This window comes from Ischnura elegans, chromosome 1 (assembly GCF_921293095.1).
Source record: "Ischnura elegans chromosome 1, ioIscEleg1.1, whole genome shotgun sequence".
Classification (NCBI taxonomy): Eukaryota; Metazoa; Arthropoda; class Insecta; order Odonata; family Coenagrionidae; genus Ischnura; species Ischnura elegans.
The window spans coordinates 657,479-945,836 of record NC_060246.1 but is presented as its reverse complement, the minus strand read 5'-3'; the positions used below and the strand labels follow the sequence as shown (position 1 = coordinate 945,836).

Genomic DNA, 288,358 nt, shown 5'->3' with positions numbered 1-288,358 from the left:
AATATTGATACCATCGTCTCGTATACATTCGGATCGGGAGACGCCTCATGACACTAATTTAGTGCTGTGAACATTCTGAGGTGTATTTATCGCCTCCACCTGGTCCACGCATCTAAATTGGTTTTGCACTTTGAGCAAAGATGTCATTTTAATTTATGAAAAATTTCTCAGCATTCCCATTTCTCGGGTGTGGTATTGGGTTTATTCTCCCAACGTTTCAATGCCTGAGTCTGCCATCATCTTCAGGGGTTTACTCTTTATTGTACTTTTTACGGTACTTATTTATTCATACATATCCCTGGTTACCGTTATTGTTGTGTGCGGATGTACCGATTAATTATGGCATTCCAAGCACTGCTCAGTTGGAAGCTTTTACCTTTGTTTAAGCTCTTCTCCTCAAGGCTAATAGCAAATGCCTCCTTTACAATTCTATCCCAATAGTTATTAGTGCGGCACTAAACCTTGGTATTTTTTAAGTCCATCCAATGACCGAGGTCCAAGCAATGCTGCCGAACGTGAACAGATCTTGGCCATCCTTTTCGGCTGCCTGGCGCACAGTCGTTGAGTCTTCGAACAGCAATTTCGTGAAAAATCATTCACGGGCTCCGTCTTTGGGCCATCACGCACGCATTGGCGGAGCAGGCTTGAGCGGTGCTCTCGTGAGTCGAAGTCACCGCCGCTGCGACGGCGGTGGCGTCTGGTCTTTTCTTCCAGTCCCCGCGCGCGGGCGTCGAAATCGATCCCACGGAATCACGTGAAAGTCAGCAATATGCCGAATTTCACCGTGGGATGAGTGTTGTGTCTTATCGTAGAAATCCTGCGCGCGGGACTGGAAGACATCTTCCAGCAGCGGCAACTTCGAGATAGGCCAAAGGGCGTTATTGTGTGTCATGACACCTAGGCGTAGCACAGTAGAACAAAGAGAAAACACTATGCCAACAGATTATGTGGTTTTTTATTCCGCAAGAACCCACCCATAACTCCACCATCTACTTACTTCGGAAGATTTTCAGAGAAAATTGAAGACGGGCGTTTTTATGGAAATTTGTTCACGTTTGAGCCTCTGTATCTCAGAAACGGGTGGAATCTATGTCAAATGAAGTACATATCCATAAAGTTCAACCTATTTTGAGTATAATTGCAGAGTTTCAAGTTTATATCTCAAAGAAAGCCATTTTGTAATTTTGTCCGGCTTTTTCCGATTTCCGCCCACTGTGCGTAGTGCTGTTCGAAGACTCTTGAGATCGGCACCAGAGACAATTTTTTTCTCACACCCATAACGAATTTTTGAGGAGGCTCGGGCCCCCTCAGGCCCCATGGAGTCGACGCGACTGGTCGCGTGGCCGTTGTTGTGAGTGGTTCATAGCTGAGGGGGGAGAGGGAGGATTGTGGGAGATGATCGGAGACCCTGTCAAGTACAGGCAAAGGCCTGGGCGCACGTGGCGTTGTGCTGTTGTTGTTGTTGTCTGCTGCGGGTGAACGGCCGGTAGGCCGCCCGCAGCCGGCTGGGAAGGGAAGGGGGAGCTTCGGTGGCTTGTGTTCTCCCCCCCTCCTCCTCTGCTACCGGCTCCGCCGCTGCCTGAGTGGGGGCGGGGAGCTCCGGTTCCCCCCCCCCCCCCCCGAGTCCCCCACCTCCTCTGCCGCTGGTTGTCCATAATGCCCTCACCTCTCGCTGCAATGCGTGGGGAAAGAGACAGGAATTTATAGTGGGCATAGAATACCAGCCTTTGTTGGAAGGGTGGAGGGAGAAGATTCTCTCCGGATACTTACTCTGCCATTGCGTCCGCCTTTGATTGATGCGAATAGATCGGGCCGATTTCCGTTCGAAGTGGTGCTTCTTCCGCCGATGCATTGCGCAAAGCTTTCGCCATGCGCCAAAGTGAGCCGTCGCACAGTGGGCGGAAATCGGAAAAAGCCGGACAAAATTACAAAATGGCTTTTTTTTTAGTTATAAACTTGAAACTCTGCAATTATACTCAAAAATGATCGAAATTTATGGATGTGTACTTCATTTGACATAGATCCTACTCGTTACTGAGATACAGAGGCTCAAACATGAAAAAATTTCCATAAAAACGCCCGTCTTCAATTTTCTCTGAAAATCTTCCTAAGTAAGTAGATGGTGTAGTTATGAGTGGGTTCATGCAGAATAAAAAATCTCATAATCTGTTGGTATAGTGTTTTTTCTTTAATTTTCCGTAATCTTTAAGAATATCATCGATAAATTGTTACCGTGCAGTTACAAAATGGCGGACACTGTTTTTTCACAAAGTTTTACATTTAGGTAGAGTTTCAAATGGGTTTTTGGCAAAGTCAGTCGGAGTAACTTATATGAGAGCATTCTTTGAAGATTTCTTGAGGTGCTTATGCAGTTATTTTTTAAATAAGTTTGCGTCGCCGGAAATTACATCGATTTTTCAATGGCGCGGCGGGGTTCGTTTCCGCGCGTCCGGAGTTGGATTAGCCGCGACGCGGTAAGGTTATTGAAGCTTTATGGGTTTTATCGCTCAGAATTCACCGTTTTCATATTTTGCTTCAAGACACCGATTCTCAAATGGTCTATGGTGAACGTTGGAGGTTTTTCAGCCGAGGCAAGTGCACGTTTCATTGAAATGCATTTCGTTTTCTTTGGATACGATCGAAGACCATGCTTCTATTAAAAGCGATCAAATCTCGAAAAAGTGAGTTGTTTTCCTGGGACTCATACAAAAAAACGTACCAGAAAGACCCCAGATGAGACTCTTATAACTTCTTTACTCTCCGACCCCTGACCCCCAGGATTCTACTACGAAAACGGTCGTTTTATGACACTGCGGAGCGGAGCCTTTGACCGTCTTAACGGGGTATTTCCACGGGAACTTCTAGCTTTTTAAAATGTGTATCATACCCTCAGTTATACTTTGACTTATAAATTACTCGTGTCTGTTACACATTTACCACGCGTTCTTCCACGTGTACTCATAAGGACATTGGCGAACCATGTGTTCTACAAATTAATTGTTTATTTTTCAATTGTACTTAGGCTCCTTCCGCCGTTCATATGAAAATTCCTCCTCACATTATTACACGACTTGATATCTATGAAATAATATTTAAATTGGGGAAAAATCACTCACTCAGAAATAAAATATTCTACATTATTTATCGCGGGGGCTGAACTTAAGACAAGACCCTGATGCTCTGAAATTTCTCAATGACTTCCTCACTATACTTCCTTCCTTAAAATACTCATCTTATGGCCATACCTTAAGAAAAGGGCAGATAGTTCTCGAAACAATGAACGATTTTTGTGTCGATAAAAAAATTGAATCGTTGTATCCGTAAAATTTCCAGAATTTGCTATGCATCACTTTGCCGATGCTTCAACGACAGCCGGTTGGTATTGTACTTTTGTAAAAATCTATTCCTCTCAAATTGATCGATCAAATAAAATTTCCCCTTCAGATTTATGCTACAAAATTCATATTTTATTTGCCAGTCACTCCCTGGCGGCCAAAAAAACATTTCGCACCTCATACGTGAGATCACTTAGAAGAAAAATTCAAACTTTAAAACTACTACTACTACTGCTGAGCTTGCTCTCCTGGCATCTGTGAGTTTGGGAGAGAAGGGAGATACTGCAGCAGCTCAGCTAATTGCAGAAATAACAACTACGACCCCTACTCGGGCTAAGAGAGTTCTTTCAAAGTGGAGGACGAGTGAAAAGGTCCACACTGAAGTAACAGTGGAAGAGGCACTGTCATTGATGATTTGACCAGGAGTCAATATCGGTCTTTCCATGCGACAGCTCTGACCCATGAACACGAATTAATTAACATTTAAAAAAATTAGGAAAAAAAGGTAAGCAATATAATTATTACCTTTCCGTTGATCATTTTCAGTAGTAAACAGAACGTGATCGTGTAAATTCCAGAGTTGAAATCATTGAGGTCAACCACAATTGCCTTTCAATATAAGAGCTGATCTTTGAATCCCGTGATGATTGCCTGAAGTCTTTGATGGCGTCGCGCACACGATGTCTCGCGTCGTTCATCCGGGCCTTATCTGCGTTGCCTCTGGAGCGATGGAATGTGTGACGAAGATAGTTTTTGGTCCCGATAAGGCATCGAATGTGGAAAGGAAGAGCGAGATGATTCCATCTTCGAGCGGATCGGAGTCGGCACCGATTTCTCGATCGCCTCCGTGACGATTTCCGTCAGCGTAGCCACTTGCCGGTCGATGTCCTTCGGTGTGATGAGAGGGGTGAGTGGCAGGCGGTGCTCGATACCCGTCGTCACCTCGGCACGATATATCTCCCAATCGGCATTTCGGCAATCTTTGATGATCCGTTGAGGCAGCGCGGCTGGGCGCCGGTTTAGATGGAATAGAACCGGTACGTGGTCGCTGTCCAGCGCGTGTATAAATTTCGCAGACATCGCCGACGGGAGATTATACAATGCGATATGGAGCACATCGCCTTCCCCTTGCGTGTTGTAACGAGACGGCGTCCGCGGCCCGCTGACGGTAATCCCTCGCTGCGTGATGTTCTTCAAAAGGCGGTGTCCTTTCTGATTCTCGACCCTGGAGTGCCAAGCGTGGTGTTTGGCGTTGTAATCGCCTGCTGCGACCGTCGGCTCGTCAGATGTAAACAATGCATTTATGTCCTCCGCGCGCAAGGTATTACGCGGCGGACAGTAAACGCTGATGAGTCGCAGCGGGCCGTCTTCCATCTCCAGGGCGATGGCAGTGGTCTCGATCGATCATGGCAAAGTATCTAAACATAATCTCTGTGCATTGATGTGGTCCGCGACGATGATTGCCATTCCGCCGCCGTTGGCGCCGGCATTGCGATCATCGCGGAACTCCTTAAATTTTGGAATAGTCCAGTGGCTTGTCGGCTTCAGCTGTGTCTCTTGAATGAGGGCCACATCTCATTTTTGCCGAGCCAAAAATGCGATGAGCTCTGCAGTTTTCCGAGCCACGGCGCCGCCCGCGTTCCACGAGACGACTTTGTGTTGCTTTCGTTGTCATTTGCTGGCCATTGTTGATGTACTGAATGATAGCAGGTAATTGCGCCACGGTGGACGCCAGGAGTACGCTACCTCCACAGCAAAGGAAAAGATGTTATTCACTATTTAAGATTTTTTAAAGTATTTTTTCAGGCTTATTGGACCCTTTCGAATGCTAATGCCATCCGTGAAATTATGATTGTTATTACCAAAAGTGGTTGAATGTTCAGCTTTTAGCAGATGCAGTGAGGCCTCACTTAGAGTATGCTGCTAGCGTACGGGACCCTTATGAAGTAGGAATAATAGCTTAAATTAGTCGACTACAGCGCAGGGCGGCCAGGTTTGTGATGAGTTGTTATGACAAAAAGTGCAGCGTTCCCAGTATGTTACCCGAGCTAGGATGGGAATCTTTACAGGAGCGTAGATCGAAGTGTAGGCTTAACTTACTTAGGAAATTCGAAGAAGATGTTTTCTAAAACGACGTGAATCATATCATTCGTTTACCATCGTACTATAGTGAACGTAAAATAAAAGAAATAGACTGCAAAACAGAGAGATTTAAAATGTCATTCTTCCCTCGTAACTATTAAGGATATCTCCTTTGATCAAAGGTTGTCTCAATTGATAGGATTAATGGCGTCGCTCGCTAGGGTCACTCATAGCGTGTTTTTCTTCATAGTTTTTACCTTGCATGTATTTTCTCTAGGAAATACTAACTATTAGCAAGTTTTTTTAATGAATAAGCACTCATATTTTGCTAGTATGCGTAATATTTCTATGACCGTGCGGTGTGCATGTGGCGGTCCTGTTGCATGCTGCATGTTGGTGATTTGTCACCCCCTGCCAAACACCCTAGAGGTGGCTCTAAGGGTATTATGTAGATGGCGATTACATGCTTTTATTTTTCCATGCGCTTGTGGTGATCTTGGTGATTTGTCACCCCCTGCTAGGCACCCTTGGCTCGCATGGAGCTATGTAGATATAGAAGAATAAATGAAGTAGTGAGGGACAGCGAAAGCTCACACCCTGCCAAACACCTTTGCGAAACTTAGTCACAAGAATTCGGGATGCACTCCTACACGTGGACAAGCTTAAAGTTGGAGTGGGGGGAGAAAAAGGAGCTTTTCGCGTTCCCCCCTCCACAGACAAAATTTCGGCGTTGCCAATTCAGCGGAGGCAATGGGCGTAAATTTTATGCCTTTTCGTAAAATCCTTATTTCTCATCGTAGAACCTCGATCAAAAGACGCATTTAATCTCCCAACGACAATGAGTATGATGGGTGTATTTCTTTACCTCCAAGTATTGACATTAGTAAAGTAAAAAATGTACTACGACAGGTCATATCGGCAGCGGTTACCTCATACTGTGACGCCCGTCTTCTGAGCACCCGGATTATCTCAGAGACCCCGAGAAAGGGTTCGAAAAAGGTTCGCCCTTCCGTCCAGTATACCTGACCATTTCTTGGCCCCAGAAAACTACCACTAACCAATATGTGTTTCAATTTTACAGTCTTTTGTTTCTGACGAAATTGATATCACAAAACACTTTTATCCTCTTATAAGAAGTGGCGGCTTGTGAGTCAAATGCTTGGGGGTGGGGCAAACTACATCGAGGGGCCAAAGTTTTGAATATTTTGTGTATCTTAGTTAGTTTTTAAGGTAGTCTAGGTCTTAAATTTGTGATGCCATTTGTTCCGTTTTTTTTCAACAAAAATACCTAGTTATCCAAATAAAACTTGACGAGCGTGATGCGCCCGCTCCCAGCGGGCTTTCCCCGCTCTTTTCAATGCAGGTCCACAGAGGGATAGGCGCGTTTCTAATTTTAAAATGTGGAAAAAAAGACAGGGTCTTATGTATAAATTTAATTGGAATTCTCATGTACTAATTGAGGTCAGAGGACCTCTTTAAACACAACATTGGAAGTAATTACACTATCTTTTGTTAAACGCACATAATGACTCATACATACGTATCAACAGGAGACTTGAATGTGGAATCAGCCGCATTTTGATAAAAGTTATTTAAGGAATGCGAGATATTGTTGCAAATGAACAAATGTATCAGTTTGTGCGCCGTTAACGTCAGGAATAATTACCGGTTTTTTTTATTATTTAAAAATCAATTTTAGGAAACAATAGCAATATTTAGGAAGCAAGATATGCCATCGCATGTTTTCTCATTAATTCTGTGCATTTTGGTACTTCATTTGTCAAGTTTGGTTGCGTATAATTTGAGAAATCTATACAGTAGAAATAATATAGAAGATTAAAATATATTCTGTTAGATACACTAAGGCTTAAATATACTATTGGCATCTATCAATTTACTTAATACATAAAGGTTTTTAGACACTTCTTCATTTAGTTTTCGAATTCTTAAACCGCACGCACTTTGCCTAACACGGCATACTCAACAATAAGCATTAATATTTTTCAATTTATGTTTTTTGACTTAATCATTTAAATGTTTTAAATCCGAGACACCACCAACCCCCCATGCACGGTCTGTAACTCTTATTACAAAAAAGGATAGAAAAAAAGAATGATTGACCATGCACCCACACAACCAATAAGCACATAGTTGTACAAATTATTTGAAAATTTCCGATCGAAACTTTCGTGCTTCGGAGGCCTTTTGCTGTTGAATTTCATTTAGGTAGTACAGACCTAGGGGGGCCTAAATTCTTGAGCTCAATCCTATATTGCAGTTCCTTAATTCCATTACTAACAATAAAATCCACATCGCTGGAAAGAGACGAGACCATTATGACTCACTAATACACAAAGCAATCACTAACACTATAGCATTAACAATCATTAACTCGATTAACTCAACTAAAACTGGGCCTATTCACATACCAATCACTCATTATATAAAACAGTTTACATATAATAAGTCAACTGGTCACCAAAACAAGGTATTCTGCAAAAACTGTTCTGTAATGTAAAGTCTGCAACAATCTGCAACGATCTCTGCTCCCGCATTAGCAGTAAAATACGTTTATTTGCTGACGACGCTGTCCTCTATCGCGAAATTAGTGATCACTCTGACTATGAAATTCTATCATCTGACTTAAACAACGTTCATTTGTGGACCCAAGAGTGGGGACTCAAACTTAATCCAAGCAAATGCATGGCGGTACATTTCTTGCGGAATTCGTCCAGATCTAACCATGTTTATGCAGTGGATGGCATTAATGTAAAGGCAACAGACGAAGTGAAGTACCTGGGAGTTACGATAACCTCGAACCTCACGTGGGGAACACATATAAAGAATATTTGCGGCATAGCCCTGAAGAAATTAGGATTCGTCAAGAGTATTGTGGGAAGATTTTCGGATGAGAAAGTAAAAGAAAGGTGCTATTTCGCTCTCGTCCGATCGCACTTTGAATATGCAATGAGCATATGGGATCCGGTGCAGAAAGACTTAATCCGCGAGCTGAATAAAATACAAAGGAAGGCATCGCATTTCGTCAAAAACTGCTACGGGCGTACAGACAGTGTTACCCAGATGTTAAGCGAATTAGGCTGGGAGTCTTTGGAGACTCGGAGGCTGCGCGCTAGGCTTAGATTATTTGAACAATTGAGAATGGATATCTTTAAAAGCGACACAGAGAACATAATATTAGAGCCACACTATATTTCCAGGTCCGATAGAAGTGATAAATTAAGAGAGATATTTTGCCGAACGGATAGATATGCGAATTCGTTTTTCCCCCGAACCATAAAGGACTTTAATAAACGGTAGTCCCAACTTCCTTTGAGCGCTTAAGTTTTTTTTAGCTGTAAACGGCTGGTGTCCTTACACCCCCTGCCACACGCCTTTTAGGCGGCTTGCGGGGTATTATGTAGATGTAGAACAAGATTATACGGCCGGCGCGGCGATGCCGACCCACTAGAGAAATGTCTATGGTCGTTCTGCGCATGCTCGGACGGCGTCCCAAGACTTCCACAAGGCACAAGCTTAGACGCGTCATACCAACAGCAGCCGCCACCACTACCACTCTCCATATGACAGCACGTTAATATGGATTGGGACGTTCTGGCCAGCGCCCCATGTGGGGAACCTCACGTGGGGAACACATATAAAGAATATTTGCGGCATAGCCCTGAAGAAATTAGGATTCCTCAAGAGTATTGTGGGAACATTTTCGGATGAGAAAGCAAAAGAAAGGTGTTATTTTGCTCTCGTCCGATCGCACCTTGAATATGCAGCGAGAATATGGGATCCGGTGCAGAAAGACTTTATCTGCAAACTGAATAAAATTCAAAGGAAGGCTGCGCGTTTCGTCAAAAACTGCTATGGACGTACAGACAGTTTTACCCATATGTTAAGCGAATTAGGCTTGGAGCCGCTGGAAACGCGGAGGCTGCGCGCTAGGCTTAGATTTTTTGAACAATTGAGAATGGATATCTTGAAGATCGACACAGAGAACATAATATTAGAGCCACACAATATTTCCAGGTCCGATAGAAGCGATAAATTAAGAGAGATGTTTTGCCGAATGGATAGATATGGGAATTTGTTTTTCCCCCGAACCATAAAGGACTTTGATTAACGCTAGTCCCAACTTCGTTAGAGCACTTCATTTTTTAAAGCTGTAAAAGGCTGGTGTCCTAACACCCCCTGCCACATGCCTTTTGGCGGCTTTCAGGGTATTATGTATACCTAGGTACATAGGTGGATCTAAAGGGGGGGGGGGACGGGGGGACGTGCCTCCCCCCGGACCCTTTAAAAATATGCGGGATTTTTAATAGGGGTCCCATTATCATTGGGATCGTTTTGTATTACGAGGTATCCTTGTGCCTCAAATCCCCCCAAGAACAAAATCCTGGACACACTCTTCGTTCCGTAGAGCAATATCTCCTATTTTACGCGCGAGTCGGTCGTTGTAATCTCCCGCGTGGGGGCGCAATCTGACGGCGGAAGGTGGCATGACGTCGCCAGTGAGGGACTGTTCCTGTCGCTCACTGCACTGCGAATCAGGGAAGGGGGAGGAGGCGGGGTAGGGGTGGTGGCCACTCCCCGTTCCCCTCCCAACCCTCCCCTATCGCCACTGAACCTCAGAGTAAATTGAGCTGCTTCGCGTGGCCCACGTCCTTTTGCCCGGCGTTCTTCAATGCGAGTCCCACTGACAATATAGGTCTTCAGTCGGGAGCTCCTACTAACTGCAGTGCACTGGCCGACTTTTGTTCGCTTTCTTTCTCAGACGTGATTTCTCTCATTTATAGAAACTATATTCAGTCGAAGTACATTGAGGATGCCGCAGCGTTCGTGTAGCTGACTTGCATAGTTCATTCAACGCTGTTAATTAAGAGTAATCTAAATTGAATTCCGGATTTAAGCACTCTTTATCTTTCGCTTTTTCACGAGACGTGCCTTCGTTACGGTGTGCCCCAAAAGGTGTCGTAGTAGGGTAAGTATTTCAAAATTATGTTGATGATTAATGAGTTGCATGCCATTTTTTAATTTAATTTTCTAGATTCGCAGTAATTTTTTAAATACTTTGGCAATTATTTCTTCTATTTTTCATTTTCTGTGCTAACGTTATCTTTTTTTACATTTTCAAATCCCAGCAAAGTAATAATTATATGATCAGTGCGATGAGATTACTGGGAGCAGCTTGATTGCGTGAATTAGCTAGTGGGACCTTTCCGTTGGATGGTAGAAGTTCCTGGAAAGAGTATTCCGCTGACATCGTAGCTACTCCACGATTTCAAGTGGCTGATAGCGGTTACCGCGAGATTTGACTGAACCAGAGTTTGGCCGAGGCATTCATCGTAGCTGCGAAATTGCCTAGGCCGATAAAAAGAAGTCTCTGCACAACTTCGAAAATAAAGATTTCGGTGAGTTTTTCCCCTAATTTTTTAAGGATGCCCTTTCATAACGTAATCGGCAAAGCAGTGGGGTAGCCAGAAATTTTGTTCGGGTGGAGGAGGGGGGGGTCCTAAAATTAGAAGGGGGCAATTTTTGAAAAATGGGGTATTCAGTAGAGAGATATAAACTACTCTTAACACTTTTTATTTTCAAAATACTTCAGCTAAAGAATTTTTTTGTAAATTCACGATCAATAATTTTTTTGTTTGATGCAAAGTATTATTTCGTTGTATTACATTTCGAGCAGTGGCCATGGGGTGTGAGGGGGCCCGAGCCCCCTCTAAAATGTGGGTGTGAGGAAAAAATGTGTCAGGCTTGTCGATTTTCCCCGGAGTGTACATATATCGAGATTAAAGTTATCATGGTGCTAATGTTGATCATATTACTCTCCTAAAATGATTAAAAAACTTAAAACTCAATACTTATAAAATTTCCCGGGGCATAATCCCTGGTTTTGGCCCCCCCAAATATTTTTTCCAAGTCTGCACCCCTTATTTCGAGGAGGAGGGGTGCCGACCTCCCCCTGGCTACGATACTGCAGCATAAGTGTCATAGTTTTTTATACTAAATTACTTGATCACATTTTCCGTATTTCAGGGTAATAACTCCGGCGGTAGATTCTAAGCAACTAAAAAAGTTATCAGTCGACCCATGATTTTCCGAATCAGTGTCATTCCCACCGTCCCTTTTACCATCTCGTAATCAGTCACTTACGCGTAGATACAACCACGATTCAATGAAAGCAAATCGTGACGTTACGACCGCTGTTAGCGGACGTGCATTCTGTTTGGCCGAAAGACTGTGTGGTAGCTATGGTTTCAATGACCGCACCTTGAATATGCAGCGATATCATATGGGATCCAGTGCAGAAAGACTTAATCCGAAAACTGAATAAAATACAAAGGAAGGCTGTGCGTTTCGTCAAAAACTGCTACGGGCGTGCAGACAGCGTTACCCAGATTAAGTTGAGCGAATTAGGCTGGGAGCCGCTGGAGACTCGGAGGCTGCGCGCTAGGCTTAGATTATTTTAACAATTGAGAATGGACATCTTTAAGAGCGACACGGAGAACATAATATTAGAGCCGCACCATAATTCCAATAATAATAATAAGAAAGGAGGTATTTCCCACTCGTCCAGCTAAACCTAGAATATGAAGTTATATCAAATTATTATTTTTTTTCCTTCTCTTGACCTTATTTAATATATAATATGGTATTTCCTGGAGTATAGGTCATTCATACAAAAGTTAGCAGCCAACGTTTCGATTAATTTCCTTAAATCATCTTCAGGGCTATGTTAGAAAAAATGTGAAACAATATCAAATACAGAGAATAAGACGAAACACAATATTTATACATAAAAAGGGACAATTGGGTTTTTTAAATAAAATATAATTTAAATAAATACGTATATATAAACATATATATATGAACAGATGGAATATACAAAAAATTTTGACATATAAAAAAATATTAAACTTATTTATACTATATTTGTATATACTTATATTACTTTTGTATAAATGACCTATACTCCAGGAAATACCATGTTATATCAAATGTGATCCGGTGCAAAAAAAAACTTAATCCGTGAACTGAATAAAATACAAAGGAAGGCTGCGCGTTTCGTCAAAAACTGCAACGGGCGTACAGACAGCGTTACGCAGATGTTAAGCGAATTAGGCTGGGAGCAGCTGGAGACTCGGAGACTTAAATCGCTTGAACAATTGAGAATGGATACAGGTAATTATGCACTTTCCGGACACGCGTCTTTTTGCTATTTTTTCGTCGGATCTGCTCATAACAGTGTCCTGATTACGAAAATGATATTTTTTGTGGCGGAAAAGCCGGCAAATTACCTAAAATGCGAAAAAAAATCGGGTGAAAAAAATTCCATGAAGAGTGGTCATTTGGGTACTCAAAATGTTTTTTTATATTATGGCGAATACAGTCATGCAAATAGTTTTTAAATTAAATGTAAAATAAGCTCATTAACACGTATTACAAACTGGAACTACTTTTTGGTACTGCACCGCGCGCAGCGATTCCTCGCGTACACCGCGAAATGCGAATATGCCTAGGTGGGTTTGGGTTGAGTCAGGGCAAGGTTTTCACGTAAAAATCACTGTATTTTGGACTTACGTGTAGATTCTTGACATTTCCACCCGCCCACATAATTTCACTAATGCCGCAATAAACCCGTCTGTCGGAGTCAGACTTCACGTAAATAAGAATGAATACTAGTAGGCCAACGACACCTTAGACTTTCCGTAAGTTCTTGTTTTTTTTCCTTCGAAATTATTTCAAGCCAAGTGTTCAAGCTCAAATTTCAATTGACCCATTGGTTTCGAAGTTAGCAGGGATTTACGTTGTTTAATACAAATCCGTCAATTTTTGTGGTATTAACAATTTGTTTTTTATAAACTGTTAATAATAAATCTGGATTTCATATATCAAAATTCAAAGTTATTGGAACGAAAAATTCGAGACTACCAAGCGCTCAAAGCTGGGCAAATTTATTTTAGGCGCAAAAAGCGCGTATTTTTGAAGTTAAAACTTCTCTAGCGTCGTTAAGCACTTTTGCGGGATGCGGAAAAAGCATAGAATTCGCGTGAGAGTGACCGACCCGGCACCGCGATCGCTACAGCGGGATTTACATTTCCGTCTTAAAATTCTTCCATTAGTATCACATCCTCGGTAGTGTAGTGGTCAGTCTCAACGCCTGTCACGCGGGAGACCGGGGTTCGATTCCCCGCCGGGGAGTAATATTTTTCTCGATCTCATACAATTTAAAAAATTTTACAATGGATATTTCAACTACGCAGGCTGACTAGGTGTAGTAAATAAACTTTGTTAATATATAGACTGTTAAAGTCTTTTTGTTTAAAAAATATTAAAATTGAAAATAAAAATCTATGAAGTATATTGTATAAGTTCATTAAATATAAAGGGCTCGTGCATGAACGTGCAGAAGGGAGTACACGCTATAAAAATACAGGTAAGTACAATTTAAGGCAGTTTCTTTTATGTGCATAGTGAAAAATTATAGGGTTAAAGCATATTAAATAAAAGAAAAGAAAAGCATATTATATTTTGATGCATAAATGATGTTACTTTCTATTCATACACATCGTATTTTTCATATATATATATATATTTAATAATAAACAGTTGCCCCGTTTCACCCCCGTGGCCCCGTTTTTTTCATACTCCCAATAATGACGGCAACATGGCACACTTACTTGGGAGTAAATTCGGGGATAAATTGGGTTTACATTCCCTGGGCTAGCTTTGTGTGCGTGGATTCGTTTCCCCAAAGTTCAGAGAATAACAAAAAATTACTGCGGTTGTGTCACGGCGTGTAATTTAATAGTATCATCTGGAAAATGACCATATTGACGCATCGAATTTAAGTGATGCAGGGTGGTTTACTTCATAATGCTGTTGAGTGCGCGGTAGCCGAAGTGACCAAGGAATGAAAAGGTGCACGTTAGTGATGGGTCGATCGTGAACGATTCGATCAAAAAGATTGAATCACTAGGTGAATCAAATGACTCATGATTCATTTCTTTAAACAAGCCGATCAGCAATCACTCCAACTTCCGGTTTCATATAAATCATCCCAGTTCCGCACAGCTACAGTTCATAAATCATTTTGTGTTGTTGTCTCAAATATGTGGAACGATTTGCCGAAACTGGTAAAAGACAGTGAACCACAGGAAATATTTAAGAAAAGGATTGTCACCCACTTACTTTCTGGGGACCCATGAATACTGATCATGTATTTCATTTATACGCTCATTGATGTGATAAATATCTATTTTTGTGTGAGAAGCAGCAATGTAGTTCTTTTTTCATTTGTTTAGCAAAATTTCCTTTTTTAAAGTTTTTTTTTTGTTTATCGGTACGTTTAATGTTCGTTTCTCTGTTAGAAAAAGAAATTAAGTTAATTTCCAGTTCATTGTTAAATGATAACATTGTATGTGTCTATTGGTAGCAATGCATATGACCACTTCGTTTATTTGTTTTCGGATTGGTTTATTACCATATTAATTTTCCCGCGCACCACGTTAATAATTTCTATGTTCCAAAGGAGTTCACCCCTAGAACAATAAATGCGTTAATTATTATTATTGTATGCCAATCTGTATTGTGTGCGGTTGATGTCGAGGAAAATGTTTTCGTTGGGTGCTATTTAATTGTTCCGTGAATCACACGCGTATAGTGGACAGTTAAGGCCCTTTTGTGCAGCTCTGCATTACCAAATTTCTTCACTTCATTTAGCGCCTTGTTGGTGTAGGCTACCACAGCCCCTGGATATACAGTGTGTCCCAAAAAGAATGACCCGATTTTAATTAAGATTATTCATAAAGAAGAAGGGCTTAACATCAACACATTGTGTACTTAATTACTCACAAAAGAAAAATGTTTATAAAAACCAATCATAAATGTTCAATGTGTCCTTCATTGGCTGCGCGGACGAAATCTATCCGATAGCTGAATTCCTTCCATACTGAGTGTAAGGTGTCTTCTGTCACTGAAGCTACAGCTGCTGATATTCATGTTTTTTGTTCATCAATGTCACGAGGTAATGGAGGAACGTAAACACGCTGTTTAAAATTTCCCAAAAGGAAAAAAATCGCATGGTGTTAGGTCAGGGGACCTAGGAGGCCAAGAGTGTAAAGCCTGTTCTCGCGGTCCTGTACGTCATCTTCAGCGAGACTGGCTGCATCTTATTGGTAGACCTAATTGTTAGACCAATGGTCTGACAATTAAACTAAAGGGTTGCACGCTCCAGATCAGCGCTCATAGTGACATTCAGCAGATTTTTCGAAAACTCTAAACAATGCCGATCACATCTGGCGCTGTTTCGCTTGCCTAGTGACATTTGTTTCAATAGTATTACAAGTTAAATTCGGGTCATTCTTTTTGGGACACACTGTATTTTATAACCATTCATGAATATATTTATCTCCGTTAAAGCTTTGATTACTATAGTCTGGAACAATGGCGTACCCAGGATCATAACTACAGTCCGGCCGCCGAGAGTTGTCCGATGACAGCTAGAAGGGGTAGGGGGCAATGTTGCCAGGTCAGAAAGGGAAACGCCCACCTCACATGTAAACAAAAGGGTTCCGTGAAGAAAGGAGCCGGAAGGGACGACGGGCGAGAACGGTCAACGAAAGAGTCGCGGTCAGCATTACCTTTTTATCCTTTTCTTTCCTACTACTCTGCCCTCACTGAGAAAAATAGCGATCGCGCAAATATCACGAATTTCCCTCCAACGAACTGGTAATTGAAGTAATTATAGAAAAATGCTGCTAATTTAAATGGCGGGGTGTACATGATAACTCTAGGAAAAAAAACAATCATAGAAAAGACTCCAGTGAACCAAATGCAGTTTCTGATTTGACATTAAATAAAGCAAGTAATTTTCCTTCTATTCGTTTTATCCTATGCTTTTAAAACGCAACATAATTGAGAGTAATCCCTTCCTTCGAGAAACAAAAACTTTCTTAGGAATTTTTCTTTGGTTTACTTACTGCGGCGCCAGCAACAGACACATCACACTTGAAGCCCTTCTCAAACCTGATGACGGCTGCTGCAACGCCGGCGAAACTGTCGTCACGAAGATTAATCGACGCGAAGGACAACCCAGAAACGTAGCTGCGCCTACTACTCATCACTCTAAAGGATATACGCCTTCGAGTTCTGTTGTAGTTGTTGGACCTTAGGCCGGCAATCCGATCGTGTCGGATCCCTCTGAACCGTTCGGGAGTCCATTACACGGCCGAGTCGGCTAGTCGTGTAGCAAGTAGCATATTTGAGCACTGTAGGTCTTTTTTAGAGTAGAGAGTAGGGCAGAGTGTAGATATATTAGTGGGTTGAAAAATAAAGGGGTAAGTTCAAAACTTTTCACAGACAAAGATTCTTCCAGAAATGAGAATAGAGAAGTAGAGAGAAAAATCAGCGTTTCAGGTATTACATTTAAGCACGAGAAGCGTCAGTCGAGCAACACGTTCAAAGGCAGTCAAGGCTCAAGTCATTTTGATAGTGTGTCAATAAGACATGCATTTCCATTTATCAGCGGTATAGAGCCTGTGAATAGTCTATTCGACAAAAGCAAGTCAGAGTTATTCCCGAATCGCAATAATACTAGTTCCGAAGTTTTAATCGTGGCTGTGGTTAATTGCCGTAGTTTAAGAAATAAGATTCCCGAATTCCACCATTTAATTCATCGTACGAAGTGTAACGTCATTTTTGGAACAGAAAGTTGGCTAACAGATGATGATTCAGACAATGAGATCTTCCCAAAATCGTTCACTGTTTATCGGAAAGATAGAATTAATCGAGTTGGGGGCGGAGTTTTTATAGCTGTAAAGAATTCAATCGTCAGCCAAGCGATAACCGTAACTGAGACCAGCGTTGAATCTGTGTGGTGTTTAATGAAATGTCCAAAATTCAAAACTATTTTATTATGTTCGTATTACAGACCACCTAACTCAGATATAACGTCAATGTTGGATTTTCAAAATCAAATAAACAGCGTAGCATCCAAGTATCCTGAAAGAAACTTGATTGTGGGTGGAGATTTCAACGTACCTTCTATAGATTGGGAGACTTATAGCTTCATTCCTGGTGGGAGGGATAAAGTGATCTGCGAGGCTTTATTACACACTTTCACATCTAATTCATTGTTTCAAATAGCATCCGCACCGAACAGAGGAGAAAATATTCTTGATTTATTAGCGACAAATATACCACATCAGGTAATAAACGTTGGCACTGTCGAAGGAATAAGTGACCATAGGGTAGTAACTGCAAAGTTTTCTCTAAATACCGCTGTAAACTTTAAAAAAGAGCGTAAAGTTTTCATTTTTAAAAGAGCTAATTTTTATGGGTTTAAGAGTCATATGAAAAATGCTTTCCCCGAGTTTCAAGAATCAGTATTAAAGTTAAATGTAGAGAATACTTGGAAAGCTTTTCTTTCGCTCGTAACTTCGGGAATAAATAGCTACATCCCTAGTAAAATAGTAAAAGAAGGCAGCGAACCGAGATGGTACGACGCGGAAGTGAGAAAATCATATTGAGGCGACAGAGAGCGTGTCATGCTAAAATGAAAAAAGTCAGCACGGATTTATCCGCTAATGAACGCGAGCTAATAATTAAAAAATATAGGATGACTAAAGCCGCCACGAAGGAAGCGTTCAGGAATGCGTTCACGAATTTTAAAAGAAAAACACTAGTAGAGCAGTTACAGGATAACCCAAAAGCATTTTGGTCATATGTTAGGGAAGTTCAAGGTAAACGATCTACCGTATGTTCGCTGAGAAACGACAATGGAGATGTGTTGACAAGCAGTTACGATAAAGCCAATTTATTAAATTCCTACTTTAAGAGCGTGTTCACGGAGCCTTCCGAAAACTCACCCGAGACCGATGACAATCCCTGTATTCATAAGATGCCAGCTATTGACATTAGTACGCTCGGAATAGAAAATATATTGAAATCGCTTAGTCCAAATAAATCACCTGGTCCAGACGAAATCCCTTCTCGCGTATATAAAGAACTAGCCTCAGAACTTGCCCCCTACTTGCAGTTAATATTCAGTAAATCCATCAAGCAACACGAAGTACCTAATGACTGGAAAATCGCTAATGTAACGCCTATATTTAAAAGTGGAGACAAGGAACAGCCATCTAATTACAGGCCGATATCTTTAACGTCCATCTCTTGCAAAGTCCTTGAACACATCGTAGTCAGCTCGGTAATGAAACACCTAGACGCGCAAAACTTATTAATGGGAAATCAACATGGATTCAGGAAAAGCAGATCGTGCGAAACTCAGTTAGCGCTTTTCGCCCACGATATTTTAGTCTCCGGGGAAGACAACATTCCAGTAGACGCGATTTTTCTTGATTTCAAAAAGGCATTTGATAAAGTACCCCACGGAAAGTTAATATTAAAACTGAAATCTTATGGTCTAGACGAAGATGTCATTTCCTGGATTAGAGAATTTTTGAGCGACCGCGTCCAAAGAGTAGTATTAGACGGTGCAGTCTCCAATGAGGTTAGAGTGACTTCTGGCGTTCCTCAGGGTAGTGTCATTGGCCCACTCCTATTCCTTCTTTATATAAACGACATTGGCGAAGTAGTGCAGAGTAAGTTACGATTATTTGCAGACGACGCTGTAGTTTACAGAGAAATTCGTTCCAGCAAAGATATAGATGAACTAACGAATGACCTTGCTGCTATCCAAGCTTGGTGCGATGCTTGGCAGTTAGAATTAAATTTGGAAAAATGCGTCGTAATGAATTTCTGGAAGAAGAATAACTCCCTACCGCGTACTCCCTACGAATTTTAAAAGAAAAACACTAGTAGAGCAGTTACAGGATAACCCAAAAGCATTTTGGTCATATGTTAGGGAAGTTCAAGGTAAACGATCTACCGTATGTTCCCTGAGAAACGACAATGGAGATGTGTTGACAAGCAGTTACGATAAAGCCAATTTATTAAATTCCTACTTTAAGAGCGTGTTCACGGAGCCTTCCGAAAACTCACCCGAGACCGATGACAATCCCTGTATTCATAAGATGCCAGCTATTGACATTAGTACGCTCGGAATAGAAAATATATTGAAATCGCTTAGTCCAAATAAATCACCTGGTCCAGACGAAATCCCTTCTCGCGTATATAAAGAACTAGCCTCAGAACTTGCCCCCTACTTGCAGTTAATATTCAGTAAATCCATCAAGCAACACGAAGTACCTAATGACTGGAAAATCGCTAATGTAACGCCTATATTTAAAAGTGGAGACAAGGAACAGCCATCTAATTACAGGCCGATATCTTTAACGTCCATCTCTTGCAAAGTCCTTGAACACATCGTAGTCAGCTCGGTAATGAAACACCTAGACGCGCAAAACTTATTAATGGGAAATCAACATGGATTCAGGAAAAGCAGATCGTGCGAAACTCAGTTAGCGCTTTTCGCCCACGATATTTTAGTCTCCGGGGAAGACAACATTCCAGTAGACGCGATTTTTCTTGATTTCAAAAAGGCATTTGATAAAGTACCCCACGGAAAGTTAATATTAAAACTGAAATCTTATGGTCTAGACGAAGATGTCATTTCCTGGATTAGAGAATTTTTGAGCGACCGCGTCCAAAGAGTAGTATTAGACGGTGCAGTCTCCAATGAGGTTAGAGTGACTTCTGGCGTTCCTCAGGGTAGTGTCATTGGCCCACTCCTATTCCTTCTTTATATAAACGACATTGGCGAAGTAGTGCAGAGTAAGTTACGATTATTTGCAGACGACGCTGTAGTTTACAGAGAAATTCGTTCCAGCAAAGATATAGATGAACTAACGAATGACCTTGCTGCTATCCAAGCTTGGTGCGATGCTTGGCAGTTAGAATTAAATTTGGAAAAATGCGTCGTAATGAATTTCTGGAAGAAGAATAACTCCCTACAGCGTAACTATGTCATTCGGGGGGCGCAGTTAAAGGCAGTTGAATCTGTTAAATATCTAGGGGTTAGACTCAATAATGATCTATCGTGGAATAAACATATTCGAGAAATAACCGGTCAAGCTAATCGTAAAATGGGTTTTGTCAAAAGAATATTAGGAAAGTGCGACGACAAAGTGAGAGAAATTAGCTACTTTTCCCTCGTTAGACCACATTTGGAATACGCTGCCAGTGTTTGGGACCCTCATGAAAAAGGCTTAATAACAGAGTTAGAACGCGTGCAAAGAAGAGCTGCCAGGTATGTGAAAGGTCGTTACGATAGTCTTGTTAGTGTAACTGACCTCTTAGATAAACTCGGATGGGAATCTCTGTCGGACCGTAGATTGAAAAATAGACTAAACCTTTTAGATAAATTCAAGAGCAGTGTCTTTTCTGACGAAGTTAACCATATCTTGCGGACGCCAACGTACTACGGAAGATCAGATCATATAAATAAAATAAGAGAGATAGATTGCAGAACAGACAGATTCCGAATGTCATTTTTTCCACGATCAATAAGAGATTATAACGGCAGCAATAGAACGCGTAAATAGATTGCATGACTTGTAGTGTAGCCTACTAACCTATGTAAAACTTACTGCATGTTTCTGAATTTCTATTCTATATTCTATTTCTAACAGCATATAGTAGTATAGTTTGTTATTATACGGGACGTTTCTTGGACGGTGTGGTGTGCATGTGGGAGTCCAAATGCATGCTGCATGCTGGTGATTGATCACCCCCTGCCAAACACCCTAGAGGTGGCTCGCAGGGTAATTTGTAGATGTAGATGTAGATGTAGATGTAACTTTGTCATTCGGGGCGCGCAGTTAAAGGCAGTTGAATCTGTGAAATATCTAGGGGTTAGACTCAATAATGATCTATCGTGGAATAAACATATTCGAGAAATAACCGGTCAAGCTAATCGTAAAATGGGTTTTGTTAAAAGAATATTAGGAAAGTGCGACGACAAAGTGAGAGAAATTAGCTACTTTTCCCTCGTTCGACCACATTTGGAATACGCTGCCAGTGTTTGGGACCCTCATGAAAAAGGCTTAATAACAGAGTTAGAACGCGTGCAAAGAAGAGCTGCCAGGTATGTGAAAGGTCGTTACGATAGTCTTGTTAGTGTAACTGACCTCTTACATAAACTCGGATGGGAATCTCTGTCGGACCGTAGATTGAAAAATAGACTAAACCTTTTAGATAAATTCAAGAGCAGTGTCTTTTCTGACGAAGTTAACCATATCTTGCGGACGCCAACGTACTACGGAAGATCAGATCATATAAATAAAATAAGAGAGATAGATTGCAGAACAGACAGATTCCGAATGTCATTTTTTCCACGATCAATAAGAGATTATAACGGCAGCAGTAGAACGCGTAAATAGATTGCATGACTTGTAGTGTAGCCTACTAACCTCTGTAATACTTACTGCATGTTTCTGAATTTCTATTCTATATTCTATTTCTAACAGCATATAGTAGTATAGTTTGTTATTATACGGGACGTTTCTTGGACGGTGTGGTGTGCATGTGGGAGTCCAAATGCATGCTGCATGCTGGTGATTGATCACCCCCTGCCAAACACCCTAGAGGTGGCTCGCAGGGTAATTTGTAGATGTAGATGTAGATGGTCTGGACTCACGCACATATCTGGAGTGGAAAGTCATTCCTAAAGTGTTTATGTGGATGAAAAAAAAATATATGCATAGAGAAATTTAGTATTGAAATGGAAAATCTATACCTTTTCGTGGGGGAAGATATATCTAAGTCCTCTGAAGAGCGGGATTCATCAGACGTGTTCTCGGAGCTGCTGTCACTGCCCCCGTTAAGACTGATGATTAGTTGCTCCACGTTGGTTTCCACAACACATTCGGTCGTGATCGCCTCTTCAATCACTCGAGAAATATTGAGGACCACTTTTTTCCACTTCGATTCATTCACCTCAGAAATAGCCTCTTGAGTCAATGTCATCACATCTTGAATTTTAAAAGTTTTATTCCGTTCCGCAACGTAACTTTTCACCTGAGCCCAAATTAACTCTATGGCGTTGTAATGACAATGATAGGGGGGATTCTCAGCACTTTGTGTCCGCTTTCTTTCGCTATTTCGTCAATTTCATATACAGGGAAACGAGGCTGGTAATACTTGGATAATTGTAATAGTTCCATTTTATTCAGTCCTTCAACTACCTGGTTAGCACTTTGCTTTTGCAGCCACTCTATGATGTCCTTCTTTAGCCACTTCCCTGTGGGTGATTTATTTATCCTTATGCTGTGGTAAGGGGCGTTGTCCATCACAATGCAACTTCCCGGTTTTATGTTCGGCAACAGCTGGTTGACGAACCAATTTCTGAAGGTCTCGTTTGTCATCTCACTATGATAATCCCCAGAGTTTCTTTCCGGGTGTTCTTAAAACAGAAGGTTCTATGTTTTCACTATTACGGTCACCATGTTTTTCTTTCAGGATCCTCGAAACTGATTTGGAACTGATTCCGCATGCTTCAGCTGTTCTATCCATCACTCTTGCTAATGGAATTAGGGGACTGCCATGGAATTTTTCCTTTTCAAAGTATTCATAAATGCTCGCGATTAATTCCCGTGTTTGGGAATTCAGTGTCACACCATGACCACGTTTCTTCCCGCTCATGATGACAGCAGATGAAATCAATCAGAAATAATACGTTAAACAAACAAACTCGAAGCCTTCTTTAACCAATTTAATGAAATACTTCCGTTGAAAGCGTTGAGAAGTTTTCGTGAAAAGCGTTGGGAAAAGCACAAGTAACTATTCAGAACACCACCACACACAGCAACACCACCACAGCAACACCTACAGCACAGTGAACTAAGAACGCACGCAAGAGCAAAGAGACTATCTATGGAAAGTTTTGTTTTGGTGATTCAGGCTTGTTTCGGTGATTCATTAGCATGTGACAACGTTGCATGACTAGGCGAGGGTGTGAGGTGCGTTTGGGGGACAGCGATTGGCTGCAAACCGTTTTGGCGAAGGGTTCCCCACCCCTTCTTCTGAGCTGTCATAGGACAACTCTCGGCGGCCGGACTGTATAGGGGTAAAGGGGGGGCAATCCATGGGATTTATGACATTATTTCCTTGAAAAAAATATTTTTATTTTAGTTATATATCTTACACTAATATATATCATTTTTCGTGGGTTTAAAGAAAATTTGTTGAATACTTTAGTTTCAATTCAGTGCTGATTTTGCTTAAAGAATTTAGCGATTTTTGCTCATAGGGGGGCACCTGCCCCTCGCTGGGTATGTCCATATGGTCTGGAAACAATCTTGTGCAAACAAGACTCGACAATAAGGTAATACTTGTTGCTGGGGCTGTCTGGTGTTAGTTTGACCAGCCTCATATCGGGCCTCTACCGAATAATGCAATACTGTCACGCCACAATACTCCCGCCACGTACCTCTTTGCTCCGTCTTACCTTGATTGGTCTGACTTACAATTCTCCACTTGGTGCATTGGAAATCTCTTTCCGCTTTGTTCCTTCCTGTCTCCTCAGAACATGGCCTACGAAGATCATTCTTTCTGTAATCACTGCTGTATGATAACTGCGTCTTCTAATAATTCTATATTTTTTCATATATGCCACATTCTTTCATAAAGTGTGCTGCAGGGTTTCTTAGCGTGGACCCAAGCTTCACTTCCATATAGTGGGACGGGTTTTGTATTTCTTTCATTTCTTTGCTTTATTTTGTAACATGGTGATAGTGCGATCATAACATGTGTGATACTTACGATGGGCTCCAAAGCCTGCATTGGAATTGACTAATATTTTATCTCAAAATTTCCTATATTTAACCTATTTGCTGTTACTTCTAACTCTCTGCACATTCAATGCAATAGTTTTCAATATCTTCAACACTCCTGTTTTTAGCACTTTATTCAAAGTTAAGTGTTGGCTTTTCCTTCATTTGCCTCTATTATTACTGCCTTGCATTCTCACAAACTTTTCAGCTGGTGGACGGTATCCAATTTTACTGCTGAAATCACTCTGTCAAATGCTATAAAATGTTGAAGTCGGCTGGCTATTTTATGCCTTTTTGGATACTCCTTGCCATATTCAAGAGTTCTTCCATTGCAATATTTAAAATATAAGGTGAAATAATATCTCCCTTCTCTTGCTCAAGTGTTTAAGAGGGAACTTTCCTATGTTTATTCATCTACCCTACCTTTTGCTTTTAAATCGTTAATGTGCACTTGAATCAAACTTCCTAATCTCACGAGAAATGTTTTTTTCCCATTCTCTTAAACAAGCTAATAACAGAATTAGGTTAATGGTGTACAGCTTGCTGAATTTTTCAATCTGAAAACTAATATAGCACGTCAGTGTTAAAGTGACGAAATATACATCGGTGCAGGGACCATGTGTGAGCTTGCAGTACTGAGGTCTGTGTGTAATGGCAGGTGCTGCTCAAGGAAGGGGAGACTGTGTGTCATCATAGTGAAATAATCAATCCCCTCAAGGCGTAAAAGGAAGGCCTTGGTATATTTCTGAAAATCAATAGTCCTGAGATAGGTTTGGTGCAGTTTTTCTATCCCTTTCTTTAATCAGCAGGCCTTTTCACACTGCTGCATTTCTTCCCTTGCACCCTAAATAGCTTTTCCTTCGTGACTCTTTTGCCGTTCTCTCAATAAATGTGTCCCTCTGAGGTTATCTTCATCAGGCCATCAGTAATGTGGCAATCTTATTGGTCTGTTCTTTTCTTCAGGGTTTTTAGAAGACTTCTTCTTTTCTCGCACTCATTCTAGCACTTCCTCATTACTTATTCGGTTGAACCATTTGATCTTGTTTCTTGGAGAGGAGCACATTTTCACCGCTTACACTCTTCCCTCCCCTGTAGCTCTTCTCCTGCTTACTGCTTTGCTGGAATATCATCTATTCTTACACCCCTATTTTTTTGCAAATCTTTATTGGCAGAGCCATATTCAGTTGTTTAAACAACTTGCCAACAACATATTTGTAAATAAAATCAACAGATTTAGGCGTTACTTGGTGGAACGATGAGATATTCATGGTGAAATAAAAACACAGTACTATTCCACAACCTTATATTTTTGCAGTCTACTAGTTTCAACGTTTACACCGTCATTATCAAAGTGTTGATAATGACGGTGTAAACGTTGAAACTAGTAGACTGCAAAAATATAAGGTTGTGGAATAGTACTGTGTTTTTATTTCACCATGAACATATTTGTAGTATTTTTCCGAACGTTTTGAAACGTATTTGAATGGAATCGGATGACATTTAAACTTTCTAAATTGACTTTTGGAGGATAAATTGCCGATCTATTCCTTGGCATTTATTCATCCATGATTGTTTTCCTTATTCTCTTGCGGCAAGCCTTTCCTTGGTTTTTTTTCGCATTCTTCCACTTTCTAATGTATTCGATGAAGAACTGAGAAGGTTTTACAATGCATGCAAACGTATCACTTCAATGGTCCTTGGCTTTTTCCTAATAAATTTTCTTATGGTCCGGCTGTCACGTTGGGGTCCGGGGTTCGATGCTATGTCACAGCAGTATATTTTGTAGTTTTCATTTTGATCATACGGCGATAAGTTTTTCAACAATGTTAATTGCAGCAAGCAAAGGCTACAGAAATTTTTTTAAAAGATATAGATGGATAGAAATTTTTATAAGGATATAACGATAGATGTCTATTAGATAACTATTTATCTATCTGTAGATATCTAATAGATCTTTATTTTCTGCGTGGGTTATCTACTTTTATTTGCTTAGAAGATATATACATGTTACAGCTGTTGTTCCTAAATGTTTGTTTCATAAAAAAGCAAGCGGAAAGGTCATATGTTATGCCTGATATTTATTATTCACTGCTGCAAACCTAAAAATGATCATCAGAAACTACTACTTTGCTTAATATTCTAGGATAAAAAAATACTAAACTGCGTATATGATTGAGCACTAGCGTGACAGAAAGAGAAGGAAATGATTTTAAACACAGTGAATAAAAGCCTACCAAAAAGGATAACTATGTTGTATGATGACATTAATTGAAATATACAAAAATAAGGTTTGTGCTAAAGTAAATTTCAAACTTATAAATGTCTTTCTATTTCTTTCAGGTACGTATACCACCTCAAAACAAGACAACACATTCATAGAGGGCTTTAAGAAAGGAAGGAACAAAAAAGCCGTCGCCTATGGGAGGTGAAACGTGGCTGCCTGGTTCACTAGTTAATTTTAGGAAGTACTTTTCCGTAGCTTTTCACTAACACCTACACTGCCCTCCCCTACGTTCCTGTCTTGTCTTCAGTGCTGTTCCTGATGTTGCGACAGCCTGCCTGCCATAACTGAAGATTTGTGAAGTGTTGTGTGCATGGTCAATGTTTTATTCCCCTTGTGTGTGTGTGTGTGTGTATGGTGTGTGATAGTGTTTGGGGGCTACTCTTGTGACGTGATAAATCGTGTGCTTCGTGGGATCGCCGATGGAAAGCAGAGGCTCTTCCGCCGGTGGACCTTAATGCAGTTTTGTGGTAGGGATGGATTCTTCTCCTCTTCCTGCATGATCTAGGTGCTGGCGAACTGGCAAATCGCTTAGGCCAGTCCTGCAATCATCGCAGGGCCCTTAAGTTGGAATCAAGAGGGAAAGTGGGAATGTTTAGGGTGGTGAATGGTGTTCTGGTGTGGTTATGCACTGAATCCCATGTGTTAGGCATTCAGTTCAAGGTTAGGTCATATTTGGGAGTTGGTGCATGCCTCTCCATTACGCCGCTGTTAATTTGTCCCATTCCACTTGATTCTGGCTTTAGTGGGCGATAGAGAAATCACACTTGGAGGACAATGTGTTTTATGGAGGGAAGTTACTGATATGTGACATTACTTGGGCACCTTCCTGAGTTTACCCAAATCCATCGTCAAACCTAAACATTGAAGTCCCCATGTTCAATAGGCTGGTAGGTTGAATGAGCTTGGATCTTACGTCAAGATCCCGATGACCCTTACCAATATATCCTTAGAGGATTGCTTTTCTTCAGTGTCCAGTGGGAATTGGGGAGTCCTTAAACACACACTTAAAAAATTAGGTAGGGCTTTCGGACTCCTCTTTTCGTGCTGGCTCTGTATTTAAGATTCCTAATTAAAATTGTCTCTTAAGGGAAGTAGGCACTTAAGTGTACCCTCTTCGTTCATTGATATCTCTGAATACGACGGTTTCATTAGATGTTTTGCTTCTTCTGTAATTTGGCTTATAATAACTTCAATTTAGTTCTTGAAAGCCCATTAGGTCGTAGTAAAATTTTTGATAATTTACACAGTGACGTATCATTTCTTGCTGCTAATACTATTACTTTTCAGGCCCTTACGTCCCTTAATAATTTTTACCTCTTTCCAAATTCTTTTTTAAATTTTCGCATTACGATTCAATTTTAAAGAAATGAAAGTCTTATTTCAAATTTCCTCTTCTTCCAAAGGAGACAAAAGCATTTTTTTCTTCTTTTTTGGTCATATTTGGAGTTTATTGCGCGATTTTCATGAATATAAGTAATTTTTTCTTGAAAAAATGATGTTAATATTGAGTTATTACATTTTTGTCATTATTCTCACGTAAAATTCTTGCTAAATATAAAATCTCATTTTGTTCTTTAAAATGAGACAATTCTAAATAAATCCAAGTTTGTTCGATTTATGTCGCACAATTTGAGTACAGGTTGCTGATACAGTTTCTTTTCTCTTGCTTTCATCCTTTGGAGTGATCTGGACCCATAACCTTGTGTGGTTTCGTGGACTAATCGCGGTAAAGTTGCATCATCACTCCACATCCCAGAAGTTGTCATCCCTGGAAAATGTGTGCCTTACTTCAGTTGATTTAAAAGTGTGGACTTTCGTAAGTAATCGTTCACTTGACTAGAGTTTTGTTCATATAGATATTCTATTTCCATGTCAATAAGTCTTGATAAGAATAATCAGGTCCATTTTGATTGAATTATGCTAATTCTGATTATGATTGCAGGTTACTGTACACATTTTATTCTCACATAACTTTCATGATGTCTTTTTGGAGTCCCTTATTTCATTTGAAATATTCTTATGCCGCCGTTAGCGACTCTGACGAAATATTAGTTCACACAAGGCCATAATTTTCTCCGCCGTATTAATATCGTTTTCCCATGCACGCCATTCATTTCACAGAAATACTTTGCCATTGAATATTGGAGATTGAAAATTACAATGGCGAATTGAAGTCGTTACGAGTCAACCGGAAAAAGGTGGCATTAGCAAACTTACATGTACTCCAGCATCACAACTGTACGACCACCGTCGCACATGGGAATTCTCCCGTATGAAATCGCAGTATAGGGTAGTTTCCTATCATTATTTTATTGCCTCAATCGAAAGAATATTACTCCTGGAGTACGTATTTCACACTTTTAGATTTTTAAATGACGATATCTATTTTTCGCGATTAAATGAAAAGTGAAAATTTTCTAGCGCGCGAAAACGCGACGGCTAGGTATGAGTGCTGGGAAAACCCCGTGTGACTTCGTTCTGGTTCCCGCTGCCGCAAGTGAGGTGACCTTGGGGCGAGGCTTTGAGCGTTGATACGACGGAGGATGCTAGCAGGTATCAGAGTACCCTGCTAGCTGGTAGTGCTTGGCTTAAATATGGATTATTATTCCCCTATCAAACGAAGGAAACTGTCCGACCATAGGCAGTTATAATAGGTGATTATTAAGACATGTTCCCCTGAGCTCTGTGCCTCATGCATGCTTTGGTAATCTCAGACGATGTATAACTCCTATCTTCTCGTATAGAAACTAGGTCCCTGTGACGTCATGCGGAGTGGAATCGCATGGGCGCCAATCTGGCCTTTTTCAAATGCAGTTAAAGTTGAACTTTGCCATTCATCTAAAACGGTACTTCTAAAATCAAATAATTTGTATATTATGAATAAACTAATGGTGGATAATTAATCGCAATCAATGCCTTTCGTTTTCTTTGTTGAAGGAAACTACCCTATTCCATGGCAACACATGATTTCGACAGCAACAGGGTGTGCGCCCGTAAAGAAGAGTTTACAATTTGAAAGGAAGACGGTTGCCATGCACTAAGGGGGGAAAAAAGTATCCCCACAAAGTTTGTGCCGCCACTATCGCTCCGCGGCTTCTTGGGTTTCCTTTCCAGAAGGTTGCTATTCTTTGGTGAATGAGGGAAATTCAAACAAGGCAAACCATTTCTTATATTCGTCGTCCAAATACGCGACCTACTACTGAGTCTTCCGCAACCCAGAGCGTGACTCGCGATGGACTCCTTAGAATTGGGGCGAATTCGACGGCATCGTGTGCGCACATGGGGAACGCTCCTCTGAAATTTCCTTCGCATATCTCAACGAAGCGACAAAAATCACTGTGGGCAAGCGTTCTCTGAAGGTAAACAAGACAGTCCAGGAGTATATTCGATGGGCCACGTATTTGAATGCAGGTAGTGCGTGAACCATCCTTATGACTTTTATTATGTATACGGTGAAATTACTTTTAAGGCTCAAAGGTGGAAAATTACTCCCTTTCTCAGACAGGGTTATAAGCTTTATTTTGGCTGCCTGTTGGGTGACCAAGATAAAGGATGGACTCCCCATGTATTGTGTGGCACCAGTGTAGAGCTACTTACTGGTTGGATTAAGGGAAAACGTCGTAAGGAATTTGCCGTCCCCATGATTTGGCGGATCATATTTCAATTTCAAAAATGAAAGGAATTACAACGAAGTCAAAATACGCAGTAAAATACCCAGACAACTATGAATCAGCGATACTACCGTTCCCTCACTCCGAAAATTTACAAGCGCCGAAAGCAATGGAGTATTTTTATCTTAGCAAAGATTCAGAAAGTAATCAAGAGCGTGATAATGAAGGATTCGGAGACTCGAAGGACCCAAATTATGGACCGAGTAAATCTGCTGGACCTCATTTTATAACGCAAGAGGATTCAAATGATCTGCTGCACGATTTAAATTTTATCCAAAAAGGAGGGTAACATCTTAGGATCGCGATTAAAAGGTTGCAAATTTTTGGGTTCAAATTCAAAACTTTCGATGTCCCGCTCTCGCCATGACGAATTTGATTTGGTTTCTTCTTCAAAAAAGTTTTGCTTTTTGCAGTTATCTTACCTCTGTTATGGATACTCTTAATTTTGAATTAAACACAGATGATTAGCGTAGATTCGAAGATTTTCGCGGCGTTGGTAAGGTGATCTTTCCATTCTATTCGGGTTTTTCATCGCGTTTATTGTTATATACAGACAACAGTTTCGCTGGCGTTACAGTCAGCATCTTCAGGTCGAAGGTAAATTTTTTTGGAAAATTTTTTCGCCTTATATAGGCATAAAATTTTCCACCTTATATAGGTGGCGGCGGCTGCTGATCCGCTGCTGCTCTCTAATTGGCCGGTTGTCCATCTCTCATTGTTGATGGTCGGAGAATCCTCTTCCATGCAGTATGCAAGCTGTGGTCTTGATCTCTGTTGAAATTTGCGGGCGTTTTCGCTATCTCAATAGCTTCTCTGATCAAGCGAGGGAAGTATTTATTCTCTTTAGCTATTATCCTGGCGTCTTCAAAGAGGATGTTATGCCCAGGTTCACTCCAAGCATGCTCAGATATGGCTGAGAGTTGGTGCTGCTTGTTTTTCGTAGCCCTCCGATGTTCCTGCAATCGGACTTTCATTGATCTGATGGTCTCGCTAATGTAATATTTACCACATGAACAAGGCACTCGATAAATTCCCTCGTAGCATTTGTTAGTCGTTTGTTTTACTAGTATCGTCTGCTCGGATATTAGGTCGCCTGAATTAGGGATTGTTATAGACCCTTGTACTTTAATTAGCTTGTTAGAGAGGTCAGTAACATAAATGACAAAAAGAATATGACAATGGGATACACCACAAGAAACCTAATTAATATTAGATCTTCATTGGATACCATGATCGGACACCACAACAGACCTATGCTTGTCCTGAAGATTTTACCCACGGGTTTGCAAATCCTCTAACACCAAGGTGATAAACTTAAACGAAGAGCAGATCATGATACATATAAAAGAAGATAACACTGATTAAATACCTTATTAGAGAAATTTCAATGAAACCATAAATAAGCCTTATTAACTTAACTCACCTAAAAGCCTGCGTTTAAACGATACACGTACAAGTTAATGCCTGTTTGCGTGAATGATTTTTGTGGACCGAAACGGAACATGTACGAATGTTTGAACCAAGCTAATATAGGTTCAATTTTCCGTTCATGCATTTGCACAAGTTGAGTGGTTACACGTGTAACCACATAACGTGCAACAACGCAACAGTACGGTACGTATTTCGTGCTCATTCTCGCGCTCATACATTTAGACTCGTACGGGTTTATGTAGGTGTAAAAAGGCCTTAAGTGGAGTGTCCTTTTTACAATTTATCATGCACTCATGGCATTGTATGATAGTCTCAAAAACAGTCCTAGACATGGAATCATCTCGTCAACAACAAGCCTTAAGCATCAATGCAATGCGTGTCAACCTGACCTTAAGAAAATTACACAAGTAAAATACAACCGAACATCAATAATTGATTAAACTTAAGTTGAAGATTAGAGGAAGATATCATCATTGAACAGAGAATACAACCTTCATGGAGAAAGGTTGGCCGCCACAAAGCAACAAACGGAATACTTTCACCGGGAAGTTCACGTACCCTAACCTAAGAAGTCATATTCTATCTCAATTTCACACAATGCCAAGTTGAAATAACTAATAATTGATCTAAATAACAAATAAATCAAAATAACTTACATAATTAACAGAAGTAACATATTAACAAAAGTAACAGACGGAATGCTTCGACCGGAAAGTTCACTTACCACATGCCTTATTAATTTCGAATAGTCATTTTCTATCTCCACCACTAGCTATCTCAAGCTTAAACTACTAATAATTAAAAATCTATATATATAAAAGAAAGCCGAAAATCGTGTTAGTTAGAACTATTATAACTCGACAACGGCTGCACCGATTTCAATGAGATTTGGTTCTCTGGATTCGTCTCAGGCGGGGTTAACATATAGGCCATTAAAAAAGGATAATTTCACAAAAAAATTCATCTCTTTCCTATGGACATGCTTTTAGGAGTTATAGTAACACAACAATTGATAAGTCGGTCAAAACTATTATTATAATAGTATTCTACCGATTAAGGTAGGTTTCCATGGAGTACTAAAGAGGTGATCTGGGAGCCTCCCTTTCCTTCCAGCACTGCCTTCTTTAATTCACTGTAAAGCCTACTCTCTTTCAATCTATCTAAAAGTCCTATTCTTTTCCTTCCCCTCCCTCGTTTCCCCAGAATTCTACCCTCCAACACCATTTTCAACATCCCCTCACCGCTAAGCACTAACTCCATCCAAACCTTCTGTCTCCTGCGTATCTCATCTAAAAGCTGCCTCTCCTCGCCAACCATATCCAGCACTTCGTCGTTCCTTTTCCTCTCCGTCCATTTCACCCTCTCCATTCTTCTCCATACCCACATCTCGAATGCTTCCAATCTTCTCTCGTCTTCTTTCCTCAGAGTCCATGTTTCCGCACCGTAGAGAGCTACACTCCAAATCAAACTCTTCACTAACCTTTTCTTTAAACTCTTACACAACGATCCTCTCAGAAGCTCCTTCCTGCTCATGAACGCCTCCTTCGCTAATGCTATTCTCTTCCTGATGTCCTTACTACTGTATCCGTTTTCCTCTAACGTACTGCCTAAATAGTTGAATTGCTCAACCTGCTCGAGTTTTTCACCACCCACCTTTATCTTGAGTCTCACATTCCTCGCTCGTGATGCTTTACAAAACCGCATTACCTTAGTTTTCTTGTGATTAATCCTCATCCCAAACTCCTCGCAACGTTCGTATAACGCATCCACTAGGACCTGAAGCCCCCTTGCTGACTGACTGATCAACGCCTGGTCATCCGCGAATCTCACTGATTTGAACATCATTCCTCCCACTTTTATCCCAGCTTCTAACTCATCCCACGCTTCCCTTACCATCTCTTCAGCATACACGTTAAAGAGCAGTGGCGATAGAGGACATCCTTGCCTCACACCTCGGCCAATGCTTGCCCACCCAGATTCTCCGTCCGCTATCCTCACTTGCGCAGTCTGGGCCATATACAGATTACAAATCAGTCAACATAATGAAATACACTTTTGTATGTTCCACAAGAGTTTTTAATCCCGACCTAGGTTTCGGCAGTACACACTGTCATTATCAAGGTACTCTAAAGACAGTGTGTACTGCCGAAACCTAGGTCGGGATTAAAAACTCTTGTGGAACATACAAAAGTGTATTTCATTATGTTTCCTGCGAACAAGTTCCACCAAATATCGCCATCCAACCTTAAGCTGATACAAATCAGTCGTCTATCCCTCCAGTCTACACCTATTCTCTTGAGAATATCCATTAACTTTACCCAGTTCACCCTATCAAACGCTTTTTCAAAATCCACGAAACACACATATACGTCCTGCTCATATTCTAGGTTCCTTTCCACGAGGGCCCTCATTATTGCTATTGCATTACGAGTTGACTTCCCTTTTCTGAAACCAAACTGATCTTCGCCCAAATACTCGTTTGCCCTCGCCTCCATTCGTCTGTTCAATATCCTCAGCACTACTTTAGCCGCATGGGATATTAGGCTGATAGTCCTATAATCTCCGCATTCCACAGCTTTCTTCTTTTTCGGAAGCGGAATTAAAACCGTCTTCACGAAATCCTCCGGCCAACATCCCTCCTCATAGATCTTGCGCACTAAATCGAAAAACCTTTCCTTACCTTCCTTCCCTAGATTCTTCAGAAGCTCACACGGGATGTTGTCCACGCCTACTGCTTTCCTAGCCTTCATATCACGGAGTGCTCTCTCTATTTCTGAATCTAATATCTCCGGCCCAAGATTATCCTCCTCCACTGCACTTTCTTCCTCTAGAGTCAATCTCTCTGGTCTGTTCGTTCCGTCATACAGGTCCTCCACGTATCCCTTCCACCTACCCTGTACCTCTTCTCGCTCGGTTAGCATCCTCCCATCTTTAGCCTTAATTTTAGACATGGCTTGTCCTCTTTTGCCGCCCGATAGCGACTTAACTTTGGCGTACAACGCGCCTACTTCTCCTTCCTTCTGGAATTTTTCCATTTCCTCGCACTGTCTTTTCCACCAAGCCTCCCTTGCCCTCTTAGTTTCACGTCGTAATCGATTATTCAATTTCCTATACATTCTTTTGCCCTGTTCTGAGTCCACGTTCTTCCACTTCCTCCTCTCCTCCATTTCATTTACCATTGCCTCCGTTATCCACGGCTTCCTTATCCTTCTACTGTCAACGTAACCAATTGACTTCTCCGCCGCTTTGACTATTCCCGTTTTTATATTATCCCACCTTTCCTCTACCGTCTTGGTACTTTCAATCTCCCGTATACTAATGTCCACTAGCTCCTGATATTCTCTCCTCATACTCCCCTTCAGGGCTTCTACGTTCCATTTCTTCGCCTTCCTAACTTTCATAAGTCTTTTGAATCTTACGTTGCATTTCATGAGCACTAGATTGTGGTCCGAATCCGCATCCGCTGCAGGGAAGCTGCGCGAGTTTTTCACACTGTTCCTAAACCTCTGTCTTACCATAATGTCGTCCATTTGATATCTCCCCGCATCCTCTGGACTTTTCCACGTGTACCTTCGCCCTTTATGATGATTGAACCACGTGTTTGTGATGAATAATTTGTTTCTCCTACAAAATTCTGCTGCTTTCTATCCCCTGTCGTTCCGTATTCCTAGACCAAAATCTCCTATTTCGTTTCCATCCCTGCCTTCCCCGACTGAGGCGTTCCAGTCCCCCATCACTACCAGATTTTTCTTACCCGGTGTGTCTCTAATTATTTCCTCGAGCTGTTCATACACCTCGTCTACTTCTTCCTCCCTATGATTGCTAGTGGGCATGTAAACCTGGACCACCACAAGGTTGGTGGGCCGCGCCTCAATTTCTACCACCAGAATCCTATCGCTTACCTGGTCAATACCTACCACACGCTTACCCATCTTCCCGTTTAATACTAAAGCTACCCCTCGCTGGCTTTCTTCCCCCCCACTATATGGGGGGGAAGGTCTACCCACTACATGGTCAATTTAACGTTAATTTAACTATACCCATCACTCCAATAGTCCCCCCCATCTCTCCACCTCACCTCGCATAATCCTAAGACGTCTATTCTCCCTTGATCCATTTCCCTTTTGATATTTTCTAATTTCCCCGCCCTCATCATAGTCCTCACATTCCACGTCCCTACATTTAAAGCCGACTTCTTCTTCTCCATCTTCTTGGTCTTCTTTTCTTCCTTCTTCATTGCTGCTGTTGATGATGATGATGATAAGTCTCTGCAAGGATTTCGCATGTTGACGACCCCGAGGACCTTGCCGACCTCGCTGCCGTGCCCGACATCCGCCCTTTGCGGACGGGTCCCGGGCGATGAGATTCCGAGGCTCATTTGGTTGTACTCCATGTGTTCAGGGAAGAGATAGTTGGTAGGGTTTCCCACTTCCATTCCAACAGTGTTTTTCACGTGACACCATCACGTGGACTACCTTTCGTCTGGCTCCTACCCTTCGACCTATCTGGTATGGGTGGCCCTACCGGGAATAATTTAGAATTAATCCCGCCAGTACAGCTCTAGGGGTCATAGGAGCGCGCAAGCCTTTCCACCGCGCCAAGGTTGTAGCCCAAGGGAAAGGGGTCAAAACTATAAATTAAATAATTTGTTTTGTTTTTACCACTTTAATAACTGAATTTAGTAACAATATAACATTTTAATTACTAAATATATTCAAAATATTAATTAAATTGAAATTACATTTTTGAAATTTAATTCGAGCTGATTGTAAGCCCAGCCGTGGCCCAGCTCGAGTTGACACTTCACTACCGTGTTTGTAAACAAATCTCCAAGCAATTGTTGACAAACGGTGATCACCAAAAGAATCAAAGATGGTTGATTTAGCGAGCAAGAACGAAGATGTGGATGACTAAAACGAGGTAAATTCAAATAGTTCGTACTCTGCATGAATTCGAATCTTTTAAATGTGTAACAAACGAGCACGAAATCACCAACTACCTATCTGAATACTTTAAGTCCTTGGACGTACCTGGCTTACCTAGGCACGATTTACAGAAAAATGTAGTTTCTGTGTTCATGATCTTTCGAAGCTTTAACCAACCATAACTATCCAACGGGACATGTTTGGTGATTAAAATAATTGGTAATGAATGTGATTCACGCAACTTTACTCAAAGGAAAATACAAAGGTGAGGAAGTCCTTATTCCGTAGATTCCATGATCTCAACTCATATGCCCTTTTGAGCTTAAACGTATTAAATTTCCAATTCGCGTTGCATTCGTGATAACGATTAAAAAATCGCATGGTCAGTCTTTCATTTTTTGTGTTGTTTGTGCTCATGTGCTAATGAAAACCCATGATTTTCTCATGGTCAATTTAACGTGCTATGTTCACGAGTCGATAAACCATCCGCTGTATTTATTCCTTCTGTTCAATGGCGTAGCTATCAAAGGGGGTTTTGCGCGCAGCTAATACCACGGGTCTGTAGGGTATAGAAAAATCGCTAAGGTAAGCGGGAAGTGTGGGGGCACTTCCCCCAAGACATTTTTTAAGATAAATCGTTCAAAATAGTGGGTTTTGTGGCTGTGTGAATAGTTAAATATGTTTTGTTTGTTAGTCATCCGTCCCCCTAATATTAATAACAAAATCTTTCATAAAAAATTTTCTAAGCTCTTGGGGGGGTTTTATCCCCCAAAACCTCCCCTCGCTGCGTCACTGCTTTGCTTCGCTATATTTATTTAGCTTCATCCGCTTCATCTTGCGCCTGATAACAAAACAAAAACTGTTGTTTCTCAGGAGGTACTTGACGCAAGACATTAAACCCGAGTGTGTAGGGCTCACCGTGTTGCGTTTACGCATGCAGCACGTCTACGCAGTGCATTTTTTCCAAACAGAGATACTAAAACTGGCGCGCCTTAAGTCATTTAATACGAATGCTGCTTCATAGGGGCTTTTCTTGCACGATTTTGGGCATCAGTCAAGCGTCGGTCTGGGGTCGTGTCAACCTGCCCCCTGAATGGGCCAAGTGTATGCAACAGACTTGGACCTAAAAACATTTTTTTACAGCTAATAACGCAAATAGCCAACAACTGAATGCGAATAATTTTTATTTCATGAACTGCGTGATTAAACCACAATGCCCAAAATTTCTTAAGCTAAAACGTAAGAAAATTTGTTGAAAAAAATCCGCGTAAACGTGCTCCGATTCACCCTATGTAGATTCAATAAAGAAAATGTCTTTCTGACAAGCAATTTTGGTACTCATTTACGTAGTTTTATTGAATTAGTATCCTTATTTTATTATGATAAATTAAACAAGATTAAAAACGATACAGCCGCTCTTGATTTATGAATGGTGTAAGTAAACTGTAAGTTCATTGATTGTTAGGCGGTACGAAGTCCGCCGGGTCAGCTAGTATTATATATATAACTAATTACCACAACAACAAAGTTTATAAGATATCTTGGACGTGCCGCTCAATTTCTTCCTCGATCTGGCCCGTGGCGAACATTGGCTCTGAATTGTAAAAATCATTGATTTACTGCCATTTGCCTTATCGTTATATCCCCCGAATAGTTCTTTAACCATTTGTTTTTAGCATTTACCATCCTGGCTCTCTTAGCGACTTCTTCCATCAAATCCAAATGGTCATATTATTTCTGGCCAGGTCCAAAATTGTTATGGACAATATTTTCTTTTGCCTTCCTTCCCGTTCAAATTCGCGCTGAAAACCGGTTCGCTCCAGCTATTTCGCAGGAGCGTTTGTAGCGAGAGAGAAGCGAATATAGTGACGTCATCCTCGACGTACGAGAATGCTACGGAAGCTTTTGTAGCTTCTACTGGGGCCTTATTCAGGAACAAATCGGAAATGTCGCCTCGACAATGATAAGCCGTCGAGGCGACAATGTCGAGGATCAGGAAATCGCGTTCCGTGCTATTCACGAAGCGAAAATCGAGGACTCGATGAATTTAAAAGGTGGGCTAAATTCACGCTTGTGACGTCATGGATTATCGAGGGATTGATATTCGATGCTCTTCTTTTTCCCAAGACTTCTCGCTCGAACTTCAATTGGATTCCGAAAAGAGAAGTAAGTCTGAATGTTTTTCCGCTGATATTCAATGATTAGGGAAACCAATTGAAACACATTTTCATAGATTTTGGATGAATGGTTGATTGTTTCAAACATAATAATTGGGGTAGTTATTATAAACTAGTGTTGACGTACATTTTTTCTTATATAAGAAAATGATGCGTGTTATTCAACTTTCTCACCCCAATGCTTGATAATCTTTGCGAACTTTACCGTAACTTTGTATATTGTAAGCATCAACGATTTTCCTCAAATGCAAAGTAATAGAATAAGTTCTTCAACAAGGTTTTAGGTAAATATGTGGACCTAATTACCAATATATTATACAGAATAAGACGTAGCGATATCATATAATAGTTACAAACTAGTTCATTAGAACTAAAATTAGCTAAACATGAATTAAATGCACATTAATTGATGCGCACTTTTACATTTTACTCGGTGAGAGTCGAGTGACAATAGTATGAGTCTCCTAAAGGCACATCTAGAATAAGCAGAGGGAGATGCCTCATATGGGAGCACCCAGTGGCAGTTCCAATTAACTCCTTTAAAATATTTGTGGTTTCAACTGAATCCCACCTACTTCTATTCCAAATCCCTGTAAATTTTGAATTTATCCAAAGCCATATACGTATTAGCAGTTGCAAATACAATTACCAAGCACATTGAAATATAACCATTGGCTTCAACCTTAAAAACGTTCCCAGCAGAAGAGAATCATTCCCCTGCAGCCCTTCCTTACCCAAATCCTCCAAGTGCCATATAAGGGCCAGAGAAAGGAAGCAGCTATCTACACATTGTAGGAAATATTAATTACAGATATAATAGGTAAATAGGGGACAAAAATATCTCTAATTACTTGGCTGCTATTGCAATAGAATTATTGTCATGTTGCCTTACAACTCATGAACAATCATTAGTTAATATTATTATGTATTTTTGTATCAAGGCATAATCCAAGAACAATCTATGATTGAGATATTAGATAATACATGACGTTATAACATTTTTTAAGGCACTGGGGGTAATAATTACATGAAAAACTTCAGATTATTATAGAACATGGCTATTATTTTTGCAGATGGTTTTCCAATTATAATGGGTATGACATCAAAAGAAAGGGCATAGCAGAGCAAGGCAAAGGTTACAGCTGTAACTAGTTTGGCAGACACTATGAAAGAAATATCAGTACATATTATGATGACCTGCCACATGGTATAGGATGCCAGTGAAAAGTGTGCGATTTTAATTCAATATTAAATGTAATGCATCCAACTTCATGAAAAATGAAATGAAATTCCTCCAGCAAATTTTGTTCTCATTAAAATCAATATTTTAAAGCATTCCTAGGTAAAAGATTATGCTGGGAGCAGGGTTGAATGCAGAATATCAATAAAATCATCAACAGGGAAGAGAGATTCTGAGGACAGTGAAATATTTAACTGAGGCCTTGGTGTGGGAGGTTGTATATGATACCCCTAGCCCACCATACTTCCACCCCTAGTGGGCAGGTGGGAAGGGACCATCTTTCTTCGCTTGTGCTGGGACAAGTACTTCTCTACAAACACAGATAGTCAAGCCCAGATAAAGTAGTAATTAGGCATAAAATATGATTCTTCATCACAAATTGCTCCTAGCTTTGGCGAGTAAAGAAGTATGTTGTTCTTCTGAGGGACCCTCAGAGTTTTCAACTTTAATTGATGAGATTAACTGAGTGAACTATAAATAATTAATTTACCTGCATGTGGAAATAAGATAAATGAGTGTAGAAGATTGTTTAAATAATATCATTATAAATTCATATCATAACATTGAAATTTACATTCATCTTTTAATCATAAAAGGTTAAATTATTGATTTTTTGTCACATACGTAGCCAGAGGAGGGCAAAAATGAATTCATTTGTATGTATATCATTTGCTTCAATAAAATATTCTATATGCAAATGTTGTGTTGTTGACAATACCAATCCCAATTTCTGCAAAAAGATAGTCTCTTAATGATCTAATAATAATGATAACACCTTACCCTGCTATGACTATTCTATTAGTTTTATGACTACATTAGGTAAATATGTGGACCTAACCTGTAAATCGCATGCATTTCTCAAAAGCCTTTTTTTTTAAACCTTTGGTAAGTTTTCATTATCACATAATGGTATATTTTAATGGCTATAGAGACATCAGGCTCATGATTTCACGAAATAAATTTTATTGTAATTTTCTTATATGCGTCTATTTTCCAAAAGAAAATGATGTAATTGCAATGCATGAACAGTCAATTAATATCCCTTGTAAATATTATTAAGTATGGTCTAACTATCAATCCGTAATATTATTCCTTTTCACCCGTTTGTGCCTCATGAATTAACTCTCTTTCTTGGATAATAGGGGGGTTTGGAGCAGGGAGGGGTTTATCATGTCCCTGTATATGCTGAGGGAGAGGTACCCCTCCTCTCACACACATGTTATGTAGTATGCAGCATGCTGTTATTATTCTATCAGCCTTAGAGTAGAGCTATAGTGCAAAAGATGGTGTTTTAAAAGACATCTAAAGCAATTTTGAATTGCTCCAATTCACCTCTCAACAGTGGATCGAGCTTTGTGTTTGTGATGCAAAATTAACTTTAACCTTTACAAAAGGCTGTACTGAAAGCAGAAATGTAATAGTTGTCTGTCCAGAGTGCTGTTAGAACTATATCATTCTATTATTTTTATGTAAGAATTGGTTGAAATAATAATTTATTATCAAGACTTACTCAATTACATGTTCTGACCTAACACCGCTCTCCAATACCCTTCTCATTTCATCGTGAGCTTCACTATGGCCCCAGACATACGAATCATGAGAGCTTCAAGAGAATCTTGAGACACAGTTTAGTATCATAAGGTCACTATCACATATTTATAGAAAGGTGAACACTAATTTTATTCAAGTTGGTGAAAAAATTATCTATATAATGAATTAATCCAGTACATAATGATCTGGGCATACAAAGATCAACTAAATGTTTTCAATCGTGTTATTTATTGAATGGGCATACCCTTCCCTTCTATTTATATATATGTGTTGGTAGAAGGAGCCCTTATAGAAACATGAGTTCCATCAACAAAGCCAACTACTCCAGGGAACCTAGATTCTCTGTAATTCCTGTAAAATAATTGTGGTACACAAAATTTATCATGGTGTTATATCTTTTTTCAAATCTAGATGAAGGAACTAACATAATTTTCAAAGTATGAATTGTTACAGGCAAATTTTGTGAGACTACATTAATCTACTCCACATAAATTACAAAAACATGCTTTAACAGTATTTTCTATCTCCTTAAACTTTGAAAACATGTATCTCATATGACTTTACACTGGCACAACGATCCTGGTAAATTTGCTCATTAAATAATTTTTACAAGATCAACAAAGTATTTGAACTAACTCTTGACACACCTCCCTTCTTTTCTCTGCTCTCCCTAGCTAGGAAAGGTAACCAATTGGCAACCATATTAAAGGAGTTAATAGCTTCAGTCAACGCATCCATAAAGCATCTTATTGAACTTTGGCTCAAACCTAAATTACTGTCACTGCCAGCTGACTTTTGATATGACCCTTGGCCATGAAAGTGGAGAGTGCAAAGTACCTACTTCATAAAGAAAATTGATTTGCTTAAATTAAAAAATGTAGTTGCTTCAGAAATTAAAAAGACGCTTAAAATTTCTTTGATAGTATATACATCCCCATCAAAGCTTCATCAGGCATTTCAAAAGGTACATATCCCCCTCTATTCCTTAAATTTCTTCCCTTCCGTAGCCAAATTAGGGCGATATCATCACCCATTATTTGCTACAGAAGTTCATGAAGGGTGGTTATAAATGCTTAATCAACTTTAAATACATCATCATTACTTTCAGCCTTCTCATAAGTTTGCAATAGATAGGAGCATGAAAAAATTAGCAATATGCATGTCATGCTAGAACACTAATCATTTAGAATAAAAACTTATTATTCATAATTGAGTATCAATTTATCAGCTAAGCATTAAAAAATAAATAAAACCATCACTTATATTACATGATGTCACCCGAACAATATTCTTACTTGCCTATTTATGTATCCTGCAGCCTATCCCGCTTCAATATCTTTGTTTTTCCCCGTACTAAATCTAAGTTCTGATTCTAATGATAATTCAGATCATATATCATTCAAAACTGAGCTCATATTTACATGTTATATGCACCGAGTGCATTGATTACATTCTTATCAAATAAAATATTAATTAAAAACCTGTGCAAACATTCATACTGTACAATTATTTCTGTTTCATCATTCAAAAGAGTGGTACTTCCTCTCAAATCTTGCAAATCTTAATCCTTAGTGAAAACCTCTGAGTATGCAAGGGTATTCTTATCAATTACACTCCAGAGAAATTTATATAAAGCCTTAGCAATGCCTACGAGTGACGCAAATATATCTCACAATGATCGTCACTTAATAGCTTAGGAAAGTATCAGTGAAACATAATTAACACTATAGGATTTATGATATGGTACACGGTCATAAAAAAATGCAACATCAGGAAATTGATACACAATGAAAACAATAATTTATAGTCCACACGGTATCACAAGATAGTACCAATGAAGCCAATGAATTGAAAGGCTATGCACAATATCATGAACGAATATTATGAACACAATATGTAAAATTGTAATATCATACTACCCATATATACGTATAACGTACTCGGTACTCTATAAATGATGAAGTTCGAAGAGAATAACCACGCACTGTTAAATACAAACACATTCATTTACATCGAAAAGTTGCTCCGATGTTGGCGAGCAAGCTTATTGGTAAAAAAAAATAAGCCTCAATTGAGTAGCTCGCTAGTAATAAGCAATTGAGTGGAGAGAATTGTACTACAGAGATTTTCCTCTTTTCCAGCATAGCTACATCGACCACCGACAGCAGAAAACAGAGCTAACATACAACAGAATGAAGAACACGACCCCTAATAATAATCACAAATTCAACACGAGCGAACACAACCCAAAATCAGTTCTCGGGAATTCATGAGTATTGCCTATCTCCAAAAATTTAGGGGCTGTGAAATCCGCTATAAAAATATAGTTCTATTGTGACTCGTGGTGGCGAATATTTAATCACGATTCTTCATAGAAAATAACTGAAAGGCTAGTTCACAGGTGATAGCTCACAAAACAACCGTGTGAAACTTCGGTTTTTGGAATAATCATATTATAAAATTATACAACTATACGTATCATTATACCTATTTTGCCTTCTTAAATATATGAAATAAGACCGTGATCACCGTCGTACGTACGTCAAATATTGAACTATGAACTTCTAAAGATGCCAGCTGCAGTTGCACTCCTTGTAAATCGAGGATCAACAAGACTCGGAATAATTGTCGAGGCCTACGTCGCCTCGATTTTTTTTCCGTCTGGCGCGGCCTCGAAACGGCGACAATAAGCTTCGTGAATTGCAACTTACGGAAACGTCGAGGCTTGAACGTCGCCGCCTCGACATTTTCGAGGATTCGACAATATCGAGGCCTTCGTGAATAAGGCCCCAGGGGCCTTATTCACGAATTCCAGGGGCCTCGATGTGGTTATGAACACTGAATCTCATGTGTTAGGCAATCAGTTCAAGGTTAGGTCATATTTGGGAGTTGGTGCATGCCTCTCCATTACGCCGCTGTCAATTTGTCCCATTCCACTTGATTCTGGCTTTAGTGGGCGATAGAGAAATCACACTTAGAGGAGCATATGTTTTATGGAGGGGGGTTACTGATATGTGACATTACTTGGGCACCTTCCTGAGGTTACCCAAATCTAACGTCAAACCTAAACATTGAAGTCCCCATGTTCAATAGGGTGGTAGGTTGAATGAGCTTGGATCTTTTGTCGAGATCCTGATGACGCCTACCAATATATCCTTAAAGGATTCCTTTTCTTCAGTGTCCAGTGGGAATTGGGGAGTCCTTAAACACACACTTAAAAAATTAGGTAGGGCTTTCGGACTCCTCTTATCGTGCTGGCTCTCCATTTAAGATTCCTAATTAAAATTGTCTCTTAAGGGAAGTAGGCACTTAAGTGTACCCTCTACGTTCATTGATATCTCTGAATACGACGGTTTCATTAGATGTTTTGCTTCTTCTGTAATTTGGCTTATAATAACTTCAATTTAGTTCTTGAAAGCCCATTAGGTCGTAGTAAAATTTTTGATAATTTACACAGTGACGTATCATTTCTTGCTGCTAATACTATTACTTTTCAGGCCCTTACGTCCCTTAATAATTTTTACCTCTTTCCAAATTCTTTTTTAAATTTTCGCATTACGATTCAATTTTAAAGAAATGAAAGTCTTATTTCAAATTTCCTCTTCTTCCAAAGGAGACAAAAGCATTTTTTTCTTCTTTTTTGGTCATATTTGGAGTTTATTGCGCGATTTTCATGAATATAAGTAATTTTTTCTTGAAAAAATGATGTTAATATTGAGTTATTACATTTTTGTCATTATTCTCACGTAAAATTCTTGCTAAATATAAAATCTCATTTTGTTCTTTAAAATGAGACAATTCTAAATAAATCCAAGTTTGTTCGATTTATGTCGCACAATTTGAGTACAGGTTGCTGATACAGTTTCTTTTCTCTTACTTTCATCCTTTGGAGTGATCTGGACCCATAACCTTGTGTGGTTTCGTGGACTAATCGCGGTAAAGTTGCATCATCACTCCACATCCCAGAAGTTGTCATCCCTGGAAAATGTGTGCCTTACTTCAGTTGATTTAAAAGTGTGGACTTTCGTAAGTAATCGTTCACTTGACTAGAGTTTTGTTCATATAGATATTCTATTTCCATGTCAATAAGTCTTGATAAGAATAATCAGGTCCATTTTGATTGAATTATGCTAATTCTGATTATGATTGCAGGTTACTGTACACATTTTATTCTCACATAACTTTCATGATGTCTTTTTGGAGTCCCTTATTTCATTTGAAATATTCTTATGCCGCCGTTAGCGACTCTGACGAAATATTAGTTCACACAAGGCCATAATTTTCTCCGCCGTATTAATATCGTTTTCCCATGCACGCCATTCATTTCACAGAAATACTTTGCCATTGAATATTGGAGATTGAAAATTACAACGGCGCATTGAAGTCGTTACGAGTCAACCGGAAAAAGGTGGCATTAGCTAACTTAAATCTACTCCAGCATCATAACTGTACGACCACCGTCGCACATGTGAATTCTCCCGTATGAAATCGCAGTACAGGCATCCCCCGAGTTACGTATGTCTCGACTTACGTAAATCCGTACTTACGTAAGCGATAACCGTATTTCAAATGATTACGTTAATTTTCGAATGCGAGCGCGAAGAAGTAGATATTCGCTCGTACAACCTATGGTAGAAAAAATATCGAATAGTTATAGTTTTTTCGTGCTAAAAATAACAAAGTGACCCATTTTTGTCATTCCTCGAAGGAAATTTCATTAAGGGGATAGGATACTTCGGGAGAACTCCGCTGCAACGGTCGCTGGCATTTAGTTCCGAAAGCGACCGCTGCGTTTGAATTGGAGGGGAAGTTGACTGGGTGGAAGGGGGACTCGAGAGCGAAGAAAAATTCATGGTTGGGGAGAGGGACTGAACTCCCCTTCTGCGGTGTCAGATTTCGGTCCGCTGGCTGTTGGGATCTCGGATAACCTATGCAGACCCCACGGAGTTGTTTGTGCTGCAAAAAAACTCTTGAGGCCCAAAAAACTCTTTTTTTGTTTTTTTGTGTTACTTTTGTTGATCAGCCCATCGGTCGGTCTCTTTTTCTCTGGATAGTTCCCGCATTGAATTCCGCTCGCTTTCTTCACGGTGACCCATTTCTATTCATCCTGTACCTCAATGAATGCATCGTAAATAAGATTGCAGTTTATAATTTATAATATAAAAATAAAATAGACCGTATGACTTGACTTATTCCACGCCGGTAACCAATATTGCACAATATAATTAATCGAAACGAGAACGCGAGAAATCGTGTATCACTTTCGTTAATTGCAGTTTCATTTTTCTCTCTACCGTTTGTTGTTGCAATCCTTCATAAAATCCACGTTTATATTACTTCAATACTCCGTTTTATTGCGCACTTCAATTATAATTTTTTCCTATGATGGCAACGACAGCATAATTTTTAGTACAGCTGGGAGGAATCCTAAATTACCTCTATTTCGAAAGCTTCAACTCCAAGTATGAAAGGTGAAAGTATGTCTGAAAATTCGAAAACTTTTACAGGTGGTCTATTTCATATGATACATATACGTGTTTATGATTACATTTATAAAAATTCATACACAGTTATTAAATCTCAACTCCCCTGGGATCATGCAAAATTAATTTTTTCTTAACTTTGAAGTCTGTAGCGCTGTAATCGGCACTGAAGCTGAGGAGTCATGATATCTTCATTTTTTTATCTTACTCGTTTGAAAATGCCCGGAGAAAATTAATGTCGCGCCGCAGCACGAAAAATTTCGACTCGGTTCACAATTGGTGAAGGGTATTCAGAGGTGGAATTAGTAACTTCATGTATTGCGATCTCATTACCCTGTAAGAATCCCATCTCTAAAGGCCGTTTTACACGGTACACGGAATTGCGCAATCTGACGTACGTGCGAAGGCGCAATCAAAATTGCGTCGTGTAAAGCGGTGAATTGCTAGAACACATGCGAGAATGCGTGGATGCGAGACGGCTAAATAGCCACTGTTTTAATTTCGTTCATGCATTCGCGCAATTCCGCGCCATTTTAGAAATTAATGCAGCTCTAACCTGCGCAATTCCGTACCTCGTGTAAAACGGCCTTAAGGCTGAAGCCGGAAACTTTTGATGCGCGCGTGACTCGATAAACAATGCGGTTCGCGCGGCTGAAAGCTATTAATTATTTCGATGTATGTATAGCATATTGTAAGCACTAATGGAAGTCGCACTTAAATTTGTTACAATATTAATTAATATATAAAATTGGTCGAGAAAAGAAAAATGCGTCTTACTCAGCCATGCCATAATATATATGCGATAATCTAGGAAAAACCAGTGGCCGGGGCAGAAGGCTGCTGTTGGCCGCACCGCGATATACAGGGATAAAATATTACCATATTTAGTCTCCAGGAGGCCGGTGTGCAAAGAGAAATGAAGGGTAAAAAGTTGAGGGAAAGTATTGATTAAAAAGCATCAAATCCGGTACAATTATTTATTGTAACCAGGTGTATTCTGGCATATTTTAGGAAACATAAAGTTCAGGTAAAACTTTTAATTTATCCACCATTGCTGTGGCCCAAAACTGCTTTCCCTTTGAATTCTGTCAATTATAATCCCATGAGGAGACCACACAATAAAATCGCAATATTGTTTATCCCATATTTCCAGCTGTCCCTGTACTTGATAAAAATATCTGTTTCTCCTGCGTAACTTATATTTTCCTTCTTTCACTTCCATGAAGGTAGCTCTTTTATTTTTAACTCCTTCCTCAGAAGTAATATACCTACAATTATAGGGGCACTTGATTTCAACCAAGCCTTCACCATCAGATATTACCCCATCAGGACTAGCAGCCAAATAAGGTAATTTGTCATCAACAAAGAGACCTGCGGGTAAAACTTTATATTTGATTGAAGACTCATATTCCCTGATGGCAGATTTTTCGTTAGCATTTCCCCAATCTGTAGCCTTGTTTCCTCTGAAGGAAGGAAACAAAATATCGTCTGCCACTTTCTCCCTAGATGTTGTGGGCCTTAAATTGCAAATACGGCCAAAGAAAGAGGCCGTCAACCTTTTCCACATTTCCGCCTGCCACGTCGCATTGAGCATTTGCTCTCGTGTTTCCCTCACCAACTTTTCCCTTGAGGTTTTATCCATTTTTAGTGATGATAGGAAATTATTCATGGAATCTTGGCTGGCCAATGCGATGTCACTTTGTACATCAGGAACAAGCCCATAATGTTTGTCTGGTCCCTCAATTCGCAGACGTTTCTTTTTTGAAGTTTCAGAGAATTCCAGTCGTCGCTCTCTTATGTACTCCCTATTCCTTTTGGAGGAAACAGAATTTTTTTGGGCATTCTCTTGGGCTCTTGCTCGTCAGTTCTTTATGAATTATGCCATGTACATCATCTTTCACATTGAAGGCTACCGATGCAATGGCACACCTAGTTTCATAGGCCCCCCTTAAACATAAATTTAACCTTTTCCCTCCTACGTACTTAGCTACATAAGAGTTGTAGGACTCCGCAAGATTGTTTGTCACGTTATATATCAAACTAGCGGAGTGACGAGATAATAGACTGTTGGCATAGGTGATATCCTCCCATATGCCGCAACTAATGAAATGAGGGACCAAGTTTTCCTCTCCTACTTTGGGCCCTTTGCAATAATATTTGTCACATTTATTATGGTCACCAAAAACACGATTCGATCCTAGCTCTATGTCCTTCTGTAGGAGTTTGACCCTTTCCGACCCGGCCATTTTCGCTCTGAAGGAGATTGCCCCACTCACAGCTACCCTCAATCTTTGCAAGTTATTGTTTATTGTTCTCCTGTACCCAACGGGCACTGCCCCTTTTGAATTACTTGGCCGTCGTGCAATATCTTGCAGTCTACTGCTGTAATTTCTAAGTAGGTGGTTGACGCATTCTACTTTTTGCACTGGTAACTGCTGCCCATATGGCATTTCCCTAGACAGCCTTTGCATTATGCTACTATCACCATCACCTGTAATAAAGAGGATTTCATTACTTGAGAGCGATGTTGTTTGATCGTGAATGATTTCATGATAAAAATATATTAAATATTCAAGTTTTAATATTAACTTCCAACTAAAGTATTGAAAGAAAATGAATGCATATAGCTTCTAATGAACAAATATTTTATGCACATTAGCTACGTAAGACTTGTATGACTCTACAGGATTGTTGGTGACATTATATATTAAAGTTAGGGGCGTACAAAATAGGAGACGGTGAACTACATTAAAATGCGTTTTTCAATTCTGTGAGTTTGCGTATTCAAAATTATGTTCCAAGTAATTCAACCTAACCGAATCAACAAATCCACCAAAGTCTTATTGCTATTACCTATCCGTTTTTTCCAAATGATCCTCAACTCTGAGAAGGCAATCGTCTACGTCTGATTGCTCAGCTCGTCGATATTCATCCTGTTCCTTAGGGTCCATTTCTCCACCATGCCAATTGCTGCATCCAGGCTGAGGTGATGATGGCCTAAGGGGAAAAAACGAATTTTGAGAAAACGAATTTGCTGACGGTGATGTAATTTACACGTTAATTATAATTAGCAATTAGCGCTCCATTGAATATTTCTGAACTATTATCAACTAAATCGTAGGTATAAGATTCAATGTAATTATTTTGCAGCAATATTTACCTTTCCACTACACCTGTTCCGGAACCCAATGGCGATGATTCTTCGGAATGAACGCTTCCGGTTTCAACTGCTACAAAATAAATGTGTAATAAGGCTTCAGGCAAAGGAGGGAATTTTTATTCTCGTTATTTTTCTTGAAGCTTAAATAATTGGTACACTATTAATACAAGAGAGTCATTTTTTAAACGCAAAATGAATTGAATTTCATTGTGAAATTACCTTCTTCCTTAGGTTTTGGAGGGTGATATTACCTCTTCATAGGCTGATAACACTTACGATATCTCCACTTCAGGTAAGGAGTTGGTTTTTCCATAATCTGCTCTCCACAATCAATCTCGACACTGACCCGTCGAAAAACACAGGTGTATCTTGCTCTCGTAGCACGCTTGAACTCTCCAGCCTCCCGAAACAAAATATTTTTTTTCTCCGAATATGACGCCCGACGTAGTGGAGCAGTGTGAGGGGAAGGAAGGCAAGGGATTGGTAGTGGGGGGGGAGAGGGGAAGGAGAGAGACCGCCAAAGAGAGGGGAAGTGGAGGTGGGGGGATCCTTCTCTGGAAGACGACAGCGCCAGGTCCCCGCCAGCGCTGTGATAGACGTTGAGCCGTAGAAAGGCCAAAACACCCATCACGCTCAAGAACATAACGCGAATCTGGTTGCATGCACGCTCTACCGGTATATATATTTGAAATTATGAAAGACGCAGCCTTGACTCAAATGTTTGATCATCTCTGAGTCTCAATTTGGAGCGGAGTAATTCTCACGAGAAAAAGGCGATGTTTTTGGGAAGTTTACAATTTTTTTCTCCTAATAGGTTTTTACGTGTGCAACTGTGAAGACATACAAACCAAGGCTACATATATCCCATGTTTTTTAGTGAAAACAGTTCCTCGTTACATGCAAAAATGCCCCCCTAGAGACCTAAATGGTAGCTTGCTGCAACGGCACTTTTCTGGCGTGGTATCCAGTCCCCTTAATTTCTGTAGAAAAATCGCTTATAAATTCCAAGTCAGCAATCAACGTGAAAATTTGCAGTTCTAGCGATGGATGTGGTGGCGTATGTGGTTGCGCTCATTCCTGTACGATACAACTTGTTATACAGCAATCTCTGAAGCGCCAACGCAAAGGTTCGACTTACGTAAATTTCGACTTACGCATAGTCTGCCGGAACGCATCTCTTACGTAACTCGGGGGATGCCTGTATAGGGTAGTTTCCTATCATTATTTTATTGCCTAAATCGAAAGAATATTACTCCTGGAGTACGTATTTCACACTTTTAGATTTTTAAATGACGATATCTATTTTTCGCGATTAAATGAAAAGTGAAAATTTTCTAGCGCGCGAAAACGCGACGGCTAGGTATGAATGCTGGGAAAACCCCGTGTGACTTCGTTCCGGTTCCCGCTGCCGCACGTGAGGTGACCTTGGGGCGAGGCTTTGAGCGCTGATACGACGGAGGATGCTAGTAGGTATCAGAGTACCCTGCTAGCTGGTAGTGCTTGGCTTAAATATGGATTATTATTCCCCTATCAAACGAAGGAAACTTTCCGACCATTGGCAGTTATAATAGGTGATTATTAAGACACGTTTCCCTGAAGTCTGTGACTCATGCATGCATTGGTAATCTCAGACGATGTATAACTCCTATCTACTCGTACAGGAACTAGATCCCTGTGACGTCACGTGGAGTAGCATCGCATGGGCGCCAATCTGGCCTTTTTCAAATGCAGTTAAAGTCGAACATTGCCTTGCATTGCATTCATCTAAAACGGTACTTCTAAAATCAAATAATTTGTATATTATGAATAAACTAATGGTGGATAATTAATCGCAATCAATGCCTTTCGTTTTCTTTGTTGAAGGAAACTACCCTATTCCATGGCAACACATGATTTGGACAGCAACAGGGTGTGCGCCCGTAAGCAAGCGCTAAAATGATTCCAACTTGAAAGGAAGACGGTTGCCATGTACTAAGGGGGGAAAAAAGTATCCCCACATAGTTTGTGCCGCCACTATCGCTCCGCGGCTTCTTGGGTTTCCTTTCCAGTAGGCTGCTATTCTTTGGTGAATGAGGGAAATTCAAACAAGGCAAACCATTTCCTATATTCGTCGTCCAAATACGCGACCTACCACTGAGTCTCCCGCAACCCAGAGCGTGACTCGCGATGGACTCCTTATAGAATTGGGGCGAATTCGACGGCATCATGTGCGCACATTGGGAACGCTCCTCTGAAATTTCCTTCGCCTATCTCAACGAAACGATAAAAATCACCACGGGCCATAGGAATCGTTCTCTTAAGGTAAACAAGACAGTCAAGGTGTATATTCGATGGGCCACGTATATGAATGCAGATAGTGCGTGAACCATTCCGATGACTTTTATTATGTATACGGTGAAATTACTTTTAAGGCTCAAAGGTGGAAAATTACTCCCTTTCTCAGACAGGGTTATAAGCTTTATTTTGGCTGCCTGTTGGGTGGCCAAGATAAAGGATGGGCTCCCTATGTGTTGTGTGGCACCAGTGTAGGGCTTCTTACTGGTTGGACTAAGGGAAAACGTCGTAAGGAATTTGCCGTCCCCATGATTTGGCAGATCATATTTCAATTTCAAAAATGAAAGGAATTACAACGAAGTCAAAATACGCAGTAAAATTCCCAGACAACTATGAATCAGCGATACTACCGTTCCCTCACTCCGAAAATTTACAAGCGCCGAAAGCAATGGAGTATGTTAATCTTATCCACATTAATTTACACTCATCAGTGCGGATTAATAAAATGGCTTTTGGGTATTTTTCGAACTTAAATTTTGCTCTAAATTAATGAAAATATTTAAACATTATCTTGTCCCATAGTTTACCCCGGAAATTAAAGAAGTTGTAGATGGAAAAAGAATGGAATCCAGAGGTGGTCACAAAAAATGAATCGCAGCATTCTTTGATTTTATTCTACGCCGTTGCTTGCTTTTCAAAAAAAAGTTGAGTCACACGAGGAATGTTCCGCGGCCTTTGATTTGGAAACTATGGAGATAACAAGAGGACATGTGTGGATCAGCAATTTCCATTTAGTTGGTTGTCAGGATAAACCAAGGATCCATTTAAAGGTTGTCAGGCCATCGTATAAATATAGGATCCTGATGTGCACCACAGGGGAAATGGGATGTTTGAGGGAAAGTCAAACCTAAAGTTGCCCAAAGAATGTGCAGTTCTATGTTGCTCTTTCCCCAGTTAAAACCAAATAGAAATTGGATTGGGTAGATATTTTCACCACGGGTTCCAGTGATAGTGAGAGTGCAGGTGATCACGGTCATCGTCGAAGGTCATCCCTCTAGGATTTCCAATGCGGAATTGTTAAGTGACAACTGATCGCAATGACGATGAGCTCGCCTTTAAAGTAGGTTTCAGATAAATCGTGAGAAAAGCTCCCAAAATGTATTAAAGACTCTGTTTGGAAAACATGCAGATTCTAATGCTAATTTAGGAAGTATTTATTTAAAAGTAACTTATTAACACCTGAAGACGTTGTGTTTATTATATTGATCGAAGGGCGATTGACCGATTCTTTCTGCAGAATAGGAAGTGGCTTCGGGGTTTTTAGTCACAAGATAGTAGATTGTGTTGGAAGTTCGTCTATATTATCGCTACTAAATTGAAACATTAATAGTCTGGCTTCCTCAGAGCTTCCTGTCGCCCTCCAGGCAAGGTATTTTTAAGTTGAAAGTATCATCGACAATTTCGAGGTGGAAATAAATTCACCATAAGACTCTAACGGACTGCGAAAAGAATACACATTTCACATGAGTATACGCTTTCGCCAATATTATACGCAAGTCTCACTTTGTTATGAACTATAAAACATTACAGATGCACATCAGCTACCTTTCCATTTCACGGCATCGACTTTCCGAGCCGACGAAGTCTACAGTTTCACTAAAATACCTATTTCCATTTTTTTAAGTGGAGTCATGGTGTCCAAATACAAACGGAAAACCGAGCAGCAGTCCTGGGACCCTCAGACGATGCAATGAGCTATCAACGCCGTGAAAGATGGTATGCCAATGCAAACAGCTGCAAAAAACTTCAATGTGCCAAGAAACACGTTGAAACGCCGGGTTTTAAATAAAAACCAGCATGCTAAGGAAATAAACAAAGTTCTTGGCCACTACCGTCCTGTTTTTAATGAAGAACAAGAACAGCAGCTTGTACAACATCTTTTAGAAATGGAAGTACGTTTTTTTGGAATTACTGTACATGATTTGCGTAGTCTTGCATACAAACTTGCAGAGCAAAATAATATCCCACATAATTTTAACCATGAAGCAAAATTAGCTGGGAAAGATTGGGTTAGGGGCTTCAGACACCGCCACCCTGAAATGGTGTTGAGAGTGCCAGAGGCTACTTCGGCAGCAAGAGCCCAAGCATTTAACAAAGTAAATGTAACAAAGTTCTTTGATATTTTAGAGGATGTCCAAAAAAAAACATTTATATCCTCCTCACAGAGTGTACAATGTCGACGAAACAGGTCTTATGACTGTCCGGACTAAATCGTCAAAGGTTTTTGCACTTAAAGGCAGACGACAAGTTGGCTCACTCACATCTGCTGAAAGAGGTGTTCTTTCGACATTTGTAGTTTGTATGTCAGCAGGGGGGACTTTTATACCTCCTATGGTCATATTTCCAAGGCAGCGGATGAAAGTTGAGCTCCAAGATGGTTCTCCACCAGGGACAGTATTTGCCTGCCATCCATCAGGGTGGATGCAAACGGACATTTTTACTCAATGGTTTGAGCACTTTTTACACTTTGCAAAGCCTTCAGAAGACGACCCTGTTTTATTGGTACTTGATGGACATGCAACTCACACAAGGAACCTTGACTTAATCGAAAAGGCTAGGAAAACCCATACAACTGTGGTTTGCATCCCCCCTCATTGCAGTCACAAGCTCCAGCCGTTAGACGTAGCGTTTATTGGGCCATTCAACACCTTTTATATTCAAGCAATTGAGAGATTCTTGCGAAATAACCCAGGTAGACAAGTAACTCAATACCAAGTGTCTCGTCTTCTCGGGGAGTCATTTTTAAGTGCTGCTATTCCTACTGTTGCGGTTAAGGGATTTAGAAGGTGTGGCATAGTGCCCATCAACAGAGATGTATTCACTGATGTAGATTTTGTTGCTTCTACCACAACGGAAATTCCCAATCCATCTCAGTTACACCCAACAGCTGACATTAATCAAGTTTTACTGGACCCTCATAAAGAAGGGCCTGCTGATGCCGATCCCAAGGCAAGTGCAACATCAGGGCCTGTTGATCCCGATCCCAATGCAAGTGCAACATCAGGGCATGTTGATCCCGATCTCAATGCAAGTTCAACTTCAGGGCCCACATTAGGTTCCGGAGACCCCACAACATTATTTGTTCTCGTCTCTTCAAGCCCAAATACCTCAACTAATGGATACCCATTAAAACGCAATGCCTCATCTGCATTAAGCTCCATGCCTAGTACCTCATCTGCTGTAAGTCCAACCGCCATACCCAGTACATCATTTGCTGTAAGCCCTCGAGAGATTATCCCGATTCCAAAAACAAACATCATCAGACGACAAAATAAGAGGAAAAAGGGTTCGGCTGCAGTTTTAACCTCAAGCCCTTACAAGACTGAACTTGAAGCAGCGAAAGCAGAAAAGGAATACAAAGAAAGACTGAAGAACATTAAACTAGAGAAAAAAGAAGAAAAAAAGAAGTTGGCAAACAAAAAAAAGAAGCCTGTCAAAGAGAAAAGGAAACCAAAAGTGGCAAATCGTGCTTTGTTTTTGAACGAATCAGATATTGATGAAAGTGACGTGGATTGTTTGTACTGCCAGGACTTGTACTCAAAATCGAAACAAAATGAAGGGTGGATAAGGTGTTCGGGTTGCCACAAATGGGCACATGAAGCGTGTGCCGGGTGTGAAGAGGAGGACAATGAATTCATTTGTGACCTGTGTAAGTAGACTGCAAACATAAGACAAAAAATTCGTAAAAAGTTGTAAAGTCATTGTTAATTTTCTTATTTTCTACTTTACACGTAGTAAGACAATGTAATAATAACTAAATTTGTAACAATAGGAAATACACTTTGCTATTTAAAATGCATTTGTTGTATTATTTTTGACATCGGGCAAAGTGGCGACCCTGTGGCCATTTTGCCCTACCCCATCGGGCAAAGTGGCCATTTGGTTGGGTGTGACAAAAAAATTATTTTTATAAAAAGTAACTAAGATACAGGTAAGTATTATTTTTTTAAATGATTATAACTATATATGCTATCTTATATATAATTTTCATTTCTATTGAACAATTATAACTACTTTAAAAAAATAGTTTTCCTTAGGGTGGCCACTATGCCCACCCTTCCCCTACATTGTAGTTGCATACAAGTGAATGCCGTTCTAGGTCACCTAAATTGGATTTGGGTACATTAGCAATAAATATATTTTAAATATAAAACTAAATACTTGCTGTAGGGCACCTAAACTGGGTTTGAGAACATGTAAAACAAATATATTTTATATTAAAAACTAAATACTTGGTGTCGGGCAAAGTGGCCACGGTGGAGGGTAAAGTGGTCACGGTAGTGGCCATTTTGCCCTTTCTGACGCCATTACAAAAAATGCGACTTTGCACGAACACCTGTAACACCCAGCTCTTACTCCTACACATGAATTGATAGCCTAAATCACACTCTTTTCAAAGGTTATTGTCAGCATTACGTACTAGGGTCGTAGTTACAGTTATAACAAGTAAAGCAGACCACTTACCTTACATCAACAACTTGAAAGATAATAAATTTGATGATAAAATCCGAACTCGCAAACTGACCACCTTCACAGCGCTACGGTACACTAATGGAGGTCTCGCGCAGTAGTTGCGGCGTTGGGCATTGCGTTACAGCACTAGGTGGCAGAGAAATCGGCCGTGGCCACTATGCCCGCCATAGAGCTGCTTAGAGTACTCAGGGAAAAATTTCTGCTGTGTAAGTCATTTGGAACTGTCATCTATCTGCTTTGTACCACTGATTTGTATGTGCTTTTGAACTACTGTGGAATTGAAACACGGTACACAGCAGTTCATGACGTCATAGCATCCTACCATGTCATCAACTCATTTGTAACATATTTTGAACTGCCTTGGATTTCCATTGGAAACTGCTATGGGACTCATTTGGATTTAAATTTGGAACTCGTTTGTACCACTCGTTCATCCGTTTTGAAACGGATTTGTACCAGTTGGACACCCATTTGGAACTCATTTGTACACCATGCCACCTGCTTTGTAGCAGTTCAAGATGGCGTACTCAATTTTCTAGAAGTTTATTTTAGTCTGCTTCGGATATTTAGGCAAGATGAATATTACGAATTGAAGTGCGGCAGTGCCGCCATTTCGCAATCGCTCCATTGCTTTGCAAAGCATTAGTCATTAACGAAAGACCTTCAAGCTCGACAAGCTTAACACAAGATTCATGTTTTCACATAGCGGAGTGAGGGGTAAGTCACTTCGGTGGTCAAGAAAGTCCTTATCGAGAGCTTAATTCCGATCTTACGTGGTTGATGTGGATCATTCAGTGTCCATTTTTGAGTGAAATGCCTTCGTTTCTGGATATTTTTTCTTGAAAACCGTCATGTTAAATATTTGAAAATGCAATGGGAAATGCGAAAAAAGGCCTTTCCGGGTAATCGAACTTGTCAACCTCGACATTGAAATATATTTTCGAAGGAGGGATTCATGGCGAAAAAATTCAGCCCTAAAATACGGATCCAAATATGGACATAAACCATTTCCTAGGGATCGCGAAGACAATACATCGGTATGTTTCATCATAGAGTAAGTATATTATATACTTACTCTATGGTTTTATGTATATTAATCTATGCAATATACTACTTTTCCGGTAATATCAAAGAACGAAAGCAATTAAAGAAAAGGTCGCAAAAATGCCGTAAAATTCGCAATATTTATAATTGCGAAGTATACTTTGAAAGTATAGACATTGAATTTTGACGATAATAATATACCTACTTGGAAACGCAAACAAACGCGAGCGCTATGAATTTGTTATTGAATACCTTTATTATACGCAGCCAAAATTCTCGGTACGTAGTGAAGATAATCTTGTCGCATTTCAAATCGGACCCAAAAATACGATTTAAGCCACAAGGAAAATAGAATAATTTTTAAACTAATTCGAGTGATTATTTGGGAGTTCCGTTTCTATTAATTGACTTCCCAGATGGCACAGAATCCTCCGTATCTAATTCGTATGCAGATAGTATCCATTGACGAAAAGCGACGAAGCGGTAGTCAATGGATAGTACCTGCATACGAATTAGATACGGAGGATTCTGTGCCATCTGGGTTGCGATTATTTCTTATACCACTTATGCATTTTTATTGCATATATTAAAGAATTTTCGTTTTCTGGACCAAACGTATCAGACTGAACCTGGCCATGGTATGTTGGCGCGTAGAAGACAGTTCCAAAACAAATGATGACGTATATAAATCGCATGGATTTGTTCACAACGAATTACAAACGTATGGAAAGCCGTTATACATGAATCTTGTCAGTACACAACAGTTACAATACGAATGATGACGCCCGGAAATCCTGTCATCTCGTTCAAAGGGAGTTCCAAATGAATTTTCTCCGTACACAGCAGTTACAATACGAATGATGACGTCTGGAAATCCTGCCGAATCGTTCAAAAGTAGTTCCAAATGAGTAGAAAGCAGTTCCAAACGAACACACTCTGTACAAAGGAGTTCCAAAGGGGATCACAAATGAGTTACAAACGTCTTCATATTTCTAATTTTTGGTACAAATGAGTGGAAATGAGTTTCACAGCAGTTCCAATGCAGATTTTGGTGTTCCAAAGCAGTTTCAAAAGGGTTCCAAAGCAGTTGCAAAGCAAAAATTTTTCCCTGAGTAGCTATGGTAAGATGATGTGTGATCAAGTGAAATTAGAAATACAGAGCATAAGTAAGGTTTAGGCAGATAAGTAATTTTTCCATTGACTGCATTTATGTCAGAGAAAATTCTTCTATTAATTCCCAGAGCAGCTAATATTAGAGGGATCAGCATGTTTAAGATAATGAGGTCAGCTAATGAATACTATTGAGCAAGAAACATAATTTAGATGTATCCATACATAGGATATACAGCTACATACATGTGTATATGTACATGTACAGCTGTAATACACGTGTATATGTACATATACAGCTGTAATACACGTGTATATGTACATATACAGCTGTAATACACATGTATATTTGCTGTACATGTACATATACAGCTGTAATACATGTGTATTACAGCTGTATGGCAGGACTTTTGAGCTACTTTTACACGTGTAATACAGCTGTATTACAGGTGTATACATCTGCTATACACCATGTATAATGCATGTAATACAGCTGTATTACAGGTGTATTACATGTTTTGTGTTATCTGGGATGTCTGCCTGAGATTTATTGTTAATTTGGTTACTTTGCATTAATTGTATAAATAATCAGTTTCAATAGCATTGTTTAATCATTCTGGGAATCTGAAAATGTAACATTTGATGGGTGTGTACATTATATAAGTTGGAAAATGGGAATTATTTTCTTTTTTAATACCTCCTTCAACGATTCCATTAAACACAGCTGTTACCCACTGTGCATGTTCGCCTGATTTGGGGAAGGAAAATAATATCTGAATTGTCAGCACTTGAAATTCATTAGACCCATTCTCAATTTCTTAAGACAGTATTGTTTTCATGGCAGTTTACTCGGAATTGTAAGCGAAATCTCTTTCGAGCTTGTCTCATAGATGATATTTTACTTTCCTAATGCTCAAAATTTTCCTTTGATGAGGAAGCCCTTTTGATTAAATGGCCATGAGGTTATTAACAGTAGTTTCAGAAATGATTTACACTGTGTAACACTTAGATATTGAAGTTACATATCCGAAAAAAAATGTCCGGCGATAAGAATCGAAGCTTGACTTCGCTGTGTTTAAAATTTTCTCATCAATACTTTTTGTAGAGAAGTCATAAGTAATGGTAGGCATGATTCCCGGTTGTTTTAAGTCTTGCTAAACCATATTATTTTCCTTGAATCACGATTTATGTATATTTTTGACGGATTATTAGCCAAATAAAATCTTGTAGTGCACGCAATAGCAATTAAACGTGATTATTATCGTAGCATTCAGTGTCCTCCCATTCCTCTCTCGTCCATTTATCCTTTTTTATTTACTTTCATAACTGAATTTGGTTTAAAAAGTTCTACTGTGATCATCTCAAGTTATAACTTAGTGGTTTCACATGAATTCATCAGTTATTTTTCACCTTACAGCTGAAAATTAGTTGCTAATGTCGCAAATGACTTGTCGTGCGTCATATTTTTAATTTGCTACACCGTGGTTGAATCGTTTATTTCTGTGGTGTATTGGTATTTCGACAGTCTATTGTCTTTTGAGTGATGTGGCATCCCCTGGTGGGAGTGATGGGGAAGCGTAGTGTGGCCACATGGGCCGGTTGTATGTGATAGTGTGCTGTAGAATAAATAGTTAAATCCCGAGACATCTGAGTGTTTATTTTAATGCTCCCACCGTGGGTGGAAACGTAACAAGTGGCGACGAGCGATGAGTCATTAAACACCCAGTGCGTGTGTTGCGGAGTAATTACTGTGTATCGGATAAGATGGCGAACCCTCTGGTAAAAACTGCCCTAATCGGGCGCATGGACCCTTTTAGCCCGGACGAGGAAGATTTTGTATCATACGCTGAACGTTTTGAGCAGTATTTTCTGCTAAACGGGATAACGCAAGAGGAAGTGAAGGTCCCGATGTTTATTACGTTTTGTGGGGCATCAACATATACGCTGTTGAAAAACATGTTGTTCCCAAAAAAGCCTACGGAACAGACATTTGCGGAATTGGTTGGTGTTCTTACGACGCATTATGCCCCAAAACGACTGACTATTGCGGAACGGTACAACTTTCATACCCGTTCACAACAGACGGGTGAAAACGTGAAAGAGTTTATCATTGCCCTAAAGAAACTTGCAGAGTTTTGTGAGTTCGGAGATTTTTTGAACGATGCTTTGAGGGATAGGTTTGTTTGTGGTATAGAATCAGCGGTGATCAGACAGAGACTACTTCTGGAAAGTAAATTAACGTTTGAGCAGGCGTGCATCATCGCCACCGATTTGGAGTTGGCACAGAAGAATTCGATTATTGACGGGGTTACCAAGTTCTCGAATCTGGAAGTTGGGGCAGTTTATAGGAGAGCCCCAAACGCTAAGCAGAACTTCCACCGCCAACCAGATGCTGGTTCGAGCCGCAGGAGAGAGGACATTCCAGCACAACCGGGACAACGTCAAGAGAACGGACGACGGACCAATTGGCATCAGAGGAATGCTGTGTGTCAACGGTGCGGAAGATTCCACAGAGAGGATTCCTGCCCCGCCCGGGATTGGGAGTGCTTTAGGTGCCATGGAAGGGGGCACGCTTCCAGAATGTGTCGAAGCAGGGAAGTGCGTGAGGTGTACTCAGACGATTGGGAGATCGGTCCGTCAGATGACATTTCCCACTCGCAAAATACCCATCCCGTCAAACCAAGGTTAGAGTCGCAATGCATTTACTTGCCTGCTGTTAAATCGGTATCTGGTACTTCACCACTTTTTGTAAATATGTATGTGAATGGAGTTTTATTAGCTTTTGAGGTAGATAGTGGTGCTAGTGTGTCTTTAGTATCTGAGGAGACATATCACCGGTATCTCAACGGTGCAAAACTCCAAAAGTGTACCCTATCCTTGAAATCAGTCACTGGTGACCAAATTAAGGTCAAAGGAAAAATTGAAGTTGGGGTATCTTGGTCCAGTGGAAATGCTAGTAAGAGCCACACATTAGAATTAGTTGTTGTGTCTTCCACTGCGCGAGTAAGGCCTCTCATGGGTCGTCCCTGGTTGGATATTTTGTCCCCAGAATGGAGAAAGAGGCTACTTTCTTGTTGTGTTTCAAATGAGGGGTACCTTGATGTAGATGATAACAATATTTTCAAGTTTGAGTCAAACACAACGTTGGAAGACAATTGTTATAAATCGCTGTTGAAGGACAGCAAATTGCTATCCAGTTATGCCTGCAAATATCCAAATGTTTTCAGCAGGAAAAATTCAAACATGATCAAGCAGTTTAAGGCAAATCTTGTGATTAGGGAGAATGCTATCCCAATTTTTCATAGGCCATACTCAGTACCTTTTGCCTTAAAAGGAGAAGTTCGTAAGCAATTGGAAGAAATGGTAACCAGTGGGGTTCTAAGACCTGTGAGACACTCTGAATGGGCATCCCCAATAGTGTGTGTTCCAAAAGCAGACGGAGGTGTTAGGATTTGTGTGGACTTTAAGGTGACCTTAAATAGGGTTTTGGTCACAGATTTCTATCCCTTGCCCAAATTAGATGATGTGTTTGGATCATTGGCCGGGGGGACTGTATATTGTACGCTAGACCTCCAAAATGCATATTTGCAGTTAGGTGTTGGACTAGAATCTCAGAAGTACCTTACCGTCAATACTGATGATGGACTTTATCAATTTACCCGCCTACCTTTTGGCATCTCTAGTGCTCCAGGTATTTTTCAGTCTGTAATGCAGGAAATTGTCAAGGGTTTGCCCATGGTTACATGTTATTTGGATGACTTATTAATTTCAGGGAAAGATTTAAAAGATTGCCAAGAAAGGGTGGAAATGGTGCTGAACAGGCTAAATGAATATAATGTGAGGGTTAATATGAATAAATGTAAATGGTTTTGTGAGTCTGTGGATTATTTAGGTCATACAATAAGTGCGAAAGGTGTTTGTCCAATATCACACAAAATGAAGGCCATACTGGAGGCTAAGGTTCCCCAAGATGTATCACAAGTGAGATCCTTTGTGGGAATGTTAAATTTTTATCATCGCTTCCTGCCTAACCTTTCAAGCCTACTAAAACCTCTGTATGATCTTGTAAAAAAAGATGCAACTTGGGAGTGGACTTTTGAATGTAACCAAGCCTTTGGTAAATGTAAAGAGCTCTTATTGGGCCATCCATTGTTGGTGCATTACAACCCTAAGTATCCCATAGTGGTATCAGCTGATGCATCACCATATGGTGTTGGTGCCGTGCTGAGTCATCTGATTGATGGTGTTGAGAAACCAGTGATTTTTGCATCCAGTACATTATCCAGTGCTCAACAAAATTACTCCCAGTTAGACAGAGAGGCATTGGCATTGATTTTTGCTGTGAAGCGGTTCCATAAATATTTGTATGGGCAACACTTCACCCTAGTGAGTGACCACCAACCCCTACGGCACATTTTTGCACCAGACAAAGGGGTGCCTACTGTTGCTGCGGCTAGGTTGCAGAGATGGTCCATTGTACTATCAGCATATATGTATAAAATTGAATACCGTAAGTCAACCCTGTTATGTCCTGCAGATGCATTATCGCGATTGCCAGTACCTGAGGAGAATGTAGTGGAAAATGTATTTAGTGTTTTGAGTGTTTTGCCGGCAAAGTTTCCCTTGACTTATGTGGAGGTGGCCAAGGAAACTGAAAAGGATGTGGTATTGTCTAAGGTAATGGATTATACAAAGCACGGATGGCCAAATTTTGTCAGAGAGCCAGCAATTGTCCCATTTTTCAGGCAAAGGTATGGTATCTCCCTGGAAAATGGATGTTTGTTAATGGGGTCAAAGGTGATCATACCTCTCAAATTGCAGAACGACATGCTGAATTTATTGCATGGGTCACACCCAGGAATTGTGAGAATGAAGTCCCTTGCTCGTTCATTATGCTGGTGGCCAAATGTTAACAGGGATATTGAGGAGAAGGTGAAAAATTGTGAAGCATGCCAAATTGTAAATTTTCAACCAGACTGTTCGCAAAAGGCATCATGGCCCAGGGTTGATAATTGGGGCAGATTGCATGTTGATTTTTTTGTTATGCAAAAGAAATATTTCCTGGTTATTGTTGATAGTGAGAGTAAGTGGATTGAAGTGTACCCTATGGCAAATGGAACTGATGCTAGGAAAGTATGTGAAAACCTGAGTACATTATTTAGCACTTTTGGTTATCCATCACAGATAGTCTCTGATAATGGCCCCCCATTCAACTCAAAGCTGTTTGTTGATTTCTGCTCCCATAGAGGCATTGAGGTATTAAAGTCCCCAGCGTACCATCCCCAATCAAATGGTATTGCAGAGAGAGCTGTTCAAACCATTAAAAGGTTACTTGCCAAGGAGTTGAATACAACACCAGGTGCCCTTAGTGACAAAAACATTCACTCAGTCCTTGGCAAAATTTTACTTGCCTATCGTACTACACCTTTGGCAACAGGTGAGATAAGCCCTTCGGAAAAGATGTTCAAGTATAAACCTCGCACCCTCTTGTCATTAATTAAACCACCCCCTAATAGTCTCACCTTTCCAAGCTCTAGATACCCAGAATACAAGGTGGGGGAAGTTGTTTTGGTAAAAATTAGACCAGGCATGGTGCCTGTAAAAGGTGTAATTGGGAAGAGGGTCAGTGTGGTTACTTACAGAGTGTGCATTGGAAGCCAATGTCGGTATGTGCACATGAACCAATTGAAACGCTTGCCACCTACAAAAATTATCCCTAAGCCAAAAGTTTTCCCTTTCCACTTGTTAGCAGATCCTGATGACTCGGCTGTGGATGCAGCACCTCTATGGTCAATGGTGCAGACTCCCTTGACCATTTCCCCTCGGTCCAGCCCATCCTATCCTGCCTCTGTCCCAACTGCTGAAATGGTGATACCCACTGCTAACCAATCCTCTAGGAATACAGGTCCAGAACTTCGCCGCTCCAACAGACCATCCAAGGCACCTCAGCGGCTTGACTTGTGATGCAAGAGGGATTTGGATTCTAGTAGGGGAGGAGATGTGGTGTATTGGTATTTCGACAGTCTATTGTCTTTTGAGTGATGTGGCATCCCCTGGTGGGAGTGATGGGGAAGCGTAGTGTGGCCACATGGGCCGGTTGTATGTGATAGTGTGCTGTAGAATAAATAGTTAAATCCCGAGACATCTGAGTGTTTATTTTAATGCTCCCACCGTGGGTGGAAACGTAACAATTTCATCCAAAAGATGCATTTTTTCCGGTTTTACATTCAACAGATAACCTTCCCTCATCGGTGGGAACGGCTTTTTCCGGCTGTCAATAGGTAAAATATGGAGTTTCCTTTGACGAATTCCCCATAAGGAACCATGTATTTCTGCTCCACCCGCGGTAAAGGAATATGGCGGACCGGCTAAAGTGCCACGCCCCCCTGGCTTCACTTTCCTACCGTAGGAGGGGTAGCTAACGCCCTCTCCAGATGCTCTATGATGCCCGCAGTGGCCACTTTGCCCACCCTTCCCCTACCCTGTTATCATGATGGAATCAGTAACAGGAAGCTTGCTAGGATCAGCCTAAGAATAACCATTTGCCTTCATCTTTACGCAATCTATCGCTTTCAATGGAGGAGAAATAGATCAAATAATAGCCCTGAAGTCACAATGAACCACTCCGATACGTCTGCACTTCAATAAATGAATCATAACCACGCCGTCGCATTTATTCGAGTATGCAACTGACATGCTAGCGCAGACGAACAACGGTGCAGGATGTGTTTCCATCTGTTTAGCGCAGATGACGTCACAGGTGCGATTGGAACATGCTCTGAGCTAAACAGTTTCAAACAGATCAGCGCAGATACGTGATTGGAAAGCACCCCTATACTATGGCCGTGCCGCCGTGCCTCGTACTGAACTATGACGTCACTTTTCTACCAGCCAATCATCGGGCGTTTTCGCTTCTCACTTGCATTTGAAAATTCTCGTGATCTTTGATGCATTAAATATCGCAAACCACGTCATAAAATAATAAAAAAAACGTTCACCGAGGTATGAAAACATATATTTTTTAATAATTTGGGGCTATTGATTATATCTGAAATAAATGCAAGTTCCTTATACTTCGTTTCGGAAGGATAAAAGCCGTTTCACGTTAAAATTTCATTTTGAAGGTATCAATTCGACTAGTTATAATATTAAATATGGCACCTAAAGTATCTGATGGAAAGTTTTGAATGAAAAATGCTCAAGTTCTCAAATTTAGCATCATCAAAATAAATAGCATTTTTGTAAGGGGGAAATATATTTTCTGCCTACGGGGTTTTTAGAATGTATGGAATAATAAACCTTCATCTTTCATCGTTTCTCTGAAGTTCTAAACTTAAAATTCGTATGACTATAGAATCAGTCTTCCATGGAGAGGTCAATGCATTGACCTCTCCGAAATGACCCATGAAATCGCAGCTGCACAAATGTATTTTGCCTCGTTAGATGTTGCCATAGAGCATCTGATGCTCTATGGATGTTGCCCTTAATATGTAATAGGGTAGGCAAATATATAGACATTGATAAAAATGTCCACCTCTTTAAGTTTTTCACAAAAGATAAAATTTGATTAAATCTGTAGTTTAAACTGTTATCGTTAATAAATTTAGATTTCATATATATTAAACACTTTTTAATTTAATATAATATAGTATTATGCTTGTTTTTATACTTTCTTGTAAAAATTAATATATTTCATGTTGGTGTCTTTGCGCAAATGACCTCTCGTGTGGGCTGCTACGTCTGCTAAGGGCATGATTCACGCGACTTCCCGACATTCAGTGCGTGGCACGTGTGATCGAGGTTACTGTTCCTTGGTGAATTTTTTTGTACAAGTCGTGAAATAATGATTAATTGCTGAGTTAAATTGGCAAAAGGAATTTTTATCATCAACTGTGATGGGTGCTTCTCATAGCGTTGACATTCCTGGAGGAGGAACCGAAGGATAGCATGTACTAAGAGTGAGTTGCTTAGTAGCGGCGTTTCTTCAATTTCTTCTGATATGTGTTAATTAGGAGGCAATTTTTACTCCTGGACGCGGAATATTACGGCCGGTTTTGAGTAATTGTGGTTTTCAACAGTATTTTGATTTAAGTATCCGCTTTATCATTATCAAAATTGTGTATTAGCATATTATGTAGTGACATAATAGTCTCACTGAAATAGAACTTATATTTTTGTACTCGATTTTCCGTCAATATTCGTGCGATAGCGACTTTAGCCTTACTTACTTGTGTAACTAACCTTTTTAGCTGTATTAAATTTTAGGCTATGCATTATTTGCTTCCTCTATCTTTATAAACAGTTATGAATGACCTTAACAAAAAACTCCACATCATAGGATGCCAACAAGCTCATTATATGATATGCCAATTTGATTATTTTAGCTGCCAAGTGAGCATATTTAGACCAGTTTAGTGATTGATGACGTTTCTGCCTTCAGCTCAATCGGTGTGTTAACCTATTTAATTTTCAACGGTAATGGCAACAAATTGTTTTTATTTGCAATGAAAGCAAGCATAGCTTTTTATGTTGTCTCAGGTAGGGTGCAATTGAGGTGCATACTGCTATTTATAATTTTATTTTGGGTGTTCTATTTATATTAATGTTTACATTGTAGTCGTAAGATATTTTTGTCGTGTATTGCTTTATTAATTGGCTACTCTACGTTAAGGTACGTTTTGTCAATTTGTGAATAGGTGACGTGAAATTGGGTCCATTATCTTGACCCACGTAAGGTCATCCCACGCCCTAGGAAATAGCGACAGTGAATATGTAAAGAAGGAATGGTTTGTATTATTGTTATTTAAGCGAATTTGTTATTGAAACGAGGTGGAATAGTTAAAGTAATGTTAATGATTTAATTTAACAATATGAAAATAATGTATTTTTGATATAATGGGTGAAAATAAGACTTTATCATATTAGTGTAGACAAAGCTTTATTGGGTTATTCATGAATACATAAAAGCGACAATGCTTTGAAAACAAGCGTACAAGTAGAGGTAAGCAATCAATATATATGTAACGTACCATTGCAACCCGTTTACAGCAAATGTATGTTAACAATAACACTGTAATTACTAGGGCGCTATTCCAAAAACAGACCCCTTGGGAAACGAGAAATCAGGTAAACTTTGACATTGGATGTTACATAGCATAAAGACAAGGCACGAATGAAATTATTCCTTAATGGAATGGGAAATATTATAATCTGTGAAGGGGATCATTAAAAACATCGTAGTATAACGATAAAGAAACAGAAGACATTATATAAACTGGAGCGCTATCGGAATGACGCCTCGTCGAAAAAAGTGATTGCAGGCCATATGTCACTGGGTCATTCATTTGAACACCTATACGAATAATCTAAAACAAAGAACTTCATAAGAAAGAAGAAATAACAAAATTTATTAAACATAGGATCCCCATAACCATTCAGCTCACATAGAAAAACCAAATTTTTTTTAAAAATAGGGCGCTATTACATTTCGACACCGAAGAAATCCTCAGTAGGGGTTAACATTTACACTGACACATTCAAAAAGGTAAAAAGCGAATTTTATTCAAAACGCAAACCTAATTGTGATATGCAATGACGAAATAAAGACACAGCCGGAGCAGTTTCTAAAATTGGAATTAACGAAGTAGGAAAATAAATAATAATAATTGACCTACCAACAAATCGAAGTAAAGTTTCAATGGGTAATTTTTTTTAAATTGCAGGGAATTTTTTTGTCCGAACTCCTCTAAAATACGATAAAAAAACATCGAAGATTACAAAGCGTCCATAGACCAAATCGTTTAATAATAAATACAGTAACCTGGAGTCAACAAATACTAGGGCGCCCACCAGGGGCGGATCCAGGATTTTTTCCTGGGAGGGGCACAAGGATACCTCGCAATACAAAACGAATGCAATGATAATGGGACCGTATTAAAAATCTTGCATATTTTTGAGGGTCTGGGGGGGCACGTGCCCCCGTGCCCCCCCCCCTGGATCCGCCTATGGCGCCCACACGAAATCACGCCCATGAAAAAGGATTGAACAGGCTTGGAAGTCATTTTTTTCTAACGACTGTGACGTTCCTAGAGCTGAGATAAAGCATACATAACAGAAAAGACATACGAGACCAAATGGAAAAAATGAAAAATAATCATATAACATCACTTAGCCTCTTTAAAAACTAAACTTGGGCTTGCACAACCCACAGTCTCCGCACCATATCAAATTCAGGAACAGTAAAAATTTTTATGTCTGATTAATTTGCAGCTGCGATGAAAGGAAAAAGTATAGACACTTTAATAAAATCAAAATAATAGGACTTGAGGGTTTGAAATAACTTTCACACATAAAAGACGGAGAAATAAAATAATTTGCCTGAAAAATATTCGAGAAATGGGTTTAAATTCGTCATTTTAAAAAACCGTTAAAGCGAATTTCAGATGTAAAGTCACCAATATTACGTGTGAACACATCTAAGATTATGGGAATCCCATAACCCAAATCGTTGTAATAGAAATGGAGAAACCACGAGTAGAAAAATAATAGGGAAGCCACAACAAATCATCCATATGGAAGGGAAGTGACAGGAATGAGAAAATATTTTTTTCCGACGACTGTGCCCGGCGTAAAGCCGTGAGAACACCCTAATAATAGTCAAACATTTTCAACCAAGAGATGAAAATGAACTCTCCATTCAAATTTCGTCTTTGAAATCAAGGCCTGGGATAGCCCAAAATACAGCCTGCGACAAAAATAATACATGAAAAAGTAATAAGTTTTTAAATTCTTTATTCTATCTAATTTGTAGCAATTTAAAGAAGTTTACAGAGTCGCAAAAGAAATAAAAACACGGCGATAACACCGTTTTAAAAATTAACTGCAAAATGTAAAAAATAGAGGAAAATAATAGACCCAAAAAAATGGAAGTAAACATTTAAAACTCTAATTTTCAAAACTCTCCTTCAGAATTACGGATCGAAACTCATCTACATTTCGAGGCAACAAATCAAAGATTACGCTACACCCATAGCCCATACAGATTTACATTACATAGAGATACCACGAGACGACAAATACTTGCTCGCCCACACCGAATCAAGCGCATGGAAAATAGGTGATGCGAATGGGAATATATTTTTTCCGAAGACTGTGCCCGACCTACAGCTGTGATGATACCCCAATCGTAGGAAAATATGTTCAAACAAGGGATTGAAATAAAAAACGACAGCGTAAGTACTTCTCCCCTATGAAATCTAGGTCTTGGATGGCCCAACCCACAGCACTCGACGCCATCAACAATTTCTGGAAAAGTGAAACATTTTTAAAATTTTTATTACCGGTAAAAGTGAAAAGAAATTTACCACAATCCCAAAGGAAACGAAAGCATGACGAAGCCTCCGTTTACAAATGCATTTGAAATATTTACGACACTAGAGGAAAATACTTGACCCACAAAAAACTGGAAGGAAAAATGTAAAAGTGACATTTTAAAAAGACTCCATCAGAATTTCGGATCGAAACTCGTCTACATTACGAGGTAACACATCAAAGATTACGTAACACACATAGCCCATACAGATTTACGTTACATAGAGATACCACGAGTCGACAAATACAAAGTCGCCCACCCCGAATCACCCGCATGGAAGGTAAGTGGTATGAATGGCAAAATATTTTTTCCCGAAGATCGCGCCCGGCCTAAAGCTGTGATGTCAGCCTAATCGTAGAAAAACATAGTCAACCAAGGGATAGAAATGAAAAACGACTACGAAATTACTTTTCCCCTTTGAAATCTAGGTCTTGGATGGACCAACCCACAGCCCTGGACGCCATCAAAAAAATCTGGAAAAGTGAAACATTTTTAAAATTTTTATTATCGGTAAAAATGAAAAGAAATTTACTACAATCCAAAAGGAAACGAAAGCATGACGAAACCTCCGTTTACAAATGCATTTGAAAAATTTACGACACTAGAGGAAAATACTTGACCCACAAAAAACTGGAAGTAAAAATGTAAATGTGACATTTTAAAAAGACTCCATCAGAATTTCGGATCAAAACTCATCTACACTACGAGGTAACACATCAAAGATTACGTAACACACATAGCCCATACAGATTTACGTTACATATAGATACCACGAGTCGACAAATACGAGGTCGCCCACCCCGAATCACCCGCACGGAAGGTAAGAGGTAATGGTAAAATATTTTTTTCCGAAGATGGAGCCCGGCCTAAAGCTGTGATGTCAGCCTAATCGTAGAAAAACATGGCCAACGAAGGGAGTAAAATAAAACTCAACTACGTAATTACTTTTCCCCTTTGAAATCTAGGCCTGGATGACCCAACCCACAGCCCTGGACACCATCAACAAAATCTGGAAAAGTTAAACATTGTAAAAATTTTTATTTTCGGTAAAAATGAAAAGAAATTTACCGCAATCCCAGAGGAAACGAAAGCACGACGATACCACCGTTTCACAATTCAACTGAAAAATTTACGACACTAGAGGAAAATAATAGACCCAAAAAAATCGAAGTAAACATTTAAATCTCTCAATCTCTCATTTTCAAAACTCTTCTTCAGAATTTCGGATCGAAACTCATCTACTTTATGAGGTAACACATCAAATATTATGTAACACCCATAGCCCATACAGATTTTCATTACAAAGAGATACCACGAGTCCACAAATACTTGCTCGCCCACCCCAAATCAAGCGCATGGAAAAATAGGTGATGCGATTGGGAATATATTTTTTCCCGAAGACTGTGCCCGGCCTTCCGCTGTGATAACACCCCAATCGTAGAAAAAAATGTTCAAACAAGGGATTAAAATGAAAAACGACTACGTAATTACTTTTCCCCTTTGAAATCTAGGCCCGGGGTAGCTCACACCACAGCCTGCGGCACCAACTAAAAATCTAAAAAAAATTTTAATTCTTTATTTTCGGTGAAAATAAAAAGAAGTTTACCATAATTATTATTATTAAATGTATAGAAGAAGTAAAAACACGACGATATCACCGTTTTAACATTTAACCGAAACATTTACGGCACTGCAGGAAAATATAGAACTAAGCCAAAAAAAATCGAAGTTAATTTTAAATGTGACATTTTCTAAGTTTTCCATGAGAAATTCAGATCAAAACTTATATACATTACGAGGTAAGACACCAAAGATTACGTAACACCCGTAGCCCATACCAATTTACATTGCACAGGGATACCACGAGTCGACAAATACTAGGTCGCCCATCCCGAATCATGCCCGTGGAAGATATGTGATATTAACGGAAAAATATTTTTTCCCGAAGACTGTGCCAGGTCTTCTCCTTAGATAAGAGCTTAATCACAGAAGAACATATTTCACCAAGGGACGAAAATTTAAAAACCTCATCCATTAACTTTTCCTCTTCGAAATCAAGGCATGGGATGACACAACACACAGCCTGCGATGCCAACAAGAAAATCTGAGAAAGTAAAAAAATTTTAAATTCTTCATTTCGGGTAAAAATTAAAAGAAATTTATCACAATCATAGCAGAAATAAATCACGACCATATAACCGTTTAAAAATTTAAAGGAATCATAAAACGGCACTACAGAAAAATAATTGACCCACCAAAAAATCTAAGTTAATTTTACATTTGACATTGTCTAAATACTCCATAAGAAACTCAGTAAGAAACTTATATATATTACGAGGTAATACATAAAAGATTACGTAACGACTATAGCCCATACCAATTTACATTGCATAGGGATACCACGAGTCGACAAATACTAGGTCGCCCACCCCGAATCACCCGCGTGGAAGCGAAAAGACATGAATTGGAAAATTATTTTTTTCCGACAACTGTGACTACAGCTGTGATACCACATGGATCACATAAAAACGTGTTGAACGACGCGGTAAAAATCAGAAACACTCATATAACAATTTTAATCTTTAAGAAATAGGCTTGGGCTGGCATAACCCACAGTCTCCGCCACCAATTCAAAACAGGGAAAGGTAAAAATTTTATATCTTCCTTATTTTCTGAAGATTTTTAAGGTAACTTTCCACACAACTAGATGGCAGAACGACACGTCACCGATGTTAGAAATTGGATTTAACCAATGGAGGATACTGAAGGAAAATATTTTACTGACAAAAAAAATCGAAGTAATGTTTTTAACGCGTTATTTAAAAAAATTGGAATCGAATTTCAAAGCGTATTACAAGATAAAACATCAAAGATTGCGGGAGAACGCCATCCCAAACTTTTACTATGTATAAAGTAACTGCGAATCAATAAATATTACTAGGGCGCCTGCACGAAATCGTCCCGGCGCGGCGGATGAGAAATGGCACGTACTGGATTATATTCTTCCTGTCGACTCTTTTTGTGCCGATTGCTGATATTATTCCAGGATGTTTTAAATAGTAAAAGTATGTTATACCATAACGTAATAGTATATCAGAATCATTTCAATACTTTTCCGCTTTGATAAATAGCCACTGATTCGCAGTGGCGGATCCAGGATAGGGACAAGGGAATGGGGCTAAGTGGGGTCAAAAATACCAGCAGTATATTGGGGGTCGGAAATAATTACCATGCTATCTAACGTAAATTGGATTCCCAAGGAGGTTAACGTTTGCTATTGCCCCAGTAGCTCCCCATAGATCCGCCACTGGTGGTTGGCCCACCTTAAAATTAATTTTATCGTTATTTTCGGAGAATAAGAAAAGAAATTTTCCACACACTTATATTTAAAATGACACATGGTAAGAAATGTTTGCAATTTTATCTACTCTTTGTTTGAAAAATAAGAAAAGACACACGAAATAATCGAAATATAACTTTCACTGGGTCATTTACAAATAATATAAAAGCAAATTTCGAATAATCCTTTTGTCAAGATATAAAATCAAAATTGATGTAACAGGCCATCCCGAGACCCATAAATAATATTCAGAGCACATGCAAGTCGCGAAGTACTACAACCCATTTCATTGATTTTTCTTCATGAAATTATGCTTGAATCTATCTTGAAATATCTTGATATCTATGCCCACCTCATTTGCCCAGCTAGAAAATCACGATTAGGAAAAGTAAAAATTTTATAATTTTGTTATTTTCTGGAAAGTAATAAATGAAATTATTCATGATCTTAGATGCAACAATGACGCAACGCGTGAAAAATTTCATTTGGAATTTAAGACAATTATGACAATATTTAAGACAAATGTATGGAAAATATTTAACCTTCAAAATTTTAAATGATATTTTCACCGGGTAATCACGCAACAATTGAAGAAAATTTTTTAATGAAATTCAGATGGATTGATATAAAAAGAAATAATAAAATGAAAGAAAGAGAACTTCCTTAAAACCGTAATCGATGTATATTCAGGGTACTCCCGGGTCACCAAATAGTAGTGCGCCAACCGGTAATCGGCCTTATGGAAAGAGAAATCATACGCATCGGAACTTATTTTGTCCCAACGAATTTGACGCGCCTAAAATTGTTCTTAAATCTACATCAGCGTATAATCATCTTATCTCTAGCGTTAAAAAAACGCAAGACCCATTTCATTGCTTCTCCGCTTAAAAAACCGTTGGGCCACTCCATCCCAATTTCATAACAGGTACTTCAGACTCAGGAAAATTAATTATAATTTAATCATGTCGTTATTTCTGGGAAATAAAATATGCAATTTTTCATAAACTTAGATAGAAGCGAGGCACAGTAAAAAAATTTTAAAACGGGATTTCAACAAAATACGACGCTAAAACAAAATAATTAGTCTGGAAAAAAATGAAAATATATCTTTCACTATGTCATTCATAAAAAATAAAGATAATTTCCATTGTAAATGCACCTCAATCTAAATATTACACATGAATAGAATGATCAACAACTTTGCTATTTTCACATAGTAATTTATTGAGGCCGACCATGGTTTCGTTACACAGTAACATTATCAAGGTGAAAAATGCAAGTAAATTGACAGTATACATAGCAGAAGGTTGGGTAGGGAAATCTTGTATTATAGGAAAATCTTGTAATGTATTTCCACACCCAACCCTCTGCTATACATACTATCAATTTACCTGCATGTTTCACCTTGTTATGTTACTCTGTTACGAAACCATGGTCGGTGTCAATAAACTGCTACGTGGAAATAGCAAAGTTGTAGATCCTTCTATTCCTGCGATTATGTATTTCCACCAAGTTACGCCCGCTACTATTAATAATATTACACATCATTATTTGTGAAGCAGAACATCCCCAAACCAATAAACAATATGCAGAATCTTCCGGAAATCGGCCCAGTGGAAGACTGGCATCGAAAAATGTTTTTACGGCGACTTTAACGCGCTAAAAACTGTTATTGCTCTTAGATCATCGTAAAAACATGTAATCGCGTACGTTAAAAATTCACAAGACTCATTGCAATACTTTTAAACTAGCCTTGGGCCTGCCCACCCCAATTTTCGGGCCAGATAGATATGGGAATTCGTTTTTCCCCGAACCATATAGGACTTTAATAAACGCTAGTCCGAACTTCGTTTGAGCACTTCATTTTTTTTAGCTGTAAACGGCTGGTGTCCTAACACCCTCTGCCACACGCCTTTTAGGCGGCTGCGGGGTATTATGTAGATGTAGATGAATTTCAAATCAAGGATTTCACACTCAGTACAATTGAAAATTTGATGACTCCGTGTTATCGGAAAATATTTACGAAAATTTTATGAACGTATATACAACTGAGCTGCGGTGAAACAAACATTTGACGAAAAGGCACGAAACGATCCGATTCATTTTGGACCAGGCCGGCATGAAGCTTTTCACTTTTGAAAGTTAAGGATCCCATACACTTTATTTTCCGCGTCGCATAGTCTCATGCCGTGTGGCACGAAATTATCCGAAAAAGTGGTTAAAGAGCCTGACCGTGCGTGCGCACCGCGCGGGGGTTAGGAAAGGGACCGCCGAGGACACCAAAGACCAGCTTATTGGATGTCCCTCGAGCCCATGCCCTTCATAGAACTGAATGACCCTTTTCTATCCCCTCCGCGCGGTCTTCCACTGCTATTTGTGGTCTTTTTTCCGAAAATATATTCGTAGCTTATATCTGAAGTTAGTCATGAATTCTTCGTTTTTCGCTTATCACTTGGAAATTTCAATCGGAGTTCTAGCGTTAACATCAGTGGAGTTCATTTCAGTTCCAAATCAGCCAATATGGAATAAAAATATGTAGTCTAAATCCGTCAATATGATCGTAAGAACTTCGCATAAAACTTCTTAACGCTCAGAAAAACACAAGGAATTCATTTTATATATTATTAATCCATGGGAACAACAAATATTTGATTATATAGGTATAACACGGCTAAATTTCACGGCCCAGACCTAAATTACAAAGGGAAAAAGTAATTGCGTGATCGCTTTTTATTTTAATCCCTTGGTTGACCATGTTTTTCTATGATTAAGGTGTTATCACAGCTGTAGCCCGGGCTCGATCTTCGGAAAAAAATATTTTACCATTCATACCACTTACCTTCCATGCGGGTGATTCGGGGTGGGCGACCTTGTATTTGTCGACTCGTGGTATCTCTATGTAAAATAAATCTGTATGGGCTTTGTGTGTTACGTAATCTTTGATGTGTCACCTCGTAATGTAGATGAGTTTCGAACCGAAATTCTGATGGAGTCTTTTTAAAATGTCAGATTTAAATATTTACTTCCTTTTTTTTGTGGGTCAAGTATTTTCCTCTAGTGTCGTAAATTTTTCAGTTGAATTTTAAAACGTTGGTATCGTCGTGATTTCGTTTCATCTATGACTGTGGTAAATTTCTTTTCATATTTACCGAAAATAAAAATTTTAAAAATGCTTACCTTTTCCAGATTTTTTTGATGGTGTCGTAGGCAGTGGGTTAGGCAATCCAATACCTAGATTTCAAAGGAGAAAAGTACTTACTGTGTCGTTTTTCATTTTCATTCCTTGGTTGAACATGTTTTTCTACGATTAGGGTGACATCACAGCTTTAGGCCGGGCTCGATAGTCGGAAAAAAATATTTTACCATTCATACCACTTACCTTCCATGCGGGTGATTCGGGGTGGGCGACCTTGTATTTGTCGACTCGTGGTATCTCTATGTAACGTAAATCTTTATGGGCTATGTGTGTTACATAATCTTTGATGTGTTACCTCCTAATGTAGATGAGTTTCGATCCGAAATTCTGAAGGAGGCTTTTTAAAATGTCACATTTACATTTTTACTTCCAGTTTTTTGTGGGTCCAGTGTTGTCCTCTAGTGACGTAAATTTTTCAGTTGAATTTTAAAACGTTGGTATCGTCGTGATTTCGTTTCATCTATGACTGTGGTAAATTTCTTTTCATAATTACCGAAAATAAAAATTTAAAAAATGCTTACCTTTTCCAGATTTTTTTGGTGGTGTCGTAGGCAGTGGGTTAGGCAATCCAATACCTAGATTTCAGAGGAGAAAAGTACTTACTGTGTCGTTTTTCATTTTCATTCCTTGGTTGAACATGTTTTTCTACGATTAGGCTGACATCACAGCTTTAGGCCGGGTTCCATCTTCGGGAAAAAATATTTTACCATTCATACCAATTACCTTCCATGCGGGTGATTCGGGGTGGGCGACCTTGTATTTGTCGACTCGTGGTACCTCTATGTAACGTAAATCTTTATGGGCTATGTGTGTTACGTAATCTTTCATGTGTTACCTCCTAATGTAGATGAGTTTCCATCCGAAATTCTGAAGGAGTCTTTTTAAAATGTCACATTTACATTTTTACTTTCAGTTTTTTGTGGGTCCAGTATTTTCCTCTAGTGTCGTAAATTTTTCAGTTGAATTTTAAAACGGTGGTATCGTCGTGCTTTCGTTTCATCTATGAATGTGGTAAATTTCTTTTCATATTTACCGAAAATAAAAATTTTAAAAATGTTTAACTTTTCCAGATTTTTTTTTGGTGTCCGGATAGCGCCTTAGTTTTTGAACATGCGTAGTATAGCGCCTTAGTTTTTGAACATGCGTAGTTTATGCTGTATATATTGTCGGAGTTGGGAATGATATGTTACCATATGTTTGATTCTTTGTGTTTCATTTACAATTCCCTGTTTTAGATATGTCGCATAGGTGAAATAATAAATGTCCAGGTTACATATACACTGCAATCTCTTATTGCGACTTGCCCACCTCTAGATAGCGCCTAAGTATTTCATGTTATGAGGTTTATTAACGGATAAATTAAGGTCCCTTTTAATGTCTTTTTCAGTGATACTGATGTTTATCGTTAATTCTAAGGTGGATTCAGTCGGTTTTTCGCTGTAATTTTTCGTAAAAGTCAGTGTCAAAAGTTGCCTTTACTAGCGCTCTCCACGGGACGCATCAGGATAGCGCCCTAGTATTTAACGTACCTTTTTTTTACATATTTATCCTTTATGCTGGTTGAAATCTTATGTTACATCAATTTTGTTTACTTCTCTATACTTTTAAGGTAATTTTTTTGCTATATTTTGTTTTATGACTTATTAAATGACCGAGTGGAACATTGCCTGTACTTATATTTTAGAGTGTTTTTCCTGCCAATATGTGATAAGAAAGAATAACTTTCTTGCTGAAAATATTAAAATTAACCGATTTTAAGGAGTAATTATAAGTTTAATTAAAAAAGCCGTCTTTATACCAGAAATATAAAGCATTATGTGTTAGCATAATTTTGTCGCTATTTCCCGGGGCGTGGGTTGACCTTTCATGGGTCAAAATAATGCGCGTCGTGAAATTTAATGCTTGTAGTGAACCGGTCTTCAATGCCGTAGAATTACTGATAGTGGAGTAAAAAGTTGCAGCCAGCCCGATTGTATCGTTCAAAAGTAGGCATAAGCATAAAACATTTTCTGTATAATGTACAATTAATTTTTATTATTGGTAATATACCCTACGGCGTTTTGTTGCATTCAAAGAAAAAAATTGAAGAACGAGACGAGGTCATTGGTGCAAAATTTGGCTAATCGGAAGGCCGAGGGGTTTAAAGTTTGCAACTGACAACGTTGATAAACAGATAACTGCAATACTGACGAGCCTCGTATACTTTGATGATTTTCAGCAATTTCAAATTTTTAAGAAAAAACTGTATCGATTCAACATTTTGTTTTGGTTTTTAATAATCTCGATTGAAGTTACATGCACTGGAATAAATGAATTATGTCGAAGAATGTAACTTGCTGTACTTTTCTCTTAAGCCCCCATGTAAAGAGTGCTTTGTCGTTTATTTAAAGTTAGGAACATAGAAAGTAAGAGTGGATCCTGTACACTTTCCACCATTATATTCACTCTTTAGTGTGACACAAATGCTTAGTAAATAAAATAATTCTTTTTTCCATAAAACATTGCAGAAATGAAATACATGAAAAGTTTTTTTGTATTTTACATAACTCCTGACATAATATTGGTTTCTTACTATAATTTGGCATGCTTATTTTGTAAAATATAATAGCTGCATTGGTGTGCTTTGTCTTACATGAAGTGATCTTGGCAGTTGTGTTTATGAGATTCGTTCAAAACTTTAATCGCATTTTCTTCAACAAATTCATTGACACTCACATTTGCAAGGAAACTAAATTTAGGATTCCCTCAGTTGATTTGACTCGTGTCTTTCTTTTGTTTAAGGTCCAGGATGGATCTCCGGGGCAACAGGCTGGCCTTGAATCATTCTTTGACTTCATTGTTTCCATCGGGAACAAAAGATTGGTATGTGTAGATAAGTAACCCATTGTCTACAATGAGACTTAAGCTTTAAATGTCGCTTTACACGGTGAATGATCATGCAAATGAAATCATGCACCTTGTATAACGGAAAAATTTGCGAATAAACCGTCACGCGCATGCACATTCAATGAAAATTAGAATATGTGCTACTTTTGCTAGCATGATACCGTGTATGATGGCCTGAAAATTCACTGTGTACAGCATCCATAAGGGAACCTAAATGCAACTATCAGGGTTCCCTCCCAACAGTGAAGACCTTAATACCGTGAATAAGCCATGAATTTCAACTACCGTGAAAAAGAACTCGAAAGAGCCGTGAATTTCGTCATCAAACCTTAGAAACCTCTCAAACTTGATTGTAGAACTACGATAGACAGACAAAAAGGAAGAATAAAAGCGCCGTACATTCGAAGAGCTTCTATTAATTGGTCCGTGTGCCAATACAGCACATTGACCTTAAGCCTGCGATTGGAAGACGTTAACCCTGGCAAAAAATCAGGCACTTCTTCTTCACTTCCCTGCTCTCTCCATTTTCCCACTCACACCCTTTTAGCCGGACCTGAATTTTGCTAACGATAGGTGACGTCATGAGAGATAGCACTTTTATTGTTGTGTTTGTATTCACGGCATCTGTTGCTTTTGTTATATTTTTAATTAACGTGCAGCCAATGATTGTTAGGTGATCAATATTTCTGCCTTAAATGCTTTATCTACAAACCGTGAATTTGAGGACATTTAAACCGTGAATTTTATAATGTAGTTAGAGTGGGAAGCCTGACTATACAATGGAAGTAAACCATAAGACATAGAATGTATCCAGGCCAATAAAAGCTACTCAGGATTCTATCAATGTTATCTCTCTCCATACAGCTCACGTTTCGTAACCCAAATTGCATTCCGTCATCTAGGCTGATGATGAGTGGATCAAGTGAGCCAGCTTTTTCTATTGTTCCTTGGTTGTCACATGATTGGCTTGGTGTCAGCCAACCAGATTCGGCAACGGTATAGTTATATCGAATCACCAATTTTCATCGGATCTTCACCAAAATTATTAATACATAACTTATTTCACATTCTAAACAATCCTAGGGGTGGGCGAAAGCACTTCAAGTACATATAAAAATTTACTATTTCATTACTCATCTTGGCGTCCAATGGGTAACATATATGCAATAGCAGCCGTCTTAGTCAAGAAAAGATGATCGAAAACAAACTGTTGCTACGGTGAGCAAATTAGTTTGTATTGGAATCAGTTTTTTGTATTTTTTTGTTCGATCGAAAACAATGCCAGATTTTGGCATGGTCCGTTGGGTTTGGGTATAGACAGGGCATGAAGTGTCTTACAAAGGATGCAAATTTTCCTTTCTATATTTTGTAAAATCCGAGCGAATGACTGGCCTATTCCTAGTGTACGGTCGTAAGACTGGAGGGGTGGGTTGGGTAGTGCACGGTAGAAGCCGTGCCGAAGGCAAATCATACTCGAAGGATATTTTTTTATCATTGGTTCCCTACGTGTAGAAAATCACAAAATGACATTTGAAAAAATTCACAAGCCATACTTTTTTTTGGCAGCCATTTTTAAAAGAGTGGCTGGGCAAATTTAGATGAAAAACGTGTTTTGCATAATGTTTAATTTCGAGGCTAATTTAAAAGATATCAGAATAATTCCAAAGACCAGTGTGTTCATCATGAAAAGAACTTTTGGAAACCATTTTTTGAAAATTTATCATAAAATACAGTCGGTCAAAATCTTTCCACAAAAAAAAACTGGAAAAATTTGTCAATACTAACATTTTAATGCCATAAATGTTTATGAAGGAAACGAGACTTGTAAATGAAATGTTGTTTCTGAGTTGAGTACTTAAAAAACTACATGCAGTATAAGTTTTAGCACTGAGTATGCCCTCATTTTTTATTCTTATTTGTGTGTCGACTGACTCCGACAGATGGGCTTATGACGGCATTAGCGAAATTATGTGGGCGGGTCAGATTATGCCAGAGTGGGTCGGGGAATGGTTTTCGTATTAAAAACATTAATTGGTCCCTTGAAGTGATATCAAATTCCTCCTGTCACCTGAATTGATACGAAATAAATTGTTCACCTTGGCCACAGTTTAGTTTTCGATCGTCTTTTCTCGTCTATGATGGCTCCTGAGACGTATAAGTTACCCATCCGACGCCAAGATAAGTAATGAACTAGTAAATTTTTATTTGTACTCAAAGTGCTTTTTCTCACCCCTAGGATTGTTTAAAAGGTGAAGTAAGTGATGTATACGTAATAATTTTGGTGAAGATCCGACGAAAATTGACGATTCGATAAAACTATGCTCTCACCCCAGATTCTCCTCGGGGATGGTTTCCACGCATTGCTCAGTGAGGGTTCCCACCCAACTGTGAGAACCTTAAACCCGTGAATGAGCCGTGAATTTCGTCTACCGTGAAAAAACCTGGAAAAAGCCGTGAAATTTGTCATGAAGCCTTGAAAACCTCTCAAACTTGATTGTAGAACTATGATTGACGGATAATAAGAAAAATCGATTTATGGATCATATTTCAAGGTCTGTAACTCGCAGGCACTGTCCACGCATTTATCTGCACACGTATATTCGAAGTGCGAATATTGGTCTGTGTGCCATGACGACACACAGGCCTTAAGGCTGTGATTGAAAGACCTTTAGCCAATGTGATCATTAACCCTGGTGAGAAACAGACACCTCTCCACTTCCCCACCACCCTCCATTTCCTCACTCGCGATCTTTAGCCAGACCTGAATTATGCTAACGATAGGCGACGTCATACGAGCACTTTCATTGCTGCATTTGCATTCCCAGCATTTATCGCGATTGCTATGTTGTTAGTTAACGTGTGGCCTGTGATTTTTATGTGATCAATGTTTCTTCCTAAAATGGTTTATCTACCGACATGAATTTGACGACATTTAAGGCCGTTTTACATGGGGCATGGAATTGCGCAGGTTAGAGCTGCGTTAATTTCTAAAATAGCGTGGAATTGCGCGAATGCATGAACAAAATTAGAACGGGCTATTTTGCCGTCTTGCATCCACGCATTCTCGCATGTGTTCTAGCAATTCACCGCTTTACACGACGTAATTTTGATTGCGCCTTTGCACGCACGTCAGATTGTGCAATTCCGTGTACCGTTTTCCGTGGCTTTTAGACCATGAAAAGGTGGAAAAAACAGCGAATTTTATAATTTAGTTAGAGTGGGTATTCTGTTATTAATCATGTTAGGGCCATTCCACTTCAAATCACCCAATATAAATAAAATTTGTTGTTCGACATTTTTAATTGTCCTGATTTTTTTTCTCATTGGTTCCCTACAAGTAGAAAATCACAAAAAAAAACGTGAAAAAAATTCACAAGCCATACTTTTTTTGGCAGCCATTTTGAAAGAGCGGTTTGGCAAATTTTGATGAAAAACGTGTTTTGCATAAAGATTATTTTGAAGCTATTTGAAAAGATATCAGAATAATTCAAAAACCATTGTATTCGTCATCAAAAGAGCTTTTGACAACCATTTTTGTCATTTATCATAAGGGTCATTCCATGTCAACTCAACCAATTTTTGGGGGTTCCCACGCTCACCATCTCAGATTTTGATAATTTTTTCCCTGTTGTTAGTTTCAACCTTAGTTAAGAAAAATGCAAAATATTAAAGACCCATTGCAAGTATTTTCCAAGATATGAGTGCTTGAAGTCAATGAGGCGCACACAAAAATTCTGCGCACCGGTCAAATTATTCAAAACTACCATATTTGTGCCCCTGTAAAACCTAAACCAAACGAGTGAAGCTAGTAAAAATTTTAGAGGCTATAAACATGCTGCTATAGTTTTCAAAACTGTTATCAAAACGATTTTCACTTGACAACTTTTTTTTCTATAAATGTTCAAAAATTGCACTTTTGACAAATTTCGACGTGACTCCACTCCACGTGACGTCACAGGGACCTAGTTTCTCTACGAGTGCATAGGACTTTTACATCGTCTGAGGTTACCAATGCATGCATGAGGCACAGAGCTCAGGGAAACATGTCTTAATAATCACCCATTAAAACTGCCTAAGGTCGGAGAGTTTCCTCCGTCTGATAGGATATTAATAATACGTATTTAAGCCAAGCACTATCAGCTAGCGTGGTACTCACCTACCTGCTTGCATCTTGCGTAGTATCAGCGTTCAGAGCCTCGCCCCAAGGTCACCTCAGTTGCGGCAGTGGGAACCAGAATGACGTCACACAGACTTTTTCCCGGCATTCATACTTACCCGTCGTGTTTTCGCGCGGTTGAAAATTTTCACTTTTCATTTGATCACGAAAAATAGATATCGTCATTTAAAAATCTAAGAGTGTGAAATACGTACTCCAGGAGTAATAATCTTTCGATTTGGCAATAAAAAAAATGGGAAACCACCCTATTATCTGTTAAGCTAATTCATTTAAACAAAGTATGATCGTAATTCTTCGTTAAAACTTTCGCGGGTGCTCGTCATGTTGAATTAAAACTTTTGGGCTATGTCGCCGCGTCAGATTTTGGGTGGCCCCAACGTTTCCCGACCAATGCTGGTCGCTTTCTTAAGGGAATCTGAAGAGGTGGGATTTAAAATTGATATATATAGGTATACGTGTCAGGTGGTGGGGGGAGGGGAGTGAGAGGTTGGAGGAGTAGGTTGTCGATTATTTTTGCCAATTACGGGTTGCCAAGTACAGCTGATTTTAAGGCTTGTGTCTCTGTTGAAGTTGTTTTTCTCCTCTTTAGATATTTCTATTACTTCTCTTACAAGTCTCTGTTTAAAGCCTTTCACTCTCGCAACAATTTTTGCTTCCTTAAGGTCGATTGTGTGGCCCAGCTCTGCGTGTTCGGCTGCCGCGGACTTCGTTGACTGCCCCAGTCGAATTGCTCTCTCGTGCTCCTCTAGACGTGTTTTAACCAATCTGCCTGTTTTGCCGATGTAGTTCTTCCCACAGGTCTGGCAAGGAATTAGGTATACCCCTTCAACTTGTAGTGGAGTTCTATCCTTGACGGTTTTCAATAGATGTTTTATCTGTACGTGAGGCGAGAATATTGTCCTTATCTGGAATTTGCGTAGGATATTTCCTATTGTCAGTCGTCCCCTTAATGTATGGCAGGAAGGCTTTCTTCTGGTTGCTGAGGTCATTTACAGAGGAGTTCGCTGCTTCTGTGGTGTTGATTTTGATCTCGTTGTTCTTTCTGATAACTTTATTAAATGTTCGAGAGATAACTCTGCCGTCGAATCCATTTACCCGTAGAATGGCCTCTAGCTTCTTCCTCTCTTCGGCAAAATTGTTCTGGTCGCTTATTTTGTAGGAGCGGTGAATTAACGTGTTGACTACTCCATTTATTTGTGCTGGATGATGGTGAGATAATGCGTGCAGGTACCGATTTGTTGCTGTAGGTTTTCGATACACTGCATGCCCCAATGTTCCGTCCTTCTTTTCCACGAGGACATCTAAGAATGGAAGTTTTCCGCCTTCCTCCACCTCCATTGTAAACTTTATGTTGCTGTTGATCCCATTCAAATAAGTAAAAAATTCCTGAAGCTTTTCTTTGCCGTGCGTCCAAATGATAAAAGTGTCGTCGATATATCTGACCAAAATCTTCGGCTTGTAGGGGGCGTTCTGAATGGCTGTATCTTCTATATGCTCTATGAATATATTTGCAATTGCTGGGGAGAGAGGAGAACCCATCGCTGCTCCAGACGTCTGTTGATAAAAATTATTCCTCCACTGGAAGAAAGTGCTCTTGAGGCAAATCTCTGTCATCTTGACGATGTTTTCTCCGAACCTGTCTTTTATGATATTTACCGCCTCGTCACAAGGAATATTTGTGAAGAGCGATGTTACGTCAAAGCTGACTAGGATGTCTTCTTCTTTGACCTTGATGCCACTAATGATCAGAAGAAAATGTTGTGAGTTTTTCACGAAAGATTTAGCGTCTTCTACTGCGGGCTGTAAGATCGGTGCCAGGTATTTCGCTAGTTTATATGCTGGTGAGTCAATGGCGCAGACTATGGGTCTAAGGGGCACTCCTTCCTTATGAATTTCTGGCAGGCCGTAGATACACGGAGTTTTTGGATCCTGTGGGTTGAATATTCTTCTATCGGCGGGATCTGGTATTTACGTCTTGATTATTTCTTTCACTATCCCATTGTATCGGGCGGTTGGGTGTCTGTCGATCTTTTGATAAGGTCCTTCCGCGAGTAAATCTTCCATCTTCTTGTCGTAGTCTTCTTTCTCTAGGACGACCGTCGCGTTGCCTTTGTCAGCTGATAAAATCACGATGCTCTCATTTTCTTTCAATTTTCTAAGGGCTTCTCTCTCCGCCATGGTGGTATTATGCTTCTGGGTTTTGCTTTTTATTCTGAGGATTCGGCAGGCGTCCTGTCGAACTATTTCAGCCGCGCTGGGGGGCAAGTGGCCAATGGCACTCTCTACTCCACTGATGATTTCTTCTACTGGAATTTTCTTTGGCGTCAGCGCGTAATTGAATCCTTTTTGAAGGATCGACTGGGCGGCAGGGTCCAGGGGAAGTTTTGAGAGGTTGACGATGACCTTTACCTCGCATTGTGGATTGTAGCGTTTCTGCGAAATTTCCAATCTTGTAAATTTCCTCTTCTGCTTCTCCATCATAGTCTCTGCTACCGCGATCATGTGTGATGCCATCATCCTGTCGAGCCTCTCGAAATCTTCCTTCTTCATGGCATTGGCGAGAATGATGTGAATGTTGAAAAGTTCCTTGCCGACGTTGTCCAGTTCACGGCGGGTCTCTTGAATCGTTGCTCGTAGTAATTGTTTACTGGCGTTGTGAAGAATCCGGGGTGTGCGTTGAGAGCGAAGATGATGACGTAGTCTCAGGAAATTTGGCAGAATCTGCTGGTCTCGGCAACGTAGTAGAAATGATAGTTGGCACAGAAGCGATGACTTCTTGGCTCGGAGTTTGTCGAATTTCTTCGATCGATGTTGCAATTCCTCCCCATAGAGGCGTCGTAATTCTTTGTTAAAACTTTCGCGGGTGCTCGTCATGTTGAATTAAAACTTTTGGGCTATGTCGCCGCGTCAGATTTTGGGTGGCCCCAACGTTTCCGGACCGATGCTGGTCGCTTTCTCAAGGGAATCTGAAGAGGTGGGATTTAAAATTGATATATATAGGTATACGTGTCAGGTGGTGGGGGGAGGGGAGTGAGAGGTTGGAGGAGTAGGTTGTCGATTATTTTTGCCGATTACGGGTTGCCATGTACGGCTGATTTTAAGGCCTGTGTCTCTGTTGAAGTTGTTTTTCTCCTCTTTAGATATTTCTATTGCTTCTCTTATGAGTCTCTGTTTAAAGCCTTTCACTCTCTCTACAATTTTTGCTTCAGGATGAAGAGTTTTGAAAAAATAATAATTCTCGCATAGGAGCCTCTTCTGCATTTGGTGCAGTAATCCAGGCCTCCTCGTAAAGACGCACAACAAACAGGCACGCGTCTCGAGATTTCTCCTCTAATGGCGGTAAAGAAAACTCCTTGCGGAATCGCATTGGTACAATGGGCACACGAATCACCGGGGAATTTTCTCTCTAGTGGCACTGATTGGGACAAATCCCAGGAAAATGTCAATGCACACAGTTGGATGGTCACTGGGAAATATCACTGTAAAAGTTCCTTTATGGGGTTGGAAAGAATTCGTTAGAAAGGGGGATTCATTTCCGGGAATTCATTATCCTATGCCCAAATCCTCAACGCCTGGACCCATGCTATTTACCCAGACCATTTACTACTGTACCCTGTTCTCTCGCCAAACCTTCTTTCTCCTCCTGTAATCCTACCCTCATTGTCCCCTCTGTTCCTCACCTTATTCTTTCTCTGATGGTCGAAAATCCATCAAAAGGGGGAAATCCCACAAACCCAAGGCCTCTCCTCCCCGACCCACCTTCCATTGACTCTCAACTAACCCCACCTTTTCCTGGTGCAAAGAAATAAAACCTCATAAGTTGTAACCCAGAGCTTGAACAATGGTAAAGAAATACATGCGAGGAGAAACACCTTCACATACCATTCAGGGGGTTAGCTCTCAGGAATGATTATCTGAATTTAGACAGACGCACTTAAATGTAAGATTTAGATATTGAGAATAAACAACTGCTACTAAGCCCGTTTTGGTAATAAACAGTGATAAAAATAACATTAAAGATTATATTTTAAGTGTATCCAATGAGTTTTATGCTCTTACAACGAGTGAGAATGATCAACAAAATTGAGAGTATGCAACCCGCGTGCCACCCAAAGTGTCTGACTGTAGTGGCGCATGCTCACTCTCGGTGCGATATCTCGGGAACCAAACGGCAGAAATGGAAGAAATTTGAGATGGTACTCTGCAAATGTCTAATGAGTCGATGTGGAAGACAAAAAGGTGATAGAATAATCCGAGAGTGGCATCATCTTCACTTACGTTCGGAAAACATCCAAAAATACCATAATTTCAAAACTTTAAGTGCGATATGGCATGTTATCCCCGTATCTGATTGCAAAAATAATTTTCATGACTTATTTTCTCACCAAGAGGAACAAAATTGGGGGTTATCCAAAAGAAATTCGAAAACTTCAAAAATGAGGATCACCCTACTGTGCACGTGGCGTTAAAATCATATGTTGACCCCCAAATACTTTGCTAAGTAATAATAATAATATAATAATAATAATAATATATAATTTATTCCATTTACAATCAAATATTACATTTTAGAACATACTTAAATAATTTTGGAATATATAGGTACCCCTTTGAGTAGTTTTGGGGCTACCATCTTAAACTTTATACATAGGTCTGGTGCTAGCACACATGAGAAGTAAAATTTCTTTGTATTCAGTTATTTGTTCTATTGCCGATTGCATTCATTATTACAAAACGTATTTCAAGTATTTGGACAAGGATAACTATTTTTCTTATATAAACTAGAGATGTGCGAATAGTATCCGTGAATACTCGAATACTAAAAAGTATTCGATATTCGAGATCTCGAATACTTATGTCAAAGGTACCGTCTCGAATACCTTGAATACTTTGAATTTCGCGTCATTCACTGTCGCTCACACGTCGTTGGAAGTTGACTCGGAAAAATGAGGAGAACTCTAGTCGTTTAGTGCATCCAGCACCGTTTTAGGCAAGCTGACGAACTACATCAAATTCGCGGGTGAGAACGGTGAAAAGAGTTCGACGAGGGGAACCGAAATTGATCGGGTGAAAAAAATCCGAAAATCCTAGGTGTCCCCCATCAGGAGAACCTCAGTTCCGTGGGATAGCAACATTGGCACATTTCCCACGATCCGCTATCCCCCTCCATTCAGCGTTCGCCCCACCCCCTCCGTGGATTTCCTCTTCCCCGAAATCAAACAAAAGGTCCCGGCTCGTGCAGGGATCGTATTATGAAGACCTCAGCTTCGAAAAAAAATATCAAGTCACCGGAAAATAATTGAATCACTTTTCACCTTTCCTTCTTTCTCCCCACTGACCATTTTCCTGCATCCATCTTTTGATAAAATGAGACGAGGTGTTTGCCATGTGTCCTTTGTGTCTAGTAACGACAGGCACTTATTTTGAATCTTCCCCAGGAGATGAATCTACCATAGGGAGGAACTCAGTGTCGTGGGATAGTGACATTGGCGCATTTCCCACGATCTGCTATCCCCCTCCATTCAGCATTCGCCTAACCCACTCTGACGATTTCCTCTTCTCCGAAATCAAACAAAAGATCCCAGCTCGCGCAGGGATCGTATTACGAAGACCTTAGCTTCGAAAAATATATCAAGTTACACGAGAACAATAAAAACGTGTCTCACGCCCCCCCCCCCTCTACTCGCCCACTGGCCTTTTCTGCTTACCTGCTTCGAAGTTCCCCATTTCTGGAGGTCAACCGCTGCATGAGTCATCTACTAGCCCAAACGTTTTCTAACAATGACTTTCGGCAATTGATATTACACTTTTATTGGATTGAAATATTAGTAATGTGCGCGTAATTTAAAAAATAAGACCAAACACGACATATTTCTGACTTAATTTAAGCATTTTATGCAGGAAAATAAATACCGGATAGATGAAGAAATACGACGGAGGCTTAGCGCTTTGGCGTAATGCTCAAATAGGGTGGTATCCTATTATTTTTGTATTGCCTAAATCGAAATATTAATACTCCTGGAGTACCTATTTCATGCTTTTAGTTTTATAAATCGATATCTATTTTTCGCGATTCAATTAAAAGTGAAAATTTTCAAGCACGCGAAAACGCGACAGGTAAGTATGACTGCCGGTAAAAACTCCGCGTGACGTTGTTCTGGTTCCCGCTGCCGCAAGTGAGGTGACCTTGGGGCGAGGCTCTGAGCGCTATTACGACGCAGAATGCTAACAGGTAGCCGAGTACCATGCTAGCTGGTAGCGCTTGGCTTAAATAAGGATTATTAATACCTTATCAAACGAAGAAAACTTTCCGACCTTAGCCAGTTTTAATAAGTGATTATTAGGACATGTTTCCCTGAGCTCTGTGCCTCATGCATGCATTGGTAACCTCAGACGATGTAAAACTCCTATCCTCTGGTGTAGAAACTAGGTCCCTGTGATGTCACGTGGAGTGGCATCGCATGGGCGCCAATCTGGCCTTTTTCAAATGAGGATAAAATTGACCATTGCCTTTGGTCTAAACCGGTATTTCTAGAACCAAATAATTTGTATATTATGAATACACCAATGGTGGGTAACGAATCACAATCATTGCGCTTCGTTTTCTTTAGTGAAGGAAACTACCCTATTGTTTACATAAAATTAAAATATTCCATTAATCAGCAATTGTCCTGATTGAATCCTTTGAAGGCAATCACAATTACTCGCCAAAATCTTGGGTTTCCTGCTGCATAGGCGACCTAGTCAAACATTTTCACATTCATCGTTTAGTATTCGAGGTATTCGAAATTCGAGGTATTCGAATATTCGAGCAATGATTAGATATTCGAATTCGATAGTCGAATTCGATATTCGAATTCGAGAAATCTACTATTCGACCCATCCCTAATATAAACGCATAATTACATACATAGAATATACAACATACCTTTTATTGTAAACTTTTTAACCCACCTTTCTTAGTAGAAACTCTACTTCCTCACACTTCATAAGCCATTTTTTTACGGTGGATGCAAATCCCTATCTTTTTTCCGAGTTTGCTACATAACTCGGCAACAGGCTAAACAATTTAGGCCCTAAGTAATTGTATGACTGCCGATCCATTTCAGTCGTCGGCCTAGGTATATGGAAGTTTCTCCAAGCTCTAATGTCATAGTTTTGTGGTCGGGCCTTTTCACCACTATGGTTATAGAATATTCTAAGGACTTTATAAATGAATAAATGCCTTAGTGGGAGGACATCTAATTTTTTGAATAGAGGAAATGAGTGGCTTTTCCTATACGATCGTGTTATAACCCTGATAACCCTTTTTTGCGCCACTATCAATGGTTTAATGTTGATAAAATATGCTCCACCCCAGCAGGCTATTCCGTATTGCAATCTTGAATTAACGAGAGCATAATATACCATTTTTAACACTGATTCAGGGCATATGTATCTGAGGAAGTAGAATTTTCTTACAATAGAAATCATTTCTGATTTTAATTTATTTATGTGAGACTTCCATTTACAATTTTGGCCAAAATATATACCTAAATATTTTATGTGACTAACCTGTTCAATCAAAATACATTTATCACAGGAAGTAACATTATCTTTTATACAATTTGCACATTGATAGTATAGTTTACTTTTGCTTGAGGTAGATTTACTCATGCTGAACATTATACATTTCGTTTTTTCACTTAACAACATATAGTTAGCCGAAAACCACATATTGAGTGTTAATAGATCACTTTGTATGTGTTCATATAGATCATCAACACTATTAACAGAGTAACTTAGTGCAGTGTCATCTGCGAATGACGTTAATTGACCTTTAAACCTGCCAGCACATAAATTGTTTACATATATTAAAAACAGTATGGGTCCCAACACAGAACCCTGTGGCACACCACAGGTGAGTCGAATCTTTTCACTGTAGCAATTCTTGAGACGCACACATTGATCTCGATCACAAAGATAACTTTGAAACCAATCATATGCGGTTCCACGTATACCCACTTCCCATAATCGATTCATTAGCATGTTATGATTAATGCTGTCGAAGGCTTTGGTAATGTCTACAAATAAGCCAGCAACTCTACAGTTCTTATTCAGTCCGTCGTTCAGCTCTGAACAGAATTTTAATAATGCATCCTCTGTACTCTTACCACTCATAAATCCAAATTGGTTTTTATTGAAAAAACTATGCTGATTTAGAAATTTAAGAAGTCTGACTTTAACAACTTTTTCTATTATTTTAGCAAATACAGGTAATAGGGATATTGGTCTGTAATTATTTACGTTCATTTTATCACCTTTTATAAAAATTGGTATCACTATTGCAGTTTTTAATTGTTTAGGAAATATTCCAGTATACATACTTAGATTAGCAATATGGGCAAGGACCTCCGAAATATTTGCATTTACTTCTTTTATAACTTGTGTAGAAATATTATCAACACCTTTAGATTTTTTAGACTTTAATTCCTTAATAATGCTGCTTATTTCTTTCGCATCAGTGGGAACAAAAACCAGTGAGTCAATTGAATTGGAGATTGGGAATATTTCTTTGTATTTATTCGTATTACTTTCAAAATAATTGTTCTGGGTCAATGCTTCATTACTTTACTATAATGTGAACTAAATTTGTTTACAATGTCCTGGCACTTAGTGACAATGATACCATTACTAGTTCTAATTTTTACACAATTATTATTTCCTTGCTTTCCTCCCGTGAGTGAATCTAAAATGCGCCATTGAGCAGCGGTATTATTGACATTACTATCAAATAGGTCCCTGTAATACTTTTCTTTGCACTTTTTAATATCATATTTTAATCTTTCCGTGTACGATACGTAGTACCTATTTAGCTTTTCATTTTCAGGGTGTTTCCTCATTTTTTTATACAGAAAATTTCGCCTAGAAATTCTCCCGCACAAAGCGTAAGTCATCCATGGCCTCTTCATTCCTCCCGATCTGTTACTGTCTGACACGTATTCAGCTTTTTCAATGCAGCATTTAAATTTATTTATAAATGTTTCATAGGCTTCATTGACATTTTGTTGTGAATAAACATCATTCCAGTCGCATCTTAGCAAACTATTATTTAGATGGTTAAAGTTTATCCGGCAATGGCTTCGATAAACTCGTTCGTATATATTAATGGGTACATTAATATTTAAAGAACATGATACAGCATGATGGTCTGTTAAACCCCAATCGTCCGCTCTTCCCTCATACTTATAGTTATCTCTACTTGTGCAAAAAATGTGATTATTAAATACACCAAAGGATGAAGTTCGCCATGAAAAAATATTTGACTTAGCCGGGATTCGAACCCGGATCTCCCGATTGCCGGTCAGGCGTGCTACCAGTTACACCACCAAGCCATCTTCTCAGAGCGAACTTCGGGATGGGTTTTACCGAACAAGATGTTGACGTCACAAGTCCACACTGTGGCACATGTGGCGAGGGTCGTGCTTACTAAAATGTGATCTATACATGTACCACCCGTTTTGCTAATTCTAGTTGGTACTCGAATAAGCTGGTCCAGTCCATGACTAACCATAAGGGTTCGATATCCAAAGGAAATATCGTTGGGTTGTAATATACATAAATTAATATCACCAATTACAATTAAATTCCTCTCACGAGAGATGGTTAATACATTCTCCAATTCACTCAAAAAATGTTCAACAGGGTTAAAATTAAGTCTATATACACCAATAATGCTTACACCAATACACCAATAATCCAAGAAGAATCATTTATCCCTACTGATATTTTAACCATATCAGCAGTTTTTAATTCACCCAGATCAATAGAAAAAAACTCATAAGTATCTGCTACATATGCAATAACTCCTCCAGCCCTGTAGTTATTATTACACACATCAAAACTCCGATAGCCAGTTATTTGATACATAGATACTTCAGTGTCATTGACCCAAATTTCTGTCAAAACTATTACAGCGGGTTTCATATCGAGATTAATTAGTTGAAATACAAATTTATCAAAATTAGCTCTTAGACTTCTTATATTTTGGTGCAAGACAAGGAACCTGCCACCATTAAATCCACTATCATTAACAGTACTCTGCATTTTGTTAGTAAAGATAGGTTGAAGACGTACATAACTCACTCACAGAATGCTTACAGTTTCTCCAGGTCATCAGAGGATTTCAGAGTGATTACTTCATCATTCTCCTTCTTCCTCATGAGTATTGTCCCATGCCTTAGCCATAAATATTTGTATCCCTTTTCTTTCTTCGCAAGACACGCAGCAGCGAAGAGTCTCCTCCGACCTGGACTCAGGCTCTCGTTTATGTACACCGGAGTATCGGTCGTTAAGCCCAGGTGCCGTGTGGAGAAGGTCCTTTTCACTCGCCTCTTTTGAAGAATTTCTTCTTTTGTATACCTACGGACGAATTTGACTATGATACCTCTCGTTCCGCCTTCGTGTCCCTTCTTTCCCAATCGGTGGCATGTGTTCACCATATCGTCGGTTATTTTAACACCAAGGGTGTCCCCGACACTTTTCACGATTTCTAAGGTATTTTCATTTGGTTGCTGGGGAATGCCATGTATTTCAAGGTCATTAACGCGAGAATATTGCTCTTGGTCGTCTAACCTCTTTTCTAATTCACTCACTCGAGATTTTAAGCCAACATTTTCTTGCCTAAGCAAGTCTATTGTCGCTAAATATTCAGTAATCTGCGTTGAGTTTTCTTGGAGCACTTTAATATTTTCATCTAATCTATTGTGCACAAACTCAATAGCCCTGTTCAAGTCCAATTTCATGCGTTTCCTGTCCTCTTTAGCTTCTTCTAGAAGGTTTATAATATGAGAGATACTAGCAGTGTCCGTATCCGCCAGTGGAACTACTGACATGCTCTTACGTTTTTCCGCAGCACAGGTAGGACAACGCCAACTTTGCTTTTCAGCGCTAATATACTCGATATCCTCTTTGGACAAGTGAACACAAGTAGCGTGACACTGGGTTTGACATTCACTGCAGGTAATCCTTAGCTGGCGCTTAAGAACACTCACATTACATACACTGCAATTAGCCATTTTAAACTGTGGTTTCCACTTAATATTAGTAACTCGAGGTTCTAAATTGAGTAGGAAGTTATCCTCGTAATTGAATGCACTTATACTCTGGACGCAACTGAACACATCACTGAGGCACCTACCTGTCTCGAGCGAAGCACCAGCCCACGTCTGTCTCGTGTGGAAGCTCTACCATGACTGTAATCAGTAAGTAATCAGTTTTGATATTGTCACCGCTAAAGTTGAGGAGTAAAAAATGTCCGTTTCTTTAGCAGCTTTACATTTTTTCTTTTTTTTTCTTCAATTTTCAAATACCCTGTTATATCATGTAGTAGATTTAAGGCCATAAGTAAACAAAGGACTTCTTAAATAATGTCAGGTTTGGTTTTAGAGTCATTGCTCAACACCTGCTTCTTAATTAGTATTCATTACTAGCAATACTTATAGGAATGTTGCCGTTCTACACTAGAAGGACCAGGATCGTATGGCTGCTTAGAACGAATATTAACCATCATTTTGATGGGTAGTTATTATGATAAATATTTCTTCGTTGGTGCTAGAATTTATAGAATACCTCATCAAATATAACCTCTATCTTAATTTATCCATGCAACTGAGTAATTTTGTACAAATCATTTAACAATAAATGATTCTAAATGAACAGCAGTCACGTTGCTCCTGCTTCTCCTGCCCTAGCCTACCACACGCCTCTCGGTATGACTGACATGCTCCTTACTTCCATTCAAAATCTAGTAAGTAGTGTTAAATGTGTGTGCTAACTAAAACATCAAAATGGCTTGGCGTCATTTAGTGTACAAAGAGTCATCGTTTCACGTCGACTACCGTTCCTGAAAAACGTGACGATAAATGAAATGTTAATGGGAGTATAATATCCCATAAAAAAAACAATGTAAAAAGTGAATATCGGCTCCTAGACCTCACAATTCCTATGCGAAAAAATTTTAGCGTATCATATGTGGGGCATTTTTAACGATGGGAATGCCAAACCATGGCATAAATACGAGTTCATGTCTTCATCGACAACAGTAACAGCAGTGACGTAAATCCTCCTCCATTTTTGTATCTTCCCGCATTTGCTTTTTGGCTTAGCTCTGGTGTGCAGTCCAATGAATACTACTTCCACTACCAGACGCTACAGATGGTGCTCCGGAGCACCGGTCCATAGGCCCTACGTTCACTACGAGAATTTCTTTTCAGACCGGTCAGGAGCGAAATCAAATTGGTGTAAATGAACGAGGGCGGGCAAACTGGAAATCGAAAAGATGGTTTTAATTGCGAAGTGAGGTGGGCGGACATCGCCTGGGCATCTTCATGGCTGAAACATCGTCGTAGTAACTTCAGGAACCAAAATTATTGTGAACATTGTTCTTTTGGACATTTTCGTGGAAATTTCTCTGATGCTAAAATTTGCTAAAACAGTAATTGCAATTAACAAAAGTTTTACACTTTGTTTAGACTGACTGTATTACCGCCCACGAAACGAACAACCTGCAATGCCTGCTATTTCGCCTTTTTTTCTCATGCGAAATTTAAAAGACTTGACGTTATCGCGAAGCGAAGGTGCGATAAACGAATGATGATCTCAAAATTTTCGTGACGTTATCGCGAAATGACATTAAACGGGGTGACGTACAACAAGGACTCACTCTATTTAAATAAATAAGAGATTGTAGCACTTTTCCACAAAAATGTTTTACCCTGTACAACATGTTTCAGCTCACAGAGCCATCATCTAGTACAATACCAGCTGATGTCTTGCACCACCACTTCCACCAGTAGAAGCCTGAATCTGTTGGACCTGTCATTTAGAGTAGTAATTTCTGGACTAAAAGACATTATTATAAAAAAAAAAATAGAAACGCATTTTGACAGGTGTTGGTCTTCCAAGGTAGACAAGTGGTATAACTCCATTTCTCCGTGAAAACATTAAATTATATTTTAACAGAGTATGTACTATTAAAAATAAGCATAAGTCAGATAAAATGAAGACTACAGAAAAAAAAATTCTAGGCAATATGATAAAGTGAGTAGAGGTTAACAAGTAAAAAGGTATATGGTACTTTTTCATTTTTCACACAGTTTATTTAAGACGATTATAGGTGTCATTGCTGAGGCGACATCTTCGGGCTTTGCTCTCCGGCTGTGGCGCCATGCGCATGACCTGGACTGCTAGTCGCATAATATGCTTGGCAGTCCATACCACCTTGTCCGGTACAGTCCACAAATTTCCACAGAGGAGAATGACGCCTCGGTGGCTTAACTGGCTAAAGCACTCGGCCGGAAATCGAGGGATCTGGGTTCGAATCCCGGACAAGGCGGATGATTTTTTTCCTCTATGGATTTTCCGCACGATAACAAAAACGTTTGGCGGAGGAAGACGACAGTACACTGGGCAGTCGACGTGTGCATTGAAATGAAGGAAGGATACTCCTGCGGACGAGGAGGAGGAGAGAGCCCGGCAACGTACATTACCTTTTTAATTGTTTACAATGGATTTTCACAAATTTAAGCCTGAAACCATCAAGTTTTAATAGGGGTTGCCCACCAAAATGATTTTTCTGGACCTTCAAGTGTTTAACCCTTAGTCTGCTCCCATTGTCTATTGACGATTTAAACTAAGTTTGTACTCTCTGAGTTTGTAGGTGCTCAGAAGTTCGTCCTTTGACAAGTAGATGTCATGCGGACATCTTTTACTCCTCTTTCTATTTTTATTGCCCGCCAGGAACCCTTAGTAGCCTATTTCAGATTATTTGCGCAGTTAAAGGGTTAATAAAATAACTGGTGTGGTGACTGTTGTTGCAGGACCAGGACAATGAGATGCTGAAGGAGGCCTTGCGTGATGCAGTGGGGACAGAGGCGAAGATGTGCGTCTACAGCAGCAAGACGCAGAGTGTGCGTGAGGTCATCATGCGGCCTGGAGAGGGGTGGGGGGGACAGGGGCTGTTGGGCATCTCGATACGCTTCTGCTCTTTCGAGGGAGCCAACGAGAACGTTTGGCACGTGCTGGTGAGAATCAAACAACCAATTTCAGTTGATGCTTAATGATGCTTAATTTTATTAATCTTTAACACTTTGGGTGCTGGGTGAATATCACCAGGTCTTTACCCCAGTGCTGGCTATTTTTTTGCAATTTTCAAAGCGATGTTACAAAAAGAATTTTTAAGATATGCATGAGTGAATAGCATTAGTTTTAAGACCATACTTTTATCTTTTGAATTCATATTGAAATATTTTGTATATCATAATGCATAAAGAAACTGCAGAAGCTAAAAGAAAGCCTATATTTGTATTGTCAAAAAGTTGAAAAATCATTGTTTTTCATAAATTTATTTATAAAGTAATCACAACACACTAATTGGAAATAGTAATTACCAATATTTGAAATTATAATAGTAGTGAACATTTAAAATGATAATAATCAATGTTTGAACAATAATAAAAATCAAATAATAGCTATATTGCAAAGTTCTTCCTTGTGTGGAAAAGCTGGAAGCATGGCTCTATGCAGAGACCAATCTTACATGTACTACACTGATAGGAGGTACTATCGTTTTCAAAAGTATGTAGACACCCACGAGCCCCACTTAACTGATGTGGTAGGGTCGGTAAAAACTTGGAAGGTTGGCACATGAGGTAGCCTGCATCTCTCGACAGTTCGCCAGCAATAGCCGACGAGGACGGACGCAGGGGCGATTGGGATAGCGGGACGGGAGTCAAACTGTCAAACCACAGGCGCAATAGCCCAAGCAGATGGAATACACCGAGGAAACTCACGTCCACGCACGCGTTTTGGCCGTCTGGAGAGTTTTCATTTGGGCTCCGTGGTGAGGTTGTTTCCTCTCTTTAGATTCATACTTGGAGTCACCGTGTACACTTAATGTTTATGTGGCTCCGTAGCTGAGTAGGATTACTTCACGCAAATTTGATGCACTGAAGTTATGGGGGGGATTCGAACCTGAGCCAATTGTATTTTTTTTATTTTGTGAAAGGTCAATTGATAACATCAACATAATAGTTTACTCAATAAAAAAATTACCACCAAATTTTTTAAGCGACTAATTTTTTTTAAAATAATGACTCAATCTGCCTTAACACATTTATTTCTAAGCAAGTTTATTCAAAGAGTGGAAATAAGCAGGGGAAGTGGCAGAGGTTGTAATTTGTCCTTGCTACTGTCGAATTTCCATTGATAAAAATCTGTACTCATATTGTGGACAATACTCAATAAATAGCCAGATACACTCGTGTGAAATTGGAATGATAGCCGTAGATCATGATGTTTGAAACTCTATCGATAACACTGATCAACCAAAAAATAATTTTTCCTATTCTAGCCACATGTTTGGCTAATCCTCTGGTATTTTTCGGGCTGATTCCGAAACTGGGCCCAGATGTTTTCTATCGCGTTGAGTTTTTTTTAGGGCAATCGGATTCAAAGGAGTTTAAGTAAATAAATAAAATAATGTGAAAAATGGGTACTCACTCGTAATTTTCTCGCATATTTAGCTTCTGACGAATCCCTTTTCAGTGTCCACCGCTAATCTGATAATATGTTTCTGAACTTTTCATGGTGCTGTTCGTGCATCAGTGAAATATTCTGGTGGAAACACATATCGTGTTGAGCACTAACGGCGTCAAGGTATGTAGGAAAAAAGTCCAGGTGTGAGCCAATGAAGTGATTTGTTTTGAATACGTAGAGCAGCCCATTTTTAACGCAATTTAATTACATTAACCACCAGATAGTGGTGATATTTAGCCATTCTCTTTCCTAGAAAACCTTCAAATGCATTTTTGAATGACTTCCATGAATTTTTTTTGTTGAACTCTTGTTGTCAAAATTCCGAATTCTTCAGCACTTCTTCAAAAAAAAATCTGTGGCCCAATAAAAAATCCTTCTATTATCTTTTTTTTCACTGATTTTTAGGACATTTGTTTCAAATATGTAAAACCTGCACCACTTTTACACATATCTTTTACTAAATTTTTAAAAATCCCTAATTTAATACTTAGAGGTAGCAAAATAATATTTTTAGGATCGTAAAAAGATGAAAAGGACATTTTTGAATCCAGTGACGAGTGCTTACGTTATAGCCAATCTTTTTTCAAGCAATGATTTTTTCTGTCTCTGCTATCCCAATCGCGGAAGAAGCAATAATATTTTGGTGCAGTGAAACTGTATGCCTAGTAAAATACAGCTACTTCTAATTTTCCACAAATTTTGGGTACTGAAAAATTTACTGCCTATTCTGGTAAGATTCTTTTATGTCGGTTCCATGAGCTAATGCTTTGGAGGGAAGTTCAATTCCATTATGTTAAAAAACAGCCTTTAAATGACGTTAAAGGAATCAATGAACTGAATGATCATCTGTGTTATATTCAAAACTAAGAGTACCCATAACAGAGAGAACATCATTGCAAAACTTAAATTTTGTTATCATGAGAAAAAATTATTTGAATTCGTCATTGAGAGGTGGATGCATAGAAATTTTTGTATTTGGATCCAGCAAATTCCAACCCATCAATTGTGATCTTAAGATTTCTCTCTGCTTTTTAGACAAATTTAAGTTGCGCAATAGATCACTTAAATACTCTTTTGTCATAAAATGAGGTGTATCAGAAATGTTTGGTCCGAAAATTGGGTCTTTCGAGTTTTCGAATCCATAATTCTCAGATACTTTCTGAATATTCGCTAAGATCAACATTTTGTGTGGTTCCACCACTGGTAAATTTTTCAAGTGTGGGGTTGATTCTAGGTTGTTTGGATCTTTTACAGTGCGTTTTGACTGCGGTGTTATTCCTTTAATTTCTGTTTCACAAAAATAGATTTCAGAAATATGATCCTTAGCTTCCCGTCGAATCATGAGGACGGAAAAATTCATATGACATTTTCCATCAGTCCAACCAGTCTTTCACACCTGCTACATATCACAGAAGACTCCGATCCTGTATCCTGGTCACCCAACGGACAGTCATAATAAAGTCTAAAACACTGTCTCAAAAAGGTAATATTCCTCCTTTTAGCCTTCGAAGTAATTTCACCGCACATGTAGTAAAAGTAATCGTGGTAGTTCACGCACTGTTTAGGCCCATTCCCCCTTTTAAAAATGTCTGCCAAAAAAGTATGGCTTGTAAATTTTTTCAAATGGTGTTTTGTGATTGTCTACTTGTAGGGAACCAATGAAAAAAATTCAGGATAATTAAAAATGCTGAACAACATGGCCTCGGTGATTTGAAACGGACTGACCCCATGATGAAAGCTAAGACACTTCATAACGATTACAATGTAATAAGCTGACATTTCCTGCGAGCAGCAAATTTCTAAAACCGTCTGCAGATGAAAAACACACGTCTTTACGCGCCGACAGTCACATACTTATTTGGAGTGGAAGCTGATTATGCATTGCATCAAAAAAAACGATAGGTTACTGCAAGTTTAATTATATATTTTGTTGGGACAGGAAGGCATGCTCTCGTAGGACAACATGTTATGACAGGAAATTATTATTTTTACCTGTTCATGCTATTATGATATATAAATGAAATAAATTACTACTTTTGTAAAAGAAAAAACATACATTCAGCTGTCCCAATGAAACTAGACGTGATGGAAATAATCCCTGCCCAGATTCCAAATCAGCCAAAAAATACGTCTGAGATCATCCAACGACGCGTCCTGGAGACGTCGCGACGTCTCCAGGACAAAATCTTTGTTCACCAGTGTGGGAAGTTATGTAATTAAAAGCAACAATGCTTTTCTTCCAATAGGAGTGCGAAATACAAATATATCCAAGGATTAAGTTGAAGTAAATTGATACATGAAATCTTTCTCCCTTAAAAAAGGACGAAAGGGTAATTGTGTGACCTCGGCTAGGGCCCATGATAGGGGGTCCTCCACCGGAAGATTTTGGGAAATCGCACGCCTACAAATGGATTTTGACGCTATTCTGGCTCTTAAAATTTAGATTCAAGTTAATAAAAAGTATCAATTTTGTAAATAAAAATACTAAGAAAAATGAAAATTACATAGCTTAAAAATTTAGATAGGTGTGATGGTTCTATTATCTATTTAGAATATTTGTACCTAAAAACCGCACTGAAATATAAAAATCCTCCAGAATAACTTTCGAATAACCCTTTCAAAAAGCATAAGGTTCTCTTTTATCTTCTAAAACCTTTATTTCATTATTTTTTTACAAACTTTGCATGCCGATTAAGCTGTAAATAAAGCTGTAGATAAAAATAATCTAAGCTTAGAATTTTATAATTGTTAAAAATAATTTGATATTAATCGACCTTTCACAAAATAAAAAAGTCATTTGGTTCGGATTCGAATACCTCCCGATAACTTCAGTGTATCATATGCACGTGAAGTAATCCTACTCAGCTACGGAATCACATAAACATTCCGTGTTCACGGTGAGTCCAAATATGAATCTGAAGAGAGGAAATCCTCGCCATGGAGCTCGCAAGAAAACACTTCGAAGGCCCAACATGAGCGTGGACGTGAGTTTCCTCAGCGAATTCTATCCGCTAGGGCATTTCAGCCTGTAGTTTGACTCCTTTCTCGCTAGCCCGGTCGCCCCCACGTCAGTCCTCGTTGGCTATTGCTGGCGTACCGGTGAGAGATGCAGGCTAACTTATGTGCCAACCTTCTAAGTTTTTATCGACCCTACCACATAAGTTAAGTGGGGCTCGTGGGTGTCTACATACTTTTGAAAACGATAGTACATTTTCTGGCAGCTTTCCCAGTCGTTTTTCGCCCTTTCTCGGAGCACACCCTACACCTCTTTCGAGCCTTCTTTTGTCAAGATGGTGCGGGAATTTTTTCAATGAAATGCTTTTCAGATATTCTAGTTATCTTGGCTCTGGCGTTTTCAATGGGCGATTCGTCTTCCAATGTAACTAACTCCGAACAAATTTTTTGCGTAAAATAGGTGACTGCAACGGATTTTTGGCTAAACTGATTGTACATGATTGTGGCATTTGTCACTGCCATAACTATTAGGTGGAATGCCAGCTTACGCCACCACTTCACTGATCGATGATCCAGGGCACCGTAACTCATTAGTTGATCAATTAGATCTACACCAAATTTTTTCTTGTTATAGTGTATTACTATCGCAGGTTTAGTTTTCTCCCTTCCTCTGCGATCTTTGAAAGTGATCATGTCACTTGTATGTCGAGTGGAGAGCAGAAACACATCACGTTTGTCTTTCCAACGCTGGACTAATATATTTTCATGTCGCGCGAAAACATGCTATCCATGAGATAGGCGAGCATTTTTTATCGCCAATGGAATCCCCACCCTATTTTTCATGATAGTACCTACTAATCCCGTTTGAAGGCTTTCCAATTCACGGGCCAGGGCTTGTGTAAAATCGGTCTGTATATAATGTGTGACCCTTTTTAGCAAGCGTTGCCAAAAGTCTCTTGACTATAGCCAATCCAGAGTTTTCCTGGCCATGAAACACATCCACATTCCAAACAAAACCACTGCTTGCTTCTGGGAGCATGTACACTTTGTAGCAAAACCTACCACGAAAGGGACAAATTCCTTCATCTACAGTTATATCCTCCGCAGGTTGGTAGGATTTTTGAAATTTATTTTGAAAATCCTCGAGCAATGGACGCACTTTGAATAGGGGGTCGTGACGGTCTACGCGTTTTTCAATGAATAATTGGTTGTCCGCAAGATGGAAATTTCCTAAGATTGCAAGTAATCTATCTCTAGAAAAAACACCAGGACAGAAGCCACACGCCAAGACGGGATCAGTACTCCAATGATCATGGATACGAGGACGTTTGCTAAAGCTGATGTGCATTATAACGGCAAGAAACTTTTTTACGTCACCTTGAGTCACTGTTTTCCAGGATTGCAATCTGCTTTTTGCGGATAGTAAGTTCCATCTCCTCAGTTTTGCAATTCTTTGCCTTGCACATAAGTTCGTATGTTCCTTGATACAATTTATCAAATCAATGTCGAAAAATGTTCAAAAAATCATCATCTCACTTGAACTATTTAGCCCAGTACATATTTGATTTCACACCATAGTCACCAGTGAAGATTACATACTTCAAAGATGGAAAGATTATCGTTAGAATAGAGGCTCGAAAAGTAGCTAAGTTCCATATCCTAAATAAAAACCTTGGGAAGTGCGTCAATATCACTCCAAATATCTCCCGGGCCCGCTCCTCTGTTAGTTGACCGTCTTCCTCTAGGTGCACCCCTACGATTGCACATTGTTTTTTGAGCTTCTCCTCGCTTACTTAGCTGTTGCACCATTTCTGGTTCATTCAAACCTTCAGACTCTGAAATAAATATCATATGAACAATGAAAAACAGTAATTGTACGAATAAATGTTGCGCAAAAGATATATAAAAGAAGTCAAAAAAAGGTCACGCGGGTTGCGTTACTGTACGCAAGAAATGGAAATTACCTGTTGAACTATCTTTGCTGGGCATGTAATCATCATCGCAATCTGAGTCATCAAAATCACTTTCACTATCATCGCTGTCGAAACAATTCAACGCATTGGCAATGTCTTCGTCGGGGAGATTTCGCTCCATGATCACTGGCGAAAGAACACACGAATGACAAACGAGGTAGGGATTTCCAAACCTTCAGACAAATTTTGTCTTGAAGGAGAAAAAATATGACGAAATATATAACTTTGTGGCATTAACTTCACCTGTAAGAGCAAATGCATGAATCCGAGTAATACCAGCTGCGTAACTTTGAGGCGGGAGCCGCCACAATGTAAACAAAATGCCCGTCGTAATATTACGCCTCCCGCAAATTCTGCAACACCTCGCGCCGCATAATATTAAGCGGTTAGCACTCAAAGTGTTAAAAGTCTTAGCAGACATAAGTTGTACACCAGTGAGCTTTTATGATCACAATTGCTCAAATTTAGCACTATCTTTGTATTTTCCTTCGATTGTATCTCCTAACGTTAAAAACGATAATGATTATTTTAAGAAAATAAGACTTGGTTTAATTCGTAATCCTGAAGTATGTATGCGATGTATTTAGTGCACGAACACTTTAATACTCTCTCATGTATTCATGAGATTTGGCTGAGCAGACTTCTTTATGAATTTGCAAGTCTCATTCTCCTGTAAGTAGAATTAATTACCAGTGAATGTTCGTGCTGAAAATACATTATCAGCCTTTAAGAGAGCCATTTATAATTATTTACTGTTACCATTCCTGAATGAAATATGAAATCTAATTCCTTTATTCAACTTTAAACTAAATTATGGACTCAATTTAAAGTTGAATGATACTTCTTGCTTTTTTATTACTATTTTTTAATATAATGTACTTTAAAGTCTTTAAAAATCTTCGCAAGTCTAAAAGGGTATTAGTCGGTCGATCTTGAATAAAAAGTACCTTTGAGGATAGGGTATTTGTTGGAAAAGGTATCGTCATTTGCACTTGAATGAGATGAAGTCAATCTGGGAGGGTGCCTACTCCAAATTGCAAGACAATGAAAAATACAGTGTTGTTTCTAATTGTTGAGTCTAGATGATACCGTTTGTGTTTCCTTTGACTGCCACCAGGAGGTGAACCCATCGTCGCCAGCCGAGGAGGCCGGACTTCGAGCTTTCGAGGATTACATTATCGGAGCTGACTCGGTTCTTCACAAGAGTGGTAAACATTTTGTGGGGTGATTGGGGGCCCCAGTCGAGATAAAAGTTAATAAAAAGTAGTGATTTCTCAAGAATAAATGTTGTGAGAATGCATAGCTTGTAAAATTTTCTAATTTATCCTGGTTCTAGTATCCATTTTTTGAATTTTTTCCTTGAAACTCCACTGAAACATAAAAAGCCTCTAAAATAACCAAGGACATGAGTCGGTTCCTAAATTTTTTTTGTTCTCGGTACTGGTCCGATTCTCTCCCATTGGTTCTCGATACTCGGCTCCAAGGATGAACTATTATTATCTGAATTAATGGCAAATTTTGATGAACAACAACAAGAAGTCAATGATAATAATTTCACTAAAGAATTAAATCAGCAGGAAAGCTCTGTAGAAAAAATCTTAAGATTGTCTCCATAATTTTATTTTCCTAGTAAAAAAAAGTTTAAATAACACGTTGTTAAAGAATGCATGATCGACCAATGTGTCACATTACATCAGGTAGCCACTGGTTCTTTCTCCAGGTCTTGACTTTAAAAATTCAACATTTTTACCCTATTTATTCTGTTTTGGTAGAAATATTGCCTGCAGTACCAAACAGGCATTCACCGAAAACAGTAGTTGTCGAATGTTGGTGGTGATTTTCGGGAATTGCTGCGTAGGTAACATTTTCATGCTCAAATAACGTTTCACTCCTCCCACTGGGAGCGTTATCAAGAGAATGGGAAGGAAACTGTTGTCATCCTGAGCTTATACATGTTTTGTTACCTATTGTTGACCCGATTTTGAATTTTAGGTGATAGCCGTTGGTCATTATATTGGGCCAGGAACCCTCTCCATATGCTAATGACGCAGGCCTTTTCAAAACGCTAACCCACCGAGCCAAAACCGTGTGTGATGCGGAGCATATCAGTGGTGAAATGCAACACCTTATGTGGGCACTGAAATGGTTGCAGTGTCTCTTTCATAAAAAGAGCGATGAAAGAAAGACACCCCCCTCAAGATGATGACACAAGGGGAAGAATTAACATACGCTAAACTTCCATACATCTCCGGGGTCACCGATAGAATCGCTAGGATCCTTCAAAAAGGCTACATGAAGACTGGCTTCTGCACGGTGAAGAAAATTCATAGTATCCTACCTTCACCGAAGGGTAGCCATCCTCCCCTTTAATCTATGGGAGTGTATGAGGTTCCCTGCTGCTGCGGCAGAAGCTACGTGGGACAGAGGCAGCGTTCAATCTCCCAAAGGCTTAAAGAGCACGAAAGAGCATTAAAACTACATCAGTGGGATGCATCAGCTGTCGCTGAACATTATGCCTCCAGCCCTGGGCATAGAATAATGTTTAACGTTACACGGGCATTGGCGAAGACGGAATAATATCATCAGCGTCTTATACGTGAATCCGTCGAGATAGCGAAGAAGGCCAAACAACTTCAATAGGGAGGATGGATGTATAACCTCAGCCGCTTATGGAGAGGGTTCCTGGCCCAATCTAATGACTGACGGCTATCGCCTAAAATTCAAAATCGGGTCAACAACAGGTTAACGAAACCTATAATATAAGCTCGGGACGAGAACGGTTTCCCTCCCATTCCCTTGATAACGCTCCCAGTAGGAGGAGTGAAACGTTGAGTGTGAAAATGTTACATACGTAGCAATTCCCGAAAACCACCATCAACATTGATAAAAGAATCCGTGAAAAACTTCATACGAAAAGTAGTGGTTGAATTTGATTGGCCACGCGAAATATGCTTGGAGCACAGCTTACATACTTCATAGCATCAGGATCTATAGTGAAACTCCCCCAACATCTGATGACATCATCCGTTAATTTGTTGTAACTAGTGAGTCAGTTCAAAATATGTTCTGTATTCTGCGATGTAGCTTAAATTGTTACTTTAATTGACAACTCACTTGCATGCTTCACTGTCACAGTTCCTATAACCTCAGCAATAAACTGCTCAATATGCCGCTACAGCGACACCATGGATAAACTGAGCGGACGATGAGCTAACGCAACGTTGCAATGCAGTGCATTCTGCAGGATAACCACACTTTTCGATGCCTTGCATGGGTTTATCAACTTACGAACAATTTCTCGGAACATATCTTGCTCATATGTCGAAGATTTACTGTATATGTACGTGATTCAATCATAAGAGCACTTTGACGTGAAACGATTTTCCACTGGCTGCTGTTCATTGCAGTCCACACGGCATTGCAGAGAGTTGCATTTTCTGAACACCGCCTAAATATCACGTGAACGGCAGCTGGCTAGAAGTCATTTTGTCTGAAAGGGGCCTCAATGTAGCATTGTCTGTATTTGATGCGGTAGAAATTTCAGCGAAGAACCGACAGTACCAGGAGCCGTGTAGCGGAAGCGACACACCTCTAAAAATAACCATTATGAGTAGTCCTTTCAGAAAAGCATCAGGGTCTCTTCTATCTTCTCAACCTTTTATTTAATTTATTTTTATATGATATTGATACCCTCAGTATGTTTTAAATAAAACAAGAAATGAGTGCGTAGAATGTTATGATTGCAAAATATATTTGGTTCAAGCAATCTGAGTACAGTGAAACATCTCTTAAACGAAACTCAAGGGACCGAAATTTTGCCGTTTTGTTGATCGGGAGTTCGTTCCCCGGGTGTGATATGCATGTTGCATCATCCTAGGGGCACGGAAATTGAAGGGAGTCTGTTTGCGTTATCTTCATTCTTCCTTCGCACACTTCTAAACAGTGCTGATTTCTTCAACTGCAATGCAAATTGCGGGCCAGAGACCACAATTAGGAAGCCTAAGTGCGTATTATCCAATCACTTCGCGTGCTTTTTAATCGGTTTTCAAAAATCGGTTTCATAATAGGGGAGTTCGTTCATTGGGGTTTTTCACTACCCTGTTTACATAGGCAATTGGCCGGACCAATAGCAGTTGTTCGTTGAACGGAGTTCTTCGTTTAGCGAGAGTTCGTTAATGTGAGGTTTTACTGTATTTTTTACTACATCTTACGTATAGGCTTCACGAGAGACAAGCGCATTGTGGGGGCCTACTAAGCTCAGGGCCCAAGGCGATTGCCGATCGGCTGACCTGGCCAGACCGCCCCTGGCCATAATCACCAGGGGCAGTTTGGGCTGGCCAGAGCCACTCAAGCCCCTCTGTTTTATGTCGAGAGGTATTTTGTTTTGCAATCGGTCAACAGCCCTTATTTTGACCTCTCTGAGCACAAAAATTGTAGATGCCTGTTCAAAAAGCGTGCTGGAAGTGAGATGATATTCATGATGGCGGCTAAGTTAAGAAATGCCGTTTTCTCTTAAAGGTCGTTTTAAATGGGGCACTTCATTTTGCAGGTTAGCACTGAAAATGTTTGTTGAAATTGCAAGAATGCATGCTCGGGATTAGAGTAGAGGTTAATTTGATGTCTCGCATCCACGCATCCTCACATTTATTCTAGCAATACTCCGCTATACACGACGAAATATTGATTACGCCTCCGTATGTACGTAAGATTGAACAATAGGGAACTTGCATATATTTCAGATATAATCAATAGCCCCAAAATTATATAAAAATATATGTTTGCATATCTCGGTGAAAGTTTTTTTATTATTTTATGACGTGGTTAGCGATATTTAATGCATCAAAGCTCACGAGAATTTTCAAATGCACGTGAGAATCGAAAACGCCCGATGATTGGCTGGTAGAAAAGTGACGTCATAGTTCAGTATGAGGAGGCACGGCGGCACGGCCATAGTAGAGGTTGCATACTTGAATACAAGCGACGGCGTGGTTATGATTCATTTATTGAAGTGCAGACGTATCGGAGTTGTTCATTGTGACTTCAGGGATATTATTTGATCTATTTTTTCTTCATTGAAAGCGATAGATTGCGGAAAGATGAAGGAATATGGCTATTCTTAGGCTGATCCTAGGAAGCTTCCTGTTACTGATTCTATCATGATACCAGGGTATTTTAGTGAAACTGTAGACTTCGGCGCCGAAAGACAATGCCGAGAAATGGAAAGGTAGCTGATGTGCATCTGAAATGTTTTATAGTTCATAAGAAAGTGAGACTTGCATGTAATATTGGCGAAAGCGTATACTCATGTGAAATGTGTATTCTTTTCGCAGTCCGTTAGAGTCTTGTGGTGAATTTATTTCCACCTTGAAGCTTTCGATGATACTTTCAAATTAAAAATACCTTGCCTGGAGGGCGACAGGAAGCTCTGAGGAAGCCAGACTATTAATGTTTCAATTTAGTAGCGATAATATAGACGAACTTCCAACACAATCTACCATCTTGTGACTAAAAACCCTGAAGCCACTTCCTATTCTGCAGAAAGAATCGGTTAATCGCCCTTCGATCAATATAATAAACACAATGTCTTCGGGTGTTAATAAGTTACTTTTAAATAAATACTTCCTAAATTAGCATTAGAATGTGCATGTTTTCCAAACAGAGTCTTTAATACATTTTGGGAGCTTCTCTCACGATATATCTGAAACCTACTCTAAAGGTGAGCTCATCGTCATTGCGATTGGTTGTCACTTAAAAATTCCGTATCAGAAATCGTAGAGAATGACCTTTGACGATGACTGTGATCACCTGCACTCACGCTATCACTGGAACCCGTGGTGGAAATATCAAACCAATACAATTTCTAATTGGTTTTAACTGGGGAAAGAGCAACATAGAACTGCAAATTCTTCGGGCAACTTTAGGTTTGACTTTCCCTCAAACACCCCATTTCCCCTGTGGTGCACATCAGGATCCTATCTTTATACGATGGCCTGACAACTTTTAAATGGATCCTTGGTTTATCCTGACAACCAACTAAATGGAAATTGCTGATCCACACGTCTTCCTCTATCTCCACAGTTTCCAAATCAGGGGCCGTGGAGTATTCCTCTTGTGACTCAACTTTTTCTGAAAAGCAAGCAACGGCATAGAATAAAATCAAAGAATGCTGCGATTCATTTTATGTGACCACCTCTGGATTCCATTCGTTTTCCATCTACAACTTCCTTTATCTTTTGAGGTAAACTATGGGACAAGATAATGTTTAAATATTTTCATTAATTTATAACAAAATATAAGTTCTAAAAATACCCAAAAGCCATTTTATTAATCCGCACTGATGAGTGTAAATGAAGATGAATGCTGTAGACGTAGTTGTTTTCCGTTGGTTGAGTTGCAAAGTTCATAAAGTTAAAAAAACGGCTAATTTTTCGGTGCGTGGAGTCATTTATTGCACTGGCCGCGTCTACATTTTTGAATTTTTTTGTAATAAAATCAGAATTTAGGATAAAATTTCCTTTAGAATGACGTATAGTTCATTATTATAGCATGCTGTGAAGCCAGGATATAAATTTGCAAAGTACAGCGGCACATCATTTTGACGCCGACAGTAGAAGAAAACGCTGTCTTCTTGGCTGGCACTCAATGCATGAGGATCAACGTTGCTCTTTATTTTCATATTCCATCCCTTGATTTTAAGCATCATAGAATTTTCTATGTCCTTCCGTAACTGAAATTGAACAAGTGCCATAAATAATTTGAGTCCATCTTAACCATCGAGAAATACCTATCTCGATTTTTGTTGAGAAGTTGATTTTTTATTCTACGGCAGCCGAATTATCGAAAAATCTCAGTTTCAAGTTATTCAGTCAATGAAATATGGAAATATTACATATTTATATTTAAGTTATCTTCGCTTACATAGCACACGGGGTTATCATTCCGATTATTATACTCTTATTTTTCCGTAACGCTCATCCCGACAGACGGCATGCATCGAGGCTTTTCTTCTAATTTGCTCGGTGGAAATGCTGACAAAAATTTTTTCTGGGGTGTTATTGCACAGAGAAACAATGCACCACTTGTAATTTTTCCGTATTTCACCCATGTTCTCCTTTAAATGCAACATGGCTCTTCCAAACCTGCAGTTACTGGGCTTGGATCTTGGACTCCTATTGAACTATGACGTCACGGCCTAAGATTAGTGGGGGCAGTATTTTTTAGCCCGCAAAACTCGGGAGACTTTTGGGAGTCATTTTCTAGTGTATAAACTGAATTTTAAGCGGAAAAAATTATATTGCGGTACTAAGTGTTTACTGTAATATATCAGCATACTGTTTATAAAAAGTATGCAATTTCCCTATTACGTGCTCCTTGTAAAACGGCATTTGGAATTGGAATAAATCGCTGTATTAAACATGTGTTGTAACAGATTGACTAAGTATTAAGAGCATAAAATGGCCTTACTTCTCAAGATACTTAGGAAAGTGGTTGCGTCTGTTTCAGAAAGTGTTACATGTGTTTGTCTTTGTTGCAGAGGATTTGTTCTCGCTGATTGAGGCTCACGAGGGGCGTGCGTTGAAGCTGTATGTGTACAACACGCAGGAGGACGCTTGCCGTGAGGTGACAATCACGCCCAACTCGGGATGGGGCGGAGAGGGGAGGTAAGTGAACATTCAGCACTCTCGCTAACAACCTTATCACAAAGGTCTTGCTTTTACGAAGCAAATCGTTTGTCCCGGTGTAGGAGCCGATCCAATCTATAGTTAAAGGAACGTCATTAAGAAATTTAAGTTGTTACTTAATCTATAATCCCTGCCCTGGGCCTTATTCATGAAGGCCTTGATTGTGTCGAATCCTCGACAATGTCGAGGTGGCGACGTTCAAGCCTCCACGTTTCCGTAAGTTGCAATTCCACGAAGCATATTGTCGCTGTTTCGAGGCCGCCCTAAACGGAATAAATATTGAAGCGAGGTAGGCCTCGACAATTATTTCGAGTCATGTTTATCCTCAATTTACAAGGATTGCAGCTGCAGCTGACATATTTAGAACCTTATAGTTCAATAGCTGACGTCCGCACAATGGTGATCACGGTCTTATTTCATGTATTTAAGGCGGCAAAATAGGTATAATGATACACATATAATTTTATAATACGATAATTCCAAAAACCGAAGTTTCATGACGTTGTTTCATGAGCTATCACCTGTGAACTAGCCTTAAAGTTATTTTCTGTGAAGAAGCGTTATTAAATATTCGCCATCACGAATCTCAGTCACATTAGAACAATATTTATACATTGGATTTTACAGCCCTCAAATTTGTGAAGTTAGGCAAAACTCATAAACTCCCACTGACTGATTTAGGGTTGTGTCTACGTTCGTGTTGATTTCGTGATTATCATGGGTTGTGTTCTTCTTTCCGATGCATGTTATATGGCTGTGTTTTCTGCTGTAGGTGATCAATGTAGAAATGTTGGAAAGGAGGAAAATCTCAGTAGTATAAGGGAGAAAATGATAACTGAATTGGGGCTTGTTTTTTTTACCTAGACTATAGCTCGCCAGCATGGAAACAACTTACAGCTGTAGAGATAAATGAGTGTGCTTGTTTTGAACTGTAGTACGTGGTGGTTCTCTTTGAACTTGATAATTTATGGAATACCTAGTGCTCTAAATGCATTGTACTTATGTGTGGATAGCATGAGATAATTTCACATTGGTTACGTTGTCATACACTTTGCAGTTAAAAGAATATGAGAACAATGACATTATTACACAAGAATAGCCATTAGAAAAAATTACCCTGGACCGGGAATCGAACCACTATGTTATCCATGTTCTTTAACCTAACTATTGGTTCTCAATCACCTAACACCTAGTGCCGTGAACCTCGGTATAATTGCCATGGGAATTAAGGAACCTGGATAGCGTAGCGGTCTGTGCAGTGGCGCGGAAAGCCAAAGGTCTGTGGTTCGATTCCCGGTCCAGGGGAATTTTTTCTCATGGCTATTCTTTTGTAATAATGTCATTAATCTTGTATTCTTTTGACTGTAAAGTGTATGACAACGTAACCGATGTGAAACCCAGCAAGGCCTCATCCATATTCTTCACTGGGAAAACTGAAGACGTTGCATTAAAACTCCAGACATTTGCTGTTGTTTTTTTGTTGTATTGAGTGGTGGAATGAATCTAATTCTGTTTTCTCTCCCTTGTAGTGTTGGCTGCGGTATTGGCTACGGATACCTTCACCGCATCCTGATCCGCAACAACCACGATGCCAGAGGTAAACCGCGTGTCGTCAAGGCAGCTGTCACGCCTCCAACTTCATCCCCCAAAGAACAACCGGCGCAGATGCCAGCTGCAGCGACGCCCACGCAAGCTGTCTCCCCACCATTGGCTCCAGCTGCATCTGATTCCATCCCAAAGGTATGATCAACAACGCCGTGTTGGTTTTACGAGTCATGGCCCCTTTGCGGACAAAATTAGCCATGAATGTAAATGAGCACATTACGAAAAACTAGATTCACAGATTTGGAGCACTTTTGGAGAAGTATTTATTACTGCGTACTCAAGCAGCGAGGGGGGGTTTAGGGGGATAAAAACCCCCCAGAGCTCAGGGAAATTTTGAAGTTTAATCCATTTTACTTAATTGGATAAGATATTCTATATTATTATTACAGTATTCTGCCGATTAAGGTAGGTTTCCATGGAGAAAGAAGTGATCTGGGAGTAAGTAACTCACAGTAAGGCCTACTCCCTTTCAATCCATCTAAAAATCCTATTCTTTTCCTTCCCCTCCCTCTTTTCCCTAACACTCTACCCTCTAACACCATTTTCAACATCCCCTCCTCACTAAGTACCCCTCCCATCCATACCTTCTGTCTCCTCCGTACCTCATCTAAAAGATGCCTCTCCTCGCCAACCATATACAGCACTTTGTCGTTCCTTTTCTTCTCCATTCTTCTCCGTACCCTCATCTCGAATGCCTCCAATCTTCTCTCGTCGTCTTTCCTTAATGTCCACGTTTCCGCACAGTAGAGCGTTACACTCAAGATCAAACTCTTCACTAACCTTTTCTTTAAACTCTTACCTAATGATGCTCTCAGAAGCTCCTTTCTGTTCATGAACGCCTCTTTTGCTAATGCAATTCTCTTCCTAATGTCCTACTACTGTGTCCGTTTTCCTCTAATGTACTCCCTTAATAGTTGAAATGCTCAACCAGCTCAAGTTTTTCACCACCCACTTTTATCATAAGTCTCACATTCCTCGCTCGTGATGCTGTACAAAACTGCATAACCTTAGTTTTCTTGTGATTAATCCTCATCCCATATTCTCGCAACGGTTGTATAACGCATCCACTAGGGCCTGAAGCCCCCTCACTGACTGGCTAATCAACGCCTGATCATCTGCGAATCTCACTGATTTGAACATCATTCCTCCTACTTTTATTCCTGCTTCTAATTCATCCCATGCTTCCCTCACCATCTCTTCAGCGTACATATTAAAGAGCAGCGGCAAAAGAGGACAGCCTTGCCTCACTCCTCGTCCCATTCTTGCTCACCCAGATTCTCCGTCCGCTATCCTCACTTGCGCAGTCTGGGCCATATATAGATTACGAATCAGTTGCCTATCCCTCCAATCTACACCTATTTTCTTGAGAATATCCAATAACTTTACCCAGTTCACTCTATCAAAAGCTTTTTCAAAATCCACAAACAGGCATACACGTCCTGCTCATATTCTAGGTTCCTCTCGACGAGGGACCTCATTGCATCACGAGTTGACTTCCCTTATCTGAAACCAAACTGATCTTCGCCCAATTACTTGTTTGCCCTCGCCTCCATTCGTCTGTTCAATATCCTAAGCACCACTTTTGCCGCATGCGATATTAGGCTGATAGTCCTGTAATCTCCACATTCCACAGCTTTCTTCTTTTTCGGTAGTGGAATTCAAACCGTCTTCACGAAATCCTCCGGCCAACATCCCTCCTCATAGATCCTGCGTACTAGTTCGAAAAACCTTTTCTTACCTTCCTTCCTTAGATTCGTCAGAAGCTCACACGGGATATTGTCCACGCTTCTTGCTTTCCTGGCCTTTATATCACAAAGTGCTTTCTCTAATTCTGAATCTAATATCCCCGGCCCAAGATTATCCTCCTCCACTTCACTTTCATCCTTTAAAGTCAATCTCTCCGGTCTGTTCCTTCCTTTATAGAGTTCCTCCATGTATTCCTTCCATCTGCTCTGTACCTCTTCTCGCTCGGTTAGTATCCTTCCATCTTTAGCCTTAATTTTAGGCATGGTTGGCCCTCTTTTTCCTCCCGATAGCGACTTAACTTTGCCATATAACGCGCCTACCTCTCCATCCTTCTGTAACTTTTCCATTTCCTCACACTGTCTTTTCCACCAAGGCTCCCTTGCCCTCTTAGTTTCATGTCGTAATCGATTACAGTGGAACCCCGATTTATCGTTCCCGCATTCATCGTTTTCCCGCATTTATCGTTCGCCGCTCCTGGTCCCAAATTAAGTTCCATAAAGACAATGTAATTTTTTCCCGCATCTATCGTTCCCCAAAGTATCATTTTCCTGCATTGATCGTTTGAAGATCGTGGTCCCGTCGAATAATTTTCCCTCATTCATCATTTGATAAAAATGAGACAAAGTGTTTACAACGTGTTATTTATGGCTAATAAAAACAGACACATAGTTTGAATCTTCCCAAGGAGATTGGAATGCGATAGGGAGAAGCAGAGTGCCGTGGGATAGTTACATTAGCGCATTTCCCAAGATCCGGTGTTCGCCTCCATTCAGCACTCGCCTCCCCCCGGTTGAAGCTTTCTTCTTCTCCGAAATAAAAAAAGGTCCCAGCTCGAGCTGGGATCGTATTACGAAGACCTTAGCTTCGAAAGAAAATACAGTAAACTCTCGATTATACGAAGCAGGATTTTACAAAGTTTTCGATTATAATAAGTGATGGTGCGGTCCCGGCGAAAAGCCTATGGTAAATACATGGTGCTATTCGATTATACGAAATGTTTAGAATTTACGAACTTCGGATCGGTCCCCAAGAGCGAAAGGCATTCGTTTGTACAAACTAAGGTGAAATATTTGTCAACAAAACTAGTTACGCCGGCGTAAGTAGCTAAAAAAATCAGCGCTACCAACTGTGGTTCATCAAAAGTGTGAAATCGTAAATCATAGTGCAACTTTGGAGGGAAAGGGTTTGCCTAAAACCTCACGGTGGGAATTTAGGGGAAGTAGGACTTAATTAAAATATCGCGACTGACATAATGCCCCTATTTACTTGCCTATTCGTAAACATCGCATCGACAATACTTCGTAGTTTAACATGTCAGGAAGGTCGCGCGGGGTATTTTGTGCACTCCCAATTAACCCTTTGCACTGCTGTGAACGTACCTGGTGCGTTTGCAAGGCAGGCTGCTGTGAACGTACTTCGAAGACTACTTGACTACTTTTCGCCGAAGCACTTCGAAGGGTCCCTAATCCGGGACCCTTTCCTCGACGAGCTCACCCTCGCTGGCCCCTCTCTTCGACCCTCCGAGCATGGGGCCTATCTCCCCAAAAGTGACCGCTCTGACTGCATTTTGAAAATCTATCAATCAATGCCATCATCAAAAATAATTGTTTGCATCGCACTCCTGCCAATAAGGCATTCAAGTATGTCTCTGAACCGTGTTTCTGCGATGAGAAATAACGATTTTGTTAACTTTGCTAAAATGGCCAAGTTAATAAAATTGTCATTTTTCATCACAGAAACACGGTTCATAGACGTACTTTATTTCCTCCACTACAATCGCAAATTGCTGGAAATCGGCCGAATTCCCTTTGATAGCTTATCATGAGGATGTTCTCGAGGTTGGTAATTGATACAACGAGCCTACTAGAAATTCTACCGCTATAATATCACGGCTATGGTTGATTCGTTACGTTATACCTTCAGGAAGCTGCAGCGGATAAAATTGCGGAGGATATTAGAGGCTTAAAAGATGATTTTGAAAAATTCTTGGAAAAAGCAGGAAGAGCACTGCGTGCACCATCAAACGATTATATTGCCCTTTACAATGATCTCCAGGCTTGCGACAATGGGATGCCGGTACATGCATCGGATGAAGCAGCGGCCGGGACTAGTCATAATAGCAGTGACGACAAAGATGAAAGTGAAGTAATTTCACCAAATAAAAAAGAAGTACACGCTGCCCTCCAAACATTAAGATATTTTGATCTGGCTAACGAGTTAGGTCCCCAATTTCATTCCCATTTATGCAAGTGAGAAACCATGGTGGAAGCGGCGATGGAGAAGGGCAAAAAGAAAAAAAATAACAGATTTTTTAGTAGTATCTTTTCGTGTATATAATAGCCTTCCTGAGTAAACAACTTAAATATCTTAAGTATTGGGCTCCATTAACCACCAACTTATTTTTCAGGCTACTCGTAATGTAGATGCACTTCTAACTCTAACCATGAGCTTTTTTCTCGCGCGTCTCCCAGTTTTCCCATGCCGAGAGATCTTTCTTTCCAAGTCTTTGTTTACTTCCGGCGGCAGCGGCCTTCTGCTGATCTTGCTGACACCCATCTTACGCATCCCAAACCCCTCCTTCCCCAGCATTTCCCATTCACTCCCCCCCTAAGGACGGAGCTTGAGTGTGTCGTAGAAAAATAAGCCCCTCAAACGTAAACTGAGGCAGAGCTGAAGGCCCTTTCCCCACCCATCTTTCTCCTGCCCCCTTCACCGCACCATATTCTGACCACTTCTTTCCTCAGGCAATCCTATCCCACTCTTATTCACCCCACCCACGTTCCCCGATTGTGGAGAAGGGCATGGTTCATCTTTACCTGCAACGGGGGTAAGTTATTAACCGGAGAGAGGCTGAAGAAGTATCTTCCACTATCGGTGAAATGGTGCCGCGCTTACAATTGTCTCTCTTCTTATCTGCTGACGTTTCGATTGAAATTATTTTCTTTGCTCTTTCCTCTCTACATTTATTTACGATTATGGCACGAGTATTTTTTAGTGCTAAAGCTAAGAAAATCTTTTCTTTACGTCAATGATTCTTTGCATAACTTTCAATACGGCGGAGAAAGGGACACGAAAACTAAATGAGATGAATGTACAGGTTTTTGCGTGTCATTTTTGGGAATTCACGCAAGTGAACCAATACTTCACACACGTTGAGAAATGATGAAACATATCTTGTAGAAAAACAATCAATGCGGATAATAACATTTCTCTCTTTATTTCTCCGATAATGGAAAATGTTTCTCCTGTCGTTTTCCGGTTGTAACCTTGCTCCTGTGGGCATAAAAGGAGAGAGAAATACTATATGAAGATAGCACTTCACACCCGGTATGAAGAATATGGTCCGAATGAAGAATGAAGTCTTTCGTAGCAACATTTGCTAAGATGATTGAGCACAGTATACTGTGCGGATATATCCGGACGAAGAACTCGAACAGAATTTACTTCAAATATTCGCCAGAAGATAATCATATCCTACGTAATTTATAATCGTATCTGAATCTCAACAAAAATAACCAATGGAAAAGATAGCACATTCAACTGAATATACAGAGTAACTCGAAATATTAACTTACGAAGGTTATTTTGGAAACGGGTGGAGGCCCTCGTTTTTCTTTTTTTTTCTCGTCACTAAGCGATAGAGGGCGACATAAATGGCGGTTAGGACGGCTGCCGCTAAAATTCCGTGGGTGCTGGAAACAAATATATATATCTTACGCTTACTTAATATTTGTTATTCGCTCCTAACCACAAATTTATAACATTAAATTCTTATAATAAACTTTGCAATTCAATATTTGATTACGTTTTCTAAACTGGTCGGGAATTTCTTAAGCGATCGTTGATGTTGAAGTATGAACGAGAAATGGGAATTTTATGGTGGTATAATTATTTAACGATCTTTCACAGCATATATCGATAACAAAATGACTTTACTAGGAATAATATCGAGAATAACTGCCGAAAACATTTAAATAAGACCACTAAAGACAAAAAAGGGCGGAAGAAACAAAAGCGAACATTTTTTCGTGACTTATGAAAAAGGTTTGAAATTACGAAACTCGATTTTACGAAGCGCCAATTTTCCGGTCCCACTGACTTCGTAAAATCAAGAGTTTACTGTATCAAGTTACTCGAGAACAAAAGAAACCTTTTTCACGCCTCCCCCTTTCTCGACTGCTGACTTTTTTTTAGCTGACTCGCTTCAAAGATCCCCACCTCTGGAGGTCAACTGCTGCATGAATCACCGATTAGCCCGAAAGGTGTGTAAAAATGAATTTCAGCAATTGGTATTATACTTTTATTAAATTGAGATATTAGTGATGTGCACGTAATTCAAGAAAGATTCATACCAAACACGACTTATTTCTAACGTTATTTAACCATTTTAAGCAAGGAAATAGTTGGAATAATATGATGGTGATTTCCGGCAAATATCGATATCCTTGCAGCTGATAGTGAGCTTCATGGCAGTTGATGCGGATTTTTTTCGAAAACAGGGTTACAGGATCTGGTTACAATTTACGAGTTATGCTACAAGTCTCACTTGTCTGAGGTGCTAAGGAAGCGAAATATTCTCAGGATATTTTGTTTCTCGCTACTAGCAATCTGAATTCATCTGCTCATTTAGAGCTACGCTACTTATTGTTAGAAATGAGTGGGTAAGTTGCCTTCTCTATCGGATAAAAAATTTCATTGCGCAGTCATATGGTCATGCTTCACCCTCTGCAGTAAGCTCTGCCGATGCCGCACGCGATAGTATCAGTGCCGAACTTCACCTCGTACGAGTGGTTCCGTACTTTCCGGGGTGGATTGACTTAAAACTAGCAAGTGTTTTCCGTGTGGGTTCAATGGAGTCAGGTTTCAGTTTCATTAGTTTTATTCTTATTTGTCTTCGGACCATGGCCCTTCCGAAGACATAAGTGAGAACTTTAAAAGATGTACTGAAAATAATTGATGATGAAGAAAAGAATCCGGGCTAGATATGTGTGAATATTACAGTACGCCTCAGTATGTCCGCTAGTACATGACGGCAGGGGTGGGGGTAGAGCAAGATCCCTGGTGAAAACAAGAGGTGGGATGAAGCCGAGGATCAGGTGGGCGTGCCGCAAACGATTAACGCCACATTGCCTCAATCATATTAAAAATTTAATTGCTTCAAAGGAAGATTTCAAATAATAAACTATTAATGGCCTTCTTGATCCATCTCATAACCAATCACTGCGATGGCAAAATCAGTTGTTTGAGGCACGCATGCAAATTTCTCTCATAAATACGTGTACTGGAAATGGCATTTGATGGATAAGAATTTTTACATCAGACAGAAATGCATAATAGCAGTGAAAATTCCGAGTGGAGTGCAAACATTTTTTAGCAAGGCGGCTCGTTCCTTTAGGATATTTGAAAGAGAGATAAGTCGAATCAACAAAATGACCTAAGTGTTTCGATAAAGTAATAATATTCCTGTAATCAGCTAAAATCTCGTTTGAATCCATTAATGAATATCATAATTCGCAAAAATCCAGCGGATCCTGGGACATAGGCAACCCGGAATAACAATCCTGCATCGATCGTTTTCCCGCATTCATCTTTTTTTCATCCATCCCCCTGAAAAACGACAGATCGAGGTTCCACTGTATTTAGTTCCCTATGCATTCTTTTGGCCTGTTCTGTGTCCGCGTTCTTCCACTTCCTCCTCTCCTCCATTTCCCTTATCATGTTCTCCGTTATCCACGGCTTCTTTATCCTTCTACTGTCAACGTAACCAATTGACTTCTCAGCCGCTTTGATTATTCCCGTTTTAATATTATCCCTTCTTTCCTCAACAGTCTTCGTACTTTCAATCTCCCATATACTAATGTCCACTAGTTCCTGTTATTCTCTCCTCATACTCCCCTTCAGCGCTTCTAAATTCCATTTCTTTGCCTTCCTAACTTTCTTAAGTCTTTTGAATCTTACGTTGTGCTTCATGAGCACTAGGTTGTGGTCTGAATCCGCATCAGCTGCTGGGAAGCTGCGCGAGTTTTTCACACTGTTCCTAAACCTCTGTCTTACCATAATGTAGTCTATTTGATATCTCCCCACATCCCCTGGACTTTTCCATGTGTTTCTTCGCCCTTTATGATGATTGAACCACGTGTTTGTGATGAATAATTTGTTTCTCCTGCTAAATTCTGCTATTTCATTTCCATCTCTCCCTTCCCCGACTGAAGCGTTCCAGTCCCCCATCACTACCAGATTTTTCTTACCCGGTGTGTCTCTAATTATTTCCTCGAGCTGTTCATACACCTCGTCTACTTCTTCCTCCCTATGATTGCTAGTGGGCATGTAAACCTGGACCACCACAAGGTTGGTGGGCCGTGCCTCAATTTCTACCACCAGAATCCTTTCGCTTACCTGGTCTATACCTACCGCACGCTTACCCATCTTCCCGTTTAATACTAAAGATACCCCTTGCTCCCATCCACTATATATAGCCTATACCCATCACTCCAATAGTCCCCCCCATCCCTCCACCTCACCTCGCATAATCCTAAGATATCTATCCTCCCTTTATCCATTTCTCTTTTGATATTTTCTAACTTCCCCGCCCTCATCATTGTCCTCACATTCCACGTCCCTGCATTTATAGCCGACTTCTTCTTCTCCATCTTCTTCTTGGTCGTCTTTTCTTCTCTCTTCATTGCTGCTGATGATGATAAGTCTCTGCAAGGATTTCGCATGTTGACGAAGCCGACCTCGCTGCCGTGCCGGACACCTGCCCTTTGCGGATGGGTCCCGGACGATGAGATTCCGTGACTCATTTGGTTGTACTCCATGTTTTCAGGGAAGAGATAGTTGATGGGGATTGCCACTTCCATTCCAACAGTGTTTTTCACGTCACAGCATCACGTGGACTACCTTTCATCTGGCTCCTACCATTCGACCTATCTGGCATGGGTGGCCCTACTGGGAATAATTTAGAATTAATCCTGCCAGTGCACTTCTAGGGGTCATAGGAACGTGCAAGCCTTTCCACCGCGACTAGGTTGTAGCCCAAGGGAAAGGATATTACTATGTATAAACAAGATATTCTATATTACTAATAGAATAGTATAAGGATCAATAAAATATAATATCCCTCAGAAAGCTGTAAAACTCACCATTTTGAACCATACATCTTTGAAATTCTGCAATTTATTAACCTCGCACCTACCGCTTATCCTGGTGGTTCTACAACCCCCACTCACCCCGGTATTAGTTGCACCTAAACCCCCATCAGCCTTAATTCCTATCTGCACCCCTGCGATGAATGTTCAGAAAGTAAGTTCCGTAAAGACATGATAAAAGAGAAAGTGCAAATACTTCAAAGAAATTTATTGCACACATCTCCACCATCTCTTACACTAGTTTTGGACGTAGATGCCGTCCAAATAAATTAAATAAATTGTCAGCCTTCCTGACCCCCCCCTGAGCACCACAAAATGAACAAAATTCCGCAATTTGTTTATCTCGCACCTACCGCTTATCCTGGTGGGTATTCTATAACCCCCACACACCCCGGTATTAGTTGCACGTAAATCCCCCCCTCCCCTGGCCTTAATTCCTTGCTGTGCCCCTGTACTCAAGGTCATATGTAGAGGTCCGTGGAAGTGGTTTTATTTTTTGCTAAAATTCATTTTAAAACCATGTGATTTCGGTGTTATAGAAAATGTTGGCGGTTTTATTAAAATGCCACAATTTTCCCACATTATAGGCATTTTGTTATTTTACGATACACATTTCATGAGTACTTATTCAAATATGTAGTCTTGGTGAATACGATCGGCAAACGGCAAATCCCTCTACCTCTTATATGTATACTTCGTGAGCCATTCCAGAATTTTTGTATTGTCAAGTTTCTCTACACTAAATAAAGCCTTTAAAAATGCTTCTGTAGTAGCAACAACAAGCTCCTCCTTTGCTTTCTTTGACTGAGTGACTGTGTGTTCAAATGATAGCTGTTGTTTTGCAGGTGTCCCCTTTTTTTTGCTCGCTTTTGTATATCGCTACTGATGTGCTTTAACAAAGTGTCACATCTTGCAAATTATAATCTTTTATCGCAAACTTTGCACAGTAATACTCTGTCTTTCACATTAAATCCTAATGAGCTGAATTCGCTTGCTCTGTTAGGAACAGTATCACTTGCGTTTGGCATTTTAAAATTCCCATCCTTCGTTCAATATTTAAAGCTGGAACTACGATAAAAAAACAGTAACCTCAAAACACAACCACTCACAAAGGTGTTTTCAAACTGAGTGCTGGGTAGCTACAGTATAACCATAGAACTGTACAACTTACAAATGGCCGAAATGTTTCATGACGTGGGTTCCCTTTCGATACCCCTCACTCAGGTGTTGAGGGAAGGTAGGACAGCTGCTAGATACAACAAAATCGCTTAGTTTTGATTACAGCTGTTGCCAATCAGTCGGGAAAGGCAGTGAAAGAATCACACGTAATAAAACATAATCGGATTCAAAGAAACTTGAAAAGTTATTTCCCATTAATTGATCCTGCAACATCTAGATTGAGACACTTTCTCTCCAGAAGAATTAGATATTACATTTGGCCAATGCCGAAATGATTTCTTTTGCATTGTAGTTCAGTGCAGAGCCGAATATGCGACGATCCATCCGCTAGTAAGGAGACCCCCCTCTCCTCCTATCCTTTCTGTTCCTTCCTTCCCTTCCTCCATTGCTAGCGCTTCGTGCTTTCAAATAACCATACTTGTCAATGGATATCTTTAAACGAATCGAATCACGCAGTTGATGGCATGGCGCTGTTGATGGCCACCATGGTCACCACGGAGCCCATTTCAATTCGGCCCGGTGGTGTGCCCTCTACGGCGTGAAATACAGGCAGTGCCACATTGAGGCTGCTTTCTGACTAAACGAAATCGAAGAGAGAGGCTGTGATAAATTGAACGGCAAATTCTGGTGGAGAAATCACTACGGTGCGCGATAATACGCGGATGCGTTATGCGCGAGGCTTAACGAGCCAGTTGACCTTGGAATCGTAATGAGATGAAGCAAGTGAACGTCGGCAGCATTAAACAATGAAGGTTTAGGCTTTAATGGACTGTGACTCATTAGATGTGATATTTTTCGCTAATCCACTTAACATTGCAAAGAATGCGAAATTTTGTTTTCATTTACCGATTTTGTATCATTTCATGTTATTTCGCGATATCGCATCTCGCGAAATTCACGGACCTCTAGTCACATGTCATTCGTCTGGAGAACTCCCGCCCACACTCTGTTGAAATTGAGTCGCTTTGTTTATCAAATGTCTTGGATTTCTTTTTCTAATAGCTCTCCTTTCCATTTTTAGAAAAGTAATTATTGCAGTCTTTTACAGATTATAAGACTCTTTTCGGTATGGCACACACCAGAAAAAAGTCCACTTGAAGGGGCAGCACGACAGGACACGAGGACTTGAGTTACCGTATAAGCGCGTGTAAGAGGCGCACCTTTTTTCCCAGAAATTGCTGCCGAAAATGAGGGTGCACCTCTTACACAAACTTCTTATCTTCCCCCCTCCCCTTTCACCGGTCGCAAGTCCAAGGGGAACTGAGTGGGCTTGGTTTTCAGTGTGAGTCAGTCATCTGAAATCCTAGGTCAAAAGCAAGCGGCAGGCAGGGGAGTTTATCCCTTAGTGACGTATTTTTAAAATGCTCCTGTTTGCTTTTCTTGTAAGCATTGCGCGGTCACGTCGGTATCTCAGAGGTGGGCATTGAAAAGATCGCGCGGGGGTTTTTCGCTCCGGAGCACGCGCTAAATTTATTGTCACGAGTAAGCATCCCACGGCATTTATACGGCATATAGTAATCGCTTATCAAACGTAGAGAAACGCATAGTTTTGAAGGACATACCTGATTAGTAGTCAAGATCTGTCTTGCTGAGCAATTTCCATTACGCTGAGCACGTGATTTTTCAAAAATCATCTTCAGATGCTAATATGAGGATTTTTGCAACTGAAAATTACATTGGTGTCAAAATCTGCGCTTTAAAAAATTCGAAGGGTGTGCTCATTGTTGGACTAAATTGTGGATATAAGAAATCAGAAATGCTTATAAGTGAAGAGCACTGAAGGAGAGGTCGAGGGGAAGGAGCGCGATCCCACCGTCCTCGAAGCTACGAGCGAAGGAGCAAGGGACAAACACGTCCGATATTGCATGTGACGTTGTTGCCTACAAAGCGAAGGGGCGAAGGCGCAGCAATGTGATGTACGCAGTTTGCATTGCCTGAAGTAACCAGTCTGTCTTGTCTTGTTTGAATGCGCTTATGCTACTCTTGCTTCTTCCGAAAGTGTGCTGTTTGGACTATTTTGAATATTAGTAGCCTTGTTGTAACTATAAATCTTTGTGTCAAACAATGAGAGCTTAAAAAACTTAAATTCTGTCAGATATGCGTCGCGTTAGATTTCTTTCTTTTTTTGTACCTCGTGCGTGTCTTGCAATTATTGAAAGCTATCGAGATATCCTCAGGCTCAGTAGATGACTCCCCTTGCATTTGGCCTCCAGAAACTGGGAGATCGATCAAGGTCAGTTGCTGAGACGGGGTAGGGATGAAACACGTTTCCGTTGTTCCCCTGTAACTTGATGTTTTCCTATTTTCCTGTGGGGTATCGGAAAGGAAAAAAAAACGTCAGAGGCATTGGCTGATGGAGGGCCGAGTGTGGCTCCGTTAAATCTATGACGTGGTTATTATCCTACGGCGCTCAGATTGCCCTGATTGTTGTCCAATCTCTTGGGAAGGTTCATGCTATGTGCCTGACGTGTTTTGCCTTAAAATTTTCCACGGCTGCAATTCTATTGCAATACTCCTGCGAGAGCATTTAAATAAAATTGTTCGTATGACAAGCAAAGTAGAGCAATGGCGTATGCTAAGAGAGGATCGGAACTCTTTCTACTCCCTCTTATGCCTCTATTACCGCCGCAGTTTATCAAAATTTCCTCTTTCAAATAGTACTGAAAGAGGAAATTTCGATAACTGAATGAACACCGCTGTGACTTACGAAGAACTTCATGCTAATAGGGTGTTTACCTATTATTTTTTTTAAATGCCTAAATCAAAAGATTATTACTCCTGGTGCACATATTTCAGGCTTTTAGATTTTTATATGAGGATATCTATTTCTTGTGATTAAATGAAAAGTGAAAACGCGACGGTTAAGTATGAATGCTGGGAAAACTCCATGTGGTGTCGTTCTGCTTCCCGCTGCCGCTAGTGAGATGACCTTGAGGCGAGGCTCTGAGTGCTGATACGACGCAGGATGCTAGCAGGTAGCAGAGTACCCTACTAGCAGGTAGCCCTTGGCTTAAATAAGGATTATTAATACCTTATCAAACGCTTAGACCATAGAAGAACTAGACCCGCCATTCCCCACCCCTACCTATGTCTCGCCGTGTGGCCAACATCTCCCCTCCGTTCCCTTCCTTCCCCACCCACTTTTAAAGGGGCGTGACGTAACGGTTGTGACGCTCATCGTCGTAGTGCATGGCAACGAATGGGGATTCACTGTATCACTGCGGTATTTTGACCATTTTCTTCACGATTTTTCAATTAAAAGTACTAATATATATTGCGTTATGTACGAGAAGTATTCTCTCAGCCATGATTGGATTGGTGAATTTACAATTAATGAACAGTGGCATTTTTCGTCATTGGCAGCGACGAAAAAATATTGTGGCAGTAAAATGAAGACAAAGCCCTTTGTAAACTTCCGCAGATTTTTTCTTATCTCGTTAGCGATCTAGCATCATTCGGAAAATCGTTATAAAAACATGAAATCTTGCACAAAAGTTGTAAACGGGGGAATTTTAGAGAGGAAAAGGGTCATGGTGTAAAGAATTTGCCGGTCGTCCACGAAGTAACGCGGCAACGCCTTCGCATATAGTAATTTTTAAACGGTCAATTATGCGACGCAAATTGAACTGCACGCTAGCGCTACTAAAAAGGGATGTCAACAAATCAGCATTCATATTATTTAGGTAAGTAATTTAGTTATTTCATAAATGCATAATTTTTTACCTAGCAGACAGCTCTCGTGTTATATATATTTTGCGATGGTGGAAAAAGGTCGCCGGCTTTGCAAGTGACACCTACGATTTACGTACGCTACGGAAAATTCTGGGGATAAATAATACCTATTAACATATTTATAATAAGAAAGAAAGAGAGGATTGGATTAAAATAATTTTAAAGATAAATTTGCTTTATAACAATCAATTATATTTAATATACACCCATGTCTCGTATAGCGCAATTTCGATTAGCGCAATTTCGATATAGCTCAAATTCACGGGGAAACATTGCAACGCAGTGTAGCCTAATCAAAATCTTAAACGCTCTCATGATAAAACGTGAACTTGCGCTAAGTACACACGAAATTTCTATCATTTTACGCATATTAATATTATTGCTTGCCTCAAATCTTCTTTTTTGTTTATATATTAATCGAAATCCATTGCTGTGCAATGGCCAAAAGTATTACTCGTCATTGGGTCTAGATAGCCGGCCTACCGAAGTAATTTATCCCGTCTCCTTAACAGAATGATAATAAATAATTTAGATCGTTAATTATGCGAGGGGCTAGTGGAAATGATTTTTTTTCAGCAATACGGTTTGAGACGTATTTTTTCCGTCATAGGTTATCGGGCGGTTGACTTCCAGGTGAAGGGTCTAAGCTAAAGCCTTCAAGGTCATCGGTATTCACGGGGTAGAAATGGAGCGGTGGCCGAGTTGCGCATGAATAGCATCAACACATAAAAGGGTCCGCTATAGTGTCTCAAACACAATGGCTTCGTTCCCTCCCCGCAGTCGTAGGCCTTGTGCGTCTCAGGAATACAGTTCAGCAGTGGAAGGTGATTTAGATAGAGCCATACAGAGTAAAAACCAAGAGAATATGGCAAAAAATAGGAATGCGTGTAGAAAAATCAAGAATTTATCAAGAAAAACTATAAACCTAGAAGAGGAATGGAAAGAGGTCAATTGCTCTGAAACTGGAGAGCGTCAAAGCGATATTGCGCGGAAGTTTAAACGCACGATGCCTTATTCTGAATAAAGACGAAGTTAAAACATCAGTGACCTCAGCCGCACCAACTTCAACCAAGCGGTCTACACATACGGAAAGTTTATGGTGAATCAGTACAAAAAGACGAGAGTGGTAATCGCTCCGAGACATTTAGTGAAAGCTCCGGTTGGTTCCAGAATTTAAACGGCAAGCAGGTATTTTCAGTGCGGCGATATCAGGTGAATCTGCAAGTGTTGATAGCGCAGCCACCACAACATTTTCTGATGAACTCCAAGCTGTTATTGAAAGTGGCTCCTTTCCCCCTCAACTAGTTTTTAGTGTTGACGAGACGATATTCTAGTGGAAAAGAATGCATTCTCGTTCATTCATTTTCAGGGAAGGAAAACCTGGGTCAGGTTTCAAGGCATTTGAAAACTGTTTCACGTAGCTGCTAGTGACTCGGAGGACTTCAAATTAAAATGATTTATCATTCATAAACTCCGCTAGCTATGGAATGGCATTTAAAGTAGCATTCTCCTGTCATTTCGATGAGCGACAAAAGGGCCTGGGTGACACAATAGTTGTTTTTAGACTAGTTTGAAAAATCGTCAACTGCCGGCAACGCATTACGATCCCCTGAGATAGCAGATGTTAGACCACCCGCACGACAGGATGGAATTTCGAAAGCACGTAAGAATTTTTTTTAACGTGAATAAAAGTCTTTGAATGCGTGAATACTATCTTTGAAGATGTTTTGAACTATAAATATTTATAGAAATAATGTTTTCTAAGGCTTTTTACGGGAATATAGATGTTTTAGAGGAAATTCAATACCCAAGACCCACGCTACCTGGAACGCATCCGTATCTTCCCTATGTTAAAACGCTCTCGTATAACGCAAATTCGTATAGCGCAAAGACCCCAAGGAACGCATCCCTTGCGCTATACGAGACATGGGTGTATTGAATAACTTATTAAATATTTTCATGTAATGTTGTACGTATGTACTTACAGAGTTTTCAATTAAATTTTTTTAAACAATTTACGACATAATTTAATTTTTTTATTCTTGTCACAATACGTAAGAAAAGAAGATGCAGATTCAACGATCATCTAAGAAATAAATCGCATTTTATTAAAAAATCCAGAAGCAATTACTCTGTCCAATGTGTGAAATGTAACGGATAATTTTCTATTTTTCACGGCAGTATAATATTTCGAAGAACTTGGAGACGCAAGAGCATAAAAGATATTTAAATACTGCTGCATCTTCCTCCAAAATACAGAAATTTTTAGTAAAAACAATTTATGGAGACGAAGAAAAGAAACTAGCATTAGCAGTAGGATGTCTTCCCATGCTATTTTTAATAGTCATTCCTTCAGATCAAAGGCATGTACAATCGGTTTTGCAGCGCACATGATACATAACGCCTTTCAAACAGCTGCTGTTATAGATATAGATATGAAAAATATTGTCATTAAAATATATTTCTATTTTTACATTACACTGTGCGTCTTCAAATACTGAAAGAATTTTGTGAAACTGCGGAAGTCGCATATATAAGAATATACTTGGTTACTGTAAAACGCACTAGTTACCTCTTTCGTCAGCTGTAGATAGAATTTTTAAATTATACCACACTATGAATTCCTACTTTCTATATCAGGCTTAATGCCCTACAGTTGTAGAAGAGAGTTTTGAAAAAGAATCCTCAAATTTAGCTAGAGTTTAAAACCAATCAATCACCTTTTTTAAAAATGCTATTGAAGTTATTGAGGGTGATAAAATATTAATCTTAGTAGTGAATGAAGTTTAAAATATCTGAATCAAAAGCGGTCAGAAAGTCAAAGCGGTCGGCTAAAATCTCTATGACCTTTGACCCACATTACGACTTTCGGTGGTCAAAATAAATTGTTGTACGGATGAATGAACTGCGTAACCGACTTTGGCACCCTTCAAAACCTATGGTTTGACACGTTGGTTGTCATGATGGCCAGACATTTAACTCTATGACCTTTGAGACCTCGGTGGTCAAAAAAAATAACAATACGGATCTATTAACTGAAAAATCGACTTTGGCACCCTTCTAAACATATGGTTCGAAACCTGGGTGTCACGATGGCCAGACGTTTACCTCTATGGTCTTTGACCTCCGTATTAACCTTGGAGGTCGATTAGTGAATAATATGGGTATTTGGACAATACCATTGACTTGGGTGCCCTATAAAATCCATGGATCGACACCTTTGTTGGTATGCTACTCTTTTTGCCTCCCTTATGACTTTGACGGTCAACGGTTAAATTTTCGTAAATAAAAGTGTTATTTTCGGGTTTCTCTGGTCCAAAAACCTAAGAATTGACATCTCGGTCAATGAAATTCAGACATTCTATCTCGACTTTTTAAACATTTAAACCCCATAGGGCAAATTCAAGTTTGGACCCACATTGTGAGGTCAAAAGGTCAAAATTGTAAAATATTGCTTACACTCAAAAAAACTTAGGCCTTTTCCCCATAAGTGTGCCAGTTTTCATGAATATTGCTCCATGCAAAGTTATTAAAATTACATTCTTAATAAATATATTTAATGCGATCGCTTCGTCTTGATTTATTTAGCTTTTTGCGCTGAGTCAAGGCTATAAAATGCCTTAGTTCATCGTAAAAATATGTTTATTAAGTGTATAATCATTTTGCGTGCCCAATATCGTCACTTTTCAGCGACTTTGCAGCGTATGAGCGTTAAAATATCTCAAGTGCGCATACGGAATATCGTCCGCAGTCCGAACCGTGACGTCACGATCCCTCATCCCACTCACTTCCCCGCGGTGCGATGTTGGCCACAGCGTTCCGTCCGAACGGCAGGTCTACTTACTTAAATGGTCTAAGATCAAACGAATAAAACTTTCCGACCTTAGCCACTTTTTAATGGGTGATTATTAAGAGATGTTTCCCTGAGCTCTGTGCCTCATGCATGCATTGGTAATCTCAGACGATGCAAAATTCTTATCTAATCGTATAGAAACAAGGTCCCTGTGACGTCACGTGGAGTGGTATTGCATGGGCGCCAATCTGGCCTTTTTCAAATGAGGATAAAATTGACCATTGCCATTCGTCTGAACTGGGATTTCTAAAACCAAATAATTTGTATATTCTGAATTCATTAATGGTGGGTAAGGAATCATGGTCAATGCATTTAGTTTTCTTTGATGAAGGAAACTTCCCTATTATGAGCTCCTACGCACATACTAATAAAACAAATTCTTGCCAAATTATATTTTATTTAAAACTGATGAAATTATAGTTGCGCAAGGAAAGGAAGGAAGCCCTGCATGCCGGATTATTGCGAGGGCAGATTGTGAAGATTGTACTGTACATTTATAGGGACGTATTAAAGTCTAGGGATGGGTTGAAGAGCATTTTTCTCGAATTCGAATATCGAATACGATGCAAGTGCTAGCTCATGAGAAAGGGTCTGGAGAAGGCAGACTGAGGTGACAAGGCGGACGTCTGGTTTCACACCTTTAATTCACAGAGCGCAGAGGTACATTCTCTCCATAGGACACACAGCGCTAGACTCCCCTTGCATTTGCCCTCCAAGAAGCTGCCCCCCGTGTAATGTCCATCTCGTGACCCGAGTGTCACTCTGGGAAAAGCCAACGTCGCGTGCATTTGAATGCATGCGTAAATTCTTCTTAGTGTTGTTCTTGTGGAGTCATCGGCATTTTACAATTTCAGTGCTTGCTCGATAAGTTTTCATAAAAATATTATTAAAGCATTAAACCAACAAAATGTGCAAAATTTCATTAAAGACCCAACCATTGTCATTAGAGATGAAGAGAATTACAGACAATCTGTGCTGTGTATTTAAAATTCGAATACACTTGGGTCTCGTATAGCGCAAGGGATGCGTTCCTTGGGGTCTTTGCGCTATACAAATTTGCGTTTTATGAGAGCGTTTTAACATTGGAAATAAGGGATGCGTTCCTGGGAGCATGGGTGTTGGGTATCTTACACCCTCTAAACCATATATATTCCCATAAATAGCCTTAGAAAACATTATTTATGCAAATGTTTATAGTTTAAAATATCTTTAAAGATAGTATGCCCGCATTCAAAGACTTTTATTCGCGTTGAAATAAATTCGTACGAGCTTTTGAAATTCCCCCATGTCGTGCTGGTGGGCTAACGTCTGCTATTTCAAGGGGTTCGTAATGCATTGCTGGCAGTTGATGATTTTTCAAACCAGTCTAAAAAAACTAATGTGTCACTCAGGCCCTTTTGTCGCTCATCGAAATGACAGGAAAATGCTACTTTGAATGCCATTTCATAGCTAGTGGTGTTTATGAATGATAAATCATTTTAATTTGAAGTCCTTCGAGTCATTAGCAGCCAGGTGAAATGGTCTTTAAATGCCTCGAAACCTGACCCAGGTTTTCCTTCCCTGAAAATGAATGAACGAGAATGCATTATTTTCCAAAAGAATATCGTCTCGTCAGAACTAAAAACTAGTTGAGGGGGAAAGGAGCCACTTTCACTCACAGCTTGGAGTTCATCAGAAAATGTTGCGGTGACTGCGCTATCAGCACTTGCAGATTCACCTGATATCGCCGCACTGAAAATACCTGCTCGCCATTTAAAATTCTGGAACCAACCGGAGCTTGTAACCACTAAATGCCTCGGAGCGATTACCACCCTCATCTTTTTGTACAGAACCACTATGAACTCTCCGTATGTGTAGACCGCTTGGTTGAAGTTGGTGCGGCTGAGGTCACTGATGTTTTAACTTCGTCTTTATTCAGAGATCGTGCGTTTAAACTTCCTCACAATATCGCTTTGACGCTCTCCATTTTCAAAGCAATTGACCTCTTTCAATTTCTCTTCTAGGTTTATGGTTTTTCTTGATAAATTCTTGATTTTTCTACCCACATTCCTATTTTTTGCCATTTTCTCTTGGTTTTTACTCTGTATGGCTCTATCAAAATCGTCTTCCACTGCTGAACTGTATTCCTGAGATGCAGAGGACCTAGGACTGCTGGGAGGGAATGAAGCTGTTGTGTTTGAGAGACTATAGCGGACCCTTTTATGTGTTGATGCTAAACATACGCAACTCGGCCACCACTCCATTTCTCATAGATGACCTTGAAGGCTTTAGTATAGACCCTCTACCTGGAAGTAAATCGCCCGATAACCTATGAAGGCAAAAATACGTCTCAAACCGTATTGCCGAAAAAAAACTCATTTCCAGTATCCCCACGCTTAATTAACAATCTAAATTATTTATCATCATTCTGTGAAGGAGACGAGATAAATTACTTCGGTAGGCCGGCTATCTGGACCCAATGACGAGTGATACTTTTGGCCATTGCACAGCAATGGATTTCGATTAATATATAAACAAAAAAGCGGATTTGAGGCAAGCAATAATATTAATATGCGTAAAATGATAGAAATTTCGTGTGTACTTAGCGCAAGTTCACGTTTTATCACGAGAGCGTTTAAGATTTTTGATTAGGCTACACTGCGTTGCAATGTTTCCCTGAGGAACGAATTTGCGCTGTATCGAAATTGAGCTAATCGAAATTTCACTGTACGAGACATGGATGTAGTAGTATTTACTTTACATCAGATGCGCTTGCGTCCTATTTGCCATTCAATTTTTTTTCGTCGCGTAAAATTTGAGCAACGTTATCGTGGAGCAACAACAACGTTGAATGATGAAGGGTTTCAATTTTTGGACAACGTTATCGTGAAACAACGTTCAACAGGACGACGTTAAATGAGGACACACTGTACTATATTTACGACATCTCTTGAAGACGTACAATCAGAAAATGAGTGTTTTTGGCTGGTGGGGATGTTTTTGGCCCAGTTTCTCTAAAATGAGAATGTCCTTATTGTTTTCTAGGTTGTCATGGCTGCAGGTTGAGAAGTCGTTGCTTCAACCAAACAGTGGCAGTCGAGTGAAGACAGGAGTTCCTTGGCAATGACCTTACAGGTGACCACTCATTGGAGTGTGGTCTGGCAGACGACGGGAGCCAAGGAGTTAGCGGTAAGTGCATTCGTCGTGGAACAGGGGGTTCAACGACCGGGAGAATCTTCTAATGGGGAACATGCATGATTTTGTTAAAGTACTAGAGAAAGAACTCTATTGTATTCAATGGAAATTTTATGGATGAATGACGTTTTATATGACTGAGGTATGAGTCTTTTGAAATACCTCTTCATCAGCTGCCTGAAAACACAATTTCATCATGAGTGCTTGTGCATGACGTCACAGCACGGTATCCACTGATGACACACTGAGGAAGTGGATAGAAAATTGGTCTATGCTGGGGCTTAAATGCAAATTTGGCAAAAATATTGCCGTTTTAACGTCAGACTGCAGATTGTGAATATGTTGGGTCGCCTACGCGTTGTTGGAACAAATAAGGGTGACGTCCAATAAACAAAACGTTTAAGTGGTGCCAGTAAACTATTTGTCACAGTTTTAGAAAAACCCATGTATCACTTAGTATCTTTTTCTCAGTACAATTTATTATCCAAGCTCTAGATTACTAAGGTCTGTTCACTTTATCTATGCGGGTGAGCTGGTGTGGCTTAACCGAGTTGGGGTGAGAGGAGGGAAAGTTTATCGACTTGTGACTTTCCCTCTTCCAATCAGCAGACAGTAGGCGTGGCCTAGCACTTTGGAATTTCAGTCGCTCTCAGACCTCTGTCGTGTCAACTTCGTGAGTCTGCTACCTGTGTGGCCATATCTCGCGCGTTCTCTTGGTGCTCTTCGATTCTTCCATTTAAATCCAACATATAACTTATTGTTCCTTATTCTTCCACTTCAATCCTTTTCCATCTCCTTTTCGAAAGTTTTTTATCCACCTGTTGCATTCCCATCCGCACCGACTCCCTCCCTCCACCTACTCCCTCTCAGTACTTCTCCAATCCCTTTATTACCAAACCCTAACCCTTTTCCTCAACTCCGTATTTACTTTTGGGTATTACAACCTATATAGTTCTGTATACCTATGATTTAAAAGAGTAATATCCGAGCGTGTTTTTTGAAGGCTCCGAAAGTGACTCCGAAAATTAAGACACTGACGGGAGGGGAGACGAAGAGGTTGATTTATTAGCCACACCGCTCCAGCAATAAGTTACAAAATAAATTATTTAATTAAATACCTGTCGTGCTACTGTTCTCCATTCTTATTGCATCCTCATCCTCACGAATTCCCTTGCAATCCCCGTTTATCAGAATGTTACGCTTATGTATGCCCTTCACCAGTGGTCTCGCGTTTGGCGGACAATATCCTGGCTTCTGAGATGGGATTATCCTCAATCCCCTCTAAATGAGTAGCTATACATTGTATGCATTGTTTCGCCGCCGGGCCCAAAATACATGTGGCCATGTAAGAGTCACACCTTTTCAGTGGGACACTAGGGCGCCTACGTACATTTGGCAATGCTAAGGTTGCTCCTGCTCTCTCTCTCTCTCGGTACTACCCCTTCCCCTTCAACGAGGCCCTTCGATAGTGTCCGGGATCTCACGAAAGCTGACCCGCAGAGATAAAATGAACAGATGATAGTGAATGAGATTGTCGATTTAATTTGCGTTCCATTTCAATTTTGTGGATTCTCAACTCCATGCTGAGAAATCTTAAAATTAAAGTTGCAGGGCATTCTTGTAGTGCTAAAGAATTTAGAAATTTTTGGGAACTTTGAAGGTCTGTAGCAACAAGAATATTGAGAATTATGAAGTCAGATTTTGCATACATTAATAACATTAACTTGATTATCTATTCACGTTAAAAAGATACTACCTATTTCAATTTTATCAGATACCACATTAGCTTGTAGTAAATGTGTGAATATACAATGGCACTATATTTACAACTATGGAAAATGAATCATGTGTTATCATTGACACCATATTCTGATGTTGTAATTATTTTGATTTATGGTTTATGCCCATATAATTAACTTAATACAGTAAAACCTCTTTGTAGTGAACCTCTTTATATCATAAAACCTCCACTTATCGTACCAAGGAGACACCCCAAAGACGGCCTAACTACCTCCGCAAATCGTACCGAGACAACTAGAGACCATTAATGCAGCCGTGATTACGTGTATGGAATGAAATTTTAAGCAATAAATGTTTCACCTTTTTTTATACATACACCCTTAATATGTTGTAATTTTAACATTAACCATTAGTTATGGCCAAATTGTTCCGTATGAGAGCATACCTAACTAGGGATGAGTCGATTCCACTTTTTTTCGATTCCGATTCCAATTCCGATTCCTTCAAATCGATTCCCGATTCTTGATTCTGATTCCATCGATTCTTACTCCTTATAGCAGGTGGGATTTTGATTTATCTGTAGCATTACTGTCATTAAAATTTAAGAATGGAGTAGAATAAAATAACTAGGGATGGACGGATCCAGGATTTTTGGAGCCTGATCTTTCGAATCTGATATTTTCGATTCCGAATGCATTTTCAAATTCCTGCCATTAAACAAAGTCATTATTCAAGTTTATTCTGGGTACATACAATTAATGGAATGCTTTTTAGATTTTCATACACATTTTAATATTTTTATAAATTAAAAATCTTTTGTATAGGCTTTCAAGTTGTTTTTTTTAAACTTCTCTACATGCTCAGGACCTAAAATGTTATGCTTGGGTTTGGAAATGAAAATAGGAAAAATCTTAGATGATCCACTGACCAGTGACCAGTGGCATAGCAAGAGGACCCCCCAAAATATAAAAACACAATTACTTTCCTTCATAAAAGGAAACAAAATATTTAAAAATCATGAATTTATAAAAATGAAAAATGAAAAAAATTAATCTTTGAAAAATGAAGTTTTTTCTATTATGAAGGGTGTTAAAATTGGTTTGAAACCCTCTCCTATGTACCCTGTTGTTTAAAAATTTTCCCCCTGGTTTTGGATTGGCGACCCCCTGCCATCGACTGAATTCAAATTTTCCTCACTCACGTTTCCCCCGAATTTTATTTTCTCATTGCAAACCGACTTGTGTTTTACCCGAAATGCTTCACTATGGTGAGGTGGATTTAGCACATCCTCGCGACAATTTATACCACAGTGCACGCACACGGCATTCATTGGTTCTCCATATCTCAATGGAAATGTTTATACACAATGAAAGACATTTTTATCGGTGTATCATTAACGTCACGAGCGACGAGGTGCTCAACCGCTCAGCTTGAGGGAGGGGTGGGCAGCAGAAGCGTGTAAAGGAGAGGTGGAGAGGAAGGAGCAGTTTCGTAGCCAGGTATTTCGTTCGGAGGGGGGGGGGGGCAAAAACAGGGGGAAATATTTTAGAAAAAAAACCGGGCACTAAATAATAGGTTGTAAACTAATTTTAAAACTTTTTATAATCGAAAAAACTTATTTTGTTAAAGAAAAATTTTGCGAATTCCTGAGTTTTCAACATTTTGTTTTCTTTTGTGAAGGGCAATAATTGTGTTTTTATATTTCGGGGATGGGGAGGGGTCCGGACCCTCCCCCGGGATACGCCACTGGGAAGGAGCGCGTAAAGGAGAGGTGGAGAGGAAGGAGCGCGCTCCCTCCGTATTTCAAACAATGAGGCTACAAATGAGGGAGTCAAGGACGAACAAGTCAGATCTTGCTTCAGTGACGTCGTTGCCTTCAAAGCGAAGTCGGGCACGCTATGTGATGTATGTAGTTGGCGTTTCCAATCCGTCTCTAATTGTTTGAGGGGTTAATGCTGCGCTTGTTTCTTTGAAAATTGTGCTGTTTGGACAATGTTGCATATCAGTAAAGTGTAATTGTAGAATTGTAGATAGAAAACTGAGTTGCAATCGATTAGAGCTGAAAAAAAAAAACAGAAATATCGTCAGGAATGCGTCTCGTTTGGTCAAATTCTTTTTTTCAATCTCGTGCATTTCATTCAATTGTCGAAGCTATCGAGATATCTTCGGGCACAGAAAGTCACTTTCCTAGCATTTGTCATCTAGAAACGGAGAACTGAAGCAGGTAGGCCAAAAAAGGTCAGTTGGTGAGACGAGGTAGAGATTAAACACGCTTCAGTTGTTTTCTTGTGATTTGATATTTTCCTGAAAAGACAATGATTTATGGTCCGTGTGATTTCGGAAACGAAAAAAAAAACAAGAGGTACGAGCTGATGGACAGCCGAGGGTGGTTTTCTAAAATCTGCGACGTAGTTACTTTTGACGTGGTTATTATGCTACGGTGCTGAGATTAACCCGATGATTGTTCAATCTCTTGGGAAGAGTCACACTATATGCCATTCGTATTTTTCCTTTTTTATTTTCTGGCTGAAAATCCTGGCCACAGCTGAAATTCTACTCGTAACCTCTGCGAGAGCTTTCGAACAAAACGGTTCATGAATAGGACAAGAATCGCATGCGACGGCGCATTCGAAGAGAGAATCGGAACTCTTTCCACCATTATGGGTCGTTGCATTCACTGAAGCTTTAATTTAAAATTTCGGATCCAGATCCGATGTTTTCCGCGACTTTGGATCCGTTGTATCCGATGAAGAACAATATCCGCGGATATTTGGATCGGAGGTATCCGATCCGACCATCCCTGAAAAGACAATAGCCGCGGTGGCTACATTCTCATTTGGCCGCGGTGGCTAAACAATAGTGTAGCGTTCATATACATACCAGAGCAGCATAGCGGGTGCACGGTGGCGGCCGAACGCAACCTGTCGAGTCTGCCCGGAGGCCGGGGCGGCTTATGCCTAGCTAGTATCAACTTCCTCAAGGGTGTCATTGATGAAACTGGGCTATACAAATGCGAATGTGTCTATTTTTTATTATTGACGCAGACGTGTGTTAGTCTAAAAAAAGTTACTTATATAAAAAAACCGCTCTCAGCGCGTATTTATAAGAAACTTTTTTTTTCACAGGTAAACCCGTTCTCTGATCGTTTTTATTTTCATCAGACTTCAAATAACATTTGAAAATAAAAACATATCTATCGATATATTATACTTTAAAACTGGTGGTCCAGATGAATTCTCCGAATGTGATTTATAATCGTAATAATTTGATTTGCCATGACCAGCGGTGATGAAAGAACGAAAAACGCATGCAATGCTTCCCGAACCCGTGCTTTCCAATTTTTTTCTCTGAGAGTAGCTTATAAACACGAGGCATTTCAGGGTTCGTCGGTTTGTCGCTCTTGCCGACATTTTCATGTTTCGGAGGCCTCTTAGGCATGTTCGTCGCAGCACCCGCGTGCCAGGCATATTCTCCGCGCGGGCAAGGCTGACACCGCGGCCGCTTAGGTGTGTGGCAGCCTTTGTGCCCCAAACTTATAGTCTATGCTCAAAACATTTATCTTCCTGGAATTGATGGAATCGGAATCGACTTTAGGCGATCGATTCTCCATTCCGATTCCGTTCCCGAGAATCGGTGGAATCGAGAATCGACATTTGGAATCGACTCATCCCTATACCTAACAGTAAATAAGGAAAAAGGTATCCAACGATCCAAATCATTTTAAGTGACTATTGACTTAAGAGAGATCACATCATTTTCTCTCTGATCATGGTACAAATCATGCGATAGCGCTCGCTTTCTGTAATTATCAAATAATAAGTACATATTCACTAATGCGTGCTTGTTTATTCAAACACATAAATGTAATGGTTTAAAAGACAGTAGTGCTTTTCATTTCCAAATGATATGTAAAAATGGTGCCTATCACTAAAATCTCTCGATAGTGAACCTCCATCCGTCAAACTGCCCATCCTGCAGTGTGGGCAGAATACTCGCATACATGTGTTGCGTGAAGTGTACATCAAAGGATAGACACAAAACACGCTCAATTCGTCGCTTACGTCAGCTGTGAGTGAAGACGAACTCCAGTCCACTTTGGAGGCACAACCAAGTGCACTATTAGACGAAATCACATTTCAGCAGCTGCTTCTAACTAGACGATGCAATTTTGATATTGCCAGCAAGCAGCCTAGTCAGATCCAGGACCAGGGGCCAGTGATTTTGAGTGGGCCAGCATTTACTAGCCGCAATCAGAACTGATAATGTTGTGAAATTTCTTCGACGTACAGGCACTTTGGTTGTGTGTGTAGTTATGCCCTGATTTGGTTGTACACTTTGGAGATGAAAATGTTTCAACTGTTTCTATAAATAACATGTTCATTGTTGTTGTTTTGCTTCTGAGTAAATTGACTAAATAAAATTGAAAAGTTCAATACTTGAATTAGTAGGAAGCTCTTTTAGATCCTGAAGTCTCTAAAAATCACACAGATTGATAGAATTTGTTCTTAAAATTCTATTCTATCAATGTACGCTACACTCCTAGATTAGAAATGGTGTTTAAACATGATGCAATTATGATTAACACATTATGGTCCGCACGCATGTTTTTACGTGTTTCCGCCGCCAGCGCTTATGTGCCGATCACGTGTTTTTACGTTTTCATGCAGTGTAGTCTCCTGCTGACCTCTACGGATTTATTTGGAACTATTTCGACCTAGTTCTGGTTTGTGCGTCTTCAGGTAGCTTTACTGTTTGTTTTTGTGAAAGTTTTTCTTATTGATGTCTTTTTTATCGACGTTATAATAGTTTGAACATATATTGAAAACCTACCTACCCAGAAGAAATGCAAAAAGTAACCGGCCCCAATGGCTAGTCTAGTTTAAAGGATGCCGGACCAAGAGGTGTTAACACACTCAATGCTGAGAAAATTTATCATAACACACCGCCACGCGGAAAAAATATTTTGCAATAATATCAGATATTATGTCTTCCTTAATCGTATACAATCATACATAGGTCAAAATTATTAAAATTTGCGCTATTAATAAAGAAAATATTAAATATTATAATAAAATTATAATAAATATATAATAATAAAAAGAAGGCAAAAAATCTGCTGAAAGCAAACGACTTGTATCCAGTCACAGGAGAAGACACACTGAGACGCTGGGCACAATTGCAGGGTCTAGTAGAAGACGCGGAGGCAGATGGCGGGCCGAGAAACCTAATGGGACCGATGCCTTGTATTCAAGGCATCCGCGTCCTAGGCTAGCGCGGGATGCCTTGAATTTAAGGCATCCGCATTGAGTGTGTTAATGTAGCAAATGGGAAACTTATTTGATGTTATGGTCAAATTTCATGCATGTATGTTCACGACCAGCTGATGATTTAAAATAGTGATTTGACATCAAGTTATGATAGCCTCTTGTGGTATTTATTTTTCTCTACAATAATTACGTGTTCAACATAATGTGCAATGCCATAATTGAAGCTCTTTATTGGCTTGTTTCATTATCCATCAAATCCTACAACCTTCCCTAGAGATGTAATGATTCTTAAGTAGGTAACTCTGAAATATATTCTCATGATGTGGCATATAAGAATCACCATATAAGTCCATGAATTTTTAGCATATCCTTCTCCATGACGTGGGATAACAGGTTGTGCACAGGAAAATCAGGAATCATGCTTGAATTATGTCCCTGGAATTATGCGTGAATTACTGTATAAGCATGTGTAAGAAGCACACACGTGTAAGAGGCGCACTCCTATTTTGAGCATCAGAGCTAAAGAAAAGGAAAACTTTTCGGCATTTTTTTATCCTATCGCACGGTGTAGCAGACTTAAGCCTGGACTTTCGACAGTTATCAATTTTTCCGCTTTCAATAGTAATAATTTACACAGCATTCTTGTGCTAAATTTACATGATATGTATGGCGCTCGGAGATTAGTAGGTATTCACTTGTAGCCTTAACCTTCTGATGCTTACTAGGGACGGTCGGATCGGATACCTCAGATCCAAATATCCACGAATAATGCCCTTCACCTTAATGTACTTCGGATCCAAATTTGTCAAAGAAATTGAATCTGAATCCTAAATTTTCAATCGTTGCTTTCGTGAATGCAACATCCCATAAGAGGGAGTAGAACGAGTTCCGATCCTCTCTTCGCATGCGCCGTTGCACTACGATGTTTGTCCTACTCACGTGCAATTTTTTTAGAGCTCTTGTAGGAGTATTGCAATAGAATTTCAGCTGTGGAAAATTTCAAATCAAAACATAACAGGCACATAGCGTGAATCTTCCCAAGAGATTGGACAACAATCGGGGAAATCTCAGCGCCGTTAAAAAATAACCACGGCACAGATTTCACAAAATACCCCTAGCCCTCCATCAGCCCCTGCCTATGACGTTTATTTTCCTTTCCGAGACCCTACGGACCATAAATCACTTGCTCAAAGGAAAATATCAAGTTACGTGGGAACAATCGAAACTTGTTTCAACCCTTCCCCGTCTCACCAACTGACCTTGATCGATCTCCCAGTTTCTGGAGGCCTAATGCTGGGTGAGTCACCTAGCGAGCCTGAAGATATCTCAATAGCTTTCAATAATTGTAAGACACGCACGAAGTTCACAAAACGAAAGAAATCTACGCGACACATATCTGACAGAATTTAAGTTTTTTAAGCTCTAATTGATTGACACAAAGATTTATTGTTACCGTATTACCGCTACTAATATTCAAAATAGTCCAAACAGCACAATTTCGGAAGAAACAAGCGTAGCATAAGTGCATTCAAACAAGACAAGACGGACTGGAAACTTCTGGCAACTGAAACTGCATTTATCACATTGCTGCCCCTTCGCTTTGAAGACAATGACGTCACGTGCAAGATCGGACGTGTTCTTCCCTTTCTCCTTTGCCCTCAGCCTCGTTGTGGAGGAAAGACGGAGGGAGCGAGCTCCTTCCCATCTACCTGTCCTTCAAAGCTCTTCACTTTTAAACATTTCAGATTTCTCCTATCCGCCATTCAGTCAAACAATGTACACACTCTTTTGAATTTTTTAAACAGCAGGTTTTGACACCAATATAATTTTCAATCGCAATAACCCTTATAATATCGTCTGAAGATGATTTTTGAAAAAGCAGGCCCCTAGCGTAATGGAAATTACTTGGCAAGACAGATGTTGACTATTGACCAGGTATCGTCCTTCAAAACTGCACTTTTCTCTACGTTTGGCAAGCGTGTACTATTTGCAGTATAAATGCTGAGGTATGCCCACCCATAGCAGTAAATTTAGCGGGCCCTCCGGAGCAAAATACCCCGTGTAATCTTTTCCATGTTCACATCTGAGGTACCTACCAATGTGATGGTGCGATGCTTACGAGTTAGAAACGCAAACAGGAGCATTTTAAAAATATGTCACTAAGGAAGAAACTCCACTGCCTCCCGCTTGTTTTTGACCTTGGTTTTTAGATGACTGACTCAGCTGGAAACCTAGGCCACTCAGTTCTTTTTCGGCTAGTGACCAGGGAAAGGGAGGAGGGGAATATAAAAAATTTGTGTAAGAGGCACTCCCCCATTTTCGGCTGCAATTTCTGGGGAAAAAAGGTGTGCCTCTTAAAAGTGCTTATACGGTATTCATGAATTTTTGCTCAAACCGGGAATATTAAAATTTTTTTTCAAATTCATTTCACATATAATTTTTCCAGTTCAACGCCCTTTTTCTGGCTGAAAATGTTTGTTTCAGTTTTAAGTGCACCATCTTAGTATAATTTCTACCGCTGCAGCAAAATGTGGTATGACGGACAAGGCAACATATTCGAAATGTCTATCACTCTATGATTTATGTAACATTCAAAAACACAAAGACTTAGAATTCCGTGGGACATCAAAATCCGCTTATCAGATCAAAGTAGCGTCTTGGCTCGAATTGAATGTATTTAAATTTTAAATGCATTGTGTGCTAAGTAACCAATCCTAGTCCTTTTATGCACATAAATATAATATTATTTAGAAGCATTGAAATGATTTGGAGTGTCTTAACATTCTTAGCCATCACAGTAATAATGTGAGATTAACCTGGAATTTTTTCAGTTTTTCTTGGAAAACTGGGAACTGTGCATGAATTTTTATACTTTGATTGGTTGGACATCCTGTGGAATCAATTTGAGCCATAAGGCTAATTGCATGAAAAGAGGCTAGCTAACCTCTTCCTTGTCCTTGTAAATACATAAATATAATATTATTTGAAAGTATATGAGTAATATTCGGTGTGTTAAAATTCTAATCCATCGCAGTAATAACGTGGCATCAACCAGGATTGTTGTAAAATTTCTTTTGCTTACAGGCGCTTTGTTTGTGCATATACATGTTCTGATTTGTTTGTACACTTTGAAAGATGGACTTTGACTTAGTGTATGTTACATTTATACAGGCTATGTTGGTGTGCTTGTATTGGAGTTTGGCCTGTTTCTTCACTCTTCTTTGATGTGCGTTCATTGTCTTCCGAGAACAGGGCTCGAGGATGTGGCGGATGGGGATAGTGGCAGACATTGCGTGTGCTCGCATTGCAGCCAGGGATTTGGCAAGAGCAGTCAGCTATTGTGCCACGCAAGGACGCACCACTTGGGGGAGCTCCCCTTTGCGTGCGGGGATTGCAGACAACGATACGTCAAGGCAAGCGACCTGACCCAGCACTCAAAGAGCCACAGTGCCGTCAAACTTCACAGGTAAAGTCATGAAGGAAAGTCTCCTGGAAAATACTTCGAATTGGAAGTGGAAGGAATTGTAAATTTTCTCTCGTCCAATTCGTGAGTGTTTCTTATATCTTTCCCTCCGCTGAGGATGTCTGTTTACCTGTGAAGCTGTGATGTCATGGAATCATGTGGGCCATTTTGTATTTTTGGATTACTCTGTGAATTTGATGATGAAACGCCTGAAAAAAGGCTGCTTTTGTTCAACGTAGCAATCTGCAAAAACTATTCAACTCTATTGAATTTGTGCGATGACTTGATTTGATATTTCACATTCATATTTCTGGGTCGAATTTGGCAATGACATCCCCTTGTTCTCCAACCCATACGCTCTCATATACAAATTTAATCAGTTACACAGCCTGAAAAAATTGATTTCACCCTCGGCCATGCACCTATTGGGACGGCTTGAGGGGTAATATGTTGATGTTGTAATTGAGATTGTTGATGCTTTCCAGGTGATTATAATATTTCAGGGCATCAGAACTCTTTCAAGGGCTTGGGAAAAATCATAGGCTTGACAATATTAAGAAATCTCTTCTTTTACTATTTTAAAGGTCGTTTTACAGGGTACATGGAATTGTGCAATCTGACGTACGTCCAAAGGCGCGATCAAAATTGTGTTGTGTAAAGCGGTGAATTGCTGGAACACATGTGAGAATGCGTGGATGCGAGATGGCAGAATAGCCCCTGATCTAATTTCGTTCATGCATTCGTGCAATCCACGCCACTTTAGAAATTAATGCAGCTCTAATGTGCACAATTCCATGCCCCGTGTAAAACGGCCTTAAGAATTCATTATTTCTGTCATGTAGTTTCTGTTCGCTCCGCGTGACATTTAAATTTTTACGCCGATGTTTCTCCTATCATTACAAAACCATTGCTGCCTTCCACACAAGAACCATCGCAATACCTTGAGTCACAGCCTCCGGCATCGTAGCCAGCTTCCCAGGCCCTCTCCCTGGAACACGACTTTCGACAGCTTCTCCCGGCCACCGCGCCTGGAATGCTGCCCACACCGGCGGACCAGGAGGTTCTGGAGCTGCTTACGCTCCTGGCAAACAACAAGGACTCCCCGAAGCTCACCAGGTGGGACGGACATGAGTTCCATCTCTTACTCACATTGGGGTCTGAATGGCCGACTCTTTCGACCACTATGAGGAGCATTGGGTTCAACCGTACTAGGATCCTTGCCATCGCCGCCACCCATGGGTGGGAAACAGCATCACGGGTATCGACCCCAGAAGAGATCCTGCGGTGCCTGCAAACTCTCTTGTGGGTGCAGACGGGGGAGAGGCCCTTTGCGTGTGGTGTGTGCCACAAGCGCTTCTCGCAGAAGAGCACGCTCAACCACCACGCAAAGATGCACTGAACGCTGTTAGTTGGGTGAGAGAAGAATAATAGTAATAAACGGTCTCTGGAACTCTGTGTGATATCATTCTGGTTCCTGCTTTCACCGTGTGAGGTGACCTTGGGGTGAGGGTATGTGCGCCGCTGCAATGCAGGCTGCTAGCAGGTAGCAGAGTACCCTGCTAGCAGGTAGCGCTTGGCTTAAATAAGGATTATTAATACCCTATCAAACGAAGGAAACTTTCCGACCTTAAGTAATTTTGATAGGTCATTATTAAGAGACGTTTCCCATGAGCTCTGTGCCTCATGCATGCATTGGTAATCTCAGACGATGTAGAACTCGTATCTTCTCGTATAGAAACTAGGTCCCTGTGACGTCACGTGGAGTGGCATCGCCAATCTGGCCTTTTAAAATGAGATTAAAATTGACCGTTGCCATTCGTCTATACTGAGAATTCTCAAACCAAATAATTTGTATATTATGAATTCAGTAATGGTGGGTAAGAAATCGCAATCAATGCCTTTCGTTTCCTTAGATGAAGGTAACTACCCTATTGATTCCATATTTCGCAAGGGGTGATACAAAAAGACCTAGCGTAAATAGATGTTTGATAAGGTGGGGGGTTAGGGGGAAGATGGTAAGGTGGTGGGGGGGGTATTTCTGAACAAACATTTAAACATTTCCTAGATAACAATTTGAAAAATAGATATAACCTTGTACTGCCAACGGGCTGATATATCGGTCCTTGCTGTTTGAGCGAAATTTTTTCACTTTTTTGTGATTGTGGCCTTTTTATCGGCTGTAATTTAAGTAAACCCCCTTAATCTATCTATGGTTATAAGATATAAATATATCTTAGGAATTGGGAAAAAATCTAGAAGTATTAAATATTATTAAGTAGCTGAGAAATTTTTAAACCTGAAATGTTGCTAATTCCGGAAAATAGCCTTGGCAGTCTTCGTACATCCCACCTGAAATAGGCTGGCAGTACAAGGGTTAAAATCAATGGTATTTTGCAGAGTGAAAATGATTAACAGGTGATATAATTAATGAACCTTTTCTGGCGATACTACGTTATATCTTTCATGGAATACGGAAAATATATTCCGTTTCCTTTCCTTGGAGATGATGACAACTGATAAATTTCTGTTCTCACAAAATATTTTCTTCAAAACTGCGTGATCATGTTAAAAATGCATAATTAATTTCCTCGATTAATCTTAGTTGTTTGTGTTGGAACAAATTTTCATTTTTGTCTCGCAGATATTATTTTCATAAATTTGCTTTTCCTGAAAACTTTTGCATGAGCATCTTCCAGCATTTTTATTTCACGATGAATGGAACATGCAGGAGAGGGAATTGCAATAATGGTCGTATGATATTCTTTATAGTAATACCCCGAAAATGAACCAGGAGAATCTTTCAAAGACCAAAAGTTAGTAAGTAGCAAAGTATCTCCCGTAATTTAGTTAAATTTTAAAGAAGTTATCCAAGATGGCGGCGAGTGAAAAAGCTTCTCGGAATTTACGCATTGTAATTCTGTAAAGTATCTTAAACAACCATCAAAAGAATGGGATCGAAGTACATAGCTCTAGATATCATATCTTTGAGCGTGTAAATATTGGGACATTGAGTCATTTACGAAAGTCAGCATTAACATTTTTCGCAATTCGCCGCGAGCCGCGAGTTGGGGTCGGTGGAAACACACGATGGAAGGCTATGGTTACGGTTAATAATGACGATTCTGATTGGCTTATTCAGTGGAAGTCTCTAATTTGCCCTCCAATGCTACGAATATTAAATTACTCATATGAAAATAAAAATTTAACCGGAAAAATTGGTGACTGAGAGGTGAATTTCACTCAATCGCGCCGAAATTTCATTTCGTTGATCGGGAGTTTTCGTAAAAGAGGAGTTCGTTCATCGGGGTTTTTCACTAATGTGTTTACATAGGCAATTGACCGGACCAATAGTATTTGTTCGTTGAACGGAGTTCTTCGTTTAGCGGGAGTTCGTTAAGGTGAGGTTTTACTGTATGTCTCTAGGACATAATCTATGTCGAACAGTGAAAATAATGATGTATATAATTTTCACGATTATTTTAACAAAGTTTTAAGTTTATCAAAAGAGTTCTATGGTTTAACAATGGGTGAGAATGAATAACGAATTTAGTGTATGCCATTTAAAATATATGGCTGTGTGTGGTATGACTACATTTTGCCTTTTTGGAAGCTGAATTTTGTGTTGAATTTTCTTATTTTTCACGTATTATCCCTCTTTGAATGCAGTGAAATGTCTGTATAACGTAATTCTATGAACTGCCATGATAGGTTTGTTAAACAGAAATTTCATTATGTTGAATTGTGCAAAAAATATTGCATGGAACCACAGGAATGAAAGTGCATGAAAAAAACTTAATGAAACATCATTAGTGAAAAATATATTTTGTCAAATACAATTGAAAATAACTAAAATTCAAATTCATGTACTTACCAACGGTATCTTCGATGGCGCTTATCAGTGAGGTGGAGGATTGAAAACTTTTTATGTCCACACCACGTAAATTCAATCATTGACACTACTCTTCATGGAGAATGTCCAATAGGGTAGTTTCCTTCATTAAAGAAAACGAAAGGCATTGATTGCAATTCCTTACCCATTATTAGTGTATTCATGATATACAAATTATTTGGTTTTAGAAATCCCAGTTCAGACGAATGGCAATGGTCAATTTTAACCTCATTTGAAAGAGGCCAGATTGGTGCCCATGCGATGCCACTCCACGTGACGTCACAGGGACCTAGTTTCTATACGAGTAGATAGGAGTTCTACATCGTCTGAGATTACAAATGCATGTATGAGGCACAGAGCTTAGGGAAACATCTCTTAATAATCACCTTTTAAAACTGCCTATGGTCGGAATGTTTAATTCGTTTGATATGGTATTTATAATCCTTATTTAAGCCGAGCGCTACCAGCTAGCAGGGTACTCTACTACCTGCTAGCAGCATGCATCATAGCGGCGCTCATAGCCTTGCTCCAAAGTGGCTTTACACGGCGGTAGCTGGAACCAGATTGACGTCACACGGGCTTTTCCCAGCATTCATACTTAGCCGTCGTGTTGTTGCACGCTTGAAAATTTTCACTTTCGTTTTATTGCGAAAAATATATATCGTCATTTAAAAATCTAGAAGCATGAAATACGTACTCCAGGAGTATTAATCTATCGATAGAGGCAGTAAAAAAATAATAGGAAACCACCCTATTATGAACACTTTTTACATTTACTGTACACAAATCTATTTACACACGACACTTTTTAAAATAAATCAGTTACTTTTTTCCACACTGTGTTTCACACAAGATCGTTCTACAAACTTGCTTACAAATTCAACTGAGTGCTCCCGACAATTGATTTAACGTCCTCCTTCGACATTAGAAGTTTATGCATATTCAGAACAAAGTTGTGTGTCATTGTTGTATGTGAATGACTGCAACCAATTGATTTTTCTTTTTCAATTGCAGCTGATTATATTTGCTATATGATTACAAATTTTTACAGTGGAACTTGGTTAGTACGTTCCTTGTTAGTACGTTTTCCTCCTTAGTACGACCATTTCTCTCGGTCCCGGTACCATCGGAACAAAATACAGGCAAAAGTATTTGGTTAGTACGTTTGAAAAAATTGCGCTTTCTTGTTAATTGCTAGCCGCTCAATTGCGCTCAATTGCTAGCCGTGATGCAACCCGCAAATCGTTCACCAGTATCTTCTTAAGGGTCGTAAAGCTCCGAATTCATGATTTAATCTATTATTACTAGCCATTAACATTCTTTCATTTATTCTACATATCCATCTTCGACCGTGATTTATCCAAATGCATTTCTCAATTCTTATGACGTGATGAATTTATCAGGAATGTCTGACTATGCAAAACTGCAGCCAATGAGAAGCCCCAATTTTCCCCACCCCGAGCTCCTCACCTTCTGTTGCCTCTGGAGTGCCCAGTGTGCACAAATTTAACGAGTGGGCAATTGTTGCTATTACACGTGTTATCATGATGAAGAAATGAGTCTTATCCATTTCCCACTTTATCTAAAGCAGTACTGCACGTACTTCATAAACTCTATGTCAATGCTACGGGGTACGTGCGTATTTGACTACTGCTGTGGGAGCAGACAATGCTCTGGATCTGCACGCGAAGCTTAGCTTAAAAATACTTGATCTCGGCACGAAAGCAGACGACATTTAACAAATTTTAAAGTAAGTTTCAACTGTATAATATAAAGTCTTCTGTAATTACGACATATTCTAATAATCTTGCGTGTTATTATTTGATATATCGATATATTTAAGGTTAATATAATTTTATCCAATTTCTATGTTTAAATACAACCCGTTGACATACTCAGGTTTGTTGTTATATTCTCCGAGTATGCTGTGACAAAAAAGAAATGACTTAGCTTTACTTGTCCTCTTTCTATAAATACATATAGGATAAATCACGGGAGAAAGACGCCGTTTTCATGTAATTGTCTTCGGGAAATCTAATAAACATTGTGATTTTTATTCACATAGTATTGTTTTTCAATGTAGCGCCCATTTTCTTGATTTTAAAGGTGAAAAGAGTTCAGGAAGGTGATCCTACGAGAACTACCGATAGTAATTGTAATTATGACGACTTTTCCACAGATTGCAATTACCCCGACTGCTATTTTTTACTTTCCTCGTTAGTACGTTTTCCTGGTTAGTATGTTCATTTTTTGTGGTCCCTTCAGAAACGTACTAAACAAGTTCCACTGTATATCTAAATACTTAACGCATGGCTGATGATATTCATGAACTATTAGCTGATCAAAATCATTTAAGTTGAATGTCAGATATCTGATATTTTCTTCTACTCTTGTTTGAATACTCTTAATTATAAGCATTATGCATTTTGCGGATACATAGTAAATAGTCTTAAATTGTGGTTAAAATGAACTAAACTCACTATGGTCCACAAACCTATTGTTAAATTTTTAAAATGCTCAGGATAGTTATTTTCAATATACTTGTAATGGTAACCAATTAATTTATAAAATAATAATGGGTTCTAGTTACTGATTACAATTTTTATTGCCAAATATATTTCACGCACTCATGATAATCTTCTTGGACTGTTAGATGATCAAAATTTTCTTTTCATTCCAGGTGAATTGCAGTTGAGTGTTTAGTCCAACTGATGCCAAAGAAGATGAGAAAATGCCCTAATACATATTCGGCGGAGAGAAGGTGCCATTAGCCATCTGGGCTCTGGTACAGGATTTTTTAGTTAATAAAGTGAATAATTACTGGTCTGGAAGTTTCTATACAGTCAATTCATATACATCGTTTTGCCTCATTTCTGGTTTTTTATAGAATTCTTTTTATAAGATTTTCATTTATATATTTTTTTCAAGAGTGGGGCTTTACTGGAGGATTTGCGGCGTTTATATTCCCTTATTGTTGATGCCAGTTATCCCCCAAGAGAGATCTGTCTCCGATGCAACAGTTTACGTACCTCGTATCAGTTTATCTTTAGGCTGCCCTACATCAGGCGGCGATTCAGCCGAGAGTGACTTGTGTCCCGACAACATCATCATGGTGGTGATTTAATAAAAAATTCTGTGGAAAAACAAATTTTTAGGTATTCGTTAAAAAATGTCTTGCCAGGTACAAGATGGTTCGTTTGGAGTTAACCAGAGTAATTTTTAATAGGAGAATACTCAGTCAGGTTTAAATGGAGATCGCAATCACTTAATTAACCACGCTTTCACTTAGCTCCTGCTATAATTAAGGTTAGCAATTCTCAAGTAATGCAACGCCTTCACTTACCTGCAATGAAACAATTTACATTAACTTATCCCTGTAAATGTATGTAATCAGGTGTCAGTTGCCTACTTCAAAAATATAAGCCCTGGTTTTTCCTGAACCTGCTTTCACGACGGCGTGGGATAAGTGTTATTTTTTATTGATTTGGTATTACAAGAATCATCAGTATGTTCAGAGAAACATTACCCAGGATTCCAGGACACATACAATGGTCTCTCAGGTTGGCCTTTGGTCTGCGTTGGGTGGCAGTGACATGGGGAATACGATCGGGGTGGGACTGTCGTTCTTGTTCTCGATATTTTACCATAAATTCCAAGTTTCCCACTTGTATGGGTCCTCTCCTTCCCTATCAATGCGAGGGTGGCATGCTAGTATTTTTAACAATATTTGCTTTTTTCAAGCCAAAAAATTAAACAAATAGTGTGTTTTTTCAGCACGTCATTCCATGTATGTATGTACACATGAGCAATGTAAACACAGTATGTTAGGTGGGCATATATATGTATATGGTCATCTGCTATATTGCAAGTTATTTTGACTGCTAATAATCAGGGAAAAAGATTACATATGCTTACTACTTCCCTTTCAACAGAGGATATATGTATTCAATTTTTTATTTAGAATCTATCTGAAATGGATGATTATTTTTACCATAATTACTTGTCTCAGGCGTGACATCATGGAATTGAATCAACTTAATAAATAATTTGGGTTGATTTTATTAATAAGTTATAAGTTACAATATGTTAGAGTTCCACCAGATTAAATCTGAATCATTTCTCTCCATATACCGTATTTGCACGAATCTAAGACGAGGTTTTTTTTCCTCCTAACTCCTGCAGAAAAGAGAGTTCGTCTTACAATCGGATGCAAAATTCTCGACGTCAAACGGGTTGCATAATTTACGTCAGAAAAATTATGGACACCTGAGTTTGCCACCTGATAACTATTCAACGAAAAATCAACGTCAAAAATATCTTAACAGTAATTTAGCATATTTAATTTTGTGTTCAAGTAGAAAAAAAAACATTTTCCATTTTTGGGCAGCAGGCAAAAATTCGGCGCGTGCCGATCAGCCGCCGGGTGCACTTTTGCCGTGTCTGCGAGATTGCCTGCTTTACCCTGGGTTTGGCTCCATTCAAGTTAAAGCTCGATCAACTCACAAAATGTTCGTGTGATTGGTTACAATTTACCTAAATTGTAATGTTAAAGCCTCAATGCCGTCGCGGAATAAACTGCTACAAAGTCGTTGCATTTTTCTCAGAGCAACGGTAAGAAGGCAACATGATTTGCCTCTGATTAGAGAGATCGATTCAGTTGTAATTCCGTGCCTTTCAGAGTATTACGATGGCAGAGAAAAGAAGTTATTAAGTTGCCGCTGCCACTGCCGCTTTCAAAAGAAAAGTTATTCAGTGGAACCCCGATCTATCATACCTGTATTGAACATTTTCCTGCATTCATCGTTAGCCGTTTCTGGTCCCAAATAAAGTTTCATATAGACAATGTAATTTTTTCCTGCATCTCCGAAGTATCGCTTTCCCCGCATTGATTGTTTGAAGATCGTGGTCCCGATGTATAATTTTTCCTGCATCCATCTTTTGACGAAAATGAGATGAAATAAATAAATATCACGTTACACGAGAACAATAGAAATGCGTTTCACACCCCCCATTTTCTCACCCGCTAACCTTTTTCAGCCTACTTGCTTCAAAGTTCCCAGTTTCTGGAGGTCAACCGCTGCATGAATCACCTATTAGCTCAAAAGGTGTCTAACAATGAATTTCGGCAATTGGTATTATACTTTTATTAGGCTGGAATATTTGCAATGTGCTTGTAATTCAAAAAAGAATGAGACCAAGCATGACGTATTTCTAACGTTATTTAAGTATTTGCAAGGAACTAATTGGAAAAATACGATAATGATTTTTGGGGAAACTCTATATCCTCGTAGCTGAGCTTCTCGGCAGTTAATGCCGCAATTTTTTTCTGAAAACAGGATATCAGGTTATTATCAGTTGTCAATTTACGAGTTATACCATAAGTCTCACTTGTCAGAGTTACTGACGAAGGGATATCTTCTCAGGATATTTTGTTCCTCCCTACTGGTAATCCGAATTCATCCGCCCATCTGGCGCTACGCTAATTAGAAAAGAATGGGTATCTTTGGGACAAAAAATTTCATGGCGCAGTCAAATGGCCATGCTTCACCCTCAGCAGTATACTCTGCGTACGCCGAACGCAATAGCATAGCTCGTACGATTGGTTCCCTACTTTCCAGGGTGTCTTGCCTTCATACCACCGAGTGTTTTCCGTGTGGGTTTAATAAAGTCAGGCTTCATTTTCACTAGTTTAATTTTATTGGTCTTCGGACCATGGCCCCTCCAAAGAAATTATTAGTCGAATCAATAATTAGACCTAAGTGTCTCAATAAAGTACTACTATTCCTGTCATTACGCACCAAAAATCCCTCGTTTCCTGGGACATAGACAACCTAGCCAAACATCCCCACATTGAACGTTTTCCCCTAGAAAAATTTTTTCCCCATAGTGGAGTTCCAAAAAAGGGGGGGTCGTCTTAGAATCGTGTTCGTCTTAGATTCGTGCAAATACGGTAACATTGATTTCTGACTCTATATTGTTCTCTGGAATTCTACGTTCCTATCCTTACTCTTCAAAAATCACTCCCCATTGTGTTGGAAATTGTCCTCTTAGTAAATAGCAAATATAATTGCACCGTAATACTCTACACGCCAGTAAATAAACCTTTCTCCAACCTTTTCTTTTGCCCTCCTGTACTGTGCGTAGAAAACTTTTGTGAAGGACATTGTTGGGTATCTCGAGGGTACCCCATTTACAATTCATAAATTATATGCACTGTTTTAGTATTTCCTGTAATTCAACACCATGTCTTTCTTTTTTAATTATATAATATCTTGTTATGCATAATTCATAAATACATAGGAGGCTACATTTAGGTTTTTACATTTCTTTTCTCCGAAATGGCAGTCGAATATTTCATATTAATTGCTATTGCATGTAACTGTGCATTGACTATCATGGAATGGAAAAACAACTACTAAAGGTGCCATCATGTAAAATGTAGACATTGTTGAAGTTGAAAGTTAATAAAATTTATTGAATTCAACTTTTATTCCTGCACTCATATGAATAAACAAGTTTTTTTCTTCCCACCAACAGCTGCGGGGTAAAATTCAAAGTTTTCGAAATAAAAATTGAAGTTTTCAAAAACAATTTAATGTTTAAAAAATCATCCATCACCTAAATAATGACCAAGTGGTAGAGCTCAAATACAAAAATTGTCAAAGGGACAAAATAATTAAAAAGTGAACAAGATTAACGTAATTTGGGGTGACTAAGTTATTCACACAGCACAGTCACGGAAAGGTTGAAACTCTCATGTGATGATCCTCTCAGAAACTCTTTCCCGTTCATGAATGCTTTGGTTAAGGGTTTGCCCCCTTGTATACTAGTATTTATAGATATACTTTCCGTTACATATATATACCTACTCTAACGAATTGATATACAAACTAGCTCTAAACATATGCCCTATTTTACGTGCTCTTTTATTATGTTGCAATTGAGTGGCATAAGTTCTTTAAAGGGCCACAGCCCTCCCCTTGGGTGTCCAATGTGTGTATACACACTAGATAGAGTGGTGATTTTGTTCGAACCCCCACTAATGCAGAGAGGTAATAGATACCCCCTGCTTTGGCCCTTATTCTGCATCCACCGCTGGCTGTTACAATTATACTTGCAGGACCTATTGTGCGTGTTTGGTTTTAGTATAAGAAGCAGAGAAGAGTTTCACAAAGAAATAAATAAAGGCCTCTGGACTTATATTACCTTGCGTTTACACTTTTTGGCCAAGATCCGCCCAGCTGGGAATAATTCAACCCCTTTACGACCCTCCCCTATCAGACCGTTGTGTTTTTTAGTGGCACAGCGCACAGGGGGATTTAGGGGGATAAACCCCTCCCCCCCCCCCCCCAGAGCTCATAAATTTTTTAAAGTTTAATCCATCTCACTTAATTAGATCGATATTACTAATAATATAGAATAGTGTAAGGATTAATAAAGTTTCCCTCAGAAAGCCATAAAACTCACCATTTTGAACCATTTATCTTTAACAAATATTTCTTGGGTTTGCATCCAGGTTAAAGCTTTAATGCAAGCCTGACGTTTTGGAAGACGACTTGTCTTCCATCCTCCGAAACGTCGGCTTGCATAAAAGCTTTAACCTGGATGCAAACCCGATAAATATTTGTCAGAAGTATTCACCAGGAAAAACTGAAATCGTTTATTTATCTTTAAAATTCCGCAATTTATTAATCTCGCACCTACCCCGTATCCTGGAGGGTATTCCATACCCCCACACACCCCGCGGTATTAGTTGCACGCAAACCTCTTTCCCCCCCCAGCCTTAATTGCTAGCTGCGCCCATGGTAACTGCGATTCTTACCTGTGATTGCGATCACCGATAGGAGAATCACTTTTAAAAGTCAGCCGTGATTTGTGGCGATGCTATTCTTGCTATGTATTTTGCCCGATTCCAATGAACGAGCTCCCTATAAGACCTTTGTGTTTGTGAGATTTAAAAAGAAAATACTTTAGTGTGTGTGACTGGTTATTCTATCGTCTTCTATGCATCTTCTGTTCCAGGCGTCGAAGGCTTAGGTCGTAGCATTTTCGCACCGAACTTCGGGTTAAGCCGACGGACGTTTTCATACGCGGAAGACCAATGACGTTGGGTATAGTTGTCGCGGATGTTTTAGATGTAAACGATCGGAGGTTGTGTCTTGCTGTCGAGAGGGAAGGGAAGCGACCGCTGAGGTAGAAAAATCTCTTTTTCTAAGATCGTGGTAGCAATGTCGGATGCATTCAGGCCCAGCCTGAGACACTCAGCTTAGCGAGTCCTTTAGGGCCATTCTTCGACAGTTAAACCCAACCCTTCAACTCATTTATGATCATCTTCACTGCAGGAATCCGTTGCTATGTGGTTAAATAGTCGATAGTTTTTTTCAATGATAAATTTCGATGAATAGTACTATATTTTCTTCTTTGAAATGAATTCTTCGGCTTTTTCTGTGCGTAAGCAGTTTTTAAACACAATTTTAGAATTAAAAATTAACAGACTTCTTCGGAAAATGGATTCTGGGGTTCCGTGGGGGAACATGTTGAGCGATCCTTCTGCGTCTAAAGAACGTGAGTGTACATTGTATTTCGATAATAACCATTAATAAATAATAATGCCAAGAACGCACCATAACCAATCAACCAATGAAGTGTGTGCATCAGAAAAAATCACTATCAAGTGTTGAAACTTTAAAAGCAATTCAATGTGTGAAATGTAACTAAACAAATTCATGTGAAAAGTTTCATGACCTTTTCCACACAAGAAATTAAGAAAAAAATTGCTCAAATATAGCATATATGCCAATGAAAAAATAATTTTACAACAAAGTATGCGTTCTTAAAATACGCAATAGCCATTTTATCAATCTGTATTAATGTTTGCAACTTATTGTGGAAGACGAATGTTGTAGACGTATTTGTTATACCTAGGTTGAGTTGCGAAGTTCACGAAGTTGACAAAACGGCTAATTTTATGGTGCGCGGAGTCATTTATAGCACTGGCGTGTCTTGATTATTGAATTTTTCATAAAAGAAAAATATGAATCAGAATTGAGAAAAAATCATTGAAGTGACGTATTATTATTTACTTTCTTCACCAATATGTGCGGTTTTAGAAATCCGAGTTGAGACGAATGGCAACGGTCAATTTTATCCTCATTTGAAAAAGGCCAGATTGGCGCCCATGCGATGCCACTCCTCGTGACGTCACAGGGACCTAGTTTCTATACGAGTAGATAGGAGTTATACATTGTCTGAGATTACCAATGCATGCATGAGGCACAGAGCTAAGGGAAACATGTCTTAATAATCACTTATTAAAACTGGCTAAGGTCGGAAAGTTTTCTTCGTTTGATAAGGTATTAATAATCCTTATGTAAGCCAAGCGCTATTAGCTAGCAGGGTACTCGGCTACCTGCTAGCATCCTGCGTCGTATCAGCGCCCAGAGCCTTGCCCCAAGAACACCTCACACCGCGACAGCGGGAACCAGAATGACGTCGCACGGGCTTTACCCAGCATGTAACCCTCAAAAGTTGGAGAATGAATCCCGAAAGTTCGGAGGCAAAGGAGCAGGTGGGAGGTGTTAGGATTAAAAAGCTATATTTATTTTGTTTCTATTGCCTTATGTTGATTGTAAAGCAATTAGAGGAATGTTAAGTCTTTTTTTTGTAAATACTAATGCACTCAGTTATTATTTTGGAATGTGTGAATATATTGTATCTATTTTGCTCCAAAGAAAAAAAAATTATTTTCTTTTGTTATCTCAGCCACAAATTATTTTCTTTAGATTTCGTATTTTTTTATCTAAGTTCATTGCCTCTGTAATTGGGAGGAATAAACTCAAATCCGATAGCCACGTACGTCAATAATCAAGTGTGTTTTGTTTTTTTTTTATAAAGTTGTGTGCATGCATTTGAGGTTTGTGAGCACTCAGGACATCGGCGATCCACGGGTCCGCGGCAAAGGGACTGGTCACCCCTGGCCGTGGTCTGGGCGATACCCGCCTTCTTCTTCTGACGGCTGACCACCGCAAGAGAAAAGGTCAGGCTAACGCATGGCGCAGACTAACCAGAGCGCCCAGTTTGGATTCCCGCCGGCGAGGAGGCGCGCGCAGGTGTATGTGCCACCGGAATGAAGCGTCTGCTAGTGTGCGACGCTGCTGCTGCCCTCCGTGAGGGAAATGCTAGAGAGAAGAGCTCGCCACGAAAAAGCTCTCTTTGGCCTACGAACTTTCAGGAGTCAACATCTCTCCATTAAGTGTGCTTAAAAATTCAAACCAGTGTGTCTGTGTGGGTGCGAGTGAGGGATTGAGGTATGTGGCTAAAGGGCTTTGATGATTTCTAATGTTCAATTTTGCTTTTCGTGATTTTCTGTTACGTGCCCGTTATGGGGATCTAAATTCTTAGCGTTGATTTTGGTTTGTGTTCCTTGCTGTTTCCAATTCATGTGCATTTATGTCAGGTCTTCGGGACCACGTGCGCCTTATGCCAAACTTTACTTTGTGGTTGGGATTTCTATAGGCCTCGATGAGGCGAGAATGTATTGTAAATTTGTCGTTCTTTCTGTGAGCTGCCAAATATTAAAATAGTTGGGGGAAAACATTATTTTGTGATTAGGATTGCTATATTAGCCGATGATGCGAAAATGTATTGTAAATTTGTCGTTCTTTCTGTGAGCTGCCAAATATTAAAAATAGTTGGAGAAATAAATATCTTACCTTGGCTTGTAACAGCTACTATTGAAACGTGTCGTTTTCTTCAAGGTCATTAGAAACCCTGGATAGTACCTTTAATTTTTTTCCCGTTGCTTATTATCTTATTTGTTTTCTTGTTATTATTCACTCCACTGTTAGCTATCCGCGTGCTTACGTGGTGGACGGGCCTCTAGTCGAATTAGGCTGAATTTGCAAACCCGACGAGAGACACCCGTTACAAGCATACATACTTTGGCGTCGCGTTTTCGCGCGCTTGAAAATTTTCACTTTTAATTTAATCGCAAAAAATAGATATCGTCATTTAAAAATATAAAAGCGTGAAATACGTACTCCAGGAGTAATTACCTTTTGATTTAGGCAATAAAAAATAATAGGAAACCACCCTTTTTATGAATTAGGAGATATTTTCAGGAGAACGCATAGATATGGGAATTGACTTCCAATGGCTTGCCTCAACCATGCGTTACACCACTTTGCCACGTCTCCAGACCAGAAGAGAGACAGAGGAGAGGAAACCCGGCGCCACGCCGAAGAACCGCGATATTGTTGTGAGGTGACCTTGGGAAGAGACTTTGAGCGCTGATACGACGCAGGATGCTAGCAGGTGGCAGAGTACCATGCTAGCAGGTAGTGCTTGGCTTAAATAAGGATAATTATTACCCTATCAAACGAAGGAAACTTTTTAACCATAGGCAATTTTAATGGGTGATTATCAAGAGATGTTTCCCTGAGCTCTGTGCCTCATGCATGCATTAGTAGTCTTAGACAATGTAGAACTCGTATAGAAACTAGGTCCCTGTGACGTCACGTGGAGTGGCATCGTATGGGCGCCAATCTGGCCTTTTTCAAATGAGGATAAAAAATGACCATTGCCATTCGTCTTGGGACTAACTGGGATTATTAAAACCGAATAATTAGTATATTATGAATACACCAATGGTGGGTAACAAATCGCAATCAATGCATTACGTTTTCTTAGACGAAGGAAACTAACCTATTGGTCGTGCCCCTGGACAAGTTTATTATTATGGGATAGGTTGCCGCCAATAGGTCTCTGAACACCTATGTAGATAAAGACGTTTCTGAAAAGTAGGTGTAATTATTAAGCTCAAAGTTATAACAATATGGCTGTAAAGTCATCTATTTTTTTATTATGAGCATTTAAAATACGTCTTACAAGCCATCAAGGAAAAACGTAAATCGCACCGCCGCCATCTTCAATGACGTCAGCTCATGCAATAGTGTTGTTCTTAACCACCTTGACCGTGTGCATTATTGAAGTTTACAGTGGAGATATTGTGGTTATTACGCCGTATTTTTCGTGTCGTAGTTATTCCTCGATATGTCGCAGCGTATAGCTTCAAGTACTACATTGTGCCTAAGTGCAGAAATACGACTAGAAATGCTCCAAATAAATATTTTCATACGGTCACCAAAGACGTAGAATGAAGATTGGTTCAGATGAGAAAGTGCCGACGAATGTGAATGAATGAAAAAATTGAATTCTAATATTAACGCATTGTTTATCAGATTTGACACAATCCTATACCTACTCATCTTCACCAGTGGAAAGTTTTTTCACTTGCTGGCTTTATCCATTTCGAGGGGATCTCTGTCCGACACTTTTTTAAAAATTTATATTCCTCAGGGAGACTAATGCAACCATATAGAGCAACATTTGAGAAGTTTTACTTTAAAAAATAAAATATATATTTTTAAAACATACCTTTCTCGTGTACTATTTGTAACTATCCTTACGAGCAAAAACAGGTTAAATATTTTTTAAGATCTCTTAGTTTCCATAAGGTGAGGTGGGGTAAGTGCGACTGCGGGGTAAGTGCGACCCCCCTTCAGGTAAATCGTATTTCCGTTCTCGAAGCAGGTGGCGGTCGTGCAACATATTCCACACATTGTTATGAAACCAGAGCGAACGACTTTGTAATACTTATCCCTTAATTTCTCGTTCCCCATGCTTAGGAAATATACCCGTCCGTTCATCTCGTAGACTTAGTTGGTTGTGAGGAGAGGCTACACCGCAGTTCCCTCTGAATCAACGCATCGGAGGTGTTAGGTAAGAACTATATCTTGTTTTCTCTTCTTCATGGATTGGTTTTCCTTGCTTTACTTTAAATTTAGGAACTCGGGTCATTATATTTAGTTTAGATGGGGGGTCGCACTTTCCCCGTCGTAACCATTCATTCCTACCTTCCGGGGCAAGTGCGACCCCGTTGCCTGGGGTAAGTGCGACCCCGTTGCCCGCGGTTAATGCGACCCCCTGCCGCACTTACCCCAGGATACGAGGTTGAAGTAGGTATGGATTGAATTTTTAGCTTCTGTGTAACAGTGTTTGCGTTAAACTTTTAGTTTCTGTCTGGCAGTTCTTGCGTTAAAATTTCTTAAATAAATGTTGCAAAACACCGAAGTTTATAAAACTATGTCTTTTAATTAGAGTCCTCTCATTAACTCTTATTTCGAAGGTTTATCTGATAAAGATAGCTTACTTCAGTTTGTTGATTGATTATGATAGGGCATTGGATATCATGTCTTCTGACGAGGAGGATGTAGACGACATGGCATTAATGCCTGAAACAAGATAGCATGAGCCGAAAAAGCTTAACAAATTCGGTGACTAACATTCAAAGTGGGGATTGGATTCTGGCTAGGTTCAGCAGCAAAAAGTCAGATGCTCACTCTGCAGGGAATATTCTGGAGATTAATGAATAAGGTGATGCCGTGGTTTGATTTTTGAGGACTTTTTTGGAACTGAAATAAGTTTCACCTGTCCATGGAATGAGGATTCCAGCGAAATACCTATGGAAGGTGTTGTAAAAATATTACCGAAGCCGTCTGTCGGCCGTCGACCAGCCGGCTTACAAATGTTATTTTTTTATTTCAAAAAGTATTTCAAATACTGTTTTAGATTTCAAACTCCCAAGTCACAGGTTTTGCGCATTTCAATTTTGCCCAGCCCTACTTACACAATACTTGAACTGCTCTCAGAACTAGCTATGCAATCATTGCAAGAAAGGCTGTTAACTTCCACCTCACCGTCCTCCTCAAAAACTCGTGCCTCCACATAATAGGTTGTGCTCGGGGCACACACGAGCTCGAACTATACATTCGTTTTCATTGTGCATAATTTGCACGCAACCAATGGCAATCTGAACATATGTTTAGATTGTGCCAATGGCGTCGTCAGCGTAATCTTCCCGTCCGACCCTAATGAATGGAATTTCATTGTTAAATTTCATAAACACATTTAATATTTATTTTACAAGAGCCGGTGATATTATATTTCCATGGCTATGCATCTTCACTCCCCGGCTTTCAGCCTGCATGTAGCAATTTCTGTTGCTTACGTAAGTAAACATTGCTGCCGTTGTAATTTTCGGCAAGTTTCCGGTGTCAGCCTTGGTGAAACCAGGTTCCGTGGCGTTTGTTTTTTACGATAAAACCTCCGAAAGATGTATAAGAAATAAAATCTCACGTCAAAGTCGTTAATTAAACCGAGAAATTTGGTGACAATGCGCAACGCCACTGGATTTCCCACACGATAGCATGAGCTGACGTCACTTTCCGGCTGGCCAATGGAATTGCGTTTTGAAGTGGGTGTGTTTTTGGAGCTGTTTCGGTCATTTCTTTTCAAAGTTCTTAAGAAAATATGTGAAATGAGTGCATTAAAGTGGCCTATATGACAATTTTACTATATTTTACGATTTTTAGTTAGTATTTGAAGGGATATTAAAATTTTGTCCAGAGACCTATTCAATTTATCATGTACACTGCACACAGAATGACTTTGAGAACCAAGGCAGAAAATGTGAAGGCGGCGTGAACGGTATAAATGTACATGAATGTTGAGGACCATAAACCTACTACAGACATTATTGTAAGATGGAGGAAAGCGAATTGAAAGCAAGGAGAATATGTAATGGCCTCAGGTGGGGGATGGTATGAGAAATTTAAAAATAGACCTATTGAAACTGATTGATGCTGAAAAGTACAGTAACACCTCCAGTTAACTCACAGCGCAAATAAATGCTGGGGAAATACGATAGCCCAATCAATGTATAACAACTGCTTAGGAAATACAACATCGCTGTACCTAGGAGTGCAGCTGACGGAGCAATTAATGTACATGGAAACCTCAGTGCACATGTACTATTCAAATACTAAATTCCAGACAGCTCCTTGACAGCTAACGCCATTAAGAACAACTTCATTACTAAACTATTGTCCAATTAACGGCCTTGTGGCTTCTGGTCAAATTTCGATGAAAACTCTCCATAACAAAAATGAATGTTATTGAAAGAGACAATGAAAGATATTATTTAGAATTTAATTAACTTAGGTTTTAAAATTGGTAAAATAACGTCATATCAATTGAAGCTAGCAAAATCCAAGATTAGCTCAAAATTTAGGCAACTTGTGCTTGATAGGAAGCATCAATTGATAACTTACAGTGATACTGTGGATTTATGAAATTCGCCGATTCCGTAGAATGCTAACTTGAAACGAAGCTAATTAATTATTTTAAAGAAATTTATTTGATATCAATATTTTTATTCCCAATTGTTCACTATGCATTCACAAGCAGAAAAACCTACCTCCAAGCTGGACGTCGTCTTCCTTGGTACCACCACGTCATCCAAAAACGCGCATTGGTGGTACCACACCAACGATGGCACATAGATATCTTCGGGCGCTGACCCAGTCCTACCGCTTGCCTTCACTTTCTTCTTCTCCTGCAGATACGTGGACCGTATATTATTTATTTTTTTTGACCGCTTCCACCGACAAGTTAAAAGTCTCGGCCAGGTTCAAATATGCTCGATTTTTCAAGCCAAGCCTCCGATACCCCGGTGCTTGAATGTTCCAAAGGCATTCATGCCTTTGATATTCATCGATAAATTTTATCGTGTCTGCCTCGGTAAACGGTACCCTCCGGCAACTCATCTACTCCTATAGAAACTAGGTCCCTGTGACGTCACGTGGAGTGGCATAGCATGGGCGCCAATCTGGCCTTTTTCAAATGAGGATAAAATTGACCATTGCCATTCGTCTAAACCAATATTTCTAAAACCAAATAATTTGTATATTACGAATACACTAATGGTGGGTAACGAATCGCAATCAATGCCTTTCGTTTTCTTTGATGAAGGAAAATACCATATATTGATTATTCTTATTCACCGAAACCGATAGGGAGGCATAATAAAGGACCACGGAATTTTGGAAGGAGCACACGAGGTTCAATAGCAATCAATTGACCCATTGGTTTCGAAGTTAGCAGAGATTTACGTTGTTTGCAACAAATCCATCAATTTTAATTGTATAGACAATATGTTTTTGCAAACTGTTAATACAAGTTTTGTGTTTCTTACGTCAAAATTGCTAACTACTGGAACGAAAATTACGGCGAAATAAACGCAAAAACGGGTACTTTTTTTTGAAAAAAATCAAGTAAGGGAAATGCTGTGGAGCTGAAGATTTTTTAAGTAAAGATTTTTAAGTTCCACAGTTAAGTTTTTTAAGTATCAACAATCCTTATTTAAGCCAAGCGCCACCAGCTAGCAGGGTACTCTGGTACCTGCTAGCATTCTGCGTCGTATCAGCGCTCAAAGCCTCGCCCCTAAGGTCACCTTGCGGCAGCGGGAACCAGAACGACGTCACACGGAGTTTACCCAGCATTCAAACTTAGCCGTCGCGTTTTCGGGCGCTCGAAAATTTTCACTTTTCATTCAATCGCGAAAAATAGAAATCGTCATTTAAAAATCTAAAAGTGTGAAATACGTACTCCAGGAGTAATAATCTTTCGATTTAGGCAATAAAAAATAATAGGAAACCACCCTATTCTGATCGCTTTGTCTCTTTTGCAAAGCCGTTTAAATTCGCGGTGAGAAAAATTCGCTGATTATAAAATTCTTTATTTTGTAACATTGGTGTCTCTTGAATTAGCGTTTGCCGAATCTTTCCTGTTCAAAATAAATGTGCCGAGGTCCTGCCCAAGTGTAGTGCACAGTCCCCGTGGTACGTCTCGTGGGGGACATCTATGCTGAAATGAGCCGATGGAGAAATATGACGATCGTTATAATATTATACTTATGGATTTATGATTCCCCACCTCACCTTACGCTTTTACTTTACTGTCGAATCTATTGTATACCGCGGTGAGAGTTGGTCTTTTATCCCTCGCTTCATAATGAATCAGGCAATGCCCTCGGAGCGAAGAATGCCCATACGAATCCACCGAAGTGAGTAATAACTAAAATTTGCGCGTGCGGTAGACAAGGCGCATCACTGCCGTTTAACCGGACGTACCTATGCAATTTTTTAGGGACTAACAATTTGTGGGGTCATGTACTGACTGGTTGAGTTGATCGTGGCTTTAGGCCTTCGGCATGACTCAATATTGATTTGAGGGTGGAGAAAATTTCCGATCGGTGCGAAGCCACTCAGACCATAGTCCAGTTTCTGGATGGCCGTGTGATGAGAATGTCGAGTTTTTCCGAAAGGCGTGCCTTTTCCGTCTTGTGAAGTAATTATTCCATTTTTCAATAAATTTAAGGAAGTGATTTATGCATCTAAAAAACGCTTACTGTTCGTTGCGCATTGTGAACAAGTGCATTGATCTATGTGGAGTGGGATAAAATCGGTATTTGGAAATCACTGAGTCAGTCCATGGCATAGTGATAATTGTGTTCGATGGTGTGTGTGTGTGTGTGTGTAAGCACATGTGGTGATTGTATTACATTGTGTTTAGCATTTTGTGATACAATGAGAGTTACAGAAGAGGAATAAGACATCAAACGATACTCGGACCTTAGGATTAAACTTCATTCCTGTTGAAAGAGTCGGGGCTACAAATCCAAGGAAACAAGCAAGTAAGAATGATTTTAACATTTTTAAACTAATTATTAACTTTATCTTATAATATCCCCATGAAGTTCGGATCACCCTCGTTTGTAAACCAGTTAAAATGCATAGCGAGTGGCAGCTGAATGGAGAATCCTATATTTGATAATATTATAGCCTCTTTCATTTGAAATTGGCACTCAGAATATAGTTCAATTGTTGGATAACCGTTTGACGGGTGTTGATTTTATTTCTCTGTGGTGTGCCTGTTCCGCCTTGTGAAGTAATTATTCCAAATTTTCCAATGACACGTATTATTTCCACGTAAATTCAATTCCACGCATGTGAGAAAATTATTATGTCGGAAAATTTATAATTGTGAAATTTGTAATAATTACTTACTCTTAGTTTAGTTAGAATTCTTTGCCTTAAAGGCGCAGCATTAGTATAGTCTCGGAGACAAAAACCTTACCACCCAGGAGCCGAAATTTTTCTCGAGAATAAACGTCGAATTGGCGACGACGCTAAACCAACCTTTCGACTTCGCAGAACAAAAAAACCCTCGTGAGTTTGAAGGGAGGGTCAATTGTTCGGACTCGAGCGCACCCAATCACAAAAATCACTCTGCTACTCAAATTCCCTTCCTCAATAACTAATCACTCCATTTGGACCCCACCTAAGAAAAGTCTCTCCCATTGCAGCGCTTGTAGGTTTGTTGTGCTCCCACGAGGAGGCGTGGTTCATCTTATGGTCTCCCACCTAGCGCGAATTCCTCGCCGCGTTGACTTACGAAGTAGACTAAAGTTCTCATTTCCTCCGCGGCTATAATTTCAATAATTATAGTGCGCTTTGCTGGGAAGGATGTGTGAGAATACAATTGAAAATGCAAAATGTCGCATCCATAGAATATGTCGCATTTGATAAATGGAAATGCCATCGTGATCGTGGTTATGTGGGATGTCTGACTGCTACGTGACGCCTTTCACAACATTAAATTTTGGCAAAAGCGACCCCCCCCCTTGGCAATGACTTATATTGAGGTCATACATGCGTGTTAAAGATTCAGCTCAGAATTTTCAACGTTTAAAGTAGAAATTTAATATTTTCCTTTGGGAAAATATTCCTTAATATCGTTCTTATTAACACGTTGGTATCTGAGTAATATAAGTTTGCACTTATGAAGGCTGATTTTATAAATTAAATCGCATTATAATGAACATATAATAACATTTTTCAAATTTATAGCGACAAATATATACACAATTAATGTAAAATCTACTGACGTACCTTCTTGAAGTTGATCCATGCCCCAATTCCAATGCCTCCAAGTAATAATAAATTAGGTACTACTCGAAGTGGGTAGGGCAAGTGTGAGGAAAGAGTTTTTCAATTACTAACTCCAGTCTGTTTCATAGATCCTACAATTCTGGAGTTTTGTGATTGGTGAAATGCCGATTTAAATAAACTGCCTAACATCCTATTCGGTAAACACGTATGTCCATCATATGTATCACGTGACGTGGGAAATTCAGACATTAATGAACCCGGGGATGGAGGAAAATTAGGTACATATCAAAATGAAATACAATATATTAAAACTTAAATACTTTAAAATAAAATACTTTAAAACTTAATAACCAATATAAGGCCACTAGGCTTCCCTCGAATGATTTCTCTTGTCACTCAAATGCGCATCAATTTGTTAATCGTGCGTACATATGTCACGTGATGCAATACCACATTACCATTGACGCTCTGAGGCATATTGGGACCAAAGTAGTGACGTCACCCGTCCATTAACAATTATTACTATGAGCTCTATTGGTATGTACCGGAAATTTTTTATTAATACATGGAATAAGCAGTCATCACTACGACATCCACGCATACAAAGTGTTCATAAGACGTCCGGAAGTTAAAAAAACACTTTTCCCAGATGTATTATAGGTAGAGCTACTCTACCGGCTAAAATTGGTTCACATGGAATATTTTGTGCACCATCCCGGCGTTTTGTGTATTTTGCGTATTCCCCTTCCCAAATTGAACAAGCCATGGAATGAAATTCTACAAGAGGGTTTTGTGTTGGATCACACCACTCAAAAATTCTATAACTCTGCTAAGGATGATCATCAGCTGATGCTGGCTAAAATTTCTATTGATATTATCCGGTATCAAGTCAGATAGTTGTATCTACCAAGGAAAACAATCGTAATGAAATTAAACTTCTGATATTCATTTCAGGATTGATTCGCGATTTATTCTGTGATTGAAAGATTAAGTGGTTTATTGTTCTGATCCACCATTAATCAAGTGATGAATTTATTTGTGAACAAGGCTTTGGCATAGCTGTACAGTTACGGGCGTCGAAAATTCGGATTCATATTTAGCGCAAAACAAGTCGAGGTGAATATAATTTACTTACATCAACATAATGTTATGTCTGTTGGAAACACTTCGTGATAAATTTTTGGAAATTGATGCCTATTGTGTTCGCGCGCAAGGAAATTTCGTGTATGGAGTAGCTGATATCCGTAAACACCCTTATAGTAACCTAAGTCAGACCCACACTCCAAGAAATAATAAATTAGGTACTATTCGAAGTGGGTAGGGTAAGTGTGAGGAAGGAGTTTGGAGGTGGGGGCTCAAACGGTTCCTCAAAAATGTACGAAAATCTGAAGGTCGTGGGAGGTAGCAAATCGGTCCAATAGTCGCTTGTTAATTCCATGGATTGCATTAGCGGAGGGTATATTTCGAAATGAATTTAATTTAAATTTCGATCTTTTTCTTCCATTATACACTGGAGACGCGCAATAGCAAGGAAAATACTCGTCGTCACAAGTGGAATTTTTTCGAAGATAAATTCCCTCCCCAAGAGGGAACTCTCTAAATGCATGTTCGTATAAAATTACTCTTTTACCCCGTCCTAACATTCACTGAGCTATCCAGCGGTCCAGACCAATTTAAGGGTCATCACCAAAAAATGTGAATATCACTTAGGATGGGGATGAGGGGCGCTTGTGAGAAAAAGTAGGCTTATTGGAATATACAAATTAATGGTTATGGGAGTAGGAGGCGAGTCATCTGTTTTGCAATATTTAATCTTCAGGTTTGTGATGGTGAGCCGTGGAGGGAGTTGGTACCCCTGTATAGATTGCAATATCACTTGCATGTACATGAAAATTAACTTTTTCACTTACGATTATTCCGGTGTGTTTCCGCTCCGCAAACATGCACGTAACGGTGTCCCCCACCAGATTTTCTTCTCACTTCATAGGCGTGACAACTGTCCCGACGAACACCGGGATCATTTGGCAGGACGACTCGTAGTTCAGCAACTGCAAAATTGCACACGCTAGAAATATTACTGGAAGTCGGGACAGTTGATAATCATCATAAATGAATGCTTTGAATAAATGCTAAGTATTATCTTCATCTGCAGTACTTCTTGGGAATGTATAGATAAAATGATTAAATGAACCAATGGCACCAGAAAATATAAATGATTAACCACAGATTTGTATGCTAATTAAATCTTGCTAAGAAACAGGAATGTAACTTGAGGAATTGAAACATTTAACTTTTATGGGACTGAAAATTGAGAAACAATGCCGATAATACATTAAAATCCACGCGATAAGTTTCGGGAATATTAATCATGGGTGCCAATTGAAGTGACGGTACTAAGTGCACGACTGAAAATTTGGGTTGGGGCGTAGAAGTTTAATTGAGTGGGATCATAAAAAATCTAACCAATTTCATCGCTCACTCATTTCCTCAAACCAAGTGATGGTTTGTATACATGCAAATATGGAAGTGATAGCTGAAAGGAGAATAGTATTGAGTGCTGCGTGAAACGGTTTTCCGAATTTCCGATCTAAGATGACGGCACTTAATAGATAGGACTTGTACTTCAACACTCACGTAATAATCACGATCACTCCATTGGATTTTGACTCCGCGCGCACGTCCGTACAAAATCTTCTCCTTTCACTCCGTAACAATCAGTAAATCACATTCCCCGTAAACAGAGAAGCAGATACAATGCTAGACCATAGGATCGTTGTCAAAACACACGGCGATGAAGAAGGATGCTGAAAAACGCACGTAAAAGACAGACACTAAGAAGTTTTTATTGCATTCCCGAGAGATTATCGGAGAATACCAAAGTTCGAAGGAATATTAGTTCTTACCCTCTATCACCTCTTAAGGAGCTATTTAGAGTTTGCTATATATTGGAATAGTATAATTTAATTCCGAAAATCGACATTATCTTTGTATTTTGAAGGTAATTTGTCAAAAACCCGCGCACTAAGTGATGGAATGAAAATTATAATGGCAATAAAACTACACAACAATTTTGTACTCACTCGCTTAATCACGATCGATAACGTGAATTTCGTCCAAATAGCCGCTGTTTGCGCCAGGTTACCTTCTAACTGAAGCTTCACTTGCACACAATTTTCACTCCTTTTTAATTTCTCCAGCGTGGTATGTGTGCAATAAACAGTCACGTCGCTGCATCCGTGAATCCGTTGGGCGTCACATCGATGTAAATGGAGTAACTGACGGTGGTATGTCGGAGTGGACACTGTTGCGCAAAGAGTGCGGAAGTAGTTTGAAATGGCACGTGAGAATGAGTCATAGTCTATCGAAGGTAAAATAAGATCGTTAATATAGGGTGGGGGAGGAGATATACCGCGAAAGTTAGTGGGTGTGGAGGTCAACAATGGAATATAGTGGGACATGATTGAATAGGGCATTGAGACCGTCGGAGAGTCAAAAGCGGCCGGGCACCGAGACTAGCGAACTTATTGGGAAAGACGTCACAAGAAAACAAAAGACAATCAATTTTCGCCATAGGCGAACAGCATGTGACGTACCAATATTTACTCTCCATAAAAATTAGATTTCGGAAAAATTAACTATTTTACACGAATTGATATGAAGTATTACCTTTTAATATTTAATTCAAATAAATCCTATTCATTAATATATTATAACAATCCATTTTATAGTTTTTTTTTGCGAAAATATATCTGACTTTCTCGTGACGTCACATTCGTTGTCCAATCAGGTAACTATCCTCTGGCGCTATTCATTCTGAAGCGCTTCGATTCATCAGTTTGATGTTAGCCGGCTTGGAGTGAAGAGGTAAGTAAGCAAGCCATCTTAAAGTTATCGGTTCCTTTTTATATGTGTGCCATTACTGTTTCGTGTTAGAGTTTATGATATCATTATATTTGGTGCGATTAATGCCGATAATTATTTTCGATTACACTGCTTTATTTTGCCTACGATAATATTTTACCGTTTGCAAAGTACGACATGGCTTAAAGGGAGTGTGCCTTTGTAATACTGGTTAAAGTGCGTTTGGTGGGGACATGAAGCAGGTAGTCCCAGGTTGGGCGTGGCCACCCTCGGAAGGGTCGCTAATCCTCGACCCTTTCCTCGACGAACTCACCTTCGCTGGGCCACGCCTTCCACCCTACCAGCGGGGGGCCTCCCTCCCTAAAAGTGACCGTTCCCACTGCAATTTGAAAATCAATCAATCGATCCAATAATCAAAAAATAAATGTTTTCATCGTACTCCTGTCAAGCGTGTGATCAAGTACGTCTTTGAACCGTGTTTCTGCGATGAAAAATAACGATTTTGTTAACTTTGCTGAAAACGTGGTTTCGGACCACCGGAAAATGGCAACAGCGGTTTGAAATGGGCAAGGTAGCGGGCTGTTTGAATGAGTTACGAGCGTGAGTTTGGCCATGTGGTACCGTTCAGTAGCACGCCAAGGCTTCAGTTAATTTACCAGAGTATTTTCTTACTCACCAGCTACTGATACTAAGTTCGCAGGCTTTCAAAATGTCAATCTTCCATCGTACTGCAAATGATAGCAACGGTATCTCAATAAGTAGATCATTACGTTACTCGCTATGATGACTACCCTAGAGGTGCCTAAGCTGTGTGAGTTTTAGACAGTGACTGCGAATATTTCGGAGTGCGTACATACCTCACGGTTCGTCTACGTCTACATAAAATCCCGCAAGCCGCCTAAAAGGCGTGTGGCAGGGGGCGTTAGGACACCCCCTTAAAGATATCCATTCTAAATTCTTTACGTTAGTCTTGTTAGTGCTAATACCTCATTGATGAACTCGAATGGAAATCTCTATCAGACCGCAGGCTGAAAAATAAACTGAACCAATTAGATAAATTCAAGAGGAGTGTATTTTCAGACGAAGGTAGACATATGTTACCAACCAACGCCATTATACCACGGTAGATCAAATCATATAAATAATATCAGAGAGATAGACTGTAGAACAGACAGATTCATTGTCTTTTTTCCCACGATTTATGAGACTGTACCGACAGCATTTCCACGATAGATCATTATTGAGGTTTCGCATGATCTACTTTTCCTGAATACATATTGTGCTCTCATTAACAAGTTTTGCGCGTCTAGGTGTTCTACATCTACATTTTAACAATACCCCGCGAGCAACCTCTAGGGTGTTTGGAAGGGGGTGACAAATCACCAAAATGCAGCATGCAAGAGGACCGCCACATGCACACCGCACGGTCATATAAATATTACGCATACTAGTAAAATATACATGCTTGTCCATAAAAAAACTTGCTAATGGTTATTTATTCGTAGAGCAAATACATACAAGGTTAGAACTATGAAAAAAACATGCAATGAGTGATCCTAGCGAGCGACGCTATTAATCCTATCAATTGAGACGACGTTGCTATCCTTAATAGAACGAGGGAAGAATGACATTTTAAATCTCTCTGTTCTGCAGTTTATTTATTTTATTTTATTCTCATGATCACGTCTACTATAGTACGATGGTAAACGAAGGATATGATTCTCGTCGTCTGAGAAAATATCTTTTTTTTCCTATCCCTTTTCTAAATCCGTGCTGTTCTTTTACTGAAAGATTTTGGCAATCTAAGTAGAGGTTCGAGGTTATCGTAACTCCCAGGTAGTTCACTTAGTATGTTGCCTTTATGTTAATACCATCCACAGATTAAATATGGCTATAATTGGACGAATTTCGCAAGAAATGTACCGACATGCATTTGCTCAGATAAGATCGAGTCCCCACTCTTGGCTCCACAAATGAACGTTGTTTAACGCCGATGATAGAATTTCATAGTCAGAGTGGTCCATAATTTCGCGATAGATGACAGCGTTGTGACCAAATAAACGAATTTTACTGGTATGCGGGAGCAGAGATCATTAATGTATACAATGAACAACAGGGGGCCGATTACCGAATTCAATGAATCAAACAAGAATTTGGCTTCTACTTTCCCCAAATTATTTGTTTGTAGTGTAATTACAAACAGTGGCGCCGACTCGCTGGGGCTTGAGGGGGCCCGACTCCCCTCAAAAATTCATTATGGGTGTGAGGAAAAAATGTCAGGCTTGTCGATTTTCCCCGGATTGTCTACATATCGACATTCGAGTTATCACGTTTCTAATGTTGATCATATGACTCTTCTAAAATGCTTATAAGCTTAAAACTCACTAATTATAAAATTTCCCAGTGCAAGATCCCCCCCCAATATTTTTTTAAGTCGGCATCCCTGATTACACATCGGAGGGAAAGGACTTGGTACTCTTCTGGATGAAGTCAACGGAGGCCACCCCCTGCCAAACACCCAAGATGTGGCTCCCACGGTATTGTATAGTACGTACTTGGGGATAGACACAGGTAAAATGATGCTGCATGTGCCACTTTATTTCATCATTTCATAGCCAAGTTGTTAAGTTATAGAACGAATGATTCATTCTAGAATGTAGAGGAGACAGCAAAATATTGTTGATATCTATAATTTTCTCTACCCACCATCTCCATCGCGTTTGGTTGGCATCTAGCTGGGTGACACTGATGATTATTAACAAGTCTGCTACCACTATGAAATTGATTTGCCAAAAAATGCAAAGCAAAGCAAAAAAATATAGGTAGCAGCCCTGAAAAGAGCTTTGTTATGATGAATAGATGCAGCCATAAGCGTTGTCAGTTCCTTTACATACTACTTCTAAACATTTGTGTAAAAGCACTTGTGCGCTTTCACCAAATCACGAAATAGGTCCTCCGTCGTTGAGAGCCTGGATCGCCAAACAAATTCTGTGAGGAACGATTCCAGATTTCCCACACGTAATCTGCCGGTCCTCCTCCTCAAGTCCCGTTTCATTACTGACCACACGCTTTCGATGTTTTGCGTGTGGGTGCTTCTATCTCCGGGACGAACAAAATTCTGAGAGTGGTTGACGGTATCATGGATGTACCCCAAACTCTCCAGACCGGCGTACCCTCGCCACATATCTGTTTTAATCGTCGTTCCCATTCTTACGTATTTTGTTATTGCCTCGTTGAGAGTGGCGGCATCCCTTTTCTCCACGACGCAGAGAAAGGTCTCCCTGGTCTCCCGGTCAACACCACCAAGGACCCACTTCGTTTGGCAGAGACGACCGCGGTTATATTTTCGACGCCCGAATGCGCTCTCGTCGATCTCGACCACGTGCCCCGGACCGCCGATTTCTACACTCGTTTCCTGGAGCCAGGTGAAGACCATCTCTTGGAAGGCCCCGATGATGCTGGAAACCGTCCTCCGCTGGATGCCTATCTCCTTAGAAATTACACAGACTGGATAGCGATTAATCCAGCCTATGACTACGGCAAGGACGTCCTCCGGTTTTAGTGGCAAACCATTGAAAAATGGTTCCCACTGTGATGGAGGAACATCTCCGGCATGTAGCCAACGGGCATCTAAATACAGGCAGCCTCCCCTTCCCCTTCGAGAGGGTAGTTCTCATGCTCCCACAGACGCACCAAGCCCCAAAGCACCAAGAATTGCACTATACCCACCACCCTAATATGGGCCTTAAACGCAGATATGCTCTTACAGAACTCCATGTCACTGGTTTGGCAGTTCAGTAGAGAGTAAAACTTTGCACGTAAAACCCTCTTTTTATAAGGAGCCATGCGAGTGTTGGAAAGTGAATGCGAGCACCTTAACGTATTTTCGCAAGAATATTTTCTTAAGAATTCGTCAATTGTCGTAATGACAAGTATTCTTTGAATTTCGCCAGACGTCAGTGACATATAAATGCATTTATCTACCACTCAGTCCTATTTCAGCCATTGCGGCGAAGTTCTTTGTAGATAAGGACTCTAGAACGCTAACAAAAATGCACCCCATGAAAGACCATCCAGATTAGTCGTGCAATTTGCATTGTACAGGGAGGGTCGTGGGAATGAAGTCGAGGACGGAAATTCCGATCTGGACTCTCAGCCTAATGACGGTCGGTCAGGACTAGCTTGGGTTTCGAACAGGTAACAAAAAATTAGCTGGTGCAAACGATAACTCAAAAGCTTTCATAATTTTTCCATGGGCATATGAGACAGCAATTTTTTTGAAAATTTTAAAGAAGAACGTAGTTTTCATTTTTAAAAGAGCTGATTTAGATCGGTAAATTTCATGTCATCGATTCATATGTAAAATGCTTTACCCGCGTTTCAATAATCACGTAGTTTTCATTTTTAAAAGAGCTGATTTAGATCGGTTTAAGATTCATCTACATCTACATCCACATCTACATCTACATAATACCCTGCGAGCCACCTCTAGGGTGTTTGGCAGGGGGTGATCAATCACCAGCATGCAGCAGGCATTTGGACTCCCACATGCACACCACACCGTCCAAAAAACGTCCTGTATAATAACAAACTATACTACTATATGCTGTTAGAAATAGAATATAGAATAGAAATTCAGAAACATGCATTAAGTTTTACATAGGTTAGTAGGCTACACTACAAGTCATGCAATCTATTTACGAGTTCTCGTCAATCTATTTACAAGGCATCGCGTGCAAAGAAGAGCTGCCAGGTATGTGAAAGGTCGTTACGATAGTCTTGTTAGTGTAACTGACCTCTTAGATAAACTCGGATGGGAATCTCTGTCGGACCGTAGATTGAAAAACAGACTAAACCTTTTAGATAAATTCAAGAGCAGTGTCTTTTCTGACGAAGTTAACCATATCTTGCGGACGCCAACGTACTACGGAAGATCAGATCATATAAATAAAATAAGAGCGATAGATTGCAGAACAGACAGATTCCGAATGTCATTTTTTCCACGATCAATAAGAGATTATAACGGCAGCAATAGAACTCGTAAATAGCATGATCTACCTTTTCTGAATCCGTGCTGACAGTCATGGAGGAAGTTACGTCTGTCCAAGAAAGTCATGATATTGCTAACGACGATATGCTCAAGTATCTTGCCTATGATCGATGTTATTGAAATTGGACGGTAGTTGCCTGGGTCATGTTTGTTTCCCTTTTTAAATATGGGTGTAACGCTTGCAATGTTCCAGTCTAGCGATAACTTTCCTTCTGATAGTGACTTATAGATATTATCTCTTAGTAAGGAGTGATCTGTGGAGCTAACTCCTTAGTTATTGAGCGTTGTGGAGCGTAATTTTCTTTAGCTTCAAGTTCCTTCAATTTATTACATGACGTAATGTACTTTCTGTACACGTTGTATAAATTGCTCTGCTTCCTAAGTTCCCTTCTGAAATCGTTGTTGAATTTATTATTTAATAAATGTATTTGTGATTTTGAATTTAGGTGTGCAATTAAAAATATGAATAGTTTCTTTTGCTCTCCCGAAAGGTTGCTATTTTTGAGATAATTGTTTGCTGGTAGCTCCTCTTTGCACGCGTTCTAACTCTTTTTTAAGCCTATTTCACGAGGATCCCAAACACTGACAGCGTATTCTACATGGAGTCTAATGAGGGAGAAGTAGCTAATTTCTCTCGCAAAAATGAAAAAGACACGTGTAGATCTTTTTTGTGTGAAAATAAAATAAATGCGGGACAATTATTAAAATCGAAAAATGATACAAAGGAAGCTCTTCTGGGGGCATCGAATGAATTCAAACGAAAAATAATGGGCAAATATGGCCATTATTTTAGCCCTAAGGCTTTTTGATTATTCGTAAGAGAGGTGCAGGTAAATAGCGCTGTAATAATAACGCTATAGCAAATAATTGTCACATGCCAAACACCCTAGAGGTGGTTAGGCCGCGTGAGTTTTAGACGGTGATTGCGAGGCCCTTTATATATTCTCCCCAGAGAAAGGAAAGAAAATTTTTTAAGAATACTTTAACTATCGCACTGACAGGTATTCTTTGAATTTATCACACAGAAATGCTCACATATACTACTCACTACTCAGTCCTCTTTCAGCCATTGCAGCAAAGTTTTTTTTGTAGATATGGACTCTAAAGCGCTAAAAAAATGCACCCCATTAATGACCATCCAAAATGTCGTGCAATTTGTATTATACAGGAAGGGTTGCAGGAATGAAGGCGATGTCGGAAATTCCGATCTGGACTCTCAGCCTAATGAAAGTCGGTCAAGACTAGCTTGGGTTTCGAGCAGGTAGCAAAAAATTAGCTAGTCTAAAGGATAACTCCAAAACAAACATATTTTTCCATGGGCATATGAGACAGCAATTCATACAATGAACTTAATCCGTCTTTGCCGAAATTCTGAGCATTAATCGGAACAGTACAATAGTATCAATACTGTACATTGATACTAACCAATGTTTCCCGGATCTTGGTAAGATTTCGATCGAATAAAAATCTAGCTGGAGGAATCGAGCTGGAGGTGGAGTATTTATAGCTGTAAAGAATTCAATCGTCAGCCAAGCGGTAACCGTAACAGAGACCAGGGTTGAATCTTGAATCGTTGAGTTAATAAATGAACAATATAGTTGTCCCAAGCCGCCACGAAGGAAGCGTTCAGGAATGCATTCACGAATTTTAAAAGAAAAACACTAGTAGAGCAGTTACGGAATAACTCAAGAGCATCATGGTCTTATGTCCGGGAAGTTGAAGGTAAAACGATCGATTTTTTCCACGGTCAATAAGAAATTATAACGGTAGCGATAGACGCATAAGTAGATTAAATGACTTTTAGTGTAACCTACTAACCTTTGTAAAACTTAATGCGTGCTGCATGCTGGTGATTTATCACCCCCTGCCAAACACCCTAGAGGGGGCTCGCAGGGTATTATGTAGATGTAGATGAACACACCGTATTCAGCTTATTAATTAAACACCTAGACGCGCAAAACTTTAATGAGAGGTCAACATGGATTCAGGAAGCGCAGATCATTTGAAACCTCAAAAATCATCTATCGTGGAATAAAATATATTCGGGAAATAACAGGTATTAAGTAAATTGGGTTTTGTAAAAAAATACTAGGAAAGGGCGACGACAAAGTGAGATACGACGGCCATTCAGTAAGTATTTAGAAAAGGTAATAAAATCAAATTTAACTGGGTCAATTGTTTTACATTGTTCATTATAGTCTTCTTTTATCAATACAAATTTGTCAAGCATTTTTTCAAGCATTATGAGCCGTCGTGAAAATTTAGAAACATGCATTAATGTTTAAGTAAGTTGTAAGCTACAATATAACTCATGTAATCTATTTGTGAGTTCTAATGCTGTCTGTACAGTCTCTTATAAATTGTGGAAAAAATTCTGAATCTGTCTGTTCCACAGTCTATCTCTCATATATTTTTTTTATGATTCGATCTACGTGGTATGCTGGCGTTGGTAAGATATGACTACCTTCGCCAGAAAATACATGTCTCTTGAATTTATCAATTAGGCTAAGTTTATTTTTCAGTCTGCGGTCTTATAGAGATTTCCATTCGAGTTTATCGATGAGGTATTAACACTAACAAGATTAACAAGAAGTAAAGAATTTTACCGTACCTGGCAGCGCCTCTTTGAATGAATGATCATTAATGGGGTGCATTTTTGTCAGCAGTTAAGATTCCTTGTATACAAAGAACTTTGCCGCAATTTTATTTCATTTCTCTGGAGAAAATACGTAAAGGGACTCGCAGTCACCGTCTAAAAATCACGCAACCTATCCACCTTTCGGGTGTTTTTTGACTTTTTGAAGTAGTTCGACTGCTTTAACCCTTCAATATCCGACTTAGGGAATAATTGACCCTTTATCTCGACGCAGGTTATCTAATCGGAGCCTATGTGGAACTGAAGGCAAATTAACTGAAGCCTTGGCGTGCAAATGAGCGGTACCAGATGGCAAAATCATGCTCGTAACTCATTCAAACAGCCCACTACTTTGCCCATTCCAAAGCGCTGTTGCCATTTTCCGGTGGTCCACAGCCACGTGTTTAGCAAAGTTAACAAAATCGTTATTTTTCATCGCAGAATCACGCTTCAAAGACGTACTTGATCGCATGATTGACAGGAGTACTATGCAAACAGTCATTTTTTGATTATTGGATTGATTGATTGATTTCCAAATTGCAGTCATAGGGTCACTTTTCGGGAGGGAAGCCCCCCCCCCTGGGAGGGTCCAAGACACGGGCCAGCGAGGCCGAACGCGTCGAGGAAAGGGTTGAGGATTAAGGACCCTACGGAAGGTGTACCACGCCCATCTTCGGACTACCTGCTCCATGTCCCCACCAAACGCACCTTAACCCTGAGTTCTTAATATTTCGTGTTCTGAGTTGAAATAGACGCCTCTCTTTAGTGTACTCGCCTAGTGGTTGTCATTCCTTAAATTTATCTCAATTATTCGGGAGTTTCCTCCGAATACAACCAAGAACTTTCAGTTCTCGTCTTTTATTTTCTCTCCTTGTCCGTTGACTTACATGGCCTGAGCAATCAATAAGTAAAGACGATTGAATAAGTAAGTGGATTTACTATCATTTCTCGCTAATTTAATTTCTCGTTGAAAAATTTCCGTCGCCTTGATAGCCTGATTTTGCTGCAATAGTACAATATATTCAGATTTTATTCATTTTGTACTCCCGATTCGTGCATGATAACAGCGCTTTGTTAATATATGTCTTTTTTCTTATTATTTTCAGAAAATTGAGCCGTGTGAAAGTAGTGGTGTGCTATTTTACAAGTGATATTTCTTGGAATCCTTCCACATCGTGAGGAATGAAAGGTAAGCAATTTTCTTCTTTCAACATTTTATTATGTTATATGCCAAAACGTTGCCATTGGTATGCTAAAATTCAGTGTTTACTAGAAATAGAAGTTTTTTTATGACGGGCGTGATATACTTAAGCGCAGTAACACACAATATAATTTTTGTTTGGCTTCTTCCTTCTTGATTTCTTAAAAATTTTCAAATACCAGATAAGATACGAGGTGATTTTTGGGTTCGCGTTTTTTACAAGCTGTTCTCGAGGTGGAGCAGACGGATTCTTGTACTTATGATCCCATTCATAGTTTATTTGTTTGGCTAAACGTATCATTAGACATCTTACAATTAGAGGTATCTTAGATATTACCTGCACTTCGTTATGAATATTAGCGTCTTCTAAATACACTTGACAATTTATCTTCTCATTACATAGACACTTGGTGCATAGTTGACTTGATTCATTTCGCAGCTGTCATTTTTTGAGGCACTAGATTGGTTTTCATGTAATATTAACACGTTTACGTCACATTATTATTTTCTATCGATTCTCCTGCTGTTATTCGATAGTATTTTAACTTGATAAAATAATCTTCTACCATAGAAATTTTCTGAAAATCTATTCGCCGTCAATGCACTCTCTCTTCTTGGCAACGGCAGCAGTTTTTGATAAATTCTTGCGCTGGTATCTAAATTTGGTAAAGCGTATCGCAAAGGCTCCTAACTTAATCGTTCACTTCTTCCAAACGCATTTAATTATAAAGCCAGTTAAGGATTCTGTGCAATTACGAAATCCTTGCTATAGATACTCCCGTGTAACGCTTGAATAACCTATCCTGCTGTTTTTTTACTCTTAGGGACACCTATCACAGTCCTTTTATTGTTTTCCAACGTTGTTTATGTGGGTATTTTTCAGTCGCACATTTCCGTTGGAGTATTTGACTCCGCAATAAAACAAGAAAACAAAGTTTTATGAAACATACGGTTGAAAATGCGATCGAATAATTGTAACATATTTGCTTACTCCTGAACTCTGCTTGCTGAATTTTGCGGAAGGGAGGCGTTTATCATTAGAGTAGTTGAAATTAATTTTAGTCTGTCGCAAATATTTGACTGTTCCGAATACATTTTTTCTTAAGTTCCTTCCTTTTTTAAAAGTTGCCCTCACTTCTGCGGTGATGACTTCAACAATCTCTATCTTCGGCCATCCTTTTCATGTCGTTGTTGTAGTTGCATCCCATTTCCAACGCCAAAACTTGAATGCATCAAGGTCTCGGTCGTCCTTTCTTTATTTTCCAAAGAATATTTCCTTTTATGAGATTCCGTTTGAAGTGGTGTTGCTTGGGTAACTGTCCGATGATCTCAAGTTTCTTATTTTCCTTCTTTTTACCATTTGTTCTTTTTCTGGATGGACTTCATTTGGTGCGTGCCCAATTAGAATTGTGTCCACAATGTTCTTATACTCCTCCTTCTAACCTCATGTCTGCTTTGCTCAAGTTTGGTCACCTTCTTCCTTAGTGTTCATATCTCACATCCATGTGTCGGCGCACTACATTCAAAAAGTTTAAGCAATTTCTGCCTAGTCTCAATACTTAAACTGATATTTAATGCGAGCCCTCTTAAATTGAACGATTTCATTAGCTAACGCTATACTGTTTTGACCTCAGAAGATCATATTTCATCATCCCTCAGTGCATCTCTCCCTGTAAATCGAATACTAATGATGTTTTTTGTTATTTTCAAAAGTTCTGAAGGTATATTCTCAAAGTTTATTTAAACGGGGCGTTAAAAAATGGATGGAATTTTATTGCTAATGATAAATAATATCCTCCCGTTCAATAATCGAATAGCCTTATTCGTTCGCTACTTCACGCCTTTCGCGTAACATAAGGTTTGATTATCAAGGGTTGAAGTGGGGAAGTGCTAGCAAAAATGAATTTAAATTATCTTTCTCAAACTTAAAACTGATAAATTCCACACGGATTGAAAAAACAATTCGTTCATTCTATGAAACAATATTTGATTGAGGGCAAAAGAGGTAATGACCCTCTTAGCATAATAACAATAAATATTTCTTGCTGTGTGCCTGTTGCCTTTGGTATGCGATGGCCTTGGAAGCAATATGGTGAGCTACACATTGCTTAATGATCTTCCATTGGAGAATCCTACGATTTTAAAAAATCTTCGTAAACCTTTATCGCAGATTATTGAATCTGATGTTTTCATTTTTCATTATTACAAAGCGTGAGAGTTATTTCCGATTTCTTCACCTTAGGAATTTCACGAAGAACTCAATCTTACCCAAAAATTGACTGTTCATACAAGGAATATCTGAATATTGATATTTGTTAAATGTCTTTGAAGAACGCTAAAAACTGTGTAGCATTTTTATAAAATGAAATTATAATTTACTTTAACTTTAAGAGTAAAAATAACGGAGTTAATAAGACTACAGTAAATTTTCGATTATTTTCATCGGTCCATCATTCCTGAGATGTGGCAAATTAAAGTTGCTCCGCCTTCTTCTAATGGTTTTTGAACTTTTTGCTTCTACCCTTATTACCCCTTATTTATGACTTATTGAAGCGAACCTCTTTATTTTAATTAGTTTTCGTCAACACCACTATACGAATCCTTTGACTCATGACTTTTCTGCCGCTTTCGTTGTCGATGCTTAACTCTCATTAAGAAACGTACTCCATACGTAGCATGTGAAAACTTATTTCCTTGCGGTTAAGCTTGCATTCTAAACTGTGCGTAGATTATTCTTTGCGCAGAATACATCCTTTCCTTAAGTTACTGAACTGACTGTTTCTTGTTTGTCTTCGTGCTTCGCTGCTTTCTCTGATTTCCTGGGTAGTGAAATTCTTTCTCATCTTAAAGCTTTTGTTTTTTTTTGGTTAAACGTTTTTCCGAGTCTCCTCTCTTTTGATGCTAACATTTGAGATTTTTTCGTGGATGTTCGGCTGCGTATTACCCTTTTCATATTTATCAGGTTCTTCTCTTCTATGTGTCGTTTTTCGCCAGCAAATCGTTAACTCATGCTAATTCTCTCGTCACGGATTTCGTCTTCTGTAGCCCTCTCTGTGATTTATTTGACTGTTTTCTCGATTTCACATGAAAAATTTCGGGGAAATGTTCACAACTTGTCTCGTTCCTTTCGATATTTATGTTCTGCACGGTTTGGTTCACATTTCATCACGGCTTTTAAATAGACTGTGGGGAATTCTTCGATCATTGTACGAAAAAAAACATTTCTTTGAGAACTATGACAAATAAATTCAAATTCACGCTGTCAAAAGGCCTCTCCAAGCTGACAAATGCCATGAACTTTGGTCTGTTCTTTTAATTCTTTTGTTTATTTTCAGTCTAATTAACAACATTGATTTTCCTGGGACCTTATAATTTCTGAATTTGACTCGGTCCACTTCCAGGAATTATTCTGGTCTTCGTTCTATTCTCCTGTAAATGATTCTCTTCGATATCTTTAACGAATATTTCATTACTTTGATCCTCACACTACTCTACTCCCTTGTTTTTCGGAAGAGGAATAATGATGTTCTCCCTGATGTCACTTTGTATATCCCCTGATGTATATATTTTGCATATGGTTTATAGAGCTTGTTTAAAGTCTAATTTTTTGGATTTTCAATTAGCTCTGTAGACATATCGTCCATTTATGAAGCATTATTCTTTCTCAGGTCTGACATTACACTTTCAAATTCCTATCATAAGATGCTAGCTCTCATTTCATTCTTTTCTGTATCGCATTCCTCTTCGATCATTATTTCTCTTCCTTTGTATCACACTTTCAGGTATTCTTTCCATCTCAAAGTTCGGTCTTCCATTACAATCAGCACACATTATTTCGTGCCACTTACAAACTTGCGTTTTACCTTGAAATGGTTCCTCAGAATTCTGTAGGCAGCTCCCACTTTTCCATGGGAGAGGTTATTTTAATTTTCATCGCAATGGTTCTTCATCCATGTTTATGTACCTTTCCTCGGTTTTCGACAATTCTCGTTCATTATTCTCCTGGAGTAGTACTTTTGCCCTTCCGTTTTCACACTCCTGAGTTATCTTCCGTCTCCCATGAAGTCCAAGTCTTCATCTGAGAATCATTAATTTTCTCGACTACATTTCTTTCCCTCTGAGCCTCGATTTTCTTCTTCCTTTTGTTTTTATCATAAAATTAGATGAATTTTCATTCTCATTCCATTATGATCACGGTCGACTTCTGCGCTACGTCAGCTTATGTAGACCTTCTAATTTTTGAACTTATGCTTCGCAAAAGTGCGCAATGCATGAAATCTTATTTCTGAACTAAGTATTGCTTACGTATTTTCGAAGAATATATTTTTTTGCATGCGATTCTTAAACGGTGGGTAGGCAACCACTTACTTGTGTTCTGTTCAGAATTCTAGGAGCATTTATCGTCATTAATTTCGTTTTATTGATCCGTAATTTCCCGTTAATCTAACATTCTTCCACAATTCCAAATCCATGAAACAATAAGATTTTATTACGTTCAAACCTGCTTGATTTTCCCGCTTACGTCTTCTAACACTTCATTTTCACTGACTGAAGTTGGTGTGTAAACTTGTACCGATACGATATCTAACGTTTTTGTCTCTATCCTGACCATTGCTAACTTTTTCTGCAGGAAGTTTTTCATATGCATTTTGGACATTCCGGTCAGGGAGATAGATGGTTCTTAAATGAATTTGTATTTAAGCCTTTATGTAGACATTCGATATCAATTTAATGTGTTTGGTTCCATTCCCAATCACATTTCTTTATTTAATTTTCCCGAATCTTATGACGTATCTCGGATACTAAATCTCGGAATTCGACTTTTCATGGTGATTAAGGAATACTAACCACGCCTTCTTAAAGAAAAATTTCAACGTAAACTCATGAATGCATTTTGGATAATATTTTAACCTTCTCATCTTTCTTGCTTTGTACTCTCTCCATTGCAAACACATACAGAAGACTTTTAAAATACTAGTGGATGAATTTATTGATTGCTTCAGACCTCGGTAATATGGCCAAAAGCTTCAATTAAATACTATCAACGACACCATTTATTGTTAATTCCATTATTAATAAATCATTTTGAAGAAATTTATGCGAGAGCTGGACTTCATATTACATATTATACAGTATAATAGTATATTATGTACTGGTGCTCGGCAGCGTAGCTCTCTCAAATATATATTCATTGTCAAAGGAGAGGGAAGAAAAGAAATTGGTTAAGGGGATAGGATACTTCGGGAGAACTCCGCTGCAACGGTCGCTGGCATTTAGTTCCGAAAGCGACCGCTGCGTTTGAATTGGAGGGGAAGTTGACTGGGTGGAAGGGGGACTCGAGAGCGAAGAAAAATTCATGGTTGGGGAGAGGGACTGAACTCCCCTTCTGCGGTGTCAGATTTCGGTCCGCTGGCGGTCGGGATCTCGGATAACCCATGCAGACCCCATGGAGTTGTTTGTGTTGCAAAAAAAACTCTTGAGGCCCAAAAAACTCTTTTTGTGTTACTTTAGTTGATCAGCCCTTCCGTCGGTCTCTTTTTCTCTGGATAGTTCCCGCATTGAATTCCGCTCGCTTTCTTCACGGTGTCCCATTTCTATTCATCCTGTACCTCAATGAATGCATCGTAAATAAGATTGCAGTTTATAATTTATAATATAAAAATAAAATAGACCGTATGACTTGACTTATTCTACGCCGGTAACCAATATTGCACAATATAATTAATCGAAACGAGAACGCGAGAAATCGTATATCACTTTCGTTAAATGCAGTTTCATTTTTCTCTCTACCGTTTGTTGTTGCAATCCTTCACAAAATCCACGTTTATATTACTTCAATACTCCGTTTTATTGCGCACTTCAATGATAATTTTTTCATATGATGGCAACGACAGCATAATTTTTAGTACAGCTGGGAGGAATCCTAAATTACCTCTATTTCGAAAGCTTCAACTCCAAGTATGAAAGGTGAAATTTTGTCTTAAAATTCGAAAACTTTTACAAGTGGTCTATTTCATATGATACATATACGTGTTTATGATTACATTTATAAAAATTCATAAACAGTTATTAAATCTCAACTCCCCTGGGATCATGCAAAATAAATTTTTTCTTAACTTTGAAGTCTGTAGTGCTGTAATCGGCACTGAAGCTGAGGAGTCATGATATCCTCATTTTTTTATCTTACTCGTTTGAAAATGCCCGGAGAAAATTAATGTCGCGCCGCAGCACGAAAAATTTCGACTCGGTTCACAATTGGTGAAGGGTATTCAGAGGTGGAATTAGTAACTTCATGTATTGCGATCTCATTACCCTGTAAGAATCCCATCTCTAAAGGCCGTTTTACACGGTACACGGAATTGCGCAATCTGACTTACGTGCGAAGGCGCAATTAAAATTGCGTCATGTAAAGCGGTGAATTGCTAGAACACATGCGTGGATGCGAGACGGCAAAATAGCCACTGTTTTAATTTCGTTCATGCATTCGCGCAATTCCGCGCCATTTTAGAAATTAATGCAGCTCTAACCTGCGCAATTCCGTACCTCGTGTAAAACGGCCTTAAGGCTGAAGCCGGAAACTTTTGATGCGCGCGTGACTCGATAAACAATGCGGTTCGCGCGGCTGAAAGCTATTAATTATTTCGATGTATGTATAGTATATTGTAAGCACTAATGGAAGTCGCACTTAAATTTGTTACAATATTAATTAATTTATAAAATTGGCCGAGAAAAGAAAAATGCGTCTTACTCAGCCATCTCATAATATATATGCGATAATCCAGGAAAAACCAGTGGCCGGGGCAGAAGGCTGCTGTTGGCCGCACCGCGATATACAGGGATAAAATATTACCATATTTAGTCTCCAGGAGGCCGGTGTGCAGAGAGAAATGAAGGGTAAAAAGTTGAGGGAAAGTATTGATAAAAAACATCAGCTCCGGTACAATTATTTATTGTAACCAGGTGTATTATGGCATATTTTAGGCAACATAAAGTTCAGGTAAAACTCTTTTAATTTATCCACCATTGCTGTGGCCCAAAACTGCTTTCCCTTTGAATTCTGTCAATTATAATCCCATGAGGAGACCACACAATAAAATCGCAATATTGTTTATCCCATATTTCCAGCTGTCCCTGTACTTGATAAAAATATCTGTTTCTCCTGAGTAACTTATATTTTCCTTCTTTCACTTCCATGAAGGTAGCTCTTTTATTTTTAACTCCTTCCTCAGGAGTAATATACCTACAATTATAGGGGCACTTGATTTCAACCAAGCCTTCACCATCAGATATTACCCCATCAGGACTAGCAGCCAAAAAAGGTAATTTTTCATCAACAAAGAGACCTGCGGGTAAAACTTTATATTTGATTGAAGACTCATATTCCCTGATGGCAGATTTTTCGTTAGCATTTCCCCAATTTGTAGCCTTGTTTCTTCTGAAAGAAGGAAACAAAATATCGTCTGCCACTTTCTCCCTAGATGTTGTGGGCCTTAAATTGCAAATACGGCCAAAGAAAGAGGCCACAGCCTTTTCCACATTTCCGCCTGCCACGTCGTATTGAGCATTTGCTCTCGTGTTTCCCTCTCCAACTTTTCCCTTGAGATTTTATCCATTTTTAGTGATGATAGGAAATTATTCATGGAATCTTGGCTGGCCAATGCGATGTCACTTTGTACATCAGGAACAATCCCATAATGTTTGTCTGGTCCCTCAATTCGCAGACGTTTCTTTTTTGAAGTTTCAGAGAATTCCAGTCGTCGCTTTCTTATGTACTCCCTATTCCTTTTGGAGGAAACAGAATTTTTTTGGGCATTCTCCTGGGCTCTTGCTCGTCAGTCCTTTATGAATTATGCCATGTACATCATCTTTCACATTGAAGGCTACCGATGCAATGGCACACCTAGTTTCATAGGCCCCCCTTAAACATAAATTTAACCTTTTCCCTCCTACGTACTTAGCTACATAAGAGTTGTAGGACTCCGCAAGATTGTCACGTTATATATCAAACTAGCGGAGTGACGAGATAATATACTGTTGGCATAGGTGATATCCTCCCATATGCCGCAACTAATGAAATGAGGGACCAAGTTTTCCTCTCCTTCTTTGGGCCCTTTGCAATAATATTTGTCACATTTATTATGGTCACCAAAAACATGATTCGATCCTTGCTCTATGTCCTTCTGTAGGAGTTTAACCCTTTCCGACCCGGCCATTTTCGCTCTGAAGGAGATTGCCCCACTCACAGCTACCTTCAATCTTGGCAAGTTATTGTTTATTGTTCTCCTGTACCCAACGGGCACTGCCCCTTTTGAATTTCTTGGCCGTCGTGCAATATCTTGCAGTCTACTGCTGTAATTTTTAAGTAGGTGGTTGACGCATTCTACTTTTTGCACTGGTAACTGCTGCCCATATGGCATTTCCCTAGACAGCCTTTTCATTATGCTACTATCACCATCACCTGTAATAAAGAGGATTTCATTACTTGAGAGCGATGTTTTTTGATCGTGAATGATTTCATGATGAAAATATATTAAATATTCAAGTTTTAAAATTAACTTCCAACTAAAGTATTGAAAGAAAATGAATGCATATAGCTTCTAATGAACAAATATTTTATGCACATTAGCTACGTAAGAGTTGTATGACTCTACAGGACTGTTGGTGACATTATATATTAAACTAGGGGCGTACAAAATAGGAGACGGTAAACTACATTAAAATGCGTTTTTCAATTCTGTGAGTTTGCGTATTCAAAATTATGTTCCGAGTAATTCAACCTAACCGAATCAACAAATCCACCAAAGTCTTATTGCAATTACCTATCCGTTTTTTCCAAATGATCCTCAAGTCTGAGAAGGCAATCGTCTACGTCTGATTGCTCAGCTCGTCGATATTCATCCTGTTCCTTAGGGTCCATTTCTCCACCATGCCAATTGCTGCATCCAGGCTGAGGTGATGATGGCCTAAGGGGAAAAAACGAATTTTGAGAAAACGAATTTGCTGACGGTGATGTAATTTACACGTTAATTATAATTAGCAATTAGCGCTCCATTGAATATTTCTGAACTATTATCAACTAAATCGTAGGTATAATATTTAATGTAATTATTTTGCAGCAATATTTACCTTTCCACTACACCTGTTCCGGAACCCAATGGCGATGATTCTTCGGAATGAACGCTTCCGGTTTCAACTGCTACAAAAAAAAATGTGTAATAAGGCGTCAGGCAAAGGAGGGAATTTTTATTCTCGTTATTTTTCTTGAAGCTTAGATAATTGGTACACTATCAATACAAGAGAGTCATTTTTTAAACGCAAAATGAATTGAATTTCACTGTGAAATTACCTGCTTCCTTAGGTTTTGGAGGGTGATATTTCCTCTTCTTCGGCTGATAACACTTACGATATCTCCACTTCAGGTAAGGAGTTGGTTTTTCCATAATCTGCTGTCCACAATCAATCTCGACACTGACCCGTCGAAAAACACAGGTGTATCTTGCTCTCGTAGCACGCTTGAACTCTCCAGCCTCCCGAAACAAAATTTTTTTTTTCTCCGAATATGACGCCCGACGCAGTGGAGCAGTGTGAGGGGAAGGAAGGCAAGGGATTGGTAGTGGGGGAGAGAGAGGGGAAGGAGGGAGACCGCCAAAGAGAGGGGAAGTGGAGGTGGGGGGATCCTTCTCTGGAAGACGACAGCGCCAGGTCCCCGCCAGCGCTGTGATAGACGTTGAGCCGTAGAAAGGCCAAAACATCCATCACGCTCAAGAACATAACGCGAATCTGGTTGCATGCACGCTCTACCGGTATATATATTTGAAATTATGAAAGACGCAGCCTTGACTCAAATGTTTGATCATCTCTGAGTCTCAATTTGGAGCGGAGTAATTCTCACGAGAAAAAGGCGATTTTTTTGGGAAGTTTACAATTTTTTTCTCCTAATAGGTTTTTACGTGTACAACTGTGAAGACATACAAACCAAGGCTACATATATCCTATGTTTTTTAGTGGAAACAGTTCCTTGTTACATGCAAAAATGGCTCCCTAGCGACCTAAATGGTAGCTTGCTGCAACGGCACTTTTCTGGCGTGGTATCCAGTCCCCTTAAGGGAGTTATGGGCGATGCTTTGGGGATGCGCCAGGGATTTTTATAATTAGTGAAAAATTGTCTTGGACAAAGGCGGAAATAAGATTAAGGGAATCAGAATCAAGCAATTCACTAGATATCCGCAACCAAATGTCGCAGATAGATGGTTTTTAACTTATATTAAGAATAAGACTTCTATTTCTAAGTCTACATCTACATACTACCACGCAAGCCGTCTAAAAGGCGTGTGGCAGGGGGTTTAGGGCACCAGCCATTTGCGCATAAAAACGAAATGCTCTAACGAAATTACGACTATCATTTATTAAAGTTCCATATGGTTCGGGGGAAAAACGAATTCTCATATCCTTCTGTTCGGTAAAATATCTCTCCCAATTTATCGCTTTTGTCGGACCTGGAAATATAGTGGGGCTCTAATATAATGTTCTCCGTGTTGCTCTTAAAGATATCCATTCTGAATTGTTCAAGCAATCTAAGCCTAGCGCGCAGCCTCCGAGTCACCAGCGGCTTCAACCCTAATTCGCTTAACATCTAGGTAACGCTGTCTGTACGCCCGTAGCAGTTTTTGACGAAACGCGCAGCCTTCCTTTGAATTTTATTCAGTTCGCGTATTGTCTTTCTGTAGCTGATCCCATACGCTCGCTGTATATTCAAGGTGCGGTCGGACGAGCGTGAAATATCACCTTTCTTTTACTTTCTCATTCGAAAATATTTACACAATACGCTGGACGAATACTAATTTCTTCGGGGCTATGCCGCAAATATTCTTTATATGTGTTCCCCACGTGAGGTTCGAGGTTATCGTAACTCCCAGGTACTTCACTTCCTCTGTTGCCTTTTTGTTAATACCATTCACAGCATAAGCATGGTTATAGTTGGATGAACTCTGCAAAAAATGCACCGACATGCATTTGCTCAGATTAAGTTCGAGTCCCATCTCTTGGCTCCACAAATGAACGCTGTTTAAATCCGGTGACAGAATATCATAGAGTAATTTGCGATATCTAAATCTTTTGCTAAATCACTAATTTTGCGATAGAAGACAGCTCCGTCAGCAAATAAACGTTTTTGAAATAAAATTAGATGCTTTCCCGGCGAATATATTCAAAAAAGATTCAACTCCCTTCATTCTGCCAGATTGGAAGCCCGAATAGCCTTTTTTGAAACGTAGTTTTTTGCTAATTCGGGAGCAGAGGTCATTAATGTATAAAATGTACAAAAGAGGGCCGATTACTCTTCCTTGTGAAACACCTGATGTCACTATTATTACATCAGAGCTAATTCCGTCAGAAACTACTTTTTGTTTACGATCATTCAGGAAGATGTCGCGTCGAAAGCTGATGCGTATCCAGTTTATCACTGTTTCGTTTAATCCGCATGACTGTGATTTGCATTAAAGTTTGTTGTGATGGACCATGTCGAAAGCTTTCTTAAAATCAATGCATCAACTTATGTTTTCGATTCACCAGATTTAAGAACGTCGTGTATAAAGAGCTCGAGCTGTGTTTCGCATGATCTACCTTTTCGGGATCCGTGCTGACAGCCATGGAGGAAGTTACGACTGCCCAAGCAAGTCATGATGTTGCTAACGACGATATGCTCAAGTATCTATCCTATAATCGTTGTTAATGAAAATGGTTGATAGTTGTCTGGGTCATGTTTGTTTCCATTTTTGGATATCGTTGTTACGCTTGCAATTTTCCAGTTTAGCGGTAACTTTCCTTCAGATTTCACACTTCAGAGACTTCTTGAATATATTATATCTAATTAAGGTGCGATTTGTGGAGCAAACTCCTTGACGACACGCGCGGGTATTCTCTCCGTACTCGGAGATATACCATTCTTTATTGATCTTAGTTATTTAGTTACCCATCACGTGGTATAGAGATTTCTTTCATCGATTCCTCAGTACATGGGACGTATAAATTGAATTTGGTATCTTCTGTACTTTATATCTTTCGAAGTGGGAATTTAACGTTTTAGCATTTTCAATATTTTCGGTGACAAGTTTATCATCTTTATCAAATAACGAATCTACGGTTGAAGATTTTCACGGAAGCTCTTTCGCATACGACCAAAAGGATTTCGCATTTTCTTCTAGTAATTCATCGAGTAGGTACTTTTTTCTTGAAATTTCGAATTTCATTTCGCATTGCTTTCTTGGTTATTGAGCGCTGTGCACACGGAAAAAAATTGATTAAGACTATCAACCTGGTGTGATAGGGAGTATTTTTGTTAAATATACTTAAACTTTGGTGTAAATTATTAAGCTCTTGATTTATTTTACCAAACGCTCTTGATATATTTCATCAAAAATTTTGATATTTCATAATTTGGTCAGTTGCACGAGAGAGTTTGGTAAAAATAACTTAATTAATTCCATACAATTCAGAGATAGGTAACTTTTATCGAAGTTATGATTAATTTTACGGATTTTGCTGCGTGTTTGGTAAAAATTATCAAACTCTAATTTGTTATGCAAATTTGGTTCGATAGAAGTTTCGTAATCTATTGAACGGTCTGTCGTTCCTCTTTTGTTTATATCAATACACATTTGCAGTTGAAAGATTCTTAATCCGGCCTTGCATAAAAGAAAGGTTGGTAGAAATGACTTTATTTTCATTAAGTGTGATGGCGAATACGTTTTAATTTTGTTTGCGTTCATTTATCTGTTTATTTCAGCTTTATATTGCAATCCTATTGATTCTATTCCGTCTCCTATCCCTGTTAACTTTCAATTTTCCCTATCTATGGTACTATTAATTATCCGTTATCGAATGCTGCGCTTCAGGATTCCTCTTAATGTTTAATTTCAAAGAAGACATATCCACCATACACTCCAAACTGAGTTCAATTGGTCCTACCGACGGAATCCAGCAACTGTGAAGAGGCGAAAGACAATTATATCATCATTTGTCAAAGTGACTTCAGGATAAACCGAATTCTATAAATGAGGCAAGGTGGGGTAAGTGCGACCCCTAAATAGCATAGATCAATTTCAACTAGCTTAGGAAAATTATCTAGGCTTGCTAAAAACATGAAATTCAATGCATAGGATATATGTGTATCACCGAAAAAGATAATTTGATTTACATTCCTCTCTCTGTAAAGTGGTAATTTTTATAATTTTTTTCTTACAACCTTGTCAAGGGATCGCACTTACCCCGCACATGGGGCAAGTGCGTCCCATGGCTGATGTGCAATATATTTCCACATTACGCGGCACATGGGGTAAGTGCGGTTAGCCCAGACATTCAGCTGTACATTGCTTTTTAAAGTACCAAATTATGTTCAACCATTCTCGAGAAATCAACTTTTATCTTAGGTAGTGTAAGTAGATTTTTTGGAATTTGTTTTTTTAATCATGACACAATGCGGAATTTTGGTCAAATTTGTTTTTTAATGATAGTAACAGTATTTGGCTTCTATTCATTAATTTACAAGTGTATTAAAATAGGTAATATGCATAAAAGCTTAATAAATAATAACAAAAATAGTATAAATCTTGTATAAGACCACTTACATGAATACAATTAGATTGTAATGAACAAAAAAATGCTTCTCCTATGTAGCTTATGTTATTAATATGAAAAAGCGAAATGAATAAAGCTCATGGTCTTCAAGCAACCGAACACTGAATATTAATTTGTTTATTTTAAGTTGTACCCCGAGAAAGATTGGCAAAACGTCAACTTTCCTCGACGGCCAACCGAGGGCTTAGGTAATATTTCTACTATGTCTTCCCTTGGTACTTCGCTGGAATCCTCATTCTCTGGATAGGTGAAACTTATTTCACTCCCGAAGCATGTCTTAACAAAGCAAACCGCGGGATCACCTGATTCATCTATCTCCAGAATTTTTCCCACATAGTGGGCAACTGACTTTTTGGTGCTGAATCTCGCCAGTATCCAATTTCCTTTTTCAATGTTAGTTACCAAATTTGTTGAAGTTTTTCGACTCATGCCGTCTTCTGTTTCAGGAATTAACTCCATGTTACCTACATCATCCTCGTCAGAAGATATGATACCCAATGCTCTTTCAAAATCAATGTCGGAGTCCTCTCCAAATTTTTTAATCACTTTTTTCTTTCCCCTACCACTGAATTCTTCTTGACGTAAGTTTTCTTTCATTTGACTGCAGATGTATTCCCCTGTTACCACTTCTGCGCCTTTTGCTACTCTTTTCCGTTTCATACCCCTCTTTCCTTGGTCTAAAGTGTTTGCATTGACAGTCGTCAATAAAAGTTCCTCAAATGACACTTCACGTGATGTTGCATCCTGACTCACAATGGATGGCTCACTGCAAAAACTTGTTGATGGTGTAGGATGAGATGATACAAGAGATGTATCAGCTGCAGCGTCAATTGAACTATGAACTGAAATTAACGTGGATTCTATCTGTTTCTGTTTCCATCGTTTCAATGCTAATGGGTCATACATTTCATCTGCTATGACATCACGGTTGAAAGGAAAAATGTCCCCTTTTCTGAAGCCATTTCGAATAACTTCTTCCTCAGTTTTTAGCCAAATGTCTCCAATTAGCCTAGAAAATTGGCTCTTAGGTAAAATTAGTCCCACGTTTTTTCTCTGCCATTTTATTAGCTCAATATCCCATTTCGTTTTTAAAGATTTGTATACGCTAAGATCAAGAGGCTGAAGCAGGTGGCTAGAATGTGGAGGCAGCTTTAAAATATGCACTCCATTTTCTTGAGCTAAGTTGATTAATTCTATTCCCAAATGAGTGGAATGTCCATCATAAATTAGCAAAACAGGTCGTTTCTCTCCTATTGCAGGCAAGAATGTTCTCTGGAAGTAGTTTTGGAAAACCTCAGTTTCCATCCATCCATTCTTAGTAGCAGCATATGCAGTTCCTTGAAATCCTGTATTTTCTGGTGCGCACCAACTATCCCAAACGTATTTCCCTTTGAATACTATCAGTGGAGGGGCTTTAACACCATTTGCACTTGCGGCCATTAACACAGTGACGTTCGAACGACCAGTTGAACTTATTGTACGAGTTGAGGGAAATCCTCTCTTACCAACAACTCTTGTCTTCGTTGGGTCCATAGAAAATGAAGTTTCGTCCAGATTCCATATGCATTCCGGGTTATCATTCAGACGTAATTCATCGATTGTCTTTTGCAACAAATCAAAATAAACATTAATTACAAAAGGATCACATATCTTCTTCCTTGCATACTCTACACTTTGAGGTTTCTTAATGGAAAGATTGTGCCGTGAAATAAATCCGAGAAACCAATCTTCAGAAGGTTTGCCATCTTTAAAAGGTGTTTTCATGTCATTTTTACGTACATAATCGGCTACCATTTCCAGAATCTCTTTTCTTGACAAGCCAAATCCATGTTTCTCCATAAGCCCTTCCGCTAATACTCGTTCTTCGGAAATTTCAATAGCGGTACTGCGACCAAAGGATGCTGACTTAATGCCACGTCGTCCTTGTAGATGGTCATGAAGAGTGGTCTTAGGAATATTGTAATATTTGCTGGCACATTTTGTCCCCATTCTTCCACTTCTAATCTCCTCGAGAGCTTTTTGTAGGTCATCCTTACTATACGTCAGTCCTTTTTTTGTTTTTCTTATGTAATTTCGCACCATTTTACCCTGCAATAGTAATTTTTGCTCACATTATAACAGCTACCCCCACAATATACCCGAAGTTATTGAATTTATGTAACTAGTTCTTAAACAGAGCGAAGAAAATACTCACGAAATATCTCCTAGAAATATGAGCTTGATTTTCTTACTTATGGCCACAGGAAAGGTCTAAAGTTTAAATTTGCGTAAACAATTTCACCATGGTAGATCCTTGGTAATGGCACCTACAAAGATGCAATTTTTCTGGTAAGAGTACAATACGAGATATTTATTGCATGCAAAACTAACTAAAGGAAGCTTTCTTTATCAAAGAAACCTTCAAAATAAAATTTGATGTGAGGACTCTAATATAACGACCTAGTTTCATAATTCCAAGGTATTTTGTAACATTTATACAAGAAAGGAAAACGCAAGAACTGCCAGACCGAAACTAAAAGGCAAAAACTGAAGGTTTAAAGCACGAACCGTTTGAGAGAAACTAAAAATTCAATCGATATTACAACCTCGTAGCCTGGGGTAAGTGCGACCCCCTGTCGCACTTGCCCCAGGCAACGGGGTCGCACTTGCCCCGGAAGGTAGGAGAGAATGGTAACGACGGGGAAAGTGCGACCCCCCTTCTAAACTAAATATAATGACCCGAGTTCCAAAATTTGAAGTAAAGCGAGGAAAACCAATCCATGAAGAAGAGAAAACAAGATATAGTTCTTACCTTTACACCTCCGATTCGTTGATTCTGAGCGAACTGCGGTGTCGTGATTTTATTTTTCCAAGGGGTTCAGCTCTTTGCACTTAAAAATACATGACATTTTCACCTAAAATCACTGTCATTGTAATTGCTTTTTATAAGTTTGGCAAACTCTGTTCCTTTTTTTGGCCAGCGTTCTTAAATAGCTTTAAAATATTCATATATTACCACATTTCTTATATTCATTTCCTTGTGCGCCCACATGGACATCATCACAGTCAATGTTGTTGAGAGGGCAAATTCCACTTTTTGCGAAAGTGCCGAAATCATTGGGGCTGCACGGAGGAATTTGATAAATAATATCTTTACGAATATGAATTTATGTCAACAGCCGCAGCCTCACTCCTTCGTGAGCGGCGACTTGTGTAAGCCCAATGAAATGCGCGGTGGGCAAAAACACATTAATGGACCGACTGGGAAATCCTCTCGTGAAAATTTTAATTTTCTCTGTGGACGTACAGTGGCGTAAAAAAGTATCCCAGCAGAGTTTGTGCCGCCACCATCGCTTTGTGGGAGAATGGATGAATAATGAGGCGAAAGGCGATTATATAATCATCATTTTTCAAAGTGACTCCACGATCAAACGAATTCTTTACACGATTTAATTTTTCCAAGGGCTCCTTGCACTTACAAATACATGAAATGTCCACGTAATCCATGAAGTTTCCCTCTCTAACGGTGTATAATCTTTGGAAAGATACGAGGGAAATTCAATTACGGTCTTATTTAAGCCACCAAGGTCGTGACGGTTAATTTGCCTGCCTCGAACCGAGGCTCGAACGTATTTCGCACGGCTCACCAGAATGTTAGCTCATTCGATATCCTTATCTGTTGTGCCTTCCTTTTTCCTCTATCTCCCTCTAAACCTCCTTTCCTTTTCTTATTCGAAACTACTCTGGCTTTCGTCCTCGAATTCTCTGAATGCCCACCTCCACCTCCTCATTTCCTCGTCTATGATAATTTACTGCATGAATATTCGCTGTACGTAATCTGCAAGGCAGCAATGGTGAGGAGCGATTTTGAGCATCATGAATTTCTCTAAACACCTAAACAAATCATCACTTAAAAATGTTTTAGTAACTTACGTTACTTGCGACTTAAAATGTTTCCTAAACACCTAAACAAATCATCACTTAAAAATGTTTTAGTAACTTACGTTACTTGCGACTTAAAATGTTTCCTACTCACATTTGCTACAAATTTAAATGACGAAATACAATTTTCCGAAGTAAATTTCATAAATCGTAAAAAATAAAATTTTATTTTGTCTTAGGGAGTGGCCAAAACAAACAAAAAGGACTTTATTTTTCTTCGGTTTGATACATCGCTTCCTTTTAAATTGCTCTGCAAACCAATTTATTTTTTAATTGAAACAATTCATGACGTTTATTGCTGTCAAATTACTTTTGGCAATATTTAAGAGCCAAAGAAAATATCTAAATTAATGTGGACATAAAAATCAATGCACGAAAAACATACTCTAATGAATTAACACTTCACTTGGGACTATATCTCTTCCTTTAATTAAATTTGAAATCTTGACAGCATTTCGATGTATTACATATTAGCGTCATCAGTTTCGCTAGTTAGCGTTTCTCCCAGTAGTACACAGTACTATTAGTCTTTCGCTATGTTTCCGCTAACGTTAAGCTAGCTACCGCTACTACCTCCAACATACCGACTACTTCTCCCTTCTCGCCTGTTTACAAAGGTATCTCAAAGCAAGATAGGAAGCATATCCTTCTTGATCCAAAGAAAAATGCGTTCTGGTGATGTGCTCGTCAGTTCTTCCAGAAAAGCTAAAACTTCTTCAAAGTCAACTCATTCGAATGCGTGGCCCATGTAATCTGCGAGTTGACTCTCTTGTTTATCTCAAGTGAAAGCTTGCTATGGCCTGTAGTGATTTTTGTCGTTTCGTTGAGATATGCGAAGGAAAATTCAGAGTAGCTTTCCGTACGTGCGCGCGTGATGCCGTCGAATGCGCCTCAATTCTACGGAGTTCATCGCGAGTCATGCTGTGGGTTGCGGGAGACTCAGTGGTCGGTCGCGTATTTGGACGACGAAGAAAGGAAATGATTTGCCTTGTTTGAATTTCCTTCACTGACCAGAGAATAACAACCCATTGGAAAGGAAACAGACTCTCCCGTTGAGCGATAGTGGTGGCGCGAACTTTGTTGGGGTACTTCTTAGTACAGAGGCGGAAAAGTTAAAGCAGAGCACATTTTATTCTGAAAGGGAATCTCAGCTCAGGAATCCTTGAAGACGATCACGCAGTGGGCTGAAATCGAAAAAAAGCTGGTGAAAACCTTAAAATCGATTTTTTTGAGTGCGGAATTTGAAACTTTACACAGTTGTTGTCAACACATTAGTGCATTTTTTGACGCAAACTAGATAAATTTAAATTTAAACAAACTAGACATTTAGATAAATTTTCAAACAAATTACTTTGCCTCAAATTTGAACAAATTTAGCAAAAATTGCCATCATTGAATATTTTTCGAAATTCAGAATGTTAAAACTAATGCTACACCTTCTGTAGTGATTCAATACAAAGAAAAACTTATAATTTTATTATGCGATTTATTGTTGTTAATTCTTGGCAAATTTCACGACTCAGTTGTATTATTTATGGCCGATACGATACAAAATATTGGACCCTGTCTTTTGTCGAAATTTTGTGTTCGTTCAGGATTATAAAAAAAAGGATCACCGAGTTACCGCGAGATATTTACACCACATATACAACAAAACCTATAGAGTATGATAACAAAAGTAGAATCGCGACCACCTGCGACGCTGAAATTAAAATCTGTTTTTCGAACGTTCGGCACAGTTCGCAGCTCGCTGTTGGCCACGGGGAATATCGTGATCGACAGATGTTGGACCTTTAATGGTTAATGTCGCTCTCGTGGGGACTACCGATGGTCAGTCGCCCTAATGAGGGTCCACCCTCGACTCCGAGCCTAATCCGACCCTTTCCCGGGGTCCGAGCTCGCGACGGATGGACCCAAAACACCGGGAGGGCCCCCACCCATGTGGGCCACGTGTAGTACAATTTTGATTTTATAGTGCCTCTCGTGCTATCAACAATTTATTGCCTTTATCGTCTTCTTGATCACACCAGAAATTCGGTCCTTTTTTGATCGTCTTTCTACGACGATTTTCAAGAATTTTGTCCAATATGCGCTAAAAGTCCCTTTTTGACTTGGCAACGCTACAGCCATCAACTTTGGGGTGGGATAGGAAAGCCCTCTCGCTCGACGCTCAACAATGGCAAACCCTTTTCTGACCTGTGAATTGGAAAGTTGCAAAGAATTGAAAATTGCATACTAACAAATACGTCCACATTCATGCAAAGGAAAACCTGGCAACTGCTCATACAGACAAGATGAGAAGGCATAAAGGCCGCTTTACACGGTGAATTTTCATTCGAAAGATCATTCGAATGATCATTAGAATTAAATTCATTCGTCTTTCGGTGGGGTATGACGTACTAAGTAGAGATTAGAACGGTACGAAATGATGGCGGAAAACCACTTTAATAAATCGTGCGTTTTGTGATCTCGTAACGAAGTACATAATAAGTTGTTTTCGCTGCAGGGCAACGATGATTATGCTTCAAGATAGTGCGCTCTAGAACATGATCACAAGGAAACTTACTCTTCAAATGGACATATCATTTGTATTATTCACGGAATCATTCAAACAAATTAGGGCATGCTTGAAATTTAATTCTTATGTGTTCCATCAATAGGCAATATTGTGATTTCATAGGGGAGCCAAGATAACGTAACGGCTCATTTTCGTTCTAATGTGTTCACCGAATAAACAGAGATTTTGTCATTAATTGGGGCTCTCAACCCAAACTTTAGCGCTCTTCTCATGTAATATATTTTAATAATTGTAAATTAAACAAAATATAGAAGCAATTGAGGATAAAAACGATGTTTTTATTCATTGAATATCCCGAATGTCATTTCCGAATTACCCATTGTAGACAATTGATGAATGTGAATTTATGTTCTCTCAAAGTACATATTATTATTTGAGCTTTGCATATGGTTACTTTGCTTCCAAAATTTTAAATATGATCTTAAAATTCCGAGGTGTATGCCAATGGCAAGATGGACGCCGTGCGCTCATATCATTCACGGATATTATTCAAGAAAATTAGAACAGGTCTAAAATTTTATTCAAATGATCATTCAAACGCAGGAAATTTCCGTTATATACGGTTAATGATGGTCATTCGAATGATCATTAGAATGATCTTGCGAATGAAAATTCACCGTGTTAAGCGGCCTTAAAAAAAGGACAATTTCTGAAACATGAATTAAGGAATACATAAGTCAGTAGGATACACAACAAGTCAACAAACCTATTAGTAAATTCTACATCTACACCTAACACCATGGTGTTTGGCAGGGGCGACTAACCTTCAACATGCAGCATTGAAGACGAAACTCCATGCAAGTGTAGAACTAAAAAGAAAAACAAAACATGCAGAGAGTCGTCCGAGGGAGTGACGCGAGTAATTCTAGTAATTGAGACACCATTGCTATTGTTAATAGTACGAGGGAAGAATAACGATTTAAATATCTCTGATTTGCAGTCTATTAACACAGAGTCGTCCTAAAATAATCGTAGCTTACTGTGTACTACTTCGCCAGTGTCGTTTATGTAAAGAAGGAATATGAGTAGGCCAATGACACCACCCTGGGGGACGCCAGAAATGACCTCAACCTTATTGGAGACTACACCATCTAATACTACTCTTTGGACGCGGTCGTTCAAAAGCTCTCTTATCCAGGAAGTGACATCATCATCTAGGCCATAAGATTTCAGTTTTATTATTAACTTCCCGTGGTGTACTTCATCAAATGCTATTTTGAAATCAAATCGCGTCTACTATTTCGACTGTGAATTACCACTGTAATAGGGGATATAGCTGAAACGAGCAGAGAACTACCACTGTGAAGAACACGAACTCTCAATCACAGATATATATTTTACATCTTTCACCAATTTTGTGTAGTCCGATACGACGAAACAGTATTTCACCGGGAAAATGTATGGATTTTAAGTACGGCCGACATGTACTAAAGATCACCAGTGAAGGAACGTAAAACGGGAAGGAGGACCGTGCGATAATTGTAATATTACTATAAGAACATTCACACATTGTGAGACGACTGACAGTAGGATAAGTACACACAACCCCATGATAAAAATTTTCTTGCTCACATATTGCTCATGAAAATCGCCAAAATCCCAATCTTGATGACAGTACACAAAAATAATAATGCCTAATAGTATCAATTGTTTATAATTAAATTAGTTATGTAAACGAATAAATATATATTAATAATTAATTGATAAAGATTCAGTTATACATGCAAACATTTTCAAAACAGTCAAACATTCTGTCTAGAACGTTGGTTACCAAATGGGGTCCATCTGGGACCCCAGCGGAGTAACTAGAGATATACTTTGGAGGGCGGATGAGGGAGATTAGTGGGGGCAACCCCTCCCACGAAATGGGGAGTTCAGGAAAATATTTGAAAAATTACATGCCTGAAAAAGCATTTTCATCATTTTGGCGCTCATAATTTAACTTTAAACAGAGGCAGTTATTATATATCCAATCCAAACAAAATTTTTAATAAATTTTTGATTTCTCTGAAGCTTTGGAGGGGATACATCCGCTCATCTCCCCATAGTTACGCCTCTGTAGTACCCCATTCGTATTTTAATTGATACAGCTTCCAAATAAACGTAATTTTGATCCTACTTTGACCAATAATACGGATTTTAAAAGTTGTTCACAAACCTGGAGATACATGAACGTGGAAATTTATTATGGTATAAACGATCACAAGGATAAGGTTTGAGAAATTAACTGCAAAACCGAAATATTTCAGATGTTTTTCCCGCGTGCAATAAGGAATCATATACTACTTAACTTAGGCAATTTTCCAGTCATTAGGTACTTCGTGTTCCTTGTTGGATTTACTGAATATTGACTGCAAGTAGAGGGAAATTTCTGTAGCTAGTTCTTTATTCAAGCGAGATGGGATTTCGTCTGGACCCGAGGATTTACGAGGGCCCGTATCTTTTCAACCTCCGATGGTTCATGAACAGGAGACGAAGTGATTGATTAAATATTATTTCATAGCTAAATGTTGAGTAAAATTGTGGTATCCCGTCGGCAGAATCGTCTCGGCTATTAAGGATATATCGTGCCTGTGGACAAGCTTTACCATACCGTCTTCATAGTTTGCTGCCGCCAATGACTTGCTACGAATTTTGCCTTTGCCTTGAAGCTCATTGCCCGTTTAAAAACGCTTCCCTCCTAGCCACTTCTTCATTTCAGCGTAAATATGAAGTCACACGGCACTATGTCGACATTGCACGGGTGCTCGAAAACGTCCCATTGAAATTGCTAAAGGATTTATTGGGCTGTATCAGCACTGAGGTGACGGGCATTGTCAAGGATCAGAACAAATAGATTACATGACTTTGTAGTGTAGCCAACTAACTTATGTATGTTTTAATGCATGTTTCCGTATTTCATTATTAGTATTTCTATCAGCGTATGGTAGTATCATTTACTAGCATATGTGACGTTTTCTGGACCGTGTGGTGTGCCTGTAGGAGTCCAATTGCATGCTGCATGCTGGTGATTGATCACCCCCTACCAAACACCCTAGAGGTGGCTAGGAGGGTATTAAGTAGATGTAGATGAATACTTCCAGAAGTCAGCATGTCTCTTCCTTTGTTTTGAATGGGAATGGACGTTATGTTTTACACTGGTGCACACTCTATCCATTAAAAATGTTGTTGTCGGAATTAAGGTCATGACATGTCAATGCTGAAACCATTCAACCAGTTTTCTGGCTGTTTCTCCGCAGTGCTCACTTGGCAGGAGAATCTATTGAGGTAGTGAGTTAATGGCATTATTATTAACCTCAAACTAACAACACCGTGAGAAATGACTTGAGCGTGTGGTTCGGAGGGCACGCAATCATCCTACCTGTGCAGTACCTACCTTTCACTTGTATGGTGTTTTTGGTGAGGGATCAGAGGTTGAAAAATTAAACGCCCTCGTATTTGGACTGAGCGATTTCAATGAAATTTCTATTCCGTGGGCACCAATGTCAATAGGCGGCATCTATCGTATGCAGAGATAGTCAGCTTTCCCGGATGAGTTATCAGAAGGCTCGGTGAACACGCTCTTGAAGTAGGAATTTAATAAATTGGCTTTATCAGAACTGTTTGTCAACCATTATTGTTTCTCAGCGAACATACGGTAGATCGTTTACCTTGAGCTTCCCGAAAATAAGACCAAAATGCTTCTGGGTTATCCAGTAACTGCTCTAGTAGTGTTTTTCTTTTAAAATTCGTGAATGCATTCGTGAACGTATCCTTCGTGGCGGCTTTAGCCAATCTATAGTTTTGAATTATTAACTCGCGTTCATTAGCGAATATATCTGTGCTGGCTTTTTTCATTTTAGCATGACACGCTCTTTGTCGCCTAAATGATTTTCTCACTTCCGCGTCATACCATATCGGCTCACTGCCTTCTTTTTTGTTTTACTAGGGATGCAGCTATTTATTGGCGAGGTTAGGAGCGAAAGAAAAGCTTTCCAAGTACCCTCTACATTTAAATTTATTATTGATTCTTGAAACGCTGGGAAAGCATTTTTCAGATGACTCTTAAACCCATCAAAATTAGATCTTTTAAAAATGAAAACTTGACGCTCTTTTTATAAATTTTCATCGGTAGTTAGAGAAAACTTTGCAGTTACTACCCTGAGGTCACTTATTCCTTTTACGGTGCTCACGTTTATTACCTGATGAGGTATATTTGTCGCCAATAAATCAAAAATACTTTCCCCTCTGTTTGGTACGGATGCTATTTGAAACAATGAATTAGATGTAAAAGTGTGTATATTCACCTCGGGTTCATTATAAAAACAGTCAGGCATTCTAAATTTTAGGGCTCTACGTAACAATTACTTTTCACCACTAAAAACCAAATGATATGCGTCCCAAATGCCATTTGGTGATGCAGTTGATTTCCATCTATTTATGAAAAAGAAGGATTATAACTTGTTCATTTACTTCTCTTTACCTTGCAGAGACCGAAGAGTAAGCTTACTAGTTTATTTGGAACTGTCAGCAGATCGAGAGGGAAGATCCCGACTGAAATCAAAACATGTCGCTTGCAGCTACACAAAGCAAAAATTCAGAAATAGGATCATATCACATTCGCAATACTGCAAGCAGTTGCGCCGACTCCATGGAGCCTGAGGAGGCCCGAGCCCCCTCAAATATTAGGTATGGGTATGAGAAAAAAATGTGTCAGCCTTTTGATTTTCCCCGGAGTGTCCAGATATCGAAATTAAAGTTATCAGGGTTCTAATGTTGATCATATGACTCTTCAAAAATGCTTAAAAAACATAAATCTCAATACTTACAAATTTCCCGGGGCAACATCCCTGATTTGGGCCCCCCCAATATTTTTTCTAAGTCGGCACCCCTGATTGCAATGCAGGAAAACTAAAAAATCTTCTTATACGACCAAGTGTGACCGTTAATGTAGGTACTAAACGTAAACCAGAGACTGTATTATTTTATAATAAAAATGAATTCGAAGAATGTAGAGTAGACCAAATGGCGAGGCTTGAGCTCATTATATCCAAGCATGCCAGGACAGGAATAAAGCTGAAAGTCTCCCATTCCATATAAGTTACGTTGAAATCTCCACCTACATTCAAGTTAGCAAGCATAAAATTTTCCAAATCCAAGGTCCGGGCACAGTTTGGCATTCTTGGCTGTCGAACTCTTTGGGCCCGAGAGGGCTTTCTCACCTCACCCCACAGATGATAGCTGCGCCGTTGCCAGGTCATAAGGGGACTTTTAGCGCAGATTGGACAAAATTCTTGAAAATCATCGTAGAAAGACGATCAAAAAAGGACCGAATTTCTGGTGTGATCAAGAAGACGATAAAGGCAATAAATTGTTGATAGCACGAGAGGCACTATAAAATCAAAATTGTACTACACGTGGCCCACATGGGTGGGGGCCCTCCCGGTGTTTTGGGTCCATCCGTCGCGAGCTCGGACCCCGGGAAAGGGTCGGATTAGGCTCGGAGTCGAGGGTGGACCCTCATTATGGCGACTGACCATCGGTAGTCCCCACGAGAGCGACATTAACCCCTTTAATCTTTTAAATTTGATTAATTGTATACAAGCTATATGATATTGGTACCACATTTCATTTCCATTTCATACAACCTTATTTCTTCACTTTCTTGCGATATTTATCGTCAATATGATACAAAATAGTGGACCCTGTTTTCTGTCGAAATTTGGTGTTCATGTGCAATTATAAAAAAAGGATCACCGAGTTACCGCGAGATATTTACACCACATATACAACAAATCCTATAGAGTATGATACCAAAAGGAGAATTGCGACCACCTGCGACGCCGAAATAAAGATCGATATTTCTAACGTGCGGCGATATTTCTGCGGTGGACGTTGGGAAGTGAATCTTTTAGCAAGTGGATTGTGTATAAGATATAATTTATTTAGGGTCACATTTATTTTACATTTCTTAAAACCTAATTTCTTCGCTGTCTTGCGATATTTATAGTTGATTCGACACAAATTGACAAATTGGAGGACTCTGTTTTTCGTCGAAATTTTGTGTTCATTATAATAAAATTATAATGAATTGAATGAATTATAAAATTATAAAAAACGATTATAATAAAAGAATCTCCGAGTTACCTCGAGATATTTAAGTTAAAATTACATCAAACGTTTTAGTGTGTCCATCCAAGAAAATCAACAACTACCGTTAGTATCACGCAAAATAAAAATCGATGTTTTGCCGCACGCGCAGTCCGCCGATAGTATGGAATGCCGGACGCGGCTAACAATAGGGTTGTTCACCAATTTTTTTTACTATCGTAAATGAAAGTACACACCGAGGGGATACTGGCGGCAGCAACAACGCTTTTTTATTAAAAAATTTAACCCTTAAAAGGCTAAGCGAAAAGTGTGGAATACGAGGGTCGCCTCAAACGCTCCGAGAGGGCACGATGGTTGCCGAAGGCATGCTGACGTCACACACAGCGAACTTCTCGCGGAACCCGTTAACCCCGTCAACAAACTTGTGATCCTTTGTCTGCGAAAAAATAACGAGGGTGAAAATGGAGTGAATTAGGAAGAAGGCGTGTATATATAGTGCTTTATACCGCTTTGTAAATCGACGACAATGAGAAATCCGAGAGAACGTTTCAATGCAATGCCCCTTAATTCTCGTATGCGAAGGAAATGATTTACTGCAGCAAGGCGAGATGACCAAAAATCAGTGGAAAAGCATAGTATTATTGCTGTGAATATCATTTTAATGTTAGTTTTAAATGTATGTTAAATTCCATTTTTATATATTAGATTTATAACGTCAGTTAATGTGATATACTGTTTTACTTGCGGTCTTCCTAAATAAGTCGAACGGATTTCGATCGAATACAATTTTTATTGAATCATTTGAAGGAAAATAATTTACGAAAGATTAAGAATAATGTTTACACTACTATTCAATGATCACCGAAGTTAATTGATGCCAACTTAGTCTTAGATTTAGTACACCAGAGATTGCCATACAGCCGCCAAACATAATTTTTGTTGATGAAATATTCTCGAGCACATACTCAGCTGGCAGCTTTGGAGTTGGTGGAAACAATAATATAATTGAATTAATAATGAAGTTACCGCAAGAGGTACTTAGGAATACCTAAAGATCCAATGTACGTCATTGATTTGCTCTTTGGAATATTTAAGTTAGCTACCAGAGACATTTTTATCACCATCATCAAAATTAAAATCAAATTACAGCTTGGAGAAACCAATTCCAAATCAGTAAGACAAGAGTTTCTTCTACTATCCACATAACTTTATCTCTTGTTTCAAAGTACTTAAAAAATTTAATAATTTTTCCGAAGCATAACAAATTTTATCTACCTTTGTATTTTCAAGCCAATAGGGGTGTTAACCTCAAACGAAAATACCCATTTAAGTAGATGATAACGGTGAGTTTTGGCTAATAATTCACATTGGTGTAAAATTTCTGCAATAGGTGCATTACATGCATATCAGTTTTGGCCTCCCTTCCCCCCACAGACCACCCACTCAAACTTAATTCCATTGAATTGACGTACATATGGCTATTCAAAGCATTTCTTCCTCCCGGCTTAAATATCAATCGATAATCCCTTAATTACCTCAACACACTCTTTCCCCCCTCTTTGGACCCTACCTCCCCACTATTTCCCCTTCCCTCAGCTATCCTTTACCTACAGTCTCTTACCTAACTCTGAGGAAGGTGGTAATACGCCACCGAAAATTTAGTACTAACTGTGAGTGTTTTTTATCCTTTTTTAGTGTGTTCTATGATTCTTCCCAACCTAGGGTTTTTTACAATATTAAATAAAATTGTGTACGATGGTTAAAACTCTCACTCTGCCAAACACATTTGCCGTCTCCACCAGAATTTCGGATACGCTCATACACGTGGTCAAGCTAAAAAGTGGAGTGGGGGAAGAGAAAGGATTATTTTACTTTTCCCCTCCCATCACAAAATTTCGGCGTGCAAATCTCTGGATGCAATCGACGTTAATTTTATCACTTTTCATAAAATACTTATTTTTCATCGTAAAATCTCGATCAAAAGACGAATTTAATCGCTCAACCGCGAGGAATATTATTAGCGCCTTTATTTACCGCTAAGTATTGGAATTAAAAAAGCAAAAAATTTACTACAACAGGTGATATCTGTAGGGGTGAGCTCGTGCTGTTATGGCCGTCTCCCGACGTCCCGGATAACCTCTGGGTGACCGAGGAAAGGGTTCGAAAAAGGGTCGCGCTCGACCATTGTTTGGGTCCAGTATACCTGGCTGGATCTTGGTCCTCCCAAACTACTTCGAATCCTATGATTTTTCAAATTTAATTCAAACTGCCATGCATCGTATCATGCTTGGATAGCAGCTAGGTCATTCGTTAGTTCATCTATGTCTTTGCTGGAACGGATTTCTCTGTAAACTACAGCCTCCTCTGCAAATAATCGTAGCTTACTGTGGACTATTTCACCAGTGTCTTTTACATCAAGAAGGAATAGGAGTGGGCCTATGGCACTACCGTGAGGGACGCCAGAAGCGACTCCAACTTCGTTGGAGACTTCTCCGTCTTATACTACTTACTCTCTGCAAGCGGTCGCTCAAAAGTTCTCTTATCCAGGAAATGACATCTTCATCTAGGCCGTAAGGCTTCAGTTTCATAAACATTTTTCTGTGGGGTTCATTATTAAATCTTCTTTTAAATCAAGATAGATCGCGTCTAATTAAATTTTGTCCTCTTCGGAGACTAATGTATCGTGGGAGAAAAGCACTAGCTGGGTTTCGCATGATCTACTTCTCATGAATCCACGTTGAGTTCTCATTACAGTTTTGCTCATCTGATTATGTCATTACTGAGTTGACTACGATGTGTCGAAGGACTTTGCATGAGATGGACGTTAAAGATATCGGTCTGTAATTAGATGGCTCTTCCTTGCCTCCACTTTTGAATATTGGCGTTACATTAGCAATTTTCCAGTCATAAGGTACTTCGTGTTGCAATATGGATTTACTGAATATTAACTGCAAGTATGGGTGATATCTGAGGGTGATATATGGGTGATATCTGAGGCTAGCTTCTTATACACGTGAGAAGGGATTTTGTCTGGACCGGGTGATATATTTGGACTGAGCGAATTCAATGTATTTTCTATTCCGTTTGTACTAAATGTCAAAAGGCGGCATCTTTCGTATGCAGAGATTGTCGGATGAGATATCAGTAGGCTCGGTGAACACACTCATGAAGTAGGAATTTAATATATTTGCTTCATCGGAATTGTTTGTCAACTAATCTCCACTATTGTTTCTCAGGAAAGATACATCAGATCTTTTACCTTCCGTAAAATAAGACCATAATACTTTTGGTTATCCCTTAACTGCGCTATTAGTGTTTTTTCTTTAAAATTGGTGAATGCATTCCTGAAAGCTTCTTTCGTGGCGGCATTAAAAAAACCTATATTTTTTTTAAATTATCAACACGCGGGAGTTATCGTGCTGACATTGTTCATTTTACTATGACACGCTCTTTGTCGCCTCAATGATTTTCTCATTTCCGCGTCATACCATCTTGGTCACTATCTTCTTTTTTGTTTTAATAGGGATGTGGATATTTATTCTCGAAGTTGCGAGCGAAGGAAGAGCTATCCAAGTACCATTTACATTTAACTTTATTATTGATTCTTGAAACGCAAGGAAAGCGTTTTTCCGACGACTCTTAAACCCATCAAAATCAGCTCTTAAAAAATACTCTACGTCCTTTTTTAAAATTTTCAGCGGTATTTAGAGAAAAGTGTGTAGTTACTACCCTATGGTCCCTTATTCCTACGACGGTGCTCACGTTTATTACCTGATGAGGTATTTTTGTCGCTAGTAAATGAAGCATGCTTCTTCTATGTTAGGTGCGGTTTAGGTTTGGTACATTGTCCGATGCTATTTAATACAATAACTTTGACGTAAAAGTGTGGGAAAACGCCTCGGAAATCACTTTATCCCTCCCATCAGGAATAAATCTATGCGTCTCTTAATCTATAGAAGGTACAGTGTGATTAATTACTGCAAAGAATGAAGCGGTGCCACTTTCACCGCAGTTTCAGTTTCAGCACTTTCTATGGTATCTGTGGGAGGGAATTTTGTCGGAAGGAAATAGGAAAATATTTCAGTCAGGTATTCTTCTCCATCAAGTCCTTTTTCGTATTACATAAATGTTCTATCGTTTTCAATAATATGTAGACACTCACGATACACCCTTAATTGATGGGCTCGGTTCGGTGAAAAATTGGAAGGTTGGCATATGAATCAACCTGCATCCTTTTCCTTCACGGCACCAAGAGCCGACGAGGACGAACGTGGAAGCGACCGAGCTACCAGACCTTGAGTCAAACTCCAGCAGCGTTTTTCAGATGACCCTTGAACCCATCAAAATCAGCTCTTCAAAAAATGAAAATTTTACGTACTAATCGCTCGAAGCCATGCGTATGTCCCGAGGCCGTAGTTATGGTCGATTTTGACTTATTGCCCGGCCATACGATTAGAGGAATAACCCTGCTGGAGTCTAACTCCAGGAGCAAATATCCCATCGAAATTAATATTAGCGGGTGGAATGCACTAAGGTAATTCACGTCCCCGCAGGCGTCGGGCCGTTGGAGTGTTCACTTTCGGGCTCCGGGACGAGGTTTTTTTCCTATCTTTAGAGTTATATTTGAACTCACCGTATACCTTTTCCTAGTGCGTGCCTTCATGGGTGAGTAGGTTTATACTGTGCGCGGTAGTGGCGGTAGATTCATGGGAGGGATCTAGTCCACAATAATCATACTTTTTCTCATTTTTTAAAAGACGCACTCTTACCATCAACATAATCTATGCGGGATATTCGGCGAGAAAAATTCTATGCTAAATATTAGTAATGAGTAAGGTTATCCTCAGAGGTAATCCGCATTGGGCAATTCTTCACATCACGTGAAGTAAATTTAAGAGTAGTAATGCCGGAAACTAAGGAAAAATCCATAACAATTAACCCAGGGAAATTATATGAAATTTTATGAGCACACCCAGTGTAATTTGCCCATCTTAACTACATTAGCGTAGATAAGGACCATCCGAAATGCAACCTTCAAAATATGACATTAACTTTGTCGCAATTCATACTATTGCGTTATAAACAAGAGCGCTAAAATTGAGTACAAATTTCGAGACGCGGTTATGGTCATAGTGACAGAGAATCGACTTACGAAGGATATATGAGACAGCGAAGTTTTTCCTCCACTATTTAAAATCTACTATTGCGACGGGGAAGGTGGCGGAGTTTTTCTAGCAGTCAAATCACATTTATACATCGCCTCCCATGTATTAACAGACATTGAAATAGAAAGGGTATGGTGTACAATCAGACAGCGATTTGATATTATTTCACTATTAGAAAATAAAAAATCTGCATTTTATTTGAGACACAGTAGAAGTGTTATAATTGTTCTGCGAGATATCTATCTCACACGCATAAATTTGGATTCTTGCTCTCTATAAAACCGTATTCAAGGAATAGAGAAATCTGCGAGATCTTATTAAACGGAAATCACTCAATTGCACAAGTAGTTGACATGTTCACGAGGGGAAATAAACTATTAGACTTTTAAGCAGAGAGCCGTACTAAGGTGATAAATCAAATCGATATCGTGGACGGTATATGTGATCACAAAGTAATATTTGCAGCCTTAAAAATTGGAATAGATTCATCTGTAAAATCAAAACTGATAATTATTTCTTGGTATATTTGGGGGTTAAACAGAGAGGCACTAGGGAAGAGAATAGACCACTAAGGCACTAGAGAAGTAACCATGAGTTACATAAAAATATTTATGGCGTCAAGCGCATTGCGAAAATATTTTCGGGCGAGGAAGTAAAAGAGAGTGCGATTAATGAAAAACTGCTACGTCCTGAACTATGTGCTCGATTTTAGCGCTCTTATTTTTAACGCAATTGCAATTAACTATGACCAAGTTAGTGACATATTTTGTAGATTGACTTTCGGTTTGATCTTTTACACGCTTTTGTGTATTTTTTTACTTTAGAAGTGCTTTTTACATTTGGTATAATTTTTCCCTGAGGAGTACGCATTTTGGAATGTTCATTATTTATTTTCCGGCATCACCGCATCTTAGTTTACTCTGATGTGAGCATTTCCGCAAAATCATTTTAACTTGTAGCTACTCGTAGCCTAGACTACGTTCGGTTTTATAACTTTTAGTCGTTTAAAAAAATTCAGTATCAACTTTTTCTTGAGTCGTCTGCATAGATTATGCTGATATAAATAATATTATATTATTATGCTGATAAAAGCATATGCCCCTTTGAACGAGGAAATTCAATACTTTCAGGTGCTAAAGTATAAATAATACTTTTTATGTTATTTTTAAAAGGTTTCACTTGATATTCTGATGCCCCATTTGTGGCAGTGTGATAAGGAGGAGAGAAAAAAGTTCTGGGCGGGCTGAGGGGATCGGCTGCCCTAGGGCACTCGATCCTAGCTAGGCTGGGGCTCATGATATAGGGTCCGTATCACGGGAGAATGCGGGTGTCCAACCCCGGAAAATTTTCAGAAACTGCATACCGGGAAATGCATTTTGTCGCTTTTCTGGCTCTTAAAAACTAGATAATAGTTAATAAAAATAAATATTTCGTGAGAGAAAATACTATGAAAAGTGTAAATTTCACAGCTTATGCAATTTAATAATGTGTTATGGTTCTATTATCTATTTAGTGAATCCATTCCATGAAACTGCACTGGAATCTAAAAATACCTCCGTAATAACCTTTTCGAATAACCCCTTTAAAAAGGCAGGATGTCTGTTTGTCTATCCACTATACATTTCCATACGACTCCACGGATTGCAACCAAAGTTTGTACGTTGGTACATCTCATGCTCCCAAAGTGCGTAGTGCCACCTCGGTTTGTGCCCGACGCGACGCGTCCTTTACATCCTTTTCTCATTACCCTTTGTTATGTCACGGTATAGAACTTCTGTGGTTGGACATCCTGCCGGGTAGGCACACTTCTTGACACTCTCAATGCCAAATATAGCTCATATGATTCAACACTTTACTATTACTCCTCTCCATGCAAACCTTTTTGCTGAGGTATGCATTCACACGATGCTTTTGGTCTAAAACACATTAGGGTACACATAAAGATCAATGTTGTCGAGCAGGGTAAAAGCTGTAGTCGGTGGCATAGCCAGGAATTTCGTTCAGAAGGGCTCCAAAACCAAGGGGAAAATTTTTTAAAAACAGGGTCCTAATTAGAGTATTTATATTTCGAGTGGGGAGGTTTTTGACTAATTTTTGACATTTTCCATAATCGAAAAAACTTCATTTGTCAAAGAAATCTATTGTAAATTCATGATTTTTCAATATTTTGTTCTCTTTTATGAAGGAAAATAATAGTGTTTTTATATTTCAAGTGGGGAGGTCTGGACCCCCTGCACGCTACTGGCTGTAGTATACGGAAATTGTTCTTTCCATTGGTTGCTGTTACATATGAATACCATCACTTTGTACATCGCTTCTTCCTTCCTAGTCACAATGAATTCCGAGTTCAAAGTTTCCCACTTCTCTGGTAACTATCCTTCACGAGCAACTCCAAGTGGCCATATTGGCTAGCCATATTGGAAATATATCTTGAATTCAATATTGTAAGATAAATTATCGGAGGATTATCCGGAAAACCATGCTATATGTCTATTTGTCATCTTTTACACAAAAAGGAGTGTCATAAGGTCACCAAGTGGCAAATCTCTTCGTGTTAAATTGTCAATTTCTTCGAGAATAATTCTTGAGCAATGAACTTACTGCATGAGTTCCTTGGCAGGGAAGAATAAGAAATCATGGTCCTCAAATGAGTCTTTTTGTGATAATCCTGACAAACTCACTTCTAAAGAGATGGTGAAAAGTAAAGGGTTACTGACTCAATGATAATTAGGTCTTTTTAAGATAGCTCTGATGAACTATGTACAGTCACTTTCAAAAGTAGGTCCCCACGGCCAGCGCGAGCAACTACGTTTTTCTCGGAGGTTGAACTTCGGGTATTGGCTATGCCTTCTGTGTCTTGAACGGGCCAGTTTGACTTACTCTCACCGTCCGCGCAAGTCTTCCCGAGGCATTCTTCACTATTCCTTAATTCTTCGCGACTTCCCCGACTCCCAGTGCCACAACACAAGGCGAAGCATATGTTCTCAGTCATGGGATTCCCACCCTGATAGTATTCTGAGATGGATATTCCGAGTAGTCTGGCTTGCACTAAAAAATAACGAGACGTATCTGCGTCGCAACGCACATATGAGGAAGAAACGAAAATTGGAATTTACGTCTGAAAGAGTATTCAAAAAGTTTCCTACAAAATAACCTTCTAGATTATACCTTTAACACATTATTACCAACACCATCAACATATGTATATTGCTCTATGTTTAAGTATTTCAAACACACTGTTTGGCGCATTCATTATTCCTAACCATTTTCTTAGGATACATATGTTTACCATGGTTTATACTACAGTTTTCTACGTATCTCATCACGCGAGAAATCAAAAATATTAATGTGCGCTAAATTGTTATGTTTAATTCTGTATCATATTTATTCCAGTCGTTACTAACATATCCCATATGTACAAATATTTAAATAATGCTTTATACATTCGAGGTATCAGGAAGTAATTAACCGACATCTTTATGTTCATCGAAAGTTCGAATGTCTTAATAGTTACCAAAAATATATTTTCTATAATGAAAACACCAACGGAAGCATTAACTAAATGACTTGTGTGCCTATTTCTTACCATTTAAAGGCACATTAATACTATATGTTTTATCTTTGACCCTTCATTGAGAGGTTAACCTAAGTCTTCCCCTTTTTCGTTTCTTTTTTTTCTGCTAAAACCAGTCGTAATTGGCGCCTGCTGATATCATGCAGGGCAATATCCTTCACATTATTATGTATAAGTGGTTTTACATCATAAATAGAACTTACACTCATGTAATGAATACCTTGAGTCAGTCTAACGTGCGAACAAATACTGGTCATATTCCTACTGACACCAAACTACGCACGCATAATATTCATCCGATAAAAATATACCGTGTTGGGTACCTAATGACTATTTCTGCATTATTAATACAAATTAAACTTATGAGCTGCCAAATATGCTGCTTGGGATGTAGCGTTTGACGGTGTGGAAACTTAGGCGACGACAAAAGAGGGACAAGAAAAGAATGAAGGCATCCGAGATGTGAGTATAAAAAAGAAAGGAAAAGGTGAGAAGGATGGAGAGGAAAAAAAGAAGAAGTGCTATCCATGGTCGAGAGATTTTTTGTAAGGGGGGAGGGGAAGGATGAAAGTAAGGATATGGTTAGAATGAAAGGGCCTAATGCGAATGGGCGTCACTTTTAATTTAAGGGGTAAGTTCAAGTTGGGAGGGGCGCAGGCACGGTGATACGTAAAATCTTCAATTCAGAAGGGCAGGTAAATGATGTTTTTCTATGACCACCATACTTGGTTGACTCACCATCATAACTCCACGCACATGTTGCTTGTACTGTTTTTCTTAAAAAAATAAACAATATTAATGTAAGAGTATTTCCCATAAACAGAAGGACAACACTTCCTACGACGCATTATGGTCTAACAGCCTGCCATTTCATTTGATGCCAATAAACATCTCGCTGCTTCTTTTAGTGAAACTTTATGTTTATCTTAAAAGCAATTCAATAAAATTTAAAGACAATCCAATTGCTAATTCGAAAAAATAATGCAAAATTATCTTCTCCCACAAAAATTTGCCGTACTGGTAGTTTTGACCGGTAAAAATTAAAAAACTTCTTCTGATTTTCTATTCACAGTATGGGAATAAGTTGCGTTATTCAAAATGTAGGCACTACTTGTAGTCCGAATAAGCTACTACTTGGGAAGTGACTGCTATTTAACTTGTAAATATTGAAAAAATGTCTGAAAATCTTTAACCGCCGGCATGGATGAGCGCGATGACGGATGGTAACCGTGACGCAAATGACAATATTTACATAGGCGTATATATTTACGTATTTTTCACCAGGCGATGTGAAGAAAAAATATTGGAGTAACATGCTCGAAATGCTCCGAAAATTTATTTGCACAATATGTTTTGTATAAGTTTACCAAACTACACAGATGTCTCCTCTCTTCCTCGTTCGATGGGTTACTTGCCGGAAAAACCCATATGTTCTTCTCCGCTTTCTTCGGTGGTGGAATTGTTTGGCTGTGTTGGGGGGGGGGGGGGGGGAGGTTCACGCGGCCTTCCTACCTCTGAAATCGTGCGTGGGGCTCTTGACGACGGTTAAAGTAGTCAAGTTGCACCATTTGTACTACCTGATCAAGTCGAATCGATCCCCAGTGGACAAGGAACGTGTAAGCAATACGCGAAGGTCGACTTCGGAGAATAACGGAGACGGCTGCGCCAGGTATGGGGACCGACTTTTGAAAGTGACTGTACATAGTTGCTCAGCGATCAATGGAATAAAATAGCATGCATGTATACATATGGGGACTAAATACATATTGTGACGTGAGGAGGTGGGGGTTGGTTGGTTTATTGGAAAGAGGGGAGAAAGAGAAGGGAGGAAAAGAGGGGAAGGGAGAATAGGGTGGTTTCCTATTATTTTTTTATTGCCTAAATCGAAAGGTTATCACTCCTGGAGTACGTGTTTCACCCTTTTAGATTTTTAAATTACTATATATATTTTTCGCGATTAAATGAAAAGTGAGAAATTTCAAGCGCGCGAAAATGTGACGGCTAAGTATGAATGCTGGGAAAACCCCGTGTGACGTCACTATGGTTCCCGCTGTCGAAGTGTGAGGTGACCTTTTGGTGAGGATATGTGCGCTGCTGTGATGCAGGAAGCGGACTATCCTGCTAGCAGGTATCGCTCGGCTTAAATAAGGATTATTAATACCCTATCAAACAAGGGAAACTTTCTGGCCACAGGAAGTTTAAATAGTTGATTATTAAGATATGTTTCCCTGAGCTCTGTGCCTCATGCATGCATTGGTAATTTCAGACGATGTAAAACTCCTATCTACTCGTATAGAAACTAGGGGCCGTATTCTTAGTCGACCCTACATATCCGTCCCTACATAACAAAAGTCCCTACATGCGTTTCTCAGTCGACCCTACATAAGTGGTGGGGGGTGATTCCGTCGTCAACTTCTCTGAGATGACGTAGATGATGGCGCAGCGCCAATTTTCCATACTGGTGGCGTAATGGGAACTAACTATGAAAGTAAGAAAAGACGTCCTATAATTTTCGGGCTCATTGTTAGGGCAACAGCTCAAGGTAAATAAACAATCGGTGTCGTCCGTCAGGTCGTGTCCAGTCGTGTCGGTACCTTAATTATCGCTACAAATACACTCATATCGAGCCAAAAGTAGAACCTTATTGTCTTCAAATTATGTACTTCAAAAGCGGTCTGTACAAGATAGTAATAAGAACGGAGCAAATTGATCATTGACGTGGGAACTTACGTTGCATCATCAAGGTTCGTCGTTCGCTTTTACCTTCCGTAGTTAAGTTTATTATGTGGCAAATAGTGGCATGAAAATACGTTTTCTATGGTTGTACGTAAACGAAGAATTGGATTCCCAAAAGTATACCAAGTACCAAACGTGAAAAATATTATATATTCGTAGAAACCAGATGCTTGTATACCGCTATATTCTTCTTATTAGTTTGTAGCAGGCGTAGGAATTGTCTGCTAGCAATGATAAGGCACTGTAATGGTTTGGACGATGTTAATTAATCCGTTCCATATTTCAGACTGACTTGCCGGCCAATTCAAATTCAAAATTCAACGGCCGAAAGGCCGCAGTATTTATTTCTATTGGTGCACTTCCAGAATGTTCTATGTTACTGTTCTTGAACATGAAAGAAATTTCTAGAAATGAATTCTAGAAGGCAAGAAAAAATAAAATAATTACAATTTCCGGCACGGGGAACCGAATCTGGGCCGTCCGCTTGGGAGGCGACCGCTCTACCGCTGGGCTAGCCGGCCTATTGATGAGATTCGATGATGGAGCGCAATTTATGTTGCCTCCGGGCAAGCGGTGTGGCGGCGAGGCAGAACGTGTGGCCGCCACAAGTTCAGTCAATTTTATAATTTATTTAACTTGGTGGCTATAAAGTGGTAGTATTATTACTTTTCCGTTGTGTTACTGTACATTTTAAAATGGTTTGTGCGAGCTCGTCTCCCTTAATATGCATTACAACGTAAATTATTTAATCGAGGTGATCAGCAGGCGATATTTGGCCGCCATGTTTTTGTAGGGTGTAGGGTTGGTTCGGGTACCCTACATCAAGTAGGGCCCGTTTAGTTCCAAAAAAGGCCATATGTAGGGCTTGATGTGGCGTATGTAGGGTGAGATCGGTTTATGTAGGGGCTGATGACGTATCCAGGGTCGATTGGCCCTACAGGGTCGACTAAGAATACGGCCCTAGGTGACGTCACATCGAGTGGCATTGCATGGGCACCAATCTGACCTTTTTCAAATGAGGTTAAAATTGACCATTGCCATTCGTCTAAACTGGAATTTCTAAAACAAAATAATTTCTATATTATGAATGCACTAATCATGGGTAACGAATTGGAATCCATGCCTTGTCTTTTCTTTGATGAAGAAAACTACCCTATTATTATGTGGGGAGGCTCATTGCGATGATTAGATACACAAAAAATTAGAGCTTATAACATAGATTCTGAGTTCGACAGAATATTTAATGCAGAAAAAAGGGAAATGTACACACAGAACACATGAAATTGTTCAATATCTTTCTATGCTTTGAACATCAAACTGGCCAGTGGATATTACCAAAATGATTAATTCAACAAAACAAAGACAACTTAATAAAAAGAAAACAGGAAGTTTCCTTCCAATCAGTCTTTGGCCTGGTTTCTCACCAAGAACACCCAAAAATTAGTTAACAAAAAGAAAACATTAACCTTAAGCATACTTATAGATAGAAAAGTACACCCTGTCCTAAAAAACTTTAGTGCACGCAATCACTCAAGGAAGGGGGGAGGGGAAAAGAGGATAGAATCATAAATGCAATTAAAAAAACTCATGGGCAAAGGCTCTTCAACAAAGGTTCCGGCATTGTAACGTCCACCCGGGAATGCTCGCAGAGTAGTCGACGATAAATTGGGCGCCAGTGTGGGTAATGTAAAAACTTCCGCCCACACTCGGAAGCGGTAGGAAAAGGAATAATTTTCTTTTTGTGATTCTCTCAGAGTATTAGGCGACGGACAACCACTCGCTGACCCGTTCACTTGTTCATCACTGAGAATCGGGAGTGGTTGGGAAAAAGGACGGGGTGATAAAAGGAAAATATAAAAAAATACAGGTACAAAATACTCCGGCAATGCCAGACTACTTAAACTCAAAATCAGCCTCGGCCACCAATTCCTAATAGTCCTAGTCGGACGCTGGTAGGCTCCGCTCGACAACTTCAACTCTCGCCGACTGACCCTAAAAAAAAAAAACTCCCCCGAGCTCCCGACGGTAGCAACCTCCCCTTCCCTAATTCTTATTATATTTTCTCCTTTTTCTTGACCTTATTTTCATATATAAAATGATGTTTCCTGGAGTTTAGGTCAATAAATTAAAAGTTAGCAGCCAACGTTTCGTTTTATTTTAAAAACATCTTCAGGGCTATGTTAGAAAAAAAAAAAATTATGAAACAATATAAAATGCAGAGAATTAGGCAATATACAATATATATACATAAAAAAGGAGCAATCGTGCCTTTTTTTATATAAACAATATAATTAATAGAAATATATATAAACATATATATATGAACAGAATGGATTATACAAAAAATTTTGACATACCTCTAAACTTTGAATACATTTATTGATATTTGGTTTCTACGGTATTGAAACAACCTAGGTTACCATTAATTTTGATGTATTAAATAAAAATAAATTTTGCTGAGGTTATCGATGTCTGTTTTTTTATTACAGCAATTTTTTGTTTTTGAAATATAAACCATTTCTTTAAAAAGTCTTTTTTTCAATATAATTTCATGATCCAAAATTTCGGCGTTCTCAAAATCAAAAATATGGCCATTGTTTATGCTATGGCTAGCTAGAGCACATAGAGTTATACCACCTTTTATTGTTGATTTATGTTGAGAAATTCTATTTTTTAAATATTGCGATGTTTGTCCTACATAACAAGTGTCACAGTCGAGGCAAGAAATTTTATATATTATATTACTGTTTAGATTTTTAGGGGTTTCAGATTTTATTTTTGTGTAAATGAGCTTGTTTAGAGTGTTATGATTCTTGTGTGCAATTTTATAATTTATTTTTTTGAATACGTTCGAAATTTGTTCAGATAATTTACCAGTATAGATGATTCCACGGTATGGGGATGTTGTACTTGCTGAATCATTTTTGTTTAGTGAATTTTGAGTACGTGAAAGTCTAGTGTTGTTTTTGAAAAGTATAGAATGAACAAGTTTTTTTGGAAAATGGTTTTTCTTTAGAATATCCTCAATTATTTTAATGTTTTTTTCGTGAAATATATTATCGCTCAAATTCAGAGCTCTAAATTTTAGTGCAAGCGCTACATTTACTTTATGTTTAAGAGGGTGATGTGATTCGAAATTCAGAAATCTATCCGATTTGTGTGGTTTCTTCCACCAATCCACATGAATCGAACCATCATGATTTCTAATGGTCAGCATATCAAGAAATGGTAGAGTATTGTTTTTTTCCCATTCTATTGTAAATTGCAATTTAGGGTGGAAACTATTAAAATAATTTAAAATGGTGTCTTCCTTGATGTCATTGGGAAGTGCTAAATATAAGTCATCAACAAACTTGTAAATGAAAGGAATTTTGAAAGGTAAACTAGTAATTACATTGTCTAAGAGATGGTTCATCGTCAAATCAGCTAAAATGGTCGCTACTGGGGAACCCATGGGGACTCCATTTTTTATTTGATATTGACGGTCCTTATATTGCATATATCCTTGATTGACAGTAATATCATACAATTCAAAGAATTCTTCCTTGTTTAATATTGTATGATCAGATATTAAAAGCCAATTTTCTATAATAATATTGTTTAATAGATCTAGTGGGATGTTTGTAAAAAGAGATTTAACATCTAGAGAGCACAGTTTATGATTTAAGGGAATCGTTTGTTGTTTAATTGTATTATAAAAATGAAAAGAATCTTTTAAGTTATATTTATCTGAGGATAGATTCTTAAGAATGCAAGCAAGGAATTTGGCACATTCATAAGTTGGACTATTTATGAAACTCACCACCGGTCTTAGGGGTATGTTAGGTTTATGGTCTTTCCCTAATTCTACTCCCGTCCGCGGCCTCCGCGGCTGTCTACGGAAGTAACCCTCAAAAAAAAAAGAATGGCAGTGGGCGCTCCCAAGCACCAGCTTTAAATAAACGTCACAGCATCTTCTTTCTTCGTTTCTGGGGGGGGGAATCTGGGTTTCTTTAAGAACACTAGATCAGGGCTTTGAGTGAAGGTTCTTCTTTACTAGGGGATACAATTCATGATTGTGGTTCGGATTATCAATTTTTCCTGCCTTGTTCACGGCTGAGGGATGACCTCCTCAAATGGCTCCTTTTCGGCAATCGCCGAGCCTAAATTGAATGGATGAGGCAGATACTTTGTGGAGATCCATTATGAGATATGAAGTGAAACACTTTGCACTTTCCACATAAAAATGTATTAAACTACAGTCGACATGTTTTGCTGCTCTGCAGAATTATCAAGACTCCCACAAAATATATCGACTGTAGTTTAATAAATTTTTATGTGGAAATTGCAAAGTGTTTCACTTCATATCTCATCGCTAAACCATATACACACCCTGGGCTGAGAGAATACTCAGTGGGATGACATGGGTTGATCTTCTTCTTATTGATGATGGAAATCTACCATTCATTCTCCTGTTTCCTGTTTCCGCTCATATCCTCCTTCCCGGTCCAAACTCCATTGCCTCCAGGTTCTCCTTCTCTCCATAGACCACTCATGTAAAGAGGCGCTTGCCCTGACAAAATGGCAGAGTCTCCGGCAGCATGATAAGGCCAGGGTTGATGTATCTCTTTCAGGTGGTGGCTCCTTAGGTTTCATGCCTCAAAGAGGGTTGGTTTTCAGGGGGTGAGGAGGGTGGGGAGAAAATGAGAAAGAGGCCTATTTCTAGAGGTAAGTCACCATGGGGGAGTTAAAGTATGTTTAATCTATTTTGGGGGAGAGGGTGAATGTATAGGTGAAGGAGAATCAGGTGGTCGTAGGCAGCCTTGCACCATCACTCCTCGGTGAGTGTGGGTGGGTGAGGAGGAGTGCACTCTTCTCTATTTGGGGCCAGCTCATACACAAAGTCACGTGATGGGAAAACCCCAAAATCTGGAGGTGGGGAATTGGGGGGAGGTGAAATGCATTACACACAAGTCCAGTCACACTGAACTACCCACACACACACGGTCAAACTTATATAACACAAATAAATGAAGCTCTCCTTCCCTCAAAAATATCCATTCAAACCAATTTATGTAACCTGCCAAATTTCTACGGTTACAATATGCATTCACAAATGGTATACATATATTAAGCTAACATAAGGAACTGGCATAAAGGTACCATATTGAGGAAATTTATGTGTACTATGTATTATAATTTCTTCGATTTTATGATACATATTTGGATAACTTACAGTTTGGTATTTTTCATTCATGTCATTTATCCACTCTCTTCCAGGATTGCGTGGAGGATGAAGCAAAATGATGGGAGTTGGAAGATAGAAGAAAAAAAGCAAAAAGTGTGTGAACCTTGCATGCATTTTATCTGATGGGTTGCATGATTGAGCAAAAATTTTGAGCCTTTTGATTGTTCAGAAACAAAAGGATGGGTGTGATTCCCGAGTCCTCCAAATTTAGGAGAAGAGAGAGACTCCAGGACAAGAAGACCACTCCAGGAAGAAGAATGCGAGTGACTTAGCTTAGATTTGGCCCTTAGGACCATGAATCATTGTGCCAAGTAAGACTAGGTTATTTTAGGTGAGTCAATTATACTTTTTGTCAAACTGAGGTTTGACATGGGCTGTATACCATTGTAGGGTTATGGAATAGAAACTGTCATTTGGATGAAAAAGTAGTAACTTCCTCCTCGTGCCACAGTGACTTGTATACTGCAATGGAGATTGTGCAATTCCTTGGAGGAAAGGTATTTACCTTGCATGTACTCTCTCCATAGGCTCAAGACAAGCGGACCCCAGTTTCACACCTAGCCCTAGTTCTTGGGCCCTCAGGGTTTTGAATTATTGCGTCGAGTAAGGCTAGGATTTTAAAGATCGTTATCTAGAATTTTATGCTGAAACAAGGTTTGGCATTCACAGCATACCATTGCAGTGCTCGGGTTAGAAACTGTGTCACTTGAATGTGAAAGGGTTAATTTCCTCCTTTCCCACAGTGACTTTCCATATGTTGCATTGCAGAGTGTGCTATGTCTTGGGGGAAGGATCATTTATTTACCTTGCATGAACTAACCCACTCTCTCCCTAGGCTCAAGACATTCCGGTGGCCGAAGGAATGTAGGCATTGCAAGAGATACCATCAGACAACTGAAAGGAGAAGAAACATGTCAAGACAAAGAAGAAGGAAGGTGTCAACCTATTAAAATTTAATTGCATTATCAGGATGATGTAGAAACGTTTGATAGATTCACTAAGGTAAATTTCTCCACAAATACTTTCCTGAGCACCTTTATCTTTCTTCTGCGCAAACCAACTCCGCTGAAGTATGAATAACAGTCCAAAATTTGTATTACATTGAAATCAACTTTTAAGGACAACCAATCAATATTACCTACTTTCAATTAAATTTTGCATATTAATTTCATTTATAAAATAATTTCTTGTACATTCAATTCAATTTTTTAAAACGATATCCACATGAGTTTATTTTTTTAATTCATGATGCATATTCTGCCATTAAGGATTTCTTGCTTTTTTAGCCTAATTTATACTAATGCAAAATGATGTCAACATCTTTCAGTTCTTCCAAACAAGTTTAGATACATTCATTTAATCTCACCTCTTTGCATAATCCTGATGCATCATGAACATTGTATGTAATCAGTCACCTTTCATTTTTTTATTATTGCTCATCCAAGCACTGCATTGAAAATCAGTTTCTTTAATTTTTATTCATGTTTTTTTTCTTTCTCAATTGATAAACTAAATATTTTCTCAAAACATTTTGCAAAAGTTCTTTTTCAAAAAATCAAATCATCATTTTTTTGTGAATATGTTAAGTAGAGAATGAAAGAATGTAAATTATGTTCTTCAGAATTATTTTTAACTATTGATAGATTATAAAGTGAATTATATTTTTTAATGCCACTTCTGAAGAAATACCTCGTTGGCTAAGTAAAGAATTCTTGTTGAATCCCAATTGTATGAGTCTCCTCCATTTTATCAATTCATTAGGAAAATACTCTGCCCATTTAGATATTTGCTCTCTGGCGTCCATAGCGTATCACACGAAGTAACTTAAAAATTTGCTGGTATAAATTTGATAAATTTTATACAGGTCCTAACTTATAGCACTAAACACATATTAGAACTACTTTCAGCTTTAGGATTTCAAGTTTTTTCTAGAAACTTTTTAACCATTTTGAACATATTCCCTTGAATTCTGTTTAAATTTCATTGAAATTTTCATGCATCCCTATCGAAATGAAACATCTTTTCAACTTTTCATGCAGAGATAAGACGCGGGCTTCTTATACCACTAATGTTGAATTTTCCCATGGCTGTTTTTGCAGTGATTCCTCGTACCCTATTAAATTTCAGTGCACTCACATACAGTTTTTATAAATCCGCGATGGAAATTCAATTTCTGTACCATCTTTCTCCCCTCAGCTGCAAGCCATCTTGGAGGGTGTGGGCAGAAAGCTGGTGGAAAAATCATGCTGACCCAGATTCTGACGGTGAACTGACCATGCCAAACGGTAAGAGTGGGGTGGGTTGGGATGGAGTGGGATGGGTTGGGATGGGCTGGGATGGGGTGGGATGGGTAGGGATGGGGTGGGGTGGGATAGATTGGGTTGAAATGGGCTGGGATGGGTAGGGGTGGGATGGGGTGGGATGGGCTGGGAAGGGGTGGGAAGGGGTGGGATGGGGTGGGTTGGGATGGGGTGGGATGGGGTGGGATGGGGTGGGATGGGGTGGGTGGGGGTGGGCTGGGGTGGGATGGGTTGGGGTGGAATGGGTTGGGATGGGGTGGGATGGGGTGGGATGGGGTGGGATGGGGTGGGATGGGGTGGGATGGGGTGGGATGGGGTGAGATGGGGTGGGATGGGGTGAGATGGGGTGGGATGGGATGGAATGGGGTGGGATGGGATTGGATAGGGTGGAATGGGGTAGGATGTGTTTGGATGGGGTGGTATGGGGTTGGATGGGGTGGGATGGGGTGGGATGGGGTGGGATGGGGTGGGATGGGGGATGGGGTGGGATGGGTTGGGATGGGGATGGAGTGGGATGGGGCTGGGGTGATAAGTGATAAGTATATTTAATATAATACTACTTGGAAATAGCAAAGTTTTTGATCCTTCTATTCCTGCAAGGATGACTTCGACGACCGCGATAATTATACATGCTGAACATGATTAAAATATTTATTTTTATCTGTATATATATATCTCTCTACGCATGTAAATATTTGTAATGTAATTTTGTTTAAATAAACGTTAGTGTGTAAATTTACTTTTTTCCTATTTATACCTATTTTAAGTAGTTTGTAAGAATTGAAATGTTACAAGGGGTGGTTTTTAAGGGTTGTACATATTTAAATCGGCATCGTTCTTAAATTAGGGCATTTTGACGAAAAATATATTTTTTGTGGTAAATAATTTTTTTCCTTAACCCCGAATAAGGGTTGATTTTTAAGGGTTTAAATATCATGAAGTAGGAGGAGGTTTTCACCCCTAAAAAAATAAAAATAAATTACTTGAATTCATGAGCCTCATTGCATAAAAGTTGTATTTAATACCCTCATGTATGTATTTATATTGGAGAGCCCAAGAGATGTGCGTGAGAAAAAATGTTTAAATTTTTTCCCACAAGCATAAATGAGTTTCTACTTTAAGTTTATTTTCGGAATGGTATGTATTCATTGAAATGAAAAGATAACTCGACTTCTGAGATGGAGTATGAGAGATAAATAACAAGTTTAGTGACACCCAATTATAACTTAATAGTGGTCACTAGGGTATAGATTTTATTTATTTTATCAATATATAATGTCTTAATCTAATTTTAAATTGAGCTTAATTTAAATTGTTATGAACAAAATCGACCAAATATTGCCAACACCAATTTTGCTTTAGAATATATTTTCAGGCTTGCGGAACGATCAAATTCAAAACTCTTTCTCTTTTTATGTCCCTCTCCTTCGTTAACAGCGAGGCGATGACGGTTTTGAGGCGACGATCACGCGAGTTCAGATTTTTTTCAAGAAGGCGCACAAGTCCACGTTATCAGGAGTTGTAAATAAGGTTTATTGTAACGACTGGAAAAAATACGCCATTTTTGAGTAGAGAAATTGAATATAGATCGTGAATTGAATATAGATTGAAATGAAGGGGGTTCGTCGTAAGAATTGTGGTGGTGCACTTTCGGGCGACTCTTAAAGGGTTAGCCACTAGCCAGCCGACAGTTATTCATCGAAGTCGGGAAATGATCGGGAAAATGTCGACATGGGATCTACTATAGTTGCTAACGCTCAAAATATCAAGATGATTACCTCATTTTTTCGTAAGGTTAACAGTAAACCCGTTTTGGTTTGGGTGATGTTATCATAGACGTTAGTTGACACTATTAAAGCGATGAAAAGACTTGATTTGAGTTATTTAGATTAGGGTTTTTAGCAGAATTTCATGCATGCTGATTTATTTTACAGATAACCTTGATTAATGTCACTTTAATTGGTCGATCTTTTTCAGGGAGACGGAATTCCATAATCTTTCGTATATTGTTCCTTATTTTGAGTTCAATTGAATTTAATTTACAGGGATGAACTGCGTGTTATCCTGGATCAGTCGTTTTTCCTCCAAATCCTTAACTGTGTATTGCGCCTGCAATTGCAATTCATAGTGGTGAGTATTAATTATCCAGGATTGTGAATGAGTCAGATGGCAGTAAGTTATATGCATTTTAAAGTTCATTCGGGATGTTCCGACTTGAAATAGTAAGGTAATCGCTAGATTACACATCGTTAGTTGGTTTTTTGTTCACTTGTCCATATCCCAACCTTCTTCTTTTACTAGCATCTCGACGTCACCTCACCCGCATTCAGTATTATGTCTTATGTTTAGACATAGTGAAAGTAGTCATCCCTAGACCACCAAGACAAGGGTCTACCCTGGATCACAACTAGGGGAGGGGACAAGCCGTAGCCGTGCATTTTCTAAATATTTTGCTTGAAAAAATTATTTCTTTAAGTACACGTTTTATGCTCAAACCATTTTTATTCAAAATAAATTTTGTTCCAAACTTTCCTTTTGAATTACATTAATTTTCGATTCTGGGGAGGGGGGCAGTTGTCCCCTCCTGACCCCCCCAACTGAGTACACCCATACTGTGCAATTAACACACTCCTTTTACATCGCGGAATGACTCAACTGAACCATGCCATCGAGGCGATTGCCGGTAAGTGCGGTCTCTCTTTCAGTGATAGTCTTAGTAGCCCAGAGGATTAATGGCAACTTATCCTTTTTGAGAGTCAAAGACTGCAATTCCAGTTAGCATTTAGATCGTATTGTGGACGTGAAATATCGCTAGGGAGTTTTTCTGTTGTTCTGTTAATAACAGCTCTCAGAATGCGATGATTTTCATTCGTAAATAAAATATAACACCCTCTCCCCCCAGTCATTGTTACCTGAAATAATTCACCTTGTCATGGTCAATACGAGTACTTTATTAATAGCTTTATCCGCTGCCATCGAATCTATTACGGGTATCGACAAGCGCTCTCTAAAGAGGCATTATGATTGGAAAAAATCTGGGTTTTAGTAATAAAAAGGCGTGATAGTTATAAGACAGCTGGCGATAGTAAAAAGAAGTTATCATATCATTTTTCCATATGATCCAGTGGTCTAATACTTATTTTTACTGCTAATTTGCAAGTATTGTTCTTGTACATCAATTTATAGATGCGAACTTCTTTTTTTAAATCAAAAGTGTTTTCTTGATCCGTAAAAGTATTTGTTGTTAAGATTAAAACAAGAATGGATTGGTAAAATTATATAGAAAAGAATTTATATACTTTTCTCACTCTTAGTTTAAATATGCTTGCAATGGTTTATTACAAATAAGCAAAAACTCTCAAAAATTAAATAATGTATGTATGACAGTATCTTTTATTCATTTAAAAAACCTCTCTGGTTAGTTAGACCCACCGCGACTTTCCAGATGTTAATCCTGCCTCAATATATAAGCCTATTACTTCCTCCTCTTGTCTTACAAGGAAAGTGGCGAAGTGAGGGTCTCAGATTTCGATCTAACTTAGTTAGTAGTGTCGTAGTCCATCGGGAGCTGACCACGAATCATCCCCCATATGGGGTTATATAACCGATGGTTTTAACAAAAACGAGGTTAGACATTTACAGGTTGGTTTTATTCCCTCAGAAATACGGTCTCAACAACTAGGAGCGGTGGTTACTGTACTTGACTCCTACCCGGAGATCCTATGTTTGATTCTTGGCCGCGGCATAATTTTTTTCTACCTTCCATTTTACAAAAGGCTGCTGTTCATCATTATTTCCATGATTTTCAATGAAAATTTTTTTTTTATGAGTTGAAATCTCTTTCTGCAATGTGGTAGCATCAGATGTCACAAAATATGATTTGGCACTGATAATGTAGGGAGGAATGCGATGATAATAAAATAGAGGCTCTTGTTGATCACTCTTTTCCAAAATCATAATGAACTTATTATTCATACTGTGTAAAAAATAAAACCATGGTCTATTGCGCAATTATCTAAAATACTGTATCTAAGCGTAATTTCTTCTAAATTCAAATCAAACTAGAACGCGGATTAATTTGTCAAATATATGCTTTGGGATACCGGTGAGGCATGCCCATTGCATGTATTGTTATTTTGTGGTCGATTCGCGCCAATCATCTCCGGGCTATATGCAGATGTTGTGTAATACGCAAGAAGCAAGAACAAACTGGGGTATTTCTGCAGTGTCAGTCATTTGCAGACAATGCAGCAAACTGCGGAAGCGACTTTTCAGGAGCCCTCTCAATAGATATCCTAACTGACAATAAACAAAAATTAAAATGATTCTGACGTCGCATCAGGTGTCCATTATCTCGGTAGGGGACAATGAGGTTTGAGTGCAGCTTGTAAGCAGCATCGCGTAATAAATGACTGTCACATGGAAATTTTGTTGCATCGCCAAGAAAGTCTTGCACTTCCGACAGACGGAAAACTCGTTGATCATGAGGTGAGCCTACGTGCCCACCGTAGCAGTTTAGGAAACGGGCTTTATGGTCACATATTCCCTGTGAGAAATAATGAATGTTATATTGGTATCTTTGCATCATTCGAATTGAAATTTGACCAGGGTCACATTACTCAGTTAGTAATTACCTGCAACTGAATGGAATGATATTTTTTTCCGATTAATATAGGCTACCGGATTATGTTTTGGAGCAGGAATATGATTGTGTGTCCCATTGATAGCTTCCAAAACTTTAGGAAAGGCACTGATGGCCTCAAAACCTCCCCAAACGACCTGCGCTCCATGGCGCCTAGGCCATCGAATTACGACAGGTGCTAGCGATATCAACGCCTTTGTCACTATCCGCACAGTCAGCAAGGCAGTTGCATGGCTGACGTCAAATTTTTCACGAATTGACCTGGGGCCGTATTCTGTAACTCCAAACCGATCGGTGCGGCACCGATTCGTCGGGTGCGACGTCACACCGACTCCTGGTAAGAAGTCGTGCGATTCTGTACGAACCCGATCGGTGCTGCACCGACGAGAGGACGGGAGATCGTTGGTAGCCGTACCGACAGCAAAAAGGTGTCGGTACGGCCACCGACTAGCGGGTTTCATGAACTCCCCGGTGCGCATTGTACGTTTTATATTGTTTTTACCTCATCACCGAGTAAATAATGAGGTTTTCTGCAATGTTATCTTTTTCTGCCCCTTCGAATACGCCTCTATAATTCACTGTGTGATCATCTATATTAATTACCTTGACAGAAATATAAGATAATGGTTAATAAAAATGAGGTTTGCTTACATATAATGACTTTCTCTCATTTATGTTACCACTTTCACTCGCTTGTAATAGGCTTTATTTCTCTCTATCATCAATTATTTGCTCCTTTGACATAAAATATATATTTTTGATTAAATATGAGTTATGCCGCAATGTTATCACTTTATCTCACTCTGAATAGGCAACTATTATTTCACTCAATTTCGGATATATTCGGATTTTCCCTGTTTTAAAAGGAGGGGGAACCGTACCGTCTGGTTTGATACCGACGACCATACTGAATCGCTGAATTTGCCGTCGTCGGTATGGAAACCGTCGTCGGTACGGAATGATCTGCTGTAGGTGGGCTGGGAAGGGAAACCGACCGGTGAGGTACCGACGAAATACAGAATACGGCCCCTGAAAAGAGTACAATAAAATAGAACAATGATATATGCATGTTCAGACAATCCCCGAGTTAAGCAGTAGTTATTTTCCCATAAATCTTGGGTTGTAATGACTAACGATATTATCAATTTACTAATGTCAAATGATTAAGCACTTACTATTCAATTCACTTACATCGAGAATTTTAGACACTTACTTGAGACATCTGAGACACTTACTTGAGATTGAACGTTAGATATAGGAATATTTAGCTCATACGTTAGTTTTCTCAATTCTCTGTTGGTTCTAGAACGTCGACTTAAAAATCATTGTTTGCATCGCATTTCCGCCAATTCGTTCCTAATTCCCAAGATAGTCGCGAGCCGCGCTCAGCAGGCCTTTTTGCCACCGGTGTCCTCTCCTTGGGGTACATGAGGAAACTGAGCCAAAGTAGTCCCTACTCGGTGACCAGCGACTTCTTTTCTGGGCCAGGATAAGGGAGGAATAATGAAGCGTGAGGTGCTAACTGACTAAAGTGAATCATTCCGAGCATGGGAAATCCTGATTCCACAAGCTTTTATCGTGCATGTAACCCTAATTGGCTCAAATTTATCCTACATAATACCCTGTAAGCCACCACTAGGGTGTTTGGCAGGGGATGATCATTTTTCAGCATGCAGCATGCAATTGGACTCCAGCATGCACACCACACGGTTATAGAAATATTACGAATTATAGCAAAATATAGGTGAACACTCATGCAAAGACAAAACTTTCCAGTGGTTTGTAGTTCCTATAGCAAATCCATTGCAAGGTTAGAACTATGGAGAAAACATGCAATAAGTCGTCATAGCGAATAACGCCATTAATTCTATTAATTCATAGACACCGTTGCTGTACGTAATAGTACGAGTAAAATGGCATTTCAAGTCTCTCCGTTTTGCAGTCTGTTCCTTTACTCTCTCCTCGTGATCACGTCTACCATAGTACGACGGTAAACGTCATCCTAACTTGACTTCGTTTAACACCATAATGTTAAGCCGGTCGATACGAATACATTCGAATAGTGATACGCCCTGCGCCAAAAATTTAGTGCTGCGAATGTTCTGAGATTCAGTTCTCACCACCTCTCCGTTTACTCGCATCAACATTGTTATTTTTTTAGTATAAGTAACAATGAAAACTTGATTTTCCTTCGCAACGAACACCTGTTGCAATCTAAATGATACCTCCGTGCCGTAAAGCTGGCACTCCGTGCAAAAAAGGGAGATTCAATATCTATAAAGGTAACCAACCTTAGCATCGCGATCCCTAAACAACGCAAAGGAAAAATACGATATAATTTGTTTGAATTTAAAACGAGGGACATGAAATAATTTCAAGTTGTAAATTTACGTATGATTTTTTTGTCAGCTTGATCATAAAATTCGCCTAGAAATTTTAAAATAGCCAGAGTGCATGTAATAGAACACATGGCAGCAAATTAATGTAGCGATAGCTCACCGTTAAAATTTAATTAATGGTGTTAGTGCATAGAGGGTGGCGCCCTGAGACACTTCCCCCCCCTCGTCTCGCCATCGCTCTATTACTACCTCCCCTTAGCCACCAACTCCCTCCCTGCCTTGCTAGCCCAATGACGCGTAAACCGAAACTCACCCGTCTGACTTCGTGGTGCACTGTGACTCAAAATCAGTTCAGTGCATTTTACTCTGCATTCGTGCCGGGCAGAACCCCATACATTCCTTAGCAATTTCTCATCCCCCAAGAGGTGTAAGTAGGAAGCAGTGCAACCGCTTTCGGTGTTTCCACTTAGTCCTCATTCTGTTATCGTGAAGTCGGAGTCTCACAGCTGTTTTATTGGTGGTGAGAGGCGGATGGTCTGTTGCTGAAGAATGGAGGTATGTCTTTACTTGTAACTATTATTCCATGCTTTTTCTGCTTATTAAATCATTATATTTTGATCGTTAGGTGCAAAGTAAAGATATACTCTTTGGCAATAAGATAAAGTAAAAATTACTGTCGTTTATGCAACTTGCGTTTTTGGGGTTTGACTCTCTAGATCCTACCGGAAGGACTGGTTACGCCATAAAAACACATATTATTATTATTATATTATTTTAATTATGGGAACCCTGTGCGGAACGAGGTCAGCGATTTATAAGTGCCGAAGAATGTGCTCCGCAAGCGGCAACAACTATGTCTAGTCCAGATTATTGTTGATGAACTTATGAGCAACACCAATCTGGACTAGCTATAGTTTATTACCGCTTGCGGAGCACCTTTTTCACATTTTAAAATCGCTATCCCGTTCCACCCTCGGTTCCCACTATCTTATTTGATACAACGCGCAATTTTATATAAGAATTTGCCATTTTATTATAGTTTAATGAATGAGCCAAAAATGTACGTGAAAATTTACCTCTTAACGAAGCCATGTTTCACGAATGCCTTATCAGAATACTTAATCTCTTCAAATTTGTTTCTCCAATTTGGAAAAGTTTCCTTTCATATAAGCTGTTCAGAGATATACGTCAGCTTATTACAGGTTATTATTATTCTTATCATGAAAACAGGTTCTAAAGAATGGCTTAAATACGCATGCATCATATTAATTTTCGAAGTAACCATTCCTTCTTCTTATAAAATGGATGTACTATGTCCTCGGTGCAATTTCTTTTACGGGTTATAACTCTTGGAATATTTCATGTTTTCAAGATTTGACGGGAAAGCAGTGAAAGTGTTAAGTTTTAATGGAAGAATTCATGGTCCTCAGTGTTTAGAATGTGTAGTGCTGGTGAATATGTGTATTTTGGGGAATCGCCGATGGACAGCTGAGCTCTGCCGCAGATGGACGAGTCATCGAATAAAAGGTAGGGAGCATCTTCCTCTTGCACTCAAATGTGAAGTTTAAACATATTGACAGACAATTTTTGAAACCAAAATAGATGTTGAGCCCACTTTTTCGGACGAGGATGTGAATTTTTCACTTTAGACGGCGTCTTTTAGAAAATGTCAAATTTTCATATTCGTTTAGATTTTACGTTTGATTCTGTACTTCCATGGGAGAGAATATAAATATAGAATAGAAAAGAAAAAAATAAACTAAAATAGAAAAAATATAATTCTAAAATCAGTTCTAAAGATGTAAAATGCAATATTTACCCTCATAATTCTTTGTGAAAAAACAATAATTCCTTTAGTTTCTAATTAGTTGAGTTACGGTGCCATGGGAAACGTATTAACCTTAGAAATTTCCGAAATCACATATTTTACGCTCTAAAATATTCAGCAGCTATGCGTCATTCTTAGGGGCTAAACGATTAAAAAAATTAACGTTTTTTTACCGCAATCAGTATATTACTATTTATATAATAGTATAATTCTTATACTAAGCAACAAAATCAAAATTATTGAATTTATTTGACAACATTGTTGAAAATCGCAAAAAAAACTCATCGTACGTAATTAAACAAAGCCTCAGACTAGGGGCGTGGATTCGAGACCTCGTAATCATTAAATGTTTTTAGAAATTGCATTCCTTCCGAATCTAGAACTGCCATCAAAATCAATGGCACCGACTCCATGGGACTTGAGGGGGCCCGAGCCCCCTCAAAAATTGGTTACGGGTGTGACGAAAAAATGTGCCTGGCTTCTCAATTTTCCCCGGAGTGTCCATATATCAGGATTGGAGTTATCAGGGTTCTAATGCTGATCATATGGCTCTTCTAAAATGCTTAAAAATTCACTACTTATAAAAATTCCTGGGGCAAGATACCCGGTTTGGGCCCCCCTATTATTTTTTTTAAGTCGGCACCCCTAATCGAAATCAGCCGTATAATTGAGGACAGTTACACACTGCATGTACATACTTTACTATAACTGCTAGATATACATATACGTGCACAGACAGACCAAATAAAATTATGCTCTTTTCCCATATTTGAGAGAAAGCGCTAAAATGTTTAATTTTTAATGTCTAAAACGTTATGTACTATCGTTTCCGATAATATGTAAACACCCACGATCCCCAATTTAACTGATGTGGTGGGGCCGGTAAAAGCTTGGAAGGTTGGCACATGAGGTAACGGCATGCTTCAACCGCACGCCACCAAGAGCCGATGAGGACGGACGCGGGGGCGATCGGGCTAGCGAGACAGGAGTCAAACTCCAGGCGCAATAGCCCATGCGGATGACATGCACTGATGAAACTCACGCTCATGTTTTGGCCGTCGAAGTGTTTTCATTAGGGCCCACTGGCAAAGTTATTCCTCATTTTAGATTCATATTTGGACTCATCGTTTAAATGTGAGATAGATGTGGCTCCGTAGCTGAGTAGGATAGTTTCAAGCGGATTAGTAGCGCTTGAGTTTTTGGCAGGTTCGAATTCGAAGTAATTATATTTATTCATTTTGTAAAAGAATAATTCTTAAAATCAGCATATTAGACACGGTAAACTCAATGCGTAAATAATACCGAATTTTTTTTAACGACCAAATTTATTAAAATAATGACTATCTACGTTAAAATACATTTACTTCGAGGCAGATTAATTCACTGAGAATAAATAAGCAGAGGAAGTGGCAGAGGTTGCATCTTCGTGTCCTTTCGGCTAACTACTGTCCAATCTAAGTTGAGAATAATTCTTACTCGTATTAACTACATTTCTTAGTAAATAACCAGAGACATTCATAGGTAAAATCATTTTGAATTCCGTATCGTAAGAAAATTAATTGTAATTCAATCGATAATTATAGTTTTCAAATGTCTAGTACTTAATTACGAAAACAAAATGTGTGAATTTACGTGAATTAAAGAACAAACGCTTTCCTAACTGCGTGAGACCACATTTTACTTACTTATTACAAATAACTGCTATTAGGCTTTTCTCTGGTGGCAGCATTAGATTTAAACAAATGAATGAACGTTTACCTATGAAATAACGAATTAAATTGACAGAAAATACACAAATATTATTTAAAAAGACATTAATTCTACTATCAAATAACTAAAATGTGAACATTGACCAAAAATAAACCTATTTCAATCGTTCAATTTCAATCATTATAATCGATGAGCACTTATTCTTAAAATTGTTGTATTTACGGGGAATATCTTTAAAATATCGTCAGGGACGTTAATCCACTCCTTTCTTCCTCTTTGTAGGTTTTTTTTACAAAACATCTGTTTTCCGCTTCTTTAACTTAATTTTGAATTTATGATCGTTCCTTCCTATTTCCGTCCAACTCCGCTCTTTTGTAAAGGCTTTGAAGACACCACATAACCTATTAATGGCTCTCACCATTGAGGTTTCCATCCCAAAAACCCTGGCATAACTGTGACTCTGTTCCCACTTCTATGCTTCTTTGCGGGACCCCTGATATTATCGCTATCTCCAAGGAATATCCAACAATTACTCCTACCCTCCGGTATCTATCTTTCAAAAATTCTCTTATCCATGGTTAATCTATCTGTCTATCTGTATGTGTATCTGTCGATCCAATTTATTTTATATATCAATTGACCATGTGACACCTTATCATAAGCTTTTTTGAAATCAATGATCACTGCATCAATTTCACTGTCTTGATACAGGACTTTAGCAATGTCTTGCGATAACCCCAGTAACTGGGTAACTTAAAAAAGCCCTTCCTGAAACAATAGTGATACAAAAATAGCCTGACATTTTAATCCTAGAATTCGCACTAGTACCTAGCGATAACCTTTTCAATTGAATTCCACACTACTGACATTAGTCTTGATTGGTTTATAACATTATAATTTAGTTTTATCGCCCCCTTGAAAATGGGTGTGACAGTAGCCATTTTCCTATCGCAGGGCAAGTACCCATTATTAGGGTGACGAAAAAAATTATTCTAATATATTACCTCATCCCCTAGTTTCAATGTATCGATGGGCATATTATCAGGGCCCATTGATTAATTTCTCAACTTTTTCCGCATTAGTTTTAATATTTCACGATCTGTTACGCTAATAGCTATAAGAGCCTTCTACACCGAAAAAATATATCACAGTAAAATCACGGACTAGCTTGAATAAACGGTTGGGAGACAAAGGTGATCATTATTTCGGTAATTAATGAATTATTATGAATAGTCGTTGGATTAAGTAGAGTAAAGAGTTCATTTACCAATTTATTTCTCCTTATTTCCACTGCTTGAATGAATCTGTGTAGAAATGAATATGGTAACGTAGATAGATTCATCAGTTTAATAATTAAGCCGTTTAGAAAATTCGATATTATCTTTTCGTTTAGCCATCTGCATAGAGTATGTTGGTGTTAAGATGTCTTCTATTTAAAAATGGATAAATTATGATTACTTCGGACTCGAACCCTCCCAGAACTTTACAACATCTACCGCGCACAGAAAAGAACTAATCGCCTGCAGTGCCTCGTATCAGTGAGACATAAATGGTGAGCCCTAATATGAATCTAAAGAGAGGAAAAACTTCGCCACGGAGCCCGAAAGTAAACAAACCTACGGCCCAACGCTTGCGTGGAGGGGAGTCGCCTCAGTTCATTCCATCCGCTAACATGAAATCCGATAGGCCTCTAGCTCGTGGAGTTTTTACTACAGCTTCGGTAGCTCATTGTCAGTCGCGTCCGCCCTCGTCAGCTGTTGGTGTCGTGAAGGCAATGGATGCAGGTTGCTTCATGTGCCAACCTTGCAAGTTATCACCGACCCGGCCCCGTGAGTAAAGTGGAGCTCGTGCGTGTCTACATATTACTGGAAAGATGGGTGTTATAGAAGACTGATGGATGGCATACGCGAATTCAGGAGGAAGGATGGGGGCACATGCCCCCATCCCATGTGTCCTCCCCCCCCAACGGTTATAAAATAGGCATTTTAATAAGGTTATCATTATGTTCGTTTTATTTTGTGTATTTCGGAGTCTCGAGTGGAAGAAACGAATTATTACTTTAATGTTAGCAAATTTCGTATCAAAATTAATAGAATATTCTCTACAGTAATTTCTGTATCTTTTTAAATCTCAAATAAGACAAGGCCTATCAGAGCCTTGTGCCCCCAGAAAAAAATCCTGGAACTAACCCTGATATGAATCTCTGTCATAAGGCCTCAGCATTTTATCCTTTACGTGGTTCCTCAATAGATTACCAAATATGAAAATAAATAAAGATTCTCTACATATTTACATGTCATTCGATGTTTTACAAATCGCGTTCCAAACAAAAATTAGCATCGATATAAAAATGCGAAGGGGAGTAGAAAGAGTAATTCATTAATTGTCACAAAATATGATTTGGCACTGATAATGTAGGGAGGAATGTGAAAACAGGAAAATAGTCTCTTCTTAATCACTCCTTTCCAGAATCATAATGAACTCTATTATTCATACAGTGTTAGTAAAAAAAACCATAACTATTGCGCAATTATCTAAAATGCTAAATTGAAACATAATTTGCTCTAAATTCACATCAAACTAGAAGGTGGGTTAATTTTTCCAAAAAATATACTTTGGGGTGCCGATGCGGTTTGCGTGTTGCATATACTGTTATTTTGTTGTCAATTCGTGTCCTTTGGGAAGCAAAAAATGTCATTAAAGCGGCTATATGTTTAACTTGAACAATACCTAAAGCTAAATTCATCGCTGGCTATTGGCCGACATTATGAAATGTATTATATCTATGTGTCAAAAGGAGGATCAGAGGATAGTTGCCTCAGGGCTAGTGGCCATCTCAGCAGACATGTAGCTGCTAGAGGAAAAATTTCTAATGGGCTACGTCCCATTGAAAATTAGAGCAAAGTCAACCCCGCAAGCTCCATACTTTCATTTTTGTTTAGTTTCATTTACTATCGAATCAACTATTTTTGTGTGCCCACCCTAGGTGAAGAAGAAGTTAGCCATGGAGGGGCATCGTGCAACGTGTAAAGCTTCACGAGTATTCGCTAGCATATGAGCGTTCCTGCCTTTCATTTATTTTAAGTGAAAACAACAGCTGGTGCACTACGTAACTTATTTCGCGTATCATGGGTGACAATGCTTCAGCTAATGGCGAAATATGGCGCTCGTCATTCCATTGTATGGATCTATGACTCCACGTCTCACCGTACGCCTTCAATTTTGAGTTCACTCTAACGTATGACGCGGTGAGGGCTGGTTGTTCATCCCTCGCTTCACATTATAATTGGAAATGCTCTCGAAGGAAAGAATCACCCTTGATTCCGTACAAAGCCATCAAGAATAATCGCTAGCATGTACTCGTGCGGTTAATGAGACGCATCACTCCTGCTCAACCGGCAGTATTTGCTTTCTTGCTTAAGGACTAACAAGGTTGTAAACCGCCGCCTTGTACCGTCCTTAGAAAGAGGACATGTCTTCAGGCCTTCAGCATGACGCAGTTCTGAGTTGAGGGTGGAAACAATTTGGGATCGGTGCGAAGCCACTCAGAAAATAGTTCAGTTGCTGGGTAACCGTGTGACGATAGTGTTGGAATTCATTTCTAAGTGGTGTGCCTTTTCCGTCTTGTGAAGTTATTATTTCAAATTTCCAATAAGTAACATGAAGGAAGTAATGTGTGCATCTGAAACACGCAAATCGTTCGTTAAAAAATGTGAAGCGCATTGGTTCGTGTGGAGTTCGAAAATATCTGAATTTGGAAATCACTGGTTCAGCGCATTACATATTGTTAAGTATGTTGGGTGGTTTGTGTGTGTGTGGAAAAATCTTGTGGTGATTGCGAAGTTTTTTGTGTTACCATGAGAGTTACAGAAGAGGAGTAATGATACTGGGGTGTTAGGATTTGGCTTCATTCTCCTGGAAAGTGTCAAATAGCTCCAGTTTCAAGGAAATAAGCAAGTAACTATAATTTTCACCTTTTAAATCTACTCGTAATTATTTTATTTTTCTATGCAGTTGATTGCGAGAAAACAATTATATTGGCTTCATTAATCACACTGGGTGTATTTAGAATTCTTAGCCTTCACGGTGTAGCATATTTAGTACATCCCAGACAAAAAAATCACCTGCTATCGGCGCAAAAAAGGCAGAAAGCTGACTTTTAATAATTTGTATGAAATTCTGCCTAAGCTCTAGAGGGTTGCGTCATCTATCGTTTTACTGATTGTGAATTTGACTACGACAATAAATAATTAAATATTGTTTAAACGTAAACTTTTGGATTCTATGGTTGAAAGAGTGGAGAAGAACACGCGAGAAACTCTGATAACGGAAGAACGGTCGTATTCTTCTTCTGATTATGGGCAAAATATTTAATCGGTAGATTGTATTTATTAATAGAGAGAGCGACAACTCCGCATTACAAATAGCGTTTAACAATTATATTTTACCCAATATTTGATTTTTTAAATGGCACAAAGGTAGATATTAATTTCCGAGGTGTAGTAAAGTACTTGAATATTGAAGTTACGTATGTTATATGAATAAAATATTTCTAAACTTTTTATGTATCGAAAGGTGTATATTATTCCTCATACTAAAATTAAACCACAAAACAAAAATCGCCCGGCGGCAGAGCATATTACCAAAGTAGAAGCCGAAATTTTTGTCCAGAATAGACGTCGAATTAGCAATGCCGCTGAACCACGCCTACGAATCGGAGAACGAACACTCCTTTGAGTTTTGAGGGATGGCGTATTCTTCTGTGAAGTTGGAAATGAGTATGTAGTTCATCGGGGAATGGAATTTGGCAACAAAGTGAGCCTTATGAAGGGATATACAAGAGTCGTGGCCTCCCATCAAGCGTGAATTCCTCGCGGAGTTGAGATACGAAGTCACCCGAAGCCTTCATTTCATTTACAGAAAGCATTTACGTGAATCGCCCCATCATAAAAATCAGTGTGATGGTCAAAATCCTTTTCTTGATGAGCACCATACTCCATATAGACCGCACCCAAGAAAATGCCCTACTCCCAACTCAGTGGGTTTATTGTTCTCCGATGCGGAGGCGTGGTTCAGCGGCCTCACAATTAAAGGCAGAGGGTATTGTTGGTTCGCAATAACTTAAAATTCCGTAGCTTTGCTTTGTATAGTCTTAAGCTGTTATAAGCCAAAACTTCTCATGAAATAATATGATATTAAGCAAGATGGCTATCCCTACCTAGTGAAAAAAATCATAATGATATACAATTTCAGAAGTGGTGCGCAGTTTGTTCCATGCTTTGAAGAATAAGTCGTTGATTGATCTGATCTTTAATTCGTCTACTCTGAAGAAAATTTTGCTTTCTGATCGATATTTGCGTGCGAGACTGAGCGAACGAATGAATACGAAAATAACGAAATTTTCTGAGTGATGTGACTTTGGAATTTATACCGAATAACCATTGACACTTGACTTATATTGGGACCGAAGTGGTTACGTCACCGTCATTCAACCAATCCTTATTCCGGCCATCATATGTGCAGCCATTTTTCTATAAAATATATATATATATATATATATATATATAAAACGTTCGCAAATTCAAAGAGACTTTTCCTAAAATTCCGAATCTTAGCTTTAGCTTAGTCATGAGTTGATATAAGGAAAATCTTGAATTTATCGGGTAGCAGGTAAGATATGGTTATGTGCAAGGTGATGAAGAAGCACCTTGGGTTGTGTCTACCTAAATAAAATAATCTTAAGTCCTTAAAATTGAATTTCAGGATTAATGCGTGGTTTATTGTGTGATTTAACAAAAAAGTCATTGATAGTTTCAGTCCATAATTAGTCAAATTTTTATTTTTAGTGAAAAAAGACTTTAGCATTGCAGTACAGTAAGTGACTAATAGGGACGTCGAAAATACGGATTCACATTACGGTCGCTACTATTAATTAATTGGATTCACATTTGACGAAAAGCAAGTTGAATGCAAGGTCTGATTGCTCAGCAAGGATGTTCGTATAGAGTTACCCTATTCCCCGTCGATATATCTACTGAGCTATTCAGCGGTAACCACTTATTTTAGAATAATCACCAAACACAGAAATGTTGCCAAAAATATCACTTAAGATGGGTGTAGTGTGCCGCCACTAAGAAATTGTGGGCAATTAAGATAATAATTAAAAGTTACGTGGCAGGAGGTGAGTAAATGACAATCAATTTCTCCACTCACGCATTCAGGATTAATCCATTGAATTCCTGCTCCACCGGCGTGCTCGTACCATATGTTCTCCTCGCACCAAATTTCTTCTCACTTCACGCTCAAACCTGAGACAGCATTCATAAGACTTGCATATTAGCTTTCATGTAATCATGATCCCTTTCGTGTAAATCTGCTCCTCAAACACGTCCGTACCAATTTTTCCCCTCACTCCGTACCTACATTCTCTGCAAGTAGTAAATAAGAACCGATGCAGTTACTTAAGGATATTTGCCAAGAAAAACCGTACCAAAGAAGTATGCTGCAAAAATTCGAATAAGATACAGGAAATAAAAGATAGAAAGGAAAAAATAAGAAAGACAGAGTGATTCAAAAAATACTACAACGGTTTTTTTCCGAGAATCCACCGGAGAATGTCAGATTGTGAAATAATATCAGTCCTAAGGGAGCTGTTGAGTGGATAACTAACTCATGCAATTCAATCATAAATTGTAAAAATCGACAATATTTGTCGTGTTATTATAACAAATTGCCGACAACCGGCGCATTAAGAAATGGAATGCAGATTATGATGGCAATAGGTGCCCACAAAATAACAATAATTTACTCACTCACTAAGTCACGGTCAATCACGTAAATTTCTTGCCAGCCGGCCAGCCAGCCCAGCCAGCCGCTGTTTGCAACAGGTTATTCTCCTACTCGAACCTCACATGCACAGATTTTTTCACTGCTTTCAAATTTCTCAAGCGTATCCTGTGTGCACGCCGTTGTTGATGAAGTCAGGGACGGTGGTCCGTTGGTGTAGACACTGCAACACTCACAGTGTGGAAGTAGTCTTCGAAATGACACTTGAGAGTGAGTCATAGTCTTCTGACGGTCACAAGACTAGAAATTTCGCCAGGGTGAGGGAGTGGCGAGGATCAATAATGGAATTCAGCGACGCATGATTGAATTGAGCACTGAAACCGTTGGATAGTCAAAAGGGCCCAAACTCTGAAACTATCGAAGTTAATACCTACGCTACGCAAGGTAAGGATGCAAGTTCTTTGAAAAAGTAAATTATTATAAATACATTTATATAAATTATTACATTTTAAATTTAGTTTCAATGATATCCCATTTATTTATTTTTTAACTGAAAGTCTATTTTAATATCTATACGAAAATATATCGGCCATATGTTCGTGACGTCAAAGGTGTTATCCAATCACGTGCCGGCTCAACCTACGAATCTTCGGGAGCCTCGACCCGACTCAGTTTGGTGATAGTCGTCGTCGAGTGAAGAGGTAAGTAACGAAGCCATGTTTAAGTTACCGGTTCCCTGTTTAATATTTACGCCATTACTTTTTACTTTAATGTTTAAGATATCAGTGAATTTGCTGTGATTAATGCCGAAAATTATTCGTGAGCTGATTGATTTATTAAGATTTATTACGCTTAAGAACATTTATCACACACATAATTTGAGGGAAATGTTTTTCGATATCTTCGCCAGTAACTTGAATGCTTTCATTGTTCCTGCCAAAGATTCGTGGATAGTGGGCTATTCGTTATTCTCTTTCACGATCGATTGCTATTGTGATACGGGATACGTCTGAATTATTATTCATTGAGTACGATGCCTAGTAATCAAGTTTCAGTAATGTTGTCTACATTTCTTACGTATGAGACAATTTGAAATTGTCCATTGCAGCGATCCAGTGGCCATATTGTGATAATTTAGTCCCTAAGGTGTACTCTGTTTAATTTTATCTGTTTTGAGTGTTTGTGTGACGTTAACGAAGTGCTTGAAGGTAACCCGTACGTGGTTCTCGAGTGATTTCTTAAGGCTTCTGGGAACAGCTATTATATAGTGATTTGTCTCCCATCGTGGTTTAGAGGGGATTATAATAGTATTTTCATGACGTCTTGCCGCAAGGTATTTGTACTCGAATTTTCGGGACTTTGTCACCAAGATATTTGAATATTTGTAAGGTTGTGCCATTTCACCGCTGATTGCATAACCTTGCAGTTTATCAGTGGCATGATATTGTTCGGGGATCCTTCAAGATATATTCCTAAATATTTCGTTAATAGAGTTGAAAAAGGACACCTCTCCTTTGTTGAAGTCGTCAGGAGGTTGTAATTGCTTAAATTTATCGCAAATATATCGGAATTTCCTCGGAATTTAACCAGCTAATGCATAAGTTTTTTTCTTATTTTTTCTCTTCGCGGCCGTTAACTTGCATGGCCTCAGCATTCACAGAAGGAAGGATTATCAAATAAATTAGTGTATTAACTATCATTATCATCAACTTCGTTTCTTACCTGAAATTTTCCGTCAACGTAATAGTCGGTTGGTGCATGATAAAAATTATATGTTAATGTGTGTCTCTTTTTCATTATTTTCAGTGTATCGATTCCATGTGAAAGTTGTGGTGTTTCTGTTATACGAGTGATATGTCTCGGAATTCTTTAACACTGGAGAGTGATCCTGAGGAATGAATGGTAAGTAAATTTCAATTTTCAATATTACACGACATTTTATTATGTTATATGCCAAATTGTTTCCATTTCTAATCCTTAGTCTTCACTTGGATTATAAGAATTTTTTCACGGGGTCATATACTTAAATCTGGGAATAAACAATTTTTATATTTGGCTTGTTCCGCCTTGAATGGAGTTTTTTTTTTTTTTAATTTAAAAGTTCCATGGAAAATACCGGAAATGATTCGCAGTAATTTCTGCGTTTAGGTTTTCTGATGCAATTTTTAAGATACAGGCGACGGTTTTTCCTTTGCATAGTTAACTTGTTTCAAAAGTGGCTCCTATAATTTAACTGTTTTTTACTTACAGTAAAGCCACTAAATCCTCACTTCTCCGAAGACCACGCCAGCTATTTACAAACAGAGCATTGAGAGGGAGGTTGAGTAGCCCTCCGTCAAGAGCAATAGCTCAAGTCAAGTGGGGCAGCTTACAGGGATACCTTCTTTAATGTTATTCTCGCCGTGCAGATACAATCCTAATATCTCTCAGATATTTGTCTCGTGGACGTCAGATTTGCTCTAAAAAGGATTTTTTTTCGAACCAAGGTATTAGTGCCGTAAGTCATCCCAGGAGGTGTTCTTGTAATCGGTATCATTTGATTTTTTATCTTTTTCTAGCCTTCTATTGCTTTTGGGCGTCTTCACTGTCCATTGAAATACTCAGCTACCTTCTTATATGCCATTCTCGAAGTGGAGACACAAAACTTAAAACTCGTATTTGCATCTAGTACGTCAGATATGCTTTCAAAATTAATTTTTCGTCGCCAGTGGTGCTTGTTAAGGGATGTGGATTGCTCGAAAATGGTACCCTTAGAATTTTTTTGTTTTTTCGTCACCTTCTGGGCCTATTGACTGTCCATTGAACGGCAGGTTTGTCGTCCTCGCCTCAACGGCTGGCTAGTCTAAATGCACTCCCTTCGCTCTCTCTATTTTCACTGAGGACCACGCCGGCTAATTACAAACATAGCATTGGGAATAGGATGTGTATTCCTCCGCAAAATAAATGCCTCAAGTTAAGTGGGGCAACTAACAAGATCACTTTCTTATAATGTATGCTCACCCTGGAGATAGGAGACTCAAATCTAGCAGATGTTTACGTCTGTGACGTCAAAGTTGCTCTAAAAAGGAATTTTCACAGTCGGCTATTAGTGTCGTACGGTATTTCATGACGTATTCTCGTAGATAGTATCATTAGACTTTGTTTACGTTTTTGCGTCGATTTCTGCAGCTTTCGGGATTGCTGGCTGTCGATTGCGGCTGGCTTATCGCGTCTCCCCTTAACGGTTGTCTAGTCCTAATGCACCCCTGCGCTTATCCTCTTTTCGCTGATTCCACGCCATCTAATTATAAAGAGAGCATTGTGAGGAAGGGTGAGTAGTCCTCCGCCAACAGGAACAGCTCAAATTAAGTGGTGAAACTTACAGGGATACATTTTTACATATAATTGTTGCCGAGGAGATACAAGCCGCAAATATAGCAGATTTTTGCCTCTATGACGTTAAATTTGCTATGAAAGGAAATTTTCACAGTCGATTATCAGTGTCGTATGTTATAGAGAAGGTATTCTCGTAAATTGTTTCATTAGATTTTGTTTACATGTTTTTGTCGACTTCTGCAGTTTTCGGGCTTGTAGATTGTTGACGTTATATGAAATTTGCCTGCGCGTCTCCTTGGCTTCTCGCAATGCAACTCCCACGGTTGGTCTCACTCTGCTGTATGCTACGCCACCCAAGGTGAACACAACGGCTTGATTACTATATTGAGGAGAATGCACAAAGAAAAAGGACATGTGTACCATTGGATGATAATTCTGCTATCTTGAAAAATTCGCGAGCATCCTCTGACACCACTCCAAATCTAAGCTCGGTAATCTCTACATCTTATTTCTCCCAGCACCTGCTCACTTCATTTTCTGCCAACATATGAAACCGTGGGGCTTACACCTACCACCCTTATCATGCATTAATTATTTAATACTCTCCCTTTTTGCCATTTTGATGAAAAATGTCCCCATGATCGACAGTGGTTTTTCTGCAGAGCCGAGTAGATTTGTCTCTATACATACCGTGAAAAATAATAATCCTATGCTTGTTTAAAAAAAAAAGTTCGAACCGTTGCGCCTGCCACAAACAGCATTGGCTAAGCTATGCAACCCGTGCAACACAACCCCGGTTTCCACCGGCTATCTGAATGGCAAGTGCTACCACCTTTCCTCACTCTATTTTTGGCACATACGCTGCACTTCTTTCTTCCTTTTCTTTACATTTCTTAAGAAGTGAATATTTTTAAAGGAACTCATTGAAGGCTTCCCCTAAGGTAGGACATTTAGCAATGATTTTATCATTTTATTGCAGTGTTCTAACAAATGTATGGGTGTTCCTTTAAATCTTGGGTGTAATGTGAAATAATTGTTCATTATTATCTGAATAAAGTATATTCTCAATGTTAGGCACCAACTTCTTCTTCGTTTCGTAAAGATAATAAGCAGCAATTCATCAACCTTGTCTATGCCTCCCATATGTTTATTGTGAGTGTCCATCATAGCGGGTTTAGTGGACTCCCCTCCCCTCTTGCCTGAAAAGCCCATACTTGGACGAAATCATCTTTACATTCTTTTATCCCTCCATTTTAAAACGCCCATTCCCTTTCTATCGAAGCGAGCAACAAGTTCACCCTTCTCCAATTTTTATTTCAATATATCGGGGTTATTTTTCCTCTTCATTTGCAGTGCACCTATAACGTATGTATCCTCTCTAAGCAAACAATTGCATGTGTTCAGGCTGTTGTAATAGTTGCCCATGTGCACTGATTGCACCGTATTTTAAAAATTTTCCAACAATTCATGAGTCACTTTCTCGACGTGACCTGAACTCTCTACTCCTTCATCCTCGCCGCCACAATATATCAAGCAATCAAAAACTAAACCGCATGGTTCAGTGATCATGTACAATTTTATTCCATATTTGTGACGTTTCTTAGGAATGAATTTTAACCAGTAACCGATTTCTACAAAGAACTATGGACTTTCGTCTGGGAATCTCTTCGTTTCATGGAAATTCGTCTAGACTCACTGCCCTTACTGGGTATTACCCTTCACTCGTAGCTGCACGTATTTGGTTCAATGGATCACTGGGTTCGTGTTCGCCATCTGTCACATTTCTACCATAGTGCATAGCGCGCAATATTTGCAAAAACCTATCGCGTGACATGTAATTGGAAAAAAACAGGGAAATTATACATTTCAGTTTTTTTCAATAATATTTGTAATCTTCTAAGAGATATATTTCCATTAGAAAAAGACAGCCAAAAAATGTTTCCAATTCTCATCGACTAAAGACTTTCCACCACGCTATTCCGGCATTTGGAGGAGTATTATTTCGAACCATATAATCACTATTGGCATTCGTTTTTTTACAAGTAACTAAACAAATCATCATCGGAAATGAGTATAGTATAGTCGTAAGGATTCTCGTCGGAAAGATTTACTTTTAGTCCTGAGGGGCCAGAAAAAGGCGTATCCGTTACTTCGAGTTTAGCTGCGTACCATAAATCGTAAGTCATTTAAGTGCCTTCGGAAGAATTTAGGTGAGGTGCATTGGCGTTTTCTTCATCCACTTCCTGACTCACTTCGGACGAGTTCTTGAATTCCTGCATTATCTTCATTATCTTCCTCGCTTTCCATCTCTTTATCAGGCTGAATGGTGACATCCATCAAGTCTTAATCCGTCATTATCTTCACATCTAAGTTATTGCGATCGTCTTGGAAATCCCGGTATTACATTTCCGTCAATGTCGGCATTGAATTCCACTGCCAAGGTCAATACTAAAGATCCTGTGTGCAATATTTCATCTCAAAATGGTGTTCGATATCAGACTCGAGATAAACTGCGGCATCGAACCTTAGTCAATTACGTGAATTACATTTTCAGGGGATTTATCATCGCTAAACATAAAATCTATTATTTTCAAAATAAGCAACTATGAAAATTGTCCAAACCAATTTATTCACAATTTTTTTGCTTCCTTGAGATGCATCTACACATTTTCAGTGTTAATATACGAATAAACGAAATGTAAAAATTTATTTGATAGAATTATTATTCAGAGGAGTTTTGAATGCATACGTGACACATTAATCTTCGATTTTGAGACGATTAAGTTCAGAAAAATGAAAATACCATAAACATTACGAAAAAATACAAAAAAGAAGGAAAAGTGGTGAGATAAAAATGAAAGATGATTCCTAGAAACGACGGCCAGTGCTGAATGGTACGGAATGTAATAGAGCAGCGAGAGGTAACTTGGAGCGCCTAGGCCGTTATCGGTTGATTGTGGGCGCATTTGAAAACGGGTGGAAGCAGGACTCAGGGGTCCGTCCTTCACTCGGGGAAATAGTTTGCGCAGGAAGCACTGCCGCCGAAGCGAAAGTGTTTAACGGTACATATACACTAACGTGATGCAATTAACACTGCATTTACCCGACTGGATTCGATGTAACCATATAGTCCCTTGGTGCCTTCATAGTTACGAGCAGCCTTGAACCATTGCAAAGTTTATATCCTCTAATCCATGGGCGAACCCAGCGGGGGACAGGAGGGTGCAACTGCCCCACCATTAGGGCGAAAGTAAATAAGTCCAAAACGAAAGGTTTGAACAAAGTTTCTGTATAAGTACGTGACAGATAACAAAAATAAAAAATCACACCTCCAAGAATATGATAAGAAAAACAAATAATTTGCTTTCGTAATTTTCTTAAAATTTTGGTTTCATTAACCTTTACAATGCTGCGATGCTACAACTTGCACGACCACGCCTTGCTCCCCCCAGTTTTGGTCCTGGATACATCTACACAATACCCTACGGGCCATCTCTAGGGTGTTTGGCAGGGGGTGATCAATCATCGACATGCATCATGCAATTGGACTCCCGCATGCACACCACACGGTCCAAAAAATGTTATGTATAGTAACAAATTATGCTACCATATGCCGCTAGAAATAACAATAAAATTAAGGACATGCTCTAAGTTTTACATGGGTTGGTAGGCTACACTACAAGTCATGCAATCTATTTATGAGTTCTATGGCTGCCGTTATAATCTCTTGTGGATCGCGGAAAAAAGACATTCTGAACCTGTCTTAGTTTAGTCTATTTTTCAATCTACGGTCCAATAGAGATTCCTATCCGAGTTTATCTAAGAGGTCAGTTGCACTAACAAGACTATCGTAACGACCTTTCACATACCTGGCGGCTCTTCTTTGCTCGCGTTCAATAAGTTTTGACCAATAAGTTTTGCGCGTCTAGGTATTTCATTACCGAGCTGACTATGATGTGTTCAAGGACCTTGCATGAGATGGACGTTAAGGATATTGGCCTGTAATTAGATGGCTGTTCCTTGTCTCCACTTTTAAATATTGGCGTTACATTAGCGATTTTCCAGTCATTAGGTACGTCGTGTTGCTTGATGGATTTACTGAATATTAACTGCAAGTAGGGGGCAATTTCTGAGGCTATTTCTCTACATACGCGAGAAGGGATTTCGTCTGGACCAGGTGATTTATTTGGACTGAGCGATTTCAATATATTTTCTATTCCGAGCGTACTAATGTCAATAGCTGGCATCTTATGTATACAGGGATTGTCATCAGTCTCGGGTGAGTTCTCGGAAGGCTCCGTGAACACGCTCTTGAAGTAGGAATTTAATAAATTGGCTTTATCGCAACTGTTTGTCAACACATCTCCATTGTCGTGTCTCAGCGAACGCACGGTAGATCGTTTACCTTGAACTTACCTAACATATGATCAAAATGCTTTAGGGTTATCCCGTAGCTGCTCTACTAGTGTTTTTCTTTTAAAATTCGTGAATAAATTCCTGAACGCTTCCTTCGTGGCGGCTTTAGTCATCCTATATTTTTAGTTATTAACTCGCGTTAATTAACGGATACATCCGAGCTGACTTTTTTTCATTTTAGCATGACACGCTCTCTGCGTCAATGATTTTCACATTTCCGCGTCATACCATCTCGGCTCGCTGCCTTCTTTTACTGTTTTACTATGGATGTAGCTATTTATTCCCGAAGTTACGAGTGAAAGAAAACCTTTCCAAGTACCCTGTACATTAGGCCGATCCTTATTTTGCAGAATTGAGAAAAGTTATTTTTTCCTAGTCTCACAATGATCCAAACGAGGTTTCTATTCACGTGTTAAAATTTGGTTACTTTAAAATAACGGCAACCAGTGGCCCAAGGGCCCAAAGTACTGCGGACCCTCAATTGAGATTTGTGGGGCCGAAAAAGTGCTATTTCTATGTACAATGTATTCTTAAAGAACTTTAGAGCCGATTTTCTGTTTATTTTGACCAATCTCTAAGCGTTTACGAGATATCGTCCGTCGTAATGCAATGCACCCCCCAGGGCGCTATCCCGCACCGCGGCGCCGCTGAGTTACGGCCCGCACCACTTAATAGAGACTTCCCCTCCACCCCCTCCCCTCCCTCGGCAATGACTTTGCTCCTAATGGTAAGATTTACATGTTAGTGGTACAGAATTGAAAAGGCTGTTCCTCTTGTGTCATGATTAATGTTTCTAAGCGTACAATGTCAATTTTAACCCTTCAACGCCGTCCTATGTACTGTGCGCCAGCCCCGTTAAATCTTAGTTTATTGCCACCATACGACCGTGCATCATCACCGCATGCTTTGTTCAAAACTGCTCTTTACATACAAAATGTTATTACTATTTATTACGTGAAAAAATTTTGTTAGCAAATTATAAAGAAATGAAGGAAATGAGCAGGGCTTCCAGGGCCATAGCAGTTGATAGAAATATTCATGGAAGAAGAAACGAGGCAGTCAGTTTACATTTGTAAATCAATGTGGAGAGATAGTTAGTTCTTATGTATAGTGCGCAAAGGATAGGAAGTGCTAAGTTTTTTTTTTAGGATTTAAGGAGAAAAGTGGTGAATAAACTAGTTTGTCATGAATACACGTGACGTTCATTTTAAGAATAGGCCAACAAGAAAAAGTATTAAATCAAGGCTTAATTCAGAAATTGAACTGGTTGGAAAAGAAAGTGAAGAAATACTTGGCTCAAAGTTACTTAAAGTGAGAGAAGTACTGTGTGTTTTTCCTATAACCTGATGGGTTTGAAATGTATCCGACTTAGTGCGTGAAAAACAGAAGGAAATGCGTTTCAGCCATGGAACTAAACGAGAATTCCTGTTATTACGGAAAATAAGGCGACTGAAAAGTTAGAAAAATTACTTAACGAATGGATGAACGAGCGACGACATTAAGAGAGAGTGGAATCTATCGTTGATGTGCCCACAAAATAATCGTATGAACATCCTGATTACAAGAACAATTAGCAAATTATTCAGAGTCTTTAAGAGGTATGTGATTGTGCAGAGAGAGGGGTGAAACTAATTCAAGATTTTAAGTCAGTCATGTAGAAGGAAGCAAACTTTCAAAATTAATTACTAACAATAAGTGTGAATTTTCATCGTATCACAACCCCTAACGTCCGCAAATGCACTTCAAATGCCAAATACGGGTTGCCAGTGAAAGATTAGAAATAAGAAAATGCATTTTATTTTGGTTAATTTGCACTGAAATTCATGGACAAGTGAAAATACGAGTAAATTGATTACTTTGATTGGAAGTATTGTCATGACAATTAAATTCTTTCTAGCGTTAGCACATTTCTTTAAAGACTACTTCTTGCCAGCAGGATCAAAGTCTTTGCCGAGGGAGGGGAGGGGGTGGAGGGGAAATCTCTAGTAACTGGTGCGGGCCGTACCTCAGCGGCGCCGCGGTGCGGGGTAGCGCCCTGTGGGGTGGATTGCATTACGACGGACGATGTCTCGTAAACGCTTAGAGATAGGTCAAAACAAACAGAAAATAGGCCCTAAATTTCATTACTATGTATTACGTTATACATAGTACTGGCACTTTTTCGGCCCCAAAAATCTCAATTTAGGGTCCCCAGTACTTAGGGCCCTTGGGGCACGGGTTGCCGTAATTTTAAAGTAAACAAATTTTAACATGTGAATATAAACCTCATTTGAATCATTTTGAGACGAGGAAAACATAACTTTTCTCAATTCTGCAAAATGAGGGCCGGCCCACTGTACATGTAACTTTAATATTGATTCTTGAATCACGGGGAAAGCATTTTTCAGATGACACTTAAACCCATAAAAATCAGCTCTTTTAAAAATGAAAACTTTACGCCCTTTTTTAAAGTTTACAGCGGTATTTAGAGATAACTTTGCAGTTATTACGCTATGGTCACTTATTCCTTCGACGGCGCTAACGTTTATTACCTGATGAGGTATATTTGTCGCTAATAAATCAAGAATGCTTTATTCTCTGTTTGGTGCGGGTGCTATTTGAAGCAATGAGTTAGATGTAAAAGTGTGTAATAAATCCTAGCAAATCATTTTATCCCTCCCACCAGGAATGATGCTATAAGTCTCCCAATCTATGTATAGAAGGTACGTTGAAATCTCCACTTACAATCAAGTTTCTTTCAGGATACCCGGATACTATCCTCTTTATTTGAGTTTGAAAATCCAACATTGACGTTATATCTGTGTTAGGTGGTATGTAACACGAACATAATAAAATAGTTTTGAATTTGAACATTTAATTAAACACCACACTGATTCAACGCTGGTCTCACTTACAGTTATCGCTTGGCTTACGATTGAATTCTTTACAACTATAAAAACTCCGCCCCCATCCATTTAATTCTACCTTTCCAAGAAACAGTGAACGATTTTTGGAAGATCTCATTGTCTGAATCATCATCTGTCAGCCAACTTTTTGTTTCATACGCCCTTGCTCTTATCTCCTTCTCTAACTCAAGATAAGAACAGATAGATTCCGAATGTCATTTTTTCCACGATCAATAAGAGATTATAACGGCAGCGATAGAACTCGTAAATAGTTTGCATGACTCGTGGCGTAGCCAACTAACCTCTGTAAAACTTGATGCATATTTCTTAATTTTGTTATTATTTCTAACAGCATATACATAGTAGTATAATTTGCTAGTATGCGTGACGTTTTTTGTACTCTGTGGTGTGCATGTTGGAGTCCAATTGCATGCTGATGATTGATCACCCCCTGCCAAACACCCTAGAGGTGGCTCGCAGGGCATTATGTAGATGTAAATAACTTAGTGAGTTCGGACTGCGACCGGACATTTCAATGCATCTATTTTTGCTACATAAGCTAAAAGAAACTACTTTGTAATTTCCACACCTGCTTCTCATTTATCCCGGTAGAATTCAACAACCAAGGGAGGTCTGGTGATGTCAACTGCGGTCGGCGATCGCCGATGCCCCGACCCCAGGACACCCTCGAATAACTCAACCCTACCGTAGTTTAACTTAAGGGAAGGTGAACGGAGACTTCGTCTTGAGGTGAACGCAAGTCCATCCGTCTTAACATTACACAACGTGAACAGCTGAGAGGCCGATCCACCGGACCCCAGGGGAAGTGCAGAGTAGGACGTAAAGCGCTGTCGCCAAATTGCATGTTCCGGCCTGTATTAAAGGTGGCCATGATCCGGGCGTTTACGATTCGAGGTTGTAGTGGATAGTGAATTCCCGGAAATGAATCACCCCTCTTATCCCGCACCCCCCTCCCTGCTCCCGTGTCCTGTGCTCCTGAGGACGTCCACTCAACGCCTGACACGCCAGGGGCCATGCGTAAATATTTCTGTTATGTCCCCTGGGCGTAGCATAAATAGAGATTGCGGCGTTCGCGCGCGCCCAGGGCGAAAAATGGCCTAATTCATCGTGCGGTGTCGCCCCCTCGAAAGTTTTTAGTTCGCCCGCCGGCATAGGTGGCGCGCCGGCGGCTTCGCTTCCAACGCTGGGGAGTTGTTCCCCTCCACTTCCCATCCCCCAGTGCTAGTGACGGAGGGGAGGGAACGGCCGAATGCCAGGGCAAATGAGTGCGGCGAAAATGGGTGTGTCTCTTGCCGCGACCTTGGTCGGAATGCGAGGAATGTTCCGCCCCACCCTCCAGTGGTCCCTCCCCTCTTTCCCCTCCCCCCGCCCTCCCCGGCACCCCCAGCATGTCGACGACGTCAGCAGCCGGCGGCGCAGGAGTGAGGATGCGTCAGTGTCCACGGCGAAGACATGATAGAGCGTCCGCTCACGGGGTATACATCTACATAATACCGTGCGAGCCGCCTCTAGGGTGTTTGGCAGGGGGTGATCAACCACCGGCATGCATTTGGATTCCCACATGCACACCACACGGTCCAAAAAGCGTCATATATACTAAAGAATTATACTACCATATGCTGTTAGAAATAATAATAAAATTAAGAAACATGCTTTAGGTTTTACATAGGTTAGTAGGCTACTCTACAATATGCAATTTATTTATGAGTTCTATCGCTGCCGTTATAATCTCTCATTGATCTTGGAAAAAAAGACATTCTTAATCTGTCTGTTCTACAGTCTATCTCTCTTATTTTATTTATATTATCTGATCTTCCGTAGTATGTTGGCATCCGTAAGATATGCTTTACTTCGTTAGAAAAGACACTGTTCTTGAGTTTATTTAAAAGGTTTAGTCAACTTTTCAATTTACGGTCCGACAGAGATTCCTATCCGAGTTTATCTAAGAGGTCAGTTACACTAACAAGACTATCGTAACGACCTTTCATATACCTGGCAGCTCTTCTTTGCACGCGTTCTAACTCTGTTATTTAAGTGGTTATTTCTTACATAATGGAAATGAGCTCCCATCAATACTGTTAACTCATGAAACTGAAATGAAAGAATCTTACGAGAATATGCAGTTACTTTTAGAAAAAAATCACTACCAAAAATATGAATATAAATTTTGGGCCATTTGAAGTAATTGCAATGCTACTAGGATTACAGCTTGGCTATACGAAATGTTGTTGCTCTATCTGCGAATGGGATATCAGAGACAGAAAAAAATTTTACTTGAAAAAATTTGTCCCTGGATCCAAAAATGTCTTTTGTCAGCCCTTGGTCGATCCAAAAAAATATTCTTTTTTCACCTCTTCGTATTAATAAGGACTTTTTTTTAAATCTGATGAAGCCAAGGAAAAAATGGTGCTGGTTTTACTTATTCGGAACAAAAAGTCCTTCCATTAAGTGAGGTAAATATCAAATAAGGAATATGTATTGGGTCACAGATTAGGGACTGAAGGATTCAGAATTTCAACAGCAAGTGAGGTCAACGGAGAAAAGCGCGTGGAACGCATTTAGACATGTATCTGAACATTTTTTTAGGAAAAATCATGGCTGAAAATTATCATGATCTTGCGGCTACATTAATATAATCAAATCGCACCAAAATATGGGCTGCAACATGAATTTAAAAATCTATTTTCTCGACTCAAACCCTGCCTTTTTCCACCAAACCTCAGCGCTGTTGGAGATGAACACAGTGAGCGTTTCGACCAAGATATTTTACATTTGGAAAAATATAACCAAGGAAATTTCAGCAACATGCTCACAAATTACTGGTTGACACTGAATAGGGACCTGCCAGATGCTAAATATAGGAGAATATCCTATGAAAGTACCTCTTTTTTCTCATTTTTAAAATCACGATTTATTTGCTTAAATATCCTTGAACCCTTATTTAGTTCGGTTGTCCTAAAGAAAGTAGACGCGATAAATAATATCTGAGCCTAGATTTGGAACCAGGGCAAAAAGCACATCAAGGATCACCCAACAACATCTCTAGGATAGAAAAAAGTTTTTTTTGTTGACCTGTGTATTTACAGTAATTCCTGCTGCTCAAAATCGTTCCTCACCAATGCTGCCTTGATTATTACGTCTAGGGAATTTTTATCCCGGAGTTTGTCAGAGACGAGAAAATGAGGCAGTGGAGATGGGCTTTTATTGAATTTTATTACGATTGCCAGAGTTGGTGCGAAGAAGGAACGGAAAAGAGGGTAGGAGGGAGAGGGTATAAGGAAGGCACAATTCATAAGGATAACGAATGCGCCAACATTCTAGTGAGGAGTACGAAGTACGTTCGAGCTTCGATTCGAGGCCGGTAAATTCACCGTCACGACCTTGGTGGCTGACAAAAGACCGTATTTGAATATCCCTCGTCTCATTCCAAGGATTACATGCCGTTAGAAAGGGAATACATTCTCCTCCGAAGCGATGGTAGCGGAGATGGTAGCACAAACTCTGACGCTGCTATCATATCCGCTAGCTTTTTCATAATAATGTGTTTATTCTATTTTACATTTATTATATTCTCATTTATTATATTTGCATTTATAATGCATTACAACCTGTCCTAAGCAACACTCCTGGAGCCGTCGTCCCTCGCCCTGCTTCCATTCCATTTGCCCTTCTGCGATTGTTTTCATCACGCATCATTATAGATCCGACTTATTTTCCCCGCTCTTCCCTTGCGTTTTAGAAGACTTTTATTTTATCCTAATCTTCTTGGTACTTATTCTACTTTCTAGGTTGATCCGTTTATCTTCATCATTATTTCTAATCAAAGGAAAGAGTATAACGGTTGAGAATGAGTTTCACAATGACCTCTTGTTATAAGTAAGTTGTGTGATACCACGAAATCATTACAATGGTATGTAGACCTTGACTAAATACAGAACATGCAGAATTATGAGGACAAAGTTGCAGCAATTGGTACTTACGCGGTAACTTGATAATTTTGATTAAAAAAAACAAGAATATGCATCTACATTACTAAGGGTCAGGCTTTAAGTTCGGCAGATGTTTTACACTATAGAGTGTTCCGTAAACACAACGCGAGATGAACAACCATTCCATGCATACGAAGGTGTCGTGATCGACACGATCACGGAGGGAGACTCGAGTGGCTGCGTCTCCCGGAATCGGGTTTAGGGCAACAAAGAATTGAAATCCACGCGAATCAGATCACAGAGAAGTTTAATCACTGAGTTTGGTGATGAGTTTACAAATGTCTGCGACGGGCAGCACACCCCGTCGCTCTCGTGTCTACCCACAGACTGCCCCGAATTCCCGCGCTCGTGTCGTCAGGGCACAGGTCAACACCTCCAAGACCAGGGGAAGGGTGGCTTCACTCGACCCACCCTAGGAAATGAGCAACTCATCTTCGTCAGCAAGACAATGACCGTATGTCCAGAAAAAGTTTAGACGTTAATGACTGGTCGAGGAGACGCTGGCCCCAAAGGCCTCGACGACCGATGATCCAAATTCATGAGCGGGAACCCTGGTCTTCGACAAAAATGGTGACGAGACGACTCAAAGGATTGTCTCGCAACCTTGGGACAAAAACATACAATGCACATTGAAAATATCTGACCCTTCGTGATACCCATTACAAAAAATAAATACACAATATGACACACAGTCATTACAAAGGATATTTCCGAAAAATAGGGTTATTTTGACATTTAATGGTGTTCTTATAATGCGATCGAGTATTTTCATGAATGAATATTCTTTATGCGCCAATTTTTTTCGAACATTATTGATTATTCAAAAGTTTGTGGAAATAACAAGTCTCCGTGTCTTTTGTTTTTCATAGTTGCTATCTCAGTGAAGTTCTAAGATTATATTTCTGCTTAAGATATTTAGATCAAAAAGATTACGACAGGTTTTTCACCTTCCCTCCTTACATACCCCACCTTTGGCGCAAAACGACCTTAGTATATCTCTTATGCCTTCCTCACTAGATATGTCGTCATCGGTCTTTGAATATATGGAGCACAATATGGAGCGCAGCGAGCGGGTCGAGGATTTTCAAATGGAGATACATAAGTATTGCCCACGCGCGGAAGGCCTTTAGTGGTGGTGGTGATGTTCTATCCCCGGAACCACCACTGGTCGCTGCGCCTCTAAAGACCACAGACAGCTTGACTCAAACGCCACCACTCCCACCCGTGCTGATGAGTCGACCGAAAAGGAATGTAGATGCCAGCATTCACCACGTTGCGCTCATTCGTATTGGATTACTGCTCACGCACTGGTCAGCGTCACCTTCACGCGCGCGTACGAAGCAGAGGATCTTGGAGGTCTCCCAATTGTCGATTGCGATCGCTATTTTATATTACATTTGCCATTCCCGGTAAATTTCCATTGGCTCTGGAACAATAGTGTCGTAAGGTCAAAATCTTCGTTTTTGGTGTTTATGTGCTGGTGAAGAGTAAGGATGAACGTTCAATTTTCCAAAAAGTTTTATTCTTTTGTTTTAACGCTTTGTCTAACGATGCAAGCGTGTTAAAAGCGCCACCACAAATGTGATTATTGCTGCTCAGAATTACCCTATGACTTAGCCATTGACGACTAGTTTGATAACAGAAAAATTGTCTCTTTTTACGTCTAATTGTAATCAATTTTTTTAATTATTTAATGAAATTCCGTTTAAGTAAATTGTGTGGGCGCCAGAGAGATTAGAGGGAGTTTCATCTAAATATTTTCAGCAACTCCGGGAATTCGAAGTTGGTTCCTGTCGAGATTGAAAGCAGACCCGTTGGCCTATTTTGATCGGAAGTAGACAGAACTTGCTTAGCGAGTGTAATTGGTTCCCACTGTTGGAATTGCTGGGAATTCCTATTGTGATTCTTTCTCCAACAACAAACATTTTCTACAATCGTCTCCTGTATCCTCATTTGAATCTTAAATGGCACTTACCATCTTGGGTCGGTTCTCTGCGATGGAAGTGATAAGTGCTTGTGTTTTGTTTTATTCGTGGTCATTCCGTGTAGTGGAAGTGTTAGTGCAGTGGTGAAACGGAGTGCGACGTGGGATGGGAAGCATAGCTACATCCACCGTTGGACATCCTGGTGTGCTGGTAGGGAATCAGTCATTTCATTTCTCCTTGCATGCCTCTAGGGTCGTCGGTGGGCACACTCGAATCTAGGTTTTCCCGTAATCCATTCTCGCAAGGCCCTTTATGGGCTTCAAAGTTTTCTTTTTGCTTGTTTCTCAAAGCTTTAATTGTTGCAAATTCTTATATTTTCTCACACCTAGCCCAGATATCTTATACCTCTACTCTTGGGGAGACATTTTTCTCCTGGTGTTTTCTTGAGGTCTACGCCTCTATGTGTGAATTTCTGCTTGCATGCAAGCACGCATTTGCAGATGCATATTTTTTTCAGTTAGGTTTGGCAGGGCCAGCATATCTGTGCATTTTTTCAGGTGGTTTTTCCTTTCTTTGGTGTAGTGCCCTATCACGTCTGAGTTATCTTTTCCAAGGATCTTGCCTTGCCCTTAGGAAACAGCCGCGCTGGTGGAAAACGAGTAGGCACTTCATCAAGGGTTTATTTGACTGGGAATAACTATTGCAGTCCCACCACAGGAGGGTGTTCATGCAGACCGTTTCCCAACTGGATCTGCCGTCTCGTCAGCTTCCGCCGCCGTCGGCGACCGTCCTTCATCCCCGTTGCGGTGTCTAGTCTCCCCGGGTTTCTTTTTCTCGCTGAACAAATGAATTTATTGGAGCTCTTTCTCTATGCCCGATACAATTCCTATCTTCACCTTTATAACCTAATATTAAACAGCTTAAAAACGTAACTTGGCGTAAACGCACTGAGGTTGATTTTTAATCCACTTTAATGTCGACTTTTTCATATAATGATTGGGGTAGCACTTTAGCACGACGCAGAGCAAGAGATAGTTATTAATAAATAAAGCTTGGAAAAATAATTGAATGAAAAATTGAAGTCGTTGAATGGTAAATATGGTAACTTTATGCATATGAATGTAATTTTTAGTAGTGAATTTCGAGGTGGTATTAATGTTGGAAGTATTTACTATTTCATGAAAAATATTTACAAACATTTTATTTTCAGATAATTTGAAGGTAGGGTTTCAAACATACCCAGTATGTAAATGGTATTAAAACCACTAAGGTACATGTATATTTATTACCCCTGATGGATAATACTTCACGCAGAGACGGTCTTGGATAACACAACTGTAATTTAATGCTGAAATATCAAGTTTGGATGTACTATGGGGGAAAAAAGTATCCCGACAAAGTTTGCGCCGCCACTATCGCTCCGCGGGTTCGTGGGTTTCCTTTACAGTGGGTTGCTATTCTTTGGTCAGTGAGGGAAATTCAAACAAGGCAAACCATTTCCTATATTCGTCGTCCAAATACGCGAACGACTACTGAGTCTCCCGCAACCCAGAGCATGACTAGCGATGAACTCCTTAGAATAGAGACGCATTCGACGGCACTATGTGCGCACATTGGGAACGCTCCTCTGAATTTTCCTTCGCCTATCTCAAAGAAACGACTTAAATTACTAGGGCCATAGCAAGCTTTCTCTTAACGTAAACAAGACAGTCAACGAGAATATTCAACGGGCCACGCATTTGAATGCAGTTGGTTTGAAAAGTTTTAGCTTTTCCGGAAGGACTACCGTGTACATTGCCAGAACGCGTTTTCCTTTCGATCGAGAAGGATATTTTCCTATCTTGATTGAAAATACCTTTGTCAGCAGGCGAAAGAGGGAAAATTAGTCAGCTTGTTGGGGGCAGGCTAAACAGTAGCGGAAACATAGCGAAGGGTGAATAAAAATTGAAGTACCGTACACTACTCGGAGAAACGCAACAGGGAGGGTAATGAGGCACTGTACAATCGGAGAAGTGACCGAATAGGACCTAAGTGTACAACCGGATATGTTGATGCTGACATATTATAATACATTGAAGTGCTGCTGAGATTTCGAATGTAATAAAAGGAGAGATATTGTCCCAAGTGAAGTGTGAATTCATTGGACTATATTTTTTTGTCTTTCATTTTTGCTACATTAATTTCGATATTTTATTTAACTCTTAAATATTTTCAAAAGTAGGTAATTTGGCAGCAAAGTTTCATGCATTTTTTTAATTTAAAAAAATTGTTTTCAAATAAATTGAAAAAAGTGAGGTATCAAACTGCAGAAAATATTTTTTTTGCCGCTGGATAGGAAAAAATAAAATGTTAGTTTTGTTTTACGATTTATGTAATTTGCCTCGAAAAAATATGTGTCGTCAATTAAATTTGTAGCAATCATGTGCATATCATTGAAGAAATTTTCAGTCGCAATTGACGCACTAAAACTTTTTAAAGTGATAATTGTTTAGGCATGACCGGTCAACATAGATTTTGTTCTAGAGACGCTGTTGAGTGATCTTAGACGTATTTTTCACGCTAATTCCGAATCTATGATTGGATTCTTTATATCACATCTACTTTCTTTAGGACAGCTTAGTGTTTGTTTATTTCATTTACGAAAGTAGTAATTTCATTCATTTATGTATCGTGATAGCATTAGAAAGTGAAAATAAAACTTTCCTGAAAAAACATGTTGTCCTACGATGTTATGCCTTCCTATTCTGTCAAAATGTGTTTAAAATCGTACTATCCTACCGTTTTGTTCAAAGCAATACTGCCTTAGGTGCCACTTCACAACATCATTTGACCAGGTGTAGGAGCGTGAAGACGTTTGCTTTCTCTGAAGATAGTAGAAGATGGAGAATTTCGATGATCGCAGGAAATTACAGGTTATTACAATTTAATCGCTGATAAGTGGCTAGCTTTAATCAGGCCAGGCTATTTAGATAGCGCGTGAACTATCCTGATGACTTTCGTTATGTATACGATGAAATTACTTTTATGACTCAAAGGTGGAAAATTATTCCCTTTTCCAGACAGTGTTATAGGCTTTATTTTGACTGCCTGCAGGGTGGCCAAGATAAAGGATGGGCTCCCCATGTGTTGTGTGTCACCAGTGTAGGGCTTCTTACTGGTTGGACAAAAAAATGTCACAAGGAGTTTGCCGTCCCCATGATTTGGCAGATCATATTGCAATTTCAAAAATGAAAGGAATTACAACGAAGTCAAAACACTCAGTAAAATATCCAGACAACTTTGAATCAGCGATACTACCGTTCCCTCACTCCGAATATTTAAAAGTGCCGTAACCAATGGAGTATGTTAATCTTAGCAAAGATTCAGAAAGTAATCAAGAACGTGATAATGAAGGATTCGGAGACTCGAAGGACCCAAATTTTGGACCCAGTAAATCTGCTGGACCTCATTTCATAACGTAAGAGGATTTAAATTATCTAGTGCACGATTTATATGTTATCCAAAAAGCAGGGTGAAATCTTAGGAACACGATTAAAGGGTTGAAAATTGTTGCATCCAAACACGAAACTTTAGATGTCCCGCTCTCGTCATGACGAATTTAATTTGGTTTATTCTCCAAAAAACGATTTGCTATTTGCAATGATGTTCTCTGTGTTATGGATACTCTTCATTTTGAATTAAATAAAGATAATTAGCGTTTGTTCATCCATTCCTCCTAGGTTATGTTAAAGGCTAATCTCATAAAGAATGGAAATGAGCTCCCATCAATACTATGTTTACTCGTGAAACTGAAATGAAAGAATCTTACGAGAATATGCAGTTACTTTTAGAAAATATCACTACCAAAAATATAAATGGAAACTTTTGACCACTTAAAGTAATTTCTATGTTACTTGGATTACAGCTTGGCTATACAGAAAAAATTGTTCGGAACATAAAGAACTCGTCCTTGGATCCAAAAACGTCCTTTGTCAGCCTTTGGTCGACCCAAAAAATATTCTATTTCCACCTCTGCATATTAAATAAGGACTTTTTAAAATTTTGATGAAGCTATGTGCAATAATGGTGCCGGTTTTACTAATTTGAAACAAAAGTCCTTTGATTAAGTGAGGCTAAGATCAAATAAGGAATATGCAGATTAGGAATTGAAGGACTTGGAATTTCAACAGTGAGTTAGAATAACGGAGAAAAACGCGTGGAACGCATTTAGAAATGTATCTGAACATGTTTTATGAAATATCTTGGCTGAAAATTACCATGATCTGGTGGCTATATTAATATAATTAAATCGTACCAAAATATGGGCTTCAATATGAATTTAAAAATTTATTATTTTGACTCAAACCCTGTCTTTTTCCACAAAACCTCTGCGCTGTTAGAGATGAACACAGTGAGCGTTTCGACCAACATATTTTACACTTGGAAAAATAGCACTTAGGAAATTTCAGCAACATGTTAGCAAATTACTGATTGACACTGAATAGGGACTTATCAGATGCTAAATATACGAGAAAATCCTATCAAAGTACTTTTTTCACATTTTTTTAAAATCACGATTTATTTGCTTAAATATCCTTGAACACTTATGTAGTACAGTCGTCCTAAAGAAAGTAGACTTGATAAAAAATATCTGAGCCCAGATTTGTAATCAGGACGAAAAGGATTACCCCAACAACATCCTTAGGATAGAAAAAAGTTTTTTGTTGACCATTGTATTTTGATTTATTCCTGATTCTCAAAATCGCTCATCACCATTGCTGCCTTGCAGATTACGTCTAGCGAATATTTATCCCGTAAATTTTCGAGAGAGAACTGGAGATCGGCTTTCAGTGAATAGTATTACGAGTGCCGCAGTAGGAGCGAAGAAGGAACGGGAAGGAGGGTTTGAGGGAGATAGCGGGTAAAAGAAAGGCACAATTCCTAAGGATATCGAATGCTCCAACTTTCTAGAGAGGAGTACGAAATGCATTTGAGCCTCGGTTCGAGGCAGGCAAATTCACCGTCACGACCTTGGTGGCTCAAATAAGACCGTATTTGAATTTCCCTCGTCTCATTCCAAGGATTATATACCGTTAGAAAGGGAATCTATTCTCCTGTGAAGCGATGGTGGCGGCACAAACTTTGTCGGGATACTTTTTTCCCCCATAGTACGTAAGATAACAAATTGATTGATGCAAGATAGACTAGATAGAAAGAGAAGAACGCACCACCTAACAACTCCCCCCCCCCCCCCTAGCTCAACGAATAGACAGTTCTCTTTGCACGGATTCGTCCTCCGGCCAAAACACGCCATCGCCTGGCAACTCGCCGGCGACAATTAGCCACGTGACGCTGTGCGTTGAACCGATGGCGGTAGTCGACATAAAAGGGCTTAACTCCTCTCCCCTTTCATCTCCTCCCGGCTTCCAATTTTGGAGAGAGCGCTCGCGATATTCGGTCACTGCGTCTTCGTGGCATAATTGATAGCCTTCCTCCCTTCTGAGGGAGATGTCCCTTGATTATCTGCACCCTGCCGCTGCGGCAGAGAAATTTCTGGAGTTTGTCGAAGTGGATGATGGGGAGGATGGTGGGGTAGGAGGGGAAACGAGGGGTCGGAGTGAGGAGTATCACCACGGAGCATTCATTTGGCGTTTTGGGTTTGGAGTGGATTTTGGTGGGAATCCATAGCGGATATCAACTCGGCTTGAAACCATTTCCCGTCTTCCCAGTTTTACGTACTTTCTCGTGGCTCAATTTCTTTTATTACTTTTCGAAGCGTGCGGGGGTCTGAGAGGGAGCTTATTTTTTTCTTCAAGTTGCTTTATTTTTCATAGGCAAAATACTATTGATCCAAGCATGCATTGCGATAGCATAATCAAGCATGATAGCATAATCGATGGCCATCCATAAACCGACAGAAAGAAGTCCAAATCAATTTCAAGTCAGTTCACGCGAAAATTTTATTTCTCTTCTATCCCATTGCTCAATTTATATGTTTCGGGGAATTTTTTTTTGTAAATCAGAAACGGGTCGTACCGGTGGCTTCAATTGATAGCACAATTACCCACTTTTGCGTACATAACAAAAGCAGTCGGCAAGGGACTATTTTTGTTACATTCCTTTTCTTCTCAATGAGTTTACGAATAATATGGTAAGCAGAATAATGAACGCACAAAATTGTTTACCTTCGCTATTTTCTTGAGCTGAGGTGTGCGTGGCAGGTTGAATACTTACAGGAAAAGATTTGAAATAGTAATTACTGCCACTGTAACTTTCCGTAGAATATCCGATCAAACTTTGATTGGTTGTACTCGCAATTTGTTTCCATTTGTTAAGGAATTGAAATCCCCGTTTTCCACGTCTATTCACACTCCTCTCAATCTGGTGCGTTTGGCATGTTTGCTTGGGCGAGGTGTCCTTGTGCGCGTTTGGTAGATATCTTCTACTTCTTCGTCTTCATAATCTGACGTAGGCATGTAAACCTGTACCACTACAGTAACTACGGGTTTGGTATCTATCTTTACCATTACTATCCTTTCATTAAACTGCAGGTAGCTTTTAACAAGCATCCCGGCACTCTTTCTAAGCACTATGCCTACTCCAACATTACCATTTAGCGATCCCGTGTGTATTATTCCGTAGCTTCTACTCCAAAAGTCTCCTTCCTGGGGCCACTTCATTTCGCTGATGCCTAATACATCGAGGTTCATTCTTCGCATCTCCACCTTCAAGTTCTCTCGCTTACCGCAGGTACGAAGTGATCTGACGTTCCATGTTCCTATCCGTAACATTCTATCTCGTTTGACCGATGTACCCTCTCGAGTAGTCCCCGCCCGGAGATCCGAATGGGAGACTAGTTTATCTCCGAATATTTTACCCGAGAGAATTCCATCATGTCATTATATAAATTGAGTGGAGTAGCTGTGACTCCTCGGGATTATAATGTGGTGGTTTCCCCTTGCCTTCCACATCGCAGTACTACAGCCGTTAAAGTAAATGTTACCACGCCCGTAGTGGAATGTGTGCCGCTGTACCGACCAGTATGGTCTCCACCTTCGCACATGTGAAGAAGAGCTGCTGCCCTCTCCCCCGGGTGATGAGAGGCATAATTGTTGTCTGCCCCCAGTCGCCAAGTCACGGTATCGTCACAGGTTTTGGTATCTTTTAAATGGTCTACCTCACCCAAGGATAGCCCAATACCCCCTCAGAATACCGCCGCTTTTTGTCCACGACTGCTTATTCGACGAGAGAACTCGCTTATCTCGCAGCTAACCTCTATATCTAAAGGTCAACCCACCATCCGCAACCCGGTGGACGCACTCGGTGGCTTTAAGCTCAGCCGCGATGCACGTACAATTTTGAAATCTTTGGTTTTCAAAGATTGACGTATTTTATACGCCAGCGCGCCCAGTCCAGGATTATCAACTTTTATTTCATCCTATTTGTTAATTGAAATTATATTTCGGAATGGTTCTTTTAGCACTGCTACTGAGGTAAACTGGTAGGTACTGAGTACGCTTTTTGCCTTACATTTGTTTTCGCAACGCAGAGCTGTGAAGGGCTCCAACTTGCTGCGATGAGTCAGCTCCGCCCCTAGTACGCAACGCCGAGCGATGAAGGCACCATAAGGGGGGAGCGGAGGGTCCTCTCCTCCCCTCCGACCCCCCACCACACCTCCTACGATTGAACCGTGAGAGGGGAGGGTGCGGAGAAAAGTGAGTGGCGAGGAGGGGGGAGGGGAGAATGGCGAAAGGGGGGGAGTAAGAGAAGAGAGGGGAGGGTGCGGAGAGGAGAGAGTGGAGGGGGGGAGAGGAATCCCGCCCCCCTTTCGATGCGACGCGGCACCCGAGTCCGCCAGGGTCCCCTATCCCCCCCAAACCCCTTTCCAATGCCCCCTCTCATACTCCGATCCAACCTCCCATCACACTCCGGGGCGCCGCATGGAGGGAGGGAAAGGCATGGCCTTCTGTATCTGCCCCCCTCTCTCTCCCTCCCCCGACTCCTCCTTAGGGTGGTCGATAGGGGGTGGGGGTGACAGGGTTCGGGGGTAGGGATGTGGGATGGGGTGGGGGGGCGTAAGGAGTTTTGGAGGAAGAGAGGAGGGGGCCAAAAAAACCCGAGTGGCCGCTTTAAGTGGGTTTGGAGAAATTTCTTGCTTTCTTAGAGTATCTCTTTTTTTGAGGGTGCGAGAGACAGAAAAGCAAAAATTAGATAGGAATGATTTATGAAAGGTCAGATTAAGGCGATTAAGGTATGAGCTCCACGGTACAAACCAGGAGTCATAACGTGCATAAAAATAAATACAATAAGTATTATCAATAATAAAATGCGATATGTTTGCACACATAAAACTTGCATAAAAAAGCTGCGTTGAAGTTGCTATAATGTATGCCTAGTTTGTGGATTTTGTGCATAAACGATGCGCTGAGTTATTAATAAATTTATCGAATAATATCTCTCAGAGGCAGTTAGAGATGACGAAAGCATCATAAAATATGATGGTTGGAAAAAAGGCCAAAATTGAAAAGAAATGTTGCATTTAGGTTCTAAGGAAAACTTTGCTGAAGGAGAAGGCAATGTTGAGGTGAAAAAAGGGAAACCATTTTATCTCTGAAAAATGTCTTCTATTTGCAGCATACACGAATTTACAGGTCGCCTCCTCCTCCTTCACTGCAACTGATCCTGAAATATTATTGTCCATGGATTACTGTCGTCGTGCAGCGATCTTTAGTACCATAATTTTCAACGCTGGGAATGATCTTCTGAGTGACTTTGATGCATGCAAATGTGTCGATGAGTGCCTTCAAAATTTCAGTGATAGTGAAGTGAAATAAAAGGCGAAGAGCTTGAAGTGCAAGAGTGCAAGTGGCGAGGATGCGGAAATCTAAACAGACAGTTTCCGTCGTGGCCCCTCACGTTATGTATGCTGAAACATGTTTGGGCTTTTGGAGTAGCCAAGGGGTCACCAGGGAAATCCAGTCCCCCATAAGCTTCGCAGTCTCCTATAAAAATTCGGGGGATTGAAGGACCCTCTAACTATGACAATGCTTGAATGGAACGAAATCTGTGTCGAAAATATAGCGGAGGCCATTCCACCACCGGATTTTTTGGGGGGCCGGGTCCCCTGCGACCCCCTATTTACTCGCAGACATAGTTACTTTAACATTACTAAATTTGTAACAGAGAGCTAAGGGGGTCCCGCCCCCAGATTTTCTATCGCGACTACGAGCCTTCCGGGGGAGTCAGGGCCCCTTGTATGGCTGTACTTGAATATATCTAAGTCTAAAATAAAAACTTAGGGGGGACCGACCCTCCCCCCAAAATTTTATTGGGCACTATGACCCTTTCGGGGGGGCCAGGATCCATCCAGATATAGCTGTGCATGAAAATAACAAAATCTGCAACAAAAAATTAGGCCCCCCCCTCACCGAATTTTTCTGGGGGGCTACGAGGTTTATGGGGGCCGGGCCCCCTAAACCTTACATCTACTCCAATGCCGTAGACATCCTTAATTAACATAACCTATATGTATTGTACAAATAGCCAAGGGGATCCCGCCCCCCCCCAGAATTTTTCAGGGAAGCAACGATCGTTCTGGTGACGCTGGGGTCCCTACCTGAGGAGGCCGGGACCCCTCTAGCTAGGGTAATGGAGAATACATGCTTTGAAATATCTAAATCTTTAAGAAAAATAACTTAGTGTTTCAAGGATGCCCGGTCCCCCTTAGAAATCTCTTGAAGTGACAAATCTTTAAGACCCTGTAAACTTGTAAAGTTGATAATTTTTTAATATTCACCTTTATATTAACGAATTTGGTCACATGGTTTCACAAACTAATATAATATTTCCGGTACTTCATTTCCATTTCAATCCCGCGATAGCTAAACCAACGCCTTAGTTATTTTACTCAGGTTGTTTTGCAATAACAGGAGAATAACCGAGCACTCTTTACATTTTCCTAGTTGCGATACATTGAAAAAAACCTATACCGCAGCGATGAGCAGCATGGTTTCCTCACGAGTGTTCTGGTGTGCGCTTTTTTCTGCTGGTTGTTTAGATATAACCCACATAACCGAAAATTAACCGAGTACTCGTTCCATTTCAACTTGAGACCCATTTTTTAAAAAATCTTTCCGCAGCGATAACTTTCCCCCGCGAGTATTCACTCATCCGGTTATTTCTCTTCCGCTGGCCATAGGTTATTTTTCGGTTATATCAGAAATAACCGGTTATAATGTGCTATGTGGCCGGTAGAGGCGCAGGAAAACCTCAGTGAGGGGGCAGCGGCAAATAGAGCTGGTAGTTCCGATGGTTCGCGAGAGAGTGCAGGAAGCAAGAGCCAGATAATTTTTCTTTGTCAGATTATTTTTCAGTTATGCCAAAAATAACCTAATACTCGGGTTAATCGGCGCCTAAAATAACCAGTTTTCAAACGGCTAATCTATTAAAATAACAAGCAAAACTCTAGGATCACCTTCTCATAACCACTCACAAAACTGATAAATACCTTTTTGGAAAGGTTTTTCCCCTCAACAGTGATAAGCGTCCTCCATTTTTTTTCAATGAAAACCTAAGAATTACATACCCTCAGAGCAGAAATCTAATGAGTTCTCGCTTCTATTCTGCAGATGAAATTAACTGGTGTACTCTTTCTGCACAGTCTGCAGGGCTTTCGATTATTTCGTTGGGCAACAGATGAAAAATCTTGCGAAATGACCGATTTAGGTTTTTCTCGTCGCTAGTGCTAGGTTATTTCATGGACGACAACGAAAAAACCGAGGGAAAAATAACAGGGTCGATGCTCTCTGTCGGAGAATCTAGGTACTTCATTCTCCCGACCAGATTTTTGGATGAATGGTCTGCAAGAAGCAGGGCGAAGTTCAAAAATGAAATATATTTTTCTTAAGAACTGCTAAATAACTTCGAAGATATGAAATACGCAATGCTATAGGTTATATAACCTGAATGAAACCAGTTTTTTTCATCCTCTTTAAATACGCAAGAACTCCACTCACTCAGAATTATCGGTTAATCCAACACCGGTTTTTTTCTTATAACCGCCCATCTCTAGAAGAAACACATTATTACATGTTGGATGTTCCGAAGTTTCAGGGGCTTTTCAGGCTTTTTTCTCAGTCTGATGAAAGTTTTTGCGCAGCTCTACCTCTGACACCCCTCACACATTATCCGCGATTTCTCGTTATGCGATGCATGGTGCCACTATAGGTTTTATTCTCCTTGCCAAGACCTGTTGTCGGCGTTGGTGGGTGAAGCACATAACTCACGACTCTTCATAATGCCTTCGAATACGGAGAAAATATAACTTTTAAATTTAGAGTGATAGAATAGATGATAGAATTTCCCTGCAAGAGGATGCATATTTGAATTTAATTTAACTAAGGATATCGGCATTAAAAGAAAAAAATATCGAAGAAATGGCTCTTTTAATGGACAGAGAGCATAAATATTCTGAAAAATAGATGAATAATTTTAGATAGGAATAGTTATCATGACTTTCATTTGGATTTTTTTCTTTTTTAATAAAATTTTGGGTGTTCCACTTAACAGTTCTATTTCTCTATCGTTCAACTAACTTTATTACATGCCTTTACCCACTAAAACGAATTTTTTAGGTTGATGAATGTATTTTGTATGTTCTTAATTTATATATCTTATGGTTATGTTTTATAGTCACTTTTAGGTCAACACTTAAAACTCCATGGCAATATCAAGCTGTAAAAAATGATAAATAATCACAAAAATAAAACTATGCAAATATCACACCTTTCTAAAATACTAAAATACTCTTTTCTGATGATGAAATGTTTCACACTGCAATTCGAATTTTTCCATTTGATTAGGCATCTTACAGTAATTACTAAATGATGGAATGCCTCGAATATCCACGAGGCATGGAATTGTAATGCCTCCAATGCGACGTTTCATTCGAACACTGTCCATGTCCCACCTCTGCCTCGCCATTTTAATTTGAATGATTTTGGTTGGAAATGTATTCAAACGGAGGAATATCGTCATATCCGCCAGGATGAATCATCATATCTGCATAGATAGACTAACTTTTGAGCTAGCATTAATTACGCATTTTGAAGGCGGTGCTTCAAAACGAACGACGGACACGATTGATGGCGGGTTGTATGTTCAAAAAATATGAACATATTTTATAGCTATGCCTGCGCAATATGGAGGAGATTGGTGAATCTGATATTCTCCTATTATAGTGAATAATATTGATTTATCCAACAGTGCACGCTATTCGAGATCATATTCAAAGTATCTTTGTGAATCTGTTGGATTTCTTAAACAAATACTTTATCTCATTCCCGATTTAGCATGTTAACTTGTAAATATAAAATGATAGAATTTATAACTTTGGAAACTATATTAATCTGTCTTTCATTGTAGGCAAAGATATTTCTGCGGTTGAATAAGGATTTACAAGAATTTTCAAGTGTAATTGCGGACCATTAAAATATCCCAAAGCATCAACTTATATGATTTTTAATTAAGAGGATACAAATGAAAATTATTTTACAATCAAATTCTTTGAGAAAATGCCTTCGCCTCAACTTCCTCGTTATCTCATTATTGCGTCTAGAATCACGTAACTCGAGGACTCTGCACGCAGCTTTTCTCCGAGAGAGATAGGAAAGAGGCAGTTATCCCGTACCGTCCACAGGCGGGCGAATGTTACACATCCATGGTATTTCCTTACCCAGGACCACCTCGTACTAGAAAATATCCTCAGGGTTGAAACATCCAAATGCTTTACCCGGGATATTTAACTCTGACCCTTTGGTAAGCAGTCAAGTGCTCTATCCACGAGGTTACCCCTTCTCCGAAATCACTCGTATATAATATATATTTTTTTAATTTCAAATAAATACCCTTCTTTTCAATTTGTCGCCTCTTAAGCGCAGTGTATCTAATAAAGTCCGCTGGATCCGCGACCGAAGCTCCAAACCACTGTAACCAAATACTCGCGATTGGATGGATAGGTTACATGTGATTTTAAGGTAGGTATTGCACCCGACGCTCTTTTTCTTCTGCGAGCCACCTGTAGGGTTTTTGGCAGGGGGTGATCAATCAGCAGTATGTAGCAGAATTTCGGCATGCACACCACACGGTCATAAATAACCCCCATAGTATCAAAAACAATTTAAGCAGATTAATCCAGCACCCTGATTATGTAAATGTGACAGCGACGACGGCGAGCGATGGCGATGATGGTCTACTATCACGTTTTCAGTCAACGCCCGATCAGGTAAGGGACCGTCATGAAGGCTATCACCGCTATCACTGTCGTGGTGTGACGTCACATGCATAGATGCGAATTCCCCTCTCATCGCTACTTTTTTGGATGTTGGTAGCAGTGGAAGATCTGAAGAGCCAATGAAAATCCTTGACACATTTCTACCCTTGTGTGGTAGCGGTATTTTGAACAGCACAATCACGAATAACATCTAAATGGATACACCGCAAGCGTAAGTACAATATTCATGTTTTTAATCTTATGAATTAAATATTGTTTTCTCGGATGTGTTCACGTGCTTTTTATAATATTATCATGCCACCTGGGAGTTTCTGCGGGTGTGACATCCATTCGATCATTAAATAAAATTGTCTGATGTAACCTTCTACTACTGAGCGTCTCTAAAGAAATAGTACTATAAGTGGAATTTACATCGATCATGCATCGTTGATAGTATGTTAATTGGCGGTCAATGGTTGCTTGATATGTATGAAATAATTCAAAATAGAATATTACGGTGTAAATTTATCATTGAATCACTTGAACAGTTTTGAATAGAATCATGGAAGACTTCTTCCATGATTACACTTTTAAGGAGGAAGTTAATTACGTGTAAATCAGCTGCTACTAAATCAATAATTGTTTTAAACTTCTTTGGCGAAGGTTAAGGTGCGATATATCTCGATGGTAACATGAGCTATGTTATTAAATGTGATTGATCCGGTATGTAAATGATAGGTGAAATGTTCTTGGGATTTTTAGGATATTTAGCGTCTATTAATTAGTCAAAAATATTTATCGATAATATGTTAATTACTTAATTCAATGGGAAAGCACCAAGTCCTTCATATATGTTCGACCAGTAAACAATTCAGCAGCATATGATATTTAGATGCATTGGTTGTAGTTTTCTACCTTAATTTGCATTAAGAAAATGATCATGATTACTTTTTCGGTTAATTTATTAACATTAGGTACCCTTTATTGCTATAATTAGGAAATCTTAAGGTAATTGTTTTCTTACTTAAGTTATAGTTTTGTCATGAGATGACATTTACGTTGTTATTATATTTGCAGGAAGAAAAATGTCCGAGTAGGGCGCGCTAACGAACGGCAATTGAAGCTGCTCCTTGATTATATGTCAACCCACAGCAGCTTTGCTGCTGGAAGGTTTACTGGACCTCTCGGGTTTGAAAAAACTCAGCGCCAGTGGCAGACCCTCTCAGCGATGCTGAATGCGCTGGGGGGTTTAAAGAAGTTGAGCAGTGGAAAAAGGTTAGTAATGCAAAGATATTAAAGATAACTTTTTTTAAATAATTTACCTCTTAGACTAATTAGACAATGTCATAAGCAGACTTGGCGAGACCTAAAAAGAAATGTTAGAGCAAAAGCCGCAAGAGTCAATGCTGCCTGTCGAGAGACAGGCAACAAGCCTGTGGCAGAGATGCTAACAGAGATGGAGGAGAAGTGCCTCGCAGTCGTGGGCACAGAATCAGCAGTTGGCTTGCCAATTCCTGAGTTCTGTGAGAGTATTCCAGTGAGTATCAAATTATATATTATTAAGCTAAGTTACATGATGACTGCAGTAATATGTTAACATGCTATAGTCTTACTAATGCTCTCTTTCCTCCTGACCCTCCCCATTATTTCCTTTTTCACAGACTGCCTCTACATCTGCTGCTTCAACTTCAGCCCCATCCACCGCAGCCAATTTTTCTAGTTCATTTGCTGAGGAGTGGGAGACAACCAGGGTGGGTACGAAAGCAGTGTGAAACATTGCATATATATGTAAAATATTGCAGGCATGGAAATCAAGTAATGTATCGGTATTGCCTATTCTTAGAGGTGTTTTCTTCTCTCTTATTTCAGGAGCAAGATGATGAGGAGACTCCATCAAATCCCCCAGAAGCACTGCAGCATGTAACTATAATTTTTCATGTTCCCATAGATATCACATTAATACACTTTTTGTTCTCATATGCTTAGGCTTAGCTCTAATTTCTTTTTAATTAGATGGAAATAATAGTGGAAGATTTATTCCTGAAGGAGGATATGGGGAGTGGCAAACGTGAGTGGCATTTCATTTCTTATTTTATTATTTGCCTTTAAAAAATTGGGACTGACTGTGACATATATTCAAGAATGTATACATTTAATCAATTCTTGCATTTGTCAATTGAATGAGACAGCACTGCTTGGTAATTGTAAAATAAGAGGTCAAAAAATGGGGTAAAATAGTAAATTAAAATTTTATCTCCTCAGAAAAGAATGAAGGCGACCTTCACAGGGTTACAGCGATGATTTTGGACCACATGAAGGCATTTGAGGTAATGAGCCATTAACCTGTTCAATCAATCGAATTCTATTTCCTCAAATATGACACTCATAGATGATCATACTTTTTTCCACTATACTTTGCCTCAGAAAAAGAAAGAGAGTCTAATGGTTCGGAAAGTTAATGCCCTGGAGCTCATTGCCCAATCCTTAGCACGCCAGGCAGTTGCTGCGGAGAGGCTGCAGCAGCTGAAAGCAAGCAAGTGAGACAGCATGAATTTCCTTATTTAATAATATATATCATTTCTTTGTTTTTAGTTGTATTTATTTGTTTACTTCCATATCAAAGTTAGTATATGTGAAAGGATTCTGATATATATGTATTTACATGTTAGCATTTTTTTAAATTAAAGATATATTTTTTTCTCTTGACTTCATGTCACTTCATTGGCAATTAAATTTTGCTGAACATAATGTTTTTGTGGCCACCAAGGTGAGTATAAAATTTAGTTCATTTCTTTAATGCAAAGTCAAATTTTTCCAGCTGTAAATATTAATCACAGATTTATCCTAAGACATTGTTAGGAGATAAGAGGTCATATAAATGGTTTAATTGCTACTGTTATAGTATCTTATGAGGTGGAGAACATCTAGCATGGGTTGCAGGCAATAAGTAGATATAAATAATTTAGTTTTTGGATTATGGAGCATTACATGTGGATTAACATGATCATAATTGTGGTGCAACATCCTTTGAGATATGTTCTTTAATATCAGCAATTTAAATAAGAAACTGCTGTCAGAGGTAAGGTAAAAAGCACATAAATAATGAAAGTTTCCTTGATGGCAAGAAAAAAACTAAAATCTAAGGCACGTTGACAAATTAAAAGGATTTCACATTATTGTAAGAACTAAACATTATGGTTGACTTTTTGTAGATGAGAAGCATTCATTTGTCAGCAATTCAAAATGTGAAGAATTGCTGGATCACCAATCTTCTGGCGTTTTCCCCAGCAAACTCATCCTCATTCACGATTGGTTGTCTTTCCTCTATGAATTCCATATCTTGATCCTCATGCGGAGGTAATTCTTGTCTGTGAGTTATCATAAGGTTATGAAGGACAGCACAAGAGATAATGATTCTCGCAGCCGCTTCTGGGGTGTAATGGAGCACTCTCTCCCTGTGTAAGCATCGCCACGTATTTTTTAATACCCCGAACAAACGCTCCACACAGTTCCGTTTTTGTCAGTGGCAGGTGGTGTACCGTTCTTCAGGGGAGTTAGTGGCAGCCTGCCTAATGGGCGTCAATAAATATGGCTGCAAGGCATAGGTACCCTGAATCACCTGAAATGAAAATTTATTTGTTTGTCCATTGTATTTTCAAGGTGATATTAATCTAGAGCTAAACATGAGTTAATGTAACTAATGCATTGGTAAGATTTAATATTCTCACCCAACAACCACGTATTTCTTATCCCTCCATCATACATCGCCTGCATTATTTCCCGGGTTGTGCTGGTATTCCATATGAATTGATCATGTACAGATCCCGGAAATCTTGCTGACAGGGACAAGATTCTCAGGTCATGGTCACATATCTGTTGATTACAAATCACCATTATTAAAAACAGCAGTCATCATTGATCCATGGGTCAACAGGAAATATAATTGGCAGACAATTATGAAGGCATGGAACTTAATGCCTGTACATTAAGGACATGGGAGCGATAGTGATGATTGTAATAGGCCTCTTCTCTTGCTGATGGTTTCACTATTCTAATGTGCGTACAATCTATGCACCCAATGACACCTGGAAATCCTCGAGCCTCCATGAATCTGAAATATATTTTGTTAAAATAATTAATTAACCTAAGTATTGAAGAGAACCATGTAATACAGTGAAGGATAGTGGTAATAGAGCCACCCTAGAGGATAAAGTCAATGCCTCCAAATGCAATTGTTTCAATTAGTGTAATTATTTCGTGTTATACACACCACCAAGAGGAAAATCACTAACCTGTTCTTAATGGCCTGCCGCTCAAATGTTCTGGGAAATATAAATGATGTAGGCGCGAGGATTTCAGTGATTGCTTCGCTTACTTTCCTGATGCAGTTACTCACGGATGCCTGTCCCATTGAAAGGTGGAAATCCTGAGCGGCACATCGTTGGTAAGAGCCAGTGGCAAAGAATCTCATTGCTGTCAGTACCTAACATATATTTTCCGAAAATTGTGATCAGTCAAATTCTATCGGAATTCAAATTTCCTCTGCTTGAAAGTGAAGCTTATAGGTTATTACCTGCACATGAACAGGTAAGCCACTGGACCGTCTTCTTAACAGCCGTGGACTGATTCCCACAATTAGCTCCTGTGCTATCTCCCGGGACACTCTGAAGAGGCGTTTAAAATGCCGCTCTTCCAACTCAATGGATTATGGGCGACCCGGATCCTTCGTCGCTCTAAGCGTAATCTATTTCTCTCCCGTCTCCGTTGCCATTCGTGGAGCAGAAGAGGCAAAAAGTAAATCCCGTCCATTCTACTCTTTAAAATTAAACCATTAGTAGGCGAGACGGCGGAAGGGAACGAAATGCATTTATTCGCTTACGGAAATACTATCATTAGAGAACCCAAAAAGAAACTGAGAATTTGCTGAAGCAGTACTTACTTTCCAATTTGCTGCGTGAAAATAAAGCTGCACAATCGAATACACTGCCTCTTCGAATTCACCACCATGCGCATATAACAATTGAACAACGTGGATAACTAATTAAGTCAAGACAGCACTCCAGTAAAAATAATTATGAATTTTATTGGTTATTGTTCGATTATAGGGCATTATTAAATTAAATAAACAATAATTTTTGGCAAATAATTGCATTTATTGTTCCATTTTATTTCGGCATATGCTTTTCAACATCGGTTTTGAGCGTGATAGGCCGATGACGCTCGCAGCATGATAAAAAGTGCGATCACGGTTTCATAATCGCTGCCATCACCTTCCGTCGTGGGAATCGCGTTGCCCCTGGCAACGACATCGCTCTCACCCTTCTCACAGTTACATAATAAGGGCGCTGGTGGTTTGCTGTTCTTTTGCATCTCCACTACTGACGTGAATAACCAACCAATAGCTATATGCATATGATTTGGATGGGATGGCTGTCACCAATTAAATCATCCGTGCCAATATATGCATTCTCCCCACTATCTCAGTGATTGCCATCACATCTACAGAGGACCAACTTCATCCCCTCTACGCCCCCTTCGGGACATCACCTCTCCGCTGCTCCCACCCTCCACATCCTCCTGTTACCATATCACCTCCGACTGACGCTTCCCTTCCTGGGGGGGTGTTTCAGAGTCTCGTAGGATTGGCGGCGTCGGAAACGGATTCATTCCGAGTCTATCGGGAACCTATCCTACGCTCGTCTTCCGTGCGTTTCACACATACTGTCGGGAAACGAGAATACGTCATAATTTTCAAGTAACAAGTGAGCAGCGAAAATAACTTCCCGCAAGATTTGATACTTGACAAGGGAGGCGAAAGGTTTGTACGGGCAAAAATAAGTGCTAATTGATACATTGTCACATAATTGACGTTGTTGCCGGGTAAAATTATCTTAGAATTGTTCGCCTGTAGTTTTTTTTAACGCAGTACCCTGTCGTTTTGAGCAAATTACGGGAATGAAGGAAAATTTTGAACGAGTTTGTTCTTTCATTCTCGTGAGAGCATAGTTGATTGTTCTTGAGAACTAAACTACAGGTAGTTGCGAAATTAGGTAAACTACAGGTAGGCCTTTCCATCCCTCTCTCGCCGTGTGGCTTCACACCCTGAGGCTTATGGTTCGACCATTAGCATTGAAAGAGACAAACCACTTGGTTATCCGCAGGTATCCCCATTCAGATGCCCCAGTGTAAGTGACAAAATGAATTTCAAGAGATTTATTATCAGCACTTTATTCAAAATATCAAATACTATTGAGTGTGATGTATAAAAATGGGTTTTTGTTATCTAAATGTAGTCTGATAAATACGTCGTTTGCATTATGTTATGTCATGCCTCGCATTAAAAAAAATTCGCTTTACTCGATCCAACTGGTGAATACCGAAGTACCGAAACTATATCCTTCAAGGTCGTAAGCTAACGCACGAGCAATTATAATGCGGAATTCTGCATCAAAATATTACAAAAATCAGTAAGTACTTACCTCAATGGATCTGTTGATGTATTATATATATATATATATATATATATATATATATATATATATATATATATTAATTACCCAACTACCCATCTCTAAGGTTTTGGGCTGAGGATAAGGTTTCAAGGTTAGAAGCGAGCGAAAGAATAATGATTTTAGGTTGCGCCCTGAATTTTCGCGCGTAGGTCAGCTCTCACGAAAGCACTAAAATCGAGTGTCACTTCCGCATATTTTGTGGCTTGATACATTTTTAAAATTAGTACACGTTTTCTCTATTCGTCCAAAAAAGTTACCCACTTTGCTAATTCATCAGTGCTATATGAATATATTTTGCCGACCAGCTGTTATAAGGTGGTTTCCTATTATTTTCTCATTGTCTAAATTGAAAGATTATTACTCCTGGAGTCCGCATTTCACGCTTTTAGATTTTCAAAAGACGATATCTATTTTTCGCGATAAAATGGAAAGTGATAATTTTTAAGCGAGAGAAAACGCAATGGCTAAGTGTGAATGCTGGGAAAAGCTCGTGAGACGTCAGTCTGGTTCCCGCTGCCGCATTGTGAGTGACCTTGGGGAAAGTATGTGTGCGCCGCGGCGATGCAGGCTGCTAGCAGGTAGCAGAGTACCCTGCTAGCAGGTAGCGCTTGGCTTAAATAAAGATTATCATTACCCTATCAAACGAAGGAAACTTTCCGAGCTTAGGTAATTTTAATGGGTGATTATTAAGAGATGTTTCCCTGAGCTCTGTGCCTCATGCATGCATTTGTAATCTCAGTCGGTGTAAAACTCCTATCTTCTCGTAAAAAAATAGGTCCCCGTGACGTCACGTGGAGTGGCATCGCGTTATCACCAATTTGGCCTTTTTTAAACGCAATCGCAATCAATGCATTTCGATTTCTTTGACAAAGGAAACCTCCCTTTTGTATCTCTCTAGGCATCTCCTGTGCTCTCTCTTGCCAAGCCTCCTTTCTCTGTGACTTCTCACTCCGAGGATATCGGTTCGGTCTAGAGCGTTAGAAGTGACAAACCTCTGTCTTCCCATTGGGTTCGCCTAAAGTCAACGTTACATACAGTACACAGGCAGTGTGTTTCGAGTGATAGGGGCTAAAGTTGGCTGGCGAGCAGATGCGACGCAGGAATATTTCAAAATTTAGGTCATCTAACCCCGTTCTGCTCAGCGCCACCCTCTTTCGGCATTTACAACTCACTCTACTATCCATCCCTGCGATATTGGCAAAGTTTCCAGGCGACGAGCGCATTGACGTCATGGCGAAATTAGCAGTGCCCGAACGCAATTTCCTTAATTTTTTTAGGAGTAAAATATTACTCCGGGTGTTTTTTTTATCACAAGTAATTATTGAAATTTTATCACATTTTTTTGTTAGCAATGCATGTATCAGATATTTTGTGGCAGCAAAATTGATGAAAATGTAATTTGCCTATTACGTATGTCTTTTGTTAAACAGTGCTGGGACGGAGTTCTTGCTCGTTTCGGCACCTTGACACCACTGCTGGTGAATGACGATACCAGATCAACAAGCGATTTTCCATGAAATGTTTTGCCTTGAATCAATTCTCTAGAGATCATATAAAGTGGATGGCATTGAATATCTTGCTCTCTTTTTCAATGCTCTATTTTCTATTGCGAATTGATTTTTAAAAGTAGAGTATCCAAATGTGTTGCGATGAGTTGCTTACACGTTCATGTGTCAGTACCATGTTTCTTAAGTGCAGGCCTAAAGGGAGGAAGGTGGAATTGATTTCCATTCGAAAATTATGCCGGTACCATATGGTGAAGGAAACTATTTGAGATCACATAGAAAATTTTGATATAATTTTAAGTGACTCAGTAACATTACTAGTGTGAACTGGGTTCTATCTAAAAATATGTAAAAAGTGTTTTCGTGAGACAGCTAACTGGATATTTATCATTTCCTCGCATTGATCCAACCTATATTACAAGTTTTGAGAAAACGAACGTTAGCTCTTGCTATATTTTATTCAAAACAAGCTTAAAAAATGGGTTTTAACATTACCTTGTCTTTGATTTTTCTCCAAAATTCTAGTTTGAAACACTGAAACTCACTCACTCAAAACAACTGAAACTCACTCAAAAGTGTGGTATGAGGGTATGTTGCTAATTTAAGCAATCAGTGGACGTTAAAGAAAGTTTCATTTACCTTGATAACAGAGGGCAATAGTGCACATATTTTCGCTTGTTTTACCAAGTATATATTCAATCCCATCACATTGCTATCAGGAAAAAGCTAAATATTACGGGATTGTTTGTGTATTAAGAATGCATTGCGTATTTTCTGCGAAATTATTTAAGTTGACGGCGAAATGTTAGCATATTTCTTTGGAAAATTTATTGTTCGTTTTTATTATCAACTATTAAATATTTTAATTGCATTCGTCTCTCGGTTTTCATTTTTGATGTTTTGTAAAGTCTGAAATATGAGTAGCTTTCGAAAGCTTTGAAAATGGTTTCTCGTCAAAAATGAAGTCGTTTGCGAAGTTATAAAACTTCCATTCTCTCAGTATTAATGACTACCTTTTTGAGGAAATGATGATAGATATGTTATTTCATTTTAATAGCAATTTTACTTTTAGCTGCGGAGTCAAATGTCCTCTTTTTTTCAAGCCTGACAAAATGTGTGAAAACAAATTGAGTACGATGCATTTATGTTGCTCGTAAAACGAAACGACCGACAAGGGGATATTATAGAGAGAAGAATGGAGTCTTGGGTACACTTGGGGGGGTGGAAGCAGTCGCCAGGAGGGAGAGGGGGGGATAGTGCGCGTTTGGGAGACTTGAGGGTGGTGGGGCAGGAACGAGGGCGATTTCTGAAGAACCGGGGGTCGAAGAAATGCTGAAATATGGGGTTGATACGTTAGTGAATGGACCACAGGTTGCCGGCCTCGGTGGTGGCGGTGTAACGTCCCCGCCTGCCAAACAAGAGGTCGCGGGTTCGAGTCCCGCCTGGGTAGGTTTCCCCGGTCCAGGGCATGGTCGTTTGTGTACGTTTACTTGTTAGACTTGTTGAACACCCCGGTGTAAAATGGCCAATAAGAGCTGTATCCGGTGGTTTGAGGATAAAATAAAAATAAAAAATAAAATAAATCTGTAAATCAACACAGGGAAGCGGAAGTCCATTTCTGTGTCTTCAGAAAATGTAATCCCTGCACGATTAACGAGGATCGAAGGAAAATGTCGCGCAGAATGCATATTGATGTTGTTCTTAAGGCCGCTTTACACGGTGAAAGATCATTCGAAAGATCTTTCGAAAGATCATTCGAATGATCCATCATTCACCGTGTATAACGGAAATTTCCTGGAAATTTCCAGCGTGAATGATCATTCGAATGAAATTTCAGGCGTGTTCTAATTTGCTTGAATGATTTCCGTGAATGATATGAGCGCACGGCGTCCATCTTGCCATTGGCATCCACCTCGGAATTTTAATATTTTATATAAAAACTTTGGAAGAATAGTAACCCACGAAATAGCTCAAATAATTAATATGTACTTTGAGAGAACAGAAATTCACAAACATCAACTGTCTAAAGTCAGTAATTTGGAAATAACATTTCGGATAGTTAATGAATAAAAACGTCGTTTTTCTCCTCGATTGCGTCTATATTTTGTTTAATTTACAATTATTAAACTATAGTTCATGATTTGAGCGCTAATGTTTCGGGTGAGAGTCCCAATTAATCACAAAATATCTGTTTATTCGGTGAACACATTCCAGCCAACACGAGCCGCTACGTTATCTTGGCTCACCTATGGGATCACAATATTGCCTATCTCTAATCATTCAAGGAACTCACCCGAAAGAAATTTCGAGCATGTCCTAATTTGCTTGAATGATTCCGTGAATGATATGAGCGCATGGCGTCCATGTTGCCATTAGCACCACCTCGGAATTTTAAGATCATATCTATAAACTTTGGAAGCATATTAATTCATGCGATAGCTCAAATCATTAATATTTACTTTGAAAGGAATTAAATTCACAAACATCATTCCTCAAAATAGAGTAATTTGGAAAAAACATTCCGGATTTTTAAAGTTCAAAATCGTCGTTTTTCTCCTCGATTGCGTCTATATTTTGTTTGATTTACAATTATCAAACTGTATTTAATGATTTGAACGCTAAAGTTTGGGGTGAGACTCCCAATTAATGACAAAATATCTGTTTATTCGGTGAACACATTCCAGCCAAAACGAGCCGTGACATCACATTGGCCCACCTAGGAAGTCACAATCTCACGGGGTTGCCCATAATTCAAGGGGCAAACCCTATAAGTTAGCCCATGAATATCACAGTCCACTTTCTTCCCCTGCTTCGATAGCAAGCAATGAGATGACTGAGCCAACTTCATTGTAGAAAGTATGAGGATGCTGAAGCGCACTCTTTCGAAAATAGAACAGGTCGCTTCCTTTTTTCTCTTCACGTTACCTTTCTTCTCTCGCACAGGAATGACCTTTGTTCGACTACATTGTAAAGGCTGTGTACACGAAGGAACCCCAAACATAAAAACTCATGGTCGACCGGCCTTCAACCTTGAGGAGCTTTTGCTTTATGCTTTTTATGTTCTTTTTTTATGGGAGCTGGACGCTGCGGTGTCAATACGGGACTGAGATAGGATTTTTCTGAACGAGTAACAATGTGCAGTTTTTCCCCAAATTATATTTTCACTAACTTTATAATTTAATGAATCGGGAGGGAAAAGACCTCGGGCAGCCATTTGAAGAGTAAGTTCCCTTTTGATCATGTTACAGGCACACTATCTTGAAGCATAATCATCTTTGCTCTGCAGCGAAAACAACCAATTATGTACTTCGTTACGGGATTACAAAACGCACGATTTATTAAAGTGGTTTTCCGCTGTCAATACGTACCGTTATAATTCCTCTCATTACTTAGTGCGTCATACCCCACCGAAAGTCAAAGCAATACCAAAGTATATTGAAGCTCACATGTAAACAAAGCGTTCCATCGTCTGCGAGCTCCAAAACAAGTCATGTGGTGAGAAACGGTCGGAAATATCGTTAGAATCGAAATACACTATCGATAGTCGCACCAGTGCGCATCGTTTCTGCGCAGAACTTTCACCGAAATCATTCACCGAAATCTTTCACCGTGTATAGCGGTACCGGCGAATGAATTTCTTGCGAATGATCATTCGAATGATCTTTCGAAAGATCTTTCGAATGATCTTTCACCGTGTAAAGCGGCCTTTAGACATATTTCTCTCTTTGACGACACATCCGAATAAAGTCCACTTTCCCAGTAGGGAATGAATTCCGGGAAAGTGACTCCAGATTTACTGTGAATGGCTTTTTCCCCAAGCCATTCATTCCAATGGTAAATCAAATTGCCCCTTCCTGTGGAATTATCATAACGCGCGATTCTCGAAAATTGTGTACTATCACACGAAAAGTAGCAAATAATGCGTTGTGTGTCTCAATTTCGGCCGCAGCGGGAAAGGAATTCGTGGATGTATTGCTAATCAGGTTACGGATTCGATAAATTGTTATCCTTCGGTTGCGCTCTCCCTCTTTGTACTCCTTTCATCTTTCCCAATTGCGATTGTGTGATGGCATTACTGCCCCTGAGATGCGAACCGATTTCATACCATTTACTTTGAGGAAAGACGAACGATAGTGCGCAACTTGAAAGACATTCGTCCGTTGACAGGGAAGTCGACCTCGATTCGGATTTCCACTCTTTCCACCACTGCATACGTCACCAGCTGCTGCTTCTTCCTCGGGGAGAGCAGACCTTCCCCTACCATCGTTCCGACCTTGGGAACTGCGTCACATTCCTATTCCCATACGGACGGGCGACCGGCAGTTGTTTTCGTGGAACGTATGTCGGAGGGATATATTCCCAACCCTGAAATATAACTTGCAACATCGAAAAACTTCATTGAACGTATTCACTGCACGTTATATGACAACTTCCTCGACGTAGTGATTGCGTGACAGTGTTGAAAGTGTACTGTTACCGAGGAAACAATATCAAATGAGCGTACCCTTCAAAGTATTACTCTTGCCACACCCTCCTTCAATTAGTGGCAGTCAATTAGGTATTCGCATTACTTAAGCCTGCTATCCTCTGAAAGTATGTGTTGTTGTCATTGAAGTCGTTATCCCCAAGTGCACGTCGTAATATGGGACAGGTATTGCGTTATGCTATGAATAGAAATTACTTATTCACTTTTTACGTCGACGGAAAACAAACGAAGGAGGCCAGTGCGTCTTTTGAAAAATTCGTCCGTTGGAACTCTTTTTTTTCTTCCCAGCGTCCCCTTCGCCACTCGCTGCGTTGTGGCTCGTGGTGGGGGAACCTTCCCCCACCACCCAGGTCCGACCGTGGGAAACTGCGCCACACACAGGTTCCCACGATGGTGGTCTACTTAGCAACCCCCCACCCCCTATTACTTTCGCCCAGGTGGGCCCTCGCAAGACAGTGTGTGTCACAAGAAAATGTAGAAGGAAATGAACGTTAGCTATGTTTAATGTATGCCGTTCGCATTTCCACTTACAGTAGTACTTGTTAGTAGTGCATTCACTTTTCCTCCAAATTATCTCCTATGGTTAAACATTACAGCATCATTAAGGTCTACAGAATGAAGATTACGTGAAAAATTAACCGTGATATTGCCCGGAAAGTAAATGTATTTGTTGACAGCTTCTCCGCACTCAACTTTCCGTTCATATGTGCACGAGTGAGGAATAGCCGTCCGTCTCAAGGATTTACAACCGTACATGGAATTTATCAAACACGAACTTTCAACGTAATCAATTTCGGGATACATTTCCCATTTCTTTACGAGTTCATGTCATTTGTCATCTGACGAATAAAACTTCAGTTTCAGTATGGAGGGAAATATTTGCATCGGACTGCATGATATACATTAGTCACACTGGATTTCCTGAAACTGTCTGCATTAATGAATGTGCGAATGAGGGATAGGAATATATCTTCCAGCAATTACGCAGATCGATCCGCCGGGAAGCTGAATAATCCGCTGGACCAAGCGTCACTTTCCAATGGCAACGAAAAGGAATGCTCGTGAGTGCTCACACTTACCTTAGCCATTTGCGCTGCTTCTTCTTTTCTTTGTATCTATGCTCATTGATTGTATTTGTCGCTCCCTATCCTCGTTCCCACGGAATGAGTCGGTGACTTCGATGAACGAATAAACGGCGGATGTGGTCCACAAAGATATATTTTATTTTGCACAAATATGATTTCACCGAAACAACGATCGGTGAGGAAATGAGAGTATGTTTCGGAGGAAAAGTTCTTGATTGGAATAGACGTTGAGAGGAGACTCTAAGAAGATCGATTGACTGTTCTTTTTCCATGTAAAAATGCGATGACGTCTTCTGCTGACCTTCGGATTTGTTTGGAAAATTATGGAATATTGTGACACGTATATCGTGACCGTTGGCTGTTTACGAAATATCGGACCATATATTCAGCGCCACCTTTTCAACAAATCTTATTTCCCTCGTAAAAAAATATTTTTCGTGGGATATATTTTTTTACAAATTTACAGGCTACCGCTGTTTATTAATCTATTTTATTGGATGAAATTTCAAATAATCTAACATATACGATCTTCAGTGGTTTTAAAGTTTATCATTGGTTTCAAAGAAAACGGGTTTTGAATTTTCGTGACGTCTCAGCTATTCGTCATTGGCTGAGTTTCAGAAGTGCCTCTCTCTGGACTTCACTTCGCGGCAAGCTGTCTTGGAGATAAGAGGTGAGTACCTTACCTATTCTTTTGGTGATACGGTTCGTGCATCCACTATCCATTCATTTTCAATTCTCGCAAGCCGAGCATCAATCGCAAATACGATTTATTTATATTCACAAAGTAGTCGTTGTAAGAGTAACAATCGTTTTGAAAAACCAATTATTCTTACGGCTTTCGTCTTCATGTCCAACATATTATACCATGAAGGGAATACGCCCCTGTTAAAAATAGCCCAGTGTCTTCAAGAACACCTGTAATCGGGAAAAATTTTCTCGGTTTTAAATCCTCTAGTATTTTAATCAACACTGGAATTCGTGTCTAAATAATTTCTGCTCTCATGGCATTTCGGTGAAGGGCCAGGTTTCATTGCGTATTAGCTGCGTTAGATATTTAATGTGACCGTTAACTGGTTTGATACTCCTTTTTATGTGCGTATGAGATGGATTTAGTGAGCAAGAATGGTTACTTCTGATTAGTTACATTTCCATCTAGTCTGTCTGCATTTGCAGATTATAGGTAAACTGTGAGTGGCTTTATCACTTTTTTTAACGTTTTTCAACCTACCAACTTTCGCACGATTGTGCATTGCGGGTGACTCCCGTAAAAGTTATCACCGCGGCTAGTCCCGGGATACTTTAAATTAGCATATTATGATTTTTTTATTCTCTCCTATGCTTCTATTCCTAGTGTGAAAAGATTATTGTTTTTGCAGTAAGCCTCCTTTTCCTCCACTATTTTCTGCTTATTTCTTCCTTGCTTCACCCATCGTTGTAATTCGGCTTTCTGGGTAGCAAAATTCTTTCACCGCTTCATGCTTTTGTTTCCTAGGTTAATCTTGGTCTTAGCCTCCTCTCTTTTGCTTCATAAAAATATGTTAGTATCTTTTTATGACTTTCAGCTGACATTTGGCCATTGTCCATTCCAAATTTCTCAAAGTCTTCCTCATATCCTTGTCTTTCTCGGCTGTGACTGCTATATTGTCAGCAAACGGCAGCATAATAGTTCCTTCTCATTGTATATTAACACACTTAAAAGCCCTCCGTTTTATTTCACTGATGGCTTTCTCTAAGTATGCATCAGATTTTTCCTAAATCGGAATTTGTCCTCATCCAGGAGTTCTTCTTGTCTCCGTTGTATTCCCTTGTAGATGACTGTCGTCAGCATCTTTGACGTATGTGACCT

General features: G+C 39.4%; 3 protein-coding genes and 2 long non-coding RNA genes across 13 annotated transcripts; all 5 read left to right on the top strand.

The window, feature by feature from the left end:
- Window positions 1-45,334: 45,334 nt before the first annotated feature.
- Window positions 45,335-54,144, top strand: LOC124173794. The gene is made up of 2 exons (XR_006868763.1): window positions 45,335-45,450; window positions 54,038-54,144. It is a non-coding gene; the product is annotated as an uncharacterized LOC124173794 (long non-coding RNA).
- A 600-nt stretch (window positions 54,145-54,744) lies between these two features.
- LOC124154120 lies at window positions 54,745-56,070 on the top strand. The gene has a single exon (XM_046527653.1). It carries the CDS (start codon window positions 54,745-54,747, stop codon window positions 56,068-56,070), a length of 1,326 nt encoding a protein of 441 aa, XP_046383609.1.
- Window positions 56,071-60,804: 4,734 nt separating this feature from the next.
- On the top strand, window positions 60,805-65,004 carry LOC124154111 (uncharacterized protein K02A2.6-like). Its single transcript, XM_046527643.1, has one exon. It carries the CDS (start codon window positions 60,805-60,807, stop codon window positions 65,002-65,004), a length of 4,200 nt encoding a protein of 1,399 aa, XP_046383599.1.
- Window positions 65,005-66,814: 1,810 nt separating this feature from the next.
- LOC124154429 (Golgi reassembly-stacking protein 1-like) lies at window positions 66,815-152,394 on the top strand. Of its 9 annotated transcripts, XM_046528148.1 has the most exons (11): window positions 67,148-67,578; window positions 79,729-79,809; window positions 97,870-98,073; window positions 105,632-105,722; window positions 112,049-112,175; window positions 113,726-113,936; window positions 134,484-134,627; window positions 144,893-145,106; window positions 146,030-146,516; window positions 151,673-151,777; window positions 151,921-152,394. In XM_046528148.1, exons 1-7 carry the CDS (start codon window positions 67,567-67,569, stop codon window positions 134,502-134,504), a joined length of 747 nt encoding a protein of 248 aa, XP_046384104.1. In that variant the 5' UTR covers window positions 67,148-67,566; the 3' UTR covers window positions 134,505-134,627; window positions 144,893-145,106; window positions 146,030-146,516; window positions 151,673-151,777; window positions 151,921-152,394. The 9 variants fall into 9 exon arrangements, with proteins under 9 accessions (XP_046384130.1, XP_046384158.1, XP_046384140.1 ...); XM_046528174.1 differs by lacking the exons at window positions 67,148-67,578; window positions 151,921-152,394 and adding an exon at window positions 66,815-66,998 and having other exon boundaries at window positions 151,673-151,823; XM_046528184.1 differs by lacking the exons at window positions 67,148-67,578; window positions 151,921-152,394 and adding an exon at window positions 67,026-67,098 and having other exon boundaries at window positions 151,673-151,823.
- Window positions 152,395-165,713: 13,319 nt separating this feature from the next.
- LOC124154424 lies at window positions 165,714-223,594 on the top strand. The gene is made up of 3 exons (XR_006863917.1): window positions 165,714-166,585; window positions 180,496-180,578; window positions 223,549-223,594. It is a non-coding gene; the product is annotated as an uncharacterized LOC124154424 (long non-coding RNA).
- The last annotated feature ends 64,764 nt before the right edge of the window (window positions 223,595-288,358 follow it).

What these genes read in the sequence shown, in the direction of transcription:
- LOC124154120 (XM_046527653.1), top strand. Translation starts at nt 54,745, where the DNA reads ATGGTCATATTTCCAAGGCAGCGGATGAAAGTTGAGCTCCAAGATGGT.
- LOC124154111 (XM_046527643.1), top strand. Translation starts at nt 60,805, where the DNA reads ATGGCGAACCCTCTGGTAAAAACTGCCCTAATCGGGCGCATGGACCCT.
- LOC124154429 (XM_046528148.1), top strand. An exon ending in AGAACGTTTGGCACGTGCTG is followed by an intron (nt 98,074 to 105,631) that starts GTGAGAATCAAA and finishes GACTGCCACCAG; the next exon opens with GAGGTGAACCCATCGTCGCC. An exon ending in CTCGGTTCTTCACAAGAGTG is followed by an intron (nt 105,723 to 112,048) that starts GTAAACATTTTG and finishes TCTTTGTTGCAG; the next exon opens with AGGATTTGTTCTCGCTGATT.